Here is a 258,883-nt window from a genome sequence, read left to right on the forward strand (position 1 = left end):
ATGTGCTAAAAGTGTCATGCGTGTGCAAAGTCCCTGAACACTCTAGAATTGAACTGACGAGTGTTGTCCGTTATTATCTGTTGTGGGATGCCATGTGTGGCCTGGTATCTCTTGAGTTTGCTCTGTACATATTGCTCTTCTTCTTAATTCTCATTGATGCCTGTTTTACTTGATGCTCCTTTTTGCCATAGTGTACATGCCAAATTTCCTTAGCCTTCTGAGGAAGTAGGAACTAGAACAGCTAGAAAAATGGGCTGAAAAATGGCAGATGGAGTTTAATGCAGACAAGTGTGAGGTATTGCACTTTGGAAGGACAAACCAAGGTAGAATATACAAGGTAAATGGTAGGACACTGAAGAGCGCAGTAGAACAGAGGGATCTGGGAATACAGATACATAATTCCCTAAAAGTGGCGTCACTGGTAGATTGGGTCGTAAAGAGTGCTTTTGGTACATTGGCCTTTATTAATCAAAGTATTGAGTATAAGAGTTGGAATGTTATGGTGAGGTTGTATAAAACATTGGTGAGGCCGAATTTAGAGTATTGTGTGCAGTTTTGGTCACCCTAAGTACAGAAATGATATTAATAAGGTTGAAAGAGTGCAGAGAAGGTTTACAAGGATGTTGCTGGGACTTGAGAAACTGAGTTACAGAGAAAGGTTGAATACATTAGGACTTTATTCCCTGGAGCGTAGAAGAATGAGGGGAGATTTGATAGAGGTGTATAAAATTATGATGGGTATAGATAGAGTGAATGCAAGCAGGCTTTTTCCACTGAGGCTCGGGGAGAAAAAAACTAGAGGACATGGGGTAAGGGTGAAGGGGGAAAAGTTTAAAGGGAATATTAGGGGGGGGCTTCTTCACACAGAGAGTGGTGGGAGTGTGGAATGAGCTGCCAGATGAAGTGGTGAATGCGGGCTCACTTTTAAGATTTAAGAAAAACTTGGACAGGTACATGGATGAGAGGGGTGTGGAGGGATATGGTCCAAGTGCAGGTCAGTGGGACGAGGCAGAAAAATGGTTCGGCACAGCCAAGAAGGGCCAAAAGGCCTGTTTCTGTGCTGTAATGTTCTATGGTTCTACGGTTCTAAGCGTTGGTGGGCTTTCTTAATTATAGAATCAGTGTGGAGGGACCACGACAGGTTATTGGTGATCTGATCACCTGGAAACCTGAAGCTCTCCACCATTTCTACTTCATCACCTTTAATGTAGACAGGGGCATGTCCTCCACTATGTTTCCTGAAGTCAATGACTGTGGTATCCTCTGTATGGTTTGCATGAGTTAAAAGGTTTCATTTTAAGGTATTTCTGCCCACGTAACTAATTATGCTATGCTTCAAAGCTAACTTAAGCTAACTTGACCACATTTTAAAACTCGGCTTGGAATTCTGGGATTTGAGCTTAGAAATTGGCTACATTCTTTGAAAGTACAATGCAAGATAAACAGGTTTTCTCACAAGGAAAACAGCAGTGTTTCATGGCCACAGCTGCCAATTGTTTATGTTCGTTGAAGACTGCTTGTACCCAACTCTTTCATAACACAGATCCAAAATATTTGTTCAGCTGGTCTACCATCTCTTGTTGCCCATTATGAATTCACCTGATTCTAACTATAAAGGGCCTACATTTGTCTTCACCAATTTTCTCTTTATGTATCTATAGAAACTTTTGCAGTCAGTTTTTATGTTTTCTGCAAACTTACTGTGCGTGGTAGGTCATGTTTGACCAATCTATTAGAGTTTTTCGAGGAGGTTACAAGGAAAGTGGATGAAGGGAAGGCGGTGGATGTTGTCTACCTGGATTTCAGCAAGGCCTTTGACAAGGTCCCTCATGGGAGGTTAGTTAGGAAGGTTCAGTCGCTGGGTATACATGGGGAGGTAGTAAATTGGATAAGACACTGGCTCTGATGGAAATCTTTGTCGCTTCTTTGGACACGGGTGAGGTCCCTGAGGATTGGAGGATAGCGAATGTGGTCCCGTTGTTTAAGAAGGGTAGCAGGGAAAACCCAGGAAATTATAGGCCGGTGAGCTTGACGTCCGTGGTAGGGAAGTTGTTGGAGAGGATTCTTAGAGACAGGATGTATGTGCATTTAGAACGGAACAATCTCATTAGTGACAGACAGCATGGTTTTGTAAGAGGGAGGTCGTGCCTTACAAATTTGGTGGAGTTTTTTGAGGAAGTGACAAAAACGGTTGATGAAGGAAGGGCCGTGGATGTTGTCTATATGGATTTCAGTAAGGCATTTGACAAAGTCCCACATGGCAGGTTGGTTAAGAAGGTTAAGGCTCATGGGATACAAGGAGAAGTGGCTAGATGGGTGGAGAACTGGCTTGGCCATAGGAGACAGAGGGTAGTGGTCGAAGGGTCTTTTTCCGCCTGGAGGTCTGTGACCAGTGGTGTTCCGCAGGGCTCTGTACTGGGACCTCTGCTATTTGTGATATATATAAATGATTTGGAAGAAGGTGTAACTGGTGTAATCAGCAAGTTTGTGGATGACACGAAGATGGCTGGAATTGCGGATAGCGAAGAGCATTGTCGGGCAATACAGCAGGATATAGATAGGCTGGAAAATTGGGCGGAGAGGTGGCAGATGGAATTTAATCCGGATAAATGCGAAGTGATGCACTTTGGAAGAAATAATGTAGGGAGGAGTTATACAATAAATGGCAGAGTCATCAGGAGTATAGAAACACAGAGGGACCGAGGTGTGCAAGTCCACAAATCCTTGAAGGTGGCAACACAGGTTGAGAAGGTGGTGAAGAAGGCATATGGTATGCTTGCCTTTATAGGACGGGGTATAGAGTATAAAAGCTGGAGTCTGATGATGCAGCTGGTTAGGCCACATTTGGAGTACTGCGTCCAGTTCTGGTCGCCGCACTACCAGAAGGACGTGGAGGTGTTAGAGAGAGTGCAGAGAAAGTTTACCAGGATGTTGCCTGGTATGGAGGGTCTTAGCTATGAGGAGAGATTGGGTAGACTGGGGTTGTTCTCCTTGGAAAGACGGAGAATGAGGGGAGATCTAATAGAGGTATACAAGATTATGAAGGGTATAGATAGGGTGAACAGTGGGAAGCTTTTTCCCAGGTCGGAGGTGACGATCACGAGGGGTCACGGGCTCAAGCTGAGAGGGGCGAAGTATAACTCAGACATCAGAGGGACGTTTTTTACACAGGGTGGTGGGGGCCTGGAATGCGCTGCCAAGTAGGGTGGTGGAGGCAGGAAGGTTTTCAAAGCTTGCAGAGGGATTTGGACCAACTAGAAAAATGGGCTGAAAAATGGCAAATGGAATTTAACGCAGACAAGTGTGAGATATTGCACTTTGGAAGGACAAACCAAAGAAGAACGTACAGGGTAAATGGTAGGACTCTGAAGAGTGCAGTTGAACAGAGGGATCTGGGAATACAGGTACAGAGTTCCCTAAAAGTGACGTCACAGGTGGATAGGGTCGTAAAGAGTGCCTTTGGTACATTGGCCTTTATGAATCGGAGTATCGAGTATAAAAGTTGGAGTGTTATGGTAAGGTTATATAAGGCATTGGTGAGGCCGAATTTGGAGTATTGTGTACAGTTTTGGTCACCTAGTTACAGGAAGGATGTAAATAAGATTGAAAGAGTGCAGAGGAGGTTCACAAGGATGTTGCCGGGACTTGAGAAGCTGAGTTACAGAGAGAGATTGAATAGGTTGGGACTTTATTCCCTGGAGCGTAGAAGATCGAGGGGAGATTTGATAGAGGTGTATAAGATTTTGATGGGTATAGATAGAGTGAATGCGAGCAGGCTTTTTCCGCTGAGGCTAGGGGAGAAAAAAACCAGAGGGCATGGGTTAAGGGTGAAAGGAGAAAAGTTTAAAGGGAATATTAGGGGGGGCTTTTTCACGCAGAGAGTGGTGGGAGTGTGGAATGAGCTGCCGGATAAAGTGGTAAATGCGGGGTCACTTTTAACATTTAAGAAAAACTTGGATGGGTTCATGGATGAGAGGGGTGTGGAGGGATATGGTCCAAGTGCAGGTCAGTGGGACTAGGCATAAAATGGTTCGGCACAGACAAGAAGGGCCAAAAGGCCTGTTTCTGAGCTGTAATTTTCTATGGTTCTATGGTACTCTTGTATTCCATTTTCCCCTTCCGAATTAAACCATTTGTTCTTCTCTGCTGGATTTTAAATTTCCCCCAGTCCTCAGGCTTGCTGCTTTTTCTGGCTAATTTATATGCCTCCTCTTTGGCTTTAACACTAACCCTGATTTCCTTTGTTAGTCGTGACTGAGCCACCTTACTCAAAGGGTTAGAATCCTTGAAAGTTGTTAAGTTGCCATGGTCAGATGGATTGTTTCCGAGGATGCTGAAGGAGGTCAGGAAGAAGATAGCAGATTCTCTGAGGATGATTTTCCAATCCTCACCAGATACAGGAGATGTACCAGGGGACTGGAGAAATGCAAATATAGTTCCATTGTTTAAAAAGGGATCGAAGGAAATGCTAAACAATTGTAGGCCGGTTAGTCTTACATCAGTAGTGGGCAAATTAGTAGAATCAATCCTGAGAGATAGGATTAGCTGTCATATAGAAAGGCATGGACTTGTCAGGGATGGTCAGCAAGGATTTGTTAAAGGAAGGTCTTGCCTTACAAATTTGATTGAAATGTTTGAGGAAGTGACAAGAACATAAGAACATAAGAAATAGGAGCAGGAGTAGGCCATCTAGCCCCTCGAGCCTGCCCCGCCATTCAATAAGATCATGGCTGATCTGACGTGGATCAGTACCACTTACCCGCCTGATCCCCATAACCCTTAATTCCCTTACCAATCAGGAATCCATCCATCCGCGCTTTAAACATATTCAGCGAGGTAGCCTCCACCACCTCAGTGGGCAAGAAGGGTCGATGAAGGAAGTGCAGTGGATGCTGTGTACATGGAATTTAGCAAGCTGTTTGACAAGGTCCCACATGGCAGACTAGTCAAAAAAGTAAAAGCCTATGGGATCATAGAAACCCTACAGTGCAGAAAGAGGCCATCTGGCCCATCGAGTCTGCACCAACCACAATCCCTCCCAGGCCCTACCCCAATATCCCTACACATTTACCCACTAATCCCTCTAACCTACACATCTCAGGACACTAAGGGGCAATTTTTAGCATGGCCAATCAACCTAACCCGCACATCTTTGGACTGTGGGAGGAAACCGGAGCACCCGGAGGAAACCCATGCAGACACGAGGAGCATGTGCAAACTCCACACAGACAGTGACCCAAGCCGGAAATCGAACCCAGGTCCCTGGAGCTGTGAAGCAGCAGTGCTAACCACTGTGCTACCGTGCCGTACGATACATTGTAATGTGGCAAACTGGATCAAAGGTTGGCTTAGTAACAGGAAACAAAGGGTAATGGTGGACGGATGCCCTTGCAAATGGAAAGTTTTAAGTGGTGTTCCATAGGGCTCAGTGTTGGGACCATTACTGTTTGTGTGATATATTAATGATTTGGACGTAAACGTGGAAGACACGATTGGAAAATTTGCAGATAATTGAAAGATTGGCTGAGTAGTGGATAGTGTAGAGATTGCTATAATCTCCAAAATGATATAAATGGATTGGTGGAGTGCGCGGTTAAGTGGCAGATGGACTTTAACACAGAGAAGTGTGAGGTAATGCATTTGGGGAATTCAAACAGTAAAAGGGAGTACACAATAAATGGGAATATACTGAAAGGGGTGGATGAAGTGAGAGATCTTGGTGTACAAGTACACAAGTCCCTAAAGGTAGCAGTTCAAGTAGACAAGGTTGTAAAAAAGGCATATGGAATGCTCTCCTTCATTGGCAGAAGTATTATACAAAAGTAAATTTATAATGTTGGAATTGTAGAAAACACTGGTGAGGCCACAGCTGGCGTATTGTGTGCAGTTCCGGTCACATTACACAAAGGATAGGAAAGAGTGCAGAGGAGGTTTATAAAAGTGTATCATAGAATCATAGAATCCCTATAGTGCAGAAGGAGGTCATTGAGTCTGCACTGACTGTCTCCGACAGAATACCTTACCCAGGCCCTTTCCCCCACCTTATGCCCACAGCCCCACACATTTACCATGGCTAATCCATCTTGAGACACTAAGGGGCAATTTAACATGGCCAATCAACCTAACCTGTGCATCTTTGGAGTTTGTAGCTATGAGAAGAGATTGGACAGGTTGGGGTTATTTTCCTTTAAACAATGAAGGCTCAGGGGTGACTCAGTTGAGGTTGTACAAAGTTATGACGGGAAGAGATAGAGTGGATAGGACAAAATTATTCCCTTGGCACAGAATTCTTGAATCCTGGGACATATCATAGAATCCCTACAGTGCAGAAGTAGGCCATTCAGCCCATCGAGTCTGCACCAACCACAATCCCACCAAGGCCCTATCCCTGTAACCCCACATATTTACCCTGCAATCCCTCTGACACTAGGGCCAATTTATCATGGCCAATCAATCTAAGCTGCACACCTTTAGACTGTGGGAGGAAACTGGAGCACCCGGAGGAAACCCACACAGACACGGGAGAATGTGCAAACTCCACACAGACAGTGACCCAAGCTGGGAATCAAACCCGGGTCCCTGGCGCTGTGAGGTAGCAGTGCTAACCACTGCCACAATGCCGCCCCATTTCTTTACTCCAATGCTTAAACATGATTAAAGTATACATTTGCTAAATCAGAACCATTACAACGATTACAATGTTAGGTATTTCTTATCCAAGGTGTGTCTGAATGTTTGTGCCCCAGCTACAAATATCATTTCTCCGCCAAGTTTCTTTTATGCTTTCAATTTCTTTCCTATTGTCCTAGGCCTGCTGTATAACAATAATGTATATATGATTGGGCTTAGTTAGTTGTTTCTTTAACCCATTGTAGGTTTCCTGGCCGAAATCTGGCTTTGGTTTTGTACTTCTCAAAATATTTCTCTAGGTCTTGTTTGACTTCCTCAGTAACATTGAAGGTGGTGTTAGGGTCCTGGACCAGAACAGCAAGTTACATTAGGAAGCCAGACTAGACCTCGAAAATGTTTCTATTTTGGCATAAGTATGAGGATAAGATATTTCTTTCCAGCAATGATTCAACTGAGAAATTAGGGATATTTTATAGTGAAACAAACTTTATTTAATAGCACAGTTTAAATAAAACTCTAACAAATAAATCAGCTTAACCATTAACAGTTGAACAATATTTAAAAATTAAAGGAAGTAATTTCACTTTTCAGCTTCTGACTGTTCCAGTTCCAAATAAGCCCCATTCATGCAGAAACCAAATCCACTTTTAAATAACTCAAGTTAGCAAACCATAGGCATACTTGCTTTCAGAGAAAGATAGAGTTCCAGAACCCTGAAAATTCCTTCCAACTTCAACCTTCAGCTGCAACTGACTACTTTCTGCAATTTTTTTCTCTCTGCTGCAGTCACAGCTATGCATATAAACCACATCATCACATAAGCCTATCAATCACTCAAATCACAAATCCCAGGGGAACTGAATTAAGCAAAAGTCCATTAGCTCTACTTAAAATAAACACTTGCAAAGTTGAAGTGAGTAGTTACCCTGCTCTCCCAAAATCCAAGCTGCTTTCCTACCAGACATACTGACTGCCTGTAGAGTAAAGCTGAATTTTTAAACGTTCCCCTTAAACATAAAAAAAACATGGTGGGCGCGATCTTACCGGCTCACAGTGCCGGTCGATTAGTGTGGCGAGTGAAGAAGATTGCGGGCAAGGGTTTAAAAAAACAATTTATGCCCGGCACAAATTGGTTTGCTATCCTCCTGGCTCTGTTTTGCTGGTGAGATAGAGGGGCCTATTTGCAAAAAAGTAAGATGACTTACCTGCGCCCAGGTAATGGCATCTTCTGGCTTCCTGGAATCTTACCCCTTGCTGGCATTATGGTTTTTGCTGGAAAGTTTGTGTAGAGTGTTAATGTCAACTTATAGTAGCTGGCTCTTTAAGGGGCATGGACTGGGTCATGTGACCCAATCACCCAATGGGGAACAAGCGTGGGGATCTTGTTGCAGAGCATGGGCTTTTGCAACCAGAGTAGAACCGAGAGCTGGGAGTGTTAACATCATGAAAATACTCTGTATGTCGATCTGCTTGTACATAAACCATTATAGTTCATTATATGCTAATTGGTGGTAGCCAATCCTTCCAAATACTACACAACGCAGCAAGATTAAAGCATGTCTGGATGGTTCCCCCTTACTCTGCCACAAGCAGCCATCCCAAGATTCCCCTTCCCCACCCCCCCTCCCCCCTACAATAGGGAGGCAGTTGAAAAATTAACTCGGTTCCACTTGGGTGAGTTTGATGTTTGTTCCAATAATTCACCTTAGGATCATTCCTCCATCAATCCCAACATTCTCCATCCAACTGATACCAACACCTGTCCACATCCTGAACCCCAAAATCAATACTAGCCAGTGATCCAAAACTAACCCCACTTTTCTGTCACACTCCCACATATTGGGAGATTGTCTCCTGCTCCCCGGGTCCCTTCAGTCTCCCCCGCCCCGTCTACTGCTCCCTCACACCATCTCCATCCTCTCCCTATCATCACCTTCTCTTCCCTCCTGTCTGCCCATTCCCCATACTGTCTCCGTGTTCCCTCAATCTCCTTCCCATTTCTTTCTTTCCATATCCTTTCCCTGCTCAACCTTTTCCAGCTATATTGTAACTCATAACTCCATCTTAGAAATAATTTCCCTTTGCTGTATAAACCAGTCGAAGGGTTAATTTGCCTCTGATGTGGTATAAAATTATTGGAAGAAATATTTGTGCCGAGAAAACAGTAACTTTTCCTCTATAACAGCAGGGATATTGTGGCAACTACAGAGTCCCTCACTAGGTTCTTACAGACTCCAGAACCTCTTTCTGTGCCATTTGAAGGTTCTGTTAATCTGCAAGTTGCAGAGCTGAGCAAATCAACACAAATTTTCTCCACTCCTCTCACCTCTGACTATCTTAGAAATGCGTACTGGTCAAGCCAGAGTTAGGTCACTGGCTGGGGATGGGGAGATAGCCTATAAACTACTCCCTTCGGCATTTTCTAACCCTTGTCATTCCTAATGTCCACCCACTCACTGGATAGAATCACTATTATGTGTTTGAGCACAATTGAGTGGCACTGTTGCTACTGTTGCTCATTCGGAGAGCTCGTACTGGAACAATGGGCTGAATGGTCTCCTGCACTGCTGGCCCTCTGAGTAATTGGGAGCACACTGCACAATAGGATCTTGTCTCTGGCCAATTTCTGCTCTCTACACTCTGCATTCAATGTTTCCAGTCCTGGATGGAATCTTCACAGTGTCAAACCAATTTAATTACTTCTGGGTTCAAAATGTTTCAACCTGGTTTGGGACTACACTACAAAACAAGTAAATATTTACAAGCACTGAGTTTAATCCGGACAAATGTGAGGTAATGCATTTTGGAAGGTCTAATACAGATAGGAAATATACAATAAATGGCAGAGCCCTTAAGAGTATAGGTAGAGGGATCTGGGTGTACAGGTACACAGATCACTGAAAGTGGCAACGCAGGTGGAGAAGGTAGTCAAGAAGGCATACGGCATGCTTGCCTTCTTCGGCCGGAGCATTGAGTTTAAAAAATGGCAAGTCATGTTGCAGCTTTATAGAACCTTCGGCTGCACTTGGAATATAGTGTTCAATTCTGGTCTTCACACTACCAGAAGGATGTGGAGGCTTTGGAGAGGGTACAGAAAAGATTTACCAGGATGTTGCCTGGTATGGAGGGCATTAGCTATGAGGAGAGGTTGGAGAAATTTGGTTTGTTCTCACTGAAATGACGGAGGTTGAGGGGCGACCTGATAGAAATCTACAAGTTTATGACAGGCATGGACAGAGTGGATAGTCAGAAGCTTTTTCCCAGGGTGGAAGAGTCAATTACTAGGGGGCATAGGTTTACAGTGCGAGGGACAAGGTTTAAAGAAGATGTACGAGGCAAGTTTTTTTACACAGATGGTGGTGGGTGCCTGGAACTCGCTGCTGGGGGAGATAATGGAAGCAGATTTGTTAGTGACTTTTAAGGGACGTCTTGACAAATACATGAATAGGATGGGAATAAAGGGTTGGGGGTTTTAGTTCAGTCGGGCAGCATGGTCGGTGCAGGCTTGGAGGCCCGAAGGGCCTGTTCCTGTGCTGTAATTTCTTTTGTTCTTTTTCTTTGTAGTCCTCAAAAGATCCCACTGCTCTGTTCTCTCCCCATAGCCCTGAATCACTCCTAAAATAATGCCACTACTTCACTCTCTCTCCCGATAGCCCTCCATCTATCCCAAAACAATTTGACTGCCCTGCTCTCTCTCCTCATACCTCTGTATCAATCCAAAACTAATTTCATTGCTGCCCGGGGGTCTCAGTTTGGACCCAAACAGGTTTATTCAAAATCTTCAAAGTGTTGCAAAAGTACAATACTTTATTGCAGTTTAAACATTCCCCCAGGCTCCGCATAGCCAGTTCTTTAAATTTAGGACACACTTTTATATAAATTGTTAAGTAGGGCAGCTCCTGTGTCGCTGACAGTGCCAGTGTGATGCTGTGTTCCATTTACATTGCTCACTTTGACATGATGTATATTATTAACACAAATGTCAAACAGGAGGAACATAGCCAGATTTTCACACATCACCGCTTCTATCTCTGTAAATATACAAGTTGGGAATGGGGACAGCTCAGAGCTCCAATACACTGACCTTTCCTAAAGGGAGCTAACTCTACAACCTTAACCTATTTTAAAACTCTGCACAAGGACACTTAGCAACTCATTCACACTGAGCTTTTGGTGTCTGTTGATTGGCCAAGGGTATGGAACATGAGCACCAGACACGCTCGTTGCATGTATTTTACCTATCAATGCCAAATTGGGACATTGTTCTGTTTCTGTCATAATTTATTGAAGATATATATTTTAAAATTCTCCCGATCCCAATGTCCTTGCAGAAATTCAGGTCACGAAAAATCATAAGTAGTTTGTATATTACATCAAAATAACATTCTTGTAAATCACCACCAAATAATTAACACAATTGAATGGCTCCTTAGAGTTGAAGCTCAGAGGATAAGACTTGTAATTTACAGACAAGTCTTTGATTGCTTGATGAAGAAGCAACGTGAGGCGATCAAAGCCGCACACACAAGATTGTGATGTCAGAACAGGTTTCAGTGGCTAAATGGTCAGCCCCCATTTGGAATTTTCACGAGTACAGTGGACAGTGGTTTAGCGCTGCTGCTTTACAGCACCAGGAACCCGGGTTCATTTCCGGCCTTGGGTCACTGTCTGTGTGGAGTTTGCACGTTCTTCCCGTGTCTACGTGGGTTTCCTCCGGGTGCTCCGGTTTCCTCCCACAGTCCAACGATGTGCGGGTTAGGTTGATTGGCCATGATAAATTGCCCCTTAGTGTCAGGGGGATTAGCAGGGTAAATATGAGGGATTATGGGAATAGGGCCTGGGTGGGACTGTGGTTGGTGCAGACTCATTGGGCTGAATGGCCTCCTTCTGCACTGTAGCGATTCTATAACCCCCTTCTTATCGACACACTAGCAGTATTAGATGATCCAGGTTCAATTTCTTAACACAAATTATTTTTTGTTTGGTCAACAGAGAATTGTTCAAATCTTCATCACCTAATAGAGGTATATAAGATGTTGAGAGGCATAGATCGGGTGGACTCTCAGAGGCTTTTTCCCAGGGTGGAAATGGCTGCTACGAGATGACACAGGTTAAGGTGCTGGGGGGTAGGTACAGGGGAAATGTTAGGGGTTAGTTTTTCACACAGAGGGTGGTGGGCGAGTGGAATCGGCTGCCGTCAGTGGTGGTGGAGGCAAATTCAATAGGGTCTTTTAAGAGACTCCTGGATGAGTACATGGGACTTAATAGGATGGAGGGTTATAGGTAGGCCTAAAAGGTAGGGATATGTTCGGCGCAACTTGTGGGGCCGAAAGGCCTGTTTTGTGCTGTAGTTTTCTATGTTTCTATCATCGGCATGTCCATTACGATTCTCACCAATTTTCACAGATGCACCATAGAAAGCATTCTTTCTGGTTGTATCACAGCTTGATATGGCTCCTGCTCTGCCCAAAAGACCACAAGAAACTACAAAGGGTCGTGAACGAAGCCCAGTCCATCACGCAAACCAGCCTCCCATCCATTGACTCTGTCTACACTTCCCGCTGTCTTGGAAAAGAAGCCAGCATAATTAAGAACCCCACGCACCCCGGACATTCTCTTTCCACCTTCTTCCGTCAGGAAAAAGATACAAAAGTCTGAGGTCATGTACCAGCCAACTCAAGAACAGCTTCTTCCCTGCTGCCATCAGACTTTTGAATGGACCTACCCTCATATTAAGTTGATCTTTTTTAATGCTATGACTGTAACACTGCATTCTGCACGGTAGGGCGGCACGGTAGCACAGTGGTTAGCACTGCTGCTTCACAGCTCCAGGGTCCCGGGTTCGATTCCCGGCTCGGGTCACTGTCTGTGTGGAGTTTGCACATTCTCCTCGTGTCTGCGTGGCATTCCTCCGGGTGCTCCGGTTTCCTCCCACAGTCCAAAGATGTGCGGGTTAGGTTGATTGGCCAGGTTAAAAATTGCCCCTTAGAGTCCTGGGATGTGTAGGTTAGAGGGATTAGCGGGTAAAATATGTGGGGGTAGGGCCTGGGTGGGATTGTGGTCGGTGCAGACTCGATGGGCCGAATGGCCTCCTTCTGCACTGTAGGGTTTCTATGATTTCTATGCACTGTCTCCTTTCCTCTCCCCTATGTACTCTATGAATGGTATGTTTGTTGGTATAGTGCAAGAAACAATACTTTTCACTGTTTACCAATACATGTGACAATAATAAATCAAATCAAAAGGAAGAGGGATAAACCCTGCAACTATAACTATAACCTTGGATAATGAAAGATATTGTGAGCCGAGTCAAAGAGAAAAAGGAAGCATTTGTCAAGGCTGGGAGGCTGGGAACGCCCGAAGCAAGTGTGGAATACAAGGAAAGTAGAAAAAAACTTAAGCAAGGAGTAAGGAGGGCTAAAAGGGGTCACGAAAAATCATTGGCCACCAGGATTATGGAAAATCTAAAGGCTTTCTATTCATATATAAAGAGCAAGAGGGTAGCCAGGGAGAGGATTGGCCCACTCAAGGACAGCAGAGGGAATCTATGCGTGGAGCCAGAAGAAATGGGTGAGGTATTAAATGTGTCGGTATTCACCAAAGAGAAGGACTTGGTAGATGATGAATCTGGGCAAGGGTATGTAGATAGTTTGAATCATGTTGAGATCAAAAAGGAGGAAGTACTGGGGTTCTTGAGAAACATTAAGGTAGACCCAGGGCCTGATGGGATATACCCCAGAATACTGAGAGAGGCAAGGGAGGAAATTGCTGGGGCCTTGGGAGAAATCTTTATATCCTCACTGGCTACAGGGGAGGTCCCAGAGGATTGGAGAATAGCCAATGTTGTTCTTTTGTTTAAGAAGGGTAGCAAGAATAATCCAGGTAATTACAGGCCGGTGAGCCTTACCTCAGTGGTAGAGAAATTATTGGAGAGGATTCTTCGAGACAGGACTTATTCCCACTTGGAAATAAGTGGACGTATTAGCGAGAGGCAACATGGTTTTGTAAAGGGGAGTTTGTGTCTCACTAACTTGATCGAGTTTTTCGAGGAAGTGACGAAGATGATTGATGAGGGTAGGGCAGTGGATGTTGTCTACATGGACTTCATTGACGAGGTCCCTCATGGCAGACTGGTGCAGAAGGTGAAGTCGCATGGGATCAGAGGTGAGCTAAAGGGGGTCACGGAAAATCAGAAAAAGCAAGGTGGATACAGAACTGGCTCGGTCATAGAAGACCGAGGGTAGCAGTGGAAGGGTGCTTTTCTGAATGGAGGGCTGATACAAGTGGCGCTGCTCAGGGATCAGGGCTGTTTGTAATTTATATAAATGATTTGAAGGAAAATGTAACTGGTTTGAGTAGTAAGTTTGCGAATGACACAAAGGTTGGTGGATTTGCGAATAGCAATGAGGACCATCAGAGGATACAGCAGGATATAGATCGGTTGGAGGCTTGGGCGGAGAGATGGCCATCGGAATTTAATCCAGACAAATGTGAGGTAATGCATTTTGGAAGGCCTAATACAGAAAGGAAATATACAGTAAATGGCAGAACCCTTAAGAGTATTGATAGGCAGAGGGATCTGGGTGTACAGGTACACAGGTCACTGAAAGTGGCAACACAGGTGGAGAAGGTAGGCAAGAAGGTATACGACATGCTTGCCTTCATCAGCTGGGGCACAGAGTTCAAAAATTGGCAAGTCATGTTGCAGCTTTATAGAACTTTATTTAGGCTGCACTTGGAATATAATGTTCAATTCTGGTCGTCACACTACCAGAAGGATGTGGCGGCTTTGGAGAGGGTACAGAAAAGATTTACCGGGATTTACCAGGATGTTGCCTGGTATGGAGGGCATTAGCTATGAGGAGAGGTTGGAGAAACTTGGTTTGTTCTCACTGGAACGACGGAGGTTGAGGGGTGACCTGAAAGAAGTCTACAAGATGATGAGAGGCATGGACAGAGTGGATAGTCAGAAGCTTTTTCCCAGGGTGGAAGAGTCAATTACTAGGGGGCATAGGTTTAAGGTGCGAGGGGCAAGGTTTAAAGGAGATGTACGAAGTAAGTTTCTTTACACAGAGGGTGGTGGGTGCCTGGAACTCGCTGCCAGGGGGGTGGTAGTGGAAGCAGATATGATAGTGACTTTTAAGGGGCATCTTGACAAATACATGAATAGGATGGGAATAGAGGGATACTGTCCGCAGAAGGGTAGGGGGTTTTAGTTCAGTTGGGCAGCATGGTCGGTCCAGGCTTGGAGGGCCGCAGGACCTGTTCCTGTGCTGTAATTTTCTTTGTTCTTTGTAAAGAGTGGAGAAACTTTTAGACACAAAAAATAGTTATCATTTGGAAAAAGCTGGGTTAAGAAATGACAGTCAGCATGGATTTGTTATAGAACATAGAACATAGAACAGTACAGCACAGAACAGGCCGTTCGGCCCACGATGTCGTGCCGAGCTTTATCAGAAACCAAGATCAAGCTATCCCACTCCCTATCATCCTGGTGCGCTCCATGTGCCTATCCAATAACCGCTTAAATGTTCCTAAAGTGTCTGACTCCACTATCACTGCAGGCAGTCCATTCCACACCCCAACCACTCTCTGCGTGAAGAACCTACCTCTGATATCCTTCCTATATCTCCCACCACAAACCTTATAGTTATGCCCCCTTGTAATAGCTCCATCCACCCGAGGAAATAGTCTTTGAACATTCACTCTATCTATCCCCTTCATCATTTTATAAACCTCTATTAAGTCTCCCCTCAGCCTCCTCCGCTCCAGAGAGAACAGCCCTAGCTCCTTCAACCTTTCCTCATAAGACCTACCCTCCAAACCAGGCAGCATCCTGGTAAATCTCCTCTGCACTCTTTCCAGCGCTTCCACATCCTTCTTATAGTGAGGTGACCAGAACTGCACACAATATTCCAAATGTGATCTCACCAAGGTCCTGTACAGTTGCAGCATAACCCCACGGCTTTTAAATTCCAACTCCCTGTTAATAAAAGCTAACACACTATAGGCCTTCTTCACAGCTCTACCCACTTGAGTGGCAACCTTTAGAGATCTGTGGATATGAACCCCAAGATCTCTCTGTTCCTCCACAGTCTTCAGAACCCTACCTTTGACCCTGTAATCCACATTTAAATTAGTCCTACCAAAATGAATCACCTCACATTTATCAGCGTTAAACTCCATTTGCCATTTTTCAGCCCAGCTTTGCATCCTATCTATGTCTCTTTGCAGCCTACAACAGCCCTCCACCTCATCCACTACTCCACCAATCTTGGTGTCATCAGCAAATTTACTGATCCACCCTTCAGCCTCTAAGTCATTAATAAAAATCACAAAGAGCAGAGGACCAAGCACTGATCCCTGTGGCACTCCGCTCGCAACCTGCCTCCAATCCGAAAATTTTCCATCCACCACCACCCTCTGTCTTCGATCAGACAGCCAGTTACCTATCCAATCGGCCAACTTTCCCTCTATCCCACACCTCCTCACTTTCATCATAAGCCGACCATGGGGGACCTTATCAAACGCCTTACTAAAATCCATGTATATGACATCAACTGCCCTACCTTCATCAACACACGTAGTTACCTCCTCAAAAAATTCTATCAAATTTGTGAGGCACGACTTGCCCTTCACGAATCCGTGCTGACTATCCCGGATTAATCCGCATCTTTCTAAATGGTCGTAAATCCCATCCCTAAGGACCTTTTCCATCAATTTACCAACCACCGAAGTCAGACTAACCGGTCTATAATTACCAGGGTCATTTCTATTCCCTTTCTTAAACAGAGGAACAACATTCGCCATTCTCCAATCCTCTGGCACTATCCCCGTGGACAGCGAGGACCCAAAGATCAAAGCCAAAGGCTCTGCAATCTCATCCCTTGCCTCTCAAAGAATCCCAGGATATATTTCATCAGGCCCAGGGGACTTATCGACCTTCAGTTTATTCAAAACTGCCAGGACATCCTCCCTCCGAACATCTATTTCCTCCAGCCTATTGGCCTGTAACACCTTCTCTTCCTCAAAAACATGGCCCCTCTCCTTGGTGAACACTGAAGAAAAGTATTCATTCATCACCTCGCCTATCTCTACTGACTCCATACACAAGTTCCCACTCCTGTCCTTGACCGGCCCTAACCTCACCCTGGTCATTCTTTTATTCCTCACATAAGAGTAAAAAGCCTTGGGGTTTTCCTTGATCCGACCCGCCAAGGACTTCTCATGTCCCCTCCTAGCTCTCCTAAGCCCCTTTTTCAGCTCATTCCTTGCTAACTTGTAACCCTCAATCGAGCCATCTGAACCTTGTTTCCTCATCCCTACATAAGCTTCCCTCTTCCTTTTCACAAGACATTCCACCTCTTTCGTGAACCATGGTTCCCTCACTTGGCCATTTCCTCCCTGCCTGACAGGGACATACCTATCAAGGACACCCAGTATTTGTTCCTTGAAAACGTTCCACTTTTCATTAGTTCCTTTCCCTGACAGTTTCTGTTCCCAACTTATGCCCCCTAATTCTTGCCTAATCGCATCATAATTACCTCTCCCCCAATTGTAAACCTTGCCCTGCCGTACGGCCCTATCCCTCTCCATTGCAATAACAAAAGACACCGAATTGTGGTCACTATCTCCAAAGTGCTCTCCCACAACCGGAACAAGGTAGATGAACTTGGGGCGTGGATTGGTACTTGGGACTACGATGTCGTGGCCATTACGGAGACATGGGTAGAACAAGGACAGGAATGGTTGTTGGACGTTCCGGGGTATAGATGTTTCACTAAGTGTAGGGAAGCTGGTAAAAGAGGTGGAGGAGTGGCATTGTTAATCAAGGATAGTTTAATGGCTGCGGAAAGACACTTCGAGGGGAATCTGCACATTGAGGTAATATGGGCTGAGGTTAGAAATAGGAAAGGAGCGGTCACGTTGTTAGGAGTTTACTATAGGCCCCCAAATAGTAATAGAGATGTGGAGGAAGAAATTGCTAAGCAGATTATGGATATGTGTGGGGGTCACAGGGTAGTTGTCATGGGGGACTTTAACGTTCCAAATATTGATTGGAACCTTTGTAGGTCAAATAGTTCGGATGGGGCAGTTTTTGTGCAGTGTGTGCAGGAGGGTTTCCTGACACAATATGTGGATAGGCCGACAAGAGGTGAGGCCACATTGGATTTGGTACTGGGAAATGAACCGGGCCAAGTGTTAGATTTGGTTGTGGGAGAGCACTTTGGAGATAGTGACCACAATTCAGTGTCTTTTGTTATTGCAATGGAGAGGGATAGGGCCGTACGGCAGGGCAAGGTTTACAATTGGGGGAGAGGTAATTATGATGCGATTAGACAAGAATTAGGGGGCATAAGTTGGGAACAGAAACTGTCAGAGAAAGGAACTAATGATTCCACAGGAGCAGGCTGAGGGTAAGGGAGCTGTTTGTGCATTTTATTAATTTATTTATTTTTCAGTTAAATTAGTGAAAAAAATTGGAGGTTTTTTTTCAAAACAGGAAGTAGGCCCAGCAGCAGCCTGGGAAGGTTTTGGAGGGTTTAAAAGTGCTTACCTTGGAGGTTTCAGCCTCATTGTTCTACAGGAGCAGGCTGAGGGTAAGGGAGCTGTTTGTGCATTTTATTAATTTATTTATTTTTCAGTTAAATTAGTGAAAAAAATCAGAGGTTTTTTTTCAAAACAGGAAGTATGCCCAGCAGCAGCCTGGGAAGGTTTTGGAGGGTTTAAAAGTAGGCCGCACCTTTGAGCGGGCAGCGTCGTTAGCGGGCAGCAGAGTGAGCAGGGGGCAGAGTGAGAGCTGAAGGGCTTTGGCTCAAAACGGGCTTCGACGAGAACAGGCAGTGGCGAGAGTAGGTTTTTTCTTTCCCAGAAAGTTTATTCTTGTTTTTCCCCAGACTAAAAAAAAATGCCAGGCAGGATGTTGGAATGCCCCTCTTGCAGGATGTGGGAGATCAGGGAGACCTCCGGTATCCCTGACGACAGCACCTGCAAAAGATGCATTCAGCTGCAGCTGCTAGCAAAGCGTGTTAGGGAACTGGAGAAGGAGCTTGATGACCTCCATCTAATTCGGGAGAATGAGAAGTTTATAGACAGTAGCTTTAGGGAGATAGTTACACCTAAGCAGCAGAGCACAGGAAATTGGGTTACTGTAAGGAGAGGAAATGGCAGTGTGAAAGGACAGGCAGAGCAGGGTTCCCCTGAGGCCATACCCCTCCACAACAGGTATACTGAATTGGATACTGTTGTGGGAGATGCTTTACCTGGGACAAGCTGCGACAGCCGGAACTCTGATACTGAGTCTGGTTCTACAGCGCAAAAGGGTGGGATGAAGAAGAGGAGAGCAGTAGTGATAGGGGACTCGATGGTCAGAGGTACAGACCGGAGGTTCTGTGGTTGGGACAGAGACTCCCGCATGGTTTGCTGCCTCCCAGGTGCCAAGGTCAGTGATGTCTCTGATCGCGTGCACAGCGTTCTAAAGTGGGAAGGTGATCAGCCAGATGTCGTGGTACACGTCGGTACCAATGATGTGGGAAGGAAGAGTGAGGAGGTCCTAAAGAGTGAGTACAAAGAGCTTGGAAGGAAGTTAAAAAGCAGGACCCCAAGGGTAGTAATCTCAGGATTGCTACCTGAGCCACATGCCAGTGAGGGCAGGAGTAGGATGCTTGGGCGGATAAACACGTGGCTGAGGAACTGGTGCAGGGGGCAGGGTTTCCAATTCTTGGATCATTGGGACCTCTTCTGGGGCAGGTGGGACCTGTACAAGAGAGACGGGTTACACCTAAACTACAAGGGGACCAATATACTTGCAGGGAGATTTGCTAGTGTTATTGGAGAGCGTTTAAACTAGATTTGCAGGGGGGTGGGAACCAGAGTGCCAGAGCAGATAGTGGAGCAGGGGTAAACAGACAGGTTAGTTCAAGCAAAATCACAAATGGAAGGGTAGAGTGTGGTGGAAATAATTTTTTGAGGTGTGTCTATTTCAATGCCAGGAGTATTGTGGGGAAGGCAGATGAGCTGAAGGCGTGGATAGACACGTGGAAATATGACATTATAGCCATTAGTGAAACTTGGCTACAGGAGGGGCAGGACTGGCAGCTCAATGATCCAGGGTTCCAATGTTTCAGGCGGGATAGAGGCAGAGGGATAAAAGGTGGGGGGTGGCATTGTTGGTCAGGGAAAATGTTACAGCGGTACTCAGGCAGGATAGATTAGGGAGCTTGTCTACAGAGGCCCTATGGGTGGAGCTGAGAAACAGGAAAGGTATGACCACATTAATGGGCTTGTATTATAGACCACCCAATAATCAGCGAGAATTGGAGGAGCAAATCAGCGGAGAGATAGAACATAGAACATAGAAAGCCACAGCACAAACAGGCCCTTCGGCCCACAAGTTGCGCCGATCACATCCCCACCTCTAGGCCTATCTATAGCCCTCAATCCCATTAAATCCCATGTACTCATCCAGAAGTCTCTTAAAAGACCCCAACGAGTTTGCCTCCACCACCACCGACGTCAGCCGATTCCACTCACCCACCACCCTCTGAGTGAAAAACTTACCCCTGACATCTCCTCTGTACCTACCCCCCAGCACCTTAAACCTGTGTCCTCTCGTAGCAACCATTTCAGCCCTTGGAAATAGCCTCTGAGAGTCTACCCTATCCAGACCTCTCAACATCTTGTAAACCTCTATCAGGTCACCTCTCATCCTTCGTCTCTCCAGGGAGAAGAGACCAAGCTCCCTCAACCTATCCTCATAAGGCATGCCCCCCAATCCAGGCAACATCCTTGTAAATCTCCTCTGCACCCTTTCAATGGCTTCAACATCTTTCCTGTAATGAGGTGACCAGAACTGCGCGCAGTACTCCAAGTGGGGTCTAACCAGGGTCCTATAAAGCTGCAGCATTATCTCCCGACTCCTAAACTCAATCCCTCGATTAATGAAGGCCAGTACGCCGTACGCCTTCTTGACCGCATCCTCCACCTGCGAGGCCGATTTAAGAGTCCTATGGACCCGGACCCCAAGGTCCTTCTGATCCTCTACACTGCTAAGAATGGTACCCTTCATATTATACTGCTGCTTCATCCCATTGGATCTGCCAAAATGGATCACCACACACTTATCCGGGTTGAAGTCCATCTGCCACTTCTCCGCCCAGTCTTGCATTCTATCTATGTCTCGCTGCAACTTCTGACATCCCTCCAAACTATCCACAACACCACCTACCTTGGTGTCGTCAGCAAACTTACCAACCCATCCCTCCACTTCCTCATCCAGGTCATTTATGAAAATGACAAACAGCAAGATAGCTGACAACTGCAAGAAACACAAAGTTGTGATAGTAGGGGATTTTAATTTTCCACATATAGATTGGGACTCGCATACTGTTAAAGGTTTAGACGGGGTAGAGTTTGTAAAATGTGTTCAGGAGAATTTTCTACATCAGTATATAGAGGTGCCAACTAGAGAGGATGCGATATTGGATCTCCTATTGGGAAATGAGTTAGGGCAGGTGATGGATGTGAGTGTGAGGGAACACTTTGGATCCAGTGATCATAATGCCATTAGTTTCAACCTGATCGTGGATAAGGATAGATCTGGTCCTCGGGTTGAAGTTCTGAACTGGAAAAAGGCCAAATTTGATGAAATGAGAAGGGATCTGGGAAGTGTGGATTGGCACAGGCTGTTCTCTGATAAGGATGTAAATGGAAAGTGGGAGGCCTTCAAAGGAGAAATTTTGAGAGTGCAGAGTTTGTATGTTCCTGTCAGGATTAAAGGCAAAGTAAATCGGAATAAGGAACCTTGGTTCTCGAGGGAGATTGTAACACTGATTAAGAGGAAGAGAGAGTTGTATGAAATGTACAGGCAGCAAGGAACAGATCAGATGCTCGAGGAGTATAAAAAGTGCAAGAAGCTACTTAAGAGGGAAATCAGGAGGGCTAAAAGAAGACATGAGGTTGCTTTGGCAGACAGAGTGAAGGAAAATCCAAAGAGCTTCTATAGGTATGTTAGGAGCAAAAGGATAGTGAGCGATAAAATTGGTCCCCTTGAAGACCAGAGTGGTAGACTGTGTATGGAACCAAAAGAGATGGGGGAGATACTAAATGGTTTTTTTGCATCCGTATTTACTGAGGAAACAGGCATGGAGTCTACGGAAATAGGGCAAACTGGTAGGGAGGCCATGGAACCTTTACAGATTAAAGGGGAGGAGGTGCTCGCTGTCTTGAGGCAAATCAGAGTGGATAAATCCCCAGGACCGGACAGGGTATTCCCACGGACCTTGAGGGAAGCTAGTGTTGAACTTGCAGGGGCCCTGGCAGACATATTTAAAATGTCAGTATTCATGGAGGAGGTGCCGGATGATTGGAGGGTGGCTCATGTTGTTCCGTTGTTTAAAAAAGGTTCCAAAAGAAATCCGGGAAATTATCGGCCAGTAAGTTTGACGTCGGTGGTGGGCAAGTTATTGGAAGGTGTGATACGGGATAGGATCTACAAATATTTGGATAGACAGGGACTTATTAGGGAGAGTCAACATGGCTTTGTGCGTGGTAGGTCATGTTTGACCAATCTATTAGAGTTTTTCGAGGAGGTTACCAGGAAAGTGGATGAAGGGAAGGCGGTGGATGTTGTCTACCTGGATTTCAGCAAGGCCTTTGACAAGGTCCCTCATGGGAGGTTAGTTAGGAAGGTTCAGTCGCTAGGTATACATGGGGAGGTAGTCAATTGGATAAGACACTGGCTCAATGGAAGAAGCCAGAGAGTGGTTGTGGAGGATTGCTTCTCTGAGTGGAGGCCTGTGACTAGTGGTGTGCCGCAGGGATCGGTGTTGGGTCCATTGTTGTTTGTCATCTATATCAATGATCTGGATGATAATGTGGTCAATTGGATCAGCAAGTTTGCTGATGATACAAAGATTGGAGGTGTAGTGGACAGTGAGGAAGGCTTTCAAAGCTTGCAGAGGGATTTGGACCAACTAGAAAAATGGGCTGAAAAATGGCAAATGGAATTTAACGCAGACAAGTGTGAGATATTACACTTTGGAAGGACAAATCAAAGTAGAACGTACAGGGTAAATGGTAGGACTCTGAAGAGTGCAGTTGAACAGAGGGATCTGGGAATACAGGTACAGAATTCCCTAAAAGTGACGTCACAGGTGGATAGGGTCGTAAAGAGTGCCTTTGGTACATTGGCCTTTATAAATCGGAGTATCGAGTATAAAAGTTGGAGTGTTATGGTAAGGTTATATAAGGCATTGGTGAGGCCGAATTTGGAGTATTGTGTACAGTTTTGGTCACCTAGTTACAGGAAGGATGTAAATAAGATTGAAAGAGTGCAGAGAAGGTTCACAAGGATGTTGCCGGGACTTGAGAAGCTGAGTTACAGAGAGAGATTGAATAGGTTGGGACTTTATTCCCTGGAGCGTAGAAGATTGAGGGGAGATTTGATAGAGGTGTATAAGATTTTGATGGGTATAGATAGAGTGAATGCAAGCAGGCTTTTTCTGCTGAGGCTAGGGGAGAAAAAAACCAGAGGGCATGGGTTAAGGGTGAAAGGAGAAAAGTTTAAAGGGAATATTAGGGGGGGCTTCTTCACGCAGAGAGTGGTGGGAGTGTGGAATGAGCTGCCGGATAAAGTGGTAAATGCGGGGTCACTTTTAACATTTAAGAAAAACTTGGACGGGTTCATGGATGAGAGGGGTGTGGAGGGATATGGTCCAAGTGCAGGTCAGTGGGACTAGGCATAAAATGGTTCGGCACAGACAAGAAGGGCCAAAAGGCCTGTTTCTGAGCTGTAATTTTCTATGGTTCTAAAAGTGGAACTTTTTCAAGGAACAAATACTGGGTGTCCTTGATAGGTATGTCCCTGTCAGGCAGGGAGGAAATGGCCGAGTGAGGGAACCATGGTTCACGAAAGAGGTGGAATGTCTTGTGAAAAGAAAGAGGGAAGCTTATGTAGGGATGAGGAAACAAGGTTCAGATGGCTCGATTGAGGGTTACAAGTTAGCAAGGAATGAGCTGAAAAAGGGGCTTAGGAGAGCTAGGAGGGGACACGAGAAGTCCTTGGCGGGTCGGATCAAGGAAAACCCCAAGCCTTTTTACTCTTATGTGAGGAATAAGAGAATGATCAGGGTGAGGTTAGGGCCGGTCAAGGACAGTAGTGGGAACTTGTGTATGGAGTCAGTAGAGATAGGCGAGGTGATGAATGAATACTTTTCTTCAGTGTTCACCAAGGAGAGGGGCCATGTTTTTGAGGAAGAGAAGGTATTACAGGCTAATAGGCTGGAGGAAATAGATGTTCGGAGGGAGGATGTCCTGGCAGTTTTGAATAAACTGAAGGTTGATAAGTCCCCTGGGCCTGATGAAATATATCCTAGGATTCTTTGGGAGGCAAGGGATGAGATTGCAGAGCCTTTGGCTTTGATCTTTGGGTCCTCGCTGTCCACGGGGATGGTGCCAGAAGACTGGAGAATGGCGAATGTTGTTCCTCTGTTTAAGAAAGGGAATAGAAATGACCCTGGTAATTATAGACCGGTTAGTCTTACTTCGGTGGTTGGTAAATTGTTGGAAAAGGTCCTTAGGGATGGGATTTACGACCATTTAGAAAGATGCGGATTAATCCGGGATAGTCAGCACGGATTCGTGAAGGGCAAGTCGTGCCTCACAAATTTGATTGAATTTTTTGAGGAGGTAACTAAGTGTGTTGATGAAGGTAAGGCAGTTGATGTCATATACATGGATTTTAGTAAGGCGTTTGATAAGGTTCCCCATGGTCGGCTTATGATGAAAGTGAGGAGGTGTGGGATAGAGGGAAAGTTGGCCGATTGGATAGGTAACTGGCTGACTGATCGAAGACAGAGGGTGGTGGTGGATGGAAAATTTTCGGACTGGAGGCAGGTTGCTAGTGGAGTGCCACAGGGATCAGTGCTTGGTCCTCTGCTCTTTGTGATTTTGATTAATGACTTAGAGGAGGGGGCTGAAGGGTGGATCAGTAAATTTGCTGATGACACCAAGATTGGTGGAGTAGTGGATGAGGTGGAAGGCTGTTGTAGGCTGCAAAGAGACATAGATAGGATGCAAAGCTGGGCTGAAAAATGGCAAATGGAGTTTAACCCTGATAAATGTGAGGTGATACATTTTGGTAGGACTAATTTAAATGTGGATTACAGGGTCAAAGGTAGGGTTCTGAAGACTGTGGAGGAACAGCGAGACCTTGGGGTCCATATCCACAGATCTCTAAAGGTTGCCACTCAAGTGGATAGAGCTGTGAAGAAGGCATATAGTGTGTTCGCTTTTATTAACAGGGGGTTGGAGCTTAAGAGCCGTGGGGTTATGCTGCAACTGTACAGGACCTTGGTGAGACCACATTTGGAATATTGTGTGCAGTTCTGGTCACCTCACTATAAGAATGATGTGGAAGCGCTGGTAAGAGTGCAGAGGAGATTTACCAGGATGCTGCCTGGTTTGGAGGGTAGGTCTTATGAGGTAAGGTTGAGGGAGCTAGGGATATTCTCTCTGGAGCGGAGGAGGCTGAGGGAAGACTTAATAGAGGTTTATAAAATGATGAAGGGGATAGATAGAGTGAACGTTCAAAGACTATTTCCTCGGGTGGATGGAGCTATTACAAGGGGGCATAACTATAGGGTTCGTGGTGGGAGATACAGGAAGGATATCAGAGTTAGGTTCTTTACGCAGAGAGTGGTTGGGGTGTGGAATGGACTGCCTGCAGTGATAGTGGAGTCAGACACTTTAGGAACATTTAAGCGGTTATTGGATAGGCACATGGAGCACACCAGGATGCTAGGGAGTGGGATAGCTTGGATCCAGAACTGGCTTGCCTGCAGAAGGCAGAGAGTGGCTGTGGAGGGGTCTTTCTCTGCATGGAGGTCAGTGACCAGTGGAGTGCCCCAGGGATCTGTTCTGGGACCCTTGCTGTTTGTCATTTTCATAAATGACCTGGATGAGGAAGTGGAGGGATGGGTTGGTAAGTTTGCTGACGACACCAAGGTAGGTGGTGTTGTGGATAGTTTGGAGGGATGTCAGAAGTTGCAGCGAGACATAGATAGAATGCAAGACTGGGCGGAGAAGTGGCAGATGGACTTCAACCCGGATAAGTGTGTGGTGATCCATTTTGGCAGATCCAATGGGATGAAGCAGCAGTATAATATGAAGGGTACCATTCTTAGCAGTGTAGAGGATCAGAAGGACCTTGGGGTCCGGGTCCATAGGACTCTTAAATCGGCCTCGCAGGTGGAGGATGCGGTCAAGAAGGCGTACGGCGTACTGGCCTTCATTAATCGAGGGATTGAGTTTAGGAGTCGGGAGATAATGCTGCAGCTTTATAGGACCCTGATTAGACCCCACTTGGAGTACTGCGCGCAGTTCTGGTCACCTCATTACAGGAAAGATGTTGAAGCCATTGAAAGGGTGCAGAGGAGATTTACAAGGATGTTGCCTGGATTGGGGGGCATGCCTTATGAGGATAGGTTGAGGGAGCTTGGTCTCTTCTCCCTGGAGAGACGAAGGATGAGAGGTGACCTGATAGAGGTTTACAAGATGTTGAGAGGTCTGGATAGGGTAGACTCTCAGAGGCTATTTCCAAGGGCTGAAATGGTTGCTACGAGAGGACACAGGTTTAAGGTGCTGGGGGGTAGGTACAGAGGAGATGTCAGGGGTAAGTTTTTCACTCAGAGGGTGGTGGGTGAGTGGAATCGGCTGACGTCGGTGGTGGTGGAGGCAAACTCGTTGGGGTCTTTTAAGAGACTTCTGGATAAGTACATGGGATTTAATGGGATTGAGGGCTATAGATAGGCCTAGAGGTGGGGATGTGATCGGCGCAACTTGTGGGCCGAAGGGCCTGTTTGTGCTGTGGCTTTCTATGTTCTATGTTCTATCTTGGTTTCAGATAAAGCTCGGCACAACATCGTGGGCCGAAGGGCCTGTTCTGTGCTGTACTGTTCTATGTTCTATGTTCTAACTCTCAATGGAACATATTGGATTTGTTGGGATAGGGCATATCCTTGGCTCCTTGTCAGATGGAAGGTGTCATGTTACCTTGGATATGTAATCCCTTGCATATATCACACTCCTAAACTCCCTCCCCTGCCAAGACATCGACGAGCTTTTACAGAAACAGAATGGTTCTTTGGCATATTGTTTCCCCAATATGGAGTAGCTAAAGCAATGCGTGAAATTCTGGTTCTATGCTCCATTTTGGAACAAGTCGCCAATGATACAGTAACTGCCCTTGCTGAGGTTCATGATGAGATGGCAGCCATGCACACCATGGTACTCCAACACACATTGGCATTGGATTAGGTCTTGGTGGCAAGGGGTGGGACTTGTGCAGTGATTGGATCAGGATGTTGTACGGACATACCAGATCGTTCAGAAAACATAACTTATCTGGTTAATCATATATGAAAGAGGTGGAGAAATTCAAAGACCCTGAACCATTTACATTTGGTGGTTGGCTCGCAGGCTGGCTGGGCTCCTTAGGAACATCAATCCTACAAAGGATTGCAATATTCTTCATGCTGATCTTGGCACTGATGGTGCTTGTCAATGTAGTTAAGTGTGCCTGTGCAAGGTTGTCGAAGACCAACCTCCGTTTGCAACGGGATCTTGATCAATTGGGCCAGTGGGCTGACAAATGGCAGATGGAGTTTAATTTAGACAAATGTGAGGTGATGCATTGTGGTAGATTGAACCAGGGCAGGACTTACTCAGTTAATGGTAGGGCATTGGGGAGAGTTACAGAACAAAGAGATCTAGGGGTACATGTTCATAACTCCTTGAAAGTGGAGTCACAGGTGGACAGAGTGGTGAAGAAGGCATTCGACATGCCAGGTTTCATTGGTCAGAACATTGAATACAGGAGTTGGGACGTCTTGTTGAAGTTGTACAAGACATTGGTAAGGCCACACTTGGAATACTGGTCACCCTATTATAGAAAGGATATTATTAAACTAGAAAGAGTGCAGAAAAGATTTACTAGGATGCTACCGGGACTTGATGGTTTGAGTTATAAGGAGAGGCTGGATAGACTGGGACTTTTTTCTCTGGAGCGTAGGAGGCTGAGGGGTGATCTTATAGAGGTCTATAAAATAATGAGGGGCATAGATCAGCGAGATAGTCAATATCTTTTCCCAAAGGTAGGGGAGTCTAAAACTAGAGGGCATAGGTTTAAGGTGAGAGCGGAGAGATACAAAAGTGTCCAGAGGGGCAATTTTTTCACACAGAAGGTGGTGAGTGTCTGGAACAAGCTACCAGAGGTAGTAGTAGAGGCGGGTACAATTTTGTCTTTTAAAAAGCATTTAAATAATTACCTGGATAAGATTGGTATAGAGGGATATGGGTCAAATGCGGGCAATTGGGATTAGCTTAGGGGTTTAAAAAAAAGGGCGGCATGGACAAGTTGGGCCGAAGGGCCTGTTTCCATGCTGTAAACCTCTATGACTCTATGACTCTAAGACCACAGAAGGGATGGTACCAGTGATGGCAGTGAAGTTGAGCAAGCAACGAGAAGAGGCCAGTCGTCCTTCAGAACGCAGGAATAAATATTGGGACACTTCTATTTAGTGGCCTTATCTTCGGCTATAGCCAAGGGCCACATTGCAGGGACTGATGGGGGATAGTATAGAATTCTAGTATCAGGCCCTTCATTTTAGTTTTACCAATATAAGTAGACTAGATTAAGGTAATTATAAAGTGCTTTATATATAGTGAGAATTCACAATGTGCCTGGAACAAAATATACAAAGCTATTATAAACTGCAAAGGTATTATAAACTGCATAACCACAAATTAACCAAGGATTATAAACTTAAACTGTATTTTCTATATGTATGTATTGTGCGCCTTGGCCAACTTCGTTCTGAATGCAGCATGATGGGAAACACAGTGGTAGACAGGCCAAATTCTGTTAACACAATGGAGCACAGAAAGGCAGCTTCTCTTATCTGTTTTTGGATATGCGAATGGCAAGTTTAATCATAGGTCTGCTATTATGGGAGTAAATTTGTTCATGGGTAGCAAGGCTGGAGTAGTCTCGCAAGCTGATAAAGGAGGCCCAGCTTCCAGCGAAAGAGTGAGTCCTTTCACCAATTCAAAATCACAGATGTTAATAATGGCCTTAGACACTGGTAATGACATGCGTTAGGTTTCCTAGGTAAAGGGGAAGGAACCTACATGGACAATAAACTAGTAATCTCCTATGCCTGTTGACAGGTGGAATGTTATTGGCTAAGGTAATAACGTTGAATATTGTGATTGGGCCCTCCAGTCTGATTGACAAGACTGGGTGGGATATTGAAATGTTCAGAATAATGTAATAATTTATATTAGCAATATTAGCTCAGAGAGGACAGTCATCCCTCATGGACTGTGTCTCTCTCTCCTGATGCACGCATTAGCAAATAAATTCCTTTTCGTTCTTTAACTATATACTGTCTTTTGTAGTTTATGTATTGGTTGAGTGAGGTTCAACAAGTACAGAGCACCCCAGGGGATACCTGAGAAAATTCCTCTTACACTGTCTAAATGCTTTTAAAAGACAAAATTGTACTCGCCTCTATTACTACCTCTGGCATCTTGTTCCAAATTCTCACCACCTTCTGTGTGAAAAATTGCCCCCATGGATTCTTTTGTATCTGTCTCCTCTCACCTTAAACCTATGCCCTCTAGTTTTAGACTTTCCTACCTTTGGGAAAAGATATTGACTATCTAGCTAATCTATGCCTCTGATTATTTTATAGACCTCTATAAGATCACCCCTAAGCCTCCTATGCTTCAGAGAAAAAAGTCCCAGTCTATCCAGCCTCTCCTTATAACTCAAACCATCAAGCCCCGGTAGCATCCAAGTAAATCTTTTCTGCACTCTTTCTAGTTTAATAATATCCTTTCCATAACAGGGTGACCAGAACTGTACACAGTATTCCAAGACTGACCAGAACTGTACACAGTATTCCAAGTGTGGCCTTACCAATGTATTGTACAACTTCAACAAGACGTCCCAACTCCTGTGTTCAATGTTCTGACTGATGCAACCAAGCATGCCGAATGCCTTCTTCACCACTCTGTCCACCTGTGACTCCACTTTCAAGGAGTTATGAACATGTACCCCTAGATCTCTTTGTTCTGTAACTCTCCCCAACGCCCTACCATTAACTGAGTAAGTCCTGCCCTGGTTCAATCTACCAAAATGCATCACCTTGTATTTGTCTAAATTAAACTCCATTTGCCATTCGTCAGCCCACTGGCCCAATTGATCAAGATCCCGTTGCAATCCTAGATAACCTTCTTCACTGTCCACTATGCCACCAATCTTGGTGTCATCTGCAAACCTACTAACCATGCCTTCTATATTCTCATCCAAATCATGAATATAAATGACAAATAACAGTGGACCCAGCACCGATCCCTGAGGCACACCGCTGGTCACAGGCCTCCAGTTTGAAAAACAACCCACTACAACCACCCTCTGTCTTCTGTCATCAAGCCAATTTTGTGTCCATTTAGATACCTCACCCTGGATCCCGTGAGATTTAACCTTATGCAACAACTATCATGTGTTACCTTGTCAAAGAATGCAACTTCTCTGACAAGTTGAACAAGTCTGTCCTGAACAATCAGTTACGTTGGGAACAGCAGGCACATAATTGGGTGCGCTGTGCTAAGAAAAAAGCTGCTGTCAGACCAAAGACTGGAACAAAATATTGATTTAACTCAGAAAATACCAGACAAGTGAAGAATTCGAATACGCAGTCGGGGCTTCAAGGAAGTAAATTCAGCCATAAAGTGTCACCTCCCCTGAAGCAGACCACTTGCTGTGTTTAATCAACAGCAAATAACCCCAGGCACAGGTCAGTCGACAGCGTGCAGTTGCATCAGCTGCCTCCAAAATCAGGACAACTGATACAATTGAAAGCACTTCCTCCTCTCCTTCACCTCTTGAGTGATAAGGAAATGCTGGTGTGTGAAGTTGGCTATGGCTCCTACACCATCAAAGAACAAAGAACAAAGAAAATTACAGCGCAGCAACAGCCCCTTCAGCCCTCCAAGCCTGCACCGGCCATGCTGCCCGACTTAACTAAAACCCCCTACCTTCCAGGGACCATATCCCTCTATTCCCATCCTATTCATGTATTTGTCATGACGTCCCTTAAAAGTCACTATCGTATCTGCTTCCACTACCTCCCCCAGCAATGAGTTCCAGGCACCCACCACCCTCTGTGTAAAAAATCTACCTTGTACATCTCGTTTAAACCGTGCCCCTCGCACCTTAAACCTGTGCCCCCTAGTAATTGACTCTTTCACCCTGGGAAAAAGCTTCTGACTATCCACTCTGTCCATGCCTCTCATAATCTTGTAGACTTCTATCAGGTCACCCCTCAACCTCCGTCGTTCCAGTGAGAGCAAAACAAGTTTCTCCAACCTCTCCTCATAGCTGATGCCCTCCATACCAGGCAACTTCCTGGTAAATCTTGTCTGTACCCTCTCCAAAGCCTCCACATCCTTCTGGTAGCGTGGCGACCAGAATTGAACACTATATTCCAAGTGCAGCCGAAGGTTCTATAAAGCTGCAACATGACTTGCCAATTTTTAAACTCAATGCCGTGGCCGATGAAGGCAAGCATGCCGTATGCCTTCTTGACTATCTTCTCGACCTGCATTGCCACTTTCAGTGACCTGTGTACCTGTACACCCAGGTCCCTTTGCCTATCAATACTCTTAAGAGGTCTGCCATTTACTGTATATTTCCTATTTGTATTAGACTTTCCAAAATGCATTACCTCACATTTGTCCGGATTAAACTCCATCTGCCATCTCTCTGCCCAAGTCTCCAACTGATCTATATCCTGCTGTATCCTCTGATGGTCCTAATCGCTATCCACAAATCCACCAACCTTTGTGTCGTCCGCAAACTTACTAATCAATCCAATTACATTTTCCTCCAAATCATTTATATATATTACAAACAGCAAAGGTCCCAGCACTGATCCCTGCGGGACGCCACTTGTCACAGCCCTCCATTCAGAAATGCACCCTTCCACTGCTACCCTCTGTCTTCTTTGACAGAGCCAGTTTTGTATCCACTTTGTCAGCTCACCTCTGATCCCATGCGACTTCATCTTCTGCACCAGTCTGCCATGAAGGACCTTGTCAAAGGCCTTACTGAAGTCCATGTAGACAACATCCACTGCCCTACCCTCATCAATCATCTTCGTCGCTTCCTTGAAAAATTCAATCAAGTTAGTCAGACACGACCTCCCCTTCACAAAACCATGTTGCCTCTCACTAATACATCCACTTATATCCAAGTGGGAATAAATCCTGTCTCAAAGAATCCTCTCCAATAATTTCCCTACCATCATTATTCATGATCCTTACTTTGAATACGTTTGCCAAGTTGAAAGAATACCATACATTTAAGTCAAGTCATTGCCGACGCAGGGAGCTGTTCACAAGCTTCATATATTCAAATAATTAGTTTGAATAAAATTAATTGAATTTGTACTGCTGTGTGTTTCTGTTCAAAATAAATTCAAACTGCTAAAATTCAAAGGGTTGGGTTTCAATTTGAAATTAAGTTGCAGAAGTTTAGAATTGTGAAATAGAGTTTGTTCCCAAAATATGAGGATATGAGGAGTTTGCCAGCAATCCAGTTTGAATTTTCCAAAACATTTGAATTTTTTAAAATTGTTAAGATTCAGTTAAAAACATATTTCACAGAGTATTTCTTTCAACTTTAATTAAGTAGCGAACATTGGCAATTAAAAATTGCTTTAAAGAGAAACAATAGACAAAAGAGATGAAATTCGAGCAAAATTGGAGAAAACCGAACAAAGGAAGTTTTTTAAATTATGTGAAGTGAAGGAATTGCCATCGTCTCTCCGCCCACCCCCACTCCCCCCCCTCGCCGACCCTCTAGATTCTGCAGAAAATATTAACCCTTTCAGCAGACAGCTGATTTTTTATATAATCTCCACCCAGCTTTTGCTTTTTAATGTAACCTGAATGGACCGATTAACTCTGGTCAGAGCCAGGTGGATTGTTTGTGTTTTTTAAATCAAGTGATGATTGTTCCCGGCTCCGAGTGAAGACAACAGTTTGAGAATTAAAGCACAGGATAAAAGACTTTACTTTTCAGAAAACCACCAAGTCTGCTTCTGAAATTGGAATTGATAACTATTTGGACATGAGTTGCTAATTCAAGCATTTAAATTGGAAATTTACCTGAAGTTTCAGGAAAAGAACAAACGAGCAAAATTTGTTAATGTCTGGAATCAAACAGAAATGTTTGATTTCTGTTTTAAAGATATTATGAGAATATTTTATTTTTATTCAACTGTAAAGATTCTCCAAAACTCCTGAAAGTGTTGATCAATTAATTATAGATAAGGTATAATGTATAGGCATGTGTATAATGTACAATTTAAGCTTGTTATGGACAAGGAAATAGACCAAGCTGCAAAAAAATGTTTTGGATTGGGGGAGAGCGGATTTTAATAAAATAAGGCAGGATCTGGCCTGGATAGACTGTGAACAGCTACTGACGGCAAAATCTACCGAAGAGCATTGGGGGGCATTGAAAAAGGAAATGGGAAGAGTGCAAGCACAGCATGTTCCCTCTCGGGTGATAGGTAGGAATAACAAGTCCGGAGAACCATGGATAACCAGAGATAGTAAGAAGTTTAACAACACCAGGTTAAAGTCCAACAGGTTTATTTGGTAGCAAAAGCCACACAAGCTTTCGGAGCTGCAAGCCCCTTTGTGTCTTTATATGCTCTGTTTGTGAGAAGGGGCTTGCAGCTCCGAAAGCTTGTGTGGCTTTTGCTACCAAATAAACCTGTTGGACTTTAACCTGGTGTTGTTAAACTTCTTACTGTGTTTACCCCAGTCCAACGCCGGCATCTCCACATCATGACTAACCAGAGATATTCAGGATACAATGAGAAGATAAAAAAAACTTTTTAATAAGTACAAGGAGAGCAAATCAGTGGAAGCATTAGGTATAGAAAGTGCAGGGTGGAGCTTCAGAAAACAATTAGGAATGCAAAGAGAGGATATCAGAAAGCTTCAGCTGGTAAAAGTAGGGAAAATCCCAAGCTATTCTGTAAGTATGCCAGGGAAAGAGTAGGGTCCATTAGGATCTAAGGGGGCAATCTGTGGGTGGAGCCGGAGGACATTGGGAGAGTTTTGGATGAATACCTTCACATCCATCTTCACCCATGAGAATGAGGATGATGGTCTGAAATTCAGGGAGACTGTGAGGTTCTTGAGCAAATTGACATTGGAAGGACAAGGTGTTGGAGGTTTTGACAGCCTTAAAAGTGGATAAGTCTCCAGGTCCAGGTGAATTGTGCCCTAGGCTGCTGTGGGAGGCAAGGGAGGAGATTGCAGGGGCACTGACCCAAATTTTCAATTCCTCTCTGGCCATGGGGGAGGTCATGATGTGGAGATGCAGGCGTTGGACAGGGGTGAACACAGTAAGAAGTTTCACAACACCAGGTTAAAGTCCAACAGGTTTATTTGGTAGCAAAAGCCACTAGCTTTCGGAGCGCTGCTCCTTCGTCAGATAAGTGGGAGTTCTGTTCACAAACAGGGCATATAAAGACACAAACTCAATTTACAAAATAATGGTTGGAATGCGAGTCTTTACAAGTAATCAAGTCTTAAAGGTACAGAAAATGTGAGTGGAGAGAGCGTTAAGCACAGGTTAAAGAGATGTTTATTGTCTCCAGACAGGACAGTTAGTGAGATTTTGCAAGCCCAGGCAAGTCATGGGGGTTACAGATAGTGTGACATGAACCCAAGATCCTGGTTGAGGCCGTCCTCATGTGTGCGGAACTTGACTATCAGTTTCTGCTCAGCGACTCATGGGGGAGGTGCCAGACGACTGGAGAACAGCTAAAGTGGTTCTGCTCTTTAAGGAGGGTTGTAGAGATAAACCAGGGACCTGCAGACTGGTGAGTCTCATGTCAGTGGTAGGGAAACTATTAGAGAAGGGGAGCATCTATCTCCACTTGGAGCGACAAAGCTTGATCAGGGATAGTCAGCATGGCTTCGTCAGAGGGAGGTCATGCCTAACAAATTTGATTGAATTTTCTGAGAGGTGACCAGGTGCATAAACGAGGGTAGTGCAGTCGATGTAGTTTGTATGGATTTCAGCAAAGGTCCTACATGGGAGACTTTTGACAAGGTCCCACATGGGAGACTTGTAAAAAAGGTAAATGCACATGGGATACAGGGTAATTTGATAAAGTGGATTCAAAATTGGCTCAGTTGTAGGAGACAGAGGGTGATGACAGAGGCTGCTTTAGTGACTGGAAGCCAGAGTTCAGTGGCCGAACCACAGGGATCTGTGTTGGGCTGCCTATTATTCATCATTGATATAAATGACATTGATGACTATGTGTAGGATTAGTAAATTTGGAGATGACACAAAAATTGGTGAACAGCGAAGCTGAGTTTCTTGGGCTACAAGAAGATATAGACAGAATGGTCAAATGGGCAGATACGTGGCAGATGGAACAAGACTGAGAGACAGGATAGACCATCACTTAGAAAGGCACAGGTTGATCAGGGATGGTCAGAATGGTTTTGTTAGGGGAAGATCATTTCTTACTAAGTTGATCAAATTTTTTGAGGAAGTACCAAGAAGGATTGCAGTGGATGTTGTCTACAGGAATTTCAATAAGACATTTGATAAGGTCCCACATGGTCTGGGAATGGTGCATTGCAATGAAGCAGTCTGGGAACTGTGTCAAAGAACAAAGAAAAGTATAGCACAGGAACAGGCCCTTTTGTGAGTGAGCCTGCGCACGCCAGTGGGAGAGAGACTGCAGCTGGAGTGAATTGCAGCCAGAGTGAGGGTATCGGGAATTTGGAGCTGGGTGGGAATTTGATGCCGAGAAGGAGGAGGTGCTCATCTTCGGGAGAGGCGGACATGTGAGGGGGATTCGAGGGCAAGTGAGAGCTAAAAGGAAATCGAACTGTGCCGTCACAGCCAGCAAGTAAGTGATTGGTTGGTGACTGGTAAGTAATTTTTTCTTTTCTTTTTACTCTTGGCATTGCAGTTGTTGTTGTTCTAGACTACAATAGTGTTTCTGTGTAATTTCTGTAGTTTATAGTTTGCAAAGGTTATATTCGGCAATAACTAAGCAGGAAAGAAGGACCCGAGAGAATTGGATATAATCTGAGGTAATATGGGCTGAGGTTAGAAATAGGAAAGGAGCGGTCACCTTGTTAGGTGTTTACTATCGGCCCCCAAATAGTAATAGAGATGTGGAGGAAGAAATTGCTAAGCAGATTATGGATATGTGTGGGGGTCACAGGGTAGTTGTCATGGGGGACTTTAACTTTCCAAATATTGATTGGAACCTTTGTAGGTCGAATAGTTCGGATGGGGCAGTTTTTGTGGTGTGTGCAGGAGGGTTTCCTGACACAATATGTGGATAGGCCGACAAGAGGTGGGGCCACATTGGATTTGGTACTGGGAAATGAACCGGGCCAAGTGTTAGATTTGGTTGTGAGAGAGCACTTTGGAGATAGTGACCACAATTCGGTGTCTTTTGTTATTGCAATGGAGAGGGATAGGGCCGTGCGGCAGGGCAAGGTTTATAATTGGGGGAGAGGTAATTATGATGCGATTCGACAAGAATTAGGGGACATAAGATGGGAACAGAAACTGTCAGGGAAAGGCGCTAATGAAAATTGGAACTTTTTCAAGGAACAAATACTGTGTGTCCTTGACAGGTATGTCCCTGTCAGGCAGGGAGGAATGGCCAAGGGAGAGAACCATGGTTCACAAAAGAGGTGGAATGTCTTGCAAAAAGAAAGAGGGAAGCTTATGTAGGGATGAGGAAACAAGGTTCAGATGGCTCGATTGAGGCTTACAAGTTAGCAAGGAATGAGCTGAAAAAGGGGCTTAGGAGAGCTAGGAGGGGACACGAGAAGTCCTTGGCGGGTCGGATCAAGGAAAACCCCAGGGCTTTTTACTCTTATGTGAGGAATAAAAGAATGACCAGGGTGAGGTTAGGGCCAGTCAAGGACAGTAGTGGGAACTTGTGTATGGAGTCAGTAGAGATAGGAGAGGTGATGAATGAATACTTTTCTTCAGTGTTCACCAAGGAGAGGGGCCATGTTTTTGAGGAAGAGAAGGTGTCACAGGCTAATAGGCTGGGGGAAGTAGATGTTCGGAGGGAGGATGTACTAGCAGTTTTCAATAAACCGAAGGTCGATAAGTCCCCTGGGCCTGATGAAATATACCCTAGGATTCTTTGGGAGGCAAGGAATGAGATTGCAGTGCCTTTGGCTTTGATCTTTGGGTCCTCACTGTCCACGGGGATGGTGCCAGAGGACTGGAGAGTGGCGAATGTTGTTCCTCTGTTTATGAAAGGGAATAGAAATGACCCTGGTAATTATAGGCCGGTTAGTCTTACTTCGGTGTTTGGTAAATTGATGGAAAAGGTCCTTAGTGATGGGATTTACGACCATTTAGAAAGATGCAGATTAATCCGGGATAGTCAGCACAGATTCGTGAAGGGCAAGTCGTGCCTCACAAATTTGATAGAATTTTTTGAGGAGGTAACTAAGAGTGTTGCTGAAGGTAGGGCAGTTGATGTCAAATACATGGATTTTAGTAAGGCGTTTGATAAGGTCCCCCATGGTCGGCTTATGATGAAAGTAAGGAGGTGTGGGATAGAGGGAAAGTTGGCCGATTGGAAAGGTAACTGGCTGACTGATCGAAGACAGAGGGTGGTGGTGGATGGAAAATTTTCGGACTGGAGGCAGGTTGCTAGTGGAGTGCCACAGGGATCAGTGCTTGGTCCTCTGCTCTTTGTGATTTTTATTAATGACTTAGAGGAGGGGGCTGAAGGGTGGATCAGTAAATTTGCTGATGACACCAAGATTGGTGGAGTAGTGGATGAGGTGGAGGGCTGTTATAGAAATCATAGAAACCCTACAGTGCAGTAGGAGGCCATTCGGCCCATCGAGTCTGCACTGACCACAATCCCACCCAGTCCCTACCCCCACATATTTTACCCACTAATCCCTCTAACCTACACATTTTAAGATTCTAAGGGGCAATTTTTAACCTGACCAATCAACCTAACCCGCACATCTTTGGACTGTGGGAGGAAACCGGAGCACCCGGAGGAAACCCACGCAGACACGAGGAGAATGTGCAAACTCCACACAGACAGTGACCCGAGCCGGGAATCGAACCCGGGACCCTGGAGCTGTGAAGCAGCAGTGCTAACCACTGCGCTACCGTGCCGGCTGTTGTAGACTGCAAAGAGACATAGATAGGATGCAAAGCTGGGCTGAAAAATGGCAAATGGAATTTAACCCTGATAAATGTGAGGCGATTCATTTTGGTAGGACAAATTTAAATGTGGATTACAGGGTCAAAGGTAGGGTTCTGAAGACTGTGGAGGAACAGAGAGATCTTGGGGTCCATATCCACGGATCTCTGAAGGTTGCCACTCAAGTGGATAGAGCTGTGAAGAAGACCTATAGTGTGTTAGCTTTTATTAACAGGGGGTTGGGCGGCACGGTAGCACAGTGGTTAGCACTGCTGCTTCACAGCTCCAGAGACCTGGGATCGATTCCCGGCTTGGGTCACTGTCTGTGTGGAGTTTGCACATTCTCCTTGTGTCTGCGTGGGTTTCCTCCGGGTGCTCCGGTTTCCTCCCACAGTCCAAAGATGTGCGGGTTAGGTTGATTGGCCATGCTAAAATTGCCCTTAGTGTCCTGGGATGCATAGGTTAGAGGGGTTAGTGGGTAAATATGTAGGGATATGGGGGTGGGGCCTGGGTGGGATTGTGGTCGGTGCAGAGTCGATGGGCCGAATGGCCTCTTTCTGTGCTGTAGGGTTTCTAAGATTTAAGAGCCATGGGGTTATGCTGCAACTGTACAGGACCTTGGTGAGACCACATTTGGAATACTGTGTGCAGTTCTGGTCACCTCACTATAAGAAGGATGTGGAAGCGCTGGAAAGAGTGCAGAGGAGATTTACCAGGATGCTGCCTGGTTTGGAGGGTAGGTCTTATGAGGAAACCTTGAGGGAGCTAGGGCTGTTCTCTCTGGAGCGGAGGAAGTTGAGGGGAGACTTAATAGAGGTTTATAAAATGATGAAGGGGATAGATAGAGTGAACGTTCAAAGACTATTTCCTCGGGTGGATGGAGCTATTACAAGGGGGCATAACTATAGGGTTCATGGTGGGAGATATAGGAAGGATATCAGAGGTAGGTTCTTTACCCAGAGAGTGGTTGGGGTGTGGAATGGACTGTCTGCAGGGATAGTGGAGTCAGAGACTTTAGGAACATTTAAGCGGTTATTGGATAGGCACATGGAGCACACCAGGATGATAAGGAGTGGGATAGCTTGATCTTGGTTTCAGATAAAGCTCGGCACAACATCGTGGGCCAAAGGGCCTGTTCTGTGCTGTACTGTTCTATGTTCTATGTATAAAACATCTTTCAAAAGTTGAATTTAAAGGGGTAAGACATGACAGGAGAGCTCCAAGCCCTGGTTTGCTCCTCTTGCTCCATGTGACAGGCTGGGGACACTTCTAGTCTCCTGGGTCAGCATGTGTGCGGGATGTGTCTCCAGCTGCAGCTCCTGGAAGCTTGAGTTTCAGAGCTGGAGCAGCGGCTGGAGACACTGTGGAGCATCCGCGAGTCAGAGAGTATCGTGGATAGCACGTATAGAGAGTTGGTCACACCGCAGGCTCAGGCTCCGCAGGCAGGAAGGGAATGGGTGACCACCAGACAGAGCAAGAGAGATAGGCAGGTAGTGCAGGAATCTCCTGTGGCCATTTCCCTGCAGAACAGATATACCGCTTTGGATACTGTTGAGGGGAATGACCTCTCTGGGGAAAGCAGCAGCATCCAAACTCGTTGCACCACGGTTGGTTCTGGGAGGGATAAAAAGTGGGCCAGTGCAATAGTTATAGGGGACTCAATTGTTAGGAGAATAGACAGGCATTTCTGTGGCCGCAAACGAGACTCCAGGATGGTATGTTGCCTTCCTGGTGCTGGGGTCAAGGATGTCTCAGAGCAGCTGCAGGACATTCTGAAGGGGGAGGACGAACAGCCAGTGGTCGGAGTAAACGTCGGTACAAACAACATGGGTTAAAAAAAAGAGGAGGTCCTAAAAGCAGAATCCAGGGAGCTGGGAAGAAAGTTGAGAAATCGGACCTCAAAGGTAGTGATCTCAGGATTACTACCGGTGCCACGTGCTAGTCAGAGTAAAAATGACAGGATATATTGGATAAATACGTGGCTGAAGAAATGGTGTCGGGGGAGGGGTTCAGATTCCTGGGGCATTGGGACTGGTTCTGGGGGCGGTGGGATCTGTACAAATTGGACGGGTTACACCTGGGCACGACTGGGACTGATGTCCCAGGGGGAGTGTTTCTCGAGCGGTGGGGAGGATTTCAACTAATATGCCAGGGGGGGTGGGAAGCTATGTAAGGAGTTAGAGAAGGAGGGAGCAAGGACAAAATGTGGGGAGAAGGTTCCAACTACATCAAAAATCAGGAAAAAAGTTAAAAGGAAGGAGAACTCAGGAGATGTTATTAATGGAAGTGTTAGAATTCAAAAAGAAGGTACAAAAACTAGCATAAGGGCGCTTTACCTGAATGCTCGTAACATTCAGAACAAGGTAAATGAGTTGACGGCACAAATCATTATGAATGAGTATGATTTGGTGGTCATTACAGAGACATGGTTGCAGGATGGTCACGACTGGGAGTTGAATATCCAGGGGTATCAGACTGTTCGGAGGGACAGACAGGAAGGTAAGGGAGGTGGTGTAGCTCTGATATTTAAGGATGAGTGTGGCTTTTGCTACCAAATAAACCTGTTGGACTTTAACCTGGTGTTGTTAAACTTCTTACTGTATTTAAGGATGATATCAGGGCGGTAGTGAGAAATTTTATAGATTCTATGGAACAAAATATTGATTCCATTTGGGTGGAAATTAGAAATAGTAAGGAGAAAAAGTCACTGATAGGCATAGTCTATAGGCCACCAAATAATGACATCATGGTGGAGCGAGAAATAAACAAAGAAATAACTGATGCATGTAAAAAGGTGCAGCAATTATCATGGGGGATTTTAATCTACATATAAATTGGTCAAACCAGGTCAGTCAAGACAGCCTTGAGGAGTTCATAGAATGTATCCGCGATAGCTTCCTTGAACAGTATGTAATGGAACCTATGAGGGAGCAAGCTATCCTAAATCTGGTCCTGTGTAATGATGTGGAGATGCCGGTGTTGGACTGGCCCAGGAATAATTAATGATCTTATAGTTAGGGATCTTCTAGGAAGAAGCGATCACAGTATGGTTGAATTTAAAATACAGATGGAGTGTGAGAAGGTAAAATCCAATACCAGTGTCTTGTGCTTAAACAAAGGAGACTACAAAGGGATGAGGGAGGAGTTGGCTAAGGTAGACTGGGAGCAAAAACTTTATGGTGGGACAATTGAGGAACAGTGGAGGACTTTCAAAGCAATTTTTCACAGTGCTCAGCAAAAGTTTATACCAGTGATAAGGAAGGACTGTAGAAAAAGAGTTAATCAGCCATGGATATCTAAGGAAATAAAGGAGGGTATCAAATTGAAAGAAAATTCATACAAAGTGGCAAAGATTAGTGGGAAACTAGAGGATTGGGAAATCTTTAAAGGTCAACAGAAAGCCACAAAAAAGCTATAAAGAAAGGTAAGATGGATTATGGGAATGAACTAGCTCAGAATATAAAAACAGAGAGCAAATGTTTCTACAAATATATAAAACGAAAAAGAGTGGCGAAAGTAAACATTGGTCCTTTAGAGGACGAGAAGGGGGATGTAATAACTGGAAATGAGAAAATGGCTGAGGCATTGAACAGGTATTTTGTGTCGGTCTTCACAGTGGAAGACACAAATAACATGCCAAAAATTGATGACAGGAAGGCTATGGCAGGTGAGAACCTAGAAACTATCATTATCACGAAAGAGGTAGTGTTGGGCAAGTTAATGGGGCTAAAGGTAGACAAGTCTCCTGGCCCTGATGGAATGCATCCCAGGGTACTAAAAGAGATGGCGGGGAAATAGCAAAAGCACTAGTGGTAATTTACCAAAATTCGCGGGACTCTGGGGTGATTCCCGCAGATTGGAAAACAGCAAATGTGACGCCACTGTTTAGAAAAGGAGGTAGACAAAAGGCAGGTAACTATAGGCCGGTTAGCTTAACTGCTGTAGTAGGGAAACTGCTTGAATCTATCACCAAGGAAGAAATAGCGAGACATCTGGATATAAATTATCCCATTGGGAAGATGCAGCATGGGTTCATGAAGGGCAGGACATGTTTGACTAATTTGGTGGAATTCTTTGAGAACATTACATGCGAGTTGGACAATGGGGAACCTGTGGATGTGGTGTATCTGGATTTCCAGAAGGCATTTGACAAGGTGCCACACCAAAGGCTGCTACATAAGATAAAGGTGCACGGTGTTACGGGTAATGTATTAGTATGGGTAGAGGATTGGTTAACTAACAGAAAGCAAAGAGTGGGAGTAAATGGATGTTTTTCTGGTTGGCGATCAGTGACTAGTGATGTGCCTCAGGGATCAGTGTTGCGACCGCAATTGTTTACGATTTACATAGATGATTTGGAGTTGGGGACCAAGTTCATGTGTCAAAATTTGCAGATGACACTAAGATGAGTGGCAGAGCAAAGTGTGCAGAGGACGCTGAAAGTCTGCAAAGGGATTTAGATAGTCTAAGTGAGTGGGCGAGGGTCTGGCAGATGGAGTACAATGTTGGTAAATGTGAGGTCATCCATTTTGGTAGGAATACCTGCAAAATGGATTATTAAAAAATTGCAGCATGCTGCTGTGCAGAGGGACCTGGGTGTCCTCACAGTCATAGAGGTTTACAGCATGGAAACAGGCCCTTCGGCCCAACTTGTCCATAACCACCCAGTTTTTACCACTAAACTAATCCTAATTGCCCGGGTTTGGCCCAAATCCCTCTATACCCATCTTATCCATGTAACTGTCTAAATGTTTTTTAAAAGACAAAATTGTACCTGCCTCTACTACTACCTCTGGCAACCCGTTCCAGACACTCACCACCCTTTGTGGGAAAGAAATTGCCCCTCTGAACACTTTTGTATCTCTCCCCTCTCACCTTAAACCTATGCCCTCTAGTTTTAGACTCCCCTACCTTTGGGAAAAGATATTGACTATCTAGCTGATCTGTGCCCCTCATTATTTCATAGACCTCTATAAGATCATCCCCTCAGCCCTCTACACTCCAGAGAAAAAAGTCCCAGTCTATCCAGCCTCTCCTTATAACTTAAGCCATCAAGATTGAGTTTAGGAGTCGGGAGATAATGATGCAGCTTTATAAGACCCTCATCAGACCCCACTTGGAGTACTGTGCTCAGTTCTGGTCAACTCATTACAGGAGGGATGTGGAAATGATTGAAAGGGTGCAGAGAAGATTTACAAGGATGTTGCCTGGATTGGTTGGCATGCCTTATGAGGATAGGTTGAGGGAGCTCGGTCTTTTCTCCTTGGAGAGACGAAGGATGGGAGGTGACCTGATAGAGTTGTACAAGATGTTGAGAGGTATAGATCGGGTGGATTCTCGGAGGCTTTTTCCCGGGGCTGAAATGGCTGCTACGAGAGGACACAGGTTTAAGGTGCTGGCGAGTAGGTACAGAGGAGGTGTCAGGGGTAAGTTTTTCACTCAGAGGGTGGTGGGTGAGTGGAATCGGTTGCCGTCAGTGGTGGTGGAGGCAAACTCGATAGGGTATTTTAAGAGACTTCTGGATGAGTACATGGGACTTAATAGGATTGAGGGTTATAGGTAAGCCTATAAATAAGCCTAGGTAGGTAGGGACATGACCGGCACAACTTGTGGGCGAAGGGTCTGTTTGTGCTGTATTTTTTTATGTTCTATGTTCTAAGTCCCGGTAGCATCCAAGTAAGTCTTTTCTGCACTCTTTCTAGTTTAATAATATCCTTTCTATAATAGGGTGACCAGAACTGTACATAGTATTCCAAGTGTGGTCTTACCAATGTCTTGTACAACTTCAACAACATCCCAACTCCTGTATTCAATGTTCTGACCAATGAAACCAAGCATGCTGAATGCCTTCTTCACCACTCTGTCCACCTGTGACTCCACTTTCAAGGAGCTATGAACATGTACCCCTTGATCTCTTTGTTCTGTAACTCTCCCCAACGCCCTACCATTAACTGAGTAATTCCTGCCCCTGGTTCAGTCTACCAAAATGCATCACCTCACATTTGTCTAAATTAAACTCCATCTGCCATTCGTCAGCCCACTGGTCCAATTGATCAAGATCTATACAAGAATTCCAGATATGATCTACTGAGAACCATCGAGTATAAAAGTTAGAGTGTTATGGTAAGGTTATATAAGGCATTGGTGAGGCCGAATTTGGAGTATTGTGTACAGTTTTGGTCACCTAGTTACAGGAAGGATGTAAATAAGATTGAAAGAGTGCAGAGAAGGTTCACAAGGATGTTGCCGGGACTTGAGAAGCTGAGTTACAGAGAGAGATTGAATAGGTTGGGACTTTATTCCCTGGAGCGTAGAAGATTGAGGGGAGATTTGATAGAGGTGTATAAGATTTTGATGGGTATAGATGGAGTGAATGCGAGCAGGCTTTTTCCGCTGAGGCTAGGGGAGAAAAAAACCAGAGGGCATGGGTTAAGGGTGAAAGGAGAAAAGTTTAAAGGGAATATTAGGGGGGGCTTCTTCACGCAGAGAGTGGTGGGAGTGTGGAATGAGCTGCCGGATAAAGTGGTAAATGCGGGGTCACTTTTAACATTTAAGAAAAACTTGGACGGGTTCATGGATGAGAGGGGTGTGGAGGGATATGGTCCAAGTGCAGGTCAGTGGGATTAGGCATAAAATGGTTCGGCACAGACAAGAAGGGCCAAAAGGCCTGTTTCTGAGCTGTAATTTTCTATGGTTCTATGGTTCTATTAAAGATATGAAGAGACAGTACCAGACAAAGCTAGAGTTCCAGGCTAGCCACACAAACACACACTGATTATGGCAAGGTCTAGACGACATCACAGGCTACAAGGTGAAGGTGTGTAGTATCGCCGGCAACAATGCTCATCTCCCTGATGGGCTCAATGCATTCTATGCCTGTTTTGAGCAAGATGTCAGCGAGAGGAGTCATCTGCCCCGGAAGCCTTGACCAAACCGGTATCTGAAGTCACCATCGCAGACATCAGATTGATCTTCTTGAAAGTCAACCCACGCAAAGCGAGTGGCCCGGATGGGGTACCCGGACGAGCATTCATATCCTGTGCGGACCAGCTGGCAGAGGTACTTGGAGACATCTTTAACCTCTCCTCACACCAATCTGAGGTCCATACCTGCTTCAAGAAGATGACCATCATCCTGTACCAAAGAAAAGCCAGGCAGCGTGCCTTAATGATGATCGCCCGGTGGCTCTGACATCCATCATTATGAAATGTTTCGAAAGGTCAGTCATGGCACACATCAACTCCAGTGTCCCAGATTGCCTGAATCCACTACAGTTTGCCTATCGCTGCAACAGGTCCACAGCAGACACCATCTCCCTGGCCCTGCGCTCAATCCTGGAACACCTAGATAACAAAGACACTTATGTCAGACTCCTAATGCAGTCCAAAAGACATGCTGGTTAGGTGCATTGGCCATGCTAAATTCTCACTCAGTGTACCCGAACAAGAACAGTGCCAGAATGTGGCGACAAGGGAATTTTCACAGTAACTTCATTGCAGTGTTAATGTAAGCCTACTTGTGAAACTAATAAATAAACTTAAACTATTTAGTGACTACAGCTCAGCCTTTAACAGCATTATCCCAACAAAATTCATCTCCAAACTCCGTGGCCTAGGGCTCGGCTCCTCCCTCTGCGACTGGATCCTAGACTTCATAACCCACAGACCGCAACCAGTAAGGATAGACAACGACACCTTCTCCATGATTACCCTCAACACAGCCCCACAAATCTGTGTCCTCAGCCCCTTACTATACTCCTCATACACCTATGACCATGTGGCCCAATGCTACTCCAATTCCATTTTGAATCTTGCTGATGACGCCACTGTTGTAGGTCCTATCTCAAACAACGATGAGACAGAGTACAGGAAATAGATAATCTGGTGAAATGGTGCAACGACAATAATCTCTCCTTCAATGTCAGTAAAACAAAGGAGATAGTCAGCGACCAGGAACCAACTAGAGAGCAGGCCATCCAAGACTGGATATTGTGTAATGAGAGAGGATTAATTAGCAACCTTATGGTGCAAGATCCTTTGAGAAGTGACCATAATATGGTAGAATTCTTCATTCAGATGGAGAATGACACAATTAAGTCTGAGTAGAGTCTTGAACTTAAGGAAAGCTAACTTTGATGGTATGAGATGTGCATTTGCTACGATAAGCTTGCAAAGGATACTTAAGGGGTTGACAGTGGATAGGCAATGGCAGATATTTAAAGAACTGCGACTGGACCCTGAGCTTCCTAACTCACAGACCACAATCACTAAGGAGGGTGTTGAGGGTAATCACTAAGGAGTGCTGCTCCTTCGTCAGATGGAGTGGAAATCTGCTCTTCCAGAGCAGATTTCCACTTCATCTGATGAAGGAGCAGCGCTCCGAAAGCTAATGGCATTTGCTACCAAATAAACCTGTTGGACTTTAACGTGGTGTTGTTAAAACTCTTACTGTGTTTACCCCAGTCCAATGCCAGCATCTTCACATCATGTATATCAATGAGGACAAGGTAGAAATGGTCCAGAGCTACAAGTTTCTAGGTGTCCAGATCACCAGCAACCCGTCCTGGTCCCCCCATGCCAACACTATAGTTAAGAAATTCCACCAACGCCTTTACTTTCTCAGAAGACTAAGGAAATTTGGCATGTCCGCTACAACTCTCACCAACTTTTACAGATGCACCATAGAAAGCATTCTTTCTGGTTGTATCACAGCTTGGTATGGCTCCTGCTCTGCCCAACACCGCAAGAAACTACAAAGGGTCATGAATGAAGTTCAGTCCATCATGCAAGCCATTGACTCTGTCTACACTTTCTGCTGCCTCGGAAAAGCAGCCAGCATAGTTAAGGACCCCAAGCACCCCGGACATTCCCTCTTCCACCTTCTTCCGTCAGGAAAAAGACACAAAAGTCTGAGGTCACGTCCCAACCGACTCAAGAACAGCTTCTTCCTGCTGCCATCAGACTTTTGAATGGACCTACCCTCACTAAATTGATCTTTCTCTACACCCTAGATATGACTGTAACACTACATTCTGCACTCTCTCCTTTCCTTCACTATGAACGGTATGCTTTTCTGTGTGGCACGCAAGAAACAATACTTTTCACTGTATGTTAATACATGTGATAATAATAAATTAAATCAAACACATGGATGAACTTCAACAATTGTACATCCCTGTCTGGCGTAAGAGTAAAATGGGGAAGGTGGATTATCCACGGCTAACAAGGGAAATCAGGGATAGTGTTAAAGCCAAACAGGAGGCTTATAAATTGGCCTGAAAAAGCAGCAAACCTGAGGACTGGGAGCAATTTAAAAATCAGCAAAGGAGGACAAAGGGTTTAATTCAGAAGGGAAAATAGAATACAAGAGTAAGCTTGCAGAAAACAAAAACTGACTGCAAAAGCTTCTATAGATATGTAAAGAGAAAAAGACTGGTGAAGATTAATGTAGGTCCCTTACAGTTAGAATCAGGTGAATTCAAAATGGGCAACAAAGAGATGGTAGACCAGCTGAACAAATACTTTGGATCTGTCTTCACTCAGGGGGACACAAATAACCTTCCAGAAATACTAGGGGACAGAGGGTCTAGCATGAAGGAGGAACTGGAGGAAATCGTTATTAGTCAGGAACTTGTATTGGTGCAATTGCTGGGATTAAAACCCGATAAGTCCCCAGGGCCTGATGCTCTGCATCCCAGAGTACACAAGGAAGTGGCCCTAAAAATAGTGGACGCATTGGTAATCATTTTCCAGCATTCTATAGACTCTGGAAAAGTTCCAGTGGATTGGAGGGTAGCTAACGTAACCCCACTTTTCAAAAAAAGGAGGGAGAGCAAATGGGGAATGATAGACCAGTTAGCCTGATGTCGGCGATGGGGAAAATGCTGGAGTCAATTATTAAGGATGTAATAACTGAGCATTTGGAAAGCAGTGACAGGATTGGTCCGAGTCAGCATGGATTCACTAAAGGGAAATAGTACTTGACAAATCTTATGGAATTTTTTGTACATGTACCGTAGAGTGGACAAGGGTGAACCAGTGGATGTTGTGTAGCTGGACTCCCAAAAGACTATTGAAAAGGGGCCCACACAAGGGGCGGCACGGTGGCATAGTGGTTAGCATTGTTGCCTCACAGCGCCACATTAAAATCCAGCCTCAGGTCACTGTCTGTGTGGAGTTTGCACATTCTCCCCGTGTCTGTGTGGGTCTCCTCCGGGTGCTCCGGTTTCCTCCCATAGTCCAAAGATGTGTGGGTTAGGTTGATTGACCATGCTCAATTGACCTGAGTATCAATATATGTGGGGTTATAGGAATAGGGCCTGGGTGGGATTGTGGTCAGTGCAGGCTCGATGGGCCGAATGACCTCCTTCTGCACTGTAGGGATTCTATGATTCTATGAACTTCTGAAGAGATTTGTTCACAAAATTAAAGCTCATGGTATTGGGGGTAATGTATTGACGTGGCAGGCAGTGACTATTGGGGTACCGCAAGGTTCAGTGCTGGGATCCCAGCTCTTCACAATATACATTAATGATTTGGATGAAGGAATTGAATGCAATATCTCGAGATTTGCAGACGACACTAAGTGGGTGGCAGTGTGTGCTGTGAGGAGGATGCTAAGAGGCTGCAGGATGCTTTGGACAGGCTGACTGAGTAGGCAAATACTTGGCAAATGCAATATAATGTGGACAAATGTGAGATCATCCACTTTAGTGGCAAAAACAGGAAGGAAGATTACTGTCTGAATGGTGGCAGTTTAGGAAAAGGGGAAGTGCAACGTGACCTGGGTGTCATGGTGGAACAGTCGCTGAAGGTTGGCATGCAGGTACAGCAGGCGGTGAGGAAAGCTAATGGCATGCTGGCCTTCATAGCAAGAGAATTTGAGTATAGAGCAAGGATGTCTGGCTGCAGTTATACAGGGCCTTGGTGAGGCCACACCTTGAATATTGTGTAGTTTTGGTCTCCTTGTCTGAGGGAGGACATTCTTGCTATTGAGAGAGTCCAGTGAAGGTTCACCAGACTGATTCCCAGAATGATAGGACTGACATATGAAGAGAGACTGGATCGACTGGGCTTGTACTCATTGGAATTTAGAAGAATGAGAGGGGATCTCATTGAAACATAAAATCCTGGTGGGGCTGGACAGACTAGATGCGGGAAGAACGTTCCTGATGTTGGGGAAGTCCAGAACTATGGGTCACAGTCTAAGAATAAGGGGTAAGCCACTCAGGACTGAGATGAGGAAGAATTTCTTCACTCAGAGTTGTGAACCTGTGGAATTCTCGACCACAGAAAGCTGTTGGGGCCAGTTCGTTAGATATGTTCGAGAGGGAGCTGGATGTGGCCCTTGTGGCTAAAGGGATCAAGGGGTATGGCGAGAAAGCGAGAGTGGGTTACTGAAAGTGCATGATCAGCCATGATCATATTGAATGGTGGTACAGGCTCAAAGGGGAAGGGCCGAATGGCTACTCCTTCACCTTTTTCCTATGTTTCTATGATTCTATGTTATAGGAAGCGTAGTGGAGGACATGCCCCTGTCTCCATCAATGGTGATGAAGTGAAATTGTTTGAAAGCTTCAGGTTCTGGGTGTCCAGATCACCAACGACCTGTCCTGGTCCCTCCACGCTGATGTTATAGTTACAAAAGCTCACCAATGCCTCTACTTTCTCAGAAGACTAAGGAAATTTGGCATGTCCGCTACGACCCTCACCAACTTTTACAGATGCACCATAGAAAGCATTCTTTCTGGTTGTATCACAGCTTGGTATGGCTCCTGCTCTGCCCAAGACCACAAGAAACTACAAAGGGTTATGAATGAAGCCCAGTCCATCACTCAAACCAGCCTACCATCCATTGACTCTGTCTATACTTCCCGCTGCCTCAGAAAAGCAGCCAGCATAATTAAGGACCTCACGCACCCCGGACATTCTCTCTTCCATCGGGAAAAAGATACAAAAGCCTGAGATCAAGTACCGACTGACTCAAGAACAGCTTCTTCCCTGCTGCCATCAGACTTTTGAATGGATCTACTTTATATGAAGTTGATCTTTCTCTCCATCCTAGCTATGACTGTAACACTACATTCTGCACTCTCTTGTTTCCTTCTCTATGAACGGTATGCTTTGTCTGCAGCGCACGCAAGAAATAATACTTTTCACTGTATACTAATACATGTAAAGCCCCATCCATTCACATGACTTTTCCTGTCAATCAACCTAATCAAGCCCTGTTCTGAAAGACCCCAGAGGAAAATTTAAAAATAACAACAGTGCATTAGCCCAAATTAAATCAAACATTCCAGCAATTAGGGTCAGTTATGCCTCTGCAGCATCCACATGTGGAAGCTGGTTATACAAAGCGGCACCGATACATAGAACTGGCTGCTAAACAACATGCACAAACACACTTAAATGCACAGTATGGTTACCCCTCACACCGTGACCTGTCACACTCAATGCCCCCTCACACCCAGTGACCTCAGTGCCTCACACTCAGTTCCTCCCACACTCAGTGTTCACACTCATTCCTCACACTCAGTCCCTCTCAGTCTCTCACTCGGGTTTAGTCACTGACGCTCCGCCCTCTCTCTCTCTCTCTCCCCGGGCTGGAGAAGCGGCTGCGGCGCCTTCCCGAGACCCGAAGCGCGGCTCACACTGAGGCCGAGGCCCGGAACTGGGACTGTGGCTGGGACAGGAGCCGGGGTCTTGGAGCTGGATTGGGCCGGGGGATGGAGCCGGGCCCCGGAGCAGCGAAACAGCCGCAGGAGGCGCTGAGACACGCGGCCAGATTGACGTCGTACAGCGCGGGGCTGCAGGTGCGGAGAGGCCGCAAACAAAATACCTAAATAACCCCCTAAACCCTCTCTAAATGCCCCCAATACCCCCCGAACCCCAAATACCCCCTAAACCCTCCCTAAATGGCCCCAATACCAATCGAACCCCAAATTCCCCCATAAATCCTCCCTAAATACCCCCAAACCACCCCCTAAACCCTCAATACCCCACCCCCAAAATACCCAAATACCGCCCCCAAACATCCCGTCCCAAATTCCCGCCTCTCCCCCATCGCAAATACCCTACCCCCAAAAATCCGTCAGTGCTGGGACCTTTGCTGTTTGTAATATATAGAAATGATTTGGAGGAAAATGTAATTGGATTGATTAGTAAGTTTGCGGACGACACAAAGGTTGGTGGATTTGTGGATAGCGATGAGGACCATCAGAGGATACAGCAGGATATAGATCAGTTGGAGACTTGGGCAGAGAGATGGCAGATGGAGTTTAATCCGGACAAATGAGAGGTAATGCATTTTGGAAGGTCTAATCCAACTAGGAAATATACAGTAAATGGCAGAACCCTGAAGAGTATTGATAGGCAAAGGGATCTGGGTGTACAGGTACACAGGTCACTGAAAGTGGCAATGCAGGTGGAGAAGGCATATGGCATGCTTGCCTTCATTGGTTGGGGTATTGAGTTTAAAAATCGGCAAGTCATGTTGCAGTTTTATAGAACCTTAGTGAGGCCGCACTTGGAATATAGTGTTCAATTCTGGTCGCCACACCACCAGAAGGATGTGGAGGCTTTGGAGAGGTTACAGAAAAGATTTACCAGGATGTTGCCTGGTATGGAGGACATTAGCTATGAGGAGAGGTTGGAGAAACTTGGTTTGTTCTCACTGGAGCGACGGAGGTTGAGGGGAGACCTGATAGAAGTCTACAAGATTATCAGAGGAATGGACAGAGTGGATAGCCAAAAGCTTTTTCCCAGGGTGGAAGAGTCAATTACTAGGGGGCACAGGTTTAAGGGGCAAGGTTTAAAGGAGATGTACGAGGCAGATTTTTTACACAGAGAGTAGTGGGTGCCTGGAACTCGTTGACGGGGAGGTAGTGGAAGCGGATGCGGTAGTGACTTTTAAGGAGCGTCTTGACAAGTACATGAATAGGATGGGAATAGAGGGATATGGTCCCCAGAAGGGTAGGGGGTTTTAGTTCAGTCGGGCAGCGTGGTCGGCGCAGGCCTGGAGGGCCGAAGGGCCTTTCCGGTGCTGTAATTTTCTTTGTTCTTTGTATCCCTAAATACTCTCCAAACCCTGCCCCCCCCAAAAACCCGCCACTGTGCGGGACTGATTGGATAATAAACCAAACCCCCAAATACCTCTAAATACCCCTCAAATACCCTGCCCCAATACTCACCTCTCCCCCATCGCAAATACCCAATCCCCAAACCCCCATCCCCAAATACCCCCTAAACCCTGAAATCCCCAACCCCAAACACCTCTACATACCCCCCAAAATATCCCACTCCCAATACCCCACTCCCCCATCCAAATACCCAACCCCTAAATACACCCCTAAATGCCCAACCCCCCCAAACCCCCATCCCCAAATACCCCCCTGTCCCCCTAAACCCCAAATATTCACAACCCCCCATCCCAAACCCCAAAATACCCGCCTCTCCCCCAATCCCAAATGCCCAAGCCCCCCTGTGCGGGACAGATCGCATTCTAAAGCATTTTTTGGTTTATTTATTATTGTCACAAGTAGACTTACATCAACACTGCAATGAAGTTACTGTGAAAATCCCCTAGTCGCCACACTCCGGTGCCTGTTCGAGGACACTGAGGGAAAATTTAGCATAGCCAACGCACCTAACCAGCTTGTCTTTCAGACTGTGGGAGGAAACCGGAGCATCTGGAGGAAACCCATGCAGACACGGGGAGAACGTGCATACTCCACATAGGCAGTGATCCAAGCCAGGAATCAAACCCAGGCCCCTGGCGCTGTGAGGCAGCAGTGTTACCCATTGTGCCAGCATGTTGGCCCTATGTGGGGATGATCCTAATTATTTTTATTTATTAGTGTCACAGGTAGGCTTACATTAACACTTCTGACTGTATTTTGTTTTGTACCAGGTGCTGTTTCGGGTGCTGACCTTTCTTCTGAATGCATATACCCTGCGCTATGTTTCAAAGGAGACCATTGGTGTTGTCAATGTGAGGTAAGTGCCTGGCATTTCACGCTGATCCCACTTAAACTCCTGGACATCACCTTTTTCTTGGATGTTCAGTTGCTTTAAATAACAAAGGATTTAGGGAATGAAAGGGACAGTAGCAATGCCGTAAACTAAACCATTGTTTAAGAAGGGGAACAGAGACTTCCCCGGGAATTATAGACCGGTGAGTCTCACTTCTGTTGTCGGCAAGATGTTGGAAAAAATTATAAGGGATAGGATTTATAGTTATTTGGAGAGTAATGAATTGATAGGTGATAGTCAGCATGGTTTTGTGGCAGGTAGGTCGTGCCTTACTAACCTTATTGAGTTTTTTGAGAAAGTGACCAAGGAGGTGGATGGGGGCAAGGCAGTGGACGTGGTATATATGGATTTTAGTAAGGCGTTTGATAAGGTTCACCATGGTAGGCTTCTGCAGAAAATGCAGATGTATGGGATTGGGGGTGATCTAGGAAATTGGATCAGGAATTGGCTAGCGGATAGGAAACAGAGGGTGGTGGTTGATAGTAAATATTCATCATGGAGTGCGATTACAAGTGGTGTACCTCAGGGATCTGTTTTGGGGCCACTGCTGTTTGTAATATTTATTAATGATCTGGATGAGGGTATAGTTGGGTGGATTAGCAAATTTGCTGATGACACCAAAGTCGGTGGTGTGGTAGACAGTGAGGAAGGGTGTCGTAGTTTGCAGGAAGACTTAGACAGGTTGCAAAGTTGGGCCGAGAGGTGGCGGATGGAGTTTAATGCGGAGAAGTGTGAGGTAATTCACTTTGGTAGGAATAACAGATGTGTTGAGTATAGGGCTAACGGGAGGACTTTGAATAGTGTGGAGGAGCAGAGGGATCTAGGTGTATGTGTGCATAGATCCCTGAAAGTTGGGAATCAAGTAGATAAGGTTGTTAAGAAGGCATATGGTGTCTTGGCGTTTATTGGTAGGGGGATTGAATTTAGGAGTCGTAGCGTTATGTTGCAACTGTACACAACTCTGGTGCGGCCGCACTTGGAGTACTGTGTGCAGTTCTGGTCCCCACATTACAGGAAGGATGTGGAGGCTTTGGAGAGGGTGCAGAGGAGGTTTACCAGGATGTTGCCTGGTATGGAGGGGAGATCCTATGAGGAGAGGCTGAGGGATTTGGGATTGTTTTCGCTGGAAAGGCGGCGGCTAAGAGGGGATCTTATTGAAACATATAAGATGATTAGAGGTTTAGGTAGGGTGGATAGTGATAGCCTTTTTCCTCTGATGGAGAAATCCAGCACGAGGGGGCATGGCTTTAAATTGAGGGGGGGTAGTTATAGAACCGATGTCAGGGGTAGGTTCTTTACCCAGAGGGTGGTGAGGGATTGGAATGCCCTGCCAGCATCAGTAGTAAATGCGCCTAGTTTGGGGGCGTTTAAGAGATCCGTAGATAGGTTCATGGACGAAAAGAAATTGGTTTAGGTTGGAGGGTCACAGTTTTTTTTTTTAACTGGTCGGTGCAACATCGTGGGCCGAAGGGCCTGTTCTGCGCTGTAATGTTCTATGTTCTATGTTCTATGTTCAATGTGGATACAAAATTGGCTGAATAATATGAAACAGAGAGTATTAGTCGACAGAAATTTTTTGAGTTGGAGGAAGGTTTTAGTGGAGTTCCCCAGGAGTCGGTTTTGGGACCTTTGCTTTTCCTGATATATGTTAATAAGAACATAGAACAAAGAACAGTACAGCACAGGAAACAGGCCCTTCGGCCCTCCAAGCCTGTGCCGCTCCTTGGTCCAACTAGACCAATCGTTTGTATCCCTCCATTCCCAGGCTGCTCATGTGACTATCCAGGTAAGTCTTAAACGATGTCAGCGTGCCTGCCTCCACCACCCTACTTGGCAGCGCATTCCAGGCCCCCACCACCCTCTGTGTAAAAAACGTCCCTCTGATATCTGAGTTATACTTCGCCCCTCTCAGCTTGAGCCCGTGACCCCTCGTGATCGTCACCTCCGACCTGGGAAAAAGCTTCCCACTGTTCACCCTATCTATACCCTTCATAATCTTGTATACCTCTATTAGATCTCCCCTCATTCTCCGTCTTTCCAAGGAGAACAACCCCAGTCTACCCAATCTCTCCTCATAGCTAAGACCCTCCATACCAGGCAACATCCTGGTAAACCTTCTCTGCACTCTCTCCAATGCCTCCACGTCCTTCTGGTAGTGCGGCGACCAGAACTGGACGCAGTACTCCAAATGTGGCCTAACCAGCGTTCTATACAGCTGCATCATCAGACTCCAGCTTTTATACTCTATACCCCGTCCTATAAAGGCAAGCATACCATATGCCTTCTTCACCACCTTCTCCACCTGTGTTGCCACCTTCAAGGATTTGTGGACTTGCACACCCAGGTCCCTCTGTGTTTCTATACTCCTGATGACTCTGCCATTTATTGCATAACTCCTCCCTACATTATTTCTTCCAAAATGCATCACTTCGCATTTATCCGGATTAAATTCCATCTGCCACCTCTCCGCCCAATTTTCCAGCCTATCTATATCCTGCTGTATTGCCCGACAATGCTCTTCGCTATCCGCAATTCCAGCCATCTTTGTGTCATCCGCAAACTTGCTGATTACACCAGTTACACCTTCTTCCAAATCATTTATATATATCACAAATAGCAGAGGTCCCAGTACAGAGCCCTGCGGAACACCACTGGTCACAGACCTCCAGCCGGAAAAAGACCCTTCGACCACTACCCTCTGTCTCCTATGGCCAAGCCAGTTCTCCACCCATCGAGCCACTTCTCCTTGTATCCCATGAGCCTTAACCTTCTTAACCAACCTGCCATGTGGGACTTTGTCAAATGCCTTACTGAAATCCATATAGACGACATCCACGGCCCTTCCTTCATCAACCGTTTTTGTCACTTCCTCAAAAAACTCCACCAAATTTGTAAGGCACGACCTCCCTCTTACAAAACCATGCTGTCTGTCACTAATGAGATTGTTCCGTTCTAAATGCACATACATCCTGTCTCTAAGAATCCTCTCCAACAACTTCCCTACCACGGACGTCAAGCTCACCGGCCTATAATTTCCTGGGTTATCCCTGCTACCCTTCTTAAACAACGGGACCACATTCGCTATCCTCCAATCCTCAGGGACCTCACCCGTGTCCAAAGAAGCGACAAAGATTTCCGTCAGAGGCCCAGCAATTTCCCCTCTCGTCTCCCTGAGCAGTCGAGGATAGATGCCATCAGGCCCTGGGGCTTTGTCAGTTTTAATGTTCCCTAAAAAACCTAACACTTCCTCTCTCGTAATGGAGATTTTCTCTAACAGGTCAACACCTCCCTCCGAGACACTCCCGGTTAACACGCCCCTCTCCTTCGTGAATACCGATGCAAAGTATTCATTTAGGATCTCCCCTATTCCCTTGGGTTCTAAGCATAATTCCCCTCCTTTGTCCCTGAGAGGTCCGATTTTCTCCCTGACAACTCTTTTGTTCCTAACGTATGAATAGAATGCCTTAGGATTCTCCTTAATCCTGCCTGCCAAGAACATCTCGTGCCCTCTTTTTGCCCTTCTAACTCCCCGTTTGAGATCTTTCCTACTCTCTCTGTATTCCTCCAGAGCTCCATCTGTTTTCAGTTGCCTGGACGTAACGTACGCCTCCCTTTTCATTTTAATCAGATCCTCAATTTCCCTGGTTATCCACGGCTCTCGAATCCTACCTTTCCTATCTTTCCTTTTTACAGGCACATGCCTATCCTGCAGCCTTATCAATAGTTCCTTAAAAGACTCCCACATGCCAGACGCGGACTTACCCTCGAACATCCTCTCCCAATCAACATCCACCAATTCCTGCCTAATCCGGCTATAGTCAGCCTTCCCCCAATTTAGCACCCTGCCCGTAGGACAGCACTCATCCTTGTCCATTACTATCCTAAAGTTAACAGAGTTGTGGTCACTATTTGCCACATGTTCCCCTACCGAAACTTTGACGACCTGACCGGGCTCATTTCCCAGAACTAGGTCCAGTATAGCCCCCTCTCTAGTCGGGCTATCTACATACTGTTCCAAAGAACCTTCCAGTACGCATTTTACAAATTCCTCCCCGTCCGGTCCCCCAGCTCTAAGCACTTTCCAGTCTGTGCCAGGGAAATTAAAGTCCCCCACTACAACAACCCTATTTTTTCTGCACCTATCCAGAATCTCCTGACATATCCTTTCCTCCACTTCCCGTGGGCTGTTGGGTGGTCTGTAGTACACCCCCAGCATAGTGACTGCACCCTTCCTGTTTCTGAGTTCCACCCACAGCGACTCAGTACATGACCCCTCCAAGTTGTCTACCCTCTGCACCGCGGTAATATGCTCCTTAACTAATATCGCTACTCCCCCACCTTTTTTAGCCCCTCCTCTGTCTCGCCTAAAACACTGATACCCCGGAATATTCAGCTGCCAGTCCTGTCCTTTTAACCAAGTTTCCGTCACCGCAACCACATCCAAATTCCGCACAAGCATTAAGGCCCTAAGTTCGTCTGTTTTACCCGTTACACTCCTCGCATTGAAGCAGATGCACTCCAGACCTCCAGGCCCAGTCAGGTCCTCCTCCTCCAGAGTGCTCCTCTTCTTAGCTAGCCTTGCCCTGGCCCCCAGCTCGACCCCAGCCTCAGTATTTACTGACCTCCTGTTTTGTTCCCCACCCCCCTGCCACACTAGTTTAAATCCTGCCGAAACACTCGAGCAAAACTCCCAGCCAGGATATTTGCTCCCTTCCAGTTAAGGTGTAACCCATCCTTTCTGTACAGTTGCCATCCTGACTTGAAGATTTCCCAGTTATCTATGAATTTAAAACCCTCCCTCTTGCACCAGTCCTTTAGCCACGCGTTCAACTGTAGAATCTCCCTGTTCCGAGCCTCACTTGCACTAGGCACCGGGAGCAGTCCAGAGATTGCTACACTGGAGGTCTTACTTTTTAGCCTAGCACCCAACTCCCTGAATTTCTCTCGTATGACCCCCCTGCTCTTCCTACCTACATCATTTCCCCCAATGTGTACAATCACATCCGTTTGACTACCTTCCTTTTTAAATATGCTTCCTACCCTCTCGGAGACATCCAGTACCCCGGCACCAGGGAGGCAGACTACCATCCTGGATTCTTGTTCAGTCCCACAGAAGCGCCTGTCCGTGCCTCTAACTATTGCGTCCCCCACAACTATCGCTCTCCTAAACCCCTTCTTTCCTTTCCGGACCCCTGAGCCTGTCTCCGTGGAGGCGATCTGGTCCTCGTGGCTTACCCCTGGAGGGTCATCCCCCTCCACAGAATCCAAAACAATATACCTATTGTGGAGGGGGACAACCACAGGGGATCCCTCCACAGACTGCTCACTCCCTTCCCTTCTCCCATCTGTTGCCCATCCCTTTCTCTTATGGGAGACTGCCACTGGGGTGCTTTCTGGCACATCACCCTTCTGACTATTACCCCTCCTAACCGTGACCCACGTGTCTTCCTTCCGAGACCCTGGTGTCACTACCTGACTATAACTTTTATCTATGACTCTCTCATTTTCCCTAACTAAACTGAGTTCATCGAGCCTCAGCTCCAGCTCCCTTACACGATCCTTCAGGAGATGCAGTTCCACACATCTGGCACAGATATGGACTTCCGGGAGGCAAGTTGTCTCCAGGAACTCCCACATCCCACACCGAATGCAGTATACTGGCCTCCCACTCATACCAGCCATGTCCTTTTTAGTTTTGGGGATAAAACAAAAAGGGGGTGTAACCAAAGAAAAACAAACAAACAACCTTCCTCGCCGAAGCCCTGTGAGCCAAAGCCCTTATAGCTCTCACTCTGTCCCCTGCTCACTCCACTGCCCGCTAACGACGCTGCCCGCTCAAAGGTGCGGCCTACTTTTAAACCCTCCAAAATCTTCCCAGGCTGCTGCTGGGCCTATTTCCCTCAGCCTGCTCCTGTGGAACAATGAGGCTGAAACCTCCAAGTTAAGCACTTTTAAACCCTCCAAAATCTTCCCAGGCTGCTGCTGGGCCTATTTCCTGTTTAGAAAAAAAACCTCCGATTTTTTTCACTAATTTAACTGAAAATTAATTAAATAAATTAGTGCACAAACAAGCTCCCTTACCCTCAGCCTGCTCCTGTGGAACAATGATCTAGATCTTGGTGCAGAGAACAATTTCAAAGTTTGCAGATGACCCAAAACTTGGAAGTCCTGTAAACTGTGAAGAGGACAGTGTAGAACCTAAAAAGACAAGTTTAAAGGCTTTGTGCCTTAACATGCGGAGCATTTGCAATAAAGTGGATGAATTAATAGCACAAATAGATGTAAGCAGGTATGATGTAGAGTCGGGGTTACGGAGATATGGCTGCAGGGTGGCCAGGGATAGGAACTGAACATCCAGGGGTATTCAGTATTTAGGAAGGACAGACAAAAAGATAAAGGCGGTGGAGTTGCATTGCTGGTCAAAGAGGAAATTAACACCATACTGAGGAAGGATATTAGCTCCAATGATGTGGAATCTATATGGGTAGAGCTAAGAAACACCAAATGCATTCGTGGGGGTTGTATATAGAGCCCAAAACTGTAGTGGTGATGATGGTAATGACTTAAACAGGAAATTAGAGATGCATCCGGTTTCCTCCCACAGTCTGAAAAATGTGCTGGTTAGGTGCATTGGCCATGCTAAATTCTCCCTCAGTGTACCCGAACAGGCGCCAGAATGTGGCAACTAGGGGATTCTCACAGTAAATTAATTGTAGTGTTAATGTAAGCCTACTTGTGACAGTAATAAATAAACTTAAACTTAAAACTTATCTATAATTATGGGTGATTTGAATCTGCATATCGACTGGGCAAATTAAATTAGTTATAATACCGTAGAGGGGGAATTCCTGGAGTATATATGGATCAATATGTTGAGGAATCAGCTAGAGAGCAGGCCATTCTCGACTGGATACTGTGTAATGAGAAAGGCATCATGGGTAATCTAGTTGGGGATGAGTGACCATAACATGATAGAATGTTTCACCAAGATGGAGAGTGACGTTGGTGATTCTGAGACCAGGGTCCTGAATCTAAGTAAAGGAAACTACGATGCTATGAGGCACCAGTTGGCAATGATAGATTGGGAAAAGTTATTTAAAGGGATGATGGTGGATTGGCAATGGCAAACATTCAAGCAGCGCGTGGGTGAACTGCAACAATTGTTTATTCCTGTCTGGTGTAAAAGTAAAACGGGAAAGGTGGTCAAACCATGGCTTGCTTGGAAATTAGAGATAGTATTAGACACAAGGGAGGGGCACAGAAATTGGCCAGAAACAACAGCAGAGCTGAGGATTAGGAGCAGTTTAGAATTCATCAAAGGAGGACCAAAGGATTAATAAAGAAGAGGAAAATAGAGTAGGAGAATAAACTAACGAGGAACATAAAAACTGACTAAAGGTTCCCATAGGTATGTGAGGAGAAAAAGATTGGTGAAGACAAATGTAGGTCCCTTACAGTCAAAATCAGGGGAATTCATAATAAAGAATAAAGAAATGGCTGACTAACAGAATACAGTAAGAAGTTTAACAACGCCAGGTTAAAGTCCAACAGGTTTATTTGGTAGCAAAAGCTACTAGCTTTCGGAACAGGCTGTCCCTTCGTCAGGTGGGTGGGAGTATGATGGGAGTCAGGTGATTGGGTAAGAACTCCCACCCACCTGACGAAGGGACAGCCTGTTCCGAAAGCTAGTGGCTTTTGCTACCAAATAAACCTGTAGGACTTTAACCTAGTGTTGTTAGACTTCTTACTGTGTTTACCCCAGTCCAACGCCGGCATCTCCACATCATGACTAACTGAATGCAGACTTTGGTTCCATCTTCTCAAAGGAGGACACAAACAAGATACCAGAAAAGTTGGGAGACGCAGGGTTTAATGATAGGGAGGAGCTGAAGGATATCAGTATTAGTAGAGAAATGGTGTTGGGGAAACTGATGGATAAATGAAGGCCAATAAATCCCAGGACCTGATAATCTACATCCCAGAGTACTTAAAGAAGTGGCTCGAGAAATAGTGGATGCATTAGTAGTCATCTTCCAGGATTCTATAGACTCTGTAACAGTTCCTCCAGAATGGAGGGTAGCCAATGTAACCCCATTATTTAAAAAGGGAGGTAGAGAGTAAAGAGGGAACTATAGTGTTGGTGGTGGGGAAAATTCTAGAATCCATTATCAAAGATTTTATCACAGAGCACTTGGAAAACAGCGACAGGATTGGACAGAGTCAGCACGGATTTACGAAAGGGAAATCATGCTTGACAAATCTACTGGAATTCTTCAAAGATATAGAATTGATGAGGGGGAGCCAGTAGAAGTGATTTATTTGGACTTTCAGCAGGCTTTTGACAAAGTCCCACATAAGAGATTAGCGTGTAAAATTAAAGCGTATGGGATTGGGGTAGTGTATTGAGATGGATAGAAAACTGATTGGCAGACAGGATACAAAGAGTCGGACTAAATGGCAGGCAGTGGCTAGTGGGGTACCGCAGGGCTCAGTGCTGGGACCCCAGCTATTCACAATATATATTAACGATTTAGATGAGGGAACTAAATGTAATATCTCCAAATTTGCAGCTGACACAAAGTTGGGTGGGAGGGTGAGCTGTGAGGATGTAGAGATGCTTCAGTGTGATTCGGACAAGTTGAGTGAGTAGGCAGTATGATTTGGATAAATATGAGGTTATCCACTTCCTGCAAAAACAGGAAGACAGATTATTATCTGAGTGGCCAAAAATTGAGAGGGGAATGTGCAGCAGGATCTTGGTGTCCTCGTACACCAGTCACTGAAGGTATGTGCAGTGGGCAGTAAAAAATGCAAATGGTACCTTGGCCTTCATAGCGTGAGGAATCAAGAACAGGAGCAGGGATGTCTTGCTGCAGTTATACAGGGCCTTGGTGAGGCCACACCTGGAATATTGTGTGCTGTTTTGGTCTCCTTATCTGAGAAAGAATAGAAACATAGAAAACTACAGCACAAAACAGGCCCTTCGGCCCCACAAGTTGTGCTGAACATATCCCTACCTTTTAGGCCTACCTATAACCCTCCATCCTATTAAGTCCCATGTACTCATCCAGGAGTCTCTTAAAAGACCCTATTGAGTTTGCCTCCACCACCACTGACGGCAGCCGATTCCACTCGCCCACCACTCTGTGTGAAAAACTTCCCCCTAACATTTCCCCTGTACCTACACCCCAGCACCTTAAACCTGTGTCCTCTCGTAGCAGCCATTTCCACTCTGGGAAAAAGCCTCTGAGAGTCCACCCGATCAATGCCTCTGAACATCTTATATACCTCTATTAGGTCTCCTCTCATCCTACGTCTCTCCAAGGAGAAAAGACCGAGCTCCCTCAGCCTATCCTCATAAGGCATGCCACTCAATCCAGGCAACATCCTTGTAAATCGCCTCTGCACCCTTTCAATCTTTTCCACATCCTTCCTGTAATGAGGCGACCAGAACTGAGCACAGTACTCCAAGTGGGGTCTGACGAGGAATGTTCTAACTTGAGAGGGAGTGCAGAGAAGGTTTAACAGTTTGATTCCTGGGATGGCAGGACTGACATATAAGGAGAGATTGAGTTGTTAGGATTATATTCACTGGAGTTCAGAAGAATGAGGGGGTTCTCATAAAGGTTCTCTTAAAGTTCTAAGAGGACTAGACAGGGTAGATGCAAGAAGGATGTTCTCGATGGTGGGGATGTCCAAATGTGGAGATGCCGGCGTTGGACTGGGGTGAACACAGTAAGAGTTTTAACAACACCAAGTTAAAGTCCAACAGGTTTATTTGGTAGCAAATACCATTAGCTTTTGGAGCGCTGCTCCTTCATCAGATGGAGTGGAAATCAGATAACAGCCATTCTTAGGTCCATTCCTCTGGGCAATGCCTCGGTCAATCAGAGTCAATCTGCCTGATATAAATTTCAGCAAAGCTCGGCAGTTAGCTGTCGGTCATCAGTTAACTGGTGCAATCTTTATGGCAGCACTCTACCAATCAGAGTCCACTTGCCAATTAATCAACACTTCTTCTAAAGTATAAATTGTTGCTCCCTTTACATTCGGTATTCCTATGAATTGTCTTGGTGAGTGCAAGATGAAAAGCTTTGACGACACGTGTCTTTTTACAGCAATAAATAAAAATGTGCTACCTGAAAGCAGATTCTTATTAACTTTCAAAAGGCAATTTGGACAAACCTTTGAAGGGAAAAAATAATCCCAGGGTTGTGTGGCAAGAGTAACAGAACAAGACAATAAATCTCTCAGAGAGTTGACACAGGCACGATGAGCCAAATGGCCTCCTGTGTTGGATCATTTAAGGATTCGGCGACTCCCGGTAGCATTCTCTTATTCCTGATCCAGAGAAACATTCAGGGCGGATATAAAAACACAGAAATTAGAAGCTGGAGTAGGCCATTTGGCCCACATGGGTTGTACTTTTCCTGATCTTTACTTTTTGCTGTGAGTGTACTTGAGTAACAGCTGCTGTTCTCTCCATTCAGGCTCACATTGTTGTATTCTACAGTTCTTTTCCTCTCACGAGAAGCTTTTCGGAAAGCCTGCCTGAATGTTGGTGCAGATCAAAAATGGGCCCAGATTATAAACCTGCTTTGGTTAATGTGAGTATCCAGCGTGTGTCAGTGATACTAGGGATGTATTCTTTACTGTTAGTGATCTATTATCCTCTCAACATGCAAACATACCAATTAGAAGCAGGAGGAGGCCACTCGGCCCTTCAAGCCTGCTCCTCCATGGCTGATCTGATTGTAACCTCAGTTCACATTCCCACCTACTGCTGATAATCTTTCACCTCCTTGCTTATCAAGAATCCATCTAGCTCTGCCTTAAAAATATTCAAAGATTCGACTTCCACCACTGTTATGAAGGCTACGGGAGATCATTGATAGATCTACACGTGGGCTTCATGTAGTACGAGCTGTCTTATTGAGCTAGAGGAGGCTCACCCAATGGGAAGCAGCCAGTGTGGCTTCTTAAGCCTGTAACTTTAGGCGAACTGGAGTTGTAGGTCCCGAGGTGAAGACTACCTGACTGTAAACCGTGGATGCGGCCTTTTCCTTTGGTTCACAATAAAGAGCGTTGGTGACAGAAACTGGTGTGTGGCTGAATTACTACAATGGCGACGAGGAGAAAAATATTTTCTTCCTCCATCTTTCCCTCTTAACCTCTGAACCTCAAGAATTTCTCCAGTAAGAAGAAAACATTATGCCTATTTTCCAGGAACTTGAGCGCTCTGACACCAGTGAGGAAGACTGGGACCTATATAATGAGTGCATGCATTACTGCTGCCGTACTAATAACATTGAAGGAGACAAAAGCATAAAGTGATATAGCTAACAGCATGCAGAGCCCTGACTTTAGAGTCACAGAGAGACCATTTGGCCCATTGTACTGTACTGGCCATCAACAACCCCTATCTATTCTGGTCCCAGTGTAATAAGTCTGACCAATCCGGATGCCCTGACTCAAAAACTTTTAATGAACTGGTAGACCTGATTAAAAACCACCTCAACCCGAAGTCCCCAGTAATTCCCCAGAGATATTGCTTCACCTTGGCTGGAAGAACTCCTGGGGAACCTGTCACTGAGTTCTTGGCTATGTTGCAGAAACAAGCTGAAGACTGCAAATTTTGACCGCCTCTTGATGAAATGTTATGGGACAGATTGGTATGTTGTATAAACGACCTAACCATCCAACAGAAGCTGTTGGCAGAACCCAAATTGGACTTTAAAAAAGCCATTGAGATAGCCTTACTACTTGAGAACGCTGAAAAAGGAAGCTACAGGAAGTATCAAGCAGCAATGTCCTCCAACTAGGGGGAGGGATCTCATGCAACCAGTCCTCAGTAGAGAGTGCTTGCATCAATCAGGTATTAAAGGGCCCCATTTGATATTGGAACCCTAATGTCACCACCAGACAGTCAAGTTATGACAGTGTGGACATTAAGAGTATTAAAGAACATATTTCAGAAAGGTGTAGTTGTCAGTGGACGGATTATTGCAATCACTATCAAAGGAAACAGCCACAGTGATTATAATAACTTCAGGAGTCAGCTGTAAGGGAACAGTGCTTTCATTGCAAAACAATAAAAACCACAAGTGTTTGGTGAACACAACAGGTCCCAACCAGGACTAAAGACAATGGACCCACTCAGGATCCTGCTTTATATAGAGCTTTGATGTGGAGATGCCGGCATGGACTGGGGTGGGCACAGTAAGAAGTCTCACAACACCAGGTTAAAGTCCAACAGCTCCTTCAGCTAGTGAGTGGAGAATTGGGTTCACAAACAGCGCATATATAGAGATTCAATTGCAAGATAATGATTGGAATGCGAGTCTTGGCAGGTAATCAAGTCTTTACAGGTACAGACAGTGCGAGTGGAAAGAGGGATAATCACAGGTTAAAGAGGTGTGAATTGTCTCAAGCCAGGACAGTTAGTAAGATTTTGCAAGCCCAGGCCAAATGGTGGGGGTTACATGTAATGTGACATGAACCCAAGATCCCGGTCGAGACCATAGAAACATAGAAACCCTACAGTGCAGAAACAGGCCATTCGGCCCATCAAGTCTTCACCGACCACAATCCCACCCAGGCCCTACTCCCATATCCCTACACATATTACCCGCTAATCCCTCTAACCTATGCATCTCAGGACACTAAGGGGCAATTTTAGCATGGCCAATCAACCTAACCCGCACATCTGTGGACTGTGGGAGGAAACCGGAGCACCCAGAGAAAACCCACGCAGACACGAGGAGAATGTGCAAACTCCACACAGACAGTGACCCAAGCCGGGAATCGAACCCAGGTCTCTGGAGCTGTGAAGCAGCAGTGCTAACCACTGTGCTACCGACCGTCCTCATGCGTGCGGAACTTGGCTATCAGTTTCTGCTCGGCAATGCTGCGTTGTGTGTTGTGAAGGCCGCCTTGGAGAACGCTTACCCGAAGATCAGAGGCTGAATGCCCTTGACTGCTGAAGTGTTCCCCGGCAGGAAGGTAACACTCCTGCCTGGTGATTGTCGCGTGGGGTCCAGTCATTCGTTGTCGTAGTGTCTGCATGGCCTTGCCGATGTACATGCCTCGGGATATCCTTTCCTGTAACGTATCAGGTCGACAACGTTGGCTGAGTGGCAAGAGTATGTACTGTGTATCTGGTGGATGGAGTTCTCATGTGTGATGGTGGGATCCATGTCGATGATCTGGCACATTTTTGGTAGCGAGTTTTCGGAGCGCTGCTTCTTTATCAGGTGAGTCTGACCTGATGAAGGGGCAGCGCTCCGAAAGCTCGTGCTATCAAATAAACCTGTTGGACTTTAACCTGGTGTTGTGAGGCTTCTTACAGTTCACTATAGAGGACACAAGTAACATCCCAGAAATAGCTGTAAATCAGAAATGGAAAGGAGAGAGCAACTACCAATGCTTCTTTGTCTCCCCTCATAGAGTTCCTCCTGACACTGATGTATTTAATTTTTCAAAATTCCCTGGATTCGGGTAAGGTTACATTACATGGGAAGATAGCAAATATAACTTCTTTATTCAAAAACGGATGGAGACACAGTATTCCAAGTGTGGCCTTACCAATGTCTTGTACAACTTCAATAAGACATCCCAATTCCTGTATTCAATGTTCTGACCGATGAAACCAAGCATGCTGAATGCCTTCTTCACCACTCTGTCCACCTGTGACTCCACTTTCAAGGAGCTATGAACCTGTACCCTTAGATCTTTGTTCTATAACTCACCCCAACACCCTACCATTAACTAAGTCCTGTCCTGGTTCAATCTACCAAAATGCATCACCTCGCATTTGTCTAAATTAAACTCCATCTGCCATTCATCAGCTCACTGGCCCAATTTCTCTGCCCAATTTTCCAGTCTATCAATATCCTGCTGTATTCTCTGACAATCTTCATCACTATCCGCAACTCCAGCAATTTTAGTATCATCTGCAAACTTGCTAATCAGACCAGCTACGTTTTCTTCCAAGTTATTTATATATATTGCAAACAGCAGAGGCCCCAGCACTGATCCCTGTGGAACACCACTAGTTACAGACCTCCATTCAGAAAAACACTCTTCCACTGCTACCCTCTGTCTTCTATGGCCATGCCAGTTCTGAACCCATCTAGCTAGTTCACCCCTGATCCTGTGAGATTTAAACTTTTGCACCAGCCTGCCATGAGGGACCTTGTCAAATGCTTTACTAAAGTCCATGTAGACAATATCCACAGCCCTTTCCTCGTCAATCATTTTTGTCACCTCCCCAAAAAACTCAATCAAATTAATGAGACATGACCTCCCTCGTACAAAACCATGCTGTCTGTCGCTGATAAGAGCATTCAGTTCCAAATGTGTATAGATCCTATCCCTAAGAATCTTCTACAACAATTTCACTGTCACTGACATCAAGTTCACTGGCCTATAATTACCCGGTTATCCTTGTTACCCTTCTTAAATAATGGAACAACATTGGCTATCCTCCAATCCTCTGGGACTTCACCTGTGGCCAAGGAGGAAACAAAGATTTCTGTTAGAGGCCCAGCAATTTCCTCTCTTGTCTCCCTCAGTAATCTGGGATAGAGGCCCTCATCCACGCATCCTTATTGTTTGTTATATACGTAAATTATATCAGTAATGGGCGGGTCGCCTTATGAGCAAAGATTGGAGAGGTTTGGTTTGTATCCACCAGAGTTTAGAAGAGTCAGGGACAACTTGAACAGGATGGATGTGGAGAGGATGTTTCCACTTGTCGGAGAATTTAGAACTCGGGGTCACTGTTTCATAAGAAGGGTTGCTCATTGAAGATGGAGATGAGGAGAATTTTTTTCTCTGGGGGTTGTGAGACACCGGATCTCTATAAGAATGAGAAACAGAGGAATTTCTGGAGCGGTAATCCAGGACCAACCTCCGGAGAAGAAGCAAGACCCCGAGTCCAGGACTCGGAGACGTTGGGACAAAACCTATCAGGTGAGAGTCTGACCACCTCACCACGAGTGATATCTAAGTGCATGTCGTGAGTTTGGATATTTTTGTGATGCTTTTGATGCATTTTGAATACTTTGTGTTAACAGAGTAGGTCAAAGGTTAGATACTTTGTGTATAACAGAATAAGATGGGTTGAATACTTTGCGGGTAAACTTTTGTGGTGGAATTTTGATACTGTTATGCTGATTTGGTAAGGTACAGTAAAGGAGATTGTTGTACGATAATTTGAGAGTTTGAGCGTCTTTGTCAGCAGCATCAGTTGACCACCATATCCAAGGGGCAACAATGTAATGCTAATGTACTTCTGCCCTTGGGTACCATGCGCTCAAGCCAAGTGCATACCTGACTGGACTGTCAGAAGGCTGGACAGTCTTCAGGCAACCCAGAGACCTGTTTCTATGAGTATGCATGGAAGCAGTGGCATAGTGGTATTATTGCTGGACTAGTAATCCAGAGACCATGGCATGGTTTGGGAATCTGGGTTTGACTCCCACCACAGATGGTAAAATTTGAATTCACTAAAAATGTGGAATTAAAAGTCCAATGATGACAATGAAACTCATCTCTTTCGTTAATGTTCCTTAGGGAAGGAAGTCTGTCTTACCTGGTCTGGCCTATAAGTGACTCCAGATCCACAATGTGGTTGACTCTTAAAAGTGCGGGGGGGGGTTCGTTTCCCGGCTTGGGTCACTGTCTGTGTGGAGTCTGCACGTTCTCCCCGTGTCTGCGTGGGTTTCCTCCAGGTGCTCCGATTTCCTCCCACAGTCCAAAGATGTACGGGTTAGGTTGATTGGCCAAGCTAAATTGCCCCTTAGTGTCCGGAGATGCAGGGATTAGTGGGTAACTATGAGGGTTAGAGGGATTAGCAGGTAAAATATGTAGGGATACGGGGATAGGGCCTGGGTGGGATTGTTGTCGGTGCAGACTTGATGGGCTGAATGGCCTCTTTCTGCACTGTAGGGTTTCTATGGTTTCTATGGAGCGGTGTGGATGGTGGGACGTTGAGTAAATTTAAGGAAGAGGTGGACAGATTTTTGATAAGTAATGGGTTTGAAGGGCTATGGACACAGACCGTTGGCTGCTTCCTTAACCTTTTTTTAACCATTAGGCTTTGCTGGTATCTTTATTTATGCTCATCAGGCTTTCTCTTTCTACAAGCTGCCAGGGGTAGGAGTAGAGGCGGGTACAATTTTATCTTTTAAAAAGTGTTTAGACAGTTACATGGTAAGATGGTGATAGAGGGATATGGGTCAAACGAAGGCAATTGGGATTAGCTTAGTGGTTACAAAAAAGAGTGGCATGGACAAGTTGGGGCCGAAGGGCCTGTTTCCATGCTGTAAACCTCTATGACTCTGAGGGAGTGCGAGGGAAGCCTGTGGGCTGCACATTCCCTGAGTGTGAGAGGAGCCTGGGGGCTGTGCGTTCTCTGAGGGTGAGAGAGGAGCTTCGGTGCCATGAGTTCTCTGAGAATGCGGGGAGCCTGGACAAAATACCAGATTCGAAGCAATATTTGTCCACTATACTTATTGCATAAGAAATAAGGAATACAAAGAATTCTCAAGTGCATTTCACAAACTGAAATCAGGCATAACCTCAGATTGGGTTGGGAATGGCTATCAGTGTTCTAACCCCTGCATCACCCAGTACCGACACAATGGCAGTTCATACTGATTATTCTTTATGTACTCTTTGTTTCAGTGTTCCACTGGGCATGTGCTGGGCTCTGCTCTTGGGCTGGATCTGGCTCCAGTTGGTGACGATCCCGCACCCAGCACTGGTACCCCATTATGGGATTGGAGTGGTGGCATTTGGCCTCTCTGCTGTGGTGGAACTGCTGTCTGAGCCGCTGTGGGTCCTGGCACAGGTGTTTATGCTGGTGAGGTTAAAGGTGAGTGATGTGTAAATGGTATCTGACTTGCTGATTATGAATTATGAAAGACATAGATAGGATGAACGGTGGGAAGATTTTTCCCAGGTCGGTGGTTACGTTCACGAGGGGTCATATCTTCAAGGTGAGGGGGGGAAGGTTTAACACGGATATCAGAAGGACGTATTTTACACAGAGGGTGGTGGGGGCCTGGAATGCGCTGCCGGGCAAGGTGGTGGAGGCGGACACACTGGGAACATTTAAGACTTATCTAGATAGCCACATGAACGGAGTGGGAATGGAGGGATACAAAAGAATGGTCTAGTTTGGACCAAGGAGCGGCGCGGGCTTGGAGGGCCGAATGGCCTGTTCCTGTGCTGTATTGTTTTTTGTTCTTTGAGTCTGCACATTTTCCCCACGTCTGCGTGGGTTTCCTCCAGGTGCTCCAGTTTGCTCCCACAGTCCGAAAGACGTGCTGGTTAGGTGCATTGGACATGCTAAATTCTCCCTCAGTGTACCTGAACAGGCACTGGAGTGTGGCGACTCGGGGATTTTCACAGTAACTTTATTGCAGTGTTAATGTAAACCTACTGAAACAAAGAACAATACAGCACAGGAACAGGCCCTTCGGCCCTCCAAGCCCGCGCCACTCCCTGGTCCAAACTAGACCATTCTTTTGTATCCCTCCGTTCCCATTCCGTTCATATGGCTATCTAGATAAGTCTTAAACGTTCCCAGTGTGTCCACCTCCACCACCTTGCCTGGCAGCGCATTCCAGGCCCCCACCACCCTCTGTGTAAAATATGTCCTTCTGATATCTGTGTTAAACCTCCCCCCTTCACCTTGAACCTATGACCCCTCGTGAACGTCACCACCGACCTGGGGAAAAGCTTCCCACCGTTCACCCTATCTATGCTAGTGCTAATAGGGTAGTGCTAATTGGGGACTCTACGGTGAGAGGGTCAGATAGGCGTTTTTGCGGACACAGACGGGACTCTCGGATGGTGGTTTGCCTCCCTGGTGCAGGGGTCCGGGATGTCTCTGGTCGAGTCCCAGAAATCCTGAAGGGGGAGGGAGAGGAGCCCAAGGTCGTGATGCATATAGGTACTGCTGACATAGGTAGGAAGAGGGAAGGGGTCATGAAAAGAGAATATAGGGAGTTGGGTAGACAGCTGAGAAAGAGGAATGCAAAGGTAGTAATCTCGGGATTGCTGCCTGTGCCGCGGGAGAGTGAGAACAGGAATCGGTGGAGAATTAATGCGTGGCTGAGGGACTGGAGCAAGGGACAAGGATTTGGGTACTTGGATCATTGGGACCTCTTTAGGGGCAGGTGTGACCTGTTTAAAAAAGACGGGTGGCACTTGAATCCCAGGGGGACCAATATCCTGGCGGGAAGGTTGGCTAAGGCTACTGGTGAGACTTTAAACTAGAAAGGTTGGGGGGAGGGAATCGAAATGAGGGGACTGAGAGCGAGGAGGTTAGCTCGCAAATAGATAAGGAATGTAGACAGGGTAAGAGGGAGGTTAGACGAGTGAGGGAGAAGGGAAGTGCTCAGGCTGAAGGTCTGAGATGTGTCTATTTTAATGCCAGGAGTGTAGTGAATAAAGTGGATGAGCTTGGAGCGTGGATTGCTGCTTCGAATTGTGATGTGGTGGCCATTACGGAGACTTGGATGTCTCAGGGACAGGACTGGGTGCTTCAGGTGCCGGGTTTTAGATGTTTCAGGAAGGACAGGGAGGGAGGCAAGAGAGGGGGGGGAGTGGCACTGTTGATCAGGGATAGTGTCACGGCTGTAGAGAAGGTGGACGCCGTGGAGGGACTGACTACGGAATCTCTGTGGGTGGAGGTTAGGAACAGGAAGGGGTCGGTAACTTTGCTGGGTGTTTTCTATAGGCCGCCCAATAGTAACAGAGATGTTGAGGAGCAGATGGGGAAACAGATCCTGGAGAGATGTAGGAATAACAGAGTTGTCGTGATGGGAGATTTTAATTTCCCAAACATAGATTGGAATATCCCTAGGGCTAGGGGTTTGGATGGAGAGGAGTTTGTTAGGTGTGTCCAGGAGAGTTTCCTGACACAGTATGTGGATAAGCCTACTAGAGGAGAGGCTGTACTTGATCTGGTGCTGGCTAATGAACCTGGACAGGTGGAGGATCTCTCGGTGGGTGAGCATCTTGGGGATAGCGATCATAATTCTATCTCCTTCACGATAGCATTGGAAAGAGATAGGGTCAGGCAGGCTAGGAAAGTGTTTCTCTGGAGTAAAGGGAAATACAGTGTCATCAGGGAGGAAATTAGACGGGTAAATTGGAAGGAGGCATTCTTGGGGAAAAGTACCGAAGGAAAGTGGAGGATTTTCAAGGAATGTTTGTCTGGAGCTCTGCATGACAACGTTCCGATGAGACAGGGGGGTGTTGGTAGGGTACGGGAACCGTGGTGCACGAAGGTTGTGATGAACCTGGTAAATAAGAAAAGAGAGGCGTACAGAAGGTTCAGAGAGCTAGGAGGTGTTAAGGATTTAGAGGAGTATACGCGATGTAGGAAGGAGCTTAAGAAGGAAATTAGGAGAGCGAGAAGGGGTCATGAGAAGACCTTGGCGGGTAAGATTAAGGAGAATCCCAAGGCTTTCTACAAATATGTCAAGAGTAAAAGGATGAGATGTGAAGGCATAGGACCCTTAAAAGGTGAAGGGGGAAAAGTTTGTGCGGAACCGTTAGAAATGGCGGAGGTGCTTAATGAATACTTTACCTCGGTATTCACGGTGGAAAGGGATCTGGGTGGTTGTACTGCTGGATTGCGGAGGACAGAAAGGATCGAGCATGTGGACATAAAGAAAGAGGATGTGTTGGAACTATTGAATGGCATCAAGGTTGGTAAGTCGCCGGGACCGGATGGGATGTACCCCAGGTTACTGTGGGAGGCGAGGGAGGAGATTGCGGAGCCTTTGGCGATGATCTTTGCATCGTCGATGGAGACGGGAGAGGTTCCGGAGGATTGGAGGATTGCGGATGTGGTCCCTATATTCAAGAAAGGGAACAGGGACAGCCCGGGAAATTACCGACCGGTGAGTCTAACCTCAGTGGTTGGTAAGTTGATGGAGAGGATCCTGAGAGACAGGATTTATGATCATCTAGAGAAGTTTAGTATGATCAAAAGTAGTCAGCACGGCTTTGTCAGGGGCAGGTCGTGCCTTACGAGCCTGGTTGAGTTCTTTGAAAATGTGACCAAGCACATTGACGAAGGAAGAGCGGTGGATGTGGTCTATATGGACTTCAGCAAAGCGTTCGATAAGGTCCCCCATGCAAGACTTCTTGAGAAAGTGAGAGGGCATGGGATCCAAGGGGCTGTTGCCTTGTGGATCCAGAACTGGCTTGCCTGCAGAAGGCAGAGAGTGGCTGTGGAGGGGTCTTTCTCTGCATGGAGGTCAGTGACCAGTGGAGTGCCCCAGGGATCTGTTCTGGGACCCTTGCTGTTTGTCATTTTCATAAATGACCTGGATGAGGAAGTGGAGGGATGGGTTGGTAAGTTTGCTGACGACACCAAGGTAGGTGGTGTTGTGGATAGTTTGGAGGGATGTCAGAAGTTGCAGCGAGACATAGATAGAATGCAAGACTGGGCGGAGAAGTGGCAGATGGACTTCAACCCGGATAAGTGTGTGGTGATCCATTTTGGCAGATCCAATGGGATGGAGCAGCAGTATAAAATGAAGGGTACCATTCTTAGCAGTGTAGAGGATCAGAAGGACCTTGGGGTCCGGGTCCATAGGACTCTTAAATCGGCCTCGCAGGTGGAGGATGCGGTCAAGAAGGCGTATGGCGTACTAGCCTTCATTAATCGAGGGATTGAGTTTAGGAGTCGGGAGATAATGCTGCAGCTTTATAGGACCCTGGTTAGACCCCACTTGGAGTACTGCGCGCAGTTCTGGTCACCTCATTACAGGAAAGATGTTGAAGCCATTGAAAGGGTGCAGAGGAGATTTACAAGGATGTTGCCTGGATTGGGGGGCATGCCTTATGAGGATAGGTTGAGGGAGCTTGGTCTCTTCTCCCTGGAGAGACGAAGGATGAGAGGTGACCTGATAGAGGTTTACAAGATGTTGAGGGGTCTGGATAGGGTGGACTCTCAGAGGCTATTTCCAAGGGCTGAAATGGTTGCTACGAGAGGACACAGGTTTAAGGTGCTGGGGGGTAGGTACAGGGGGGATGTCAGGGGTAAGTTTTTCACTCAGAGGGTGGTGGGTGAGTGGAATCGGCTGACGTCGGTGGTGGTGGAGGCAAACTCGTTGGGGTCTTTTAAGAGACTTCTGGATGAGTACATGGGATTTAATGGGATTGAGGGCTATAGATAGGCCTAGAGGTGGGGATGTGATCGGCGCAACTTGTGGGCCGAAGGGCCTGTTTGTGCTGTGGCTTTCTATGTTCTATGTTCTATGCCTTTCATAATTTTATACTTGTGACACTAATGAATAAACTTCAAAACTTCAAGTCCAAAGATGTGCGGGTTAGGTTGATTGGCCAGGTTAAAAATTGCCCCTTAGAGTCCTGGGATGCATAGGTTAGAGGGGTTAGCGGGTAAATATGTGGGGGTAGGGCCTGGGTGGGATTGTGGTCGGTGCAGACTCGATGGGCCGAATGGCCTCCTTCTGCACTGTAGGGTTTCTATGTTTCTATGTAATTGATACAATAAGAAGTAAATGTTAGTCCCTCAGAGGTAGAGAGAGGAGAAACTATCATGGGGAATGAGGAAATGGCAGAAACATTAAACAAATATTTTTTGTCTGTCTTCGAGTAGAAGTTACATAACAGAAGTAAAGGATAAACTAGGGGCGAAAAAGAGTGAAGAAATTCAGGTAATTAGTATCAGCAGAGAAAAACTACTGTAGAAACTCAAGCAACTAAAATCTCCAGACATCATGACCTGTGCTCCAGGATTCTAAAAGACATAGTTGCAGAGATGGTATATGAAATAGCTATGATTTTCCAAAATTCCCTGGAACATTCTGGAATACTCTGGCATATTGCTGGCAGAATGGAATTTAACAAACGTAACACTGTTATTCAAAAAAGGAGGGAGAGAGAAAACAGGCAACCAAGACCAATTAGTCTGTCATCAATCATGGAAAATGCTGGAATAAGAACATAAGAAATAGGAGCAGGAGTAGGCCATCTAGCCCCTCGAGCTTGCCCCGCCATTCAATAAGATCATGGCTGATCTGAAGTGGATCAGTTCCACTTACCCGCCTGATCCCTATAACCCCTAATTCCCTTACCGATCAGGAATCCATCTATCCGTGATTTAAACATATTCAACGAGGTAGCCTCCACCACTTCAGTGGGCAGAGAATTCCAGAGATTCACCACCCTCTGAGAGAAGAAGTTCCTCCTGAACTCTGTCCTAAACTGACCCCCCTTTATTTTGAGGCTGTGCCCTCTAGTTCTAGTTTACTTTCTAAGTGGAAAGAATCTCTCCACCTCTACCCTATCCAGCCCCTTCATTATCTTATAGGTCTCTATAAGATCCCACCTCAGCCTTCTAAATTCCAACGAGTACAAACCCAATCTGCTCAGTCTCTCCTCATAATCAACACCCCTCATCTCTGGTATCAACCTGGTGAACCTTCTCTGCACTCCCTCCAAGGCCAATATATCCTTCCGCAAATAAGGGGACCAATACTGCACACAGTATTCCAGCTGTGGCCTCACCAATGCCCTGTATAGATGCAGCAAGACATCTCTGCTTTTATATTCTATCCCCCTCGCGATATAGGCCAACATGGTGGTTACCTGACAGAGTGGTTATCTCTGGACTCTTGCCTGTACCACGGGATAGTTTAGAGAGGAATAGGGAGAGGGAAGGTTTGAATTCATGGCTGAGGGGATGGTGCAGGAGGGAGGGGTTCAGGTACTTAAGCAATTGGGGCTCGTACTGGGGAAGGTGTGACCTCTATGAGAAGGATGGTCTACACCTTAATCAGAAGGGGACCAATATCCTGGGGGGTAAATTTGCTAAGGCCATGCAGGGAGGTTTAAACTGATTCGGGGGGGGGGAGGGATCCTGAGTAGTGGGGCTGAAAGTGAGGGATGCATGGATGGGGACTGCAATGCACGGCATTGCAGAGGTGGGGTGGAGCAGGGTTTGAAATGTGTATACTTCAATGCCAGGAGTATTCGCAATAAAGTGGGTGAACTTGCAGCGTGGATCAGTACCTGGGACTTCGATGTTGTGGCTATTTCAGAGACATGGATAGAGCAGGGGCAGGAATGGATGCTGCAGGTCCCGGGGTTCAAATGTTTTAGTCGAAGTAGGGAAGGAGGTAGAAGAGGGGGAGGGGTAGCATTATTGGTCAGAGATTGTATCACAGTGTCAGAGAGGAGGTTTGATGAGGACTTATCTGTTGAGGTAGTATGGGCGGAGATTAGAAATAGGAGAGGAGAGGTCACCCTGTTGGGAGTCTTTTATAGACCTCCTAAAAGTTCTAGAGAGGTTGAGGAAAGGATTGCGGAGTCAATCCTGCTTAGGAGTGAAAGTAATAGGGCAATTGTTATGGGGGATTTTAACTTGACTCATATTGACTGGAATTGTTATAGCTCTAGCTCGTTAGAGGGGTCAGTTTTTGTTCAAAGCGTGCAGGAAGGTTTTTTGACTCAGTATGTAGACAGGCCAACTAGAGGTGAGGCTATATTGGATCTGGTGCTGGGAAATGAGCCAGACCAGGTGCTAGACTTGGAAGTTGGTGTGCATTTTGGTGATAGTGACCACAATTCGGTTACGTTCACCTTAGTGATGGAAAGGGATAGGCATGAACCTCGGGCCAGTGGTTTTAGCTGGGGGAAGGGTAATTATGAGGCTATTAGGAGAGAATTAGGAAACATAGGTTGGACTAGGAGATTACAGGGACTGGGAACGTCCGACATGTGGAGTTTTTTCAAGGAGCAGCTACTGCGAGTCTGTGATAGGTATGTCCCTGTCAGGCAAGGAGGAATTGGTAGGGCTAGGGAACCGTGGTGCACCAAAAAAGTTTCTTTGTTGGTTAAAAAGAAAAAGGAGGCTTATGTTCGGATGAGACGTGAGCACTCGGGTAGTGCACTAGAAAGCTTTAGATTGGCTAAGAGGGAGTTGAAGAGCGAGCTTAGAAGGGCTAAAAGGGGACATGAGAAGACTTTGGCGGATAGGGTTAAAGAGAATCCTAAGGCGTTCTATAGGTATGTCAAGAACAGAAGGTCGGTTAGGGCAAGTTTAGGGCCAGTTATAGATGGCAGAGGGAAGTTATGTGTGGAACCGGAGGAGATTGGTGAAGCATTGAACCAATATTTCTCTTCGGTGTTCACGCGAGGGGACATGAATATAGCTGAGGAGGACACTGGGTTGCAGGGGAGTAGAATAGACAGTATTACAGTTGATAAGGAGGATGTGCAGGATATTCTGGAGGGTCTGAAAATAGATAAATCCCCTGGTCCGGATGGGATTTATCCAAGGATTCTCTGGGAGGCAAGAGAAGTGATTGCAGAGCCTCTGGCTCTGATCTTCAGGTCGTCGTTGGCCTCTGGTATAGTACCAGAAGATTGGAGGTTAGCGAATGTTGTCCCATTGTTTAAGAAGGGGAACAGAGACTTCCCCGGGAATTATAGACCGGTGAGTCTCACTTCTGTTGTCGGCAAGATGTTGGAAAAAATTATAAGGGATAGGATTTATAGTTATTTGGAGAGTAATGAATTGATAGGTGATAGTCAGCATGGTTTTGTGGCAGGTAGGTCGTGCCTTACTAACCTTATTGAGTTTTTTGAGAAAGTGACCAAGGAGGTGGATGGGGGCAAGGCAGTGGACGTGGTATATATGGATTTTAGTAAGGCGTTTGATAAGGTTCACCATGGTAGGCTTCTGCAGAAAATGCAGATGTATGGGATTGGGGGTGATCTAGGAAATTGGATCAGGAATTGGCTAGCGGATAGGAAACAGAGGGTGGTGGTTGATAGTAAATATTCATCATGGAGTGCGGTTACAAGTGGTGTACCTCAGGGATCTGTTTTGGGGCCACTGCTGTTTGTAATATTTATTAATGATCTGGATGAGGGTATAGTTGGGTGGATTAGCAAATTTGCTGATGACACCAAAGTCGGTGGTGTGGTAGACAGTGAGGAAGGGTGTCGTAGTTTGCAGGAAGACTTAGACAGGTTGCAAAGTTGGGCCGAGAGGTGGCGGATGGAGTTTAATGCGGAGAAGTGTGAGGTAATTCACTTTGGTAGGAATAACAGATGTGTTGAGTATAGGGCTAACGGGAGGACTTTGAATAGTGTGGAGGAGCAGAGGGATCTAGGTGTATGTGTGCATAGATCCCTGAAAGTTGGGAATCAAGTAGATAAGGTTGTTAGGAAGGCATATGGTGTCTTGGCGTTTATTGGTAGGGGGATTGAATTTAGGAGTCGTAGCGTTATGTTGCAACTGTACACAACTCTGGTGCGGCCGCACTTGGAGTACTGTGTGCAGTTCTGGTCCCCACATTACAGGAAGGATGTGGAGGCTTTGGAGAGGGTGCAGAGGAGGTTTACCAGGATGTTGCCTGGTATGGAGGGGAGATCCTATGAGGAGAGGCTGAGGGATTTGGGATTGTTTTCGCTGGAAAGGCGGCGGCTAAGAGGGGATCTTATTGAAACATATAAGATGATTAGAGGTTTAGATAGGGTGGATAGTGATAGCCTTTTTCCTCTGATGGAGAAATCCAGCACGAGGGGGCATGGCTTTAAATTGAGGGGGGGTAGTTATAGAACCGATGTCAGGGGTAGGTTCTTTACCCAGAGGGTGGTGAGGGATTGGAATGCCCTGCCAGCATCAGTTGTAAATGCGCCTAGTTTGGGGGCGTTTAAGAGATCCGTAGATAGGTTCATGGACGAAAAGAAATTGGTTTAGGTTGGAGGGTCACAGTTTTTTTTTTAACTGGTCGGTGCAACATCGTGGGCCGAAGGGCCTGTTCTGCGCTGTAATGTTCTATGTTCTATGTTCTATGTTCTACATCCCATTTGCCTTCTTGATCACCTGTTGCACCTGCAGACTGGGTTTTTGCGTCCCATGCACAAGGACCCCCAGGTCCCTCTGCCCAGCAGCATGTTGTAATTTCTTTCCATTTAGATAATAATCCAATTTGCTATTATTTCTTCCAAAGTGAATAACCTCGCATTTGTTAATGTTATACTCCATCTGCCAGATCCTCGCCCACTCACTCAGCCTGTCCAAATCTCTCTGCAGACCTTCTACGCCTTCCACCCGATTCACTTTTCCACTTATCTTTGTGTCGTCTGCAAACTTTGTTACCCTATACTCAGTCCCCTCCTCCAGATCGTCTATATAAATGGTAAATAGTTGAGGCCCCAGTACCGATCCCTGTGGCACGCCACTAGTTACCATCCGCCAACCAGAAAAGCACCCATTTATTCCGACTCTCTGCTTCCTGTCGGATAGCCAATCCCCAATCCACGCTAACACCCTACCCCCAACTCCGTGTGACACAATCTTCTTCAGCAACCTTTTGTGAGGCACCTTATCAAACGCCTTTTGGAAATCCAAAAACACCGTATCCACCGGTTCCCCTCCGTCAACCGCACTAGTCTCTAGAATCTATTATTAAGGAAGTCTTAACAAAGCATAGTATGATTCGGTTACGTATATGTATTAATTTTTATTAGTTTACTGAAGCTCTGTTGTATTACTGTATCACTGAGGATTTGAAGTAGTTTGGCAAGGGGGTGGGACCCAAAGCAGTAGGGAGACAGAAGAGAAGGTTGAGGGCAGCACGGAAATTAAAGACAGCACATTATATAGCAAAAGCAGCGTAACGTAATCCTAGTACTAGACAGGTCAGACAAGAGCAGGACAGAGAGCAGGGGATGTCCAGATTAAACTGCATTTATTTACATAAGAACATAAGAAATAGGAGCAGGATTAGGCCATCTAGCCCCTTGAGCCTGCCCCGCCATTCAACAAGATCATGGCTGATCTGAAGTGAATCAGTTCCACTTACCCGCCTGCTCCCCATAACCCTTAATTCCCCTACCGATCAGAAATCCATCTATCCGTGACTTAAACATATTCAACGAGGTAGCCTCCACCACTTCAATCAAGAGGCCTGACGGGCAAGGCAGATGAACTCAGGGCATGGATGGATACAGGGGACTGGGATATTATAGCAATTACTGAAACATGGCTAAGGCAGGAAAAGGACTGGCAGCTCAATGTTCCAGGGTACAGATGCTATAGGAAAGATAGAACAGGAGGTAAGAGAGGAGGGGGAGTTGTGTTTTGATTAGGGAGAACATCACAGCCGTACTGAGAGGGAATATTTCTGAGGGTTCGCCCACTGAGTCTATATGGGTAGAACTGAGAAATAAGAAGGGGGGAAGATCACTTTGAAAGGATTGCACTATAGACCCCCAAATAGTCAGTGGGAAATTGAGGAGCAAATATGTAAGGAGATTACAGATAGCTCCAAGAAAAATAGGGTGATAATAGTAGGAGACTTTAACTCTCCCAACATTGATTGGGATAGCCATAGTATTAGAGGATTGGATGGAGAGAAATTTGTTGAGTGTATTCAGGAGGAATTTCTCATTCAGTATGTGGATGACCCAACTAGAGAGGGGGCAAAACTTGACCTCTTGGGAAATAAGGAAGGGCAGGTGACAGAAGTGTGAGTGAGGGATCACTTTGGGACCAGTGACTATAATTCCATTAGTTTTAAGATAGCTATGGAGAATGATAGATTTAGCCCAAAAGTTAAAATTCTAAATTGGGGCAAGGCCAATTTTGATGGTATTAGACAGGAACTTTCAAAAGTTAATTGGGGAAGTCTCTAGGAAGGCAACGGGACGTCTGGTAAGTGGGAGGCTTTCAAAAGTGTGTTAGCCAGCATTCAGGGTAAGCACATTCCTTTTAGAGTGAAGGGCAAGGCTGACAGAAATAGGGAACCCTGGATGACTCGGGATATTGTGGCCCTGGTCTGGAAGAAGAAGGAGGTATATGACGTGCATAGGCAGCTGGGATCAAGTGGATCCCTCAAAGAGTATAGAGGGTGTCGGAGTAGAGTTAAGAAAGAAATTAGGAGGGCAAAAAGGAGACATGAGATTGTTTTGGCAGATAAGGCAAAGGAGAATCCCAAGAGCTTCTACAAATACATAAAGGGCAAAAGAGAGAGTAGGGCCTCTTAAGGATCAACAAGGTCATCTATGTGTGGATCTACAAGAGCTGGGTTTTCATCAGTATTCACTGTTAGGGATCTTGGGGAAATAAATAGTGATGTCTTGAGTTTTTTGAAGGGGTAACCAAGAAGGTAGATGAGGGCAGTGCAGTTGATGTTGTCTACATGGACTTTAGCAAGGCCTTTGACAAGGTACCGCATGGTAGGTTGTTGCATAAGGTTAAATCTCACTGGATCCAGGGTGAGGTATCTAAATGGATACAAAATTGGCTTCTTGACAGAAGCCAGAGGGTGGTTGTAGAGAGTTGTTTTTCAAACTGGAGGCCTGTGACCAGCGGTGTGCCTCAGGGATCAGTGCTGGGCCCACTGTTATTTGTCATTTATATTAATGATTTGGATGAGAATATAGGGGACATGGTTAGTAAGGTTCACCAAGTTGATACCGGAGATGAGGGGTGTGGCTTATGAGGAGAGATTAAACAGATTGGGTCTGTACTCGTTGGAGTTTAGAAGGATGAGGGGTGATCTTGTAGAGACATATAAGATAATGAAGGGGCTGGATGGGGTAGAGGTGGAGAGATTCTTTCCACTTAGAAGGGAAACCAGAACTAGAGGGCACAGCCTCAAAATAAGGGGGGGCCGGTTCAGAACAGAGTTGAGGGGGAACTTCTTCTCTCAGAGGGTAGTGAATCTCTGGAATTCTCTGCCCATTGAAGTGGTGGAGGCTTCCTCGTTGAATATGTTTAAATCACGGGTAGATAGTTTTCTGATCGATAAGGGAATTAGGGGTTATGGGGAGCAGGCGGGTAAGTGGAACTGATTCGCTTCAGATCAGCCATGATTTTGTTGAATGGCGGGGCAGGCTTGAAGGGCCAGATGGCCTACTCCTGCTCCTATTTCTTATGTTCTTATGTAAGTTTGCAGATGACACCAAGATTGGTGGCATAGTGGACAATGAAGAAGGTTTTCTAGGATTGCAACGGGATCTTGATCAATTGGGCCAGTGGGCTGAGGAATGGCAGATGGTGTTTAATTTAGACAAATGCGAGGTGATGCATTTTGGTAGATTGAAACAGGGCAGGACTTACTCAGTTAATGGTAGGGTGTTGGGGAGAGTTACAGAACAAAGAGATCTAGGGGTACATGTTCATAGTTCCTTGAAAGTGGAGTCACAGGTGGGCAGAGTGGTGAAGAAGGCACTCGGCATGCTTGGTTTCATTGGTCAGAACATTGAATACAGAAACTGGGACATCTTGTTAAAGTTGTGCAAGACATCGGTAAGGCCACACTTGGAATACTGTGTACAGTTCTGGTCACCCTATTATAGAAAGGATATTATTAAACTAGAAAGAGTGCAGAAAAGATTTACTGGGATGCTACCGGGACTTGATGGATTGAGTTATAAGGAGAGACTGGATAGACTGGGACTTTTTTCTCTGGAGCGTAGGAGGCTGAGGGGTGACCTTATAGACGTCTATAAAGTAATGAGGGGCATAGACAAGGTAGATAGTCAATATCTTTTCCCAAAGGTAGGGGAGTCTAAAACTAGAGGGCATAGGTTTAAGGGGAGAGATACAAAAGTGTCCAGAGGGGCAATTTTTTCACAGAGGATGATGAGTGTCTGGAACAAGCTGCCAGAGGTAGTAGTAGAGGCGGGTACAATTTTATCTTTTAAAAAGCATTTAGATAGTTACATGGGTACCATGGGTATAGAGGGATATGGGCCAAATGCGGACAATTGGGATTAGCTTAGGGGCTTTTAAAAAAAAAGGGCGGCATGGACAAAGAACAATACAGCACAGGAACAGGCCCTTCGGCCCTCCAAGCCCGTGCCGCTCCCTGGTCCAAACTAGACCATTCTTTTGTATCCCTCCATTCCCACTCCGTTCATATGGCTATCTAGATAAGTCTATCTAGACACGTTGGGCCGAAGGGCCTGTTTCCATGCTGTAAACCTCTATGACTCTACATATTACAGAGAAGGGGGTGCTGGAAGTCTTAAAGCGCATCAAAGTAGATAAATCCCCAGGACCTGATGAAATGTATCCCAGGATGTTGTGGGAGACTAGGGAGGAAATTGTAGGTCCCCTGGCAGAGATATTTGAATCATCGACAACTACAGATGAGGTGCCTGAAGATTGGAGGGTGGCAAATATGTCTTTGTTTAAGAAGGGCTGCAGAGAAAAGTCTGGGAACTGCAGGCTGGTGAGCCTCACATCTGTAGTGGGTAAGTTATTGTAAGGTATTCTGAGAGACAGGATCTACAGGCATTTAGAGATGCAAGGACTGATTAGGGACAGTCAGCATGGCTTTGTGAGTGGAAAATCATGTCTCACAAATTTGATTGAACTTTTTGAAGGGGTAATGAAGAACGTAGATGAGGGCAGTGCAGTTGATGTTGTCTACATGGACTTTAGCAAGGCCTTTGACAAGGTACCGCATGGTAGATTGTTGCATGAGGTTAAATGCCATGGGATCCAGGATGAGGTAGCTAAATGGATACAAAATTGGCTGACGACCGAAGACAGGGGGTTGTAGAGGGTTGTTTTTCAGACTGGAGGCCTGTGACCATCGGTGTGCCTCAGGATCAGTGCTGGGTCCACTGTTATTTTTCATTTATATTAATGATTTGGATGAGAATTTAGGAGGCGTGGTTAGTAAGTTTGCAGATGACACCAAGATTGGTGACATAGTGGACAATGAAGAAGGTTTTCTGGGATTGCAACAGGATCTTGATCAATTGGGCCAGTGGGCTGACAAATGGCAGATGGAGTTTAATTTAGATAAATGCGAGGTGATTCATTTTGGTAGATCGAACCAGGGCAGGATTTATTCAGTTCATGGTAGGGCATTGGGGAGAGTTACAGAACAAAGAGATCTAGGGGTACAGGTTCATAGCTCCTTGAAAGTGGAGTCACAGGTGGACAGAGTGGTGAAGAAGGCATTCGGTTTTGGTTTGAATGGTCAGAACATTGAATACAGGAGTTGGGATGTCTTGTTGAAGTTGTACAAGACGTTGGTAAAGCCACACGTGGAATACTGTGTGCAATTCTGGTCACCCTATTATAGAAAGGATATTATTAAACTAAAAGGAATGCAGAAGAGGTTTACTTGGATGCTACCAGGACTTGATGGTTTGAGTTATAAGGCGAGGCTGGATAGACTGGGACTTTTTCCCTGGAGCGTAGGAGGCTGAGGGGTGATCTTATAGAGGTCTATAAAATAATTAGGGGCGTAGATCAGCTCGATAGTCAAAGGCAAGGGAATCTAAATCTAGAGGGCAGAGGTTTAAGGTGAGAGGGGAGAGATACAAAAAGGTCCAAAAGGGCAATTTGTTTCACACAGAGGGTGGTGAGTGTCTGGAACAAACTGCCAGAGGCAGTAGTAGAGGCGGGTACAATTTTGTCTTTTAAAAAGCATTTAGACAGTTACATGGGTAAGATGAGTACAGAGGGATATGGGCCAAACGTGGGCAATTGGGACTAGCGTAATGGTAAAAACTGGGCGGCATGGACAAGTTGGGCTGAAGGGCCTGTTTCCATGCTATAAATCTCTGATTCTATGACTCTATGACTGATTAAGGATAATCAGCACGGCTTTGTGTGTGGGAAATTGTGTCTTAAAAATTTGATAGAGTTTTTTGAAGGGGTGAGCAAGAAAATAGTTGAGGGCAGTGTGGTAGACTGTGTCTACATGGACTTTAGCAAGGTCTTCGAATGCGTGCCGCATGGTAGACTGATCAGTAAGGTTAGATCACATGGGATCCAGAGAGAACTTGGCAGCTTGATACCAAGTTGGCTTGCCGGTAAGAGACAGAGGGTGATGGTGGAGGGTTGTTTTTCAGGCTAGAGGCCTGTGACCAATGGTGTGCCGCAGGGATTGGTGCTGTATCCACTGGTAGTGATGTCATAAGTCCCTAGTGTGGAAAACAGGCAGAGAAGCAGCCGCCACGCAAGAGAACACACACCCGTAAAAATGAAGCTTTTGTTGTTTTAACCCTCTGTGCTCCCTAATGTCATTCTTCAGTAAGAAGTCTCACAACACCAGCTTAAAGTCCCACAGGTTTATTTGGTAGCAGAAGCTTTCGGAGCGCTGCTCCTTCATCAGGTGAGTGTGAAAACTAACACTGTGCCTTCAGCTGGTGTTCCTGACGGGCAACACTCCGAAAACTCATGATACAAAATAACCCTATGGGACTTTAACCTGTTGTGAGACATGTTACTGTGCCCACCCCAGTCCAATGCCGGCATCTCCACATTATGTCATTCTTCAATATGCAACATAAGGATGAGCAGCACACACGGTGCAACTGGTGACCCAAGATGAAGAAATTTACCAAGAAAAGTCAGGAACAGAAAAGTTTGAAAATAAACTAGGTGGACATGAGTAACGACAATCTGCTGCAGAGCGCTTATCCAGCTGGATGTGTTGAATAAGAGGCTGAAGCTTGTTTCCTTCTGTGAGAGAGGAATCAAGGTAGCTGCTGGAAACACGTTGCTGGAAACACGTTGCTGGAAACACGTTGCTGGAAACACGTGCATACGGGAGACATCCATTGGTGTCGCAAATGACGGGCGTTTTCGGCGTCCAGGGACACTGATGAAAATGTGGAGCAATGGAGCTCCTATACCAAGCAGGCAAACAAAATAGCAACAGATATTATTGTGTCCACTGTCCCGAGTGATGGCGGGGGTGGGGGGTGTTGTTGTGGGGGGGGGGGTGCTGTGCTTGGAGATGTGCTGAGTGACACAATTCAGAACAGATTTGTCTGTGCACTGTGCAGCGAGGCAGTTTTGCTAACTTTGCTCTGAAAAAAGGCCATGGAAATTGCTGCTACTCCAGAAGTGGTTGTGAAAGAAGCTCAGAATGGAATTTGTGTACTTGTATGCACAAAATGGCTGTATTGCCACCCAATGACCTTGGGATTAGCACATGTTATCAGTGTGCAAAGCCAGGGCATTCTGCAGCTGAATGTTGGTGTAAAAACACAATGGGGGTGATTTTACCATCGCATTGCGGTCATAAAGTGGGGCGTAAAGCGTTTAGCGCGAATGGTGCTGGGTTTTGCGACCGGTGCCATTTTACAAGCGCCGGATTTCCGGCACGGTCAGCCTCTCTCCAGAAATGGGCAAGAGGCAGATTAATATATGTAAATTTATTTAAAGAATCATTTACATGTCATTCGCGAGCCCGGCGCTCAGTCGTCCAGCCCTGCCCTCTATATATTCGCCGGGAAAGGTTCTCGCCGGCGAGGAATAGACATGCTCCCCATGAACCGGGAGCAGTCGACTTGACATCGCCGGTGGAACTGGAGGCCATTGAGACCCCCCCCGGGGAGGCTGAGGGCAAGGGGGAGGGGTGCCCCTTGGGCAGTGCCAGACTGGTAGTGCCACCCTGGAACCTGGGCAATGCCCACTGGGCAGTGCTGGGGCGGGGCTAATGGGGAAGGGGCCACTGGGGGCAGGGATAATGTTGGGAGGGGTCACTGGAGGTGGAGATAATGGGGGAGGGGCCAGCGGGGATGGGACTAATGGGAGGAGGAAGCCCACTGCCACTGCAGTGATCGGTGGGGGGAAGGGCAGCGGGGCTGCGATCGGTGGGGGAGGGAGGAGGTCCGTGATTGGTCTGGGCGGCAGCTAGAATTGGCGGGGGCTATATCTCGGGCCACGGGCCCCCGCAGTTGCAGAAGAGGAGAGCTGTTTCAGGCTGCCTGCACTCGCGAGGCCTGACAGCTCTCTCTGTCAGATGCCTGCTACTGCCAATGTGCATGTGCAGCATCAGAGGCCTGCACATGTACACTACCTCCCTCTGCAGGCTTTCGGGCACATTAAGCCCTGCCCACAGGCTTCTGCAGCGAGTAACAGGCACATTCAGAATTTTGCAGGCAGAGAGCATATGCAGGGGGCCTGAAAACACTCCCAAAAGACGGATCTGAAACTCTCCCAGTTTCAAGCCCGCACAGCACTTAGACAAAAAATGGTAAAATGCCGCCCAGTATGTCAAATCTGTGTAAAAAAAAAATGACACACACAATGTACATGCTGGAAGAAAAAGCAAGCTCGAAATAAAAATGAGAAACAAGAACAAAGCGCGATCGCATTTAAACAGAACAAAAGGAGAAATGTTCATGCTGTACAAAAGCATCGAGAAAAATGTCGCAACTCAGTCTGATTTGAAATTGATTTGATTTATTATTGTCGCATGTATTAACATAGTGAAAAGTATTGTTTCTTGCGCGCTATACAGACAAAGCATACCGTTCATAGAGAAGGAAACAAGAGTGCAGAATGTAGTGTTACAGACATAGCTAGGGTGCAGAGAAAGATCAACTTAATGCAAGGTAGGTCCATTCAAAAGTCTGACAGCAGCAGGGAAGAAGCTGTTCTTGAGTCGGTTGATGCGTGACCCTCAGACTTTTGTATCTTTTTCTCAACGGGGTGCATGGGGTCCTTGATGTTGCTGACTGCTTTTCCGAGGCAGCGGGAAGTATAGACAGAGACAATGGATGGGAGGCTGGTTTGCGTGATGGACTGGACTTCGACCCTTTGTAGTTTCCTGCAGTCTTGGACAGATTAGGAACCATACCAAGCTGTGATACAACCAGAAAGAATTCTTTCTATGGTGCATCTGTAAAAGTTGGTGAGACTTTTAGCGGACATGCCAAATTTCCTTCGTCTTCTGAGAAAGTACAGGCATTGGTGGGTTTTCTTAACTATAGTGTCAGCATGGGGGGACCAGGACAGGTTGTTGGTGATCTGGACACCTAAAATCTTGAAGCTTTCGATTCTTTCTACTTCGTCCCCATTGATGGAGACAGGGACATGTTCTACTTTACGCTTCCTGAAGTCGATGACAATCTCCTTCGTTTTGTTGACATTGAGGGAGAGATTATTGTTGTCCCACCAGTTCACCAGATTCTCTATCTCATTCCTGTACTCTGTCTCATCATTGTTTGAGATCTGATCCACTGTGGTGGTGTCATCAGCAAACTTGAAAATCGAATTGGAGGGGAATTTGGCCGCACAGTCATAGGTGTATAAGGAGTATAGTAGGGAGCTGAGAACACAGCCTTATGGGGCACAGGTGTTGAGGATGGTTGTGGGGGACGTGTTGTTGCCTATCCTTACTGATTGCAGTCTGTGGGTTAAGAAGTTCAGGATCCAGCCGCAGAGGGAGGAGCCGAGCCCCAGACCTCGGAGTTTGGAGATGAGTTTTGTAGGAATAATGGTGTTGAAGGCTGAGCTGTAGTCAATAAATACGAGTCTGACATAAGTGTCTTTGTCTGAGGAGGCATTATCACTGAATGTGCTCGCCATCTCTGCTGCTACACACCAATACTGGATTACTCGACTCCTGGATGGACAGCCAGTAAGGATGGAACTTGACACTGGAGCAGTAGTCTCACTGGTTCCAGAAACTGTTTACAAGACAAAACTCTGACACATTTTCTTGAAGCCATTGAAGGTACTGGTTCCACTGAAGGGTGGCACGGTGGCACAGTGGTTAGCACTGCTGCATCACAGCGCCAGGGACCCGGGTTCAATTCCAGCCTCAGGTCACTGTGTGCGGAGTTTGCACATTCTCCCCGTGTCTGCTTGGGTTTCCTCCGGGTGCTCCGCTTTCCTCCCACAGTCCAAAGATGTGTGGGCTAGGTTGATTGGCCATGTTAAATTTTCCCTTAGTGTCAGGGGGATTAGCAGGGTAAATATGTGGGGTTATGGGAATAGGGCCTGGGTGGGTACATGGTCGGTGGGCTGAATGGCCTCCTTCTGCACTGTAGGGATTCTATGCTCAAAACATCAATGCAACGTAACAGACAAACAGCAGGCTTGCCTCTGCATGTTATTCATTTTTGGAGACGGGAACATCACTGGCTGGGCCAGAATTTATTGCTCATCCCGAACATTTGAGAGTCAACCACATTGCTGTAGGTCTGGAGTCACACATAGGCCAGACCGGGTAAGGACAGCAGATTTCCTTCCCTAATGGACATTAGTGAATCAGATGGGTTTTATGACAATCGACAAGGATTTCATGGTCATCAGTAGATTCTTAATTCCAGATATTTTTTATTAAATTCAAATTCCACCATCTGCCGTGGCAGGATTCGAACCCAGGTCCCCAGAACATTAACTGAGTTTCCAGATCAATAGTCTAGCGATAACATCACTCGGCCATTACATCCCTATCTCTGCTCCTATTTCCTATGATCTTATATTTAAGGAGGAATATGGCAGAGCAGGCTCAGCGGACAGTGAGGTCCCCCTGTTGAATGAATACTTCACATCCGTTTTCGCCCAAGCGAATGAGGACAATGGTATGAACATAGAACAGTACAGCACAGAACAGGCCCTTCGGCCCACGATGTTGTGCCGAGCTTTGTCTGAAACCCAGATCAAGCTATTTCCTCCCTATCATCCCGAAGTACTCCGTGTGCCTATCCAATAGCTTCTTAAATGTTCCTAAAGTTTCTGACTCCACTATCCCTGCAGGCAGTCCATTCCACACCCCAACCACTCTCTGAGTAAAAAACCTACCTCGGACATCCTTCCTATATCTCCCACCATGAACCCTATAGTTATGCCCCCTAGTTACTGCTCCATTCACCCGAGGAAATAGTCTTTGAACGTTCACTCTATCTATCCCCCTCATCATCTTATAAACCTCTATCAAGTCTCCTCTCAACCTCCTCCGCTCCAAATAGAAAAGCCCAAGTTCCCTCAACCTTTCCTCATAAGACCTACCCTCCAAACCAGGCAGCATCCTGGTAAATCTCCTTTGCACTCTTTCCAGTGTTTCCACATCCTTCTTGTAGTGAGGTGACCAGAACTGCACACAATATTCCAAATGTGGTCTCACCAAGGTCCTGTACAGTTGCAGCATAACCCCACGGCTCTTAAACTCAAACCCCCTGTTAATGAACGCCAACACACTATAGGCCTTCTTCACGGCTCTATCCACTTGAGTGGCAACCTTCAGAGATCTATGGATATGAACCCCAAGATCTCTCTGTTCCTCCACACTCTTCAGAACCCTACCTTTGACCCTGTAATCCACATTTAAATTTGTCCTACCAAAATGAATCACCTCGCATTTGTCAGGGTTAAACTCCATTTGCCATTTTTCAGCCCAGCTCTGCATCCTATCTATATCTCTTTGCAGCCTACAACAGCCCTCCACCTCATCCACTACTCCACCAATCTTGGTGTCATCAGCAAATTTAGTGATCCACCCTTCAGCCCCCTCCTCCAAGTCATTTATAAAAATTACAAATAGCAGAGGACCAAGTACTGATCCCTGTGGCACTCCGCTGGTAACCGGTTTCCAGTCTGAAAATTTTCCATCCACCACCACCCTCTGTCTTCTGTTAGATAGCCAGTTACCTATCCAATCGGCCAAACTTCCCTCTATCCCACACATCCTTACTTTCTTCATAAGCCGACCGTGGGGGGCTTTATCAAACGCCTTACTAAAATCCATGTATATGACATCAACTGCACTACCTTCATCTACACACTTAGTTACCTCGTCAAAAAATTCTATCAAATTTGTGAGGCAAGACTTGCCCTTCACAAATCCGTGCTGACTAACCCGGATTAAGCTGCATCTTTCTAAATGGTCGTAAATCCTATCCCTAAGGACCTTTTCCATCAACTTACCAACCACCGAAGTAAGACTAACCGGCCTATAATTACCAGGGTCATTTCTATTCCCTTTCTTAAACAGAGGAACGACATTCGCCACTCTCCAGTCCTCTGGCACCACCCCCGTGGACAGTGAGGACGCAAAGATCAACGCCAAAGGCTCTGCTATCTCATCCCTTGCCTCCCAAAGAATCCTAGGATATATTTCATCAGGCCCAGGGGACTTATCAACTTTCAGTTTATTCAAAATTGCTAGTACATCTTCCCTCCGAACATCTACTTCCTCCAGCCTATCAGCCTGTGACACCATCTCTTCCTCAAAAACATGGCCCCTCTCCTTGGTGAACACCAAAGAAAAGTATTCATTCATCACCTCTCCTATCTCTTCTGACTCCATGCACAAATTCCCACTGCCGTCCTTGACCGGCCCCAGACTCACCCTGGTCATTCTTTTATTCCTCGCATAAGAGTAAAAAGCCTTGGGGTTTTCTTTGATCCGACCCGCCAAGGACTTCTCATGCCCCCTCCTAGCTCTCCTCAGCCCCTTCTTCAGCTGGTATGGAATTCAGGGAGAGAGACTGTGAGGTTCTTGAGCAAATTGACATTGGGAAGGACAAGGTATTGGCAGCCTTAAAAGTGGATAAATCTCCAGGTCCAGGTGAATTCTGTCCGAGGCTGCTGTGAGAGGCAAGGGAGGAGATTGCAGGGGCTCTGACCCAAATTTTCAATTCCTCTCTGGCCACTGGAGGTGCCAGATGACTGGAGAACAGCTAATGTGGTTCCGCTATTTAAGAAGGGTTGTGGAGATTAACCAGGGAACTACAGACCAGTGAGTCTCGCGTCAGCGGTAGGGTAACCATAAGAGAAACTTCTGAAGGAGAGCATCTGTCTCCACTTGGAGAGGCAAAGCTTGATCAGTGATAGTCAGCATGGCTTTGTCAGAGGAAGGTCATGCTTAACAAATTTGATTGAATTTTTTGAGGAGGTGACCAGGTGTGTAGACGAGGGGAGTGCAGTCGATGTAGTTTATATGGATTTCAGCAACGCCTTTGACAAGGTCCCACATGGGAGACTTGTCAAGAAGATAAATTCACATGGGATACAGGGTAATTTGATAAAGTGGATTCAAAATTGGCTCAGTTGTAGGAGACTGAGGGTGATGACAGTGGCTGCTTTAGTGACTGGACAACACCACACAACCCTGCCACAGCAACCTCTGCAAGACGTGCCGGATCATCGACACGGATGCCATCATCTCACGTGAGAACACCATCCACCAGGTACACAGTACATACTCTTGCAACTCGGCCAACGTTGTCTACCTGATACGCTGCAGGAAAGGATGTCCCGAGGCATGGTACATTGGGGAGACCATGCATACGCTACAACAACGGATGAATGAACACCGCTCGACAATCACCAGGCAAGAGTGTTCTCTTGATAGTAAAAGTTTTTATAAATATATAAAAAGGAATAGAGTGGCTAGAGTGAATGTTGGACCCTTGGAGGATGAGAGGGGGGGGGTTAATAGTGGGAAATGAGGATATGGCTGAGTCTTTAAATAAGTTTTTTGTGTCGGTCTTCATGGTGGAGGACACAAATAGTTTGCCAAATATTAACGATAGAGGGTTGGCAGCAGGAGAAATACTTAATACAATTAATGTTACCAGAGAGGCAGTGCTGGGTAGACTAATGGGACCGAAGGTGGACAAGTCCCCGGGTCCGGATGGAATGCATCCCAGGGTATTGAAAGAAATGTCAGAGGTAATAGCGGATGCGTTAGTGATTATTTATCAAAACTCGTTGCATTCTGGGGTAGTGCCGGTTGATTGGAAAACGGCTAATGTTACGCCGCTGTTTAAAAAAGGAAGGAGACAAAAGGCGGGTAACTATAGGCCGGTCAGCTTAACGTCTGTAGTAGGGAAAATGCTGGAATCCATTATTAAAGAGGAGATAGCAGGGCATCTGGATAGAAATGGTTCGATCAATCAGACGCAGCATGGATTCATGAGGGGAAAGTCGTGCTTGACGAACATGTTGGATTTTTATGAAGATGTGACTAGGGCGGTTGATGGAGGAGAACCGGTGGATGGGGTGTTTTTGGATTTCCAAAAGGCGTTTGATAAGGTGCCCCATAAAAGGCTGCTGAAGAAGATTAGGGCACACGGAGTTGGGGGTAGTGTGTTAAAGTGGATTGGGGACTGGCTATCCGACAGGAAGCAAAGAGTCGGAATAAATGGGTGTTTTTCCGGTTGGAGGAAGGTAACTAGTGGCGTGCCGCAGGGATCGGTACTCAGGCCGCAACTATTTACCATTTATATAGATGATCTGGAGGAGGGGACGGAGTGTAGGGTAACGAAGTTTGCAGACGACACAAAGATAAGTGGAAAAGTGAATCGTGTGGAGGACGGAGATGATCTGCAGAGAGATTTGGACAGGCTGAGTGAGTGGGCGAGGATATGGCAAATGGAGTATAACGTTGAGAAATGCGAGGTTATACACTTTGGAGGAAATAATAACAAATGGGATTACTATCTCAATGGAAACAAATTAAAACATGCTACCGTGCAAAGGGACCTGGGGGTCCTTGTGCATGAGACGCAAAAGCCCAGTCTGCAGGTACAACAGGTGATCAAGAAGGCAAATGGGATGTTGGCCTATATTGCGAGGGGGATAGAATATAAAAGCAGGGATGTCTTGATGCACCTGTACAGGGCATTGGTGAGGCCGCAGCTGGAATACTGTGTGCAGTATTGGTCCCCTTATATGAGGAAGGATATATTGGCATTGGAGGGAGTGCAGAGAAGGTTCACCAGGTTGATACCGGAGATGAGGGGTTTGGATTATGAGGAGAGGCTGAGGAGATTGGGTTTGTACTCGTTGGAGTTTAGAAGGATGAGGGGGGATCTTATGGAGACTTATAAGATAATGCGGGGGCTGGATAGGGTGGAGGCGGAGAGATTCTTTCCACTTAGTAAGGAAGTTAAAACTAGAGGACACAGCCTCAACATAAAGGGGGGTCGGTTTAAGACAGAGTTGAGGAGGAACTTCTTCTCCCAGAGGGTGGTGAATCTCTGGAATTCTCTGCCCACTGAGGTGGTGGAGGCTACCTCGCTGAATATGTTTAAAGCGCGGATGGATGGATTCCTGATCGGTAAGGGAATTAAGGGTTATGGGGATCAGGCGGGTAAGTGGTACTGATCCACGTCAGATCAGCCATGATCTTATTGAATGGCGGGGCAGGCTTGAGGGGCTAGATGGCCTACTCCTGCTCCTATTTCTTATGTTCCTGTTGGGGAGCACTTCAGCAGTCACGGGCATTCGGCTTCTGTCCTGATAAATGCGAAGTATGCATTTTGGTAGAAATAATCCCCCATAACAACTACCCTGTTACTTTCGCTCCTATCCAGAATCATCTTTGCAATCCTTTCCTCTACATCTCTGGAACTTTTCGGAGGCCTATAGAAAACTCCCAACAGGGTGACCTCTCTTTCCTGTTTCTGACCTCAGCCCATACTACCTCAGTAGACGAGTCATCATCAAATGTCCTTTCTGCCACCGTAATACTGTCCTTAACTAACAATGCCACACCTCCACCTCTTTTACCACCTTCCCTTCTCTTACTGAAACATCTAAACCCCGGAACCTGCAACAACCATTCCTGTCCCTGCTCTATCCATGTCTCCGAGATGGCCACAACATCGAAGTCCCAGGTACCAACCCATGCTGCAAGTTCACCCACCGTATTCCGGATGCTCCTGGCATTGAAGTATACACACTTCAAACCACCTTCCTGCCTGCCAGTACACTCCTGCGACGCTGAAACCTCATCCATGACCTCACTACTCTCAACCTCCTGTACACTGGATCTACAATTCAGATTCCCATCCCCCTGCTGAATTAGTTTAAACCCTCCCGAAAAGCATTAGCAAATTTCCCCCCCAAGATATTGGTACCCCTCTGGTTCAGGTGTAGACCATCCCGTTTGTAGAGGTCCCATCTACCCCAGAATGAGCCCCAATTGTCCAGGTATCTGAATCCCTCCCTCCTGCACCATCCCTGTAGCCACGTGTTCAACTGCTCTCTCTCCCTATTCCTCTCCTCACTATCACATGGCACGGGTAACAAACCAGAGATGATAACTCTGTTTGTTCCAGCCCTAAGCTTCCACCCTAACTCCCTGAATTTCTGCCTGACATCCCCATCCCTGTTCCTACCTATGTCTTGGGTGCCTGTGTGAACCACGACTTGGGGCTGGTCCCCCTCCCCCTTAAGGATCCCTAAAACACGATCCAAGACATCACGGACCCCGGCACCTGGGAGGCAACACACCAGCCACGAGTCCCTCTTGTTCCCACAGAATCTCCTATCTATCCCCCTAACTATGGAGTCCCCAATAACTAATGCTCTACTCCTCTCCCCCCTTCCCTTCTCAGCAACAGGGGCAGACTCTGTGCCAGTGACCTGTACCCCATGGCTTACCCCTGTTTATCATAGAAATCATAGAAACCCTACAGTGCAGAAGGAGGCCATTCGGCCCATCGAGTCTGCACCGACCACAATCCCACCCAGGCCCTACCCCCACATATTTACCCACTAATCCCTCTAACCTACACATCCCAGGACTCTAAGGGGCAATTTTTAACCTGGCCAATCAACCTAACCCGCACATCTTTGGACTGTGGGAGGAAACCGGAGCACCCGGAGGAAACCCACGCAGACACGAGGAGAATGTGCAAACTCCACACAGACAGTGACCCAAGCCGGGAATCGAACCCAGGTCCCTGGAGCTGTGAAGCAGCAGTGCTAACCACTGTGCTACCGTGCCGCCCCTAACAGTATCCAAAACAGAATACTTGTTATACAGAGGAACAGGGGATCCAGGGGATCGCTGCTCTGACTGCTTCTTACCCCTTCTAGTCAACACCCACGTATCATTTCTAGGAGTAACTACCTCCCTGTAGCTTCTATCTATAGCTGCCTCTGCTTCCCGAGTGATCCTGAGTTCATCCAGTTCCAGCTCCAGATCCCTAACACGGTCTTCAAGGAGCTGGAATTGGGTGCACTTCCTGCAGGTGTACTCAGCCGGGACACTGGTGTCTCTCACCTCAAACATCCCTCAGGAGGAACATTGCACTGCCTGCACTGACATCCCTGCTAACTTCCCTTACTAAGAAACAAAAGAGAGGAAAAAAAGCTTACCTGCCCTCACTCCGAGTCTTTTTTTTTACGTTAGAGGAGGGGGGAGAGTGGGGGACGTTACACGTGTAGGGTCTCGGGTTACCTCCCTGTTCAAATTTATTGGGCAAAAAAAACCTTCCCAGGCCTCCCCGCGGCCTACTTCTGGTTTCCTGTTTAACTGAAAAAAAACTCCGCTAAAAAGTAAGGTTAAAAAAAATCGCTCTCTTACCCTCGGCCACTCCTGATACGAATCGCTCCCTCTCTACTTTGCTCCGGTGGAACAATGAGCCATTGGGGGGATGTGAGGAAAAAGCTTTTTTACCGAGAGGGTGGTGACGGTCTGGAATGCGCTACTTGAGAGGATGGTGGAGGCAGGTTGCCTCACATCCTTTAAAAAGTTCCTGGATGAGCACACCATAACATTCAGGGCTATGGGCCAAGTGCTGGCTGATGGGATTAGGTGGGGGTTCCGGTGTTTCTAATGTGTTGGTGCTGACTCGATGGGCCGAAGGACTTCTTCTGCGCAGTATGATTCAATGATTCTCTGCTCAGACCTTCTTTGTTCTTCTTGTGTCTGGAACAGGGGTCACTCTTGGTTGGTTTGCGATTCCTCAGGTTGGAGTCAGGGGTCAGTCTCGGTTTGCATTAGGTGGGCAGCACGGTGGCACAGTGGTTAGTCCTGCTGCCTCACAGCGGACACCGAGGAATTCATCAGGCGAATGGGGCTGCGGGAGTTCTTCCACAAACCCCAAGAGGCCAACAGCGAACACAATGAGACAGCCAATGAACCGGAACAGCCGACAGAGAGATCCGCGGTGCAGCGACCAAAGAGGAAAGAGTTGAATTGGACTCCTCCGGAAAGCCACTGCCCTCGACTCGACATGTATGCCCAAGCTATCAGGAGATGCATCAATGCCAGATTCATTGGCCGCACTCACAAGACAGCCCCGAACGTCACCCAAACACAATGCAACGCCACCCGCGCTCTCAAGACCAACCGCAACATTGTCATCAAAGCAGCAGACAAAGGAGGGGCCACCGTTATACTGAACAGAATGGATTACTGCAAAGAAGTGTACCGACAACTCAACAACGAGGAACACTACAGACAGTTACCCGTAGATCCGACCAAAGAACACACACCCGTCAACTCAACAGACTGATCAAGACCTTTGATCCGGACCTTCAGAGCACTCTCCTTGCTCCCATCCCACGTACTCCCCATGTTGGAGATCGCTACTGCCTCCCAAAGATGCACAAGGTCAACACACCTAGCCGTTCCATCGCATCAGGCAATGGGACCCTGTGTGAGAACCTTTCCGGCTACATCGAGGACATCCTGAAACCCATTGTACAAAGAACCCCCAGCTTCTGTCGTGACAGAACGGACTTCCAACAGAAACTCAGCACACATGGAGCAGTTGAACCAGGAGCACTCCTCCTCACAATGGATGCCTTGGCACTCTACACCAGCATCCCCTACGACAACGGCATTGCTGCAACTGCCTCAGTACTCAACGCCGACAACTGCTAATCTCCAGATGCAATTCTACAACTCATCTGCTTCATCTTGGACCACAACGTCTTCACCTTCAACAACCAGTTCTTCATCCAAATACACAGAACAGCCATGGGGACCAAATTCGCACCTCAATATGCCAATATCTTCATGCACAGGTTCGAACAAGACCTCTTCACCGCACAGGACCTTCAACCGATGCTATACACTAGATACATCAATGACATTTTCTTCCTTTGGACTCATGGTGAACAATCACTGAAACAACTATATGATGACATCAACAAGTTCCATCCCACCATCAGACTCACCATGGACTACTCTCCAGAATCGGTTGCATTCTTGGACACACGCATCTCCATCAAGGACATCTCCATCAAATAAACCTGTTTGGCCTGGTGTTGTACTGGGACCTCTGCTATTTGTGATATATATAAATGATTTGGAAGAAGGTGTAACTGGTGTAATCAGCAAGTTTGCGGATGACACGAAGATGGCTGGACTTGCGGATAGCGAAGAGCATTGTCGGGCAATACAGCAGGATATAGATAGGCTGGAAAATTGGGCGGAGAGGTGGCAGATGGAGTTTAATCCGGATAAATGCGAAGTGATGCATTTTGGAAGAAATAATGTAGGGAGGAGTTATACAATAAATGGCAGAGTCATCAGGAGTATAGAAACACAGAGGGACCTAGGTGTGCAAGTCCACAAATCCTTGAAGGTGGCAACACAGGTGGAGAATGTGGTGAAGAAGGCATATGGTATGCTTGCCTTTATAGGACGGGGTATAGAGTATAAAAGCTGGAGTCTGATGATGCAGCTGTATAGAACGCTGGTTAGGCCACATTTGGAGTACTGCGTCCAGTTCTGGTCGCCGCACTACCAGAAGGACGTGGAGGCATTGGAGAGAGTGCAGAGAAGGTTTACCAGGATGTTGCCTGGTATGGAGGGTCTTAGCTATGAGGAGAGATTGGGTAGACTGGGGTTGTTCTCCTTGGAAAGACGGAGAATGAGGGGAGATCTAATAGAGGTGTACAAGATTATGAAGAGTATAGATAGGGTGAACAGTGGGAAGCTTTTTCCCAGGTCGGAGGTGACGATCACGAGGGGTCACGGGCTCAAGCTGAGAGGGGCGAAGTATAACTCAGATATCAGAGGGACGTTTTTTACACAGAGGGTGGTGGGGGCCTGGAATGCGCTGCCAAGTAGGATGGTGGAGGCAGGCACGCTGACATCGTTTAAGACTTACCTGGATAGTCACATGAGCAGCCTGGGAAAGGAGGGATACAAACGAATGGTCTAGTTGGACCAAGGAGCGGCACAGGCTTGGAGGGCCGAAGGGCCTGTTTCCTGTGCTGTACTGTTCTTTGTTCTTTGTACATCTTACTGTGCTGGACTAGTAATACAGAGGCCCAGGTTAATCCTCAGTGAACATGCATTCAAACCCCACTCGAGCAACTGGTAGAGTTTAAATTCTATTGATAGAAAAAAAGCTTGTGGTTGCCACCAGAACCTTCTATATCTCATGAAAGCATGGCAGCTCAACTTGTTCTCAGGGCAGTGGAATTGTAGGAGTGTTAGCCAACAGGAGTTATCTCTCATTGCACTCCAATTGGGCACAAGCCTCTCCTGCACCCCTCTGCCACTGACACCAATGCATCAGAGTGCTTTTGCGACAGAACAGACCCCTGCCACAGTGGATTGTTGCAGATGTTCCTGTGTATGACAGCATCAGTACGAGTGACCACTGCTCGATCCTTGTGGAGACAAAGTCCCATCTTCACATTGACGACACTCTCCATCACTGTCACAGTGCTAAACAATTACATTAGCCACTTAAGCACCGCAAGGTCCCACAGATTGCAAATGAGATAACTGATAAATTATTATTTTAGTGTTATTTTTGGTAGTGCTGGTTGAAGGGACAAAGCCAGGTAAGACACTGGGAGAACTTGATTGCTCTCATAATTCCATACTGCATTTTATATCTATCTGCAGGGAAACAAGCCTCAGATAGAAATTATAGCAAAATACTGCAGATGCTGGAGAGCTGAAATAAAAACAGAAAATGCGAGAAAAACTCAGAAAGTCTGACAGAATGTGTGGAGCAAGTAACAGGGTTAACATTTCGCGTTTCCGGAGTTATTTTGGACTCGAAACAATGGGTGGGATTTTCTGGCCCCGCTCGCCCCAAAACCGGAAAATCCTGCCCGAGGCCAATGGACCTTTCAATAGTCTGTCCCTTGGCGGCGGGATGGTAAATTTTGCCCCATTAACTCTTTGCAGCTCTATGCAGCTTTATAAGACCCCCGTCAGACCCCACTTGGAGTACTTGCTCAGTTCTGGTCGCCTCATTACAGGAGGGATGTGGAAATGATTGAAAGAGTGCAGAGAAGATTTACAAGGATGTTGCCTGGATTGGCTGGCATGCGTTATGAGGATAGGCTGAGGGAGCTCGGTCTTTTCTCCTTGGAGAGACGAAGGATGAGAGGTGACCTGATAGAAATGTACAAGATGTTGAGAGGTATAGATCGGATGAATTCTCGGAGACTTTTTCCCAGGGTTGAAATGGCTGCTACAAGAGGACACAGGTTTAAGGTGCTGGGGAGTAGGTACAGAGGAGATGTCAGGGGTAAGTTTTTCACTCAGAGGGTGGTGGGTGAGTGGAATCGGCTGCCCTCAGTGGTGGTGGAGGCAAACTCGATAGGGTCTTTTAAGAGACTTCTGGATGAGTACATGGGACTCAATAGGATTGAGGGTTATAGGTAAGCCTATATATAAGCCTAGGTAGGTAGGGACATGACCGGCACAACTTGTGGGCCGAAGGGCCTGTTTGTGTTGTATTTTTTCTATGTTCTATGACAGCCACCTCAGCACTTCACTGTACCACAAGCCCACGGATAACCTCACGATGCTCCATTCTTCAGCTTCCACCCTCAACACGTTAAAGAAGCCATCCCCTACGGACAAGCCCTCCGTATACACAGGATCTGCTTGGATGAGGAGGATCGCAACAGACACCTCCAGACACTGAAAGACGCCCTCATAAGAACAGGATATGGCGCTCGACTCATCGATCGACAGTTCCGACGTGCCACAATGAAAAACTGCACCGCCCTCCTCAGAAGACAAACACGAGACACGGTGGACAGAGTACCCTTCATCGTCCAGTACTTCCCCGGAGCGGAGAAGCTACAACATCTTCTCCGAAGCCTTCAACATGTCATCGATGAAGACGAACATCTCGCCAAGGCCATCCCCACACCCCCACTTCTTGCCTTCAAAGAACCACACAACCTCAAACAGACCATTGTCCACAGCAAACTACCCAGCCTTCAGGAGAACAGTGACCACGACACCACACAACCCTGCCACAGCAACCTCTGCAAGACATGCCAGATCATCAACATGGATGCCATCATCTCACGTGAGAACACCATCCACCAGGTACACGGTACATACTCTTGCAATTCGGCCAACGTTGTCTACCTGATACGCTGCAGGAAAGGATGTCCCGAGGCATGGTACATTGGGGAGACCATGCAGACGCTACGACAACAAATGAATGAACACCGCTCGACAATCACCAGGCAGGAGTGTTCCCTGCCAGTCGGGGAACACTTCAGCAGTCACGGGCATTCAGCCTCTGATCTTCGGGTAAGCGTTCTCCAAGGTGGCCTACACGACAACGCAGAATCGCTGACCAGAAACTGATAGTGACCACAATTCGGTGTCTTTTGTTACTGCAATGGAGAGGGATAGGGCCGTACGGCAGGGCAAGGTTTACAATTGGGGGAGAGGTAATTATGATGCGATTAGGCAAGAATTAGGGGGCATAAGTTGGGAACAGAAACTGTCAGGGAAAGGCACTAATGAAAAGTGGAACTTTTTCAAGGAACAAATACTGGGTGCCCTTGATAGGTATGTCATAGAATCATAGAAACCCTACAGTGCAGAAAGAGGCCATTCGGCCCATCGAGTCTGCACCGACCACAATCCCACCCAGGCCCTACCCCCACATATTTACCCGCTAATCCCTCTAACCTACGCATCCCAGGACACTAAGGGGCAATTTTTAACCTGGCCAATCAACCTTGCCCGCACATCTTTGGACTGTGGGAGGAAACCGGAGCACCCGGAGGAAACCCACGCAGACACGAGGAGAATGTGCAAACTCCACACAGACAGCGACCCGAGCCGGGAATCGAAACCGGGACCTTGGAGCTGTGAAGCAGCAGTGCTAACCACTGTGCTACCGTGCCGTCCTTCAGGCAGGGAGGAAATGGCCGAGTGAGGGAACCATGGTTCACGAAAGAGGTGGAATGTCTTGTGAAAAGGAAGAGGGAAGCTTATGTAGGGATGAGGAAACAAGGTTCAGATGGCTCGATTGAGGGTTACAAGTTAGCAAGGAATGAGCTGAAAAAGGGGCTTAGGAGAGCTAGGAGGGGACATGAGAAGTCCTTGGCGGGTCGGATCAAGGAAAACCCCAAGGCTTTTTACTCTTATGTGAGGAATAAGAGAATGACCAGGGTGAGGTTAGGGCCGGTCAAGGACAGTAGTGGGAACTTGTGTATGGAGTCAGTAGAGATAGGCGAGGTGATGAATGAATACTTTTCTTCAGTGTTCACCAAGGAGAGGGGCCATGTTTTTGAGGAAGAGAAGGTGTTACCGGCCAATAGGCTGGAGGAAATAGATGTTCGGAGGGAGGATGTCCTGGCAGTTTTGAATAAACTGAAGGTCGATAAGTCCCCTGGGCCTGATGAAATGTATCCTAGGATTCTTTGGGAGGCAAGGGATGAGATTGCAGAGCCTTTGGCTTTGATATTTGGGTCCTCGCTGTCCACGAGGATGGTGCCAGAGGACTGGAGAGTGGCGAATGTTGTTCCTCTGTTTAAGAAAGGGAATAGAACTGACCCTGGTAATTATAGACCGGTTAGTCTTACTTCGGTGGTTGGTAAATTGATGGAAAAGGTCCTTAGGGATGGGATTTACGACCATTTAGAAAGATGCGGATTAATCCGGGATAGTCAGCACGGTTTCGTGAAGGGCAAGTCGTGCCTCCCAAATTTGATTGAATTTTTGAGGAGGTAACTAAGTGTGTTGATGAAGGTAGGGCAGTTGATGTCATATACATGGATTTTAGTAAGGCATTTGATAAGGGCCCCCATGGTCGGCTTATGATGAAAGTGAGGAGGTGTGGGATAGAGGGAAAGTTGGCCGATTGGATAGGTAACTGGCTGTCTGATCGAAGACAGAGGGTGGTGGTGGATGGAAAATTTTCGGATTGGAGGCAGGTTGCTAGCGGAGTGCCACAGGGATCAGTGCTTGGTCCTCTGCTCTTTGTGATTTTTATTAATGACTTAGAGGAGGGGGCTGAAGGGTGGATCAGTAAATTTGCTGATGACACCAAGATTGTGGAGTAGTGGATGAGGTGGAGGGCTGTTGTAGGCTGCAAAGAGACATAGATAGGATGCAAAGCTGGGCTGAAAAATGGCAAATGGAGTTTAACTCTGATAAATGTGAGGTGATTCATTTTGGTAGGACTAATTTAAATGTGGATTACAGGGTCAAAGGTAGGGTTCTGAAGACTGTGGAGGAACAGAGAGATCTTGGGGTCCATATCCACAGATCTCTAAAGGTTGCCACTCAAGTGGATAGAGCTGTGAAGAAGGCCTATAGTGTGTTAGCTTTTATTAACAGGGGGTTGGAGTTTAAGAGCCGTGGGGTTATACTGCAAATGTACAGGACCTTGGTGAGACCACATTTGGAATATTGTGTGCAGTTCTGGTCACCTCACTATAAGAAGGATGTGGAAGCACTGGAAAGAGTGCAGAGGAGATTTACCAGGATGCTGCCTTGTTTGGAGGGTAGGTCTTATGAGGAAAGGTTGAGGGAGCTCGGGCTGTTCTCTCTGGAGCGGAGGAGGCTGAGGGGAGACTTAATTAGAGGTTTATAAAATGATGACGGGGATAGATAGAGTGAACGTTCAAAGACTACTTCCTTGGGTGGATGGAGCTATTATAAGGGGGCATAACTATAGGGTTCGTGGGTGGGAGATATAGGAAGGATATCAGAGGTAGGTTCTTTACGCAGAGAGTGGTTGGGGTGTGGAATGGACTGCCTGCGGTGATAGTGGAGTCAGACACTTTAGGAACATTTAAGCGGTTATTGGATAGGCACATGGAGCACACCAGGGTGATAGATAGTGGGATAGCTTGATCTTGGTTTCAGATGAAGCTCGGCACAACATCGTGGGCCGAAGGGCCTGTTCTGTGCTGTACTGTTCTATGTTCTATGATAGCCAAGTTCCGCGCACGTGAGGACGGCCTCAACCGGGATCTTGGGTTCATGTCACACTATATGTAACCCCCACAACTTGCCTGGGCTTGCAAAATCTCACTTACTGTTCTGTCTGGAGACAATACACATCTCTTTAACCTGTGCTTGGCCCTCTCTCCACTCACATTGTCTGTACCTTTAAGACTTGATTACCTGTAAAGACTCGCATTCCAACCATTATCTTGTAAATTGAATTTGTGTCATTATATTTATGCTCTGTTTGTGAACACAAGTCCTCACTCACGTGATGAAGAGCTTGAGACTCCGAAAGCTAGTGCTGCCAAATAAACCTGTTGGACTTTAACCTGGTGTTGTGAGACTTCTTACTGTGCCTCACAGGGCCAGGGACCTGGGTGGGTCACTGTGCCGAGTTCTTCCCTTGTCTGTGGGGGTTTCCTCCGGGTGCTCCGGTTTCCTCCCACAGTCTGAAAGACGTGCAGGTTAGGTACATTGACCATGCTAAATTCTCCCTCAGTGTTCCCGAACTGTTGCCAGAGTGTGGCGTCTAGAGGATTTTCACAGTAACTTCAATTCAGTGTTAATATAAGCCTACTTGTGACACTAATAAATAAACTTTGTGATTCCTCGGGTTGGGGTCAGGGGTCAGTCTTGGATTGTGATTCTCGGGTTTCATGTCTTACCTGATCTTTGTTTGTTTTTCAGGTGATTGCTGAGAGTCTGGCCATGGTTGCCAAGTGTGCACTCACTGTTGTGTGTGTCACAATCGTACCACACTGGGGTCTTTATATATTCTCTCTGGCCCAGGTAGGTTGCCTTTATTTTGATTGATTAAATATCCTGAACCCTAAGTTCAAAGTTTGCCCAAGGTAAGTTCCTTGATCATGTGGGCAGACTATCACTTGCTGAAGAGAGAACAATTATCATGGCCAGTTTTTCCCTACCCAGTGTTAGAGGATTTGCCACACTGGCAGTACTTTGATAAATGGAAACCCATTATTGTGATGCTGCTGTAGGTTGTGACTCATGATTAGTTGCACTCCCTGGTTTAATTTATTCAATTTCCTTTTGCAACTTATTATTGAATCTGCTGCCACTGCCTTTACAGGCAGCACATTTCAGATCACAACTTGCTGTGTAAAAAAAAACTCCTCATGTCACTTGGCTGTTTTACTAAACCCTTTAATCTGTGGTTCTTGACCCATCCGCCACTTGAAATAGTTATTCTTCTTTTACTCAGTCAATACTCTTTAAGATATTATATGGGTAGCACACTCAGCAAGGTGGTCACGCTGCAGCTTAAAGGCCTGGAGGCGGAGAGTAAATGAATGACCACCAGGCAATGCAAGAGAATGAGGCAGGTATGTTGGAGCCCCTTGGGCCCAACTTAGAAATTGGCTTTCCATTTTGGAAATTAATGAGGGCGCTGGTTCCTCAGAGGAGTGCAGTCAGAGCCAGGTTTCTGACACCACGAGAGATTTGGTTATACAGGAGGGAAGAGCAGTAGCGGTGGTAGCAGTCAAGGAAGGGCCAGACTGGATGTTAAATATTCCTGGATATTCCTACAGTCTAGCATTCCTGTTCAGAAAAGAGAGGAAAGGAAATTGCAGAAAAGTGCAACAATTATTGAATAATGATAATAGTGATAACGAGGGACTTCAATTAATACAATTATCTAAATATGGACTGGGATAATATTAGTGTAAAGGGCAAGAAGGGGCAAGAGTCCTTAAGTGTGTTCAGGAAAATTTTCTACAGCAGAAGATGTCCAGTCTAACAGGAAATGATGCACTTGGTTCTTGGAACTGAGGTGGACCAAGTGTCCACAGGGAAGCATTAGGAAACAATGAGCATTGTATTGTAAGGTTTGAATGATAATAGAAAAGGATAATCCAGTATAAAAATAATTAACTGGGGAGAACCGACTTCAAGGGGAAGGACAGCTGGGTTGTTTAGACTGCAACAAAAGGTTGGCGGGAAAACCTATAGCTGAACAAAAGGCTACCTTCAAAGCAGAAATGCTCTGCACCATTCAAGTCAAGGTATGTTCACTTAAAAGGAAAAGGCAGGGCAAACAAATTCAGAGCTCCCTGAATGAAAAAGGAGATAGAAATTAAAATGAGAAAGAAAAACCATGCTTCTGACAGATGTCAGGTGAAAAATAGTGTTGAGAACCAAGAATAATGGAGGAGGATTAGATTGGAGGTTGAAAAGCAAATTAGAAATGCAAATAGAGATTATGAGAAAAGACTGCAGTCAACATAAAGGGGATTCCTAAAGTCTTCGATAGGCAAATAAATAGTAAAAGGGTGCTAAAAGGAGGAGTAGAGCCGATTGGGGACCAAAAACACACGTGGAGGCAGAGGGCATGGCTGGGGTACTAAATAAATACGTTGCAACTATCTTTATCAAGGAGCTGAATGCTACCCAGGGCATGATGACTGTCCCTAGTGGGGTTCAAAACTGATAGGAGGAAGTGTCGTATAGACTGTCGGTACTGAACGTTGACAAGGCATTTCGACCAGAGGAGATGCATCCAAGGATATTGAAGGAAATGAGAATATAAAAATGGAAATTGCAGGGGCACAGGCCATTATCTTCCAGTCTTCCCGAGACTAGGAAGATGTCAGAAAACTGGAGCATTGCAAATGTTATACCCTTGTTCAAAAATGTTTGTAAGGAAAACCCCAGCAATTACAAGCCAGTGGGCAAGCTGCTAGAAACAGTTATTCAGGATAGAGTTTGTAATCACATGGAAAAGTGTGGGTTTATTATGAAGAGCCAGCATGGATTTCTAGAGGAGAAATAGTGTATAACTAACTTGCTGGAGGTTTTTGAGGAGATAACAGAAAGGGTCGATTAGGGTAATGCTGTTGATGCGGTGTACATGGATTTTCAAGAGCCACATAATAGACTTGTGAGAAAAGCTATAGCTCGTGGAATGAAAGGAACAGGAGCAACATGGATACTGAATAAAAGGAAATAGAGAGTAACAATCAGTTGATATTTTTTGGATTGGAGGAAGGTTTGGAGTGGTGTTCCCAGGGATTCGGTATTGAGACTTTTGTCTTTCTTGCTTTATATTAACGATCTAGATCTTGGTGTGAAGAGAACAATTTCAATGTTTGCGGATGACATAAAACTTGGAAGCATTTTAAGCTCTGAAGAGGACAGTGTAGAACTTCAGAAGGATATAGACGAGTTGGTGGAGTGGGCAGATAGGTGGCAGTTGAAGTTCAATGCGGGGAAGTGTGAAGTGATGAATTTAGTTAGGAGGTACGTGGAAAGTCAATACAAAATAAGAAATACACATATAAAATCTTAATTACATCATTTAGGCCCTGATACTTTGCATGAAGTATCACATGAGTGTCAAGATGGCACAGTGGTTACCACTGCTGCCTCACAGTGCCTGGGACCCAGCACTGCGTGGGTTTCCTCCAGGTGTTCTGGTTTCCTCCCACAATCCAAAGATGTGAAGGTTAGTTTGTTTGGCCATGCTGATTGTCCCTTAGTATCCCAAGATGTGTAGGTTGAGGGGATTTATAGGCATAAATATGTAGGGTTATGGGAATAGGGCCTGGGTAAGATGCTCTGCCTTTGATTTAATTTGATTTATCATTGTCACATGTATTAACATACAGTGAAAATTATTGTTTTTTGTGCACTATACAAAGCATATCGTACATAGAGAAGGAAAGGAGGGGGTGCAGAATGTAGCGTTACAGTCATAGCTAGGGTGTAGAGAAAAATCAACTTAATGCGAGGTCGGTCCATTCAAAAGTCTGAAGACAGCAGGGAAGCAGGTGTTCTTGAGTCGGTTACGATGTGATCTTGGACTTCTGTATCTTTTCCCGGATGGAAGAAGGTTAAAGAGAGAATATCCGGGTTGTGTGGAGTCCTTGATTTGTTAGCTGCTTTTCCGAGACAGTGGGAAGTGTAGACAGAGACAATGGATGGGAGGCTGGCTTCATAGAATAATAATATCCCTACAGTGCAGAAGGAGGCTATTCGGCCCATCGAGTCTGCACCGACCACAATCCCACCCAGGCCCTATTCCCGTAACCCCACATATTTACCCTACGAATCCCCCTGATACTGGGGTCAATTTAGCATGGTCAATCAAGAACAAAGAGAAAAAGAGTAATACAGCACAGGAACAGGCCCTTCGGCCCTCCAAGCCCGCGCCGATCATGTGTTCCTAACTAGACCATCCGTTTGTATCCCTCTATTCCCACTCTGTTCATGTGGCTATCTAGATAAGTCTTAAATGATCCTAGCATGTCTGCCTCAACCACCTTGCTTGGGAGTGCACTCCAGGCCCCCACCACTCTCTGTGTAAAATATGTCCCCCGCATATCTGTATTGAACCTTGCCCCCCGTTACCTTGAACTTGTGACCCCTTGTGTTAGTCATTTCTGACGTGGGAAAAAGCTTCCAACTGTTCACCCTATCTATGCCCTTCATAATTTTATAAACTTCTATTAGGTCGCCCCTCAACCTCCGTCTTTCCAGGGAGAACAACCCTAGTTTACTCAATCTCACCTCATAGCTAATACCCTTCCATACCAGGCAACATCCTGGTAAACCTTTTCTGCACTCTCTCCAAAGCCTCCACGTCCTTCTGGTAGTGTGGCGACCAGAACTGGACGCAGTATTCCAAATGTGGCCTAACCAACGTTCTATATAACAGCAATATCATATGCCAACTTTTAAACTCTATGCCCCGTCCAATAAAGGCAAGCATGCCATATGCCTTCTTCACCACCCTCTCCACCTGTGCTGCCACCTTTAAGGATCTGTGTACTTGCACACCCAGATCCCTCTGTGTGTCTATACTCCTGATGGTTCTGCCATTTATTGTATAGCTCCCCCCTGCATTAGATCTACCAAAATGCATGAAAGAACAAACAAAGAACAATACAGCACAGGAACAGGCCCTTCGGCCCTCCAAGCCCGTGCCGTTCCCTGGTCCAAACTAGACCATTCTTTTGTATCCCTCCATTCCCACTCCGTTCATGTGGCTATCTAGATAAGTCTTAAACGTTCCCAGTGTGCCCGCCTCCACCACCTTGCCCGGCAGCGCATTCCAGGCCCCCACCACTCTCTGTAAAATACGTCCTTCTGATATCCGTGTTAAACCTCCCCCCCCCCCTCACCTTGAACCTATGACCCCTCGTGAACGTCACCACCGACCTGGGATAAAGCTTCCCACCGTTCACCCTATCTATGCCTTTCATAATTTTATACACCTCTATTAGGTCACCCCTCATCCTCCGTCTTTCCAGTGAGAACAACCCCAGTTTACCCAATCTCTCCTCATAACTAAGCCCCTCCATACCAGGCAACATCCTGGTAAACCTCCTCGGCACTCTCTCTAAAGCCTCCATGTCCTTCTGGTAGTGTGGTGACCAGAACTGGGTGCAGTATTCCAAATGTGGCCGAACCAACGTTCTATACATCTGCAACATCAGACCCCAACTTTTATATTCTATGCCCCGTCCTATAAAGGCAAGCGTGCCCTATGCCTTATTCACTACCTTCTCCACCTGTGACGTCACCTTCAAGGATCTGTGGACTTGCACACCCAGGTCCCTCTGCGAATCTAATCCCTTTATGGTTCTGCCATTTATCGTACAGCTCCCCCCTACTGGAGATCACATGGTCTGGAATGGGGGGGTGGGGGTGAGTTAATAGGTTGTAATGAACAAAGCATCGTAGCTGTGAGGGACAGCTCGGTGGATAGGATATTGGTATGTAGATAGGCTGGAAAATTGGGCGGGGATCCTGGATTCAGGATTCATTCCTGGACCGAGGAGCGGCGCGGGCTTGGAGGGCCGAAGGGCCTGTTCCTGTGCTGTATTGTTCTTTGTTCTTTGTACGTTAGTTCTACCAAAATGCATCACTTGGCATTTATCTGGATTGAACTCCATCTGCCATTGCTTTGCCCAAATTTCCAGCCTATCTATATTCTTCTGTAGCCTCTGACAATGTTTCTCACTATCTGCAAGTCCAGCAAGCTTTTTGTCATCCGCAAACTTACTAATCAGATCAGCTACATCTTCTTCCAAATCATTTATATATATCACAAACAGCAGAGGTCCCAATACAGAGCCCTGCGGAACACCACTAGTCACAGACCTCCAATCAGAAAAAGATTCCTCCACTGCTACCCTCTGTCTTCTATGGCCAAGCCAGTTCTGTACCGATCTAGTTTGTTCACCTTTGATCCCGTGAGATGTAACAAAGAACAAAGAACAGCACAGGAAACAGGCCCTTCGGTCCTCCAAGCCTGTGCCGCTCCTTGGTCCAACAATCGTTTGCATCCCTCCATTCCTAGGCTGCTCATGTGACTATCCAGGTAAGTCTTAAACGATGTCAGCATGCCTGCCTCCACCACCCTACTTGGCAGCGCATTCCAGGCCCCCACCACCCTCTGTGTAAAAAACGTCCCTCTGATATCGGAGTTATACTTCGCCCCTCTCACATTGAGCCCGTGACCCCTCGTGATCGTCACCTCCGACCTGGGAAAAAGCTTCCCACTGTTCACCCTATCTATACTCTTCATAATCTTGTACACCTCTATTAGATCTCCCCTCATTCTCCGTCTTTCCAAGGAGAACAACCCCAGTTTACCCAATCTCTCCTCATAGCTAAGACCCTCCATACCAGGCAACATCCTGGTAAACCTTCTTTGCACTCTCTCTAATGCCTCCACGTCCTTCTGGTAGTGCGGCGACCAGAACTGGACGCAGTACTCCAAATGTGGCCTAACCAGCGTTCTATACAGCTGCATCATCAGACTCCAGCTCTTATACTCTATACCCCGTCCTCTATAACCTTTTGCACCAGCCTGCCATGAGGGACCTTGTCAAATGCTTTACTAAAATCCATGTAGACGACATCCACGGCCCTTCCCTCGTCAATCATTTTTGTCACCTCCTCAAAAAGCTCAACCAAATTTGTGAGGCATGACCTCCCTCGTACAAAACCATGTTGTCTATCGCGAATGAGATTATTCAGTTCTAAATGTGTATAGATCCTATCTCTAAGAATCTTTTCCAACAATTTCCCTACTATGGACGTCAAGCTCACTGGCCTATAATTACCTGGGTTATCCTTGCGACCCTTCTTAAATAACGGGACCACATTTGCTATCCTCCCATCCTCTGGGACCTCACCTGTGTCCAATGAAGAAACAAAGATTTCTGTTAGAGGCCCAGAAATTTCATCTCTTGTCTCTCTCAGTAGTCTAGTACAGATGCCATCTGGCCCTGGGGATTTGTCTACCTTAATGCTTCCTAAAACACCTAACACTTCCTTGTAATTGAGATTTGTTCTAACAGGTCTACACATCCCTCTGAGACACTACCAATCAACATGCCCTCTCCTTTGTGAATACTGATGCAAACTATTCATTTAGGATCTCACCTACTTCCTTGGGTTCTAAGCATAATTCTCCTTCTTTGTTCTTGAGAGGTCCGACTCTTTCTCTGACAACCCTCTTGTTGCGAACATATTTATAAAATACCTTGGGATTCTCCTTAATCCTGTCTGCCAAGGACATTTCATGACCCCTTTTTGCCCTTCTAACTGCCTGTTCGAGTTATTTTCTACTTTCTCTGTATTCCTCCAGTGCTTCATCTGTTTTTAGCTGCCTGGACCTTATGTATGCCTCTTTTTTCTTTTTGATTAGACCCACAATTTCTCTGGTTATCCACGGCTCTCGAATCCTACCCTTCCTGTCCTTCCTTTTTACAGGCACATGCCTGTCCTGCACTCCTATCAACTGCTCCTTAAAAGACTGCAACATGCCAGATGTGGATTTACCCTCAAACAGCCTCTCCCAATCAACAGCCACCAAATCCTGCCTAATCCGGCTATAGTTAACCTTCCCCCAATTCAGCACCTTACTCATAGGACAACACTCATCCTTTTCCATGACTATCCGAAAGTTTACAGGATTGTGGTCACTGTTCGCCACATGTTCCCCCACTGAAACTTTGATGACCTGACCGGGCTCATTCCCCAGTACTAGGTCCAGTATAGCCCCCTCTAAGAACATAGAACAGTCCAGCACAGAACAGGCCCTTCGGCCCACGATGTTGTGCCGAGCTTTATCTGAAACCAAGATCAAGCTATCCCACTCCCTATCATCCTGGTGTGCTCCATGTGCCTATCCAATAACCGCTTAAATGTTCCTAAAGTGTCTGACTCCACTATCACTGCAGGCAGTCCATTCCACACCCCAACCACTCTCTGCGTAAAGAACCTACCTCTGATATCCTTCCTATATCTCCCACCATGAACCCTATAGTTATGCCCCCTTGTAATAGCTCCATCCACCCACGGAAATAGTCTTTGAACGTTCACTCTATCTATCCCCTTCATCATTTTATAAACCTCTATTAAGTCTCCCCTCAGCCTCCTCTGCTCCAGAGAGAACAGCCTTAGCTCCCTCAACCTTTCCTCATAAGACCTACCCTCCAAACCAGGCAGCATCCTGGTAAATCTCCTCTGCACTCTTTCCAGCGCTTCCACATCCTTCTTATAGTGAGGTGACCAGAACTGCACACAATATTCCAAATGTGGTCTCACCAAGGTCCTGTACAGTTGCAGCATAACCCCACGGCTCTTAAACTCCAACCCCCTGTTAATAAAAGCTAACACACTATAGGCCTTCTTCACAGCTCTATCCACTTGAGTGGCAACCTTTAGAGATCTGTGGATATGAACCCCAAAATCTCTCTGTTCCTCCACAGTCTTCAGAACCCTACCTTTGACCCTGTAATCCACATTTAAATTAGTCCTACCAAAATGAATCACCTCACATTTATCAGGGTTAAACTCCATTTGCCATTTTTCAGCCCAGCTTTGCATCCTATCTATGTCTCTTTGCAGCCTACAACAACCCTCCACCTCATCCACTACTCCACAATCTTGGTGTCATCAGCAAATTTACTGATCCACCCTTCAGCCCCCTCCTCTAAGTCATTAATAAAAATCACAAAGAGCAGAGGACCAAGCACCGAACCCTGCAGCACTCCGCTAGCAACCTGCCTCCAATCCGAAAATTTTCCATCGACCACCACCCTCTGTCTTCGATCAGACAGCCAGTTACCTATCCAATCGGCCAACTTTCCCTCTATCCCACACCTCCTCACTTTCATCATAAGCCGACCATGGGGGACCTTATCAAACGCCTTACTAAAATCCATGATTGCAAAGCCTTTGGCTTTGATCTTTGGGTCCTCGCTGTCCACGGGGATGGTGCCAGAAGACTGGAGAATGGCGAATGTTGTTCCTCTGTTTAAGAAAGGGAATAGAAATGACCCTGGTAATTATAGACCGGTTAGTCTTACTTCGGTGGTTGGTAAATTGATGGAAAAGGTCCTTAGAGATGGGATTTACAACCATTTAGAAAGATGCGGATTAATCTGGGATAGTCAGCACGGATTTGTGAAGGGCAAGTCGTGCCTCACAAATTTGATTGGATTTTTTTGAGGAGGTAACTAACTGTGTTGATGAAGGTAGGGCAGTTGATGTCACAATCCTCCAATCCTCCGGCACCTCTCCCGTCTCCATCGATGACGCAATGATCATCGCCAGAGGCTCTGCAATCCCTTCCCTCGTCTCCCACAGTAACCTGGGGTACATCCCATCCGGACCCGGCGACTTATCTATCTTGATGCCATTCAAAGATTCTAGCACAACCTCTTTCTTAAAGTCCACATACTCAATCTTTTCAGTCCACCGCAAGCCCACAGTACATCCACCCATGTCCTTCTCCTCTGTGAAAACCGAGGCAAGATCCTCATTAAGCACCTCAAACCTTGCTGGTTTGAGTTATAAGGAGAGGCTGGATAGACTGGTACTTTTTTCTCTGGAGCGTAGAAGGCTGAGAGGTGATCTTATTGAGGTCTATAAAATAATGAGAGGCACAGATCAGCTAGATAGCCAATATCTTTTCCCAAAGGTAGGGAAGTCTAAAACTAGAGGGCATAGGTTTAAGGGGAGAGATACAAAAGTATCCAGAGGGGTAATTTTTTCACACAGACGGTGGTGAGTGTCTGGAACAAGCTGCCAGAGGTAGTAGTAGAGGCGGGTATAATTTTGTCTTTTAAAAACTTGGAGTGCTGTGCTCAGTTCTGGTCGCCTCACTATAGGAAGGATGTCGAAAAGATTGAAAGGGTGCAGAGGAGATTTACAAGGATGTTGCCTGGATTGAGTGGCATGCCTCATGAGGATAGGCTGAGGGAGCTCGGTCTTTTCTCCTTGGAGAGACGAAGGATGAGAGGAGACCTAATAGAGGTGTATAAGATGTTGAGAGGCATAGATCGGATGGACTCTCAGAAGCTTTTTCCCAGGGTGGAAATGTCTGCTACGAGAGGACACAGGTTTAGGGTGCTGGGGGGTAGGTACAGGGGAGATGTTCGGGGTAAGTTTTTCACACAGAGGGTGGTGGGCGAGTGGAATCGGCTGCCGTCAGTGGTGGTGGAGACGAACTCAATCGGGTCTTTTAAGAGACTCCTGAATGAGTACATGGAGCGTAATAGAATGGAGGGTTATAGGTAGGTCTAGAAGGTAGGGGTGTGTTCGGCGCAGCTTGTGGGCCGAAGGGCCTGTTTGTGCTGTAGTTTTTCTATGTTTCTAAAAAGCATTTAGACAGTTACATGGGTAAGATGGGTATCGAGGGATATGGACCAAATGTGCGCAATTGGGATTAGCTTGATTGTTTAAAAAAAAGGCCGGAATGGACAAGTTGGGCCAAAGGGCCTGTTTCCATGCTGTAAACCTCTATGACTCTATCCCATTTGCCATTTTTATTACATGCGGCACCTGCAATACTGACTTTCTGCGATTTGTGAACAGACACACCCAAATTCCTCTGCCCGGACACATTTTGAATCCTCTTTCCATTTAGGTAATAATATTCCTTTCTATTTTTTCTGCCAAAATGGACAACCTCACACTTATTCACATCAAATTCCATCTGCCAAATTTTGGCCCATTCCCCTCGCCTATTTATATCCATCTGAAGGATCTTTATATCCTCTTCACTGCCTGCTTTCCCACCTATTTTATAATCATCCGCAAGATCATTGATATAGATTGTCAATAGTTCAGGTCTGAAGACTGACCGCTGCGGCACCCCACGAGTTAGATTTCACCTGCCAGAGAAGGACCCATTTATCCCGACCTCTGCTTTCTGCCAGTCAGCCAATCTTCAATCCAATCCAGTAAACAAAGAACAAACAAAGAATAATACAGCACAGGAACAGGCCCTTCGGCCCTCCAAGCCCGCGCCGCTCCCTGGTCCAAACTAGACCATTCTTTTGTATCCCTCCATTCCCACTCCGTTCATATGGCTGTCTAGATAAGTCTTAAACGTTCCCAGTGTGTCCGCCTCCACCACCCTGCCTGGCAGCGCATTCCAGGCCCCCACCACCCTCTGTGTGAAATATGTCCGTCTGATATCTGTGTTAAACCTCCCCCCCTTCACCTTGAACCTATGACCCCTCGTGAACGTCACCACCGACCTGGGGAAAGCTTCCCACCGTTCACCCTATCTATGCCTTTCATAATTTTATACACCTCTATTAATCTCTCCTCATCCTCCGTCTTTCCAGGGAGAACAACCCCAGTTTACCCAATCTCTCCTCATAACTAAGCCCCTCCATACCAGGTAACATCCTGGTAAACCTCCTCTGTACTCTCTCCAAAGCCTCCACGTCCTTCTGGTAGTGTGGCGACCAGAACTGGACGCAGTATTCCAGATGCGGCCGAACCAACGTTCTATACATCTGCAACATCAGACCCCAACTTTTATACTCTATGCCCCGTCCTATAAAGGCAAGCATGCCATAAGCCTTCTTCACCACCTTCTCCACCTGTGACGTCACTTTCAAGGATCTGTGGACTTGCACACCCAGGTCCCTCTGCGTATCTACACCCTTTATGGTTCTGCCATTTATCATATAGCTCCTCCCTACATTATTTCTACCAAAATGCATCACTTCGCATTTATCAGGATTGAACTCCATCTGCCATTTCTTTGCACAAATTTCCAGCCTATCTATATCCTTCTGTAGCTTCTGACAATGCTCCTCACTATCTGCAAGTCCTGCCAATTTTGTGTCGTCCGCAAACTTACTGATCACCCCAGTTACACCTTCTTCCAGATCATTTATATAAATCACAAACAGCAGAGGTCCCAATACAGAGCCCTGCGGAACACCACTAGTCACAGGCCTCCAGCCGGAAAAAGACCCTTCCACTACCACCCTCTGTCTTCTGTGACCAAGATGTGGAGATGCCGGCGTTGGACTGGGGTAAACACAGTAAGAAGTTTAACAACACCAGGTTAAAGTCCAACAGGTTTATTTGGTAGCAAAAGCCACATAAGCTTGTGTGGCTTTTGCTACCAAATAAACCTGTTGGACTTTAACCTGGTGTTGTTAAACTTATTCTGTGACCAAGCCAGTTCTCCACCCATCTAGCCACCTCCCCCTTTATCCCATGAGATCCAACCTTTTTCCCCAGCCTATCATGAGGGACTTTGTCAAACGCTTTACTAAAGTCCATATAGACGACATCCACGGCCCTTCCCTCGTCAAACATTTTGGTCACTTCTTCAAAAAAAGTACAGTACAGTACAGTACTTTACCCCTAATCCCCTGCGATCTAACCTTCTGGGTCAGTCTATAATGCGGCACGTTGTCAGATGCCTTCTGGAAGTCCAGATTTACCACATCCATAGGCTTCCCACCGCCGCTTGACATTCAGAGTTAAAGTTTTAAAGTTTATTTGTTAGTCACAAGTAAGGCTTACATTAACACTGCTGTGAAGTTTCTGTGAAATTCCCCAACCATCACTGAATCCCCCACTGTCAACATCCTAGGGGTTACCATTGACCAAAAACTCAACTGGACTCACCGCAAACACAGTGACTACAAGATCAAGTCAGAGGCTCGGAATACTGTGGCAAAGCCTGCCCACCACCTACAAGGCACAAGTCAGGAGTGTGATGGAATATTCCCCACTTGCCTGGATGGGTGCAGCTCCAACAACACTCAAGAAGCTCGACACTATCCAGGACAAAGCAGCCCACTTGATTGGTGCCACATCTACAAACATTCAATCCCTCCACCACCGATGCTCAGTAGCAGCAGTGTGTACTGTCTACAAGATGCACTGCAGCAATTCACCAAAGACCCTTAGACAGCACCTTCCAAAGCCGACCACTTCCATCTAGAAGGACAAGGGTAGCAGATACATGGGAACACCACCACCTGCAAGTTCCCTCCAAGCCACTCACCATCCTGACTTGGAAATATATCGTCGTTCCTTCGCAGTCGCTGGGTTAAAATCCTGGAATTCTCTCCCTAACGGCATTGTGGGTCAACTCACAGCACGTGAACTGCAGCGATTCAAGAAGACAGCTCACCACCACCTTCTCAAGGGTAACTAGGGATGGACAATAAATGCTGGCCAGACAGCGATGCCCATGCCCCACGAATGAATAAAAAAAAACTGTCCTGCCTTCAGTTATTTGTGCCCAGTCTGCTTGGGCGAACTCTTTTCTCAGGCCTATGTCATTACCTCTGCCCAACTCTAAAACCAGGTTAAAGTCCAACAGGTTTATTTGGCAACAATAGCTTTCGGAGCCTCAAGCTCCTCAACACACGATAACGACACGACATGATGAGGAGCTTGAGGCTCCGAAAGCTAGTGCTGTCAAATAAACCTGTTGGACTTTAACCTGGTGTTGTGAGACTTCTTACTGTGCTTACCCCAGTCCAACGCCGGCATCTCCACATCACAACTCTAAAACTCCAGTGTGGCACTCTATCTTCTCCCGCTCAGTCTGATTCTCTAGTCCTGCCAAAAGCGCACCCCGTGTTCCTGGCGTGGTGGAGTGTCTCCAATGGGAATTCCCATTGACAGCGGCAGGATCAGAAGATTCCACTGCCAGCGAATGGCACACTGCCTCCCACTGCCTGGAAAATTGCTGAGGGGAGGCCAGAGAATTTCGACTATTGTTTTAGTTTGGATCTGTTTCTGCGTCAGAAGTATTTGTGTGTTCTTCCAGTTTGAGTATGTTTCTGTGTCCAGCATATGTGTGTTTTTTCTGGTTTCTGGCTCCCTCTCATGGTGTAGCTTTTTAACTAACTGGGCACTCTGAAGCATGATTGTTGTTTGCCAGTAAGTATTGGATTGTTTCTCCAGATCACAGGATATTTCAATACATTTGAATCACACAGGTTGTGCTGAAATTTTGGAAATCAATGGTTATTTGTTCTCGGTGTGTGGGCATTTATTTGGTTCCCAGCTTTGATGTAACTGAATATCTCTTTAGAATCGCTGCTGCTCACATTGGGTTCTGCCAGGACTGATTGGCACCTGTCCTCATTACATCTTTATAACAAGGGCAGGCTGTACAGCATTGGCCCCCTGGGACACTGGCAGCTCTTTGGGTCACTGCCCTGTCCCTGGGCACTGGATGGGGCTTTGAGCGGGGTTGACTGGGGTAAGATTCCTGGCTTTGATGGTATCGCTGGACTGGCTATGGTACACCACTCGGGGAGGGGGGAGGGCCCAGTCAGGGAGGAGGCTGGAGGCTGTGGAAAATGCCAGCCTCTTTTCCCTATGGTTTGTTTACAGTAATTTGCTACAACTACCTCTGCAAACTGATGTTAACCCAGCTGTTTCTCTTTCTGAAAGCTGCTGTACTCGAGCTGCCTCCTCGCTTGCTATGTGCTGTATTTTGTGAAGTTTGTTGGTTCACAAGAAGCACAGCGAAAGTCTTTCCCCATCTCCACAATGAGCGACCTAATGCCTAAATATCTCTATCATCAGGTAAGTGATGTGGTCCCCAATAACTGTTCAGCCCTTCACTGTCCCCCTCCCACCCCCTCCCCTACTCACCGTTTACTATCTTCCCCAATCACTGTTCACTCCCCTCCGCATTCACAATTTATTAACACGCCCCTCACTGTTTTATAGACCTCTATAAGATCACCCCTCAGTCTCCTACACTCCAGGGAAAAAAGTCCCAGTCTATCCAGCTTCTCCTTATACTCAAACCATCAAGTCCCAGTAGTATCCTAGTAAATCTTTTCTGCACTCTTTCTAGTGTAATGATATCCTTTCTATAATAAGGTGACCAGAACTGTACACAGTATTCCAAGTGTGGCCTTACCAATGTCTCGGGAACTTCAACAAGACGTCCCAACTCCTGTATTCAATGTTCTGACCAATGAAACCAAGCATACTGAATGCCTTCTTCACCATCTTGTCCACCTGTGACTCCACTTTCAAGGAGCTATGAACCTGGAACAAAGAACAAAGAAAATTACAGCACAGGAACAGGCCCTTCGGCCCTCCAAGCCTGCACCGACCATGCTTAACTAAAACTCCCTACCCTTTGGGAACCATATCCTATTCCCATCCTATTCATGTATTTGTCAAGACACCCCTTAAAAGTCACTAAAAGTCCTAAATCTCTTTGTTCTATAACTCTCCCCAGTGCCCTACCATTAATTGAGTAAGTCCTGCCCTGATTCGATCTATCAAAGTGCATCACCTCGCATTTATCTAAATTAAACTCCATCTGTCATTCATCAGCCCACTAGCCCAATTGATCAAGATTTCATTGCAATCCTAGATAACCTTCTTCACTGTCCACTATGCCACCAATCTTGGTGTCATCTGCAAATTTACTAACCATGCCCCATAAATTCTCATCCATATCATTTCCTTTTAACTACTTTGACCACGTCTTTTTTCAGCAGTACTCGACTAATGGGCGGCACGGTGGCACAGTGGTTAGCACTACTGCCTCATAGCGCCAGGGAACCTGGTTTAATTCCCGGCTTGGGTCACTGTGTGGAGTTTGCACATTCTCCTCGTGTCTGCGTGGGATTCTCCGAGTGCTCCGGTTTCCTCCCACAATCCAAAGATGTGTGTTAGGTGGATTGGCCATGATAAATTGTCCATTAGTGTCAGGGTAAATATATGGGGTTACAGGAATAGGGCCTGGGTGGGATCGTTGTCGGTGCAGCCTTGATGGGCTGATTGGCCTCCTTCTGCACTGTAGGGATTCTATGATGATTCTATCAACGTTCAGACATGAGGTCCGGAAAACCTCCAGTGATAGGGGTTTTCCTGGGGGAGCCAGGAGGTCATGCTGCAACTGTGCAAAACTCTGGTGCGGCCGCATTTGGAGTATTGCGTACAGTTCTGATCGCCGTATTATAGGAAAGATGTGGAAGTGTTGGAAAGGGTGCAGAGGAGATTTACCAGGATGTTGCCTGGTATGGTGGGAAAATCGTATGAGGAAAGGCTGAGGGGCTTGAGGTTGTTTTCGTTAGAGAGAAGCAGGTTAAGAGGTGACTTAATAGAGGCATACAAGATGATCAGAGGATTAGATAGGGTGGATAGTGAGAGCCTTTTTCCTCGGATGGTGTTAGCTAGCACGAGGGGACATAGCTTTAAATTGAGGGGTGATAGATATAGGACAGATGTTAGAGGTAGGTTCTTTACTCAGAGAGTAGTAAGGGCGTGGAATGCCCTGCCTGCAGCAGTGGTGGACTCGTCAACATTAAGAGCATTCAAATGGTTATTGGATAAACATATGGATGATATTGGAATAGTGTAGATTAGAGGGGCTTTAGATTGGTTCCACTGGTCGGCGCAACATCGAGGGCCGAAGGGCCTGTACTGCGCTGTAATGTTCTATGTTCTATGAAGAGCATAATGAACCATAGCCCCAAAGTGAACTCTTCCTCCGAAGCGCACACAAACTCAGCACATAGAGTAGATCTCATAATGTTAATTTCTGAAAAAAATCTCTCTACTTTGCATTTGATGCATGAACAGTTCTGGAGCAATAAGAGGCTCTGTTCTAATGATTACTACAGTGATGTTGGAACAGGGAATGCAAAGCACTCATGAACTGATCTTTGTGTCTGTTCCTCACTGATATTTAATTAAATGGAACAGCCACAGTTTCGAAGTGGTGAATGGAACAACTGAGCTGCGTTTCTCTGTTTTTCTCAACTTAGACATAATAGTAACAGTAACAGTGATGTACAATTTGATGTGTAGCCATAGAGCTTAGAATCTCACTCAGTGACATCGCTAATCACCTGACATAAAACATCTGGGCTGAACATTTGATTTGGTTAGAAGCAGTTGAATTACTTGTATAAAGGCAAAATACTGTGGATGCTGGAATCTGAAACAAAAATAGAAAATGCTGGAAAAATGGAGAGAGAATAAACCAATGTTTCGAGTCAGGATGGCAATTCATCAGAGCTGAAGACAAAGAAACTTAGACCAGATTTATACTATGAAGGTGAGAGGTGGGAGGGTTGTGGGGGTGGGAGGCTGTAATTGGACAAAGAGAATGTAAATGGTGATATAAGCTGAACAAGGTGCTAAGAGTAACCCTAGCTCCTGCCTCATGCCAGCCACCACATTCCTCAGGTTATCCTTTGATGATCTGCAACTTTGTTCTGCCATTCACACATTCTGATCTCTTAGTGGGCGCTATTAGCACCATTCTCAGCCTTTACCATTACATTACCATTTACATTCCCTTTGCCAATTACAGCACCCTCCCTCCTCACCCTTATAGTAAAAATCTTGTCTGTTTTTTTTATCTTCAGCTCTGACAAAATGTCATCTAGACTTGAAACATTAGCTCTATTCTCTCTCCACAGATGCTGTTAGGCCTGCTGAGTATTTCCAGCATTTTCTGTTATCTACTTGTGTGTTTACAGATCAACAGACTCCTGCTAACTGATTTTATTTTTCAGCATGTTATCAATCCGAGGCTGGCCATTCTGACTTGGACCTTCTACAAACAATCGTTCCTCAAACAGATCCTGACAGAAGGTGCGAATAGGTTGCAGGCAAGGGTCAAATGACTTTAAAGTGTTATCTCGTACAATAAAGCTGTAGATTTATTCTGAACACATCTCTATGTATTTACACCATTGCTAATGTTGCGGAAATGTCAGAGTGATACTATGAATAATATCTTGTGTTTGTCTTCATGGTATACAACACAAATTACTTGCCAGAAATAGAGGTACCCAAGGGATTAAAAAGATTGAGAAACTTAAAATACTTAATGACAACACAGAAAAACTATAAGAGAAATTTAAGGGGCGATCTTACCAAAATAATCTGAGGGCCGAATGAGCGTGAAAACGGGAGAATTTCAGATTTTTTTGGGTGAGTTTAAAAATCCAATATTACGCCACATTGAGCAAAAAATGAAGCAAGACCAGTTTCTCCCCCAGCAGGGAGAGGAGGCAGGATCTAAGCTTGCTGTGAAGCTGGCTGCTTACACCAGAGAACACTATTGCTCTTGCACAGATCACTCTCCAACTGCACAGAGAGAAAACTGTCAGGCACCGTGGAGAAATCCATTCAGCCCCTCACCCCGTAGCCTGCAAGATTATTTTGTTCAAGTGATGTTCAAGTCCAAAGATGTGCGGGTTAGGTTGATTTACCATGCTAAATTAACCCTTAGTGCAAGGGGGATTAGGAAGGTAAATATGTGGGGTTGCAGAGATAGGGCCTGGGTGGGATTGTTGTCAGTGCAGGCTCGATGGGTCGAATGACCTCCTTCTGCACTGTCGATTCTATGATAAGTGCCCATCCAATTTCCTTTTGAAATCATTGTTTCCATTTACACCGCTCTCATGGGCAGTGAGTTCCAGGTTGTTACCACTCTCTGCTTCAATCAAAATGTTCTTCCTCACATTCTCCATACATTTCTTGCCCAACAGATTTTATCTAAGCTTGTCATAGCCCTGTAAATTTCTATCAAATCTCCTTTGCTCCAAGGAGAATAGCTCAGACTTTCCAAACTAAACTTGTAACTGAATCCCTCCCAATCCTGGAGCCATTCTAATAAATTTCCTCCACTCCATCTAAAGGACTCTCACATCTTTCAAAACGTGTGATGTCCAAAACTGGACAAATACTCCAGAAGAGGCCTTACCAGAGATTTATAAAGATTAGCCCAGAATCTCATATACTTTGCAATCCATTCTCTCAAGCTGCCCTCCCACCATCAAAGATTGATGCACGACCCACCCACAGGTCCCTCTGTTTTCCACATTCTTGTGAACTGTGTCTTGAAGTCTGTATCTTCTGTCAAAATTAATTTCTCTGTATTAAATTCCATCTGCCACTTCTGCCCATTTTGCTAGCTTAGCTGTGCCCTGTGACAGCGATTAATATCATCCTCACTTTTTGCCATTTTTCCTCTCTTCTTAGATCCTCAGGATTGAGGATGACTTGTTTCCACTGTGCTTCGATATGTTCTGAGATGGGTGATAAGGCCTATGTGAGATCAGCAGGTGGGGCAGGTGGTGCTTGAAGGATCAGGTACTTGAGTTATTTGGAAGTTTGTGCACTCTCTCTGATTCCTCAACTTTGCCTCTATGTTCCCAACTCGATGTGTTTCATGCCTTCCTGAATTAACCTTTTCATTAATATATCAAAAAAAAGCAGTGGTCCCAGCACCAAGTCTTGGGGAACACCACTGTCCATCATCTTCCAGTCCAAAAAGCAGCTATCTCCAATGACTCTCTGCTGTCTGTCCTTAAGCTTATGTTTTATCCAGTTGCACAATGACCCTCATATTCCACAAGCATGAATTTTGTTAACTAGCCTTTGATGTACGAACATACGAGAAGGAACAGCAGGAGGTCATCCAGCCCCTTGAGCCTGCTCTCCACATCCATCCTGTCAGGACCCCTCTGGAACTTGTATGTTCCATCCAATTTGCCTGTTCCGGTCCTAAACTCCAGTGGTTACATACCTAGTCTGTCCAACCTTTCCTTATGAGATAACACGCCTATTCCAGTCTGGTAAACCATCTCTGAACTGCTTCCAATGCATTTACACTTTTCCTTAAATAAGGTGACCAATACTGTACACTGTACTCCAAATGTGGCCTCACCAGTGCCTGTACAAACTGAAGCATAACCTTCCTACTCTTGTATTCAGTTCACCTTGTAATCATGCTTTCTCAAAAATCATTTATGGGATGTGGGCCAATGTAATGTCCTAACTATGTTGGGCGCTGTGAGTTTACATCAGAACATAAGAACTAGGAGCAGGAGTAGGCCATCTGGCCCCTCGAGCCTGCTCCGCCATTCAATAAGATCATGGCTGATCTTTTTGTGGACTCAGCTCCACTTACCCGCCCGCTCACCATAACCATTAATTCTTTAACTGTTCAAAAATTTATCTATCCTTGCCTTAAAAATATTCAATGAGGTAGCCTCAACTGCTTCACTGGGCAGGGAATTCCACAGATTCACAACCCTTTGGGCGAAGAAGTTCCTCCTCAGTCCTAAATTTGCTCCCCCTTATTTTGAGGCTGTGCCCCCTAGTTCTAGTTTCACCTGCCAGTGGAAACAACTTCCCTGCTTCTATCTTATCTATTCCCTTCATAATCTTATATGTTTCTATAAGATCTCCCCTCATTCTTCTGAATTCCATTGAATATATCCCCAGTCTACTCAGTCTCTCCTCCTAAGCCAATCTTCTCAACTCCAGAATCAACATGGTGATTCTCCTCTGTAACCCGTCCAGTGCCAGTATATCCTTTCTCAAGTAAGGAGACCAAAACTGTACACAGTACTCTAGGTGTGGCCTCACCAGCACCTTATACAGCTGCAACATAACCTCGCTGTTTTTAAACTTCACCCCGCCAGCAATGAAGGACAAAATTCGATTTGCCTTCTTAATTACCTGCTGCACCTGCAAACCAACTTCTTGTGATTCATGCACAAGGACACCCAGGTCCCTCTGCACAGCAGCATGCTGCAATTTTTTACCATTTAAATAGTAGTCCACATGGATGATGTCACATTTACCAACATTGTAATCCATCTGCCAGACCCTCGCCCACTCACTTAGGCTATCTCTATCCCTTTGCAGACTTTCAGCGTCCTCTGCACACTTTGCTCTGCCACTCATCTTAGTGTCATCTGTGAATTTTGACACACTGCACTTGGTCCCCAACTCCAAATCATCTGTAAATCGTAAACAATTGCGGTCCCAACACTGATCCCTAAACAAAACAAAATGTGGTTTGCACACATAACCCTAACCTGTTTTTGCTAAAGCTATGGCTGGTACCCATTTCTGACTCATGGCATAATTCTGCACTAACACTCAATCTCCTTGTTGAAATGAGACGTCTTATCTAGCAACTTGAGATTGTTGTTGTCTATCTCTGAAGTTTCTGGAGGTAATAACAAGTCAAACGTAGTTCTCAACTTTCTCTTTAAGTTTAACGTTTATTTATTAGTGTCACAAGTAGGCTTACATTAACACTGCAATGAAGTTACTGTGAAAATCCCCTAGCCACCACACTCCGGCACCTGTACACTGAGTGAGAATTTAACATTAGGTGCCAATGCACCTAACCAGCATGTTTTTCGGACTGTGGGAAAAAAACAGAGCACCTGGAGGAAACCCACGCAGACACGGGGAGAACGTGCAGACTCTGCACAGACAGTGATCCAAGCCGGGAATCGAACCCGGGTCCCTGGTGCTGTGAGGCAACAGTGCTAACCACTGTGTAATGCAGGTGAACTTTGGGTAATTGCATGAAAAGTGTTTTTAGAAGATGCCAAAAGGTATTCACACATCGTGATGCTGAACCTTGCTCTTTTGAAGCTTTTAAAGAATGTTTCAGGGATTGTACAGAATCTTTCAGCTAATCCATTGTTTGACGGATGATAAGGTGCAGATTTTATATACTGAATACCATTTACTGTTAGATAATCCGCAAACTCTTGTGAACTATTCTGTGAACCATTATCACTAACAATCTGTACTGGTTTACCAAATCTTGCAAAGAGTTCATTAACTCTTTCAATGGTTTGTCCAGTTGTGGCAGGTCTCATGATAACAACTTCTGGCCACTTTGAGCATCAATTATGACTAAGAACATGTAACCCACAAACAGACCTGTAAAATCTACATACAATCATTGCTATGGCACTTTAGGCTGCTCTCAAGGGTGTAAAGGAGACAGAGGTGGTGTATTTCCTATTCGTGCACAGGATTGACACTGTCCCACTTTTTCTTCAATCTGAGCACCCAGACCCGGCCACCAAAAATAACCATCAGCTAATTCCTTCATCCGGACTATACCAGGATGCTCTTCATGTAACTGTTCAAGAATCTTCCAAGCAGACTAGGAGGGATGATCTCTTGGATTCCCCACCATCGACACCCACGTTGGACAGGCAACTAAAACTTTCTTGACACATATGGTTTCAAATCAGGACGCGTATGATGCATTCCAGCCATGGTTCCTTCCAATACCACATCCATTACCTTTCCCAATCGCGGGATCATTCCTGGTATGTCCCCAAATTTGAGAGACTGTCATAAGCAAATGATCTACTAGTGAAAAATAAAGAATATTTGCAAAACTGGTTGGTGCTATCTGCTCAACAGATAAAGGTAAGCGTGATAATGCATCAACAATGGCATGGCACTCTGATTGACGATACTTTATATCGTAAGAGTGTGCAGATAAGATCAGCGACCATCTTTGCACTTGGCTAGCAGCTAATGATGCATTGCCTTTGTACAGCACAAAAATAGTAAAGGGTCAATGATCAGTCAATAGTGTGACTGTCTGTGCAGAGTCTGCTCATTCTCCCCATGTTGCGTGGGTTTCCTCCGGGTACTCTAGTTTACTCCCACCCTCCAAAAATGTTGGGGTTAGGTTAATTGACCATGTTAAATTGCCCTTAGTGACAGGGAGATTAGCAGGGTAAATACGTGGGGTTACGCGGATAAGGCCTGGGTGGGATAGTTGTTGGTGCAGGGCTTGCTGGGCCAAATGGCCGCCTCCTGCACTGTAGGGATTCTATAAAACAATCGAGCAAACACTTAAATATATGACAGCTAACATTTACTGCCCATCCCTAGTTATTGTTGAGAAGGTGGTGGTGAGCTGCCTTCTTCAACACTGAAATCCCTGAGGTATACCCACAGTGCTGTTAGGAGGGGACTTCCAGAATTTTGATCCAGCAACAGTGAAGGAATGGCAGTAGTTTTCCCAGGTATCTGCTGCTCTTATTCTTAGAGTCATAGAGGTTTACAGCATGGAACAGGCCCTTCGGCCCAACTTGTCCATGCCGTCCCTTTTTTTTAACCCTGAAGCTCGTCCCAATTGCCCGCATTTGGCCCATATCCCTCTATACCCGTCTGGCCCATCTAACTGTCTAAATGCTTTTTAAAAGACAAAATTGTACCCGCTTCTACTGCTACCTCTGGCAGCTTGTTCCAGACACTCACCACCCTCTGTGTGAAAAAGTGACCCTCTGGACTCTTTTGTATCCCATGCTATCTTAAACCTATGCCCTCTAGTTTTCGACTCCCCTACCTTTGGGAAAAGATATTGACTGTATAGCTGACCTATACCCCTCATTATTTTATAGATCTTTATAAGATCACCTCTAAGCCTCCTACTTTCCAGAGGAAAAAACCCCAGTCTATCCCGCCTGTCCTTATAACTCAAACCATTAAGTCCCGGTAGCATCCTAGTAAATCTTTTCTGCACTCTTTCTAGTTTAATAATATCCTTTCTATAATAGGGTGACCAGAACTGTACACAGTATTCCAAATGTGGCCTTATCAATGTCTTGTACAACTACAACAAGGTATCCCAACTCTTGTATTCAATGTTCTGACCAATGAAACCAAGCATGCTGAATGCTTTCTTCACCACTCTGTCCACCTGTGACTCCACTTTCAAGGAGCTATGAACCTGTACCCCGAGATCTCTTTGTTCTATAACTCTGCCCAACGCCCTACCATTAACTGAATAAGTCCTGCCCTGGTTCGATCGACCAAAATGTATCACCTCGCATTTATCTAAATTAAGGAGTTGTCCTCATTGTTCAGCCAGAGTGAGACAGAGGAGAGATTTATTGCAGGAGTGCTGGGGTAAGAGATCTACTTTTAAAATACTTTTAATTTAAAAAATAATACTTTTAATTTAGTTTAAAGTACTTTTTCGCGGGTGTTTTTAAAAAAAAAAACTTTGAACTCTAATCCGGAAGTAGGACGCTGGGGGTTGTGGGAAGGGTCTAAATTTTTCTTCAGCACGTGCGGGGTATATAAGTAGGCTGCACTGTTAAGCGGGCAGCGTCGTAGCGGGCAGCGGAGTGAGCGGGGAGCAGAGTGGGAGCTGACGGACTTTGGCTCATCGGGCTTCGACGTAGACAGGCAGAGGTGGGGTAGGTTTAGACAGTTTTTCCTGTGTCATTGGAAGAAAGGGGGAATTATGAGTGTGAGGCCAGTTTGTTGTTCTCAGTGTCGGATGTGGGAGGTCCTGGAGTCAGCTCGCCTCCCGGACATCCATATCTGTGCCAGGTGCGTCGAGCTGCAGCTCCTAAGGGACCACGTTAGGGAACTGGAACTGCAGCTCAATGACCTTCGTCTGGTTCGGGAGAATGAGGAGGTGATAGATAGGAGTTACAGGCAGGTGGTCACACCGGGGCCACGGGAGACAGACAAGTGAGTCACGGTTAGGAAGGGGAAGGGGAAAGGTCAGGTACTAGAGAGTACCCCAATGGCTGTGCCCCTTAACAATAAGTACTCCTGTTTGAGTACTGTTGGGGGGAGCAGCCTACCTGGGGGAAGCAACAGTGGGCGTGCCTCCGGTGCAGAGTCCGGCCCGGCAGCTCAGAAGGGGAGGGAAAGGGAGGATGAGCAAACTGACCACAGCACCAGGGTACAGGGAGCTGTCCAAGTGGGGGGAGAAACAAGAAATGTAGCAGAAATTGGGGACAGTACATTTTTGGATGCTGTTGGGGGGGGGGGGGAGACTTAGCAGGGGTAAGCCATGGTGTACAGGTCACTGGCTCAGAGTCTGTCCTTGTGGCTCAGAAGGGCAGGGGGGAGAGGAGTAGAGGATTAGTCATTGGGGACTCCATAGTTAAAGGGACGGATAGGAGATTCTGCGGGAACGAGAGAGACTCGCGGTTGGTGTGTTGCCTCTCAGGAGCCAGAGTCCACGATGTCTCGGATCGTGTTTTCGAAATCCTTAAGGGGGAGGGGGACCAGCCCCAAGTTGTGGTTCACATAGGCACTCAAGACATAGGTAGGAAAAGGGATGAGGATGTAAGGCAGAAATTCAGGGAGTTAGGGTGGAAGCTTAGGGCTAGAACAAACAGAGTTGTTATCTCTGGTTTGTTACCCGTGCCACGTGATAGTGAGGAGAGGAATAGGGAGAGAGAGCAGTTGAACACGTGGTTACAGGGATGGTGCAGGAGGGAGGGTTTCAGATACCTAGACAATTGGGGCTCTTTCTGGGGTAGGTGGGACCTCTACAAACAGGATGGTCTGCACCTGAATCAGAGGGGTACCAATATCTTGGGGGGGGTGAAATTTGCAAATGCTCTTCGGGAGGGTTTAAACTAATTCAGCAGGGGGGGGTGGGTACCTGAATTGTAGCTCCGGTGTGCAGGAGGTTGAGAGTAGTGAGGTCATGGATGAGGTTTCAGAGTCGCAGGAGTGTACTGGCAGGCAGGAAGGTGGTTTGAAGTGTGTATACTTCAATGCCAGGAGCATCCGGAATAAGGTGGGTGAACTTGCAGCATGGGTTGGTACCTGGGATTTCGATGTTGTGGCCATCTCGGAGACATGGTTAGAGCAGGGACAGGAATGGTTGTTGCAGGTTCCGTGGTTTAGATGTTTCAGTAAGTGCAGGGAAGGTGGTAAAAGAGGGGGAGGTGTGGCATTGTTAGTCAAGGACAGTATTACGGTGGCAGAAAGGACATTTGATGAGGACTTGTCTACTGAGGTAGTTTGGGCTGAGGTTAGAAACAGGAAAGGAGAGGTCACCCTGTAGGGAGTTTTTTATAGACCTCCGAAAAGTTCCAGAGATGTAGAGGAAAAGATTGCAAAGATGATTCTGGATAGGAGCGAAAGTAACAGGGTAGTTGTCCTGGGGGACTTTAACTTTACAAATATTGACTGGAAAAGCTATAGTTCGAGTACTTTGGAGGGGTCAGTTTTTGTCCAATGTGTGCAGGAAGGCTTCCTGACGCAGTATGTAGATAGACCAACAAGAGGCGAGGCCACATTGGATTTGGTACTAGGTAATGAACCAGGCCAGGTGTTAGATTTGGAGGTAGGTGAGCACTTTGGTGACAGTGACTGCAATTCGATTACGTTTACCTTAGCAATGGAAAAGGATAGGTATATACCAAAGGGCAAGAGTTATAGCTGGGGGGAAAGGAAATTATGATGCGATTAGGTGAGATTTAGCTGGCATAGGTTGGGGAAGGAAACTGCAGGGGATGGGCACAATTTGTAATGTGGAACTTGTTCAAGGAACAGCTACTGCGCGTCCTTGATAAATATGTACCTGTCAGGCAGGGAGGAAGCAGACGTGTGAGGGAACCGTGGTTTACTAAGGAGGTTGAATCTCTTGTGAAGAGGAAGAAGGAGACTTATGTAAAGATGAGACGTGAAGGCTCAGTTAGGGAGCTTGAGAGTTACAAGTTAGCCAGGAAGGACCTAAAGAAAGAGTTAAGAAGAGCCAGGAGGGGACATGAGAAGTCTTTGGCAGGTAGGATCAAGGAAAACCCTAAAGCTTTCTATAGGTATGTCAGGAGTAAAAGAATGACTAGGGTAAGATTAGGGCCAGTCAAGGACAGTAGTGAGAAGTTGTGCGTGGAGTCTGAAGAGATAGGAGAGGCACGAAATGAATATTTTTCATCGGTATTCACACTGGAGAGGGACAGTGTTGTCGAGGGGAGTACGGAGATGCAGGCTGTTGGACTGGATGGGATTGAAGTTCATAAGGGGGAGGTGTTAGCAATTCTGGAAAGGGTAAAAATAGATAAGTCCCCTGGGCCGGATGGGATTTATCCTAGGATTCTCTGGGAGGCTAGAGAGGAGATTGCAGAGCCTTTGGCTCTGACCTTTGGGTCGTCATTGTCTACAGGAACAGTGCCAGAAGACTGGAGGATAGCAAATGTTGTCCCCTTGTTCAAGAAGGGGAGTAGGGACAACCCTGGTAATTATAGACCGGTGAGCCTTACTTCTGTTGTGGGCAAGGTATTGGAAAGGATTATAGGAGATAGGATTTATAATCACCTGGAAAGGAATAATTTGATTAGGGATAGTCAGCACGGTTTTGTGAAGGGTAGGTCGTGCCTCACAAACCTTATTGAGTTCTTTGAGAAGGTGACCAAAGAGGTGGATGAGGGTAAAGTGGTTGATGTGGTGTATATGGATTTCAGCAAAGCGTTTGATAATGTTCCCCATGGTAAGCTTTTGCAGAAAATACGGACACATGGGATTGAGGGTGATTTAGTGGTTTGGATCAGGAATTGGCTAGCTGGAAGAAAACAGAGGGTGGTGGTTGATGGGAAATATTCATCCTGGAGTTCAGTTCCTAGTGGTGTACCGCAAGGATCTGTTTTGGGGCCACTGCTGTTTGTCATTTTTATAAATGACCTGGATGAGGGCGTGGAAGGGTGGGTTAGTAAATTTGCGGATGACACTAAAGTCAGTGGAGTTGTAGACAGTGCAGAGGGAAGTGGCAGGTTACAGAGGGACATAGATAAGCTGCAGAGCTGGGCTGAGAGGTGGCAAATGGAGTTTAATGCGGAAAAGTGTGAAGTGATTTACTTTGGAAGGAGCAACAGGAATACAGAGTACTGGGCTAATGGTAAGATACTTGGTAGTGTGGATGAACAGAGGGATCTGGGTGTCCATGAAAGCGTTTGACAAAGTCCCTCATGGTAGGCTGGTGCAAAAGGTTGGATCTCATGGGATAAAGGGGGAGGTGGCTAGATGGGTGGAGAACTGGCTTGGTCACAGAATAAGAAGTTTAACAACACCAGGTTAAAGTCCAACAGGTTTATTTGGTAGCAAAAGCCACACAAGCTTTCGGAGCTCTGAAAGCTTGTGTGGCTTTTGCTACCAAATAAACCTGTTGGACTTTAACCTGGTGTTGTTAAACTTCTTACTGTGTTTACCCCAGTCCAACGCCGGCATCTCCACATCTTGGTCACAGAAGACAGAGGGTGGTAGTGGAAGGGTCTTTTTCCGGCTGGAGGCCTGTGACTAGTGGTGTTCCTCAGGGCTCTGTATTGGGACCTCTGCTGTTTGTGATTTATATAAATGATCTGGAAGAAGGTGTAACTGGGGTGATCAGTAAGTTTGCGGACCACACAAAATTGGCAGGACTTGCAGATAGTGAGGAGCATTGTCAGAGGCTACAGAAGGATATAGATAGGCTGGAAATTTGGGCAAAGAATTGGCAGATGGAGTTCAATCCTGATAAATGCGAAGTGATGCATTTTGGTAGAAATAATGTAGGGAGGAGCTATACGATAAATGGCAGAACCATAAAGGGTGTAGATACGCAGAGCGACCTGGGTGTGCAAGTCCACAGATCCTTGAAAGTGACGTCACAGGTGGAGAAGGTGGTGAAGAAGGCATATGGCATGCTTGCCTTTATAGGACGGGGCATAGAGTATAAAAGTTGGGGTCTGATGTTGCAGATGTATAGAACGTTGGTTCGGCCGCATCTGGAATACTGCGTCCAGTTCTGGTCGCCACACTACCAGAAGGACGTGGAGGCTTTGGAGAGAGTACAGAGGAGGTTTACCAGGATGTTACCTGGTATGGAGGGGCTTAGTTATGAGGAGAGATTGGGTAAACTGGGGTTGTTCTCCCTGGAAAGACGGAGGATGAGGGGAGACATAATAGAGGTGTATAAAATTATGAAAGGCATAGATAGGGTGAACGGTGGGAAACTTTTCCCCAGGTCGGTGGTGACGTTCACGAGGGGTCATAGGTTCAAGGTGAAGGGGGGGGGGGTTTAACACAGATATCAGACGGACATATTTTACACAGAGGGTGGTGGGGGCCTGGAATGCGCTGCCAGGCAAGGTGGTGGAGGCGGACACACTCGGAACGTTTAAGACTTATCTAGACAGCCATTTGAATGGAGTGGGAATGGAGGGATACAAAAGGATGGTCTAGTTTGGACCAGGGAGCGACACGGGCTTGGAGGGCCGAAGGGCCTGTTCCTGTGCTGTATTGTTCTTTGTTCTTGTTCATGTGCATAGATCCCTGAAAGTTGGCACCCAGGTTGATAGGGTTGTTAAGAAGGCGTATGGAGTGTTAGCTTTTATTGGTAGAGGGATTGAGTTTCGGAGCCAAGAGGTCATGCTGCAACTGTACAAAACTCTGGTGCGGCCGCACTTGGAGTATTGCGTACAGTTCTGGTCGCCACATTATAGGAAGGATGTGGAAGTGTTGGAAAGGGTGCAGAGGAGATTTACCAGGATGTTGCCTGGTACGGTGGGAAAATCGTATGAGGAAACGGTAGCACAGTGGTTCGCACTGCTGCTTCACAGTTCCAGGGACCTGGGTTCGATTCCCGGCTTGGGTCACTGTCTGTGTGGAGTTTGCACATTCTCCTCGTGTCTGTGTGGGTTTCCTCCGGGTGCTCCGGTTTCCTCCCACAGTCCAAAGATGTGCAGGTTAGGTTGATTGGCTTTGCTAAAAATTGCCCCTTAGTGTCCTGGGATGCGTGGATTAGAGGGATTAGCGGGTAAAATATGTAGGGATATGGGGATAGGGCCTGGGTGGGATTGTGGTCGGTACAGACTCGATGGGCCGAATGGCCTCCTTCTGCACTGTAGGGTTTCTATGATTTCTATGAAAGGCTGAGGGGCTTGAGGTTGTTTTCCTTAGAGAGAAGAAGGTTAAGAGGTGACTTAATAGAGGCATACAAGATGATCAGAGGATTAGATAGGGTGGATAGTGAGAGCCTTTTTCCTCGGATGGTGATGGCTAACACGAGGGGACATAGCTTTAAATTGAGGGGTGATAGATATAGGACAGATGTTCGAGGTAGTTTCTTTACTCAGAGAGTAGTAAGGGCGTGGAATGCCCTGCCTGCAGCAGTAGTGGACTCGTCAACATTAAGAGCATTCAAATGGTTATTGGATAAACATATGGATGACATTGGAATAGTGTAGATTAGTTGGGCTTTAGATTTGTTTCACTGGTCGGCGCAACATCGAGGGCCGAAGGGCCTGTACTGCACTGTTATGTTCTATGTTCAAAACTCCATCTGCCATTCAGCAGCCCACTGGCCCAATTGATCAAGATCCCGTTGCAATTGGAGATAACCTTCTTCACTGTCCACTATGCCACCAATCCTGGTGTCATCTGCAAACTTACTAACCATGCCTGCTATATGCTCATCCAAATCATTAATGTAAGTGACAAATTACACTGGACCCAGCACTGATCCCTGAGGCGCACCACTGGTCACAGGCCTCCAGTTTGAAAAACAACCCTCTACAACCACCCTCTGGCTTTTATCATCAAGCCAATTTTGTATCCATTTGTCTACCTCACCCTGGATCCCGTGAGATTTAACCTTACACAACAACCTACCATGTGGTACCTTGTCAAAGGCCTTGCTAAAGTCCATTTCGATATCATCAACTGCACTGCCCCCAATTGCCTCCTTGGTTTCCCATTCAAAAAACTCAATGAAATTTGTGAGACATGATTTTCCACTCACAAAGCCATGCGGACTGACTCTAATCAGTCGTTGCGTCTCTAAATGCCTGTAGATTCTGTCTCTCAGAATATCTTTGAACAACTTATGCACTACAGATGTGAGGCTCACTGGCCTGTAGTTCCCAGGCTTTTCCCTGCAGCCCCTCTTAAACAAAGGCACAACATTTGCCACCTTCCAATCTTCAGGCACCCCACCTGTGACTATCGATGATTCAAATGGTAGTGGCCGTGGGTTTAGAACATAGAACATAGAACATTACAGCGCAGTACAGGCCCTTCGGCCCTCAATGTTGCGCCGACCAGTGAAACCAATCTAAAGCCCATCTAACCTGCACTATTCCAATGTCATCCATATGTTTATCCAATGACCATTTAAATGCCCTTAATGTTGGCGAGTCCACTACTGCTGCAGGTAGGGCATTCCATGCCCTTACTACTCTCTGAGTGAAGAACCTACCTCTGACATCTGTCCTATATCTATCACCCCTCAATTTAAAGCTATGTCCCCTCGTGCTAGCTATCACCATCAGAGGAAAAAGGCTCTCACTATCTACCCTATCTAATCCTCTGATCATCTTGTATGCCTCTATTAAGTCACCTCTTAACCTTCTTCTCTCTAATGTTCTCTCTAACAAAGTGGAGATGCCGGAGTTGGACTGGGGTAAACACAGTAAGAAGTTTAACAACACCAGGTTAAAGTCCAACAGGTTTATTTGGTAGCAAAAGCCACACAAGCTTTCGGAGCTCTAAGCCCCTTCTTCAGGTGAGTGGGAATTCTGTTCACAAACAGAGCATATAAAGACACAAACTCAATTTACATGAATAATGGTTGGAATGCGAATACTTACAACTAATCAAGTCTTTAAGAAACAAAACAATGTGAGTGGAGAGAGCTTCAAGACAGGCTAAAAAGATGTGTATTGTCTCCAGACAAGACAGCCAGTGAAACTCACTGCTTCCACATCCTTCCTATCTCCTCGATCGACAGTTCCGACGCGCCACAGCAAAAAACCGCACCGACCTCCTCAGAAGACAAACACGGGACACGGTGGACAGAGTACCCTTCGTTGTCCAGTACTTCCCCGGAGCGGAGAAGCTACGGCATCTCCTCCGGAGCCTTCAACGTGTCATTGATGAAGGCGAACATCTCGCCAAGGCCATCCCCACACCCCCACTTCTTGCCTTCAAACAGCCGCACAACCTCAAACAGACCATTGTCCGCAGGAAACTACCCAGCCTTCAGGAGAACTGTGACCACGACACCACACAACCCTGCCACAGCAACGTCTGCAAGACGTGCCGGATCATCGACACGGATGCCATCATCTCACGTGAGAACACCAGGTACATGGTACCTACTCTTGCAACTCGGTCAACGTTGTCTACCTGATACGCTGCAGGAAAGGATGTCCTGAGGCATGGTACATTGGGGAAACCATGCAGACGCTACGACAATGGATGAATGAACACCGCTCGACAATCACCAGGCAAGGCTGTTCTCTTCCTGTTGGGGAGCACTTCAGTGGTCACGGACATTCAGCCTCTGATCTTCGGGTAAACGTTCTCCAAGGCGGCCTTCACCACACACGACACCACAGGGTCGCTGAGCAGAAACTGGTAGCCAAGTTCCGCACACATGAGGACGGCCTAAACCGGGATGTTGGGTTCATGTCACACGATCAGTAACCCCCACAACTTGGCTGGATTTGCAAAATCTCACTAGCTGTCCTGTCTGGAGTCAATACACATCTCTTTAACCTGTGCTTAATGCTCTCTCCACTCACATTGTCTGTACCTTTAGGACTTGATTAGCTGTATTAGCATTGATTAGATTGATTAGCATTCCAATCATTATTCTGCAAATTGAGTTTGTGTCTCTGTATGCCCTGTTTGTGAGCACATCTTCCACTCCACCTGACGAAGGAGCAGCGCTCCGAAAGCTAGTGGCATTTGCTACCAAATAAACCTGTTGGACTTTAACCTGGTGTTGTTAGACTTCTTACTGGGGAATCTAGAGCCAGGGACACAGTCTCAGGATATGGGATAGACCGTTTAAGACTGAGATGAGGAAAGATTTATTCACTCAAAGGGTAGTGAAGCTGTGGAATTCTCTATCACAGAAGCCTGTGGAGACCAAGTCACTGATTATTCAAGAAAGAGATAGATTCTTTTTAGATTTTAATGGCATTAAGGGGGATGGGGAGAAAGCGGGAATATGGCATTAAATTGAGGATCAGCCATGATCATATTGAATGGCAGAGCAGGCTTGAAGGGCAGAATGGCCTTCTCCTGTGCCTAGTTTCTATAATCTTAAGACATAGGAACGGAAGTAGGTCATTTGGTCTATTGAGTCTGCCCTGCCATTCAATGAGATCGTGACTGATCTGATATAATCCTCAACTCCACTTTCCTGCCTGATCCCTGTAACCCTTGATTCCCTTACTGATTAAAACCTGTCTATCTCAGCCTTGAACATACTTAGCGACGCCGTCTCTACAGCTCTCTGCGGTAAAGAATTCCACAGATTCACTACCCTCTGACAAGAAATTCAAAGAACGGAACAAAGAACAGTACATCACAGGAACAGGCCCTTCGGCCCACCAAGCCTGCGCCGATCTCGTTGCCCTTTCTAAACCAATTGCCTGTATCCCTCTATTTCCTGTCTGTTCATGTGTCTATTCAGATAAGTCTTAAATGTGGCTAACGTAACTGCCTCAACCACCTCATTTGACAGTGCATTTCAGGCCCCCACCACCCTCTGTGTAAAAACAACTTCCCCCGCACATCTCTGTGGATCTTTTCCCCCCTTACCTTGAACTTGTGCCCCCTTGTAATTGTCATTTCTGCCCTGGAAAAAAGCTTCCAACTGTTCACCTTATCTATGCCCCTCATAATCTTATAAACTTCTATCAGGCCACCCCTCAGCTTCTATCTTTCCAGGGACAACAATCCCAGTTTATTCAATCTCTCCTCATAGCTAGTACCCTCCATACCAGGCAACATCCTGGTAAACCTTTCCTGCACTCTCTCCAAAGCCTCCACGTCCTTCTGGTAGTGTGGTGACCAGAATTGGACACAGTATTCCAAATGTGGCCTCACCAACGTTTTATACAGCTGTAACATAATTTGCCAACTTTTATACTCGATGCCCCGGCCGATGAAGGCAAGCGTGCCGTATGCTTTCTTCACCACCTTTTCCACTTGTGCTGCCACTTATAAGGATCTGTGGGCCTGTACTCCCAGATCTCTCTGAGTGTCTCTGCTCCTGATGGTTCTGCCATTTATTTTAAAGCTCCCACCTGAATTGGATCGACCAAAATGCATCACCTCGCATTTGTCTGGATTAAATTCCATCTGCCTTTTCTCCGCCCAGTCTTCCAGCCTATCAATATCCTGCTGTATTCTCTGACAATCTTCATCACTATCCGCAACTCCAGCAATCTTAGTATCATCCACAAACTTGCTAATCAGACCAGCTACGTTTTCTTCCAAGTCATTTATATATATTACAAAACAGCAGAGGTCCCAGCACTGATCCCACCACTAGTTACAGACCTCCATTCAGAAAAACACCCTTCCAATGCTACCCTCTGTCTTTTATGGCCAAGCCAGTTCTGAATCCATCTAGCTAGTTCACCCCTGATCCCGTGAGATTTAACCTTTTGCACCAGTCTGCTTTACTAAAGTCCATGTAGACAATATCCACGGCCCTTCCCTCGTCAATCATTTTTGTCACCTCCTCAAAAGACTCAATCAAATTAATGAGACATGACCTCCCTCGTACAAAACCATGCTGTCACTAATAAGACCATTCAGTTCCAGCTGTAAACTGGGAGACCTCCCCTCCTCATCATTGGCAGTGTACTCCCCTGCCCCCCACACACACACACCCACACACACACTCCCACGCACACCGACACCCACACACACACCCACACACACACCCACACCCCCACACACACACCCCCACACACACACCCCCACACACACCCACACAGACACACATCCAGCCACCCACACACACGCGCACACACAGACACACACTCACACACACATGCACGCACACACACACATGACAATAGGGGTCGCCAATCGCTCCCCGTGCTGGTCTCCCTCTCCCAGATCTAGTTCGGCCCCAAGTGGTTTGGAAGGTAGCAAATGTAGCGCTATAATTCATGAAAGGAGAGAGAGATCAACAGGCAACTACAGACCTGTTAACCTTGCATCACTCACCGGGAGGATACCGGAAACTGTTATTGAGGAAGTCTTAACAAAATGCTGAGAAATGCATAGTGTGACCAAACAAAGGCAACATGGTTTTATTAAAGGGCAGCCATGCTTCAAAACATTTTAAACAATTTTTTGAGTAACTAGTGGTGTAAATAAAATGGAACCAGTAGATATCGCGTACTTGTATTTCCAAAAGGCAGTTGATAAAGTGCCATATAAAAGATTGCACAGTCAGAAAACAAAGGGGAGGCTAAACCAGGTATTTTCCAGTTGGCAGGTTGTAACTACTAGAGTGCTGTCTTGATCAGTGCTGAGGCCTCAGCTATTATAATTGATATCAATGACTTAGACATACCGTGTAGTGTATCTAAGTTTACTGACAATACAAATGGTGGGAATGTAATTAGTGAGGAGAATAGTAAAAGGCTGCAGGTTGAGTAAGTGGGCAACAAGGTGGCAACTGAAGTATAATGTAGAGAAACATGAAGTTATTCACTTTTGTCATATGAACAGTAAAGCAAAATGATTTTAAAAAGATTTGAAACTTGTAAATGTTGATGTTCAGAGGGATTTGGGTGTACCTGTACAAGGAACACAATAATATGCAGGTGTAGCAAACAATTTGTTTTATTTATTATTATATTCATGGGATATGGAATTAGGAAGGCAAATGGCATGTTCTCTTTATTGCAGGGGGTTTGAGGTACAGTAATGAAGATGTCTTGCTACAATTGCTATATCCACAGTAAAACCACAAATAATCCTGGTACCTGTGACAGGCTTTTATAATCCTTTGATATTCTGTTTGTATTACAGGTGAACGATACGTCATGACTTTTCTAAATGTGCTAAATTTTGGAGAACAAGGTGTGTTCATTATTTTCTGGGTGCAGTTTGTCCAATTGAAATTTGCATGTTTTATTACAAAGCTGGACTATAGCGCTTGTAATGATGCTCTTCTGTTTTAGTGACGATATCCCAATGTGAAACCTGTATTCCTAATCTGTCACCTTGGCTCACTGTCAGCTGTGAACCCAAGATGGTAGAACTGAACACATCATTTTGGCTTGGAACTAAGTGCCATGCGAGTGATTGCAGGCTCCCTAGTGTCATGTGCAATTCAAGGGTCATTTAGCCACACTCTGGGTCAGAGTGGGAAAGAGTGGGTCCCTCTCGGTCAAGGGTCAGATTAAGAATAGTCCCTGAAAGGAATGATAAGTGGATTTTAGGAACTGTGAATCTCACTTGTTGAGATTGGCCGGAGGCTTTGAATTGCGCGGTGATGTTTTCAGACTGTTCACTGCATCCAGCAGAAATGATGACTGTTTTCCTGAAGCAGTGGGTGGTGGAGAGAAAGGATCTCAAACCCCAGCCAATATCTGTCCCATAGTTTATGCTGTTCCTATTCCGATCTCACAGACTCTTCCTTGAGCTGAGCCCAGCCCTCAGGGGAAGGCAGACAATACAACACAGAGTCACAGAGCTTTACAGCATGGAAACAGGCCCTTCGGCCCAACTTGTCCATGCCACCCTTTTGTTTTTAACCCCTAAGCTAGTCCCAATTGCCCACGTTTGGCCCATATCCCTCTATCCCCATCTTACACATGTAACTGTCTAAACACTTTTTAAAATTGTACCCACCTCTACTACTGCCTCTGGCAGCTTGTTCCAGACACTCACCACCCTCTGTGTGAAACAATTGCCCCTCTGGACCCTTTTGTATCTCTCCCCTCTCACCTTAAACCTCTGCCCTCTCGTTTTAGACTCCCCAACCTTTGGGAAAAGATATTGACTATCCAGCTGATCTTTGCTCCTCATTATTTTATAGGCCTCTATAAGATCACCCCTCAGCCTTCTATGCTCCAGAGGAAAAAGTCCCAGTCTATCCAGCCTCTCCTTATAACTCAAACCATCAAGTCTCGGTAGCATCCTAGTAAATGGATGGCATCCTAGTAAATGATGGCATCTATCCTAGACTGCTCAGGGAGACAAGAGATGTAATTGCTGGGCCTCTGACGGAAATCTTTGTCTCTTCATTGGACACAGGTGAGGTCCCTGAGGATTGGAGGATAGCGAATGTGGTACCGTTATTTAAGAAGGGTAGCAGGGATAACCCGGGTCATTATAGGCCAGTGAGCTTGACGTCCCGTGATAGGGAAGTTGTTGGAGAGGATTCTCAGAGACAGGATGTATGCGCATTTAGAACGGAACAATCTCATTAGTGACAGACAGCATGGTTTTGTAAGAGGGAGGTTGTGCCTTACAAATTTGGTGGCGTTTTTTGAGGAAGTGACAAAAACGGTTGACGAAGGAAGCGTCGTGGATGTCGTCTATATGGATTTCAGTAAGGTATTTGACAAAGTCCCTCGTGGCAGCTTGGTTAAGAAGGTTAAGGCTCATGGGATACAAGGAGAGGTGGCTAGATGGGTAGAGAACTGGCTTGGCCACAGGAGACAGAGGGTAGCAGTCGAAGGGTCTTTTTCCGGCTGAAGGTCTGTGACCAGTGGTGTTCCGCAGGGCTCTGTACTGGGACCTCTGCTATTTGTGATATATAAATGATTTGGAAGAAGGTGTAGCTGGTGCTATCTGCAAGTTTGCAGATGACACGAAGATGGCTAGACTTGCGGATAGCGATGAACATTGTCGGACAATACAGCAGGATATAGATAGACTGGAAAATTGGGCGGAGAAATGGCAGATGGAATTTAATCCAGATAAATGCGAAGTGATGCATTTTGGAAGAACTAATGTAGGGGGGAGTTATACAATAAATGGCAGAGCCATCAAGAGTATAGAAACACAGAGGGACCTAGGTGTGCAAGTCCACAAATCCTTGAAGGTGGCAGCACAGGTGGAGAAGGTGGTGAAGAAGGCATACGGGGTATGCTTGCCTTTATAGGACGTGGTATAGAGTATAAAAGCTGGAGTCTGATGTTGCAGTTGTATAGAACGCTGGTTAGGCCACATTTGGAGTACTGCGTCCAGTTCTGGTCGCCGCATTACCAGAAGGACGTGGGGGCTTTAGAGAGAGTGCAGAGAAGGTTTACCAGGATGTTGCCTGGTATGGAGGGTCTTAGCTATGAGGAGAGATTGAGTAAACTGGGTTTGTTCTCCCTGGAAAGACGGAGAATCAGGGAAGACCTAATAGAGGTGTACAAAATTATGAAGGGTATAGATAGAGTGAACAGTGGGAAGCTTTTACCCAGGTCGGAGGTGACGATCATGAGGGGTCACGGGCTCAAGGTGAGAGGGGCGAGATATAACTCAGATATCAGAGGGACGTTTTTTACACAGAGAGCGGTGGGGGCCTGGAATGCGCTGTCAAGTTGGGTGGTGAAGGCAGACACGCTGGCATCGTTTAAGACTTACCTGGATAGTCACATGAGCAGTCTGGGAATGGAGGGATACAAACGAATGGTCTAGTTGGACCAATGAGCGGCACAAGCTTGGAGGGCTGAAGGGCCTGTTTCTTGTGCTGTACTGTTCTTTGTTCTTTGTTCTTTTAAATCTTTTCTGCACTCTTTCTAGTTTAATAATATTCTTTCTATAATAGGGTGACCAGAACTGTACACCGTATTCCAAGTGTGGCCTTACCAATGTCTTGTACAACTTCAACAAGACATTCCAACTCCTGTATTCAATGTTCTGACCAATGAAACCAAGCATGCCGAATGCCTTCTTCACCACTCTGTCCACCTATGCCTCCACTTTCAAGGAGCTATGAACATGTACCCTTAGATCTCTTTGTTCTGTAACTCTCCCCAATGCCCTACCATTAAGGTAATGCATTTTGGAAGGTCTAATGCAGATAGGAAATATACAGTAAATGGCAGAACCCTTAAGAGCATTGATAGGCAAAGTGATCTGGGTGTACAGTTACACAGGTCACTGAAAGTGGCAATGCAGGTGGAGAAGGTAGTCAAGAAGGCATACGGCATGCTTGCTTTCATCGGCCGGGGCATTGAGTTTAAAAATTGGCAAGTCATGTTGCAACTTTATGGAACCTTAGTTAGGCTGCACTTGGAATATAGTGTTCAATTCTGGTCGCCACCTACCAGAAGGGTGTGGAGACTTTGGAGAGGGTAAAGAAAAGAATTACCAGGATGTTGCCTGGTATGGAGGGCATTAATTATGAGGAGAGGTTGGAGAAACTTGGTTTGTTCTCACTGGAGCGACGGAGCTTGAGAGGAGACCTGATAGAAGTCTACAAGATGATGAGAGGTATGGACAGAGTGGATAGTCAGAAGCTTTTTCCCAGGGTGGAAGAGTCAATTACTAGGGGGCATAGGTGCGAGGGGCAAGGTTTAAAGGAGATGTACGAGGCAGATTTTTTTACACAGAGTGTGGTTGGTGCCTGGAACATGTTGCCGGGGGAGGTAATGGAAGCGGTTACGGTAGTGACTTTTAAGGTGCATCTTGACAAGTACATGAATGGGATGGGAATAGAGGGATACGGTCCCCGGAAGGGTAGGGGGTTTTAGTTAAGTCGGGCAGCATGGTCGGTGCAGGCATGGAGGGACGAAGGGCATGTTCCTGTGCTGTAATTTTCTTTGTTCCTTGTTCTTTGTTATTAACTGAGTAAGTCCTGTCCTGGTTTTCGACCAAAATGCATCACCTCGCATTTGTCTAAATTAAACTCCATCTGCCATTTGTCAGCCTACTGGCCCAATGATCAAGATCCTGCTGCAATCCTCGATAACTTTCTTCACTGTCCACTATGCCACCAATCTTGATGTCATCTGCAAACTTACTAACCATGTCTCCTAAATTCTCATCTAATCAATAATATAAATGACAAATAACAGTGGACCCAGCACTGATCTCTGAGGTACACCGCTGGTCGCAGGCCTCCAGTTTGAAAAACAACCCTCTACAACCACCCTCTGTCTTCTGTTATCCAGCCAATTTTGTTTCCATTTCGCTACCTCACCCTGGATTCCGTGAGATTTACCCTTACGCAACAATCTACCATGCGGTACCTTGTCAAAGGCCTTGCTAAAGTCCATGTAGACAACATCAACTGCACTGCCCTCATCTACCTTCTTGGTTACCCGTTCAAAAAACTCAATGAAATTTGTGAGACATGATTTTCCACTCACAAAGCCATGCTGACTGTCCCGAATCAGTCCTTACCTCTTTAAATGCCTGTAGATCCTGTCTCTCAGAATTCCTTCTAACAACTTACCCACTACCGATGTGAGGCTCACTGGCCTGTAGTTCCCAGGCTTTTCCCTGCAGCCCTTTTTAAACAAAGGCACAACATTTGCCACCCTCCAATCTTCAGGCATCTCACCTGTGGCTGTCAATGATTCAAATATCTCTGCTCGGGGACCCGCAATTTCCTCCCTAGCCTCCCACAATGCCCTGGGATACATTTCACCAGGTCCCAGTGATTTATCTACCTTGATGCGTTTTAAGACTTCCAGTACCTCCTTCTCTGTTATATGTACACTCCTCGCATTTCCATCTGGTGGCTGGTTGTTAATTGGTGCTCTTTGGTGCAGGTGTGTATGACATTGTGAATAATCTGGGGTCGCTGGTGGCCAGATTTCTCTTCCTTCCCATTGAGGAAAGCTTCTACGTTTTCTTCGTCAAAGTGCTTGAGCGAGGGAAGGACATTGGACACCAGAAACAGGTAACGTGTTGTTGCTCCTAGTGCTGTACTGTGTTGTCCTGTCTCGGGGCCCACTTACTCTCCTGATATAAGTAGGTTTGTTGCATCTCTCTTCAATAAAGAAGGTGATTTTAAAAAAAATGTGAGCTCAACTGATGTGGGAATAGCTGGTGATGATGAGCTGCCTTCTTGAACCGCTGCAGTCTATATTTTAATGTTGCTATAGAGGCGGAAACAATAGCTATATTAGATAGAATAAAGAAAGTAGAAAAAGCCCCTGATCTGGATGGGATAGAACGCATGCTGACAGGGTGGAAATACTGGAGACTCTGGCCGCAGTCCTCCAATCCTCCTTGGGTTTGAGTGGTGCCAGAGGATTGAAGGATTGCAAACATTGCACTTATGTTTAAAAAGAGGAAAAAGATAAGCCTCGTAACTATTCCCACGGGAAGTAGTTGATGCCAAAACATTGAATGTATTCAAGAAGCAGCTGGATATCGCACTTGGGGTGAATGGGATCAAACGTTATGGGGAGAAAGCAGGATTAGGCTATTAAATTGGCTGTGATCGTGATGAATGGTGGAGCAGGCTCAAAGGGCCAAATGGCCTCCTTCTGCTCCTATTTTCTGTGTTTCTATGTTTCTACCATGTTACCAGGCCAACTAGGGATGGGCAATGAATGCTGGCCAGCCAGCAACGCCCATGTCCCACGAGTGAATTTTTAAAAAGTCAGCCTAACACCAGTAGTGGAAAAACCTTTAGAGACATTAATCCAGGACAAAATTATTTGATATTTGGAAAAATCTGAGGGAATAAATGGGAAAGTCAGCACAAGTTTATTGAAGACAGATTGAGTTCTTTCATGAATCTCTCTTCTGGTTGATGGAGAGGGTTGATGAGGGTAAAGCCCTCGATGTTGTGTATATGGACTTTTCAAAAGGTGTTTGACAAATGCCACCTGCCAGATTTGTTAGCAAAATTGAAGGCCTTGGGATTAAAGAGCTAGTGACTGTGGATACAAAAAGCAGCAAGTGGTGGTGAGCGCTGGTTTTTCAGACCAGAGGGAAGTATATTGTGGGATTTCCCAGGATGAATAATGGGACCATTGCCTTTTTGAGATATATTAATAACTTAGTCTGGGGTATTAGAGCATAATTTCAAAGTTTACAGATAATGTATAACTGAAAACTGCAGGAATCAGTGGAGAATACAGTAACAAACTTCAGGAGGACAAACTGGGGAAATGGGCAGACACATAGAAACATAGAAAAACTACAGCACAAACAGGCCCTTCGGCCCCACAAGTTGTGCCGAACATATCCCTACCTTCTAGGCCTACCTATAACCCCCGATCCTATTAAGTCCCATGTACTCATCCAGGAATCTCTTAAAAGTCCCTATTGAGTTTGCCTCCACCACCACTGACGGCAGCCGATTCCACTCACCCACCACCCTCTGTGTGAAAAACTGCCCCCAAACATTTCCCCTGTACCTACCCCCCAGCACCTTAAACCTGTGTCCTCTCGTAGCAGCCATTTCCACCCTGGGAAAAAGCCTCTGAGAGTCCACCCGATCAGTGTGTGAGATGGTCAGTGTGTGTGAGATGGTCAGTGTGTGTGAGATGGTCAGTGTGTGTGAGATGGTCAGTGTGTGTGAGAGGGTCAGTGTGTGTGAGAGGGTCAGTGTGTGTGAGAGGGTCAGTGTGTGTGAGAGGGTCAGTGTGTGTGAGAGGGTCAGTGTGTGTGAGAGGGTCAGTGTGTGTGAGAGGGTCAGTGTGTGTGAGAGGGTCAGTGTGTGTGAGGGTCAGTGTGTGAGAGTGTCAGTGTGTAAATCTCCTCTGCACCCGTTCTATGGCTTCCACATCCTTTCTGTAATGAGGCGACCAGAACTGAGCACAGTACTCCAGGTGGGGTCTGACCAGGGTCCTATACAGCTGCAGCATTATCTCCCGATTTCTAAACTCAATTCCTCTATTGATGAAGGCCAGTATTCCATACGCCTTTTAACCACGGCCTCATCTATAACCCTCTATCTTACTGACCTCCAGGAACCTATCCAAAAGTCTCTTGAAAGACTCCATCGAATCTGCTTCCACCACCACTACCGGCAGCTGATTCCACGCACCCTCCACCCTCCTTCCAATTTACTCCTCTAATTTGCTGCCTTATGTCTTCATATTTCCTCTTACTCCATATAAACGCTTTTCTAGCTTGCCTGATCCTCTCTTTTTCCAATGCAAGCATAAAGGAGATAGAGTTATGATCGCTATCCCCAAGATGCTCTCCCACTGAGAGATCTGACACCTGTCCAGGTTCATTGGTCAGTATCAGATCAGGTCCAGCCTCTCCTCTTGTAGGCTTGTCCACATGCTGTGTCAGGAAACCCTCCTGAACACACCTAACGAACTCCTCCCCATCCAATCCCCTTATGGCAGATGAAATTTAGTGCAGATGTGTCAAGTAATATCTTTTAGAACATAGAAAAGCTACAGCACAAACAGGCCCTTTGGCCCACAAGTTGTGCCGAACAATTTCCTTACCTTCTCGGCTCATCTATAACCCTCTATCTTACTGACCTCCAGGAACCTATCCAAAAGTCTCTTAAAAGACTCCATCGAATCTGCTTCCACCACCACTACCGGCAGCTGATTCCACGCACCCACCACCCTCTGAGTGAAAAACTTACCCCTAACATCTCCTCTATACCTACTCTCCAGCACCCTAAACCTGTGGCCTCTCGTGACAACCATTTCAGCCCTGGGTAAAAGCCTCTGAGAATCCACTCTATCAATACCTCTCAACATCTTATACACCTCTATCAGGTCACCTCTCATCCTTCGCCTCTCCAAGGAGAAAAGACCTAGCTCTCTCAACTTATCCTCATGAGGCATACCACTTAATCCCGGCAACATCCTCGTAAATCTCCTCTGCACCCGTTCTATGGCTTCCACATCCTTTCTGTAATGAGGCGACCAGAACTGGGCACAGTACTCCAGGTGGGGTCTGACCAGGGTCCTATACAGCTGCAGCATTATCTCCCGATTTCTAAACTCAATTCCTCTATTGATGAAGGCCAGTATTCCATACGCCTTTTAACCACAGCCTCTGCCTGCAACGCCGCTTTGAGCGTCTTATGAACCCGGTCCCCAAGATCCCTCTGTTCTTCCACACTGCCAAGCGTCTTACCCTTAATATTATATTCTTCCATCCTATTCGACCTGCCAAAATGAACCACCACACACTTATCTGGGTTGAAGTCCATCTGCCACTTCTCCACCCAGTCTTGCATCTTATCTATGTCTCGTTGCAACTGCTGACATCCCTCTACACGATCCACAACACCTCCAACCTTTGTGTCATCAGCAAACTTGCCAACCCATCCTTCCACTTCCTCATCCAGGTCATTTATAAAAATCACAAAGAGCAAAGGTCCCAGAACAGATCCCTGGGGCATCCCACTGGTGACCGACCTCCACTCTGAAAAAGACCCATCTACAACCACTCTTTGCCTTCTGCGGGCAAGCCAGTTCTGAATCCACAAAGCAACTTCCCCTTGTATCCCATGCCCCTTCACTTTCTCAATGAGCCTTGCATGGGGCACCACTTTCTCAAACGCCTTGCTGAAATCCATATAAACCACATCTACCGCTCTTCCCCCGTCTAAGTGTCTAGTCATATCTTCAAAAAACTTAATCAGAGTCGTAAGGCATGATCTGCCTCGGACAAAGCCGTGCTGGCTACTTCTGATCATACTATTCCTTTCCAAATGTTCATAAATCCTGCCTCTCAGGATCTTCTCCATCAACTTACCTACCACTGAGGTTAGACTCACCAGTCTATAATTTCCTGGGCTATCTCTTCTCCCTTTCTTGAATAACGGAACCACATCCGCCATCCTCCAATCCTCCGGAACCTCTCCCGTCTCCATTGATGACGCAAAGATCATCGCCAGAGGATCAGCAATCTCTTCCCTCGCCTCCCACAGTAACCTGGGGTACCTCCCATCCGGTCCCGGCGGTTTATCTAACTTGGTGCTTTTCAACAGCTCCAACAAATCCTCTTTCCTAATGCCCACATGCTCAATCTTCTCAGTCCACTGCAAGTCTGCACTGCAACTACCAAGGTCCTTTTCCACTGTGAATACTGAAGCAAAGTATTCATTGAGTACCTCTGCTATTTCAACCGGTTCAATACAGACTTTCCCACCGTCACATTTGATAGGTCCTACTCCTTCACATCTTATCCTCTTGCTCTTCACATACTTGTAGAATGCCTTGGGGTTTTCCTTTATCCTGCCTGCCAAGGCCTTCTCATGTCCCCTCCTGGCTCTTCTAATTTCCCTCTTTAGTTCCTTCCTACTAGTCATATACTCTTCTAGATTTCTAACATTATCTAGCTCCCTGAACTTTTTGTAGGCTTTTCTTTTCTTCCTGACTAAATCCGTTACAGCTTTCGTGCACCACGGTTCCTGTAACCTACCATAACTCCCCTGTCGCACCGGAACATTGCCGTGCAGAGCTCCAGACAAATTTTCCTTGAAAATTTGCCACATTTCTTCCGTACATTTCCCTGAGATAACCTCCATCCAATTTATGCCTCTAATTTCCTGCCTAATAGCATCATAGTTGCCCTTACTCCAGATAAATCCTGCTTAGGAGTGAAAGTAATAGGGCAATTGTTATGGGGGATTTTAACTTGACTAATATTGACTGGAATTGTTATAGCTCTAGCTCGTTAGAGGGGTCAGTTTTTGTTCAAAGCGTGCAGGAAGGTTTTTTGACTCAGTATGTAGACAGGCCAACTAGAGGTGAGGCTATATTGGATCTGGTGCTGGGAAATGAGCCAGACCAGGTGCTAGACTTGGAAGTTGGTGTGCATTTTGGTGATAGTGACCACAATTCGGTTACGTTCACCTTAGTGATGGAAAGGGATAGGCATGAACCTCGGGCCAGTGGTTTTAGCTGGGGGAAGGGTAATTATGAGGCTATTAGGAGAGAATTAGGAAACATAGGTTGGACTAGGAGATTACAGGGACTGGGAACGTCCGACATGTGGAGTTTTTTCAAGGAGCAGCTACTGCGAGTCTGTGATAGGTATGTCCCTGTCAGGCAAGGAGGAATTGGTAGGGCTAGGGAACCGTGGTGCACCAAAAAAGTTTCTTTGTTGGTTAAAAAGAAAAAGGAGGCTTATGTTCGGATGAGACGTGAGCACTCGGGTAGTGCACTAGAAAGCTTTAGATTGGCTAAGAGGGAGTTGAAGAGCGAGCTTAGAAGGGCTAAAAGGGGACATGAGAAGACTTTGGCGGATAGGGTTAAAGAGAATCCTAAGGCGTTCTATAGGTATGTCAAGAACAGAAGGTTGGTTAGGGCAAGTTTAGGGCCAGTTATAGATGGCAGAGGGAAGTTATGTGTGGAACCGGAGGAGATTGGTGAAGCATTGAACCAATATTTCTCTTCGGTGTTCACGCAAGGGGACATGAATATAGCTGAGGAGGACACTGGGTTGCAGGGGAGTAGAATAGACAGTATTACAGTTGATAAGGAGGATGTGCAGGATATTCTGGAGGGTCTGAAAATAGATAAATCCCCTGGTCCGGATGGGATTTATCCAAGGATTCTCTGGGAGGCAAGAGAAGTGATTGCAGAGCCTCTGGCTCTGATCTTCAGGTCGTCGTTGGCCTCTGGTATAGTACCAGAAGATTGGAGGTTAGCGAATGTTGTCCCATTGTTTAAGAAGGGGAACAGAGACTTCCCCGGGAATTATAGACCGGTGAGTCTCACTTCTGTTGTCGGCAAGATGTTGGAAAAAATTATAAGGGATAGGATTTATAGTTATTTGGAGAGTAATGAATTGATAGGTGATAGTCAGCATGGTTTTGTGGCAGGTAGGTCGTGCCTTACTAACCTTATTGAGTTTTTTGAGAAAGTGACCAAGGAGGTGGATGGGGGCAAGGCAGTGGGCGTGGTATATATGGATTTTAGTAAGGCGTTTGATAAGGTTCACCATGGTAGGCTTCTGCAGAAAATGCAGATGTATGGGATTGGGGGTGATCTAGGAAATTGGATCAGGAATTGGCTAGCGGATAGGAAACAGAGGGTGGTGGTTGATAGTAAATATTCATCATGGAGTGCGGTTACAAGTGGTGTACCTCAGGGATCTGTTTTGGGGCCACTGCTGTTTGTAATATTTATTAATGATCTGGATGAGGGTATAGTTGGGTGGATTAGCAAATTTGCTGATGACACCAAAGTCGGTGGTGTGGTAGACAGTGAGGAAGGGTGTCGTAGTTTGCAGGAAGACTTAGACAGGTTGCAAAGTTGGGCCGAGAGGTGGCGGATGGAGTTTAATGCGGAGAAGTGTGAGGTAATTCACTTTGGTAGGAATAACAGATGTGTTGAGTATAGGGCTAACGGGAGGACTTTGAATAGTGTGGAGGAGCAGAGGGATCTAGGTGTATGTGTGCATAGATCCCTGAAAGTTGGGAATCAAGTAGATAAGGTTGTTAAGAAGGCATATGGTGTCTTGGCGTTTATTGGTAGGGGGATTGAATTTAGGAGTCGTAGCGTTATGTTGCAACTGTACACAACTCTGGTGCGGCCGCACTTGGAGTACTGTGTGCAGTTCTGGTCCCCACATTACAGGAAGGATGTGGAGGCTTTGGAGAGGGTGCAGAGGAGGTTTACCAGGATGTTGCCTGGTATGGAGGGGAGATCCTATGAGGAGAGGCTGAGGGATTTGGGATTGTTTTCGCTGGAAAGGCGGCGGCTAAGAGGGGATCTTATTGAAACATATAAGATGATTAGAGGTTTAGATAGGGTGGATAGTGATAGCCTTTTTCCTCTGATGGAGAAATCCAGCACGAGGGGGCATGGCTTTAAATTGAGGGGGGGTAGTTATAGAACCGATGTCAGGGGTAGGTTCTTTACCCAGAGGGTGGTGAGGGATTGGAATGCCCTGCCAGCATCAGTAGTAAATGCGCCTAGTTTGGGGGCGTTTAAGAGATCCGTAGATAGGTTCATGGACGAAAAGAAATTGGTTTAGGTTGGAGGGTCACAGTTTTTTTTTTTAACTGGTCGGTGCAACATCGTGGGCCGAAGGGCCTGTTCTGCGCTGTAATGTTCTATGTTCTATGTTCTATGTTTTAAACACTTTCCTTGCTCGGCTGATCCTATCTCTCTCCAATGCTAGTGTAAAGGAGATAGAGTTCTGATCACTATCCCCAAAATGCTCTCCCACTGACAGATCTGACACCTGCCCAGGTTCATTCCCTCATATCAAATCAAGCACAGCCTCTCCTCTTGTAGGCTTATCTACATACTGTGTCAGGAAGCTCTCCTGAACACACCTAACAAACTCCTCTCCATCTAAACCCCTTACCCTAGGGATATTCCAATCGATATTTGGGAAATTAAAATTTTGGTGGTAAGAAGGTTGGGCAATGACACTAAATGGTCCAGTTATAATGGGAAATGCAAGGAGAGAGAGACCTGCGGATCTATGGACATAAATCTTTCAAAGTGGCAGGACAAAAAAGCAGGTGGGATCCTTGGATTTCTAAACTGATCAATAGATTATGAAAACAAGGAAATTATGCTCAACCTTTATAAAATACTGATGAAGACCCAGTTGAGGTAATGTATTAATTCCAGGTACCATATTCCAGGAAGGATGTCAAAGCCTTGGAGAGGTTGTAGAGGAGACAGACATACCAGGGATGAGGGACTACAGTAAGAATCATAGAATCCCTGCAGTGCAGCAGAAGGCCATTCGGTCCATTGATCCTGCACCGATAACAATCCCACCCAGGCCCTAGCCCCGTAACCCCATGCATTTATCCTGCTAATTCCCCTGACACTAAGGGGCAATTTAGCACGGCCAATCAAACTAACCCGCATATCTTTGGACTGTGGGAAGAAACCGGAGCACCCGGAGGAAACCCACATAGATATGGGGAGAACGTGCAAACTCCACACAGACAGTGAACCGAGACCAAAATTGAACCTAGGTCCTGGTGCTGTGAGCCAACAGTGTTAACCACTGTGCCACCGTGCTGTCCCCTAATATGGCCTCCAGTAACATGGAGAGGCTGGGGTTATGCTGAACAGGAAAGGTTAAAGTGGAAATTTAATTAAGATGTTCAAAATCATTTAGCATTTTGATAGAGTGAATAAGGAGAAATAGTTCCTACTGACGAGATCAGTTAGCAGTGAGACACAGATTTAAGCTAATTGGGAACAGAATCAGAGGGCAGAATCTTCTTATGCAGTGAATAGTTCTAATCTGGAATACAGTGCCTGGGTGGGAGCACATTGAACGCTGTAGTCAATTGCAAAAGAGAATTGGATAAATAATTGAAGGGGAGAAATTTGCAGGAAAGAAGGAAAAGTGCAGAAGAATGCAGCTAATTAGACACCCAAAGAGAAAACGCTGGAAAATCTCAGCAGGTCTGGCAGCATCTGGAAGGAGAGAAAAGAGCTGACGTTTCGAGCCCAGATGACCTTTTGTCAAAGCTTTGCTGCCAGACCTGCTGAGATTTTCCAGCATTTTCTCTTTTGGTTTCAGATTCCAGCATCTGCAGTAATTTGCTTTTAGCTAATTAGACAGCTCTTCCAAAGAGCCAGCGCAGACACAGTGGGGCAGATTTTCCCGTTCTGTCTGCCATGGGAATCATAGTGTGGGAGAGTTGGACCATTGAAAAGTTTGTGGACCTCGGGCAGGATTTTCCGGTTTCACGGCATGCGTGGCTGGAAAATCACGCCCAGTGGGTCAAATATTGATTGGAACCTTTGTAGGTCAAATAGTTCGGATGGGGCAGTTTTTGTGCAGTGTGTGCAGGAGGGTTTCCTGACACAATATGTGGATAGGCCGACGAGGTGAGGCCACATTGGACTTGGTATTGGGAAATGAACCGGGCCAAGTGTTAGATTTGGTTGTGGGAGAGCACTTTGGAGATAGTGACCACAATTCGGTGTCTTTTGTTATTGCAATGGAGAGGGATAGGGCCGTACGGCAGGGCAAGGTTTACAATTGGGGGAGAGGTAATTATGATGCGATTAAGCAAGAATTAGGGGGCATAAGTTGGGAACAGAAACTGTCAGAGAAAGGAACGAATGAAAAGTGGAACTTTTTCAAGGAACAAATACTGGGTGTCCTTGATAGGTATGTCCCTGTCAGGCAGGGAGGAAATGGCCGAGTGAGGGAACAATGGTTCACGAAAGAGGTGGAATGTCTTGTGAAAAGAAAGAGGGAAGCTTATGTAGGGATGAGGAAACAAGGTTCAGATGGCTCGATTGAGGGTTACAAGTTAGCAAGGAATGAGCTGAAAAAGGGGCTTAGGAGAGCAAGGAGGGGACACGAGAAGTCCTTGGCGGGTCGGATCAAGGAAAACCCCAAGGCTTTTTACTCTTATGTGAGGAATAAAAGAATGACCAGGGTGAGGTTAGGGCCGGTCAAGGACAGGAGTGGGAACTTGTGTATGGAGTCAGTAGAGATAGGCGAGGTGATGAATGAATACTTTTCTTCAGTGTTCACCAAGGAGAGGGGCCATATTTTTGAGGAAGAGAAGATGTTACAGGCTAATAGGCTGGAGGAAATAGATGTTCGGAGGGAGGATGTCCTGGCAGTTTTGAATAAACTGAAGGTCGATAAGTCCCCTGGACCTGATGAAATGTATCCGAGGATTCTTTGGGAGGCAAGGGATGAGATTGCGGAGCCTTTGGCTTTGATCTTTGGGTCCTCGCTGTCCACGGGGATGGTGCCAGAGGACTGGAGAATGGCGAATGTTGTTCCTCTGTTTAAGAAAGGGAATAGAAATGACCCTGGTAATTATAGACCGGTTAGTCTTACTTCGGTGGTTGGTAAATTGATGGAAAAGGTCCTTAGAGATGGGATTTACGACCATTTAGAAAGATGCGGATTAATCCGGGATAGTCAGCACGGATTTGTGAAGGGCAAGTCGTGCCTCACAAATTTGATAGAATTTTTTGAGGAGGTAACTAAGTGTGTTGATGAAGGTAGGGCAGTTGATGTCATATACATGGACTTTAGTAAGGCGTTTGATAAGGTCCCCCATGGTCGGCTTATGATGAAAGTGAGGAGGTGTGGGATAGAGGGAAGGTTGGCCGATTGGATAGGTAACTGGCTGTCTGATCGAAGACAGAGGGTGGTGATCGATGGAAAATTTTCGGATTGGAGGCAGGTTGCAAGCGGAGTGCCGCAGGGATCAGTGCTTGGTCCTCTGCTCTTTGTGATTTTTATTAATGACTTAGAGGAGGGGGCTGAAGGGTGGATCAGTAAATTTGCTGATGACACCAAGATTGGTGGAGTAGTGGATGAGGTGGAGGGCTGTTGTAGGCTGCAAAGAGACATAGATAGGATGCAAAGCTGGGCTGAAAAATGGCAAATGGAGTTTAACCCTGATAAATGTGAGGTGATTCATTTTGGTAGGACTAATTTAAATGTGGATTACAGGGTCAAAGGTAGGGTTCTGAAGACTGTGGAGGAACAGAGAGATCTTGGGGTTCATATCCACAGATCTCTAAAGGTTGCCACTCAAGTGGATAGAGCTGTGAAGAAGGCCTATAGTGTGTTAGCTTTTATTAACAGGGGGTTGGAGTTTAAGAGCCGTGGGGTTATGCTGCAACTGTACGGGACCTTGGTGAGACCACATTTGGAATATTGTGTGCAGTTCTGGTCACCTCACTATAAGAAGGATGTGGAAGCGCTGGAAAGAGTGCAGAGGAGATTTACCAGGATGCTGCCTGGTTTGGAGGGTAGGTCTTATGAGGAAAGGTTGAGGGAGCTAGGGCTGTTCTCTCTGGAGCGGAGGAGGCTGAGTGGAGACTTAATAGAGGTTTATAAAATGATGAAGGGGATAGATAGAGTGAACGTTTAAAGACTATTTCCTCGGGTGGATGGAGCTATTACAAGGGGGCATAACTGTAGGGTTCATGGTGGGAGATACAGGAAGGATATCAGAGGTAGGTTCTTTACGCAGAGAGTGGTTGGGGTGTGGAATGGACTGCCTGCAGTGATAGTGGAGTCAGACACTTTAGGAACATTTAAGCGGTTATTGGATAGGCACATGGAGCACACCAGGATGATAGGGAGTGGGATAGCTTGATCTTGGTTTCAGATGAAGGTCGGCACAACATCGTGGGCCGAAGGGCCTGTTCTGTGCTGTACTGTTCTATGTCTATGTCATCAATAGAGGAATTGAGTTTAGAAATCGGGAGATAATGCTGCAGCTGTATAGGACCCTGGTCAGACCCCACCTGGAGTACTGTGCCCAGTTCTGGTCACCTCATTACAAAAAGGATGTGGAAGCCATAGAAAGGGTGCAGAGGAGATTTACAAGGATGTTGCCTGGATTAGGTGGCATGCCTTATGAGGATAGGTTGAGAGAGCTAGGTCTTTTCTCCTTGGAGAAGCGAAGGATGAGAGGTGACCTGATAGAGGTGTATTAGACGTTGAGAGGTATTGATAGAGTGGATTCTCAGAGGCTTTTACCCAGGGCTGAAATGGTTGCCACAAGAGGTCACAGGTTTAGGGTGCTGGGGAGTAGGTACAGAGGAGATGTTAGGGGTAAGTTTTTCACTCAGAGGGTGGTGGGTGCGTGGAATCGGCTGCCGGTAGTGGTGGTGGAGGCGGATTCGATAGGGTCTTTTAAGAGACTTTTGGATAAGTTCATGGAAGTTAGTAAGATAGAGGGTTATAGGTAAGCCTAGTAGGTAGGGACATGTTCGGCGCAACTTGTGGGCCGAAGGGCCTGTTTGTGCTGTAGCTTTTCTATGTTCTATTTCAATTGTGCCCATCCCCCGCCATTTCCTTCCCCATCCTATGCATCCTAAATCTCGCCTAATCGGATCATAATTTCCTTTCCCCCAGCTATAACTTTTGCCCTTCGGTATATGCCTATTCCTTTCCATCGCTAAAGTAAACGTAACTGAATTGTGACCACTATCCCCAAAGTGCTCACCTACCTCCAAATCTAACACCTGGCCTGGTTCATTACCCAGTACCAAATCGAATGTGGCCTCGCCTCTTGTTGGCCCATCTACATACTGTGTCAGGAAACCCTCCTGCACACATTGGACAAAAACTGACCCCTCTAAAGTACTCGAACTATAGGGTTTCCAGTCAATATTTGTAAAGTTAAAGTCCCCCATAACAACTACCCTGTTACTTTCGCTCCTATCCAGAATCATCTTTGAAATCCTTTCCTCTACATCTCTGGAACTTTTCAGAGGCCTATAGAAAACTCCCAACAGGGTGACCTCTCCTTTCCTGTTTCTAACCTCAGCCCAAACTACCTCAGTAGACGAGTCCTCATCAAATGTCCTTTCTACCACAAAATACTATCCTTGACTAACAATGCCACACCTCCCCCTCTTTTACCACCTTCCCTGATCTTACTGATACATCTAAACCCCGGAACCTGCAACAACCATTCCTGTCCCTGCTCTATCCATGTTTAACATTCTATAAACTCTCTCAGAATGTGTTTTTGTAGCGATAGCTGGCGATTTGTGAAGAATGAAATATTCATTAAGTTTCCTGTGTGTTTGCCAGGAGGATGTTTGTATGGCAGCTGCTGTTCTGGAGATGCTTGTGAAGTTGGTGCTGCTGATTGGACTGACCATCACTGTGTTTGGCTACTCGTACTCCCAGTTAGCACTGGATATCTATGGTGGCTCGATGCTCAGCTCTGGCCCAGGTAATGCTCTCCATGTGCAAGATGCTTTATTTCAACTTGGCTTTTTGTGTAACCCCAAGAAATAAGAACATAAGAAATAGGAGCAGGAGTAGGCCATCTAGCCCCTCGAGCCTGCCCCGCCATTCAATAAGATCATGGCTGATCTGACGTGGATCAGTACCACTTACCCGCCTGATCCCCATAACCCTTAATTCCCTTACCGATCAGGAATCCATCCATCCGCGCTTTAAACATATTCAGCGAGGTAGCCTCCACCACCTCAGTGGGCAGAGAATTCCAGAGATTCACCACCCTCTGGGAGAAGAAGTTCCTCCTCAACTCTGTCTTAAACCGACCCCCCTTTATTTTGAGGCTGTGTCCTCTAGTTTTAACTTCCTTACTAAGTGGAAAGAATCTCTCCGCCTCCACCCTATCCAGCCCCCGCATTATCTTATAAGTCTCCATAAGATCCCCCCTCATCCTTCTAAACTCCAACGAGTACAAACCCAATCTCTTCAGCCCCTCCTCATAATCCAAACCCCTCATCTCCGGTATCAACCTGGTGAACCTTCTCTGCACTCCCTCCAATGCCAATATATCCTTCCTCATATAAGGGGACCAATACTGCACACAGTATTCCAGCTGCGGCCTCACCAATGCCCTGTACAGGTGCATCAAGACATCCATGCTTTTATATTCTATCCCCCTCGCAATATAGGCCAACATCCCATTTGCCTTCTTGATCACCTGTTGTACCTGCAGACTGGGCTTTTGCGTCTCATGCACAAGGACCCCCAGGTCCCTTTGCACAGTAGCATGTTTTAATTTGTTTCCATTGAGATAGTAATCCCATTTGTTATTATTTCCTCCAAATGGAATTGATGCAACTTTGAAAACTTCATCAGTGACTTGTGTTTAATTAGTTTAACATTGGCCTGTCAATCACAACAATTCAAAAGTAATTTTTAAGAATGTATTCTTGGGCTGTGGACACTGCTAGCTGGGTCAGCACTTATTGCCCATTCCTAATTTCTCTTGAGCAGATAGGGGTGAGCCACCTGTTTAACCATGGCCATGTGGTGTAGGTACACCCATCATGCTGTTAGGGAGGGAGTTCCAGGATTTTGACCAAACAGCAGCAAAGGAATAGCAATTTGGTTCCAGACCAGGATGGTGTGGGCTTTGGAGATCGTGGTGATCCCACAACAATGCTGTCTTATCCTTCTGTGTAGTGGAGGCTATGCGTGAGGGAGCTGCTGTTGAAGTAAATCCATTTGTGGAATGTTCCCCACGGTTTGTTGCAAATGACGTGAGCTTGAAATAAATCTTCAGCCCACATTCAGCAAATCCTTAACTGACAACATTAAAATTGATTAACTTTTTTTATTCATTCATGGGACATGGGCGTTGCTGGCTGGCCAATATTTAGAACATAGAATCCCTACAGTGCAGAAGGAGGCCATCTGGCCCATCGAGTCAGCACCGACCACAATCCCACTGAGACACTATTCCCATACTAAGGTCAATTTATCATGACCAGTCAACCTAACCGGCACATCTTCGGACTGTGGGAGGAAACCGGAGCACCCGGAGGAAACCCACGCAGACACAGGGAGAATGTGCAAACTCCACACAGACAGTGACCCAAGCAGGGAATTGAACCCGGGTCCCTGGCACTGTGAGACAGCAGTGCTAATCACTGTGCCACCATGCCACCCATCCCTACTTACATAGAAACATAGAAGATAGCAGGAGGAGGCCATTTGGCCTTTCAACCCTGCTCCACCATTCATTACGATCATGGCTGATCATCCAACTCAATAGCCTAATCCTGCTTTTTCCCCATAATCTTTGATCCCATTCGCCCCAAGTGCGATATCCAGCCGCCTGAATACATTCAATGTTTTAGAACATAGAACATAGAACATTACAGCGCAGAACAGGCCCTTCGGCCCACGATGTTGCACCGACCAGTTAAAAAAAAAAAAACTGTGACCCTCCAACCTAAACCAATTTCTTTTCGTCCATGAACCTATCTACGGATCTCTTAAACGCCCCCAAACTAGGCGCATTTACTACTGATGCTGGCAGGGCATTCCAATCCCTCACCACCCTCTGGGTAAAGAACCTACCCCTGACATTGGTTCTATAACTACCCCCCCTCAATTTAAAGCCATGCCCCCTCGTGCTGGATTTCTCCATCAGAGGAAAAAGGCTATCACTATCCACCCTATCTAAACCTCTAATCATCTTATATGTTTCAATAAGATCCCCTCTTAGCCGCCGCCTTTCCAGCGAAAACAATCCCAAATCCCTCAGCCTCTCCTCATAGGATCTCCCCTCCATACCAGGCAACATCCTGGTAAACCTCCTCTGCACCCTCTCCAAAGCCTCCACATCCTTCCTGTAATGTGGGGACCAGAACTGCACACAGTACTCCAAGTGCGGCCGCACCAGAGTTGTGTACAGTTGCAACATAACGCTACGACTCCTAAATTCAATCCCCCTACCAATAAACGCCAAGACACCATATGCCTTCTTAACAACCTTATCTACTTGATTCCCAACTTTCAGGGATCTATGCACACATACACCTAGATCCCTCTGCTCCTCCACACTATTCAAAGTCCTCCCGTTAGCCCTATACTCAACACATCTGTTATTCCTACCAAAGTGAATTACCTCACACTTCTCCGCATTAAACTCCATCCGCCACCTCTCGGCCCAACTTTGCAACCTGTCTAAGTCTTCCTGCAAACTACGACACCCTTCCTCACTGTCTACCACACCACCGACTTTGGTGTCATCAGCAAATTTGCTAATCCACCCAACTATACCCTCATCCAGATCATTAATAAATATTACAAACAGCAGTGGCCCCAAAACAGATCCCTGAGGTACACCACTTGTAACCGCACTCCATGATGAATATTTACTATCAACCACCACCCTCTGTTTCCTATCCGCTAGCCAATTCCTGATCCAATTTCCTAGATCACCCCCAATCCCATACATCTGCATTTTCTGCAGAAGCCTACCATGGTGAACCTTATCAAACGCCTTACTAAAATCCATATATACCACGTCCACTGCCTTGCCCCCATCCACCTCCTTGGTCACTTTCTCAAAAAACTCAATAAGGTTAGTAAGGCACGACCTACCTGCCACAAAACCATGCTGACTATCACCTATCAATTCATTACTCTCCAAATAACTATAAATCCTATCCCTTATAATTTTTTCCAACATCTTGCCGACAACAGAAGTGAGACTCACCGGTCTATAATTCCCGGGGAAGTCTCTGTTCCCCTTCTTAAACAATGGGACAACATTCGCTAACCTCCAATCTTCTGGTACTATACCATCAACTACTTCCTGTGGTAATGAATTCCTCAGGCTCGCCACTCTTTGGGTAAAGAAATGTCTCCTCACCTTCGTCCTAATTGGTCTACCCTGAATCCTTAGACTGTGACCCCTGGTTTTGGACTCCCCCACCATTGGGAATATCCTCCCTGCATCTATCCTGTCTAGTCCTGTTAGAATTTTGTAAGTCTCTATGAGATCCCCCCTCATTTGTCTGAACTCCAGTGAAAACAATCCTAACCTAGTCAATCTCTCTTCATACATCAGTCCCGCCATCCCCGGAATCAGCCTGGTAAACCTTTGCTGCACTCCCTCGAGAGCAAGAACATCCTTCCTCAGAAAAGGAGACCAAAACTGCACACAATATTCTAGGTGTGGCCTCATCAAGGCCCTGTGTAATTGCAACATCACATCCCTGCTCCTCGCAATGAAGGCCAACATACCACTTGCCTTCTTTACCACCTGCTGCACCTGCATGCTTACCTTCAGTGACTGGTGCACAAGGACACCCAGGTGCACACGCCCCTCTCCCAATTTACAGTCATTCAGGTAATAACCCGCCTTCTTGTTTTTGCTTCCAAAATGAATCCAAATTATACTGCATCTGCCATTGATTAGCCCACTCACCCAACCTGTCCAGATCATTCTGAAGGATCTCTGCATCCTCGTCACAGTTCACCCTCCCGCCCAACTTGGTATCATCTGCAAACTTTGAGATGTTACATTTTGTTCCCTCATCCAAATCATTAATATATATTGTGAATAGCTGGGGTTCCAGCACCGATCCCTGTGGCACCCCACTAGCTACTGCCTGCTAATTTGAAAAGCGCCCATTAATTCCTACTGTTTGTTTTCTCTCTGCCAACTAGTTTTCTATTCATCTCAATACACTTCCCCCAATCTCCTGAGGGACTGCAGTGTGCTCTGTTTCACAGAGACATGGGTCTAAAGACTAACAAGACTTAGAAGGCTAAGGAAATTTGACATGTCAGCTTCGACTCTCACCAACCTTTACAGATACACCGTAGAAAGCATTCTTTCTGGTTGTATCACAGCTTGGTCTGGCTCCTGCTCTGCCCACGACTGCAAGAAACTACAAAAGGTCATGAATGTAGCCTAATCCATCACGTAAACCAGCCTTCCATCCACCATCTACACTTCCCGCTGCCTCGGCAAAGCAGCCAGCATAATTAAGGATCCCACGCACCCCGGACATTCTCTCTTCCACCTTCTTCCGTCAGGAAAAAGATACAAAAGCCTGAGGTCACGTACCAACTGACTCAAGAACAGCTTCTTCCCTGCTGCTATCAGACTTTTGAATGGACCTACCTTGCATTAAATTGATCTTTCTCTACACCCTAGCTGTGACTGTAACATTGCATTCTGCACTCTCTTGTTTCCTTCTCTATGAACGGTATGCTTTGCCTGTATAGCACACAAGAAACAATACTTTTCACTCTATGCTAATACATGTGACAATAAACATCAAATAAAATCAAATCACTCCTGCTTCACCTGTGCCCTACAACCGGAGGGCTTATCGGTCCACCCTATGGACCGTACAGCAGCCTCAGGCAAGGCTGGGGAGGTGGGGTTTGTCTTCTAATTAACACCTCTTGCTGCCCCTCTTGGTGCCTCGATGTAGCAACACTGGCGAGTTTCTGCTCCTCGAACCTAGAATACCTGACGCTGAAATGCCGCCCCTACTACCTTCTGTGGGAGTTCACCTCTGTTATCCTGACAGCAATTTACATCCCACCCCATGTGGACATGAAGACTGCGCTGGTCGAAATATACACCACTACAAATAGCCTTGAGATGAAACATCCCAAGGCCTTGTTCAACATGGCCGGGGACTTCAATCAGGCCAAGCTCAGGAGCATCCTACCAAGATACCACCAACAAGTCTCCTGTTACATCAGAGGCCCAAACATTCTAGACCACTGCTCCACAAATATCTTCCGCTCTATCGCCCGCCCACACTTTGGCAATTCAGAGCACAAGGCTGTGCTCCTGCTCCCGGCTTTTGAATGGATCTACCTTATATTAAGTTGATCTTTCTCTACACCCTAGCTATGACTAACACTACATTCTGCACCCTGTCCTTTCCTTCATATGAACGCTATGCTACATCTGCATCACGCGCAAGTAACAACACTTTTCACTGTATTCTAATATATGCAACAATAATAAATCAAATCAAATCAAATCAGAAGGTGGTGGTGAGCTGCCTTCTTGAAATTCTACACTCCACATGCAGTGGTTTGACCCACAATGCCGTTAAGGAGGGAATTCCAGGATTTTGACCCAGCGACTGCGAAGGAATGGCGATATATTTCCAAGTAAGGGCGGTGAGTAGCTTGAAGAGGAACTTGCAGTTGGTGGTGTTCCCATGTATCTGCTGCTCTTGTCCTTCTAGATAGAAGTGGTCGTGGGTTTGGAAGGTGCTGTCTAAGGATCTTTGGTGAATGTCTGCAGTGCATCTTGTAGATAGTACACAGGGCTGCTTTGTCCTGGATGGTGTCAAGCTCCTTGAGTGTTGTTGGAGCTGCATCCATCCAAGCAAGTGGGGAGTATTCCATCACATTCCTGACTTGTGCCTTGGATAGGTGGATAGGCTTTGGGGAGTCAGGAGGTGAGTTACTCGCCGCAGTATTCCTAGCCTCTGACCTGCTCTTGTAGCCACTGTGTTTATGTGGCGACTCCAGTTGAGTTTCTGCTCAATGGTAACCCCAAGGATGTTGACAGTGGGGGATTCAGTGATGGTAACACCATTAAATGTCAAGGGACGGTGGTTGGAGTGTGTCTTATTTGTGATGGTCATTGCCTGGCATTTGTGTGGTACGAATGTTACTTGTCACTTGTCAGCCCAAGCTGGATATTGTCCCGGTCTTGTTGTATTTGAACATGGACTGCTTCAGTATCTGAGGAGTGGCGAATGGTGCTGAACATTGTGCAATCATTGGTGAACATTCCCATTCTAACCTTATGACGGAGGGAAGGTCAATGATGAAGCAGCTGAAGATTGTTGGGCCTAGGGCACTACCCTGAGGGACTCCTGCAATGATATCCTGGAGCTGAGATGACTGACCCCCAGAACCACAACCATCTTGCTATGTGCCGGGTATGACTCTGTCCAGCAGGGACTATGGCACAGTGGTTAGCACTGCTACCCCGCTTCGATTCCCAGCTTGGATCACTTCTGTGTGGAGTTTGTATGTTCTCCCCATGTCTGCCTGGATTTCTTCTGGGTGCTCCGGCTTCCTCCCACAGTCCGAAAGGGAGCTGGACGTGGCCCTTGCGGCTAAAGGGATTAAGTTGTAAGGAGAGAAAGAGGGAGTGGGATACTGAAAGTGCATGATAATATTGAATGGTGGTGCAGGGTCGAAGGGCCGAATGGCCTACATCTGCACCTATATTCTGTGTTTCTATGAAAGACGTGTGGTTAGTTGCATTGGCCGTGCTAAACTCTCCCTCAGTGTACCCGAACAGGTGCCGGAGTGTGGCAACTAGGGGATTTTCACAGTAACTTCATTGCAGTGTTAGTGTAAATCTAGTTGTGACACTAATAAATAAACTTTTTAAACTTTTAAAAACTTTAAACTGATACCCATTGATTCCAGTTTGACTAGGGCTCATTGATGCCACACTCGGTCGAATGCAGCCTTGTTGTCAAGGGCTGTCACTCTCACCTCACCTCTGGAATTCAGCTCTTTTGTCCATGTTTGAACCAAGGCTGTAATGAGGTCAGGAGCTGAGTGACCCTGACAGAACCCAAACTGGGCATCACTGAGCAGGTTATTGCTGAGCAGGTGCTGCTTGATAGCCCTGTCAATGACCCCTTCCATCACTTTACTGATGATCGAGAGTAGACTGATTGGGCGGTAATTGGCCGGGTTGGATTTGTCCTACTTTTTGTGTACAGGACACACCTGGGCAATTTTCCACATTGGTGGGTAGATGCCAATGTTGTAACTGTACTGGAAGAACTTGACTAGGGGAGCGGCAAGTTCTGGAGCACAAGTCTTCAGTACTATTGCTGGAATGCTATCAGGGCCCATTGCCTTTGCAGTATCCAGTGCCTCCAACCTTTTGCTGATATCATGCGGAGTGAATCGAATTGCTGGAGGAGGCTGAGATGGAACATCCACTTGCTGCTTCTGGCTGAAGATTGCTGCAAATGCTTCAGCCTTATCTTTTGCATTGATGTGCTGGGCACTAGAAGTTAATATAGCAGTTTTGCCGAAGTCACCTTGTTATCTCTGAAGAGACCCAAACAATCCCCTGTGGGCTGCAGACTAAATTCAAATGCAAAGAGGCAAACCATACTGATTCTTCTGTTGGAGCAGAGGACGCTGCAACCTCCCATTCTGGAGCATTAAGAGTCCCTGGGACCCAGTTAAAGGGAATCAGGCCCTTTGCCAAAGCCAAAGTGAAGAGGTAGGAGTCAAGTGACATGAAACCTTAGCTGGTGGAAACTATAATATTGCCTTGTGCTACTGAGAAACCTCAGTCTGCCGTCTTTCCATCCACCTACCAACAGCACACAACATAATTATTCAAGCTTTTATAGTCATGTGAAATAGTCACTTTGTGAATCTACAGAGGATAACCTTTGCCCCTTTCCAACAAGATTGTATACCATGAGAGGGAAGATTGGGGAAGTAAGGTGAGATATAATAATTTTCTCTTTCTCTGTAGGTCCCACACTTCTGCGGTGTTACTGTGTCTATGTGCTGCTCCTGGCTGTAAATGGAATGACTGAATGCTTCACATTTGCTGCAATGAGTAAAGAGGAAGTTGACAGGTGAGTGGTTGAGGTTGTTTGTCATGTTAGACCTATTCCTCAAAGTCAATAAGTTTGTTGAAACGTTGAGGGCAGATGTTTATCCAGACAGTCCTCAGACTTATGACACAATTGGGTCCTGAAAATGCGCCTCAAGTTGAAGCATCGTCAGAACCAATTTTCCCATAAGAATAATGTTATGAATCAGGAATTGGTTCCTGAATCAAGTTCTTTTACCCTATTTCATCAAAATAACCCAGACTTTTGTACTCAATCAGTTATTAAAAAGTCATTTAGCAATAAATTAATATAATAAAGTAGAACTTTTAAGAAAAAGTTTAGAAACACAAACATTCACCAAGTAAAAGTGCATTGAGTCAGGAAGATGGTGGTGAGAATGTCAGTGCACATTAATGGGCATGGGCAGCAGGGTCACACAGGGGTTAGCACTGCTGCCTCACAGCACCAAGGACTCGGGTTTGATTCCGGTCTCGGTCACTGTCTGTGTGGAGTTTGCACATTCTCCCCATGTCTGCGTGGGTTTCCTCCGGGTGCTCCGGTTTCCTCCCACACTCCAAAGATGTGCAGGTTAGGTTGATTGGCTGTGCTAAATTGCCCCTTAGTGTCGGGGGATTAGCAGGGTGAATATGTGGGGTTACGGGGATAGAGCCTGGGTGGGATTGTTGTTGGTGAAGGCGCAATGGGTCGAACGGCCTCTTTCTGCACTGTAGGGATTCTTTGATTCTATGAATGAGTGTTTGAACTTGTTCATTGGCGTGGCAACATAAAGTCCAAACTGTGCTGTAAATTTGAGATGTTATCAATTTGTAAATGCTATAATTTCCGTTCGGTGTAACTCGAACATTGTAAAGTCAATGACTGCCTGTAGATTTATTGCACATATAGAACATGCTTAAACACACTCTTAAATATATAGAACTTACAAGTGCATCTGATGGTTAGTGACTAGAATGCATTGGTGTTCTAAGCTCAGTATTCAGGCTGGTCAAAATCTTCAAAATCAAGTCTTCATCACTGCCTGACACTTCATGCGTTTCCTGATATCCCAGGCCAATTGCAAGAATTCAGATTTTCTGCAGTTTCCAGCACATTTGTAACAGTGAATATCCCAGTCAGAAACTGAGCAATGATAGCATAGCGGTAGTGTCACTGGGACATTGGTTCAAATCCCACCACGGCAGCTGGTGGAATTTAAATTCAATTAATAAAGTCTGGAATTGAAAGCTGGTCTCAGTAATGGTGACCATGAAACTATTGATTGTCAAAATTGCCATCTAGTTCGCCAATGTCCTTCCTGAAGGAAATCTGCCTCTCTTACCTAGTCTGGCCAACATGTGGCTCCAGATCCATAGCAATGTGGTTGACTCTTAAATGCCTCTGAAATGGCCAAAAATCCACTAAATTGAAGGGTCAATTAGGGATGGGTAAAAAAAACTGGCTTTCCCATCAACACCACATCCTGAGAATTTTAAAAAACTTTTCCAACATTTCAAGATTTGGGGCACTTTGGGGTGTCCTGAGATTATGAAAGTTTCTGTCTTCCTTCATTGTTTTGGTATTTAATTTGATTTGACTTATTATTGTCACATGTATTAGTATACAGTGAAAAGTATTTAGCTTAATATGTGTTTGTTTTATCAAAGGTATAACTTTATGATGGTGGCTCTGTCACTTGCCTTTCTTGGCCTCTCGTATTGCCTGACCTGGTGGCAAGGAGGTGTTGGCTTTATTTTGGCAAACTGCCTGAACATGGGATTCCGGATAGCTCACAGCCTCCAGTATATTAGCCATTATTTCAAGCTGTCTGAGAATCGGCCTCTCGTGGGCCTCCAGCTTCCAGGGCCTTTACTGCTGGCCTACCTCGGCAGTGCAATAGTCACATCGTTTTCACAGGTAGGTGCCAGGGAAGGGCATAAAAGCACTTAAAGCAAAGCAACCCCTGACCCCATGTCACATGGACTCTGACCTCTGACCCCCCCCCCCCCCCCCCCCCCCCCCCCCCGACACACTGACCCTACCCACCCCAGTGACAGATGGACACTGTCCCTGACCCCTCGTGACACATGATGGTATGGCAGGTCGTCTCGGCTCAGTGGAGCGTACATTCTGCTGTATGTGAAAAGTCACGGATGGACAAACCATCTGTCTGAGACAAACACGTGCAGGAAATGTCATTAGTTGCAGAAGCTTGAGTTCTGGGTTTCAGAATTCAAGCAGTGGCTGGAGTTACTGTTGTGCATCCGTGAGGTAGGGAACTGTATGGAGAGCACATTTAGGGAGATGATCACACACAGGTTAGGAGCATATAGGCAGAGAGGGAATGGGTTCACCAGGCAATCTTAAGAGAATGAGGCAGGTAATGCAAGAGTCCCCTGAGTCTATCTTGCTTGCTAATTGGTTTTCCATTTTGAATACTGGTGAGGATGATGATTCCTCAGGGGAGTGCAGCCAGAGCCAAGTCAATGGCACCATTAGTGGCTCAGCTGCATAGGAAGGGAGGAGGAAGAGTGGGATAGCAATAGTGTTCGGGATTGGATAGTCAGGGGACATGACAGATGTTTCTGCAGCTGTAGAAGTAACTCCAAAATGGTATGTTGCTTCCCTAGTGCCAGAATCAAGGATGTCACGGAGCGGATGCAGGACATTCTTCTGGGGCAAGGTGAACAGCCAGAGGGCATGGTGTACATTAGAACAAAGAACATTACAGCGCAGTACAGACCCTTCGGCGCTCAATGTTGCGCCGACCAGTGAAACCAATCTAAAGCCCATCTAACCTACACTATTCCAATATCATCCATATGTTTATCCAATGACCATTTAAATGCCCTTAATGTTGGCGAGTCCACTACTGCTGCAGGCAGGGCATTCCACGCCCTTACTACTCTCTGAGTGAAGAACCTACCTCTGACATCTGTCCTATATCTATCACCCCTCAATTTAAAGCTATGTCCCCTCGTGTTAGCCATCACCATCCGAGGAAAAAGGCTCTCACGATCCACCCTATCTAATCCTCTGATCATCTTGATTGGGAGGATTTTAGAATACAGCAAAGGAAGACAAAGAAGCGGATAAAGAAAGGGAGAATTGAATGAGTGCAAACTAGTAACTGCTTCTATGGATGTGTAAAAAGAAAACATTTGGCAAAGACACATGTGGGTCCATTACAGGCAGAGTCAGGGAGATTTATGATGGGGAATAGAGAAATGGCAGAGAAGCTAAATAGTTACTTTGTGTCTGTTTTTACTGAGGGAGTTACGAGAAATCTCCCAGAATTGGAGATCTAAGGGACTGGGGAGAATGAGCAATTGAAAGTATTAGTAAGAAGATTGTATTTAAAAAAATTGATGGGACTGAAATAAAAACAAAATACTGCATATGTTGGAAATCTGAAATAAAAACAGAAAATGCTGTAAAATCTCAGCAGGTCAGGCAGCATCTGCAGATGAGAGAAACAGAGTTAACAGAGAAGAGAGAAACCAAGTTAACACTTTGAGTCTGTATGACACTTCTTCAGAGCTGAAAAGGGGTAGAAATGTGATGGAGAGAGTGGTGGAGAAGGTGAAACAAAATAGAAGACCAGGAAGGCTAAGGGGAGATTGACAAAAACGTCATGGACACAAGACATAGGGAGTGCTAATGATGTTGTTAAAGACTAAAGAAGGTGCTGATAGTGGCATAAAGGTCAGATAGCAGGATGTGTGAATAGAACAAAAGTCAGTGCTCAGTGAAAGCAAAACGGAAGAACATGTGACAGATGGCCCTTGAATGGGTGTAAATTGAGAGAGGTGGATACTCAACGAGACCTTGGTGTCCCCGTGCATCAGTTGCTGAAAGTAAGCGCGCAGGTACAGCAGGCAGTAAAGAAGGCAAATGGTATGTTGGCCTTCATAGCGAGAGGATTTGAGTACAGGGCTAGGGATGTTTTGCTACAATTGTATAGGGTGTTGGTGAGGCCACACCTGGAGAATTGTGTACAGTTTTGGCGTCCTTATCTGAGGAAGGATGTTCTTGCTATAGAGGGAGTACAGTGAAGGTTTACCAGGCTGATTCCTGGGATGGCAGGTCTGTCATATGAGGAGAGACTAAGTCGGTTAGGATTATATTCACTGGAGTTTAGAAGAGTGAGAGGGGACCTCATAGAAACTTTAAAATTTGACAGGGTTAGACAGGGTAGATTCAGAAAGAATGTTCCCAATAGTGGGGGACTCCAGAACTAGGGGGTCATAGTTTGAGCATAAGAACAAAGAACAATACAGCACAGGAACAGGCCCTTCGGCCCTCCAAGCCCGCGCCGCTCCCTGGTCCAAACTAGACCATTCTTTTGTATCCCTCCATTCCCACTCCGTTCATGTGGCTATCTAGATAAGTCTTAAACGTTCCCAGTGTGTCCGCCTCCACCACCTTGCCCGGCAGCGCATTCCAGGCCCCCACCACCCTCTGTGTAAAATATGTCCTTCTGATATCCGTGTTAAACCTCCCCCCGCCCCCCCCCCTCACCTTGAACCTATGACCCCTCGTGAATGTCACCACCGACCTGGGAAAAAGCTTCCCACCGTTCACCCTATCTATGCCTTTCATAATTTTATACACCTCTATTAGGTCACCCCTCATCCTCCGTCTTTCCAGTGAGAACAACCCCAGTTTACCCAATCTCTCCTCATAACTAAGCCCTTCCATACCAGGCAACATCCTGGTAAACCTCGTCTGCATTCTCTCTAAAGCCTCCACGTCCTTCTGGTAGTGTGGCAACCAGAACTGGGCGCAGTATTCCAAATGCGGCCGAACCAACGTTCATGTGTATAGATACCTGAAAGTTGGCACCCAGGTTGATAGGGTTGTTAAGAAGGCGTACGGTGTGTTAGCTTTTATTGGCAGAGGGATTGAGTTTCGGAGCCAGGAGGTCATGCTGCAACTGTACAAAACTGGTGCGGTCGCGTTTGGAGTATTGCGTACAGTTCTGGTCGCCGCATTATAGGAAAGATGTGGAAGTGTTGGAAAGGATCCAGAGGAGATTTACCAGGATGTTGCCTGGTATGGTGGGAAAATCGTATGAGGAAAGGCTGAGAGGCTTGAGGTTGTTTTCGTTAGAGAGAAGAGGTTAAGAGGTGACTTAATAGAGGCATACAAGATGATCAGAGGATTAGATAGGGTGGATAGTGAGAGCCTTTTTCCTCTGATGGTGATGGCTAGCACGAGGGGACATAGCTTTAAATTGAGGGGTGAGAGATATAGGACAGATGTTCGAGGTATGTTCTTTACTCAGACAGTAGTAAGGGCGTGGAATGCCCTGCCTGCAGCAGTAGTGGACTCGTCAACATTAAGAGCATTCAAATGGTTATTGGATAAACATATAGATGATATTGGAATAGTGTAGATTAGAGGGGCTTCAGATTGGTTCCATTGGTCGGCGCAACATCGAGGGCCGAAGGGCCTGTACTGCGCTGTAATGTTCTATGTTCTATACAACTGCAACATCAGACCCCAACTTTTATACTCTATGCCCTGTCCTATAAAGGCAAGCATGCCATATGCCTCATTCACTACCTTCTCCACCTGTGACGTCAGCTTCAAGGGGTAAACCTTTTAGAACTGAGGTGAAGAGAAATTTCTTCACCCAGAGAATGGTGAATGTGTGGAATTCTCTATCACAGAAAGTAGTTGAGACCAAAACATTGTGTGATTTCAAGGAGAAATTAGATATAGCTCTTGGGGCTAAAGGGATCAAGGGATAAGGGGAGGAAGGGGGAATCAGGATATTGAATTTGATGATCAAGCATGATCATGATTAATGGCAGATCAGGCTCGAAAGGCCGAATGGCCTCCTCCTACTTCTTGTTTCTACTTTTCTTTCCCCCCCGCACCCCAACTCCAGTTCTGATGAGATCATATGGACTCGGAACATTGGCCGGAATTCTCTGACCTTGCCCATGGCAGGGATTCTCCGAGCTGAGCTGAGTGCCAAATTCTCTGTTCTCACCGGCAGTGTGGTGGACATATGAGATCAGAGAATTCTGGCCGTTAACTCTGTTTCTCTCTCTACAGATGCTGCCAGACCTGCTGAGTTTATCCAGCATTTTCGGGTTTATAATGGGACTGAAGTTTGATAAGTCCCAAGACCTGATATTCAGCATCCCAGAGTGTTGAAAGAAGTAACTATGGAAATACTGTTTGCATTAGTGATCATCTTCCAAAATGTTATTGGTTGTGGAACAGTTCCTGCAGATTGGAAGATAGTAAATGTTACCTCACTATTTAGAAGGGAGGGAGAGAGACAATGGAGAACTACAGACCTGTTAGCCTTACATCATTAGTAGTGAAAAGGCTGGAAACTGCTAAAAGATGTGACAAGAGAGAACAAAGAAGAACAAAGAAAATTACAGCGCAGGAACAGGCCCTTCGGCCCTCCAAGCCTGCACCGACCATGCTACCCAACTTAACTAAAACCCCCTATCCTTCCGGGGACCATATCCCTCTATTCCCATCCTATTCATGTATTCACGAAGGTTGGTGGGGTTGTGGATAGTCTGGAGGGATGTCCGAAGTTACAGAGGGACAGATAGGATGCAAGACTGGGCGGAGAAGTGGCAGATGGACTTCAACCCAGATAAATGCGTGGTGGTCCATTTTGGTAGGTCAAATGGGATGAAGGAGTACAATATAAAGGGAAAGACTCTTAGTACTGCAGAGGATCAGATGGGCCTTGGGGTCCGGGTCCATAGGACTCTAAAATCGGCCCAGCAGGTGGAGGAGGTGGTTAAGAAGGCGTATGGTGTGCTGGCCTTTATAGAAACATAGAAAAACTACAGTACAAACAGGCCCTTTGGCCCACAAGTTGTGCCGAACACGTCCCTACCTTCTAGACCTACCTTTAACCCTCCATCCTATTAAGCTCCATGTACTCATCCAGGAGTCTCTTAAAAGACCCTATTGAGATCGCCTCCACCACCACTGACGGCAGCCGATTCCACTCGCCCACCACCCTCTGTGTGAAAAACTTCCCCCTAACATCTCCCCTGTACCTACCCCCCAGCACCTTAAACCTGTGTCCTCTCATAGCAGACATTTCCACCCTGGGAAAAAGCCTCTGAGAGTCCACCCGATCTATGCCTCTCAACATCTTATATACCTCTATTAGGTCTCCTCTCATCCTTCGTCTCTCCAAGGAGAAAAGACCGAGCTCTCTCAGCCTATCCTCATAAGGCATGCCACTCATCATTCGAGGGATTGAGTTTAGGAGTCCGGGGATAATGATGCAGCTATATAAGACCCTCGTCAGACCCCACTTGGAGTAGTGTGCTCAGTTCTGGTCGCCTCATTACAGGAAGGATGTGAAAAAGATTGAAAGGGTGCAGAGGAGATTTACAAGGATGTTGCCTGGATTGAGTGGCATGCCTTATGAGGATAGGCTGAGAGAGCTCGGTCTTTTCTCCTTGGAGAGACGAAGGATGAGAGGAGACCTAATAAAGGTGTATAAGATGTTGAGAGGCATAGATCGGGTGGACTCTCAGAGGCTTTTGCCCAGGGTGGAGATGTCTGCTACGAGAGGACACAGGTTTAGGGTGCTGGGGGTTAGGTACAGGGGAGATGTTAGGGGTAAGTTTTTCACACAGAGGGTGGTGGGCGAGTGGAATCGGCTGCCGTAAGTGGTGGTGGAGGCGAACTCAGTAGGGTCTTTTAAGAGACTCCTGGATGAGTACATGGAGCTTAATAGGATGGAGGGTTATAGATAGGTCTAGAAGGTAGGGATGTGTTCGGCACAACTTGTGGGCCGAAGGGCCTGTTTTGTGCTGTAGTTTTTCTATGTTTCTATATGTCAAGACACCCCTTAAAAGTCACTATCGTATTTGCTTCCACTACCTCCCCGGGTAGCGAGTTCCAGGCACCCACCAACCTCTGTGTAAAAAATCTGCCCCTCGCACCTTAAACCTGTGCCCCCTGGGAAAAAGCTTCTGACTAACTGAACACAGTTGATAATGATCTGATTGGGGATAGTCAACATGGATTTATGAATAGCAAGACATGTTTGTTGAACAAATTGCAGTTTTTTGAGGACGTTAGTAACGCAATTAATAAATGAAAAACATTAAGGTAGACAAATCATAGAATCCTGCAGTGCAGAAGGAGGCCATTCACCCCATTGAGTCTGCACTGACCACAATCCCATCCAGGTCCTATCCCCATAACCCCATGCATTTACCCTAGCTAGTCTCCCTGACACTAAGGGGCAATTTAGCATGACCATTCAACCTAACCTGCACATCTTTGGACTGGGAGGAAACCGTAGCACCCGGAGGAAACACACGCAGACACGGGGAGAGTGTGCAAACTCCACGCAGACAGTGGCCCAAGCTGGGAATCGAGCCCGGGTCCCTGGCACTGTGAGGCAGCAGTGCTAACCGCCCCTGTGCCACCGTGCCACCTAGGGCCTGATGGGATATACCACCAGAATACTGAGAGACGAGGGATTTTTGATTTGATTTATTAATTTCACATGTATCAGCATACAGTGAAAAGTATTCTTTTTTGCGTGCTGTACAGACAAAGCAGACCGTTCATAGAGAAGGAAACGAGAGAGTGCAGAATGTAGTGTTACAGTCATAGCTCGGGTGTAGAGAGAGATCAACTTAATGCAAGGTAGAACATAGAACAGTACAGCACAGAACAGGCCCTTCAGCCCACGATGTTGTGCCGAGCTTTATCTGAAACCAAGATCAAGCTATCCCACTCCCTATCATCCTGGTGTGCTCCATGTGCCTATCCAATAACCGCTTAAATGTTCCTAAAGTGTCTGACTCCACTATCACTGCAGGCAGTCCATTCCACACCCCAACCACTCTCTGCGTAAAGAACCTACCTCTGATATCCTTCCTATATCTCCCACCATGAACTCTATAGTTATGCCCCCTTGTAATAGCTCCATCCACCCGAGGAAATAGTCTTTGGACGTTCACTCTATCTATTCCTTTCATCATTTTGTAAACCTCTATTAAGTCTCCCCTCAGCCTCCTCCGCTCCAGAGAGAACAGCCCTAGCTCCCTCAACCTTTCCTCATAAGACCTACCCTCCAAACCAGACAGCATCCTGGTAAATCTCCTTTGCACTCTTTCCAGCGCTTCCACATCCTCCTTATAGTGAGGTGACCAGAACTGCACACAATATTCCAAATGTGGTCTCACCAAGGTCCTGTACAGTTGCAGCATAACCCCACGGCTCTTAAACTCCAACCCCCTGTTAATAAAAGCTAACACACTATAGGCCTTCTTCACAGCTCTTTCCACTTGAGTGGCAACCTTCAGAGATCTGTGGATATGGACCCCAAGATCTCTCTGTTCCTCCAAAGTCTTCAGAACCCTACCTTTGACCCTGTAATCCACATTTAAATTTGTCCTACCAAAATGAATCACCTCACATTTATCAGGGTTAAACTCCATCTGCCATTTTTCAGCCCAGCTTTCCATCCCATCTATGTCTCTTTGCAGTCAACAACAGCCCTCCACCTCATCCACTACTCCACCAATCTTGGTGTCATCAGCAAATTTACTGATCCATCCTTCAGCCCCCTCCTCTAAGTCATTAATAAAAATCACAAATAGCAGAGGACCAAGCACTGATCCCTGTGGCACTCCGCTAGCAACCTGCCTCCAATCCGAAAATTTTCCATCCACCACCACCCTCTGTCTTTGATCAGATAGCCAGTTACCTATCCAATCGGCCGACTTTCCCTCTATCCCACACCTCCTCATTTTCATCATAAGCCGACCATGGGGGACCTCACCAAACGCCTTACTAAAATCCATGTATATGACATCAACTGCCCTACCTTCATCAACACACTTAGTTACCTCCTCAAAAAATTCTATCAAATTTGTGAGGCACGACTTGCCCTTCACGAATCTGTGCTGACTATCCCGGATTAATCCGCAACTTTCTAAATGGTCGTAAATCCCATCCCTAAGTACCTTTTCCATCAACTTACCAATCACCGAAGTAAGACTAACCGGCCTATAATTATAAGGGTCATTTCTTTCCCTTTCTTAAACAGAGGAACAACATTCGCCGCTCTCCAGTCCTCTGGCACTATCCCCATGGACAGTGAGGACCCAAAGATCAAAGCCAAAGGCACTGCAATCTCACTCCTTGCCTCCCAAAGAATCTTAGGATATATTTCATCAGGCCCAGGGGACTTATCGACCTTCAGTTTATTCAAAACTGCTAGTATATCCTCCCTCCGAACATCTACTTCCTCCAGCCTATTAGCCTGTAACCCCTTCTCTTCCTCAAAAACATGGCCCCTCTCCTTGGTGAACACTGAAGAAAAGTATTCATTCCTCACCTCTCCTATCTCTACTGCTCCATACACAAGTTCCCACTACTGTCCTTGACCGGCCCTAACCTCACCCTGGTCATTCTTTTATTCCTCACAAGAGTAAAAAGCCTTGGGGTTTTCCTTGTTCCGACCCGCCAAGGACTTCTCATGCCCCTCCTAGCTCTCCTTAACCCCTTTTTCAGCTCATTCCTTGCTAACTTGTAACCCTTAATTGAGCCATCTGAACCTTGTTTCCTCATCCCTACATAAGCTTCCCTCTTCCTTTTTGCACGACATTCCACTTCTTTTGTGAACTATGGTTCTCTCAGTCGGCCATTTCCTCCCTGCCTGACAGGGACATACCTATCAAGGACACACAGTATTTGTTCCTTGAAAAAGTTCCACTTTTCATTAGTGCCTTTCCTTGACAGTTTCTGTTCCCATCTTATGCCCCCTAATTCTTGCCTAATCGCATCATAATTACCTCTCCCCCAATTATAAACCTTGCCCTGCCGTACGGTCATTCTCCATTGCAAGAACAAAAGACACCGAATTGTGGTCACTATCTCCAAAGTGCTCTCCCACAACCAAATCTATCACTTGGCCCGGTTCATTTTCCAGTACCAAATCCAATGTGGCCCCACCTCTTGTCGGCCTATCCACATATTGTGTCAGGAAACCCTCCTGCGCACACTGCACAAAATCTGTCCCATCCAAACTATTCGACCTATTCAATCAATATTTGGAAAGTTAAAGTCCCCCATGACAACTACCCTGTGACCCCCACACCTATCCATAATCTGCTTAGCAATTTCTTCCTCCACGTCTCTATTACTATAGGTAGGTCCATTCAAAAGTCTGATGGCAGCAGGGAAGAAGCTGTTCTTGAGTCGGACTTTTGTATATTTTTCCGATGGGAGAGGGTGGAAGAGAGAATGTCCGGGGTGCGTGGGCTCCTTAATTATGCTGGTAGCTTTGCCGAGGCAGCTGGAAGTGTAGACAGAGCCAATGGATGGGAGACTGGTTTGTGTGATGGATTGGGCTACGTTCACGACCTTTTGTAGTTTCTCGCGGTCTTGGGCAGAGCAGGAGCCCATACCAAGCTGTGATACAACCAGAAATAATGCTTTCTATGATGCATCTGTAAAAGTTGGTGAGAGCTGTAGCGGACATGCCAAATTTCCTTAGTCTTCTGAGAAAGTAGAGAAATTGGTGAGCTTTCTTAACTATAGTGTCGGTATGGGGGGACCAGGACAGGTTGTTGGTGATCTGGACACCTAAAAACTTGAAGCTCTTGACCGTTTCTACTTCATCCCCGTTGATGTAGACAGGGGCATGTTCTCCTCTACGTTTCCTGAAGTCGATGACAATCTACTTCGTTTTGTTGACATTGAGGGAGAGATTATTGTTGCCACACCAGTTCACCAGATTCTCTACCTCATTCCTGTACTCTGGCTCGTCATTGTATGAGATCCGACCCACTACGGTGGTGTCGTCAGCAAACTTGAAAATCGAGTTGGAGGGGAATTTGGCCACACAGTGATAGGTGTATAAGGAAATTGCTGCAGCCTGGAGAGAAATCTTTTTATCCTCACTCTCTACAGGGGAGGTCCCAGAGGATTGGAGAATAACCAATGTTGGTCCTTCGTTTAAGAAGGGTAGCAAGGATAATCCAGGTAATTAAAGACCGGTTAGCCTTACATCGGTGGTCGGAAAATTATTGGAGAGGATTCTTCGAGACGAACAATGTTAAAAAGACAAGCTTAGAGGCTCTGTGCCTTAATGTGTGGAGCATTTGCAACAAAATAGATGAACTAATCGCGCAAATAGATGTAAACGGGTACAATATAATTGGGATTACAGAGACATGGCTACAGGGTGACCAGGGGTGGGAATAGAATGTCCCAGGGTATTCCGTATTTAGGAAGGACAGGCATAAAGGAAAAGGTGGTGGAGTTGCACTGCTGGTTAAAGAGGAAATTAACACAATAGTGAGAAAGGATATTAGCTCTGACAACATGGAGTCTGTATGGGTAGAGTTGAGAAATACCAAGGGCCAAAAAACATTAGTGGGTGTCATATATAGACCCCAAACTGCAGTGGTGATGTCGGGAATGGCATTAAACAGGAAATTAGAGATGCATGTGATAAGGGAATATCGGTGATCATGGTGATTTTAATCTGCACATAGATTGGGCAAATCAAATGCCGTAGAGGAGGAATTCCTGGAGTGTATACGGGATGGTTTTCTTGACCAATATGAACATAGAACATAGAATCATAGAAATCATAGAAACCCTACAGTGCAGAAGGAGGCCATTCGGCCCATCTAGTCTGCACCGACCACAATCCCACCCAGGCCCTACCCCTACATATTTTACCCGCTAATCCCTCTAACCTACGCATCCCAGGACTCTAAGGGGCAATTTTTTTTAACCTGGCCAATCAACCTAACCCGCACATCTTTGGACTGTGGGAGGAAACCGGAGCACCCGGAGGAAACCCAGCACAGCACAGTACAGGCCCTTCGGCCCTCGATGTTGTGCCGAGCTTTGTCCAAAACCAAGATCAAGATATCCCACTCCCTATCATTCTGGTGTGCTCCATGTGCCTATCCAATAACCGCTTGAAAGTTCCTAAAGTGTCTGACTCCACTATCAAAGCAGGCAGTCTATTCCACACCCCAACCACTCTTTGAGAAAAGAACCTTCCTCGGACATCCTTGTTGTATCTCCCACCATGAACCTTATAGTTATGCCCCCTAGTAATAGCTACATCCACCCGAGGAAATAGTCTCTGAACGTCCACTCTATCTATCCCCCTCATCATCTTATAAACCTCTATTAAGTCGCCTCTCTTCCTCCTCCGCTCTAAAGAGAAAAGCCTTAGCTCCCTCAACCTTTCCTCATAAGACCTACCCTCCAAACCAGGCAGCATCCTGGCAAATCTCCTTTGCACTCTTTCCAATGCTTCCACATCCTTCTTATAGAACATAGAACATTACAGGGCAGTACAGGCCCTTCGGCCCTCGATGTTGCGCCGACCAGTGGAACCAATCTAAAGCCCCTCTAATCTACACTATTCCAATATCATCCCTTTGTTTATCCAATAACCATTTGAATGCTCTTAATGTTGACGAGTCCACTACTGCTGCAGGCAGGGCATTCCACGCCCTTACTACTCTCTGAGTAAAGAACCTACCTCGAACATCTGTCCTATACCTCTCACCCCTCAATTTAAAGCTATGTCCCCTCGTGCAAGACATCACCATCCGAGGAAAAAGGCTCTCACTATCCACCCGATCTAATCCTCTGATCATCTTGTAAGTCACCTCTTAACCTTCTTCTCTCTAACAAAAACAACCTCAAGCCCCTCAGACTTTCCCCATACAATTTTCCCACCATACCAGGCAACATCCTGGTAAATCTCCTCTGCACCCTTTCCAACACTTCCACATCTTTCCTATAATACGGTGACCAGAACTGTACGCAATACTCCAAATGCGGCCGCACCAGAGTTTTGTACAGTTGCAGCATGACCTCTTAGCTCCGAAACTCAATGCCTCTACCAATAAAAGCTAACACACCGTACGCCTTCTTAACAACCCTATCAACCTGGGTGCCAACTTTCAGGGATCTATGCACATGGACACCGAGATCTCTCTGTTCATCCACACTACCAAGTATCTTACCATTAGCCCAGTACTCTGTATTCCTGTTACTCCTTCCAAAGTGAATCACCTCACACTTTTCCGCATTAAACTCCATTTGCCACCTCTCAGCCCAGCTCTGCAGCTTATCTATGTCCCTCTGTAACCTGCCACTTCCCTCCGCACTGTCTACAACTCCACCGACTTTCGTGTCATCCGCAAATTTACTAATCCATCCTTCCACGCCCTCATCCAGGTCATTAATAAAAATGACAAACAGCAGTGGCCCCAAAACAGATCCTTGCGGTACACCACTAGTAACTGAACTCCAGGATGAATATTTCCCATCAACCACCACCCTCTATTTTCTTCCAGCTAGCCAATTCCTGATCCAAACCGCTAAATCACCCTCAATCCCATGTGTCCTTATTTTCTGCAAAAGCTTACCATGGGGAACCTTACGGACGCTTTGCTGAAATCCATATACACCACATCAACTGCTTTACCCTCATCCACCTCTTTGGTCACCTTCTCAAAGAACGCAATAAGGTTTGTGAGGCACGACCTACCCTTCACAAAACCGTGCTGACTATCCCTAATCAAATTATTCCTTTCTCAGTGATTATAAATCCTATCTCTTATAATCCTTTCCAATACTTTGCCCACAACAGAAGGCTCACCGGTCTATAATTACCAGGGTTGTCCCGACTCCCCTTCTTGAACAAGGGGACAACATTTGCTATCCTCCAGTCTTCTGGCACTGTTCCTGTGGACAATGATGACACAAAGATCAAAGCCAAAGGCTCTGCAATCTCCTCTCTAGCCTCCCAGAGAATCCTAGGATAAATCCCATCCGGCCCAGGGGACTTATCTATTTTTACCCTTTCCAGAATTGCTTACACCTCCTCCTTATGAACATCAATCCCATCCAGTCCAACAGCCTGCATCTCAGTACTCCCCTCGACAACACTGTCCCTCTCCAGTGTGAATACCGACGAAAAATATTCATTTAGTGCCTCTCCTATCTCTTCAGACTCCACGCACAACTTCCCACTCCTGTCCTTGACTGCCCTATTCTTACCCAAGTCATTCTTTTACTCCTGACATACCTATAGAAAGCTTTAGGGTTTTCCTTGATCCTACCTGCCAAAGACTTCTCATGTCCCCTCCTGGCTCTTCTTAACTCTTTCTTTAGGTCCTTCCTGGCTAACTTGTAACTCTCAAGTGCCCTAACTGAGCCTTCACATCTCATCTTAACATAAGTCTCCTTCTTCCTCTTCACACGAGATTCAACCTCCTTAGTCAACCACGGTTCCCTCACACGTCTGCTTCCTCCCTGCCTGACAGGTACATATTTATCAAGGAGGAGCTGTTCCTTGAACAAGTTCCACATTACAATTGTGCCCATCCCCTGCAGTTTCCTTCCCCAACCTTTTGCCAGCTAAATCTCGCCTAGTCGCATCATAATTTCCTTTCCCCCAGCTATAACTCTTGCCCTTTTGTATATACCTATCCTTTTCCATTGCTAATCGAATTGTGGTCACTGTCACTAAAGTGCTCACTTACCTCCAAATCTAACACCTGGCCTGGTTCATTACCCAGTACCAAATCCAATGTGGCCTCACCTCTTGTTGGTCTATCTACATACTGCGTCAGGAAGCCTTCCTGCACACACTGGACAAAAAACGACCCCTCCAAAGTACTCGAACTATAGCTTTTCCAGTCAATGTTTGTAAAGTTAAAGTCCCCCAGTACAACTACCCTGTTACTTTTGCTCCTATCTGGAATCATCTTTGCAATCTTTTCCTCTACATCCCTGGAACTTTTCGGAGGTCTATAAAAAAAATCCCAACAGGGTGACCTCTCCTTTCCTGTTTCTAACCTCAGCCCAAACTACCTCAGTAGACGAGTCCTCATCAAATGTCCTTTCTGCCACCGTAATACTGTCCTTGACTAACAATGCCACACTTCCCCCTCTTTTACCACCTTCCCTGCACTTACTGAAACATCTAAACCACGGAACCTGCAACAACCATTCCTGTCCCTGCTCTATCCATGTCTCCAAGATGGCCACATCGAAATCCCAGGTACCAACCCATGCTGCAAGTTCACCCACCTTATTCCGGATGCTCCTGGCGTTGAAGTATACACACTTCAAACCGCCTTCCTGCCTGCCAGTTCACTCCTGCGACTCTGAAACCTCATCCATGACCTCACTACTCTCAACCTCCTGTACACCGGAGCTACAATTCAGGTACCCACCCCCCCCTGCTGAAGTAGTTTAAACCCTCTCAAAGAGCATTAGCAAATTTCCCCCCCAAGGTATTGGTACCCCTCTGGTTCAAGTGCAGATCATCCTGTTTGTAGAGGTCCCACCTACCCCAGAAAGAGGTGACCAGAACTGCACACAAGAACAAAGAACAGTACAGCACAGGAAACAGGCCCTTCGGCCCTCCAAGCCTGTGCCGCTCCTTGGTCCAACTAGACGAATCGTTTGTATCCCTCTATTCCCAGGGTGCTCATGTGACTATCCAGGTAATCTTTGTCGCTTCTTTGGACACGGGTGAGGTCCCTGAGGATTGGAGGATAGCAAATGTGGTCCCGTTGTTTAAGAAGGGTAGCAGGGATAACCCAGGAAATTATAGGCCGGTGAGCTTGACGTCCATGGTAGGGAAGTTGTTGGAGAGGATTCTTAGAGACAGGATGTATGTGCATTTAGAACGAAACAATCTCATTAGTGACAGACAGCATGGTTTTGTAAGAGGGAGGTCGTGCCTTACAAATTTGGTGGAGTTTTTTGAGGAAGTGACAAAAACGGTTGATGAAGGAAGGGCCATGGATGTCGTCTATATGGATTTCAGTAAGGCATTTGACAAAGTCCCACATGGCAGGTTGGTTAAGAAGGTTAAGGCTCATGGGATACAAGGAGACGTGGCTAGATGGGTGGAGAACTGGCTTGGCCATAGGAGACAGAGGGTAGTGGTCAAAGGATCTTTTTCCGGCTGGAGGTCTGTGACCAGTGGTGTTCCGCAGGGCTCTGTACTGGGACCTCTGCTATTTGTGATATATATAAATGATTTGGAAGAAGGTGAAACTGGTGTAATCAGCAAGTTTGCGGATGACACGAAGATGGCTGGACTTGCGGATAGCGAAGAGCATTGTCGGGCAATACAGCAGGATATAGATAGGCTGGAAAATTGGGCGGAGAGGTGGCAGATGGAGTTTAATCCGGATAAATGCGAAGTGATGCATTTTGGAAGAAATAATGTAGGGAGGAGTTATACAATAAATGGCAGAGTCATCAGGAGTATAGAAACACAGAGGGACCTAGGTGTGCAAGTCCACAAATCCTTGAAGGTGGCAACACAGGTGGAGAATGTGGTGAAGAAGGCATATGGTATGCTTGCCTTTATAGGACGGGGTATAGAGTATAAAAGCTGGAGTCTGATGATGCAGCTGTATAGAACGCTGGTTAGGCCACATTTGGAGTACTGCGTCCAGTTCTGGTCGCCGCACTACCAGAAGGACGTGGAGGCATTGGAGAGAGTGCAGAGAAGGTTTACCAGGATGTTGCCTGGTATGGAGGGTCTTAGCTATGAGGAGAGATTGGGTAGACTGGGGTTGTTCTCCTTGGAAAGACGGAGAATGAGGGGAGATCTGATAGAGATGTACAAGATTATGAAGAGTATAGATAGGGTGAACGGTGGGAAGCTTTTTCCCAGGTCGGAGGTGACGATCACGAAGGGTCACGGGCTCAAGCTGAGAGGGGCGAAGTATAACTCCGATATCAGAGGGACGTTTTTTACACAGAGGGTGGTGGGGGCCTGGAATGTGCTGCCAAGTAGGGTGGTGGAGGCAGGCACGCTGACATCGTTTAAGGCTTACCTGGATAGTCACATGAGCAGCCTGGGAATGGAGGGATACAAACGATTGGTCGAGTTGGACCAAGTAGCGGCACAGGCTTGGAGGGCTGAAGGGCCTGTTTCCTGTGCTGTACTGTTCTTTGTTCTTTGTTGTTCTTGTAAGTCTTAAACAATGTCAGCGTGTCTGCCTCCACCACCCTACTTGACAGCACATTCCAGGCCCCCACCACCCTCTGTGTAAAAAACATCCCTCTAATATCTGAGTTATACTTCGCCCCTTTCACTTTGAGCCCGTGACCCCTCGTGATCTTCACTTCTGATCTGGGAGAAAGCTTCCCACCGTTCACCCTATCTATCCCCTTCATAATCTTATACACCTCTATTAGATCTCCCCTCAGTCTCCGTCTTTCCAGGGAGAACAAGCCCAGTTTACCAATCTCTCCTCATAGCAAAGACCCTCCATACCAGGCAACATCCTGGTAAACCTTCTCTGCACTCTCTCTAACGCCTCCACGTCCTTCTGGTAGTGCGGCGACCAGAACTGGACGCAGTACTCCAAATGTGGCCTAACCAGCGTTCTATACAGCTGCATCATCAGACTCCAGCTTTCATACTCTATACCCCATCCTATAAAGGCAAGCATCCCATATGCCTTCTTCACCACCTTCTCTACCTGTGTTGCCACCTTCAAGGATTTGTGGACTTGCACACCTAGGTCCCTCTGTGTTTCTATACTCCTGATGGCTCTGCCATTTATTGTATAACTCCTGCCTACATTATTTCTTCCAAAATGCATCACTTCGCATTTATCTGGATTAAATTCCATCTGCCACCTCTCCGCCCAATTTTCCAGCCTATCTATATCCTGCTGTATTGCCCGACAATGCGCATTGCTATCCGCAAGTCCAGCCATCCAAGATTGCCACAAGATTCCAAATGTGATCTCACCAAGGTCCTGTACAGTTGTGGGTGGCACGGTAGCACAGTGGTTAGCACTGCTGCTTCACAGCTCCAGGGACCTGGGTTCGATTCCCGGCTTGGGTCACTGTCTGTGTGGAGTTTGCACATTCTCCTCGTGTCTGCGTGGGTTTCCTCCGGGTGCTCCGGTTTCCTCCCACAGTCCAAAGATGTGCGGGTTAGGTTGATTGGCCGTGCTAAAATTGCCCCTTAGTGTCCTGAGATGCGTAGGTTAGAGGGATTAGCGGGTAATATGTGTAGGGATATGGGAGTAGGGCCTGGGTGGGATTGTGGACGGTGCAGACTTGATGGGCCGAATGTGTTTCTGCACTGTAGGGTTTCTATGATTCTAGTTGCAGCATAACCCCATGGCTCTTGAACTCAACCACCCTGTTAATAAACACTAACACACTATAGGCCTTCTTCACGGCTCTATCCACTTGAGTGGCAACCTTCAGAGATGTGTTGTTGCAATTATACAGGGTCTTGGTGAGGCCACACCGAGAGTATTGTGTGCAGTTTTGGTCTCCTTTTCTGAGGAAGGATGTTCTTGCTCTCGAGAGAGTACAGCGAAGGTTTAGCAGGCAGATTCTGGGGCTGGCAGGACTGATGTACGAGGAGAGATTGACTAGGTTAGGATTGTTTTTGCTGGTGTTCAGACGAATGAGGGGGGATCTCATAGAGACTTATAAAATTCTAATGGGACTAGACAGGGGAGATGCAGGAAGGATGTTCCCGATGGTGGGGTCACAGTCTGAGGATTCAGGGTAGAGCATTTAGGATGGAGGTGAGGAGACATTTCTTCACCAAAAAGTGGTGAGCCTGTGGAATTCATCACCACAGGTAGTAGTTGATGCCAAAACATTGAATGTATTCAAGAGGCGGCTGGACATAGCGCTTGGGGCAAATGGGACCAAAGGGCAGGGCTCAGGTATTGAGTTGGATGATCAGCCATGATGATAATGAATCATTCAGGAGAATGAGCAGTTTATAGATAGTAGCTTCAGAGAGGCAGTTACGCCAAAGGCACAGAGCACAGGTAATTGGGTTACCGTCAAGCAAGGGAAAGGGCAGGCAGAGCAGGGTTCCCCTGTGGCCATTCCCCTCCACAACAGGTATACCGATTTGGATACTGTTGTAGGGGACGCCTTACCTGGGACAAGTTGCAGCAGCCGGATCTCTGGCACTGAGTCTGGTTCTGCAGCGCAGAAGGGAGGGTGGAAGAAGAGGAGAGCGGTAGTGATAGGGGACTCGATAGTCAGAGGTACAGACAGGAGGTTCTGTGGTCCTGACAGAGACTCCCGGATGGTTTGTTGCCTCCCGGGTGCCAGCGTCAGCGATGTCTCTGATCGCGTGCACAGCATTCTGAAGTGGGAGGGTGATCAGCCAGATGTCATGGTACACATCGGTACCAATGACGTCGGAAGGAAGAGTGAGGAGGTCCTGAAGAGTCAGTATAGAGAGCTTGGTAGGAAGTTAAAAAGCAGGACCCCGAGGGTAGTAATCTCAGGATTGCTACCTGTGCCACGTACCAGTGAGGGTAAGAGTAGGATGCTCGGGCGGATGAACACGTGGCTGAGGAACTGGTGTAGGGGGCAGGGTTTCAGATTTCGAGATCATTGGGACCACTTCCGGGGCAGGTGGGACCTGTACAAGAGAGACGGGTTACACCTGAACTACAAGGGGACCAATATACTTGCAGGGAGGTTTGCTAGTGTTATTGGGGAGAGTTTAAACTAGATTTGCAGGGGGATGGGAACCAGAGTGCCAGAGCAGATAGTGGAGTGGGGGGGAAAATAAATGATGTTAATAGTTCATGCAAAATCACAAATAGAAGGGTTGTGTGTGGTGGTAATAATCTTCTGAGGTGTGTCTATTTCAATGCCAGGAGTATTGTGGGGAAGGCAGATGAGCTGAGGGCGTGGATTGACACATGGAATTATAGTCATTAGTGAAACTTGGCTACAGGAGGGGCAGGACTGGCAGCTCAATGTTCCAGGGTTCCGATGTTTCAGACGTGATAGAGGCAGAGGGATGAAGGGTGGGGGGGTGGCATTGCTAGTCAGGGAAAATGTCACAGCAGTGCTCAGGCAGGACAGATTAGGGAGCTTGTTTACCGAGGCCATATGGGTGGAGCTGAGAAACAGGAAAGGTATGACCACATTAATGGGGGTGTATTATAGACCACCCAATAGTCAGCGAGAATTGGAGGAGTAAATCTGCAGAGAGATAGCAGACAACTGCAGGAAACATAAAGTTGTGATAGTAGAGGATTTTAATTTTCCACATATAGATTGGGACTCGCATACTGTTAAAGGTCTAGACGGGTTAGAGTTTGTAAAATGTGTTCAGGAAAATTTTCTAAATCAATATATAGAGGTACCAACTAGAGAGGGTGCAATATTAGATCTCCTATTAGGAAACGAGTTCGGACAAGTGACGGAAGTGTGTGGAGGGGAACACTTTGGTTCCAGTGATCATAACGCCATTAGTTTCAACTTTGATCATGGATAAAGATAGATCTGATCCTCGGGTTGAGGTTCTTAACTGGAAAAAGGCCAAATTTGAAGAAATGCGAAAGGATCTAAAAAGCGTGGATTGGGACAGGCTGTTCTCTGGCAAGGATGTGATTGGTAAGTGGGAGGCCTTCAAAGGAGAAATTTTGAGAGTGCAGAGTTTGTATGTTCCTGTCAGGATTAAAGGCAAAGTGAATAAGAATAAGGAACCTTGGTTCTCGAGGGATATTGGAACTCTGATGAAGAAGAAGAGAGAGATGTATGACATGTATAGGCAACAGGGAGCAAATAAGATGCTTGAGGAGTATAAAAAGTGCAAGAAAGTACTTAAGAAAGAAATCAGGAGGGCTAAAAGAAGACATGAGGTTGCTTTGGCAGACAAGGTGAAGGATAATCCTAAGAGCTTCTACAGGTATATTAAGAGCAAAAGGATAGTAAGGGATAAAATTGGTCCTCTTGAAGATCAGAGTGGTCAGCTATGTATGGAACCAAAAGAAATGGGGGAGATATTAAATGGGTTTTTTGCATCCGTATTTACTAAGGAAACTGGCATGGAGTCTATGGCAATAAGGCAAACAAGTAGGGAGGTCATGAAACCTACACAGATTAAAGGGGAGGAGGTGCTTGCTGTCTTGAGGCAAATCAGAGTAGATAAATCCCCAGGACTGGACAGGGTATTCCCTCGGACCTTGAAGGAGACTAGTGTTGAAATTGCAGGGGCCCTGGCAGATATATTTAAAATGTCGGTATCCACGGGTGAGGTGCCGGATGATTGGAGGATAGCTCATGTTGTTCCGTTGTTTAAAAAAGGCTCAAAAAGTAATGCGGGAAATTATAGGCCGGTAAGTTTGACGTCAGTAGTAGGTAAATTATTGGAAGGAGTATTAAGAGATAGGATCTACAAATATTTGGATAGACAGGGACTTATTAGGGAGAGTCAACATGGCTTTGTGTATGGTAGGTCATGTTTAACCAATCTATTAGAGTTTTTCGAGGAGGTTACCAGGAAAGTGGATGAAGGGAAGGCAGTGGATGTTGTCTACATGGACTTCAGTAAGGCCTTTGACAAGGTCCCGCATGGGAGGTTAATTAGGAAGGTTCAGTCGCTAGGTATACATGGAGAGGTAGTAAATTGGATTAGACATTGGCTCAATGGAAGAAGCCAGAGAGTGGTAGTGGAGGATTGCTTCTCTGAGTGGAGGCCTGTGACTAGTGGTGTGCATGATGTGGAGATGCCGGCGTTGGACTAGTGGTGTGCCGCAGGGATCGGTGTTGGGTCCATTGTTGTTTGTCATCTATATCAATGATCTGGATGATAATGTGGTAAATTGGATCAGCAAATTTGCTGATGATACAAAGATTGGAGGTGTAGTGGACAGTGAGGAAGGTTTTCAAAGCTTGCAGAGGGATTTGGACCAGCTGGAAAAATGGGCTGAAAAATGGCAGATGGTGTTTAATGCAGACAAGTGTGAGGTATTGCAGTTTGGAAGGACAAACCAAGGTAGAACATACAAGGTAAATGGTAGGACACTGAAGAGTGCAGTAGAACAGAGGGATCTGGGAATACAGATACATAATTCCCTAAAAGTGGCGTCACAGGTAGGGTCGTAAAGAGTGCTTTTGGTACATTGGCCTTTATTAATCAAAGTATTGAGTATAAGAGTTGGAATGTTATGGTGAGGTTGTATAAGACATTGGTGAGGCCGAATTTAGAGCATTGTGTGCAGTTTTGGTCACCTAAGTACAGGAAGGATATTAATAAGGTTGAAAGAGTGCAGAGAAGGTTTAGAAGGATGTTGCCGGGACTTGAGAAACTGAGTTACAGAGAAAGGTTGAATAGGTTAGGACTTTATTCCCTGGAGCGTAGAAGAATGAGGGGAGATTTGATAGAGGTGTATAAAATTATGATGGGTATAGATAGAGTGAATGCAAGCAGGCTTTTTCCACTGAGGCTAGGGGAGAAATAAACTAGAGGACATGGGTTAAGGGGGAAAAGTTTAAAGGGAATATTAGGGGGGGCTTCTTCACACAGAGAGTGGTGGGAGTGTGGAATGAGCTGCCAGATGAAGTGGTGAATGCGGGCTCACTTTTAACATTTAAGAAAAACTTGGACAGGTACATGGATGAGAGGGGTGTGGAGGGATATGGTCCAGGTGCAGGTGAGTGGGACTAGGCAGAAAAATGGTTCAGCACAGCCAAGAAGGGCCAAAAGGCCTGTTTCTGTGCTGTTATGTTCTATGGTTCTATGGAATAGCGGAGCAGGGTCGAAGGGCCAAATGGCCTCCTCCTGCTGCTATCTTCAATGTTTCTATGAGACAGGATTTGCTTCCACTTGGAAATAAGTGGACGTATTAGCAAGAGGCAACATGGTTTTGTGAAGGGGAGGTCGTGTCTCACTAACTTGAGTTTTCAAGGAAGTGATGAAGATGATTGATGAGGGTAGGGCAGTGGATGTTGTCTGCATGGATTTCAATAAGGCCTTTGACAAGGTCCCTCATGGCAGACTGGTACAGAAGGTGAAGTCACACGGGATCAGAGGTGATCTGGCAAGATGGATACAGAACTGGCTCGGTCATGGAAGACAGAGGGTCGCAGTGGAAAGGTGCGTTTCTGAATGAAGGGCTGTGACTAGTGGCGCTCCTCAGGGATCAGTGCTGGGACTTTTGCTGTTAGTAATATATGTGAATGATTTAGAGGAAAATGTAACTAGTTTGATTAGTAAGTTTGCAGATGATACAAAGGTTGGTGGAATTGTGAATGGCGATGAGGACCATCAGAGGACACAGCAGGATATAGATCAGTTGGAGACTTGAGTGGAGAGATGGCAGATGGAGTTTAATCTGGACAAATGTGAGGTAATGCATTTTGGAAGGTCTAATACAGATGGGAAATATACAGTAAATGGCAGAACCCTTAAGAGTATTAATAGGCAGAGGGATTTGGGTGTACAGGTAAACAGGTCACTGAAAGTAGCAACACAGATGGAGAAGGTAGTCTAGAAGCCATACGGCATGCTTGCCTTCATCGGTTGGGGCAAAGAACAAAGAAAGTTATAGCACAGGAACAGGCCCTTCGGCGCTCCATGCCTGCACCAACCATGTTGCCCGACTTAACTAAAACCCCCTACCCTTCTGGGGACCATATCCCTCTATTCCCATCCTATTCATGTACTTGTCAAGATGCCCCTTAAAAGTCACTGCTGTAACCGCTTCCACTACCTCCCCCAGCAACGCATTCCAGGCACCCACTACTCTCTGTGTAAAAAGTCTGCCTCGTACATCTCCTTTAAACCTTGCCCCTCGCACCTTAAACCTATGCCTCCTGGTAATTGACTCTTCCACCCTGGGAAAAAGCTTCTGACTATCCACTCTGTCCATGCCTCTCATCATCTTGTAGACTTCTATCAGGTCTCCCCTCAACCTCCGTCGCTCCAGTGAGAACAAACCAAGTTTCTCCAACCTCTCCTCATAGCTAATGCCCTCCATACCAGGCAGTATCCTGGTAAATCTTTTCTTTACCCTCTCCAAAGCCTCCACATTCTTCTGGTAGTGTGGCGACCAGAATTGAACACTAATTCCAAGTGCGGCCAAAGGTTCTATAATGCTGCAACATGACTTGCCAATTTCTAAACTCAATACCCCAGCCGATGAAGGCAAGCATGCCGTAGGCCTTCTTGACTACCTTCTCCACCCGCATTGCTACTTTCAGTGACCTGTGTGAACCTGTACACCCAGATCCCTTTGTCTATCAATACTCTTAAGGGTTCTGCCATTTACTGTATATTTCCTAGTTGGATTAGACCTTCCAAAATGCATTACCTCACAATTGTCCGGATTAGACTCCATCTGCCATCTCTCCGCCCAAGTTTCCAACTGATCTATATCCTGCTGTATCCTCTGATGGTCCTCATCGCTATCTGCAAATCCACCAACCTTTGTGTCGTCCGCAAACTTACTAATCAAACCAGTTACATTTTCCTCCAAATCATTTATATATGTTACAAACAGCAAAGGTCCCAGCACTGATCCCTGAGGAACACCACTTGTCACAGCCCTCCATTCAGAAACACACCCTTCCACTTCTACCCTCTGTCTTCTTTGACCGAGCCAGCTCTGTATCCATCTTGCCAGCTCACCTCTGATCCCATGCGACTTCACCTTCTGCACCAGTCTGTCATGAGGGACCTTGTCAAAGGCCTTACTGAAGTCCATGTAGACAACATCCACTGCCCCACCCTCATCAATCATCTTCGTCACTTCCTCGAAAAACTCGATCAAGGTCGTGAGACACGACCTCCCCTTCACAAAACCATGTTGCCTCTCACTAATACGTCCACTTATTTCCAAGTGGGAATAAATCCTGTCTCGAAGAATCCTCTCCAATAATTTCCCTACCACTGATGTAAGGCTCTTGAGTTTAAAAATTGGCAAGTCACGTTGCAGCCTTATAGAACTTTAGTTGGGCTGCACTTGGAATACAGTGTTCAATTCTGGTCGCCACACTACAAGATGGATGTGGAGGCTTTGAAGAGGTTACAGAAAAGATTTACCAGAATGATGCCTGGTCTGGAGGGCATTAGCTATGAGGAGAGATTGGAGAAACTTGGTTTGTTCTCACTGGAACGACGGAGGTTGAGGGGCAACCTGACAGAAGTCTACAAGATTATGAGAGGCATGGACAGAGTGGATAGTCAGAAGCTTTTTCCCAGGGTGGAAGAGTCAGTTACTAGGGGGCACAGGTTTAAGGTGCAAGGGGCAAGGTTTAAAGGAGATGTATGAGGCAGATTTTTTACACAGAGGGTGGTGGGTGCCTGGAACTCACTGCCGGGGGACGTGGTGGAAGTGGATACGATCGTGAGTTTTAAGGGGCATCTTGACAAATACATGAATACGATGGGAGTAGAGGGATATGGTCCCCAGAAGGGTAGGGGGTTCAGTCGGGCAGCATGGTCGGTGCAGGCTTGGAGGTCCGAAGGGCCTGTTTCTGTGCTGTAATTTTCTTTGTTCTTTGCTGACATTGTGTACTTGGATTTTCAAATTGCTTCAATATAATTCCCAACAGGATGTTGATTAGCAATATTAAAGCAAATGGAATAGGAGATAATATACTAGCATCGATTAAGGATTAGTTAACAGGCAGAAAACAGAGCAGGAATAAGGGGGTAATTCCCACATTGGAGGTTGTGGCTAGTGGGATACCACAGGGATCAGTATTTGGGCCCCAGCTATTTACAATATGTGTCAATGATTTGGATGTGGGGACCAAATGTAATATTTCCAAGTTCACAGATGATAAAATATTAGGTGGGAATGTGTGCTGTGAGGAAGATGTAAAGCGGTTACAGGAGGATTTGGACAGACTTAGTGAGTGGGCAAGAACATGGCAGATGGAATATAATGTGGAAAAATGTGAGTTAATTCACTTAGGCAGAAGTAACAGATGTTCAGAGGATTTCCTAAATGGTAAGAAATTAGAAAGTGTGGATGTAGAAAGCAACCTGTGTGCCCTTGTCCATAAGTCACTGAAAGCCAACATGCAGGCGCAGCAGAAAATTAGGTAGTATAATGCTATGTTACCCTTTATCGCAAGAGGATTTGAGTACAGGAATAACCATGCCTTGCTTCAATCTTGGTTAGACTGCACTTGGAGCAGTGTGCGGTTTTGAGCCCCTTACCTTAAGAAGAATATTATTGCCATCGAGGGAGTGCAACACATGTTCACCAGACTTGTTCCCCGGATGGTGTAACTGTCCTCTGAAGAGAAATTGGGCTTGTATTCATTGGAGTTTTGAAGAATGAGAGGTGATCTGATTGAAACCTACAAAATACTTAAAGGGTTGGACTGGGTGGATGTGGGTAAGATGTTTCCCCTGGTTGGAGAGTCCAGAACCAGGGACGCAATTCAAAATGAAAATGAAGCCACTTCGGTTCAAGATGAGGAGCAATTTCTTCACTCAGAAGGTGATCTCTGGAATTCTTTAGTCCAGTGGGCTGCGGAAGCTCAGTCATTGAGTAGGTAAGCATATTTCTCTAAATGCAATGGGATAAAGGCATATGGGGAAAGTGTGGGAAAAAGGCTTAAAAATCGATGATCAGCCATGACTATATAGAATGGCAGAGTTGGCTTGAAGGGCTGTCTGGCCTACTCCTGCTCTTATATTCTTATAAAAACAGGGACATTGGCCTCCGACCCCTCGTGACATACAGACATTGACCTCTCGTGACACATGGACACTGAACTTCCCATCTCACATGGACATTAGCCCCTGACCCCTGTGACATTGATTTACTATATGCTTCATGCTATCTTGTTGCTTTGAGCTGTTTTGTTTTATTCCCAGGCCACTCTGAGTGAGAAGGGTTTAATGGCCCTGACAGTTCATGTTCTGCTTGGGGCCGTGTGCCTGATCATCGTCCTCATCACAATCTTCTTCACGGAGCCAAAACTTGTTCAGTTCGTTAAAAATCAATTCCTTTCCCAGCATAAGAAAGAAACATAGAATTGGGAATGAAACCAGTGGATTGATGATTACAGAGCTGAGAGAGACTGACGACACAGTCTGTGGAGACAATGGACTAAAATCTCGCATTTCAATTGTTACAAAAATAGTGAAATTAAAAGCAGTTGTTGTAGAAATCTTCATTCTTTGTATCTGTGACTGTAGTGATGGGTATGTTTTACTAGAATTTGGTGACATTTACTTGTCAGTTGGAATATTTTATTGGATGTGGGGTTTAATATAAAGGGGAAACATCAGACTGATTTGCTCAGAAGGAATTGATAACAGATACTCACAGATCCCAGGCTACTTCCAGTTCTAATTGAAATTATTAACAAGATTGCCTCAAAGTAGTTATTGCATTGACTGTCAGAAATCTGGCTATCCATTAACTGCCTCCTGTTCATACTGTACAATACAGATGTGTACAATGGAAGTGGGAATTAATGGTGAGGGTTCCTGGTGTGTTTGTTGGGGGGAATGTAGAATTGACAAATGTAGTTCAACACAGGTAAACATGAAGTGGCACATGTTGGTAAGAAGATTAGAGAGCTCATCTATTAATTGGAAAGTGCAAGACCAAAGGGACCTTGAAGTACAAATACCAATCATCAAACCAAAAGAGAAAATGCTGGAAAATCTCAGCAGGTCTGGCAGCATCTGTAAGAGAAAAGAGCTGACGTTTCGAGTCCAGATGACCCTTTGTCAAATCACGCTTTATCAATCACCAAATGTTGTGCCAGAGCAAGACCATAAGAAACCACAAGACTCTATTTCTAGAGGGATCAAATTGAAAAACATGGAAATTATTGTAAACTTATACCAAACCTTGGTTAAATTGTGCTTAGAGTACTGTGTGCAATTTTGGTCTTCATATTATAAAAAGGATATAGAGGCACTGAGAGGGTGCAGAGAAGATGCACGGGAGCACAGTCATTAGCACTGCTGCCTCACAACGCCAGGGACCTGGGTTCGATTCTGGCTTTGGGTGACTTAAGGACTGGACACATACTGTTGTAGAAAACTTTCCTGAACACACACTAAGAACTCTTATCCCTCTCTGCCTTTAATTATTTAAATATAGACTGGGATAGTATCAGTGTGAAGTCCCTCATTATAACTATTCTATAATTCTTGCACATCTCTATAATTTCCTTGCAAATTTGTTCCTCTACTTCTTCCTGTCTAGTTGGTGGCCCATAACCTTCACTGAGCAACATAAGTGCATCTTTTCTGTTCCTTGGCTCAAGCCAAATATTTGATGTTATCCTTGACTCCTCTGGACAAACTCTCTCCCCAGCACTGCAATGTCCTCCTTAATCAATACCACTCCTCTTTTTCTCAGTTTCATATTTTTTCTGAGCACCTTGTTTTTAGAAATATTTAATGTGCAGGCCATGCCTTGTACCAGCTCTCGGTTTGTTGTCCACTGATTTAGCAGATTGGATCTGTGCTGTCCAACTGGTCTGATTGAAGATCAAGTGTAGCTTAAAACAGAGTGTGACTGAAGAATAAATGAGCAGCATTGATTAGAGTCACAAACCTCAAATGGTTTGTTTATTTGAAGAGTTTTGACAATGTAATCTTGTTTTCTAATCTGGTGCTTTTTTCTCACCCAGACACTTTATACCTTCAGAATTTAAGTCCACCTGTTCAGTGGGATTTTGAATCAGGAAGTGACTTTATTTTTTTATTTTATATAAAAATAAACAGGATTTCTTCACGTTAGGAAGAACATTGAGGTTTCATAAAATTAGCTTACAGCTGTTTTCACTTTAGGATCAAATGTTGTTGGATGCTGAACTTTTCTCATTTACTGAAGACGCTCTTTGGCTGATCTTCGGCTCCCTTTGTAAACGCTGTCTCTTGTCCCGTTCTCGCGCTGCTGAAGACAGAAGGAGCAACAGCACCTTCCTGCTCTGTTAGTACAAAAAACACAGTCACAAAACTGTCCCACTGATCCCGACAACCAAACATTGGATTGTAGCAAACAAATGGGCAAGCCCAGAACATACCATCCCACAACAAAAGCGACATAAGAGCACACAAAATAGGAACAGAGCTAGACCATCCAGTTCATTCAGCATGCTCCATCATTTAATATGGTCATGGTGATCTTGAGCTTCACTTTTACTTTTCTACCTGCTCACCATATCTCTTAGGTTACAATGAGATTCGCCTCTCATTCCGCTAAATTCCAGATGAAACAAGTCCAATTTGCTCAGCCTCTCATCATAGTAGAATTTAGAGAGAGTGCAGAGAAGGTTTACCAGGATGTTGCCTGGTATGGAGGGTCTTAGCCATGAGGAGAGATTGGGTAAACTGGGCTTGTTCTCCCTGGAAAGACGGAGAATGAGGGGAGACCTAATAGAGGTGTACAAAATTATGAAGGGTATAGATAGGGTGAACAGTGGGAAGCTTTTTCCCAGGTCGGAGGTGACGATCACGAGGGGTCACGGGCTCAAGGTGAGAGGGGCGGCACGGTAGCACAGTGGTTAGCACTGCTGCTTTACAGCTCCAGGGACCTGGGTTCGATTCCCGGCTTAGGTCACTGTCTGTGTGGAGTTTGCACATTCTCCTCGTGTCTGCATGGGTTTCCTCCGGGTGCTCCGGTTTCCTCCCACATTCCAAAGATGTGCGGGTTAGGTTGATTGGCCATGCTTAAATTGCCCCTTAGTGTCCTGGGATGTGTAGATTAGAGGGATTAGTGGGTAAATATCTAGGGATATGGGGGTAGGGCCTGGGTGGGATTGTGGTCGGTGCAGACTCGATGGGCCGAATGGCCTCTTTCTGTACTGTAGGGTTTCTATGATTTTCTATGATAACTCAGATATCAGAGGGATGTTTTTTACACAGAGAGTGGTGGGGGCCTGGAATGCACTGCCAAGTAGGGTGGTGGAGGCAGACACGCTGGCATTGTTTAAGACTTACCTGGATAGTCACATGAGCAGGCTGGGAATGGAGGGATACAAACAAATGGTCTAGTTGGACCAATGAGCGGCACAGGCTTGGAGGGCCAAAGGGCCTGTTTCCTGTGCTGTACTGTTCTTTGTTCTAATTCCCTCATTAGAACCAGGAGCAGGAGCAAGCAATACAGCCCCTCAAGCCTGTCCCGTCATTCAATACGGTCATGGCTTCTCAGCCTAATCTCTATCTTCCTGCTCGTCCTCCATTACACTTCATCCTCTAGTAATTAAAAACCTATCTACTCAAATTTTTTCGGTGTTCCGGCGTCTGCTGCACATTGGGGAAAAGAATTCCACAGATTGACGACTTTTTCATTGAAGTAACTCCTCATTCCTGTTTTAAATCTTAGCCTAAAAATATGGCTTCTCATTCTAGGATGTCCAACAAGAGGAAACATTCACTGTACATCTACCCTGTTGATCCACTTTAGCATCTCATATACCTCAGTTGGATAGGGTCATAGCGTCGTACAATGCAGAAGAGGCCTTTCGGCCCATCAAGTCTACATAAGAGCATAAGACGTAGGAGCAGAATTAGGCCACTAGGCCCATCGAGTCTGTTCCACTATTCAATCATGGCTGAGATTTTTATCATCCTCATTCTCCTGCCTTTTCCCCATAACCCCTGATCCCCTTATCAATCAAGAACCTATCTATCTCTGTCTTAAACAACCTATCTGCCACTAAAGGTGCACTGATCCCATTTTCCTACATTTGTCCCATATCCTTGAATGTTGTGATTTTTCAAGTGCTCATCGAAATACTTTTTACACTGCAATGAAGTTACTGTGAAGATCCCCTAGTCGCCACATTCCGGCGCCTGTTCGGGTACACTGAGGAAGAATTTAGCATAGCCAATGCACCTAATCAACACGTCTTTCAGACTGTGGGAGGAAACCGGAGCACCTGGAGGAAACCCACGCAGACACGGGGAGAACGTGCAAACTCCACACAGACAGTGACCCAAGCCGGGAATTGAACCCGGGTCCCTCGTGCTGTGAGGCAACAGCGCTAACCAGTGTGGCACCATGCCGTCCTAAGTTAGGCTGTGACCCAACCAACACTCTGTATCTAATATTATCTCCTTGTTCTTTTGGGGTGGCACAGTGGTTAGCACTGCTGCTTCACAGTGCCAGGGACCCGGGTTCAATTCCGGCCTCAAATAACTGTGGAGTTTACACAAAGAACAATACAGCACAGGAACAGGCCCTTTGGCCGTCCAAACCTGCGCCGCTCCCTGGTCCAAACTAGACCATTCTTTTGTATCCCTCCATTCCCACTCCGTTCATGCGGCTATCTAGATAAGTCTTAAACGTTCCCAGTGTGTCCGCCTCCACCACCTTGCCTGGCAGCGCATTCCAGGCTCCCACCACCCTCTGTGTAAAATATGTCCTTCTGATATCCGTATTAAACCTCCCTCCCCTCACCTTGAACCTATGACCCCTCGTGAACGTCACCACCAACCTGGGAAAAAGCTTCCCACTGTTCACCCTATCTATGCCTTTCATAATTTTATACACCTCAATTAGGTCACCCCTCATCCTCCGTCTTTCCAGTGAGAACAACCCCAGTTTACCCAATCTCTCCTCATAACTAAGCCCTTCCAAACCCCCCAGACAACAAAAGAACATAAGAAATAGGAGCAGGAGTAGGCCATCTAGCCCCTCGAGCCTGCCCCGCCATTCAATAAGATCATGGCTGATCTGAAGTGAATCAGTTCCACTTACCCGCCTGCTCCCCATAACCCTTAATTCCCCTACCGATCAGAAATCCATCTATCCATGACTTAAACATATTCAATGAGGTAGCCTCCACCACTTCAGTGGGCAGAGAATTCCAGAGATTCACCAGCCTCTGAGAGAAGAAGTTCCTCCTCAACTCTGTCCTAAATATCTACAAATATTTGGATAGACAGGGACTTATTAGGGAGAGTCAACATGGGTTTGTGCGTGGTAGGTCATGTTTGTCCAATCTATTGAAGTTTTTCGAGGAGGTTACCAGGAAAGTGGATGAAGGGAAGGCGGTGGATGTTGTCTACCTGGATTTCAGCAAGGCCTTTGACAAGGTCCCTCATGGGAGGTTAGTTAGGAAGGTTCAGTCGCTAGGTATACATGGGGAGGTAGTAAATTGGATAAGATACTGGCTCAATGGAAGAAGCCAGAGAATGGTTGTGGAGGATTGCTTCTCTGAGTGACTAGTGGTGTGCCGCAGGGATCGGTGTTGGGTCCATTGTTGTTTGTCATCTATATCAATGATCTGGATGATAATGTGGTCAATTGGATCAGCAAGTTTGCTGATGATACAAAGATTGGAGGTGTAGTGGACAGTGAGGAAGGTTTTCAAAGCTTGCAGAGGGATTTGGACCAACTAGAAAAATGGGCTAAAAAATGGCAAATGCAATTTAACGCAGACAAGTGTGAGATATTGCACTATGGAAGGACAAACCAAAGGAGAACGTACAGGGTAAATGGTAGGACTCTGAAGAGTGCAGTTGAACAGAGGGATCTGGGAATACAGGTACAGAATTCCCTAAAAGCTTCTTCACGCAGAGAGTGGTGGGAGTGTGGAATGAGCTGCCGGATAAAGTGGTAAATGCGGGGTCACTTTTAACATTTAAGAAAAACTTGGACGGATTCATGGATGAGAGGGGTGTGGAGGGATATGGTCCAAGTGCAGGTCAGTGGGACTAGGCATAAAATGGTTCGGCACAGACAAGAAGGGCCAAAAGGCCTGTTTCTGAGCTGTAATTTTCTATGGTTCTAAACTGACCCCCCTTTATTTTGAGGCTGTGCCCTCTAGTTCTGATTTCCTTTCTAAGTGGAAAGAATCTCTCACATCCTGGTAAACCTCCTCTGCACTCTGTCTAAAGCCTCCACTTCCTTCTGGTAGTGTGGCGACCAGAACTGGGCGCAGTATTCCAAATGCGGCCGAACCAACGTTCTATACAACTGCAACATCAGACCCCAACTTTTATACTCTATGCCCCATCCTATAAAGGCAAGCATGCCATATGCCTTATTCACTACCTTCCCCACCTGTGACGTCACCTTCAAGGATCTGTGGACTTGCACACCCAGGTCCCTTTGCGTATCTACACCGTTTATGGTTCTGCCATTTATCGTATAGCTTCCCCCTACGTTAGTTCTACCAAAATGCATCACTTCGCATTTATCTGGATTGAACTCCATCTGCCATTTCCTTGCCCAAATTTCCAGCCTATCTATATCCTTCTGTAGCCTCTGACAATGTTCCTCACTATCTGCAAGTCCAGCCATTTTCGTGTCGTCCGCAAACTTACTGATCACCCCAGTTACACTTTCTTCCAGATCGTTTATATAAATCACAAACAGCAGAGGTCCCAATACAGAGCCCTGCGGAACACCACGAGTCACAGGCATCCAGCCGGAAAAAGACCCTTCCACTACCACCCTCTGTCTTCTTTGACCAAGCCAGTTCTCCACCCATCTAGCCACCTCCCCCTTTATCCCATGAGATCCAACCTTTTCCACCAACCTACCATGAGGGACTTTGTCAAACGCTTTACTGAAGTCCATATAGACGACATCCACAGCCCTTCCCTCGTCAACCATTCTAGTCACCTCTTCAAAAAACTCCAGGTTAGTGAGGCATGACCTCCCTCTCACAAAACCATGCTGACTATCATTAATGAGCTTATTCCTTTCTAAATGCGCATTCATCCTATCTCTAAGAATCCTCTCCAACAACTTCCCCACCACGGACGTCAAGCTCACCGGCCTATAATTTCCCGGGTTATCCTTCCTACCCTTCTTAAATAACGGGACCACATTAGCTATCCTCCAATCCTCTGGGACCTCACCTGTGTCCAGTGATGAGACAAAGATTTGCGTCAGAGGCCCAGCGATTTCATCTCTCGTCTCCCTGAGCAGCCTTGGATAGATTCCATCAGGCCCTGGGGATTTGTCAGTCTTTATATTCTCACACAAACCTAACACTTCCTCCCTTGTAATGGAGATTTTCTCTAACGGGTCAACACTCCCCTCCGAGACACTCCCAGTCAACACATCCCTCTCCTTTGTGAATACCGACACAAAGTATTCATTTAGGATCTCCCCTACTTCTTTGGGCTCCAAGCATAATTCCCCACTTTTGTCCCTGAGAGGTCCAATTTTTTCCCTGACAACCCTTTTGTTCCTAACGTATGAATAAAATGCCTTGGGATTCTCCTTAATCCTGTCTGCCAAGGACATTTCGTGACCCCTTTTTGCCCTTCTAAATCCTCGTTTGAATTCTTTCCTGCTTTCTTTATATTCCTCCAGAGCTCCCTCCGTTTTTAGCTGCCTGGATTGAACGTACGCCTCTCTTTTCTTATTGACCAATCCCCCAATTTCCCTGGTTATCCACGGTTCTCGAATCCTACCCTTCCTATCCTTTTTTACAGGCACATGCCTATCCTGCAGCCCGAACAACTGTTCCTTAAAAGACTTCCACATGCCAGATGTGGATTTACCCTCAAACAGCCTCTCCCAATCAACAGCTCCCAATTTCTGCCTAATCCCACTAAAGTTAGCCTTCCTCCAATCCAACACCTTACCCTTGGGACACCACTCATCCTTTTCCATCACTATCCTAAAGCTAACAGAATTGTGGTCACTATTTGCCACATGTTCCCCTACCGAAACTTTGACGACCTGACCGGGCTCATTCCCCAGTACTAGGTCCAGTATAGCCCCCTCTCTAGTTGGGCTATCTACATATTGTTCCAAAGAACCTTCCTGTACGCATTTTACAAATTTCTCCCCATTCAGACTCCCAGCCCTACATGATTTCCAGTCTATACCAGGGAAATTGAAGTCTCCCACTACAACAACCCTATTTTAGAAACAGAGAAACATAGAAAAACTACAGCACAAACAGGCCCTTCGGCCCACAAGTTGTGCCGAACACATCCCTACCTTCGAGACCTACCTATAACCCTCCATCCTATTAAGCTCCATGTACTCATCCAGGAGTCTCTTAAAAGACCCTATTGAGTTCGCCTCCACCACCACTGACGGCAGCCGATTCCACTCGCCCACCACCCTCTGTGTGAAAAACTTACCCCTAACATCTCCCCTGTACCTACACCCCAGCACCTTAAACCTGTGTCCTCTCATAGAAGACATTTCCACCCTGGGAAAAAGCCTCTGAGAGTCCACCCGATCCATGCCTCTCAACATCTTATACACCTCTAATCGGTCTCCTCTCATCTTTCGTCTCTCCAAGGAGAAAAGACCGAGCTCCCTCGGCCTATCCTCATAAGGCATGCCACTCAATCCAGGCAACATCCTTTGTAAATCTCCTATGCACCCTTTCAATCTTTTCCACATCCTTCCTATAGTGAGGCGACCAGAACTGAGCACAGTACTCCAAGTGGGGTCTGACGAGGGTCTTATATAGCTGCGTCATTATCCCCGGACTCCCAAACTCAATCCCTCGATTGATAAAGGCCAGCACACCATACGCCTTCTTAACCACCTCCTCCACCTGCGGGGCCGATTTTAGAGTCCTATGGACCCGGACCCCAAGATCCTTCTGATCCTCTACAGTATTAAGAGTCTTTCCCTTTATATTGTACTCCTTCATCCCATCTGACCTACCAAAATGGACCACGACGCATTTATCTGGGTTGAGGTCCATCTGCCACTTCTCCGCCCAGTCTTGCATCCTATCTATGTCCCTCTGTAACTTCTGACATCCCTCCAGACTATCCACAACTCCACCAACCTTCGTGTCGTCGGCAAACTTACCAACCCATCCCTCCGCTTCCTCATCCAGGTCATTTATGAAAATGACAAACAGCAAGGGTCCCAGAACAGATCCCTGGGGCACACCACTGGTGACCGACCTCCATTTAGAAAAAGACCCATCTATACCCACTGTCTGCCTCCTTTGGGCAAGCCAGTTCTGGATCCACAGGGCAGCAGCCCCTTGGATCCCATGCCCTCTCACTTTTTCTAGAAGCCTTGCATGGGGGACCTTATCGAACGCCTTGCTAAAATCCATATAAACCACATCTACCGCCTTCCCTTCGTCAATGTGTTTAGTCACATTTTCGAAGAACTCCACCAGGCTCGTAAGGCACGATCTGCCCTTGACAAAGCCATCCATTTTTCCTGCACCTATCCATTATCTCCTGACTTATCCGTTCTTCCACTTCCCTTGGGTGGTTGTGGGGCCTGTAGTATACCCCCAACATAGTGACTGCTCCCTTCCTGTTTCTGAGTTCCACCCACAGTGACTCGTTACACGACCCGTCTGAATTGTCCTCCCTCTGCACCGCTGTAATATGCTCTCTAACTAATACTGCTACTCCCCCACCTCTTTTGGCCCCTCCTCTGTCTCGCCTAAAACACTTGCACCCCGGAATATTCAGCTGCCAGTCCTGTCCCTCTTTCAACCAAGTCTCTGTCACCGCAACCACATCCAAATTCCTCGTAAGCATTAAGGCCCTAAGTTCATCTGTCCTACCTGCTACGCTCCTTGCATTGAAGTAGATGCACTCCAGACCTCCAGGCCCAGTGAGGTCATCCTCCCCCAGAGTGCTCTTCTTCCTTGCCAGCCTTGTCCTGGCCCCAAGCTCGTCCCCAGCCTCTACACTTGTAGACATAATGTTTTGATCCCCACCCCCCTGCCATATTAGTTTAAACCCACCCGAACTGCACTAGCAAAACTCCCAGCCAGGATATTCGTGCCCTTCCAATTTAGTTGTGACCCGTCCTTCTTGTACAGGTGCCCTCCTCTCTTGAAAACTTCCCAGTGATCCAGGAATATGAAGCCCTCCCTCCTGGACCAGTCCTTGAGCCAAGCGTTCAATTGTACTATCTCCCTATTCCTAGACTCACTGGCCCTAGGCATTGGGGCCAGCCCAGAGATTGCCACCCTGGAGGCCCTACTTTTTAGCCTATTTCCCAACTCCCTGAATTGCTCTCATAGGATCCCCCTGCTCTTCCTATCTACGTCATTTGCACCAATGTGTACAATGACATCCGTTTCTTTATCCTCCTATCCGCTTGGAGACATCCAGTACCCCAGCACCGGGTAGGCAGACTACCATCCTGGAGTCCTGTTCGCACCCACAGAATCGCCTGTCCGTGCCTCTAACCGACGCGTCCCCACCACTATTGCTCTCCTAATCCCTCTCTTTCCTTTCCGGGCCACAGAGCCTTACTGTGTGCCAGTGACCTGGTCACTGTGGCTTACCCCTGGAGAGTCATCCTCCTCCACACTATCCAAAACAATATACTTGTTTTGGAGGGGGACAACCACAGGTGATCCCACCATTAATTGCTCACTCCCCTCCCCATCTCACACCTGTCGCCGAGCCCTTCCTATTATGAGAGACAGCCACTGGAATACTCTCTGGTACGTTACCCTTCTGACCTTTACTCCTCCTAACTGTGACCCATGTGTCTTCCCCCTGAGGCCCCGGTGTAACTACTTGCCTATAACTCATGTCTATTTGTCTCTCATTCTCCCTGACTAGACTAAGGTCATCAAGCCGCTGCTCCAGTTCCCTGACGCGGTCCCTCAGGAGCTGCAGTTCCACGCACCTGGCGCAAATGTGAATCTCCGGGCAGCTAGGTGTTTCCGGGAACTCCCACATCCCACACCGAAAGCAACAAACTGGCCTATCACTCATAGCTACCCTTTTCCTTTATAGGAATGGAAAGAAAAACCGACCCCGCTTCGCCCTTTCCCCCGAAGCCCTGTGAGCCAAAGCCCTTACAGCTCACACTCTGCTCCCTGGTCACTCCACTGCCCGCTCCCGACGCTGCCCGCTCAAAAGTGCGGCCTGCTTTTAAACCCTCCAAAAACCTTCCCAGGCTTCTCCTGGGCCTACTTCCAGTTTTGGAAAAAGAACCCTCTGATTTTTAACACAAATTTAACTGAAAAAGAAATGAATAAATCAAATGCAGAAACAAACTCCCTTACCCTCAGCCTGCCCCTGTGGAACAATGAGGCTGCGTGGGTTTCCTCCGGATGCTCCAGTTTCCTCCCACACTCCAAAGGTGTACAGGTTAGGTGGATTGGCTATGCTAAATTGCCCTTGAGTATCAGGGAGATTAGCAGAGGAAATAGGTGGAGTTAGGGGGATAGGGCCATGGTGGGATTGTCGCTGGAGGCTTGATTGGCCGAATGGCCTCCTCCTAAACTACAGGGATTCTATGATTCCATGAGGATTATACTCTATACCACTGTGGGCGCCACGGTGGCACAGTGGATAGCACTGCCATCTCACAGCGCCAGGGATCCGGGTTCGATTCCAGGCTTTGGGTCACTGTGCGGAGTCTGCAAGTTCTCTCCGTGTCTGCGTGGGTTTCCTCCGGGTGCTCCAGTTTTCTCCCACAGCCTGAAAGATGTGCTGGTTAGGTGCATCGGCCATGCTAAATTCTCGCTCAGTGTACCCAAACAGGCGCCGGAGTGTGGCGACGAGGGGTTTTTCACAGTAACTTCATTGCAGTGTTAATATAAGTGTACTTGTGACACTAATGAACATTTTTAAACCACGGCTGATAAAGGCAAGTGTCCCATATTCCTTCTGACCCATCCTATTAATGTGTTCTGTCGCCTTCAGGGATCGAGAACATAGAACATAGAACAGTACAGCACAGAACAGGCCCTTCGGCCCACGATGTTGTGCCAAGCTTTATCTGAAACCAAGATCAAGCTATCCCACTCCCTATCATCCTGGTGTGCTCCATGTGCCTATCCAATAACCGCTTAAATGTTCCTAAAGTGTCCGACTCCACTATCACTGCAGGCAGTCCATTCCACACCCCAACCACTCTCTGCGTAAAGAACCTACCTCTGATATCCTTCCTATATCTCCCACCACGAACCCTATAGTTATGCCCCCTTGTAATAGCTCCATCCACCCGAGGAAATAGTCTTTGAACGTTCACTCTATCTATCCCCTTCATCATTTTATAAACCTCTATTAAGTCTCCCCTCAGCCTGTGAATAATTATCCCAAAATCCCTCTGTTCCTCTGAGCTACCCAGTTTCCTGCCATTTATTAAATAGTGAATAGAGATTCAATAGGAAATCATAGAACATAGAACATTACAGCGCAGTACAGGCCCTTCGGCCCTCGATGTTGCGCCGACCAGTGAAACCAATCTAAAGCCCATCTAACCTACACTATTCCAATATCATCCATATGTTTATCCAATGACCATTTAAATGCCCTTAATGTTGGCGAGTCCACTACTGCTGCAGGCAGGGCATTCCACGCCCTTACTACTCTCTGAGTGAAGAACCTATCTCTGACATCTGTCCTATATCTATCACCCCTCAATTTAAAGCTATGTCCCCTTGTGCTAGCCAACACCATCCGAGGAAAAAGGCTCTCACTATCCACCCTATCTAATCCTTTGATCATCTTGTATGCCTCTATTAAGTCACCTCTTAACCTTCTTCTCTCTAACAAAAACAACCTCAAGTCCCTCAGCCTTTCCTCATAAAACCTTCCCACCATACCAGGCAACATCCTAGTAAATCTCCTCTGCACCCTTTCCAATGCATCCACATCCTTTCTATAATCTGGTGACCAGAACTGTACGCGATACTCCAAGTGCGGCCGCACCAGAGTTTTGTACAGCTGCAACATGACCTCTTGGCTCCTAAACTCAATCCCTCCACCAATAAAAGCTAACCCTCCATACGCCTTTTTAACAACCCTATCAACCTGGGTGCCAACTTTCGGGGGTCTATGCACATGGACACCGAGATCTCTCTGTTCATCCACATTACCAAGTATCTTACCATTAGCCCAGTACTCTGTATTCCTGTTACTCCTTCCAAAGTGAATCACCTCACACTTTTCCGCATTGACTCCATTTGCCACCTCTCAGCTCAGCTCTGCAGCTTATCTATGTCCCTCTGTAACCTGCAACATCCTTCTGCACTGTCCACAACTCCACCGACTTTAGTGTCATCCGCAATTTCACTAACCCATCCTTCTACGCCCTCATCCAGGTCACTTAGAAAAATGACAAACAGCAGTAGCCCCAAAACAGATCCTTGCAGTACACCACTAGTAACTGAACTCCAGGATGAACATTTCCCATCAACCACCACCCTCTGTCTTCTTACAGCGAGCCAATTCCTGATCCAAACCACTAAATCACCCTCAATCCCATGACTCTGTATCTTCTGCAATAGCTTACCGTGGGAACCTTATCAAACGCTTTACTGAAATCCATATACACCACATCAACTGCTTTACCCTCATCCACCTCTTTGGTCACCTTCTCAAAGAACTCAATAAGGTTTGTGAGGCACGACCTACCCTTCACAAAACCGTGCTGAATATCCCTAATCAAATTATTCCTTTCTGGGTGATTATAAATCCTATCTCTTATAATCCTTTCCAAAACTTTGCCCACAACAGAAGTAAGGCTCACTGGTCTATAATTACCAGGGTTGTCTCCGCTTCCCTTCTTGAACAAGGGGACAACATTTGCTATCCTCCAGTCTTCTGGCACTATTCCTGTAGACAATGACAACATAAAGATCAAAGCCAAAGGCTCTGCAATCTCCTCCCTAGCCTCCCAGAGAATCCTGGGATAAATCCCACCCGGCCCAGGGGACTTATCTATTTTCACACTTTCCAGAATTGCTAACACCTTCTCCTTATTAATCTCAATCCCGCCGAGTCCAATAGCCTGCATCTCAGTACTCCCCTCGACAACATTGTCTTTTTCCTGTGTGAATACTGATGAAAGATATTCATTTAGCGCCTCTCCTATCTCTTCAGGCTCCACGCACAACTTCCCATTACTGTCCTTGACTGGCCCTAATCTTACCCAAGTCATTCTTTTATTCCTGACATACCTATAGAAAGCTTTAGGGTTTTCCTTGATCCTACCTGCCAAAGACTTCTCATGTTCCCTCCTGGCTCTTCTTAACTCTCTCTTTAGGTCCTTCCTGGCTAACTTGTAACTCTCAAGCGCCCTAACTGAGCCTTCATGTTTCATCTTTACATAAGTCTCCTTCTTCCTCTTCACAAGAGATTCAACTTCTTTAGTAAACCACGGTTCCCTCGCTCAACCACTTCCTCCCTGCCTGACAGGTACATACTTATCAAGGGCACGTAGTAGCTGTTCCTTGAACAAGCTCCACATTTCAATTGTGTCCATCCCCTGCAGTTTCCTTCCCCAACCTATGCATCCTAAATCTCTCCTAATCGCATCATAATTTCCTTTTCCCCAGCTATAACTCTTGCCCTTCGGTATATACCTCTTCCTTTCCATCGCTAAAGTAAACATAACCGAATTGTGATCACTATCACCAAAGTGCTCCCCTACCTCCAAATCTAACACCTGGTCTGGTTCATTACCCAGTACCAAATCCAATGTGGCCTCGTTACATATTGTGTCAGGAAACCTCCTGCACACATTGGACAAAAACTGACCCATCTAAAGTACTCGAACTATAGCTTTTCCAGTCAATATTTGCAAAGTTAAAGTCCCCCCATAACAACTACCCTGTTACTTTCGCTCCTATCCAGAATCATCTTTGCAATCCTTTCCTCTACATCTCTGGAACTTTTCAGAGGCCTATAGAAAACTCCCAACAGGGTGACCTCTCCTTTCCTGTTTCTAATCTCAGCCCATACTACCTCAGTAGACGAGTCCTCATCAAACATCCTTTCTGCCACCATAATACTATCCTTGACTAACAATGCCACATCTCCACCTCTTTTACCACCTTCCCTGCTCTTACTGAAACATCTAAACCCCGGAACCTGCAACAACCATTCCTGTCCCTGCTCTATCCATGTCTCCGAGATGGCCACAACATCGAAGTCCCAGGTACCAACCCATGCTGCACGTTCACCCACCTTATTCCGGATGCTCCTGGCATTGAAGTATACACACTTCAAACCACCTTCCTGCCTGCCAGTACACTCCTGCGACTCTGAAACCTCATCTATGACCTCACTACTCTCAACCTCCTGTACACTGGAGCTACAATTCAGGTTCCCATTCCCCTGCTGAATCAGTTTAAACCCTCTCGAAGAGCATTAGCAAATTTCCCCCCCAGGATATTGGTACCCCTCTGATTCAGGTGTAGACCATCCCGTTTGTAGAGGTCCCACCTACCCCAGAATGAGCCCCAATTGTCCAGGTATCTGAATCCCTCCCTCCTGCACCATCCCTGTAGCCACGTGTTCAACTGCTCTCTCTCCCTATTCCTCTCCTCACTATCACGTGGCACGGGTAACAAACCAGAGATAACAACTCTGTTTGTTCTAGCCCTAAGCTTCCACCCTAACTCCCTGAATTTCAGCCTTACATCCCCACCCCTTTTCCTACCTATGTCTTGGGTGCCGATGTGAACCACGACTTGGGGCTGGTCCCCCTCCCCCTTAAGGATCCCGAAAACACGATCCGAGACATCACGGACCCCGGCACCTGGGAGGCAACACACCAACCGCGAGTCTCTCTCGTTCCCACAGAATCTCCTATCTATCCCCCTAACTATGGAGTCCCCAATAACTAATGCTCTACTCCTCTCCCCCCTTCCCTTCTGAGCAACAAGGACAGACTCTGTGCCAGAGACCTGTACCCCATGGCTTACCCCGGTAAGTCTCCCCGCCCCCCCCCAACAGTATCCAAAAAGGAATACTTGTTATACAGAGGAACAGGGGATCCAGGGGATCGCTGCTCTGACTGCTTCTTACCCCTTCTCGCCGTCACCCACGTATCATCATTTCTAGGAGTAACTACCTCCCTGTAGCTTCTATCTATAGCTGCCTCTGCTTCCCGAGTGATCCTGAGTTCATCCAGTTCCAGCTCCAGATCCCTAACACGGTCTTCAAGGAGCTGGAATTGGGTGCACTTCCTGCAGGTGTACTCAGCCGGGACACTGGTGTCCCTCACCTCAAACATCCCACAGGAGGAACATTGCACTGCCTGCACTGACATCCCTGCTACTTCCCTTACTGAGAAACAAAAGAGAGGAAAAAAAGCTTACCTGCCCTCACTCCGAGTCTTTTTTTTTACGTTAGAGGAGGGGGGAGAGTGGGGGACGTTACACGTGTAGGGTCTCGGGTTACCTCCCCGTTCAAATTTATTGGGCAAAAAAAAACCTTCCCAGGCCTCCCCGCGGCCGACTTCCGGTTTCCTGTTTAACTGAAAAAAAAACTCCGCTAAAAAGTAAGGTAAAAAAAACAGATGTCATCACAGCCACAGAAGTGACTCCAGGATGGTAAGTTGCCTCAAGAATTTCACAGAGCGTACAAATATTTGAATTAGGAGCAGTAGGAGGCAACTTTGCCCCCTGAGCTAGTCTGCCACTCAATAAGATCATGGCTGATCTGATTGTAACTTCAACCCCATATTTCTGCCGACCTCCGATAACCCTGCACCCCTTTTTGATAAAGAATCTATCTAGCTCTGGTTTTAAAATATTCAAAGACTGCTTCCACTGCCTTTTGGGGAAGAGAGTTCCAGAGATTCACCTTCCTCAGATAAGAATGGTTCGATTAAGCAGACGCAGCATGGATTCATGAGGGGAAAGTCGTGCTTGACGAACTTGTTGGATTTTTATGAAAATGTGACTAGTGCGGTTGACGGAGGGGAACCGGTGGATGCGGTGTTTTTGGATTTCCAAAAGGCGTTTGATAAGGTGCCTCACAAAAAGTTGCTGAAGAAGATTGGGTCACACGGAGTTGGGGGTAGGGTGTTAGCGTGGATTGGGGATTGGCTATCCGACAGGAAGCAGAGAGTCAGAATAAATGGGTGCTTTTCTGGTTGGCGGATGGTAACTAGTGGCGTGCCGCAGGGATCGGTACTGGGGCCTCAACTATTTACCATTTATATAGACGATCTGGAGGAGGGGACTGAGTGCAGGGTAACAAAGTTTGCAGACGCCACAAAGATAAGTGGAAACGTGAATCGTGTGGAGGGCGTAGAAGGTCTGCAGAGAGATTTGGACAGGCTGAGTGAGTGGGCGAGGATCTGGCAGATGGAGTATAACGTTGACAAATGTGAGATTATTCACTTTGGCGGAAATAATAGCAAATTGGATTATTATCTAAATGGAAAAAAATTACAACATGCTACCGTGCAAAGGGACCTGGGGGTCCTTGTGCATGAGACGCAAAAGCCCAGTCTGCAGGTACAACAGGTGATCAAGAAGGCAAATGGGATGTTGGCCTATATCGCGAGGGGGATAGAATATAAAAGCAGAGATGTCTTGCTGCATCTGTACAGGGCATTGGTGAGGCCGCAGCTGGAATACTGTGTGCAGTATTGGTCCTCTTATTTGCGGAAGGATATATTGGCCTTGGAGGGAGTGCAGAGAAGGTTCACCAGGTTGATACCCGAGATGAGGGGTGTTGATTATGAGGAGAGACTGAGCAGATTGGGTTTGTACTCGTTGGAATTTAGAAGGCTGAGGGGGGATCTTATAGAGAACTATAAGATAATGAAGGGGCTGGATAGGGTAGAGGTGGAGAGATTCTTTCCACTTAGAAAGGAAGCTAGAACTAGAGGGCAGAGCCTCAAAATAAAGGGGGGTCAGTTTAGGACAGAGTTGAGGAGGAACTTCTTCTCTCAGAGGGTGGTGAATCTCTGGAATTCTCTGCCCACTGAAGTGGTGGAGGCTACCTCGTTGAATATGTTTAAATCACAGATAGATGGATTCCTGATCAGTAAGGGAATTAGGGGTTATGGGGATCAGGGGGGTAAGTGGAACTGATCCACTTCAGATCAGCCATGATCTTATTGAATGGCGGGGCAGCTCGAGGGGCTAGATGGCCTACTCCTGCTCCTATTTCTTATGTTCTTATGTTCTCAGAGAAACATTTCCCTAATCTCTGTCTTAAATGAGCAACCCCTTATTTTTAAACAGTGACCCCGAGTTCTAGATTCTCTGACGAGAGAAAACATCCTCTCTACATCCACCCTGGTCCCCTCAGGATCTTAAATGTTTTGATCAAGTCACCTCTTATTCTTCTAAACTTTAATGGATACAAATCTAACCTCTCCAATCTTTCCTCCTAAGGCAGTCCACCAATTCCCGATATTAGTCTAGTAAACCTTCTCTGAACAGCTTCTAACACATTTACATCTTTCCTTAAATAGGGAGACCAACACTCCAATACTCCAGATGTGGTCTCACCAATGTCCTTTCCAACTGAAACATAACCTTCCTAGTTTTGTAATCAATTCCCCTCACAATAAACAGTAACATTCTATTAGCTTTCCTAATTACTTACTGCACCTGTAGCTTTTTGTGAATCATGCACTAAGCCACCCAGATCCCTCTGCTTGTCAGAGCTCTGCTAAGTCTCACCATTTTGATAATAAACATTTTCATTCTTGCTGCCAAAATGCACAATATCAACTTTGCCCAAATTATACTCCATCTCCCAGATGTTTTCTCACTCACTTAACCTATGTTCCTTTGTAGCCTCTTTACATCCTCTTCACAATTTACTTTCTAACCTATCTTTGTGTTGTCAGCAAATAGAGTCATAGAGGTTTACAGCATGGAAACAGGCCCTTCAGCCCAACTTGTCCATGCCGCCCTTTTTTTAAAAAACCCCTAAGCTAATCCCAATTGCCTGCATTTGGCCCATATCTCTCTATCCCCATTGTACCCATGTAACTATCTAAATGCTTTTTAAAAGATAAAATTGTACCCGCCTCTACTACTGTCTCTGGCAACTTGTTCCAGACACTCACCACCCTCTGTGTGAAAAAATTGTCCCTCTGGACACTTTTGTATCTCTCCCCTCTCACCTTAAACCTATGCCCTCTAGTTTTAGACTCCCCTATCTTTGGGAAAAGATATTGACTATCTACCTTGTCTATGCACCTCATTATCTTATAGACCTCTATAATGTCATCCCTCAGCCTCCTACGCTCCAGAGAAAAAAGTCCCAGAAGTTTCAGCCTCTCCTTATAACTCAATCCATCAAGTCCCGGTAGCATCCTAGTAAATCTTTTCTGCACTCTTTCTAGTTTAATAATATCCTTTCTATAATAAGGTGACCAGAATTGCACACAGTATCCCAAGTGTGGCCTTACCAATGTCTTGTACAACTTCAACAAGACGTCCCAACTCCTGTATTCAATGTTCTGACCGATGAAACCAAGCATGCCGAATGCCTTCTTCACCACTCTGTCCACCTGTGACTCCACTTTCAAGGAGCTATGAACATGCATGCCTAGATCTCTTTGTTCTGTAACATTCCCCAATGCCCTACCATTAACTGAGTAAGTCCTGCCCTGGTTCAATCTACCAAAATGCATCACCTGGCATTTGTCTAAATTAAACTCCATCTGCCATTTGTCAGCCCACTGGCCCAATTGATCAAGATCCCATTGCAATTGGAGATAACTTTCTTCACTGTCCACTATGCCACCAATCTTGGTGTCATCTGCAAACGTACTAACCATGACCCCAATATTCTCATACAAATCATTAATATAAATGACAAATAACAGGGGGCCCAGCACTGATCCCTGAGGTTCACCGCTGGTCATAGGCCTCCAGTTTGAAAAAGAACTGTCAACAACCTCTACAACTCTCTACAAATGTAGCAATCATAGCTTCAGTCCCTTCATGCAAGCCATTGATATAAATTGTAAGAAGTTGAGGCCACAGCACTGATCCCTGTGGTACACTACTCATCACATCTACCAAGATCTATTTCCTGTTAGCCAGACAAACTACAATTCATGCCAATACTTTACCCACATGTTATGAACTTTTATTTTACGCAAATACCTTTCATGTGGCACTTTGTCAAATGCCTTCTGAAAATTTAGGTACAGAACATCACCAGCTCATTTTTATCCACAGCACATGTGACTCCTTCCTCTGCGACTGGATCCTGAACTTTCTAACCCACAGACTTCAATCAGTAAAGATAGGCAACAACACCTCCTCCACAATCATCCTCAACACCGGTGCCCCACAAGACTGTGTTCTCAGCCCCTACTATCCTCCTTGTACACCTATGACTGTGTGGCCAAATTCCACTCCAACTTGAATTTCAGTTTGCTGACGACACCATCGTAGTGGGTCAGATTCAAACAATGATGAGACAGAGTACAGGAATGAGATAGAGAATCTGGTGAACTGGCGCGGCAACAATAATCTCTCCCTCAATGTCAGCAAAACGAAGGAGATTGTCATCGACTTCAGGAAGCATAGAGGAGAACATGCTCCTGTCTACATTATTGGGGGTGAAGTAGAAGGGGTCGAGAACTTCAAATTTTTAGGTGTCCAAATCACCAACAACCTGTCCTGGTCCCCCCATGCCGACACTATAGTTAAGAAAGCTCACCAACGCCTCTACTTTCTCAGAAGACTAAGGAAATTTGGCATGTCCACTACAATTGTCAGCAACTTTTACAGATGCACCATCGAAAGCATTCTCTCTGGTTGTATCACAGCTTGGTATGGCTCCTGCTCTGCCCAAGATGCAATAAACTACAAAAGGTCGTGAATGTAACCCAATCCATCACACAGACCAGCCTCCCATCCATTGACTCTGTCGACACTCCCCGCTGCCTCAGCAAAGCAGCCAACATAATTAAGGACCCCACACACCCCAGTCTTCCACCTTCTTCCGTTGGGAAAAAGATACAAAAGTCTGAGATCACATACCAACCGACTCAAGAACAGCTTCCCTGCTGCCATCAGACTTTTGAATGGACCTACCTTGCATTAAATTGATCTTTCTTTACAACCTAGCGATGACCGTAACACTACATTCTGCATTCTCTCGTTTCCTTCTCTGTCAATGGTATGCTCTGTATAGCATGCAAGAAACAATACTTTTCATTGTATGCTAATACATGTGACAATAAATCAAACAATAAATCAAATCAAATCAATTCAAAGAATTTGAATAATTTGGTTAAATATCATTTCCCTTTCACAAAACCATGTTGACTCTGCCTGATTGCCTTGAATTTTTCCAAGTGTCCTGCTCTCACATCTTTAATAATGGCTTCTAACATTTTTCTGATGACAGATGTTAGGCTAACTGGCCTATAGATTCCTGCTTTCTGTCTCCCTTTTTGAATAAAGAAGTTACATTTGCTATTTTCCAATGTAATAAAACTTTCCCTGAATCTAGGGAATTTTGGAAAATTAAAATCAATGCATCAAGTGACAATAATAAATCAAATCAAATCAATTATCTCACTAGTCATTTCTTTCAAGACCTTAGGGTGAAATCCTTAGGGAGCTGAGGATTTGTAAGCCGCAGACCCAACAATTTGCTTAATATTATTTCTCTGGTGATTGTAATTGTCCTGAGTTCCTCCCTCCCTTCCCTTTCCTGATTTACTGCTATTTCTGGAAAGTACTGGTGTCCTCAATGTTAAAGACAAATGTAAAATACTTGTTGAATTAATCTGTCATAGTTCTACTTTCCATTACCAGTTCCCCAGCAGCACTTACTATAGGACAAATGCTCACTTGGTTTACTCTTTTCTTATTTAAATATCTACAGAAACTCTTCCTATTTGCTTGCAGTTCTGGTCACCACACTACTGGAAGGATGTGGAAGCTTTGGAGAGAGTGTAAAGAAGGTTCACCAGGCTGTTGCCTGGTCTCGAGGATGTTGACTATGAGGAGAGGTTAAATAAACTAGGATTGTTTTCACTGGAAAGATGGAGGTTGAGGGGAGACATGATAGAGGTCTACAAAATTATGAGAGGCATAGACAGGATGGATAGTTAGAGGTTTTTTTTCCCAGGGTGGAAGTGTCAATTACAATGGGGCACAGGTTCATGGTGAGAGGGGGACAGTTTAAGGGAGATGTGCAGGGGATAGTTTTTCACGCAGAGAGTGGTGGGTGCCTGAACGCGCTGCCAGAGGATGTGGTGGAAGCAGACACTAATAACATTTAAGAGGCATCTGGATGGGTGCATGAATAGGGAGGGAATAGAGGGATACGGACCGAGTAAGGGCAGAAGGTTTGTTTTAGTTTAGTTAGGGCATCATGATCGGCATGGGCTTGCCAAAGGGCCTGTTCCTGTGCTGTACTTTTCTTTGTTCTATTTGTAGTTATATTGCTGGCTAGCTTCCACTCGTACTCTAATTCACCACCCCCCCATCTTTTTGTTATTCTTTAATTTTTTTTTCCCAATCTTCTGACCTGCCACTCATCTTTGTGCAAATTTATTCTGTTTCTTTAAGTTTAATAGTGTTTTTACCTTTTTTTAGTTAACCACTGATGATGGGCCCTCTCTCATTGGAATGTGTCTATTCCGTGTATTCTGGAATATGCTTTTAAATGTCTGCCATTTGACTTCTATTGATCTATTCCTTAAGCACATTAGCCAATTCATTTTAGCTTTCATGCCCTCAGAATTGCCCTTATTTAAGTTTAAAATACTAGTCTAGGATGCACTCTTCTCCCCTTCAAGCTGAATATCAAATGCAATCATATGATTGCTTCTACCCAGGGGTGCCTTCACTGTGAAGTTATCAATTAATCCTGTCTCAATGCACAATACCAGGTCTAATATAGTGTACTTTGTGGTTGGGTTAAGAACATGTTGTTCTAAGGAACTATCTCAAAAACATTCTGTGAACTCTTCATCTACGCTACCTTTGCCCATCTGGTTTTTCCACTGTATATGTAGATTGAAGTCCCCCGTGATAATTACAGTGTCTCTCTCTGACAAGCTCTCATGGTCTATTTTATACTCTGTCCTACCATGTAGTTACAACTGGCGGCCTGGACTGCACCCCCACACCACTTGCACACCCTGGTTTGCTGGATTAAGGTAAACCTTCTCTATTGTGCTAATACCATCATTAATTAACAGAGCCACCCCTCCACCTTATCCTCACTTCCTGTCCTTCCTAAATGTCACACACCCATCAACATTCAGGTCCCAATCTATGTCATCCTGTAACCACTCTGTAACAGCGATCAGATCATACTTATTAATTTACTCTATCAATTCCTCTGTTTTATTTCAAATGTTACATGTATTCAAATACAGAACCTTAAGCTCTGTCAAAGAACAAAGAAAATTACAGCACAGGAACAGGCCCTTTGGCCCTCCAAGCCTGCGCCGATCATGATGCCTGCCTAAACTAAAACCGTATGCATTTATGGAGTCTGTATCCTTCCCTTCCAATCCTAATCATGTATTCGTCTAGTTGCTCCTTAAAGGCCGCTATCATACCTGCTCCTACCACCTCCCCAGACATTCCAGACATTCACCACCCTCTGTCTAAAAAACTTGCTGTGGAGATGCCGGCGTTGGACTGGGGTAAACACAGTAAGAAGTTTAACAACACCAGGTTAAAGTTCAACAGGTTTATTTGGTAGCAAAAGCCACACAAGCTTTCGGAGCTCCAAGCCCCTTCACCTGAAGAAGGGGCTTGGAGCTCCGAAAGCTTGTGTGGCTTTTGCTACCAAATAAACCTGTTGGACTTTAACCTGGTGTTGTTAAACTTCTTACTGTAAAAAACTTGCCTCGCCCATCTCCTCTAAACTTTTCCCCATGCACCTTAAACTTATGTCCCCTAGTACTTGACTTTTCTACCCTAGGAAAGAGCATCTGACTATCCACTCTGTCCATGCCTCTCATAATCTTGTAAACCTCTATCATGTCACCCCTCAACCTCTGACGTTCCAGTGAGAACAAACCAAGTTTATCCAACCTCTCCTCATAACCAAAATTGTACACAATATTCTAAATGAGGCCTAACTAAGGTTCTGTACAGCTGCAACATGACCTGCAAATTTTTATACTCAATGCCCTGACCGACGTAGGCAAGCATGCTATATGCTGTCTTGACTCCCTAATCCACCTGCGTTGCCACTTTCAGTGATTGGTGGACATGTACGCCCAGATCTCTCTGCCTGTCAATACTCCTAAAGGTTTTACCATTTACTGTATAATTCCTACATGCATTGGACCTTCCAAAATGCATTACCCTACACTTGTCCGGATTAAACTCCATCTGCCATTTCTCCGCCCTCTTCACTAACCGCAACTCCACCAATTTTTGTGTTCTCTGCGAATTTACTAAGCAGACTAGCTACATTTTCCTCCAAATCATTTATATATACTACGAACAGCAAAGGTCCCAGAACTGATCCCTGTAGAACACCACTAGTCACAGCCTTCCATTCAGAAAACTACCCCTCTCTTGCTTCCCTCTGTCTTCTATGGCCAAGCTGTATCCATCTTGCCAGCTCTCCTCTGACCCCGTGTCACTTCATCTTACGTACCAGTCTACCATGAGGTACCTTGTCAAAGGTTTTACTGAAGTCCATGTATACAACATCCACTGCCTTTCCCTCATCTATCATTGTAAGAAGTCTCACAGCACTAGGTTAAAATCCAACAGGTTTATTTGGTAGCTCGTGCTACCAAATAAACCTGTTGGAATTTAACCTGGCGCTGTGAGACTACTTACTGTGCCCACCCAGTCCAACGCCGGCACCTCCACATGATGGCCTCATTTATCACCTTTGTTACTTCCTCGAAAAACTACGATCAAGTTAGTGAGCACAACCTCCCCTTCACAAAACTAAGCTGTCTATCACTAATAAGTCCATTTGTTTCCAAATGTGAGTAAATCCTGTCCCTAAGAATCTTTTCCAATAATTTCCCTACCACTGATGTAAAGCACCGGCCCACGATATCCTGAATTATCCTTGTTACCCTTCTTAAACAATGGAACAACATTGGCTATTCTCCAGTCCTCTGGAACTTCAATTTGTAGCCAATGAGGATACAAAGATTTCTCCCAAGGCCTCAGCAATTTCCGCCCTTGCCTCCCTCAGTATTCCCTCAGGTCCCATCAGGTCCTGGTGACTTACCTACTTTAATGCTTTTTAAGATGCCCAACACCTTTTTTTGATATTGACATGACCCAGAATATCTACACACCCTACCCTAGGCTCCTCATCCATCAAGTCTCTCTCTTTGGTGAATACTGAGGCAAAGTATTCATTTAGTATCTCGCTCATTTCCTCTGGTTACGTGCATAGATTCCCTCCACTATCCTTGAGTGAACCAACCCTTTCCCTGGCTACCCTCTTGCTCTTTACATACGTATAAAATGCCTTAGGATTTTCCTTAATTCTGTTAGCCAAGGACTTTTCATGACCCCTTTTAGCCCTCCTAACTCCTTCCTTAAGTTCCATGTATTATTTTTGTAGCATCGAGCCTTATCTGCTAATTTCCTCTTAGATTTGTAATCTCTGTCCCTTCCTGTCACAGTCTATTTATCTCATATTAGTACCTTTCTTTCTTTCCTTGTCTCTACTCTTTGGCATATCACATCTTCCCAAATTTGATCCCTAACCCTCAATATTTAGTTTAAAACTCTGTCTACTTCCCTAGTTACCTGGTTCACTAGAACATCATGCCAGCACAGTTCAGGTGTAGACCATCCCAGCTGTACAAAGGGGGAAGATTGTGGTTCATATCAATATTAATGATGAAGATTGAAAGATGAATTCCTGATCATATATCAGTGTTCTCTTGTTGCCAATTTCCCTGCTTTCAGAAACAACAACTTCTTACTGAATCTCCCTTTAGTTTTCTCTGCTGTGAGGAGAAAAATCCCAGAATCTCTAGTTTTTTCAGAGTGCCTCAGTCCTCTTGTAAATTTCCTCTACACTCTCCAAGACCTTGACATCCTTTTGAAAGTTTGGTGCCCAGAACTGGCTACAATATTCCAGCCTGGATCCAAATGGTGCTGGAAAGAAATTTAATGCAATAGTGATGATTAATATCTGATAACTATCACTACCTTCCTTTCAGGTCGGATCCCAGCTTTCTTTGAAACTCCAATGAGATCACTTTCTCTAGAGTTTATTGACACCTCATTTTCAGGCATTTGGTTCCCATCATGTTTTCTACACATTGTTAGTCCAAGATTGGTCACATGGTTCATTGCTTTTGGAGGGGAGAGGGTTATGCCAGATAATGTGGTTATCCACCAAGCCTCATAGGAAGGCAACTTTCAATTCATCCCAGCAGAGGTTTCCTGCTTGGATTCACTCTTTTTTACTCAGTAATGGTACAGAGGTACACGCCAGGTTGTAGGACTACAAGATTACTTTATTCTGTTAATACTGAACCCAAATTACAAAGAACAAAGAATATTACAGCACAGGAACAGGCCCTTCTGCCCACCAAGTCTGCACCGACCATGCTGCCCGACTGAAATAAAACCCCCTACCCTTCTGGGGACCATATCGCTCTTTTTGCATCCTATTCACGTATTTGTCCAGACGCTCCTTAAAAGACACTATTGTATCCGTTTCCATTACCTCCCCCGGCAGCGAGTTCCAGGCACCCACCACCCTCTGTGTAAAAATTTTGCCTCGTACATCTCCTTTAAACTTTGCCCCTCACACCTTAAACCTGTGCCCCCTAGTAATTGACTCTTCCACCCTGGGAAAAAGCTTCTAACTATCCACTCTGTCCATGCCTCTCATAATCTTGTAGACTTCTATCAGGTCGCCCCTCAACCTCTGTCATTCCAGTGAGAACAAGCTAAGTTTTTCCAACCTCTCCTCATAGCTAATGCCCTCCATACCAGGCAACATCCTGGTATATTTTTTCTGTACCCTCTCCAAAGCCTCCTTGGGCGGAGAGATGGCAAATGGAGTTTAACCCGGACAAATGTGAGGTCTTTCTGGTAGTGTGGCGACCAGAATTGAACACTATATTCCAAGTGCAGCCTAACTAATGTTCTATAAAGCTACAACATGACTTTTTAAACTCAATGCCCCGGCTGATGAAGGCAAGCATGCCGTATGCCTTCTTGACTACCTTCTCCACCTGCATTGCCACTTTCAGTGACCTGTGTACCTGTACACCCAGATCCCTCTGCCCTATCTTAAGGGTTCTGCCATTTACTGTATATTTCCTATCTGTATTAGACCTTCCAAAATGCATGACCTCACATTTGTCCGGATTAAACTCCATTTGCCATCTCTCCACCCAAGCCGCCAACTGATCTATATCCTGCTGTGTCTTCTGATGGTCCTCATCGCTATCTGCAATTCCACCAACCTTGGTACCATCTGCAAACTTACTAATCAAACCAGTCACATTTTCCTCCAAATCATTTATATATATATTACAAACAGCAAAGGTCCCAGCACTGAACCCTGAGGAACGCCACTTGTCACAGCCCTCCATTCAGAAACACACCCTTTCCACTGCTACCTCTGTCTTCTTTGACCGAGCCAGTTCTGTATCCACCTTTCCAGCTCACCTGTGATCCCATGCGACTTCACCTTCTGCACCACTCTGCCATGAGGCACCTTGTCAAAGGCCTTACTGAAGCCCATGTAGACAACATCCACTGCCCTACCCTCATCATTCATCTTTGTCACTTCCTCGAAAAACTCGATCAAATTAGTGAGACACGACCTCCCCTTTACAAAACCATGTTGCCTCTCACTAATACTTCCAATAAAAAACCCAAACAGGAAGTTTGATTAAGTCTGGATAAAGGAATTTGTTGCTTCCTAAATAATGGATTTATCTGTTTTCAGTTTACTCCTGGTTTTAAGGAATAGGGGCGATGAGGAAGTAATTGGACAAATTAGCGAAAATTCATGAAATGGTTTCAGTGAGATTCCGAGAGAGGAAATCCACTTCCAGATTCAGAAATCAAAACTAAATTTCAATAACTGAGCAAATAAATTGACAACTTGCATTTTAAAAATAACACCTGGGTTTGTTAAATTCTGTGTTGGTCAGTTTCAGACTTTGGTTTTACACAAACAAGAATCAATGGACAAAAAGACAGAAGACATTCGAGAACCCATTCAACATTCGGGGGTCAGAAGTCTATCTTCTCAAGGCCTTGTTGCTATTTTATCCCCTCACTTTCCCAGAAGCTGCTTTATTTGCTGGACTCACCACATTGCTTTAGAACCTGGTAGGTTTTGGACTGGATTTTCTTTTCAGTTCCCAGTTTATTCCGAGCTCCTTTAATATCTTCCTCCTTCATCGGTGGCCGTTTCTTCTTAACAACGTGCGCTTCCTAAATGGCACATTTTACAACAACAGTTTGCAAAACAAAAATAAAATAATTCAATAAAGAAACGAGATAAAGGTGGAATGGGGAAATTGTACCTGCGACATGATTCGACAATCTCCTCAAAGTTAATCCTCTTCCAAAAGCTCTCGCTTGGAATCCGAGGCTCAGCTCAGCTGGCTCCGAGTTTTATTGCTGGTAATTTTCTAATTCTGGAGCGGGAGGAATGAGCTCAGAGTCTGTCACCAGCCACTTATTATTAACCATGATTCTTCTTTGTAGAATTTACTGAACCTGTTTGATGTTTGCAGGCAGCTGCATAGGCTCACTGGGAGGAAACTTGCAGATTTATGACACATCATTCCATCGAGTTTACAGCACAGAAACAGACCATCCAGGCTCCAAACCATGTTACATTTCTAACTGTGATGAAGAGAAAGTTGCGGGGTGCGGGAGGGTGTTGAGGTGGGAAGTTGATGAAGGATTGAACTCTGGGTTAATTGGTTGAAAAGTGATAACCATGCAGCCATTCTTCCAACCTGAAAATGAGGGACAGGATCATTCATTGAGCATCTGACTGCTGGCAATCTCAGATCCAGCTGCTACTCCTGACTCAGCCCCTATCTATGGCTCTGACATTTAAACACTCTTCACAATGTTTGTACTTTAGTTAATTTCATGATCAACATAGCATGCTTTTTGTTAAACCTGTTGGAGTTTAACCTGGTGGTTGTGAGACTACTTACTGTGCTTTTTGTTGATAAAATCTCATCTCCAAATCACTTGGATTTGGTGATGATAAACATTCCCTGAGACAAGATTCATAATCCAGGATTGATGAATGTCAATCATGTCAGTTTCTCAAATTGCAGCCATTACATTTCTTCCCCGAGACTTCAGAAAAACTTTCATCTCTTGCTGAATCCCAAAAAGTGAACGGCTCCTGAAAGAATACAGGAGAGACAGAAGATCCCAGTGAGGCAACAGTTTGCATCATCTAATGCAGATTCTTAGGGATAGGATCTATACACATTTGGAACTGAATTGTCTTATTAGCGACTGACAGCATGGTTTTGTACGAGGGAGGTCATGTCTCACTAATTTAATTGAGTTTTTTGAGGAGGTGACAAAAATGATTGACGAGGGAAGGGCTGTGGATATTGTCGACATGGATTTTAGTAAAGCATTTGACAAGGTCCCTCATGGCAGGCTGGTACAAAAGATTAAATCACACGGGATCAAGGGTGAACAAACTAGATCGATTCGGAACTGGCTTGGCCATAGAAGACAGAGGGTAGCGGTGGAAGGGTGTTTTTCTGAATGGAGGTCTGTAACTAGTGGTGTTCACACAGTAAGAACTCTAACACCACCAGGTTAAAGTCCAACAGGTTTATTTGGTAGCAAAAGCCACTAGCTTTCGGAACAGGCTGTCCCTTCGTCAGGTGGGTGGGAGTTCTGATCACAAACAGGGCATACAAAGACACAAACTCAGTTTACATGAATAATGGTTGGAATGTGAGTCTTTACAGCTAATCAAGTTTTAAAGGTACAGACAATGCGAGTGGAGGGAGCATTAAGCACAGGTTAAAGAGATGTGTATTGTCTCCAGACAGGATAGCTAGTGAGATTTTGCACCTCCAGGCAGGTTGTGGGGGTTACAGATAGTGTGACATGAACCCAAGATCCCGGTTTAGGCCGTCCTCATGTGTGCAGAACCTGGCTATCAGCCTCTGCTCAGCAACTCTGTGCTGTCATGTGTCGTGAAGGCCGCCTTGGAGAACGCTTACCCGGAGATCAGAGGCTGAATGCCCGTGACCGCTGAAGTGTTCCCCAACAGGAAGAGAACAGTCTTGCCTGGTGATTGTCGAGCAGTGTTCATTCATCCATTGTCGTAGCGTCTGCATGGTTTCCCCAATGTACTATGCCTCGGGACATCCTTTCCTGCAGCGTATCAGGTAGACAACGTTGGCCGAGTTGCAAGAGTATGTACCGTGTACCTGGTGGATGGTGTTCTCACATGAGATGATGGCATCCGTGTCGATGATCCGGCATGTCTTGCAGAGGTTGCTGTGGCAGGGTTGTGTGGTGCCGTGGTCACTGTTCTTCTGAAGGCTGGGTAGTTTGCTGCGGACAGTGGCCTGTTTGAGGTTGTGCAGTTGTTTGAAGGCAAGAAGTGGGGGTGTGGGGATGGCCTTGGCGAGATGTTCGTCTTCATCAATGACATGTTGAAGGCTCCGGAGGAGATGTCGTAGCTTCTCCGCTCCGGGGAAGTACTGGACGACAAAGGGTACTCTGTCCACCGTGTCCCGTGTTTGTCTTCTGAGGAGGTCGGTGCGGTTTTTCGCTGTCGCGCGTCAGAACTGTTGATCAATGAGTCGAGCGCCATATCCTGTTCTTATGAGGGCATCTTTCAGCGTCTGGAGGTGTCTGTTGTGATCTTCCTCATCCGAGCCGATCCTGTGTATTCGGAGGGCTTGTCCGTATCTTCAACCAGATGAAATCGAAGTTCTCAGCCGAGGGCTCAATTCTTGCCCCACCACCAAAATGGACCTCATCAGTCTTGCAGCAGACACAGAGGAATTCATCAGGTGAATGAGGCTGCGGGAGTTCTTCCACAAACCCCAAGAGGCCAACAGCGAACACAATGAGACAGCCAATGAACCGAAACAGCCGACAGGGAGATCCGCAGTGCATCCGAAGACGAAAGAGTCGAACTGGACTCCTCCGGAAGGCCGCTGCCCTCGACTTGACATGTATGCCCAAGCCGTCAGGAGGTGCGTCAACACCAGATTCATCAACCGTACTCACAAGACAGCCCCGAACATCACCCAAGCACAACGCAACGCCATCCACGCTCTCAAGACCAACTGCAACATTGTCATCAAACCAGCAGACAAAGGAGGGGCCATTGTCATACTGAACAGAACGGATTACTGCAAAGAAGTGTACCGACAACTGAACAACGAGGAACACTACAGACAGTTACCCGCAGATCCGACCAAAGAACACACCCATCAACTCAGCACTCTGATCAAGACTTTTGATCTGGACCTTCAGAGCACCCTCTGTGCTCTCATCCCATGTACTCCCCGCGTTGGAGATCTCTACTGCCTCCCGAAGATACACAAGGCAAACACACCCGGCCGTCTCATCGTATAGGGCAATGGGACCCTGTGTGAGAACCTCTCCGGCTATGTCGAGGGCATCCTGAAACCCATTGTACAAAGAACCCCCAGCTTTTGTCGCGACACTACGGACTTCCTACAGAAACTCAGCACACATGGAGCAGTTGAACCAGGAGCACTCCTCGTCACAATGGATGTCTCGGCACTCTACACCAGCATCCCCCACGATGATGGCATTGCTGCAACTGCCTCAGTACTCAACGCCAACAACTGTCAGTTTCCAGATGCAATTTTACAACTCATCCGCTTCATCCTGGACCACAATGTCTTCACCTTCAATGAACAGTTCTTCATCCAGACACACTGAACAGCCATGGGGACCAAATTCGCACCTCAATATGCCAACATCTTCATGCACAAGTTCGAACAAAACTTCTTCACCGCACAGGACCTTCAACCGATGCTATACACTAGATCCATCGATGACATTTTCTTCCTTCGGACTCATGGTGAACAATCACTGAAACAACTATATGATGACATCAACAAATTCCATCCCACCATCAGACTCACCATGGACTACTCTCTGGAATCGGATGCATTCGTGGACACACGCATCTCCATTAAGGACGGTCACCTCAGCACCTCACTGTACCGCAAGCCCATGGATAACCTCATGATGCACCACTTCTCCAGCTTCCACCCTAAACACGTTAAAGAAGCCATCCCCTACGGACAAGCCCACCATTCAGCCTCTGATCTCCGGGTAAGCATTCTTCAAGGCGGCCTTCACAACACACGACAGCGCAGAGTCGCTGCGCAGAGACTGATAGCCAGGTTCCGCACACATGAGGACGGCCTCAACCGGGATATTGGGTTCATGTCACACTATCTGTAACCCCCACAACCTGCCTGGAGGTGCAAAATCTCACTAGCTGTCCTGTCTGGAGACAATACACAGCTCTTTAACCTGTGCTTAATACTCCCTCCACCCACATTGTCTGTACCTTTAAGGCTTGATTAGCTGTAAAGACTCACATTCCAATCATTATTCATGTAAATTGAGTTTGTGTCTTTGTGCCCTGTTTGTGATCAGAACTCCCACCCACCTGACGAAGGGACAGCCTGTTCCGAAAGCTAGTGGCTTTTGCTACCAAATAAACCTGTTGGACTTTAATCTGGTGTTGTGAGACTTCTTACTGTGTTTACCCCAATCCAACGCCGGCATCTCCACATCATGACTAGTGGTGTTCCGCAGGGATCAGTGCTGGGTCCACTGCTGTTTGTAATATATGTAAATGATTTGGAAGAAAACGTAGCTGGTCTGATTAGCAAGTTTGTGGATGATACTAAGATTGGTGGAGTTGCGGATAGTGATGAAGATTGTCAGAGAATACAGCAGGATATAGATAGGCTGGAAAATCAGGCGGAGAAATGGCAGATGGAATTTAATCCAGACAAATGCGAGGTGATGCATTTTGGTAGATCCAATTCAGGTAGGAGCTATAAAATAAATGGCAGAACAATCAGAAGGGGATAGATAGAGTGAACGTTCAAAGACTATTTCCTCGGGTGGATGGAGCTATTACAAGGGGGCATAACTATAGGGTTCATGGTGGGAGATATAGGAAGGATATCAGAGGTAGGTTCTTTACGCAGAGAGTGGTTGGGGTGTGGAATGGACTGCCTGCAGTGATAGTGGAGTCAGACACTTTAGGAACATTTAAGTGGTTATTGGATAGGCACATGGAGCACACCAGGATGATAGAGAGTGGGATAGCTTGATCTTGGTTTCAGATAAAGCTCGGCACAACATCGTGGGCCGAAGGGCCTGTTCTGTGCTGTACTGTTCTATGTTCCATGCAGGTCCACAGATCCTTAAAAGTGGCAGCACAGGTGGAAAAGTTGGTGAAGAAAGCATATGGCAAGCTTGCCTTCATCGGATAGGGCATCGAGTATAAAACTTGGCAAATTATATACTTACATAAAACGTTGGTGAGGCCACACTTGGAATACTGCGTCCAATTCTGGTCACCAGACTACCAAATGGACGTGGAGACTCTGGAGAGAGTACAGAAAAGGTTTACCAGGATGTTGCCTGATATGGAGGGTTTGAGCTATGAAGAGAGATTGAATAAACTGGGATTTTTCTCCCTGGAAAGACGGAAACTGAGGAGGCGACCTGATAGAAGTTAATAAAATTATGAGGGGTGAACAGTTGGAAGCTTTTTCCCAGGGCAGAAATGACAATTACAAGGGGGCACAAGTTCAAGATAAGGGGGGGGGAAAGGTTCCGTGTGGGGGAAGTTTTTTTACACAGAGGGTGATAGGGGTCTGGAATGCACTGCCAAATGAGGTGGTTGAGGCAGACACGTTAGCAACATTTAAGACTTATCTGGATAGATTAATGAACAGATGGGGAATAGAGGGATATAAGCAGTTGGTCTAGATAGGTAAACATGATCGGTGCAGGCTTGGAGGGCTGAAGGGCCTGTTCCTGTGCTGTTCTGTTCTTTGTACTCAAGTTCCTTGATGAAGAATGCCTCATTAGATGGAGGGAAACAGCAGAGGCAATTGACTTTATATTCAAGGTAAAAGGCATGGAAACTCCTACAGCACCTGGAAACAGCTGAACAACAATTACATCAATGGCCCAGAATCCACATTGCTGCTGTAGCTTCGCAACTTGTAATAAACACAAAAATATTGATCAGCAGGGAAGAAAAATACATGGTTAAAAAAATAGTCCAGCCCAAAGCAGCTCAAGCCTTTAGACACAAGAGGCAGTGAACAGTTCCTCTGACAGCTTTCCGGTTCGGCAAAGCAGCAGGAGGCAATGGGATTAACCCAGAATTCCTGAAAAAACATCTGATCACTGGAAGGAGTAGCTGGTAAAGCTAATCATCAACATCCACAGCACAAGTAGCATTCCTAACATCTGGCTACAATCCAGAATAGTGGTCATTGCCAAACCAGGAAAGCCACTCAACGACTCATTCAGCTACTGTTTATCTGCTTCTCTCAATTACATATAAGGTCCTGGAATGCCTCCTGCTACACAGACTGAGTCCCACCCTGGAAGCAGCAAATTCTCCCATCCCCTAACAGGCAGGTTTCTACATGAACAAGAACAAAGAACAGTGCAGCACAGGTACAGGCCCTTCGGCCCTCCAAGCCTGTGCCGGTCACATTGTCCTATCTAAACCAACCACCTGTATCTCTCTATTCCCCGTCTGTTCATGTATCCATCTAGGTAAGTCTTAAATGTGGCTAACGTGTCTGCCTCAACCACTTGGCAGTGCATTCCAGGCTCCCACCACCCTCTGTTTAAAAAGCGTCCCCCGCACATCTCCACTGAACCTTTCCCCCCTTACCTTAAACTTGTGCCCCCTTGTAATTGTCATTTCTGCCCTGAGAAAAAGCTTCCAACTGTTCACCCTATCCATATCCCTCATAATTTTATAAACTTCTATCAGGTCACCCCTCAGCCTCCATCTTTCCAGGGAGAAAAATCCCAGTTTATTTAATCTCTCTTCATAGCTAATACCCTCCATACCAGGCAACATCCTGGTAAATTTTTCCTGTACTCCTTCCAAAGCCTCCATGTCCTTCTGGTAGTGTGGTGACCAGAATTGGACGCAGTATTCCAAATGTGGCCTAACCAACGTTTTATATAACTATAACATGATTTGCCAACTTTTATACTCGATGCCCCGGCCGATGAAGGCGAGCGTGCCACATGCTTCCTTCACCACCTTTCCCACCTGTGCTGCCACTTATAAGGATCTGTGGGCCTGTACTCCCAGATCTCTCTGTGTGTCTGCGCTCCTGATGGTTCTGCCATTCATTATAAAGCTCCCACCTGAATTGGATCCAGCAAAATGCATCACCTCGCATTTGTCCGGATTAAATTCCATCTGCCATTTTTCCGCCCAATTTTCCAGTTTATCAATATCCTGCTGTATTCTCTGACAATCTTCATCACTATCTGCAACTCCGCCAATTTTAGTATCATCCACAAACTTACTAATCAGACCAGCTACGTTTTCTTCCAAGTTATTTATATATATCACAAACAGCAGAGGTCCCAGCACTGATCCCTGTGGAACACCACTAGTTACAGACCTCCATTCAGAAAAACACCCTTTCAACTGCTCTGAGGAGGTCCCGAAATTGACCTCAGACTCTGAATCTGGCTTAAAGGCTTGAAAAGTGAGTTTTACCAGCTTGATTCCTGGGATGGTGGGACTGGCTAATGAGGAGAGATTGAGTTGGTTAGGATTATATTTGCTGGAGTTCAGAATAATGAGATGAGGTGGGGAGAAGAGAGGGATCTCATAGAAACCTAAGGAATGCTAACAGGACCAGACAGGGTGGATAGAGCCAGGAAGGATGTTCCCCATGGTGGGGGTGGCCAGGACCAGGGGTCACAATCTGAGGATAAATGTTTTAGCCATGATGTGGAAATGCCGGTGTTGGACTGGGATGGGCACAGTTAAGTAGTCTCACAACACCAGGTTAAAGTCCAATAGGTTTATTTGGAATCATGAGCTTCCGGAGCACTGCTCCTTCATCACTCACCTGACTGAGACAAGGAGAAATTTCTTCACCCAGAATGTGGATACCTGTGGAATTCGCTATCACAGGAAGTAGTTGAGGCCAAAACTTTGTATGTGTTCAGGCATGCTACTGAAACTCTGCAAAATCATCTGTTGTGTGAAAGCCCTACATTTAACTGACTCCACGATCAGCAACCAGAGTACTGTGTGCAGCTTAGACACACAAAACCAGAATGGGTGCCCGTTGGTATCAGTCCTCACACTGCCTCGCTTCAACATATACCCTAGTGATCTCCCACCCGCAAAGCCATGGCTCTTTGTATATGTTGATGACTGGGTCTTTGCTCTCCAGGCTAAAGAGCTTCAGGACATTGACTAAATGTCTCACTAAATATCTGGAAGCTTGCTTCAGACAATGGAAACTTCTTCCAAATGCAACCAAGACTTGTTTCAGCCTTCCACCTGAACAACTCAAAGGCCAGATAGAACTTCATATCCAAACATTCACCCACCATGCAATGCAAAAATATTCTTGTCCATACATTGACCTACCTGAAATAAGAACATAAGAACTAGGAGCAGGAGGAGGCCATCTGGCCCCTTGAGCCACAAAAAGATCATGGCTGATCTTTTTGTGGACTCAGCTCCACTTATCCGCCTGCTCACTATAACCCTTAATTCCTTTACTGTTCAAAAATGTATCTATCCTTGCCTTAACTGCTTCACTGGGCAGGGAATTCCACAGATTCACAACCCTTTGGGTGAAGAGGTTCCTCCTCAACTCAGTCCTAAATCTGCTCCCCCTTATTTTGAGGCTCTGCTCCCTAGTTCCGGTTTCACCCGCCAGTGGAAACAACTTCCCTGCTTCTATCTTATCTATTCCCTTCATAATCTTATATGTTTCTATAAGATCACCTCTCATTCTTCTGAATTCCAATGAGTATAGCTCCAGTCTACTCAGCCTCTCCTCATAAGCCAACCCTCTCAACTCCGGAATCAACCTAGAACACAGAACAAAGAAAATTACAGTACAGGAACAGGCCCTTCGGCCTTCCAAGCCTGCACCGACCATGCTGCCCGACTTAACTAAAACCCCCTACGCTTCCGGGGACCATATCCCTCTATTCCCATCCTATTCATGTACTTGTCAAGACGCCCCTTAAAAGTCACTACTGTATCCGCTTCCACTACCTCCCCAGCAATGATTCCAGGCACCCACCAGTCTCTATGGAAAAAATCTGCCTCGTACATCTCTTTTAAAACTTGCCCCTCGCACCTTAAACCTGTGCCCCCGAGTAGTTGACTCTTCTACCCTGGGAAAAAGCTTCTGACTATCCACTCTGTCCATGCCTCTCATAATCTTGTAGACTTCTATCAGGTCTCCCCTCAACCTCTGTCGCTCCAGTGAGAACAAACCAAGTTTCTCCAACCTCTCCTCATAGCTAATCCCCTCCATACCAGGCAACATCCTGGTAAATCTTTTCTGTAACCTCTCCAAAGCCTCCACATCCTTCTGGTAGTGTGGCGACCAGAATTGAACACTATATTCCAAGTGCAGCCTAAATAAGGTTCGATAAAGCATGACTTGCCAATTTTTAAACTCAATACCCCAGCCGATGAAGGCAAGCATGCCGTATGCCTTCTTGACTACCTTCTCCACCTGCATTGCCACTTTCAGTGACCTGTGTATCTGTACACCCAGATCACTTTGCCTATCAATACTCCTAAGGGTTCTGCCATTTCCTATCTGTATTAGACCTTCCAAAATGCATTACCTCACATTTGTCCAGATTAAACGCCATCTGCCATCTCTCCTCCCAAGTCGCCAACTGATCTATATCCTGCTGTGTCCTCTGATGGTCCTCATCGCTATCCACGAATCCACCAACCTTTGTGTGGTCCGCAAACTTACTAATCAATCCAGTTACATTTTCCTCCAAATCATTTATATATATTATAAACCGCAAAGGTCCCAGCACTGATCCTTGAGGAACGCCACTTGTCACAGCCCTCCATTCAGAAACGCACCCTTTCACTGCTACCCTCTGTATTCTTTGACTGAAAATAGACCCCATCAGTCTCACAGCAGACACAGAGGAATTCATCAGGCGAATGAGGCTGCGGGAGTTCTTCCACAAACCCCAAGAGGCCAACAGCGAACACAATGAGACAGCCAATGAACCGGAACAGCCGACAGAGAGATCCGCAGTGCATCCGAAGAGGAAAGAGTTGAATTGGACTCCTCCGGAAGGCCGCTGCCCTCGACTTGACATGTATGCCCAAGCCGTCAGGAGGTGCGTCAACACCAGATTCATCAACCGTACTCACAAGACAGCCCCGAACATCACCCAAGCACAACGCAATGCCATCCACGCTCTCAAGACCAACTGCAACATTGTCATCAAACCAGCAGACAAAGGAGGGGCCATCGTCATACTGAACAGAACGGATTACTGCAACGAAGTGCACCGACAACTGAACAACGAGGAACACGACAGACAGTTACCCGCAGATCCGACCAAAGAACACACCCATCAACTCACCACTCTGATCAAGACTTTTGATCCGGACCTTCAGAGCACCCTCTGTGCTCTCATCCCACGTACTCCCCACGTTGGAGATCTCTACTGCCTCCCGAAGATACACAAGGCAAACACACCCGGCCGTCCCATCGTATCGGGCAATGGGACCCTGTGCGAGAACCTCTCCGGCTATGTCGAGGGCATCCTGAAACCCATTGTACAAAGAACCCCCAGCTTTTGTCGCGACACCACGGACTTCCTACAGAAACTCAGCACACAGGGAGCAGTTGAACCAGGAGCACTCCTCGTCACAATGGATGTCTCGGCACTCTACACCAGCATCCCCCATGACAACGGCATTGCTGCAACTGCCTCAGTACTCAACGCCGACAACTGCCAGTCTCCAGATGCAATTTTACAACTCATCCACTTCATCCTGGACCACAATGTCTTCACCTTCAACAAGCAGTTCTTCATCCAGACACACGGAACAGCCATGGGGACCAAATTCGCACCTCAATATGCCAACATCTTCATGCACAGGTTCGAACAAGACTTCTTCACCGCACAGGACTTTCAACCGATGCTATACACTAGATACATCGATGACATTTTCTTCTTTTGGACTCATGGTGAACAATCACTGAAACAACTATGTGATGACATCAACAAGTTCCATCCCACCATCAGACTCACCATGGACTACTCTCCGGAATCAGCTACATTGTTGGACACATGCATCTCCATCAAGGACGGTCACCTCAGCACCTCACTGTACCGCAAACCCACGGATAACCTCACGATGCTCCACTTCTCCAGCTTCCACCCTAAACACGTTAAAGAAGCCATCCCCTACGGACAAGCCCTCCATATACACAGGATCTGCTCGGATGAGGAGGATCGCAACAGACACCTCCAGATGCTGAAAGATGCCCTCATAAGAACAGGATATGACGCAGGGAGGCTACGACATCTTCTCCGGAGCCTTCAACATGTCATTGATGAAGATGAACATCTCGCCAAGGCCATCCCCACACCCCCACTTCTTGTCTTCAAGCAACCGCACAACCTCAAATGGGCCATTGTCCGCAGCAAACAAAGAACAAAGAACAATACAGCACAGGAACAGGCCCTTCGGCCCTCCAACCCCGCGCCGCTCCCTGGTCCAAACTAGACCATTCTTTTGTATCCCTCCATTCCCACTCCGTTCATGTGGCTATCTAGGTAAGTTTTAAACGTTCCCAGTGTGTCCGCCTCCACCACCTTGCCCGGCAGTGCATTCCAGGCCCCCACCACCCTCTGTGTAAAATACGTCCTTCTGATATCCGTGTTAAACCTCGCCCCCCCTCACCTTGAACCTATGACCCCTCGTGAACGTCACCACCGATCTGTTAAAAAGCTTCCCACCGTTCACCCTATCTATGCCTTTCATAATTTTATACACCTCTATTAGGTCACCCCTCATCCTCCGTCTTTCCAGGGAGAACAACCCCAGTTTACCCAATCTCTCCTCATAACTAAGCCCTTCCATACCAGGCAACATCCTGGTAAACCTCCTCTGCACTCTCTCTAAAGCCTCCACGTCCTTCTGGTAGTGTGGCTACCAGAACTGGGCACAGTATTCCAAATGCGGCCGAACCAACGTTCTATACAACTGCAACATCAGACCCCAACTTTTATACTCTATGCTCCGTCCTATAAAGGCAAGCATGCCATATGCCTTATTCACTACCTTCTCCACCTGTGACGTCACCTTCAAGGATCTGTGGACTTGCACACCCAGGTCCCTCTGCGTATCTACACCCTTTATGGTTCTGCCATTTGTCGTATAGCTCCCCCCTACGTTAGTTCTACCAAAATGCATCACTTCGCATTTATCTGGATTGAACTCCATCTGCCATTTCTTTGCCCAAATTTCCAGCCTATCTATATCCTTCTGTAGCCTCTGACAATGTTCCTCACTATCTGCACGTCCAGCCATTTTCGTGTCGTCTGCAAACTTACTGATCACCCCAGTTACACCTTCTTCCAGATCGTTTATATAAATCACAAACAGCAGAGGTCCCAATACAGAGCCCTGCGGAACACCACTAGTCACAGGCATCCAGCCGGAAAAAGATCCTTCCACTACCACCCTCTGTCTTCTGTGACCAAGCCAGTTCTCCACCCATCTAGCCACCTCCCCCTTTATCCCATGAGATCCAAACTTTTGCACCAACCTACCATGAGGGACTTTGTCAAATGCTTTACTAAAGTCCATATAGACGACATCCATGGCCCTTCCCTCGTCAACCATTCTAGTCACTTCTTCAAAAAACTCCACCAGGTTAGTGAGACATGACCTCCCTCTCACAAAACCATGTTGACTATCGTTAATGAGTTTATTCCTTTCTAAATGTGCATACATCCTATCTCTAAGAATCCTCTCCAACAACTTCCCGACCACGGATGTCAAGCTCACCGGCCTATAATTTCCCGGGTTATCCTTCCTACCCTTCATAAATAACGGGACCACATTAGCTATCCTCCAATCCTCTGGGACCTCACCTGTGTCCAGTGACGATACTACCCAGCCTTCAGGAGAACAGTGACCACGACACCACACAACCCTGCCACAGAAACCTCTGCAAGACGTGCCGGATCATCGAAACGGATGCCATCATCTCACGTGAGAACACCATCCACCAGGTACACGGTACATACTCTTGCAACTCGGCCAACGTTGTCTACCTGATACGCTGCAGGAAAGGATGTCCCGAGGCATGGTACATTGGGGAAACCATGCAGCCGCTACGACAACGGATGAATGAACACCGCTCGACAATCACCAAGCAAGACTGTTCTCTTCCTGTTGGGGAACACTTCAGCGGTCATGGGCTTTCGGCTTCTGATCTTCAGGTAAGCATTCTCCAAGGCGGCCTTCACGACACACGACAGCGCAGAGTCGCTGAGCAGAGACTGATAGCCAAGTTCCGCTCACATGAGGACGGCCTCAACCGGGATCTTGGGTTCATGTCACACTATCTGTAACCCCCACAACTTGCCTGGACTTGCAAAATCTCACTAACTTTCCTGTCTGGAAACAATACACATCCCTTTAACCTGTGCTTAATGCTCTCTCCACTCACATTGTCTATCCCTTGAAGACTTGATTAGCTGTAAAGACTCACATTCCAAACATTATTCATGTAAATTGAGTTTGTGTCTTTGTATGCCCTGTTTGTGATCAGAACTCCCACCCACCTGATGAAGGAACAGCCAGTTCCGAAAGCTAGTGGCGTTTGCTACAAATAAACCTGTTGGACTTTAACCTGGTGTTGTGAGACTTCTTACTGCGTTCTTTGACCGAGCCAGTTTTGTATCCACCTTGCCAGCTTACCTCTGATCCCATGAGACTTCACCTTCTGCACCAGTCTGCCATGAGGGACCTTGTCAAAGGCCTTACTGAAGTCCATGTAGACAACATCCACTGCCCTACCCTCATCAACCATCTTTGTCACTTGCTCGAAAAACACGATCAGGTTTGTGAGACACGACCTCCCCTTCACAAAACCATGTTGCCTCTCACTAATACGTCCATTTATTTCCAAGTCGGAATAAATCCTATCTCGAAGAATCCTCTCCAATAATTTCTCTACCACTGAGGTAAGGCTCACCGGCCTGTAATTACCTGGATTATTCTTGCTACCCTTCTTAAACAAAGGAACAACATTGGCTATTCTCCAATCCTCTGGGACCTCCCCTGTAAGAAGTTTAACAACAACAGGTTAAACTTCTTACTGTGCTTACCCCAGTCCAACGCCGGCATCTCCACATCATGACCTCCCCTGTAGCCAGTGAGGATACAAAGATTTCTCTCAAGGCCCCAGCAATTTCCTCTCTTGCCTCTCTCAGTATTCTGGGGTATATCCCATCAGGCCCTGGAGACTTGTCTACCTTGATATTTCTCAAGAACCGCAATACCTCCTCCTTTTTGATCTCAACATGACTCAAACTATCTACACATCTTTTCCCAGACTCACCATCCACCCAGTCCTTCTCTTTGGTGAATACTGACACAAAGTACTCATTTAATACCTCACCCATTTACTCTGGCTCCACACATAGATATCCCCCCTTGTCCTTGAGTGGGCCAACCCTTTCCCTGGCTACCTTCTTGCTCTTTATATATGTGTAAAAGGCCTTGGGATTTTCCTTAATCCTGCTGGCCAATGCTTTTTCATGACCCCTTTTAGCTCTTCTTACTCCTTGCTTAAGTTTCTTTCTACTTTCCTTGTATTCCACACTTGCTTCGTGTGTTCCCAGCCTCCTAACCTTGACAAATGCTTCCTTTTTCTCTTTGACTAGGCTCACAATATCTCTCGTTATCCAAGGTTCCCAAAACTTGCCATACTTATCCTTCATCCTTACAGGAATGTGCCGGTCCTGAATCCCTATCAACTTGCACTTGAAAGCCTCCCACATGCCAGATGTTGATTTGCCCTCAAACATCTGCCCCCAGTCTACATTCTTCAGTTCCTGCCTAATATTGTTGTAATTAGCCTTCCCCCAATTTAGCACCTTCACTTGAGGACTACACTTATCGTTATCCATCAGTACCTTAAAGCTTACTGAATTGTGGTCACTGTTCCCGAGCTGCTCCCCTACTGAAACATCGACCACCTGGCCAAGCTCATTCCCCAATACCAGGTCCAGTATGGCCCCTTCCCTAGTTGGACTATCTACATACTGTTTCAAGAAGCCCTCCTGGATGCTCCTTACAAACTCTGCCCCATCCACGCCCCTGACACTAAGTGAGTCCCAGTCAATATAGGGGAAATTATAATCTCCCACCACAACAACCCTGTTACTTTTACACCTTGCCAAAATCTGCCTACAGGAGCTATCGGCAGGAGGTCACACCGGGACCACGGGAGGAGGGTAACTGGGTAACAGTGAGGAAGGAGAAAGCTCGGGTGATGGTGAGCACCCCGGTGGATGTGCCCCTTAATAATAAGTACTCCTGTCTGAGTACTACTGGGGTGGACAGCCCACCTGGGGGAAGCAGCGGTGGCAGTGTCTCTGGAGCTGAGCCTGGCCCAGTAGTGCAAAGGGGTAAGGAAAGGAGGGTAGTGCTAATTGGGGACTCTACGGTGAGAGGGTCAGATAGGCGTTTTTGCGGACACAGACGGGACTCTCGGATGGTGGTTTGCCTCCCTGGTGCAGGGGTCCGGGATGTCTCTGGTCGAGTCCCAGAAATCCTGAAGGGGGAGGGAGAGGAGCCCAAGGTCGTGATGCATATAGGTACTGCTGACATCGGTAGGAAGAGGGAAGGGGTCATGAAAAGAGAATATAGGGAGTTGGGTAGACAGCTGAGAAAGAGGAATGCAAAGGTAGTAATCTCGGGATTGCTGCCTGTGCCGCGGGAGAGTGAGAACAGGAATCGGTGGAGAATGAATGCGTGGCTGAGGGACTGGAGCAAGGGACAAGGATTTGGGTACTTGGATCATTGGGACCTCTTTAGGGGCAGGTGTGACCTGTTTAAAAAAGACGGGTGGCACTTGAATCCCAGGGGGACCAATATCCTGGCGGGAAGGTTGGCTAAGGCTACTGGTGAGACTTTAAACTAGAAAGGTTGGGGGGAGGGAATCGAAATGAGGGGACTGAGAGCGAGGAGGTTAGCTCGCAAATAGATAAGGAATGTAGACAGGGTAAGAGGGAGGTTAGACGAGTGAGGGAGAAGGGAAGTGCTCAGGCTGAAGGTCTGAGATGTGTCTATTTTAATGCCAGGAGTGTAGTGAATAAAGTGGATGAGCTTGGAGCGTGGATTGCTGCTTCGAATTGTGATGTGGTGGCCATTACGGAGACTTGGATGTCTCAGGGACAGGACTGGGTGCTTCAGGTGCCAGGTTTTAGATGTTTCAGGAAGGACAGGGAGGGAGGCAAGAGAGGGGGGGGAGTGGCACTGTTGATCAGGGATAGTGTCACGGCTGTAGAGAAGGTGGACGCCGTGGAGGGACTGACTACGGAATCTCTGTGGGTGGAGGTTAGGAATAGGAAGGGGTCGGTAACTTTGCTGGGTGTTTTCTATAGGCCGCCCAATAGTAACAGAGATGTTGAGGAGCAGATGGGGAAACAGATCCTGGAGAGATGTAGGAATAACAGAGTTGTCGTGATGGGAGATTTTAATTTCCCAAACATAGATTGGAATATCCCTAGGGCTAGGGGTTTGGATGGAGAGGAGTTTGTTAGGTGTGTCCAGGAGAGTTTCCTGACACAGTATGTGGATAAGCCTACTAGAGGAGAGGCTGTTCTTGATCTGGTGCTGGCTAATGAACCTGGACAGGTGGAGGATCTCTCGGTGGGTGAACATCTTGGGGATAGCGATCATAATTCTATCTCCTTCACGATAGCATTGGAAAGAGATAGGGTCAGGCAGGCTAGGAAAGTGTTTCTCTGGAGTAAAGGGAAATACAGTGTCATCAGGGAGGAAATTAGACGGGTAAATTGGAAGGAGGCATTCTTGGGGAAAAGTACCGAAGGAAAGTGGAGGATTTTCAAGGAATGTTTGTCTGGAGCTCTGCATGACAACGTTCCGATGAGACAGGGGGGTGTTGGTAGGGTACGGGAACCGTGGTGCACGAAGGTTGTGATGAACCTGGTAAATAAGAAAAGAGAGGCGTACAGAAGGTTCAGAGAGCTAGGAGGTGTTAAGGATTTAGAGGAGTATACGCGATGTAGGAAGGAGCTTAAGAAGGAAATTAGGAGAGCGAGAAGGGGTCATGAGAAGACCTTGGCGGGTAAGATTAAGGAGAATCCCAAGGCTTTCTACAAATATGTCAAGAGTAAAAGGATGAGATGTGAAGGCATAGGACCCTTAAAAGGTGAAGGGGGAAAAGTTTGTGCGGAACCGTTAGAAATGGCGGAGGTGCTTAATGAATACTTTACCTCGGTATTCACGGTGGAAAGGGATCTGGGTGGTTGTACTGCTGGATTGCGGAGGACAGAAAGGATCGAGCATGTGGACATAAAGAAAGAGGATGTGTTGGAACTATTGAATGGCATCAAGGTTGGTAAGTCGCCGGGACCGGATGGGATGTACCCCAGGTTACTGTGGGAGGCGAGGGAGGAGATTGCGGAGCCTTTGGTGATGATCTTTGCATCGTCGATGGAGACGGGAGAGGTTCCGGAGGATTGGAGGATTGCGGATGTGGTCCCTATATTCAAGAAAGGGAACAGGGACAGCCCGGGAAATTACCGACCGGTGAGTCTAACCTCAGTGGTTGGTAAGTTGATGGAGAGGATCCTGAGAGACAGGATTTATGATCATCTAGAGAAGTTTAGTATGATCAAAAGTAGTCAGCACGGCTTTGTCAGGGGCAGGTCGTGCCTTACGAGCCTGGTTGAGTTCTTTGAAAATGTGACCAAGCACATTGACGAAGGAAGAGCGGTGGATGTGGTCTATATGGACTTCAGCAAAGCGTTCGATAAGGTCCCCCATGCAAGACTTCTTGAGAAAGTGAGAGGGCATGGGATCCAAGGGGCTGTTGCCTTGTGGATCCAGAACTGGCTTGCCTGCAGAAGGCAGAGAGTGGCTGTGGAGGGGTCTTTCTCTGCATGGAGGTCAGTGACCAGTGGAGTGCCCCAGGGATCTGTTCTGGGACCCTTGCTGTTTGTCATTTTCATAAATGACCTGGATGAGGAAGTGGAGGGATGGGTTGGTAAGTTTGCTGACGACACCAAGGTAGGTGGTGTTGTGGATAGTTTGGAGGGATGTCAGAAGTTGCAGCGAGACATAGATAGAATGCAAGACTGGGCGGAGAAGTGGCAGATGGACTTCAACCCGGATAAGTGTGTAGTGATCCATTTTGGCAGATCCAATGGGATGGAGCAGCAGTATAAAATGAAGGGTACCATTCTTAGCAGTGTAGAGGATCAGAAGGACCTTGGGGTCCGGGTCCATAGGACTCTTAAATCGGCCTCGCAGGTGGAGGATGTGGTCAAGAAGGCGTATGGCGTACTAGCCTTCATTAATCGAGGGATTGAGTTTAGGAGTCGGGAGATAATGCTGCAGCTTTATAGGACCCTGGTTAGACCCCACTTGGAGTACTGCGCGCAGTTCTGGTCACCTCATTACAGGAAAGATGTTGAAGCCATTGAAAGGGTGCAGAGGAGATTTACAAGGATGTTGCCTGGATTGGGGGGCATGCCTTATGAGGATAGGTTGAGGGAGCTTGGTCTCTTCTCCCTGGAGAGACGAAGGATGAGAGGTGACCTGATAGAGGTTTACAAGATGTTGAGGGGTCTGGATAGGGTGGACTCTCAGAGGCTATTTCCAAGGGCTGAAATGGTTGCTACGAGAGGACACAGGTTTAAGGTGCTGGGGGGTAGGTACAGGGGGGATGTCAGGGGTAAGTTTTTCACTCAGAGGGTGGTGGGTGAGTGGAATCGGCTGACGTCGGTGGTGGTGGAGGCAAACTCGTTGGGGTCTTTTAAGAGACTTCTGGATGAGTACATGGGATTTAATGGGATTGAGGGCTATAGATAGGCCTAGAGGTGGGGATGTGATCGGCGCAACTTGTGGGCCGAAGGGCCTGTTTGTGCTGTGACTTTCTATGTTCTATGTTCTATATCTGTTCCTCAATCTCCCGCTGGCAGTTGGTGGCCTATAGTAAACCCCTGTTGTAGGTGAATAATAACTCTGAGACTAGTTGTGAGTCAAAGTACAGTAGTTCATTTTCACAATTGTGGGAGAAGTCCGATCCCTAACGCAGTCTCCAGACTTCTCACTGAATACAGGTCAAGAGCAAACATTTATACATATATTTTCACCCCTGGTCACATCCGCATCTTCCCACGATTCTTGCTGCCTCGGCAGTTCCGTCTTTCCTGTGTAACCGTGGCCATCTCAAGGCTGCGAATATCTGTTTTGACACCACCATGTGGACTCCTGTGGGTTGTTTAGATCATAAGTTTGCACAAACAAGTTAACTGACGTACAGGGGCCTATATAACACTTTATATCGGTGAGGATGAATAGTATATAATGAATATATATGAATCTATGATTATATGATCACAGAAGGCATACATGTCAGCTCCGCCGTGTTAAGCAAAGGTACATAATATAAAAGATATAAAAGAACATAAAATGGAGTCCAGCTTAGCTTATACTAACTGGGTTAGCCACATGATTAGCTGGGAAACAGCAGGGACAACTGTTTCTCTTATCTGGTTTGGATGCATGAAAACAAATGAGCTCTACAGTGCTTCTCACAAATCTCTAAGTGTTACAGAGTTCGGGTCTCAATGCTTAAGTGATACAAGGTTCATTAACCCATTCCCATCTTCATTTCCCCCCTTTTGGTCAGGCCAGGTCCAAACATGGCCCCATGACCAATCCAGAACCAAATGTTATCGGCGAATGGGCCGAGCTCTTTTGTCAGGAGGTCTGCCCCCTCTGCCTGTACACTTGCACCCGGCATAATTCGGGCTGTTGCCGTTTTACAGCAGGTGTTCAGTAATGCCATACAAACACAGCAAGCAATTACAATTACAATTAATACAATCAATCCATGCATCAGCTATGCACCCCACGACCCACACCATTGCCCCAACCATCCCGGAGGGTTATAATTGTGATACTGGCTCCCCTCATCCTGAATTGTTTTCTCCACGTGTTTAACATGATCTGCTAAGCGAATTATATTCTCCGAAGCATCGGGAATATACGTACAGCATTCCGAGCTAACTATGGCACATGTTCCTCCCTGGGAGGCTAGCACATAATCGAGTGCCAATCAGTTCTGTAATGCCACAGTCCAAATAGCTACGATCTTTGCTGATATTTCAGAGACGGCCGTGCTCACCTCCTCGAACCCGTCCTTAGTCTCATTCGCAATTCTCTCTAGGGTCGAGGCCATCCGTATAAGTTCCTGTGCTGCCTTTGCTGTCCCATAAAGTGGGTAGGCTATCATGAAGAACCGTTCTGTCTCACTAATGGCTCGCTTAGCCCTAAGCAAGTGTACCTCGGGGTGGTCCCGTAAGTCAGTGTAATGGTGAATATAAGGCACCACATATGCCTAACACGATCCTGCCCAATTCCAGGGAAGCCATGGATAGGCATTGCTTCCACAGATAAAATAGGTACCATTATATGCTGTCATCTCGTTTACATAAGTGGCGGAGAGGCTAACTGAGACGGTGGCTTTGGGGCACTGGATTGTGACCTGTTGTACCATGGCCCAAGCGTCATTAGTGATATCAATCTGTTGTATACAGTAGCTACGGCCAACAGGTATGGTTCCATTTCTTATCAGGCAGATAGATCCCCTTTGTTTATTTTTCACAACTAAGTAGGGTGGGGATCCTGATCTGTCATAGCTGGGCTGGTAATGTTTCTTAAAGGTCGATAAAGTGCACCTTCCGCCCCCTAGCTTTAACACAACATCACTGTTGCTAATATTAAACGTACCTTGCATAGTGGTACCCAATGGGGTTCTAAATGTCAGTTTCCTTTTCCCTTCCTGGGTTCCATCCTGATTTAAAATCCATTCTATTATTTCCAGAGCTGACAAAAGGATAGGGAATAAAGGAATTCCTCCCTTTCCTCCGTGCGTGGGAATGTGTGAACAGACCCAGCACTTGCTCAGATTCGATTGTGATGCATACAGATAAGACATATACACAAAGGTGTTCACACAATAGACAGAGTCATCATTACAGAGATGTTCACTGTGTCCCATCCCTAAATTCTCATAGTTCCATCTATACTTTCCCGCTATGGCTAACAGGGCCAGGGTCGTGAGAAACAGCATGAGAAGCATCTTATCTCTTACTAATAACCCGCGCGACTGTTATACAATGGGTCAAAGGCTATACCGCCCGCGCGCAACTTCCCATGAACCCGTTCAGCTTGCTTGGAGGTCAGTCGTTGTCTGTTTATATCTGCAATTGGAGTATATCACATATTTTTCCAATTAGTTCCAGCATATTCTTTCAACTGAGTTTAATGTTTCCATATACCTTTCCCTCTTATGTCTATATAGGCACAGGTATCTCCACTAATTATAACTTCATACGGCCCATTCCATTTTGGTGCAAACCCTGGTTTGTCAGGTAGTGTTTTCACTCGGACGTCCAGCTGTTGGGACATCAGGGAGCATTTCAAGCTCTCTCTGCGTCTCTTATTTCCCGATTGTCTTTTACCAATTTGCGCATCTCTTTTCGTTGGGTGTTTAGTTCCAAAACACATCTCCTGATTTTATCTTTTAGTGGACCTACATCGGTCCCACCTGTTATGATGCTTTCATAGAATCATAGAAACCCTACAGTGCAGAAAGAGGCCATTCGGCCCATCGAGTCTGCACCGACCACAATCCCACCACGGCCCTATCCCCGTATCCCTACATATTTATCCACTAATTCCTCTAATTTACGCATCTCAGGACACTAAGGGGCAATTTTAGCATGGCCAAGCAACCTAACCCGCACATCTTTGGACTGTGGGAAGAAACCGGAGCACCCGGAGGAAACCTACGCAGACACGCGGAGAATGTGCAAACTCCACACAGTGACCCAAGCCGGGAATTGAACCCAGATCCCTGGAGCTGTGAAGCAGCAGTGCTAACCACTGTGCTACCGTGCCGCCCAGTAATTTCTGGTAATTGCATCACCCGTCCTGTCATTTGTTCATAAGGGGTTAATCCGGTTGTCCGGTTTGTGGTAGCCCTTAATCTCATTAGTATGGTGGGCAATACCTTTGTCCACATTTTTCCCGATGTCTGTGTGGCTTTAGCTAGTGCATTATATATCATAAGACCATAAGACCATAAGACATAGGAGCGGAAGTAAGGCCATTCGGCCCATCGAGTCCACTCCACCATTCAATCATGGTTGATTTCAACTCCATTTACCCGCTCTCTCCCCATAGCCCTTAATTCCTCGAGAAATCAAGAATTTATCAATTTCTGTCTTGAAGACGCTCAACGTCTCGGCCTCCACAGCCCTCTGTGGCAATGAATTCCACAGACCCACCACTCTCTGGCTGAAGAAATTTCTCCTCATCTCTGTTCTAAAGTGACTCCCTTTTATTCTAAGGCTGTGCCCCCGCGTCCTAGTCTCCCCTGTTAATGGAAACAACTTCCCTACGTCCATCCTATCTAAGCCGTTCATTATCTTGTAAGTTTCTATCAGATCTCCCCTCAACCTCCTAAACTCCAATGAATATAATCCCACGATCCTCAGACGTTCATCGTATGTCAGGCCTACCATTCCTGGGATCATCCGTGTGAATCTCCGCTGGACCCGCTCCAGTGCCAGTATGTCCTTCCTGAGGTGTGGGGCCCAAAATTGCTCACAGTACTCCAAATGGGGCCTAACCAGTGCTTTATAAAGCCTCAGAAGTACATCCCTGCTTTTGTATTCCAAGCCTCTTGAGATAAATGACAACATTACATTTGCTTTCTTAATTACGGACTCAACCTGCAAGTTTACCTTTAGAGAATCCTGGACTAGGACTCCCAAGTCCCTTTGCACTTTAGCATTATGAATTTTGTCACCGTTTAGAAAATAGTCCATGCCTCTATTCTTTTTTCCAAAGTGTACGACCTCGCACTTGCCCACGTTGAATTTCATCAGCCACTTCTTGGACCACTCTCCTAAACTGTCTAAATCTTTCTGCAGCCTCCCCACCTCCTCAATACTACCTGCCCCTCCACCTATCTTTGTATCATCGGCAAACTTGGCCAGAATGCTCCCAGTCCCGTCATCTAGATCGTTAATATATAAAGAGAACAGCTGTGGCCCCAACACTGAACCCTGCGGGACACCACTTGTCACCGGTTGCCATTCTGAGAAAGAACCTTTTATCCCAACTCTCTGCCTTCTGTCTGACAGCCAATCGTCAATCCATGTTAGTACCTTGCCTCGAATACCATGGGCCCTTATCTAATTACATGTCCCCCTTCCATAGAAAGCTTAGTGTGAATCAAATAACACTTTGCACTGGCTTCAGCTGGACATCCATTCATTTGTATATAATCCTATCAAAAGACATCACTTTCCCCATTAAAATCACATGCCATACAGCTCCGATCTTTATATGATGTACTCTTACATTATATCTAATTTGATCACTTGTTTGCGTGCAAGCGCCGCATTACAGTACTTCACAAAGTACCTACAAAGAAGTGCATTCAAATGCCGAGCACCAACATTTAGCTTGGAAATAAATAGCCTTTTCTCCTACAGAATTATGTTTTTATCTATACACAATATATATTATAAAATTGGTTAAGGCTTTTCAGGATTTGATTTTATTCTTCGGTCTATATGGCAGTCCTTATACTGTATAATAATCGAGCGGCAGTTGTATCATGCCGCTTTACACCTCATAACTGTGATATCCAAACTCTTGTAATTTAAGCCATTTACATTTTTAAACTGAGCTCCAGATCAAAAGCCCCCGCACTCTAGGAAAATAACAGGCGCCAAATCAAAATCAAAGTAGGTACAATACATATAACAATAACAATAGTTAATTGATTAGAAACATAGAACGTAGAAAAACTACAGCACAAACAGGCCCTTCGGCCCACAGTTTGCGCCAGTCATGTCCCTACCTACCTATAGGTATATATAGGTAAGCCTATATAAAGCCTTACCTATAACCCTCAATCCTATTAAGTCCCATGTACTCATTCAGACGACTCTTAAAAGACCCTATCGAGTTTGCCTCCACCACCATTGACGGCAGCCGATTCCACTCACCCACCACCCTCTGAGTGAAAAATTTACCCCTGACATCTCCTCTGTACCTAGTCCCCAGCACCTTAAACCTGTGTCCCCTCATAGCAGCCATTTCAGTCCTGGGAAAAAGCCTCTCAGAATCCACCCGATTTATACCTCTCAACATCTTGTACACCTCTATCAGGTCACCTCTCATCCTTCGTCTCTCCAAGGAGAAAAGACCGAGCTCCCTCAACCTATCCTCGTAAGGCATGCCAACCAATCCAGGCAACATCCTTGTAAATCTCCTCTGCACCCTTTCAATAATTTCTACATCCTTCCTGTAATGAGGCGACCAGAACTGAGCATAGTACTCTAAGTGGGGTCTGACGAGGGTCTTATAAAGCTGCATCATTATCCCCGGACTCCTAAACTCAATCCCTCGATTGATGAAGGCCAGCACACCATACGCCTTCTTAACCACCTCCTCTACCTGCGGGGCCGATTTAAGAGTCCTATGGACCCGCCCAAAGGTCCTTCTGATCCTCTACACTGCTAAGAGTCTTACCCTTGATATTATACCCCTTCATCCCATTTGACCTTCCAAAATGTACCACTACACATTGATCCGGGTTGAAGTCTATCTGCCACTTCTCCACCCAGTCTTGCATCCTATCGATGTCACACTGCAGCTTCTGACATCCCTCCAAACTATCCACAACACCACCAACCTTCGTGTCATTGGCAAACTTACCAACCCACCCCTCCACTTCCTCATCCAGGTCATTTATGAAAATGACAAACAGCAAGGGTCCCAGAACAGATCCCTGGGGCACTCCACTGGTGACCGACCTCCATTCAGAAAAAGACCCATCTACAACCACTCTCTGCCTTCTGCAGGCATGCCAGTTCTGGATCCACAGGGCAACAGCCCTTTGGATCCCATGCCCTCTCACTTTCTCGAGAAGTCTTGCATGGGGGACCTTATCGAACGCCTTGCTGAAGTCCATGTAAACCACATCTACCGCTTTTCCTTCGTCAACGTGTTTAGTCACATTTTCAAAGAACTCCACCAGGCTCGTAAGGCACGATTTGCCTTTGACAAAGCCGTGCTGACTACTTTTGAGCATACTAAACTTCTCTAAATGTTAATAAATCCTGTCCCTCAGGATCTTCTCCATCAACTTACCAACCACTGAGGTTAGACTCACCGGTCGGTAATTTCCTGGGCTATCCCTATTCCCTTTCTTGAATATAGGAACCACATCCGCAATCCTCCAATCCTCCGGAACCTCCCCTGTCTCCATCGACGATGCAAAGATCATCGCCAGAGGCTCTGCAATCTCTTCCCTCGCCTCCCACAGTCACCTGGGGTACATCCCATCCAGTCCCGGCGACTTATCTATCTTGATGCTATTCAAAATTTCCAACACATCCTCTTTCTTAATGTCGACAAACTCAATCTTCTCAGTCCTCCTCAATCCTGTAGTGCAACCACCCAGGTCTTTTTCCACTGTGAATAACGAGGTAAAGTATTCATTAAGCACCTCTGCTATTTCTTCCGGTTCCGTACAGACTTTCTCACCTTCACATTTTATAGGTCCTAATCCTTCACATCTCATCCTTTTACTCTTCACATATTTATAGAACGCCTTAGGGTTCTCCTTAATCTTACCTGCCAAGGCCTTCTCGTGACCCCTTCTGGCTCTCCTAATTTCCTTCTTAAGTCCCTTCCTACAAGCCGTATACTCATCTAGATCTCCATCATCGCCTAGCTCTCTGAACCTATTGTATGCTTTCCTTTTCTTTAGAACCATAGAACCATAGAAAATTACAGCTCAGAAATAGGCCTTTTGGCCCTTCTTGTCTGTGCCGAACCATTTTATGCCTAGTCCCACTGACCTGCACTTGGACCATATCCCTCCACACCCCTCTCATCCATGAACCCGTCCAAGTTTTTCTTAAATGTTAAAAGTGACCCCGCATTTACCACTTTATCCGGCAGCTCATTCCACACTCCCACCACTCTCTGCGTGAAGAAGCCCCCCCTAATATTCCCTTTAAACTTTTCTCCTTTCACCCTTAACCCATGCCCTCTGGGTTTTTTCTCCCCTAGCCTCAGCGGAAAAAGCCTGCTTGCATTCACTCTATCTACACCCATCAAAATCTTATACACCTCTATCAAATCTCCCCTCAATCTTCTACGCTCCAGGGAATAAAGTCCAAACCTATTCAATCTCTCTCTGTAACTCAGCTTCTCAAGTCCCGGCAACATCCTTGTGAACCTTCTCTGCACTCTTTCAATCTTATTTACATCCTTCCTGTAACTAGGTGACCAAAACTGTACACAATACTCCAAATTTGGCCTCACCAATGCCTTATATAACCTTACCATAACACTCCAACTTTTATACTCGATACTCCGATTTATAAAGGCCAATATACCAAAGGCACTCTTTACGACCCTATCCAACTGTGACGTCACTTTTAGGGAACTCTGCACTTGTATTCCCAGATCCCTCTGTTCAACTGCACTCTTCAGAGTCCTACCATTTACCCTGTACGTTCTCCTTTGGTTTGTCCTTCCATAGTGCAATATCTCACACTTGTCTGCGTTAAATTGCATTTGCCATTTTTTAGCCCATTTTTCTAGTTGGTCCAAATCCCTCTGCAAGCTTTGAAAACCTTCCTCACTGTCCACTACACCTCCAATCTTTGTATCATCAGCAAACTTGCTGATCCAATTGACCACATTATCATCCAGATCATTGATATAGATGACAAACAACAATGGACCCAACACCGATCCCTGCGGCACACCACTAGTCACAGGCTTCCACTCAGAGAAGCAACCCTCCACAACCACTCTCTGGCTTCTTCCATTGAGCCAGTGTCTTATCCAATTTACTACCTCCCCATGTATACCCAGCGACTGAACCTTCCTAACTAACCTCCCATGAGGGACCTTGTCAAAGGCCTTGCTGAAATCCAGGTAGACAACATCCACCGCCTTCCCTTCATCCACTTTCCTGGTAACCTCCTCGAAAAACTCTAATAGATTGGTCAAACATGACCTACCACACACAAAGCCATGTTGACTCTCCCTAATAAGTCCCTGTCTATCCAAATATTTGTAGATCCTCTCCTTTATCACACCTTCCAATAACTTGCCCACCACCGACGTCAAACTTACTGGCCGATAAGTTCCCGGATTTCTTTTGGAACCTTTTTTAAACAACGGAACAACATGAGCCACCCTCCAATCATCCGGCACCTCCCCCGTGAATACTGACATTTTAAATATGTCTGCCAGGGCCCCTGCAAGTTCAACACTAGCTTCCCTCAAGGTCCGTGGGAATACCCTGTCCGGTCCTGGGGATTTATCCACTCTGATTTGCCTCAAGACAGCGAGCACCTCCTCCCCTTTAATCTGTAAAGGTTCCATGGCCTCCCTACCAGTATGCCCTATTTCCGTAGACTCCATGCCCGTTTCCTCAGTAAATACAGATGCAAAAAAACCATTTAGTATCTCCCCCATCTCTTTTGGTTCCATACACAGTGTACCACTCTGGTCTTCAAGAGGACCAATTTTATCCCTCACTATCCTTTTGCTCCTAACATACCTATAGAAGCTCTTTGGATTTTCCTTCACTCTGTCTGCCAAAGCAATCTCGTGTCTTCTTTTAGCCCTCCTGATTTCCCTCTTAAGTAGCTTCTTGCACTTTTTATACTCCTTGAGCATCTGATGTGTTCCTTGCTGCCTGTACATTTCATACAACTCTCTCTTCCTCTTAATCAGTGTTACAATCTCCCTCGAGAACCAAGGTTCCTTATTCCTATTTACTTTGCCTTTAATCCTGACAGGAACATACAAACTCTGCACTCTCAAAATTTCTCCTTTGAAGGCCTCCCACTTTCCATTTACATCCTTACCAGAGAACAGCCTGTGCCAATCCACACTTCCCAGATCCCTTCTCATTTCATCAAATTTGGCCTTTTTCCAGTTCAGAACTTCAACCCGAGGACCAGATCTATCCTTATCCATGATCAGGCTGAAACTAATGGCATTATGATCACTGGATCCAAAGTGTTCCCTCACACTCACATCCATCACCTGCCCTAACTCATTTCCCAATAGGAGATCCAATATCGCATCCTCTCTAGTTGGCACCTCTATATACTGATGTAGAAAATTCTCCTGAACACATTTTACAAACTCTACCCCGTCTAAACCTTTAACAGTATGCGAGTCCCAATCTATATGTGGAAAATTAAAATCCCCTACTATCACAACTTTGTGTTTCTTGCAGTTGTCAGCTATCTCTCCGCTGATTTGCTCCTCCAGTTCTCGCTGACTATTGGGTGGTCTATAATACAAGCCCATTAATGTGGTCATACCTTTCCTGTTTCTCAGCTCCACCCATAGGGCCTCTGTAGACAAACTCCCTAATCTATCCTGCCTGAGTACCGCTGTAACATTTTCCCTGACCAACAATGCCACCCCCCCACCTTTTATCCCTCTGCCTCTATCCCGTCTGAAGCATTGGAACCCTGGAACATTGAGCTGCCAGTCCTGCCCCTCCTGTAGCCAGGTTTCACTAATGGCTATAATGTCATATTTCCACGTGTCTATCCACGCCTTCAGCTCATCTGTCTTCCCCACAATACTCCTGGCATTGAAAGAGACACACCTCAAGAAATTATTTCCACCACACTCTACCCTTCCATTTGTGATTTTGCTTGAACTAACCTGTCTTTTTACCCCTGCTCCACTATCTGCTCTGGCACTCTGGTTCCCACCCCCCTGCAAATCTAGTTTAATCGCTCCCCAATAACACTAGCAAATCTCCCTGCAAGTATATTGGTCCCCTTGTAGTTTAGGTGTAACCCGTCTCTCTTGTACAGGTCCCACCTGCCCCAGAAGAGGTCCCAATGATCCAAGAATTGGAAACCCTGCCCCCTGCACCAGTTCCTCAGCCACGTGTTTATCCGCCCAAGCATCCTACTCCTGCCCTCACTGGCATGTGGCTCAGGTAGCAATCCTGAGATTACTACCCTCGGGGTCCTGCTTTTTAACTTCCTTCCAAGCTCTTTGTATTCACTCTTTAGGACCTCCTCACTCTTCCTTCCCACGTCATTGGTACCGACATGTACCACGACATCTGGCTGATCACCTTCCCTCTTTAGAACGCTGTGCACGCGATCAGAGACATCGCTGACCTTGGCAACTGGGAGGCAACAAACCATGCGGGAGTCTCTGTCCCGACCACAGAACCTCCGGTCTGTACCTCTGACCATCGAGTCCCCTATCACTACTGCTCTCCTCTTCTTCATCCCACCCTTTTGCGCTGTAGAACCAGACTCAGTATCAGAGTTCCGGCTGTCGCAGCTTGTCCCAGGTAAAGCATCTCCCACAACAGTATCCAATTCAGTATACCTGTTGTGGAGGGGTATGGCCTCAGGGGAACCCTGCTCTGCCTGTCCTTTCACACTGCCATTTCCTCTCCTTACAGTAACCCAATTTCCTGTGCTCTGCTGCTTAGGTGTAACTATCTCCCTAAAGCTACTGTCTATATACGTCTCATTCTCCCGAATTAGATGGAGGTCATCAAGCTCTTTCTCCAGTTCCCTAACATGCTTAGCTAGCAGCTGCAGCTGAATGCATCTTTTGCAGGTGCTGTCGTCAGGGATACCAGAGGTCTCCCTGATCTCCCACATCCTGCAAGAGGAGCATTCCAACATCTTGCCTGGCATTTTTTTTTGCTCTGGGGAAATACAGGAATAAACTTTCTGAAAAGAAAAAAAACCTACTCTCACCTCTGCCTGTTCTCGCCGAAGCCTGTTTTGAGCCAAAGCCCTTCAGCTCTCACTCTGTCCCCTGCTCACTATGCTGCCCGCTAACGACGCTGCCCGCTCAAAGGCGCGGCCTACTTTTAAACCCTCCAAAACCTTCCCAGGCTGCTGCTGGGCCTATTTCCTGTTTTGAAAAAAAACCTCCGATTTCTTTCACAAATTTAACTGAAAAATAATTAAATAAATTAGTGCACAAACAAGCTCCCTTACCCTCAGCCTGTTCCTGTGCTGACTAGCTTCAGCACAGCTTTTGTGCACCACGGTTCCCGTAACCTACCAAAACCTCCCTGTCTCATCGGAACGTTGTCATGTAGAACTCCAGACAAACAATCCTTGAAAATCTGCCACCTTACTTCGGTACTGATGCGCTATTCAGACACGAGGCTTGAAGCTCAGTAAATGAAAAGCTTTTATTTACTGTTAACGAAGCTACCAGAACTTATATACACTATCCCAGACTGAAGGGGTCCCGGCCAGAGCAGGGACTCTTATACCTCTCCCAGGAGGCGGAGCCCGACTGGGATGTGCCACAACACTACAATACAAAGGTGTAACAACCCCACCCTAACCCCAACAGCAACAATAGCACAACCCAACAGTAACATATGTACATCCTTGTAGTCCTGGCCAGCCCCTGGCTCAGCACTATCCAGTGGGAACCAACGATGGTTCACCACAGGTACTTTCCCTCGAGAATACCTCCTTCCAATTTATGCCTCTAATCTCCTGCCTGATGGCTTCATATTTCCCCTTACTCCAGATTAACACTTTCCTAGCTTGCCTGATCCTATCTCTTTTATCGCGAGGGGGATAGAATATAAAAGCAGAGAAGTCTTGCTGCATCTGTACAAGGCATTGGTGAGGCCACAGCTGGAATACTGTGTGCAGTTTTGGTCCCCTTACTTCCGAAAGGATATATTGGCCTTGGAGGGAGTGCAGAGAAGGTTCACCAGGTTGATACCGGAGATGAGGGGTGTAGATTATGAGGAGAGATTGAGCAGATTAGGTTTGTACTCTTTGGAGTTTCGAAGGCTGAGGGGTGATCTTATAGAGGCATATAAGATAATGAAGGGGCTGGATAGGGTAGAAGTGGAGAGATTCTTTCCACTTAGAAAGGAAACCAGAACTAGAGGGCACAGCCTCAAAATAAAGGGGGGCCAGTTTAGGACAGAGTTGAGGAGGAACTTCTTCTCTCAGAGGGTGGTGAATCTCTGGAATTCTCTGCCCACTGAAGTGGTGGAGGCTACCTCGGTGAATATGTTTAAGTCACGGATAGATGGATTTCTGATCGGTAGGGGAATTAAGGGTTATGGGGAGCAGGCGGGTAAGTGGAACTGATTCACTTCAGATCAGCCATGATCTTATTGAATGGCGGGGCAGGCTCAAGGGGCTAGATGGCCTACTCCTGCTCCTATTTCTTATGTTCTTATGTTCTTTCCAATGTTAGCGTAAAGGAGATAGAGTTATGATCACTATCCCCAAGATGCTCCCCCACTGAGAGATCCGACACCTGTCCAGGCTCATTAGCCAGCACCAGATCGAGTATAGCCTCTCCTCTTGTAGGCTTGTCCACATGCTGTGTCAGGAAACCCTCCTGAACACACCTCACAAACTCCTCCCCATCCAAACCCCTTACCCTAGGGATATTCCAATCGATGTTTGGGAAATTAAAGTCTCCCATCACGACAACCTGTTATTACTACATCTCTCCTGGATCTGTTTCCCTATCTGCTCCTCAACAGCCCTGTTACTATTGGGCGGCCTATAAAAAACACCCAGCAAAGTTATCGACCCCTTCCCGCTCCGAACGTCCACCCACAGAGACTCCGTAGACAACCCCTCCACGGCGTCCACCTTCTGTACAGCTGTGACACTATCCCTGATCAGCAGTGCCACTCCCCCCCCTCTTCTGCCTCCCTCTCTGTCCTTTCTGAAACATCTGAAACCCGGCACCTGAAGTATCCAGTCCTGTCCCTGTCCCCAAGTCTCCGTAATGGCCACCACATCACACTTCCAAGCATCGATCCACACTCTAAGCTCATCCACTTTATTTACTACACTCCTGGCATTAAAATCGACACATCTCAAACCTTTGGTCTGAGCTCTCCCCTTCTCCATCACCCGTCTATTCTCCCTCTTACGCTGTCTACAATCCCTATCTATTTGTGGGCTACCCGCCTCGCTCCCAGTCACCTCATCTCGATTCCCTCTCCCCAACCTTTCTAGTTTAAAGTCTCTCCAGTAGCCTTAGCCAACCTTCCTGCCAGGATATTGGTCCCTCTGGGATTCAAGTGCCACCTGTCTTTTTTATACAGGTCACACCTGCCCCTAAAGAGGTCCCAATGATCCAGGAACCCGACTCCCTGCCCCCTGCTCCAGTCCCTCAGCCACGCATTCATCCTCCACCACTCTCCATTCCTGCTCTCACTTTCCCATTTTGGTTTGATTCTTAACTGGCTAGGCTTTAAGCTTTGCAGTGTTTTTATATTTGGAAAACCTTGAACAATACATGGCACATGAAATTCCAATGGCAGTACATAATTTTAACCAGTTACAGAATACTAAACTATCAGACGTTCATAAATCACTATATTCTGTGGACCTTAAAACTGCATTCTAACTGGGCAATTTGCATTGGTGTTGGTCTCCAGAAGTTAGTACTGTAGTCAGGTTTTCCTTTGGATGAGCTAGTCAGAACCATTATCAATGTTAGACGGTGTAATTTGTTGCATGTTAACGAAACAACATAATACAAGCCTTGAATTTCCAAATGTTATTTAGAACGAGTAAAAGGACTGATGGCCAGTTGATGGCAACACAAGTTCCAACAATTCATGGTGTTATAAAGTTCAGCAATGTTTGGCAACAAATGCAGATTAAAAATACTTAACGACAACATCCTTATCTGCATTGACAACTGAGGTCTTAATTAATTAATCTCCTGCTGGAACTTGGAGTAATGAGAACTATGATTCATTTCACTAATTTAATATACTTTAAACTGACTCATAGACAGTATATTTACCTCACTCTTTTGTTCCTGCTTTTCTACTTTTTCACAAAATCACTTATTTTCTTCTCTCAACTAGAAACATAGAAACATAGAAAAACTACAGCACAAACAGGCCCTTCGGCCCACAAGTTGTGCCGAACACATCCCTACCTTCCAGACCTACCTATAACCCTCCATCCTATTACGTTCCATGTACTCATCCAGGAGTCTCTTAAAAGACCCTATTGAGTTTGCCTCCACCACCACTGACGGCAGCCGATTCCACTCGCCCACCACCCTCTGTGTGAAAAACTTACCCCTAACATCTCCCCTGTATCTACCCCCCAGCACCCTAAACCTGTGTCCTCTCGTAGCAGCCATTTCCACCCTGGGAAAAAGCCTCTGAGAGTCCACCCAATCTATGCCTCTCAACATCTTATACACCTCTATTAGGTCTCCTCTCATCCTTCGTCTCTCCAAGGAGAAAAGACCGAGCTCCCTCAGCCTATCCTCATAAGGCATGCCACTCAATCCAGGCAACATCCTTGTAAATCTCCTCTGCACCCTTTCATTTTACCTCTTATAATTTTCACTTCGAGACAAAGGAAAGCACATGATTCCTTCCAAGGTTTAAATCTTTTCTTAACATTAAAACATTAAAGAAAGTAAAACATCCAAAAAGAATACAGAACATTAATTAAGATGGTCGCTTTTATTCTTCTGCCTTCCAAATTGTAATTAAACTCAAAACAGAAGTAAATTCAAGAAATTTTATCACTTTAATCTCTAACAGTTTTAATAAACACTCCACAAGAACAAACAGCTCCTGTTCTCAATTGCACTATCGTAAAATTTCAACTGGGGGAAGGTAATGTATTAAACTCACACACAGAGAAGCAATTCACTTTGATCTGCTATACCCTATTCCATCACATGAGGCTCTCGATCGCACAATTACATTCTCTCTCTCTCTCTGTCATGTACACAGTCTGCTTGTTTCTTTTAACCCTTTACTCCCCTCTTTGGTCTATCACGCCTCAGACTAACCAATTTAACCTGATTTGAGTCCCTTCTGTCTTTGCAGCGGTACTGGCGCTGGTGTCTGTTATATTCATCGGGGCAATGATGGCTACCTTAGATTTCTGGTGATTATCTACACTGGGTAGATTCCACCAATTCTCCTCCTCAGGCATCGGTATTTTGGAACAACATTGGCAAGTCAGATACCTCCGTTTTTTAATCTTTCCTTTGTTTGGCTTGCCGTTCTAATCTTTTTTTCTCGGTCTCATCTTTCCTTTGCAGTCTCTCTTGTTCTGCCCCATTTCTTTTGTCCTTCTCATACTCCGCACACTCCCACTTCAACATTACCCACGTTTTAGGGTTTCCCTCATTATCACATACACTGATCCCTCTCCTAACTGTTTTGTTGTGGTAATTCTGCTATAGTAAGTGGGAGCATTCCCTCTGAATCTCTGCTTTAAACTGGGTGAAGGGTTTATAATTTGCTTTTGTCTGCGCATCTATTCCCCTTCAGGTTACTGGCGCTAAGTTGTGTTCTAGCGCTTCCCACTCCTCTGGAGGAGCGGTTGGTCCCTGTTGTGTGGACTCATTAGGAGGTAGAGGAACAGTTTCCCCTCTCCATTGTTTTTTCTTCTAACACATGGTTTTGTTTCTCCAGTTCCCTTACTCTGGATTCTAACTCTCTAATCTTTTCTGTATTTTCACTCCACCTTTTAGTAGAGGCGACTACTTGCTCAATTAGTCCAGCTAACTGATGTATTAACAATACTTCTATCTTCTTTGTCTTGTTTCTCTTTAGTAGACAGGGGTCTTCTGTCCGTTAATTTCTTTTACATCGATCATTTTATTCGTTATGGGTAAGGGTAGGTCAGTGACAGATATGGAGGTTCCCCTACTAGTGCAGACACGTAGTTTCTACCCCCCTTCTTACCCAAACTCGCGGGGGCTGCCCCTTATTGCCCCTCTGTGTGGCCCCCCTTATTGCAAAACTGGCAGGTAGGGGCCTTCCTTCTAGCCCCCTTCGGAGCGCAAAAGCCTCTGGCAAAGTGACCCAGTTTCCCACAATTATGGCACGCACCCTTTAGTTTAGCTCCTCCACTGTTTGCAGTAACATTTTCCTGTTTTATTCGTGGGTATGGTTTCTCATCTGGTCCGTCTCTAATTCCAGATGCCCATTCTACTAATTCATCATTGTTCTGGGTATTGAGAACTCCCATTTTAAGGATTTTTTAGTGAGCTGGCGACAGCCTGTCATTAAAATGGTGGAGGGGCTGGCCACGGAGGGGTGTAGTTTCAGGTGTACTTTATTTAAAGCTGTATAATTAAAACATTAAAGCAAACAACAACAAACATCGACGCAACCACATTGTTAAACACACACAGACACACAGGAAGCTTCCAACATTTTAATTTTTGCTTTGTCATCAGCCCATTTCTTACCCGAGACTGAGACCTGTGCAATTGATCCAGCTAACTGGTGAAGTAAGAGAACTCCAATTTTCTTAGTTCTGTCTTTCTTTTCCTTTTCCAATCATTTTCGTTGTTGGTCTAGTGGGTGGTCTAAATCCTACCCCTCTTTTATCATCTGTTCAGTGAGTTTGTCCCTCTTAGTCATATATTCGTTTATCAGGGATCCCGGGAGTCCCCACTGTCCTTGTCCCGCCATAACATCGATAAGGTTATACTCACCACCTGGAGTCTTCTATTCTCCCTTCTCGCTCTCCCCTCACTCTTATCAGGGTCCGGTGATAAGTGGAGTGATCAGATCCCTCCGTACCACCGCTTATACTATATTTAGAACATAGAACATTACAGCACAGTACGGGCCCTTTGGCCCTCGATGTTGCGCCGACCAGTGGAACCAATCTAAAGCCCCTCTAATCTACACTATTCCAATATCATCATTATGTTTATCCAATAGCCATTTGAATGCTCTTAATGTTGACGAGTCTACTACTGCTGCAGGCAGGGCATTCCATGCCCTTACTACTGTCTGAGTAAAGAACCTACCTCTAACATCTGTCCTATATCTCTCACCCCTCAATTTAAAGCTATGTCCCCTCGTGCTAACCATCACCATCCGAGGAAAAAGGCTCTCACTATCCACCCTATCTAATCCTCTGATCATCTTGTATGCCTCTATTAAGTCACCTCTTAACCTTCTTCTCTCTAACGAAAACAACCTCAAGTCCCTCAGCCTTTCCTCATACGATTTTCCCACCATACCAGGCAACATCCTGGTAAATCTCCTCTGCACCCTTTCCAACACTTCCACATCTTTCCTATAATGCGGCGACCAGAACTGTATGCAATACTCCAAATGTGGCCGCACCAGAGTTTTGTACAGTTGCAGCATGACCTCCTGGCTCTGAAACTCAATCCCTTTACTAAAAGAAGCTAACACACCGTACGCCTTCTTAACAACCCTATCAACCTGGGTGCCAACTTTCAGGGATCTATGCACATGGACACCCAGATCCCTCTGTTCATCCACACTACCAAGTATCTTACCATTAGCCCAGTACTCTGTATTCCTGTTACTCCTTCCAAAGTGAATCACCTCACACTTTTCCACATTAAACTCCATTAGCCACCTCTCAGCCCAGCTCTGCAGCTTATCTATGTCCCTCTGTAACCTGCCACTTCCCTCCGCACTGTCTACAACTCCACCGACTTTCGTGTCATCCGCAAATTTACTAATCCATCCCTCCACGCCCTCATCCTCAATTGTTAACATAGAAAAATAGAAACATAGAAAACTACAGCACAAAACAGGCTCTTCGGCCCCACAAGTTGTGCCAAACATATCCCTACCTTTTAGGCCTACCTATAACCCTCCATCCTATTAAGTCCCATGTACTCATCCAGGAGTCTCTTAAAAGACCCTATTGAGTTTGCCTCCACCACCACTGACGGCAGCCGATTCCACTCGCCCACCACCCTCTGTGTGAAAAACTTCCCCCGAACATTTCCCCTGTACCTATCGCCCAGCACCTTAAACCTGTGTCCTCTCGTAGCAGCCATTTCCACCCTGGGAAAAAGCCTCAGAGTCCACCCGATCTATGCCTCTCAACATCTTATATACCTCTATTAGGTCTCCTCTCATCCTACGTCTCTTCAATGAGAAAAGACCGAGCTCCTTCAGCCTATCCTCATAAAGCATGCCACTCAATCCAGGCAACATCCTTGTAAATCACCTCTGCACCCTTTCAATCTTTTCCACATCCTTCCTGTAATGAGGCGACCAGAACTGAGCACAGTACTCCGAGTGGGGTCTGACGAGGGTCTTGTATAGCTGCATCATTATCCCCGGACTCCTAAACTCAATCCCTCGATTGATTAAGGCCAGCACACCATACGCCTTCTTAATCACCTCCTCCACCTGCGGGGCCAATTTCAGAGTCCTATGGACCCGGACCCCAAGGTCCTTCTGATCCTCTACAGTACTAAGAGTCTTTCCCTTTATATCGTAGTCCTTCATCCCATTTGACCTGCCAAAATGGATCACTACGCATTTATCTGGGTTGAAGTCCATCTGCCACTTCTCCGCCCAGTCTTGCATCCTATCTATGTCCCCCTGTAACTTTGGACATCCCTCCAGACTATCCACAACACCACCAACCTTCGTGTCATCGGCAAACTTACCAACCCATCCCTCCACTTCCTCATCCAGGTCACTTATGAAAATGACAAAGAGCAAGGGTCCCAGAACAGATCCCTGGGGCACACCACTGGTGACCGACCTCCATTCAGAAAAAGACCCATCTATACCCACTCTCTGCCTCCTTTGGGCAAGCCAGTTCTGGATCCACAGGGCAGCAGCCCCTTGGATCCCATGCCCTCTCACTTTTTGTTGAAGCCTTGCATGAGGGACCTTATCGAAAGCCATGTAAACCACATCTACCGCTTTCCCTTCGTCAATGTGTTTAGTCACATTTTCGAAGAACTCCACCAGGCTCGTAAGGCACGATCTGCCTTTGACAAAGCCATGCTGACTATTCTTGAGCATACTAAACCTCTCTAAATACTCATGAATCTTGTCCCTCAGGATCTTCTCCATCAGCTTACCAACCACTGAGGTTGGACTCACCGGTCGGTAATTTCCTGGGCTATCCCTATTCCCCTTCTTGAAAATAGGAACCACATCCTCCAATTCTCCGGCACCTCTCTCGTCTCCATCGATGATGCAAAGATCATTGCCAGAGGCTCTGCAATTGTTAAGCCGGCTTTTACATGAAGGCTTTTCCTTCCACTCTGGCGATCACTCAGACAGTCTCTTTCTCACTCACATCTGAACATCACACCTCAGGCAACCTTTTTCCAGACCCGACACCCA

At 46.2% G+C, this 258,883-nt stretch overlaps 2 protein-coding genes across 2 annotated transcripts; one reads left to right on the forward strand and one right to left on the reverse strand.

Moving 5' to 3' along the window:
- Positions 1 to 50,443: 50,443 nt before the first annotated feature.
- rft1 (RFT1 homolog) lies at positions 50,444 to 192,915 on the forward strand. The gene is made up of 13 exons (XM_078210042.1): positions 50,444 to 50,754; positions 52,851 to 52,936; positions 63,463 to 63,579; positions 69,662 to 69,851; positions 104,362 to 104,463; positions 118,381 to 118,515; positions 121,479 to 121,557; positions 139,324 to 139,374; positions 144,012 to 144,142; positions 156,691 to 156,835; positions 164,879 to 164,984; positions 166,628 to 166,877; positions 192,616 to 192,915. Exons 1-13 carry the CDS (start codon positions 50,668 to 50,670, stop codon positions 192,772 to 192,774), a joined length of 1,638 nt encoding a protein of 545 aa, XP_078066168.1. The 5' UTR covers positions 50,444 to 50,667; the 3' UTR covers positions 192,775 to 192,915.
- A 1,516-nt stretch (positions 192,916 to 194,431) lies between these two features.
- LOC144491784 (musculoskeletal embryonic nuclear protein 1-like) lies at positions 194,432 to 220,981 on the reverse strand. The gene is made up of 3 exons (XM_078210080.1): positions 220,868 to 220,981; positions 220,652 to 220,775; positions 194,432 to 194,693 (listed from the first exon to the last, which is right to left on the reverse strand). The coding sequence occupies exons 1-3, from the start codon at positions 220,874 to 220,876 to the stop codon at positions 194,584 to 194,586; spliced, it is 243 nt and encodes an 80-aa protein (XP_078066206.1). The 5' UTR covers positions 220,877 to 220,981; the 3' UTR covers positions 194,432 to 194,583.
- Positions 220,982 to 258,883: the final 37,902 nt, after the last annotated feature.

Source organism: Mustelus asterias, chromosome 3 (assembly GCF_964213995.1).
Source record: "Mustelus asterias chromosome 3, sMusAst1.hap1.1, whole genome shotgun sequence".
Classification (NCBI taxonomy): domain Eukaryota; kingdom Metazoa; phylum Chordata; class Chondrichthyes; order Carcharhiniformes; family Triakidae; genus Mustelus; species Mustelus asterias.

Coding starts and splice junctions, on each gene's coding strand:
- rft1 (XM_078210042.1), top strand. CDS start 50,668: ATGGAGCCGGGCCCCGGAGCAGCGAAACAGCCGCAGGAGGCGCTGAGA. Junction 52,937..63,462: donor ATTGGTGTTGTCAATGTGAG/GTAAGTGCCTGG, acceptor CTCTCCATTCAG/GCTCACATTGTTGTATTCTA. Junction 104,464..118,380: donor ATATATTCTCTCTGGCCCAG/GTAGGTTGCCTT, acceptor TCTTTCTGAAAG/CTGCTGTACTCGAGCTGCCT.
- LOC144491784 (XM_078210080.1), bottom strand. Junction 194,694..220,651: donor CCAGGTTCTAAAGCAATGTG/GTGAGTCCAGCA, acceptor TTGTACTAACAG/AGCAGGAAGGTGCTGTTGCT.